At 44.0% G+C, this 258,046-nt stretch overlaps 5 protein-coding genes, 2 long non-coding RNA genes and 5 other non-coding genes across 31 annotated transcripts; 5 read left to right on the forward strand and 7 right to left on the reverse strand.

The window, feature by feature from the left end:
* Nucleotides 1-40,317: 40,317 nt before the first annotated feature.
* Nucleotides 40,318-49,993, reverse strand: ADIG (adipogenin). The gene is made up of 3 exons (XM_027558153.1): nt 49,778-49,993; nt 43,229-43,361; nt 40,318-40,708 (listed from the first exon to the last, which is right to left on the reverse strand). Exons 1-2 carry the CDS (start codon nt 49,902-49,904, stop codon nt 43,243-43,245), a joined length of 246 nt encoding a protein of 81 aa, XP_027413954.1. The 5' UTR covers nt 49,905-49,993; the 3' UTR covers nt 40,318-40,708; nt 43,229-43,242.
* A 3,238-nt stretch (nt 49,994-53,231) lies between these two features.
* RALGAPB (Ral GTPase activating protein non-catalytic beta subunit) lies at nt 53,232-146,632 on the reverse strand. 7 transcript variants are annotated; one of them, XM_027558554.1, is made up of 32 exons: nt 146,415-146,608; nt 128,670-128,885; nt 125,441-125,643; nt 117,185-117,348; nt 115,496-115,682; nt 111,956-112,087; nt 106,272-106,450; nt 104,839-104,987; nt 104,494-104,710; nt 102,034-102,069; nt 100,608-100,809; nt 97,698-97,865; nt 97,067-97,181; nt 96,555-96,702; nt 94,722-94,786; nt 93,374-93,503; nt 92,251-92,259; nt 91,434-91,555; nt 88,214-88,396; nt 86,748-86,899; nt 81,318-81,505; nt 79,190-79,296; nt 77,369-77,521; nt 74,781-74,990; nt 70,344-70,502; nt 67,247-67,412; nt 64,768-64,890; nt 63,126-63,262; nt 61,618-61,726; nt 60,787-60,865; nt 57,819-57,967; nt 53,232-57,316 (listed from the first exon to the last, which is right to left on the reverse strand). In XM_027558554.1, exons 2-32 carry the CDS (start codon nt 128,853-128,855, stop codon nt 57,123-57,125), a joined length of 4,521 nt encoding a protein of 1,506 aa, XP_027414355.1. In that variant the 5' UTR covers nt 128,856-128,885; nt 146,415-146,608; the 3' UTR covers nt 53,232-57,122. The 7 variants fall into 7 exon arrangements, with proteins under 7 accessions (XP_027414355.1, XP_027414353.1, XP_027414356.1 ...); XM_027558552.1 differs by having other exon boundaries at nt 91,434-91,567; XM_027558555.1 differs by lacking the exon at nt 92,251-92,259 and having other exon boundaries at nt 146,415-146,607.
* LOC113903035 (histone H2A type 1-like) lies at nt 71,963-74,725 on the reverse strand. Its single transcript, XM_027558562.1, has one exon. The coding sequence runs from the start codon at nt 72,851-72,853 to the stop codon at nt 72,461-72,463; it is 393 nt and encodes a 130-aa protein (XP_027414363.1). The 5' UTR covers nt 72,854-74,725; the 3' UTR covers nt 71,963-72,460.
* Nucleotides 146,633-146,750: 118 nt separating the features above from the next.
* LOC113903036 lies at nt 146,751-152,942 on the forward strand. Its single transcript, XR_003513997.1, has 4 exons — nt 146,751-146,955; nt 149,896-150,012; nt 151,749-151,833; nt 152,904-152,942. It is a non-coding gene; the product is annotated as an uncharacterized LOC113903036 (long non-coding RNA).
* Nucleotides 152,943-161,306: 8,364 nt separating this feature from the next.
* LOC113903034 lies at nt 161,307-167,714 on the reverse strand. Of its 10 annotated transcripts, none has more exons than XR_003513990.1 (7): nt 167,287-167,533; nt 165,223-165,403; nt 164,722-164,854; nt 164,472-164,636; nt 163,270-163,342; nt 161,792-161,970; nt 161,307-161,705 (listed from the first exon to the last, which is right to left on the reverse strand). XR_003513990.1 is itself a non-coding variant. In XM_027558560.1 (5 exons), the coding sequence occupies exons 1-4, from the start codon at nt 167,545-167,547 to the stop codon at nt 161,959-161,961; spliced, it is 414 nt and encodes a 137-aa protein (XP_027414361.1). In that variant the 5' UTR covers nt 167,548-167,714; the 3' UTR covers nt 161,307-161,705; nt 161,792-161,958. The 10 variants fall into 10 exon arrangements, 1 of the variants encoding a protein (XP_027414361.1); XR_003513991.1 differs by having other exon boundaries at nt 164,472-164,539; nt 167,287-167,525; XR_003513988.1 differs by having other exon boundaries at nt 164,472-164,598; nt 167,287-167,525.
* LOC113903788 lies at nt 162,613-162,746 on the reverse strand. The gene has a single exon (XR_003514321.1). It is a non-coding gene; the product is annotated as a small nucleolar RNA SNORA71 (small nucleolar RNA).
* Nucleotides 165,894-166,028, reverse strand: LOC113903789. Its single transcript, XR_003514322.1, has one exon. It is a non-coding gene; the product is annotated as a small nucleolar RNA SNORA71 (small nucleolar RNA).
* Nucleotides 167,715-178,844: 11,130 nt separating the features above from the next.
* LOC113903038 lies at nt 178,845-185,180 on the forward strand. Of its 5 annotated transcripts, none has more exons than XR_003513999.1 (6): nt 178,859-179,049; nt 180,917-180,978; nt 182,503-182,575; nt 183,614-183,716; nt 184,602-184,750; nt 184,857-185,180. It is a non-coding gene; the product is annotated as an uncharacterized LOC113903038 (long non-coding RNA). The 5 variants fall into 5 exon arrangements; XR_003514001.1 differs by having other exon boundaries at nt 178,861-179,049; nt 184,602-184,701; XR_003514002.1 differs by having other exon boundaries at nt 178,845-179,049; nt 183,490-183,716; nt 184,602-185,180.
* On the forward strand, nt 180,295-180,428 carry LOC113903790. The gene has a single exon (XR_003514323.1). It is a non-coding gene; the product is annotated as a small nucleolar RNA SNORA71 (small nucleolar RNA).
* Nucleotides 181,435-181,567, forward strand: LOC113903787. Its single transcript, XR_003514320.1, has one exon. It is a non-coding gene; the product is annotated as a small nucleolar RNA SNORA71 (small nucleolar RNA).
* Nucleotides 183,136-183,267, forward strand: LOC113903791. Its single transcript, XR_003514324.1, has one exon. It is a non-coding gene; the product is annotated as a small nucleolar RNA SNORA71 (small nucleolar RNA).
* A 1,530-nt stretch (nt 185,181-186,710) lies between the features above and the next one.
* On the reverse strand, nt 186,711-214,809 carry LOC113903037 (lipopolysaccharide-binding protein-like). Its single transcript, XM_027558563.1, has 15 exons — nt 214,536-214,809; nt 213,723-213,837; nt 210,622-210,750; nt 209,643-209,798; nt 206,751-206,814; nt 203,485-203,548; nt 202,310-202,401; nt 199,298-199,474; nt 196,373-196,582; nt 195,023-195,205; nt 192,108-192,175; nt 190,649-190,694; nt 189,684-189,747; nt 188,407-188,483; nt 186,711-187,523 (listed from the first exon to the last, which is right to left on the reverse strand). Exons 1-15 carry the CDS (start codon nt 214,657-214,659, stop codon nt 187,485-187,487), a joined length of 1,608 nt encoding a protein of 535 aa, XP_027414364.1. The 5' UTR covers nt 214,660-214,809; the 3' UTR covers nt 186,711-187,484.
* Between the last annotated feature and the right edge of the window lie 43,237 nt (nt 214,810-258,046).

Raw genomic sequence — 258,046 nt, forward strand, 5'->3', positions numbered from 1 at the left:
AATGCGCTTCTGTCACAGCTGTGCTGGCTTCTCCATTTCTTCATCTCCTCGCTCCCATGCAGCCCCCTTGCCTGCCTTGCTTCCTGCCTTGGACATTGATTGCAGCAACTCAAGCAGCGAAATGAGACTTTGCAGACTCTGGGGCATCTCTAGGTCAGTGGCGGGAGGCGAGGGGTGGCTGGGGAGGCAATTTGGTTCTCTTGTAAGTGATTGCACAACTTCCCTAGCTCCTCAAAAAAGGAACTTCCTTGTAGCCCCATGGAGATGATATACAAGGAGAATCCCTGGAACTCACGGTTAATAATACAACTAATAATAACTAGCACTAAGGTGGGGAGGTGTTATTATGGCAGACACTGTATCAAACTTATTATTAATACATACGGTATCTCATTTAGTTCTTAAAACAGCCTTCCAATGCTGGTACTATTAGTATTCCCATTTTGCAGACGAGAAGACTGAGCACAGAGAAGTGACATTGTTTTCCTAAGGTCATCCAAGTTGGTAGATTTGGCTTGCTTTCTTAAGTCTTTATTGAATTTGTTACAATACTGTTTGTTTTACATTTTGGTTTTTTGGCTGGGGTGGGGGGCATGTGGGATCTTAGCTCTCTGATCAGGGATCAAACCTGCACCCCCTGCATTGGAAGGTGAAGTCTTAAGCACTGGACTGCCAGGGAAGTCCTTCTTTTTAAAATATATATTTTTATTGACGTAGTTGAATTACAATGTTGTGTGTTAATTACTGCTGTGACTCACATGAGTCACTTTGCTATACAGCAGTAATTAACACACAACATTGTAATTTGTATATATTAACACACAACATTGTACACACACACACACACACACACACACGCTTCCTTTTTCATTTTCTTTTCCATTATGGTTTATCACAGGATACTGAATACAGTTTTCTGTGCTACACAGTAGGACCTTGCTGTTTACCCATTCTGTATATACCAGCTTGCATTTGCTAATCTCAAACTCCCAATCCAACCCTCCCCTACCCTTGCCCCCTTGGCGATCACCAGTTTATTCTCTATGCCCTGATTCTATTAATATTTCTGTTCCATAGATAGGTTCATTTATGCCATCTTTTAGATTCCACATATAAGTGGTATTATGTGGTATTTGTCTTCTCTTTCTGATTTATTTCATTTGTACTTGGTAGATTTGGGATTCAAACCCTGGCCATTATTACTCCAAGGCTGAAGCTGGACTGCTTCTCTCCTTACACTTTGTCCTGTAGAACAATAAGTAAGTTTCACTAATTAATTAAAAAATTAGCCAGTCTGGCAAGGTAATGGTCACTAAGCCAGGTGTCTATTATTCCCTTGTTAGCACTGTATCTTTTCCAGTAAAACCTCAGGTTGGACATTTTCTTGTTACTCACTGAATGACATGGTTGATATTCTTGAGTTTGTGGTCAACTCAACTCTTCAAATCTTTCTCATATGAACTGGGATTGAATCAGTATTGTCTGACTTGAAATCACACAGAACACAAAGGTCTCAAGAAATTTTACTGACATAAGGAATTGGCAGTAAAGAAACCAAAACAGGCATATTGGATTTAGGTTGGATTTTGCTTTTTCCTTTTTTTCCCATTTAAATCAAGGTATAACTAACATACAGTAAAATGTACTGATCTCAAGTGTACATCCCACTCAGTTACTTCTCACTCAAGTCAAAATAGAGAATGTTTCCTTGATAGGATTCCCATATAGGAATCCCAGTCAATTTCTCTACCCCAGAAGTGATCCCTATGGGTTTCACTTTTAAATTTTAAGTTTCCACAATTATAAATTATCAACTTTTGCAAAATGAGATTTTCAAGTATCCTGGAAATTAAAATTGTTCAATTTTCTTTTTTCTCAATTGTTTCTAAGCTTTGAAAATCTGTTTTCTTCCTGATATTTGACAACTTTTATTTTTAAAATACTTTATATATTTGTATTTGAGTATTTAACTTGTTTGAAATTTGTTTGATGAACCCCCTGATGTGAAGGTCAAAGCATACTTTTTCTAACCAATTACCATTTTGCTATTTATTGACCATTTCTCTCTAAATTGTTCTTTGAGAATTCATTTATTATAACTTAAATTGTTATATGTTAACACATTTCTCATCCCCAAATTGGAATGCTAATGACACCCACCTCATAAAATGAGTGTGAATATCGGATTATGTGGAATAAATTAAGTATAGGATCTGTCACAGTCACAGTTCTGGCACACAGTAGGTCTCAACAAGTGGCAATTCCGTCCCTTCCCACCCACTCCCATAGACATGCTCCTCCCTCTTGTTTAAGGCACTATAACTATGGAAAAAGGAAAAACTTTCTTACAAGACTGTCCAACAGGCTAACCTGGAGGTCAGATGTGCACCTAGAAAGTAGAAGACCTCTGATTTGGGTATTTATAGAGATGCTATGTATCTTCCGAGGGCTTGGCTGATGGGTCAGTTACTCCCAAATGCCAGTTTTGAAAATGATGCCAGTGCATGATGAAATTTTCTGTGGCCCTTAATGAAATTACAGAGATAAGGACAATGAAGTGAGTTTTCATAAATCTATTTTAGTCAACTGTATTTTATTCTGAGATTATGGCCTCCTGCTTTTTCAGTTTTTAAATGTGCTGGGTTTTATCAAAAAATGGAAAGAGTAGGTGACTGTTGATGTTTTTGAATGTCTTTCACTTGAAATTGTCCTTGACTGTTTTCTGGCTCACAAAATCCTTAAATCTTGAAGTATCAACTTTGAGGTTCCTTGAAACACCTACAAAACAGGATTCACTGATAATTAGTTGATCTTTTTTTCAATTCTTCAGAGAACCATCCACTATATATAGTAGGTGATAAGTAACTTTTGCAGAATTACTGAATAAACAATATTGTAGTATAACATCTGGCTGTGTGTTTATCACTGACTGGAAAGAAACTGTTGCAAGAGGCCAAACTTGGCAGACTGAGAAGTATGCACCAGGCATTTAGCTCTGACAAGCTTTCCTCTCATCTAGCTGGCAGCACCTCGGACAGCTCAGCTACAATTACACGGATCTCTGAGGAAACCTATTTAAACACAGACAAAGGCATTTTTACATTATCTTTTCTCTACTTCATTATTTAAATAAAAATCTCTTGTTCACACACAAGGCTTTCTCTTTGCTCATTTAAAACTCGCTCTCGGATTGTTTGCCTCATGGTCTGCAATTCCCCAGCAAAACAGTCAGCTCCAACTCTGAGCTTCAGAAATGCCAATTTTAATTAAAAGTGCAATTTTCAAATCCACCTAAAGCTCAGCTAGGATATGGCACGCTTGCTGCCCTGTGATCTTTCTGGCTTCCTTGTTGATTAAAATGGGTGCTGTTCTAAGTGCTTTGTCAAATCTTCACAAAAATGAGACGAAATTGACATTTACACCTTTATACCAGCAAGAAAGTGATATATTAGATTCACCTCTGTTGCCATAAAAGCTTACCTCTGGTTTAAGGGCAGCAAGAGGCCAATAGGTCCCTAGTGATAAGTCTGTTTTTATGCTTCAGCTTTAAAGGCTTTCTCTCCAGCTGGTGGTGGGGTAGGGGAGAGTTACTATGTCATTTCCCCATTGACTTCTCCATCTCTGTCTTCCTAGAGTTCCCTTTGTAGCTATGCAAGGACTTTGAGCTTTTAGGGTAATGGTTCTCTAACTTTAGTGAATATAAGAAAAGCACAAAAGGTTCTCTTTGAAGCTTCATTGGCTTCTAGAGACTCTGATTCAACAGTTTTGAGCATGACTCCAGAATCTGAATTCTAATGAAGCACCCGATTATTCTGATGAAGGAAGATCATACTCTGAGAAGATTAGTTCTAGCAATTCCCATAAAATTTGCTACAAAGATCAAAGCTGTAGAGTGGGTGAGAAACGCTGTGTAGGGGATGCAGGAGTGTGGGACCCTGTCCAGATCTAATTATTTGCTTTCTAGTGTCCTTGAGCAACTCATTTCCCCTCTCTGTTACCACTCCTCTATCTTTATAGATGAAGGATGCTGACTCCAGTTCCTGAGACACCTCCAGTCCTATCAGCAGGCTGGGTTTCTCATGGACGTGACTGAAGTTGAGACCCAGGAACTGAGGCTATAGTTTTGGGGTATTTTTTACCCCTTTAAGCAAAAATTGTGAAATATACCACACATCTAGAAAAACTTACGACATGAAGGCACACAGTTATTTAATAATTCTAAAGTAGGCATCTATGTAACTACCACCCAAATTAAAGAATGGAACACTGCCTGAAACTCCCCATGTGATCCTTTATAACTATGCCCTCACCCTTCGCCTAGAACAAGTCACTATTCCATCTGCTATGGTCAATTATTTTATATTTTAAATAGTTTTACCACTTTTGCATGCATCCCAAAATAGTATCTTAGTTTTGCCTACTGTGGATTTTATATAAAGTGTGAAAATGAAAGTCGCTCAGTCATGTCCGACTCTTTGCAACCCCATGGACTATACAGTCCATGGAATTCTTCAGGCCAGAATACTGGAGTGGGTAGCCTTTCCCTTCTCCAGGGGATCTTCCCAATCCAGGGATCGAACCCAGGTCTCCGGCATTGTAGGCGGATTCTTTACCTGCGGAGCCACAAGGGGAACCTGAGACTATTGGAGTGGGTAGCCTATTCCTTCTCCAAGGGAATCTTCCTGACCCAGGAATTGAACCAGGGTCTCCTGCATTGCAGGTAGGTTCTTTACCAACTGAGCTAGGCTCATATTTATTCTTTGCTGTCAATATTAGAAAGATTTATCCACGATGCTATACATAGCTATAGTTCATTCATTTTTGCTGTTGTATAATATTCTTCTTGTGATTATACCACAGTTAATTATTCTATTTTTAATGAGTATTTGGGTTGTTTCCAGTTATTAGCTACTATAAATCATGCTGCTATGATCACTGTGTATGTGTCTTCTAATGTCATGTACACGACTACCTCTGGAAAGAAATGGATTTGCTGGGTCATAGGGCTTGCTGATCTCCAGCTTTGCTAGATAATGCCCAACCGTTTTATAAAATGTACCAGTCTGAACCTCTTATTATAAATGACTGAGAATTTATGGTTCTCCTCCTTCTCTCCAGAATTTTATGGATACTCTTTCTCTTTTCAGAGTCTTTGAACATGCTGATCCTTCCTCTTAGAGTGTTCTCTTTCCCTATTTTGTTATTTATCTTGCTAACTCTGCTGCTGCTGCTAAGTCACTTCAGTCGTGTCCGACTCTGTGCGACCCCTGAGATGGCAGCCCACCAGGCTTCCCCATCCCTGGAATTCTCCAGGCAAGAACACTGGAGTGGGTTGCCATTTCCTTCTCCAATGCAGGAAAGTGAAAAGTGAGAGTGAAGTTGCTCAGTCGTGTCTGACTCTGAGCGACCCCATAGACTGCAGCCTACCAGGCTCTTCTGTCCATGGGATTTTCCAGGCAAGAGTACTGGAGTGGGGTGCCATTGCCTTCTCCGTGCTAACTCTAGGCAGTCATTAAAGACTCTTCCTCCTGGCAGTCTTCTCTGACTCCTCAAATCTGGGTTATGTGCCCTCCATATGCCTATGACTCCCTTCATTGTCCCCTCCATAGTCTGCATCACATATATTGTAACTTCTTATTCATCTGCCTGTCTTATCCCCTCCCCTGCACCCATATACCAGACTAAAGGATCTCTGAAGGCAAGGTGTGTACCTTGATCCAATATAGTGCCTAGCACACAGCTCAGTAGATGATTATTGAATGAGTATAATCCATTTCTCCCCTCAACTCATGGCTCCTCTCAACCATTGGGAAGCCAGGTGAGTATTAAGGCTTTTCAGAGAATTGTTGCCAAAACAACAAATAATAACCCTGGGGAAATTAATTGTTAGATCTGGCTTTTTCATTAGTAGCTCATCAAAGGGCTCTGAGCCCCGAGGGGGACTCTTAAGGATAAGTAACCGATCAGCATGGAAGAAAGGGCATCTTCCTGCCATTCCCCCCACCGCCACCACCACAAACACACAAACAGATACACCTCCTGCGAATTGCTGGGCCTGGCCATTTAACACAGTTATTACCAACTTCCACTTAGTGAATTATGAGAAACAGCCTCAAGAGAGCTTTCAAAGATCTTCAAATGGATGTTTAAAAGCCTGCGGTTTCTCAGACAGGCTCAGCTAATGGCATTTATTACTTGGAGGATAGGGTATTTACATAAAGCGGGATTTTTATTATAATAATCAGATGGTTCCCAAGAGGGAGGACAGAGAGGAGAGGGGAGAGTGGAGATACAAACATCCTATTTGGATGGATGTCAAACTTAGGAAAGGGGCCGCGTGGGGGTGACCCTGGGGCAGGAGAGGCCAGGTACAGAGAACAAGAGAGTCAGCACGCTGGACAGCTCAATGTGTCTGTCAACGGATCTGTTGATCGGCATACTGTCTGACACTTTTTTCCTACTAGGGTCCTTCCTGTAATTATTTATGGCATGTTCCTCATTTATCCCAGCTATAGTCTGGGCTGAAGATAACCCAGGGTATTCACTAACTCCTGGCTTCATCAGTAGATCTAGGGATTCCTAAGCACTCATCTGCACCACAGTGGTCAAGATGAAGATGAATTAAACAAGTTGTTGCTGACTTCAAGGGCCTTGAATTGGTTATCTGTTTCTGGATAATAAACAACCCCAAAAAAACTTACAGGCATAAAATAATCATTATTTATTGTAATTCTGCTGATTGCGTGATTCTCCCACTGGCAGTGCCTAGGTAATTTATGCAACTGTAACCAGCAAGTGGATCCTTTGGGGCTGGGGGATAAGACAGTGTACAAATTTAATGAGAGTGATTCCAGGAGTGAGTCTGGAAAACGTGTCTTCCAGGTGGGCAGCTCTGAGCAGAAGATTTTAGGAAAAAGAATCAGCATGTAAACAAAGGTATGAACCAACTGGAGGCTGTTTGGGAGCCATGGAAATTGGAAAGTGGTTCTGACCAGATTATCAAAGGGAGAATGATTTCAGATGACTCTGGGGAGGTGCGTAGGGCACTGGATATTAAGTAAGGAACTTAGCCAGTATCTTATGGATTTTGAGGAGACCTGGCATAATATAATAAATATCATTTAGAAGAATAATTACCAAATAAATATCAAGTACACTATTGAGCATTGGACATATGGCATTATCTCACCTAATCCTTGCTATGATTGTCAGTTTACACATAAATAAGCTGAGGTTTACCCAGGGTTGCATAGTTAATAAGTGCTAGTGGTGTGATTCAGAACTCAGATGGTCTGGCTTTAGAACTGGTTGATTTAGTTACTATATTCCATAGTTGTTATGGGGGGAGGGGCGGTTGTGGATCTTGGAGTTGGGAGTGGGACTGGTAATGAGAAATAAGGCAAAATTAAATTTTCATTTCAGAAAAAGGGGGATGTTCCATAATTAAATAAATATGGAGAACACCGGATTAAACAAAGTTTAGCAGGTTTCTTTACTGCTGCACTTCTTGGAGCCTAATGTGAAACACTAATACTCAACTGGAAAGTAAGCTCCATAAGTGCAGGGCTCTTGGCCTCTCATCGACAGTTCTTCCAATTTCCAACAGCCAGAGTGGTACCAGACATACAGTAGTAGTTCAGTAAACATGCACTGAATTAATTAACTGATTTGAGAATCTCCAAGGGCTTCTTGGAGTGAGCCTTCAAATGACAATAATGCTCTGTGGAATACAATTGAGAAGTTCAGCCTTAGAGTACATAAAAATTAAATCTAACTTTAATGTGTATCCACTGTGTCTCAGACACTCTTCTTCATTTACCCACTTGTCCCTGCCTCTGCATGCTAAGTTGCTTCAGTCATGTCCAGTCTACTCTTTGCGGTCCAATGGACTATAGCCTGCCAGGTTCCTCTGTCCATGGGATTCTCCAGGCAAGAATACTGAAGTGGGTTGCTGTGCCCTCCTCCAGGAGTCTTCCTAACCTGGGGATCGAACCTGAGTCTCTTACGTCTCCTGCATACCACTAGCGCCACCTGGGAAACCTGTCCATGCCTTTAGGAAACATGAACTGGGAGCTTGCCACTCATTGGATCCCCTACAAAATACCAAGGGACAATGATAAGAAGACATGTCCCATGCCCTCAGCCAGGGAGCATTTTCTCATTTTATATAGGATTTAATTTTATGGATTTGCAACAATCTTGAACAGTTTTCTACCTCATTAGAGATGTGAAGCTCAGAGAGATGAAATGACTTTCTTAAGGTCTTAGCACAGTCAGGTGAAAACTGCTGGCCCTTGCATGATGGACAGCCCTCTCCCACTCACAGGTGGAGCAGAGGGAAGCAGTGGTTGGCTTGGAGAATCCCACTCCATCTACACACTAGGATCCTGGACAATCGGGGGCCAGGGCTGCACTGTCCCTTCAAACAGGTAAACTGAGGTTGCCACTGTTTCTTCCTGCTGCAGGAATAAAGTGTTTCTCAATGGCTGGACCATGCAGCAGAATTCTGAGCTAGAGAAGCAGCGGGCCCCAGACTGTAACGAGGATGTCCTGGGCTACCCAGTGGGTGGGTCCTGGCTTCAGGCGATTCCTTAGCCGACACACAAGTCTTCCTGCTGTGGGGGCAGGTGAAGTATGTGGGAGTTCCTTTCATTATCAAAGGGCCGGGCCCCACCTCCCATGGTCATACAGGCACATGCATGTAGGACTATGCACACTTGTCCAGAGACAGGCATGAACATGCACCTGGGGACTCAAGCACATAGGCACACAGACAGGCACACCCACAAAAGGGCACAAAAATGCAGGTGCACACAGAGCACACCCACACAGATGCACACGCAGAGGCCTGTACACTCGTCACATACCTGATGAGTCACATACCTGACAACCATCCCTCACTCTGCAGCACTCCATGCTAAGTCCTTCCCTGGAAAGATATGAGAGGAGGTGACGGGATGAGATAAGGCCAGGTACCAAGGCATAGTGGGCCCATGAGAATCGGTGACATGCTGTCCCTAGACATGGCAGGTCTGGCCCAGGCTGGCTGCTTACAAGGTTCTCTCCTTTCAGCCACAGGTTGTCCACTAAAGCACTGGTCAGCAGACCTGGACTCTTGGAAGTGCCAGCTCTTATAACAAAGTAATCACCTTGACAGATGGAAGAGCTTAAAAGAAGTTCCCCAGGATCAGGGTACTTGTGTAACCCTATTTAACATCCCTTAAATAAGCTGTGTGTGTGCTAAGTCACTTCAGTCATGTCCAGCTCTTTGCGACCCCTGGCCCGCCAGGCCCCTCTGTCCATGGGGATTCTCCAGGCAAGAATACCGGAGTGGGTTGCTGTGCCCTCCTCCAGGAAATAAGTAAGTTCCATCATTTTGGGAGTCAGAGTAGTCACATCACTCATTTCCTAACATTAAATGTGATCAGTTTCAAATCCCCATCCAGCTGGCCAGGAAGAAAATTCAACTAGTCAAAATTGAGCTTCCCTCTTCACCTCCACCTCTGCCAACTGAACTGAGGTCCTAAGGGTTTACTCAGAGCAGGTCATCTGGGGAGAATCCTCTGGTTCTCCATTCCCACTGGCCATTATTAAAATGCTCTTTGTCCAAACTCACATATAGTTATCCCTCTGTATTCATGGGGGACTGGTTTCAGGACCACCCCAGAATACCAAAATCTGTGGATGCTCAACTGTCTTGTGTAAAATAGCACAGTACAGCCAACCTTCTGTATCTGAGAATTCTGTATCCATGGGTTCTGAATTTGTGAATTCAAGCAACTGGCAGATATTGAGGGCTGACTGTAGTCCTTGAAGCCATGTGATTCTGAGGTCTGAATGTCAGTCATATACACAGGGACCCTTGTTGGGTCTGAAAACTCTGATGCCTTTCCTACAGAGAGGCTCCCAGGTGGGCTTCCTTAGCATTCCAGAGTTCTAGAAGTGGGTGTGCAGATTGTCATACACACATACACACACTCCCTGGATGAGACTCTAGAGTGTCCTGGAGAACAATCAGTTAAAAAGAGTCACTGAAATATAAATACGTCTTCCTTTATCAGCCCGACTCTCCAACAAAATTGATCGACTCCCAGCACACTTAATTCCAATGAAACGCACGTTCTCGGTGCTATAAAAATGACTTTATCACGGTCAAGAAGAGAATGATTAAAAGAAATGAATATGTGGGTGATTGAATACAGGATGTCCAGTGACAGTGCAGTGGAGGACGAAGATTGCTATCTCGGTTCAGCCTCTGCTGGGTTTACGGTCCTCCCAGGGGCTGCCCCATCTCTGAGCAGAGGTGGGATGGCCACAGAGTAAATGCTGCCCTGGCCACACCTGGCAGCCATCACGCGGCACACACATCACAATCACCTGGGCTGGCCTGGACATCTCTGGCCTCCTGTTGCGGTCAGCACAGAGAAAGCACGGACTGAGGACCCTGGGGTCAGACTAAGGGGGTCGGAATGCCAGCTCTCTCATGTAATAGCTGTGCGGCCTTACATAAGCTGGCTAACCCCACTATACCCCACTTTCTCCTTCCGGAAAATGGGAATAATGATAACAGGAGGGTTTCACTGAGTTTGCTGTTAAGATTAAATGTTGTAACATACCTGAAGTAGAGTGATGGACCCAGGGGAGGCCAGGGCTGACTGACTTGGTGTTTGTGTTTTCACTCGGATCTGTGCTTGCCTTCCTGAGCTTGGGCTTCCCTTATGGCTCAGCTGGTAAAGAATCGACCTGGGTTTGATTCCTGGGTTGGGAAGATCCCCTGGAGAAGAGAAAGGCTACCCACTCCAGTATTCTGGACTGGAGAATTCCATGAACTGTATAGTCCATGGGGTCGAAAAGAGTCGGACATGACTGAGCCTACCAGGCTCCTCTGTCCATGGGATTTTCCAGGCAAGAGTACTGGAGTGGGTTGCCATTCCAGGGATGGAACCCAGGTCTCCCTCATTGCAGGCAGACACTTTACCGTCTGAGCCACCAGGGAACATATGATCCCTGGGAAGGGATGATCTCTTGGGACGGGATCATCTTAGCTGGGAGGAGCCTGGCATGTGGGTGGAAGAATGCCTGTCTCCCTGTAGATCCCTGCTGCCCTCCGCTACAGTCCCAGGTTCTTTGCCCAGAATTCAAGGCCCTCCAAGATCAAACTCCATCCACCCCTGCTTCGGGCATTGCGGACTCACCTCCTCCAGGAGGTCTTCCCGGATCTCGCCAGGCGAGTCTGAGGTCCCTGCTCTGGAGCTGCCAGAGTGCCTGAGAATACCTCCCGATCTTAAAATAGGGAGATCCGCACTGAATGAAGCAGAGGGAGAGCTGTGGGCTAGGAGTGGGGAGACTCGGGTCCTGGGGCTTGGCGTAGGACTGAGCAGAACTCACCCCCAAACCCCCTTCCCATTCTCCACCCGGGGCAGGAAAGGAGCTGGGCCGGGGGCTCCAGGTCGGCGACCACGTGCCATCCCCAGACCGGCATTCGCCCGGGGCTCCCGGGCGCAGAACAAAGGGCCCGGGGCTGGGCCGCGGCGGAGCGGAGCGCCCCCAGCCCAGCCCTCTGCGCTTGCGCCCGGCGTGCGCTAGCCACTCGCTGGGCCCCCAAGGTTGGGTCCCGGTCCGGGTCCAAGTCCGGGTCGAGGTCTCGCGCCCCGGAGGGGCTCCTGGGGGAGGATTTGGGGCGGGCGTGGGCGGGAGATCAGCAGGTGCTCCCTCGCTCGCTCCCCACACCCCCAATCCGGCCCCCTCCCCCGCACCTTCCGCGGACAGTTAGAAGCATTGCTTTGGTTTTGCTGACCCGCTTGGAGCCGAGTAGAAAATTATCTGTTGCCGCGAAAATAATTAAAGGTGGTGCCCGTGGGGGCGCGTTAGAGTTCCCTCCCTCCCCGCCCTGGGAGAGTCGGGGACCAAGAGGGAGAGGAGCTATGCCTGGGGACCCCAGAGGCCCCAGAACCTGCCAAACTGGACCCAACTTCGGGTGTTTCCGGACATACAGGGCACTGGGTGGGCCATCCTTTCTGACTCCCCTGGTTTAACAAACCCTGAGTCTTCACCATGGCGACGAGACCCTGGGGGATCAGCCCCTGCTCCTGCCGCAACCCACACTGACCACGGTGCCCTTTAGTGTCCCCACGCCTTCAGTGTCCTTTCTGCTTCCTGGACATGCTGATGGCTTTCATGATCTAGGGTCTCTGCACGTGTTCCTCCTTCTGTGTGGAAAGCTGTGGACCTCACTCTACCATGACTGGCTCCTACCCTCTCAGCTGAATGTCACCGCCTCCAGAAGCCCTCCCTGAACATCCTTTTGGAAGTAGAATTCCCCACTACCTTTTTAGTCCCTATGCCCTCTGTTGCTTTCCTTCTCTTTCAAGACATGTGTCAAATTTTGTAATTAGACATTGATTGGTTTAAAGCTTCCTAAGAGCATGGCAGTCTGTCCCTCACTACCCCTTTCTTAAGTACCCACCTGAGTGCCTGGCTTCCCCTCCTCCTTTTTCTTCCTGAGAAGTGAAGCTTCAAGGGAACCCCTGATGGAAGAGAAGGTGGCGGGGTGGACAGGTCAAGAAGTGCATCTCCTTGGCAGGTCCGGTCAGGGAAGGTGGGTTCTCAGTGTGGGCTGGTTTTCTCTGACCTGGCTCCTGAGGCCCCCATGGCCATTCCAGCCTTAGGTTCCAAGTGCCTGGCACAGAAGGGTTCACCGTCCCCTACAGGAGCTACTAACCACGTGGCCAGTAGCCATTTGAGCCCCACTAGAGATGTGAAACAAGCATACAATGCAGACTGAACTTTGAGTGTGAAGGAAAGAATGTAAAATAGCTCATTAATGACTTTTTATATTGATTCTGTGTTGAAATGTTGACATGAATATTTTGGATCCATTAAGTTAAATAAAATATATTCTTAAAATTAACTTTACCTGTCTCATTATTTTTTTAAATATGGCTACTAAAAATGTAGAATGATATACGTGGGTTACATTTGTGACAGCCATATATTTTCTTTGGATGGTGCTGAGCTGAGTGTCTGATTGACTCCATAGGTCTGCCCCTCAGCTCCTGGCCAGCCACATTTAAGGGGAGGGGAATAAATGCTACCACTTGACAGTGAGTGTCCAGAAACTGGGGGGCCAAACTGAACAGCCCATTTCTTCCAGCCGACACCTAAAGATGGGCCGCTGTGTCCTTCGCCTGCGGGAGAGTGGGAGCAAACCCAGATGGGTTTCACATGGATCGCCTGCCTCTTCCCACTTCTTGTAAATTTTCACTGACTCCATTGAGCACTGAGTTGGTTCACCTCCAACCTCCATTCCCTCATTCTCCCTCTAATACAACCAGCCACCTCTCTACAAATTTGAGTTGAGTTCACAATGGATTCTTCCATATTGCAATAGTATGTTACTATTTTGCGTTACAATACAAATCGTCCTTCCCACATTCAACTAGCATCTGGCTCTGTTTACCTTTGACAGAGGATACCTAGGGGAAGTTGGCAGGGGCTGGCGTGTGTGCGTGTGTGTGTGTGTGTGTGTGCGCTAAATCGCTTCAGTTGTGTCTAACTCTTTGTGACCCCCCCATGGACTGTAGCCTGCCAGGCTCCTCTGTCCATGGGATTTTCCAGGCAGGAATGCTGGAGTGGGTTGCCAAGCCCTTCTGAAGGGGATCTTCCTGACCCAGGGATCAAACCCATGTCTCTTGTGTCTCCTGCATTGCAGGCAGATTCTTTACCTCTGAGCCACCGGGGAAGCCCCAGCAGTGGCTTGGCTGACCCCAGGTCTGGGTTCCTTGGCTCCAAGGGCCACTCACAAGACTCCAGTCTCCTCCAAGTCTCTCTCTGAATGCTCAGTCTTCTTACCCTCTGGATAAAGGCAGTGTTCTCTAATTTAATCATCTACAAATCACTATCAAAATGTAGGCTTTATCTGTGTGCCAGCCACACTATTATTTTCTTAATATTTTTCTTTAAATGGGTTCAACTCTTTTACTTTGTCAACTACTTACTAAATTTCAACTTTTACCCTTTTTACGTTTATTTAAAAGGGAATTCATATTACTGCCATAAATGCAAAACCAGTATCTCTGGCCATAAAGGTAAGATATCTATAAAGATAAATACAATGAAAGAACCATAATGCTACTAAAATCAAGCCAGTCAAGGCTGTTTGCTTTCTCCTTAAAAAAAAGTTCCGGGGCTCCCCTGGTTGCTCAGTGGTTAAGAATTCGCCTGCCACTGTAGGAGACATGGGTTTGATTCCTGGTCTGGGAAGATTCCACATGCCCTGGAGCAACGAAGCCCGTGTGCCACAACTATTGATCCTGTGCTCTAGAGCCCAGGAAGCACAACTGCTGAGCCCACACACTGCAACTACAGAAGCTGGCAAGCTCCAGAGCCTGTGCCCCACAACCAGAGAAGCCGCCACAACGAGAAGCCCGTGCTCCACCACTAGAGAAAGTCCACACAGCAAAGAAGACCCAGTACAGCCAAAAGTAAATAAATAATTAAAAAAAAAAAAGGAGATCAGGAGTGCTAGGCTTGTGTTGAAGACATACCAGCATCAAGCTGCTACTTTCTTCTCTGCCAAAGCAGAGTTGCAATATGACTAAAGAGGGCATGTCCTTCTCACAGCAGGATTTATATATTTGAAGCCAGGACAAAGCACTAACCTGTGCAGGGGATTTAAAATCCAGGCCTGGAAGTAGTGTATCAGGTGAAGTCATTGAGAGCTGATTTTCTGAGCTAAATGATAGCAGGACTAGTCATAATAATAGAGATTACTCGCTGTGCAGTTATGCACCTCATACCCTGTTGGTCACTAAAAACATTAGTTTATTTAATGCTTGCATCAACTCGGTTTATCTGTGGTTTTAACCACTGTCAGGTATCTTGCCTCTCACCTTGAAGAAAGGTCTGGTATTTGCATCCAGCGTGGACATGTTGGTGACAGGGGCTGCGACGGTAGAGAAGGTACTGCCTGCTGTGGCTATCGCCATTTGGCATGCAGCACTGGTGGCTTGATGGCATGCAAGAGCGGACTCTCCCCTTCACAATCGGTGTGAAAAATCAGGAAAGTCACTTCACCTTTCTGAGCTTCAGTTTTCCCATCTGTCAATGGGGCCAGCCTGGGGCTCTCCTCTCCTGGCCTGACTCAGATTCAAGTCGAAATAAAGGGCAGGAAAGCACTTTGTCTGTAATCTGTGTGACGATGATTGGCTTAAGAGCATCTTGCTGATGATCACTGCAGAAACTCCCTCCCCAAAACACAGTGCAGAAGCCACACAAGCGAGTAGTAAAAGGTACTTAATAAGTAATAAGGGCAAACACTGAGCACTTACTATATCGTATCACTGCTCTAGTTACTGCACACATAGTGACCAATTGATACCTTACAACAGTCCTACAGGGAAGCGTTTGTTATTTTCATCCTCATTTTGCAGAGTGGGAAACTGAAGCACAGAGAGGTCAAGTAACTGGCCCAAGGTCACCCTGCACGAAGTGGCAGAACTGGATTTGAACCCAGGCAGCTGGGCTTGAGCATCAGTCCCTTTACCACGACTCTGGTGCATCTTTACATTTACAACAGACAAACCAGACGTTGTTGTTGTTCAGTCGCAAAGTTATGTCCAACTCTTTGTGACCCCACCGACTGTAGCTCACCAGGCTCCTCTGTCCATAGGATTTCTCAGGCAAGAATTTCCTTCTCCTGGGGATCCTCTGGACCCAGGGATTGAACCCGTGTCTCCTGCATTGGCAGGCTGAGTCTTTACCACTGAGCCACCCAGGAAGCCTCAAATTAAATGACTCGGTGGTTAACAGAGTTGGGGCAAATCCCCTGTTTAATGAAGCCCTGATTGGTTTTAAGTAAAAATCTTCTAATTATGATGAGAAAGGAGAATGTCTTAGGCAAGGTCTTGTTTACTGTCCACTCTGGTGATTACAAGCCCTCCAGTTCTGGTTGGAAGGGAAAGATAAAGTCAAGGATTGAGATGGCGATGGAGGAAGAGCTCTGAGCTCATTGCAGAGAGAACCCGAATGCTAGCCCGGGGCCAAGCTGCTGCTGGCTGCTGCTGCTGCTAAGTCGCTTCAGTCATGTCCGACTCTGTGCGACCCCATAGGCGGCTGCCCTCCAGGCTCCCCCGTCCCTGAGATTCTCCAGGCAAGAACACTGGAGTGGGTTGCCATTTCCTTCTCCAATGCATGAAAGTGAAAAGTGAAAGTGAAGTCGCTCAGTCGTGTCCCCATGGACCCCATGGACCGTAGCTCACCAGGCTCCTCCGTTGCAAATATTTGTTCTCTCTGAGTCTCCACACACAACAGCAACAACAGCAAGCGCTCACAGGTGCCAAAAACCGCGCCCGGCATTTTCCATGCCTCTCAATGGGCCTCTGAGATTTGAATCATCACCTTCACTTAGGGGGTGGAGCAATAGAGGCTCAAGATTGCAACGAACCTTCTTGGGACCGTGGGCAGGGGGTGTTCCTGGCCAGAAAGGAAGGCTGAGGGGGTCTCTGGGGAGAGAGGGGGAGGGGCGGGACCATCCTGGTCTCTTTCACGGCTATGAATAGTTAAGAGGCAATTACGATGCTAATTTGCAGAGCTAATGACTGTAGCTCGGAGAGAGGGGGAGCTGGGAGACGCTATCTGCCAGAGCTGCCAGTCAGTGCCCTGCAGGCACAGTTCCCTTGAAATCTCTGGACCATGGCTGAGTCTAGGCAGAGACACTGGGTCCTTGTCCCCGAAACGTCGTGGTCCCTGGTCCCAGACAAGACTCATCTCTGCCAGGTCCTTCCTCAGTGTCCATCAGGACGAAAGCAGTGTTGCTAGGACTTCAGGCCAGTGATCAGGAGGCGGCTGCAGACTCCAGGGACCAAGAAAGGTGTTCAGGAAGGACTTCCCCGGTGGTCCAGTGGTTAAGAATCCTCCCGCCAATGCAGGGGACACAGTTTGATCCCTGGTCCCAGAGGATCACACATGCCACAGAGAAACTAAGCGTGTGTGTCACAAGGACCGAGCCAGTGTTCTAGACCCATGAGCCGCAGTTACTGAAGTTACTGCCTAGAGGTCATGCTCCACAAGAAGAGAAGACCCCGCGATGAGAAGCCCGTGTGCTGCAACGAAGAGTAGCCCCTGCTCACTGCAGCTAGAGAAGGCCTGCAGCAACAAAGACAAAGCACAGTCAAAAATAAATAAACCTTAAAAAAAGATGCTCAGGAAATTTTTTCATCTTCCCCCTCCCTGGAACAAAAACAATAATAACAATAGTACTCACAAAACAAGATGTGTTTATCTTGTTGGAGGCAGGCAGTCTGTGACTCACTAGCCCTGTGGGTTTAGGCAATGTACTTTACTTCCTGTGCCTCAGTTTCCTCATCTGTAAAATGGAGATGAAAAAATGCCTACCTCATAAGGCGAGTATCAAGTTTAATTGACACAATGCCCATAAGCCCTTGGCGTGATACTGAAAGTGGAATAGAGGTCACTGTGGGCAGGGTCGTGGGGATGTCACCCCGAGTAAGATGCACAGGGTCCCAGGCTTGTGGTGGAGAAAGAAACCAATAAACGAGTGATCAGAGAACAACATGAAAGGTGCTGCAGTGGGCAAGGTTAAGGGGGCTGTAAGCTCATAGTGACGGAGGGGCATAATCAGGATGAAGGTGGGGAGTGGCAGGTACGGAGGGCTTCATGGAAGAGCAGGTATCTCAGAAAGGCCAGATGTGGGGCAAAGATTTTCAGATGAAGACTGGGGTAAAGGGGTAGAGGATGGAGATTCCTTCTCCATCACTGTTTCATCAGCAAATCCATCAGTGCCAGGCGGAGCCCTCTCCAGTCATCACACACATGACATTGACTCAGAAGTCACATCTCACTAGGAAGTCAGGGCTCGGGGACTGAACTGTAGGAGGGGTTCATGTGACACGGGTACACATCACGGGCACATCAGAATAAGGGAATTGCCCACAATTAACTGTGACTGTGTCATTGTGACTGATGCTGCAATACGTGGCAAAAGAGTGGGAGAGAGGAAAAGGACAGATGTTGGATTGAATTGCTGCCAAAAGGGGGGCTTCCAAAAAAAACAAAACAAAACAAAAGGGGGGCTTCCCAGGTGGCGCTAGTGGTAAGGAACCCACTGCCAATGCAGGAGACACAAGAGACGTGAGTTCAATTCCTGGGTCAGGAAGAGCCCCTGGAGGAGGGCATGGCAACCCACTCCAGGGTTCTTGCCTGGAGAATGCCCATGGATAGAGGAGCCTGGCAGGCTGCAGTCCATGGGGTTGCAAAGAGTCAGACACAACTAAAGAGACTGAGCACCCATGCACGCAGCCAAAAGAGAGTGAGGAAATTTCCTCCTCCCTCGAGCTCTTGTCAAGGTGGCTCCAAGAAGGACGACGACTGTGAAGGCAGCGAGGGGGGAGTCCCTCCATGTCACAGAAGACCTTCCACGGCTCCTCCCCCTCCTCTTGTTAATCCAGGGCTTCTCAGATGTGAGCACACACCAGAGCCACCTAAGGACTTGTTAAAACACAGCTTCTGGTCCTGGCCCTGAGGTTTCTGGTTTAGTAGGTTTGGGGTCAGACCCCAAAATTTGCATTTTTAACAAGTTCTCGGGTTGCCAATGTTGCTGTTCGGCGTACCACACTCTGAGAAACCTAGTTCCCCAGCCTCATCGCCTGCCATTTCATCTCATGCCCCCTACAAACCACAGCCTTGCCCCCACCCCATGCCTGCTGCCCATCATCAGTGGGTTTTTTGGTTTTGTTTTGTTTTAACGTTTTGGCTGTATAGCATGTGGGATCTTAGTTCCCTGACCAGGGATCGAACCCACGCCCCCTTCATTGGAAGTGAGCAGTCTTAACCACTAGACTGCCAGGGAATTCGCTATCAGTGTTTCTGATGTGTGGTAAAGGCCAAGAAAGTCTGACCCAACCACATAGAATGAGACAATGGAATTCTGAACTCAATTGACTAGGAGACATGAAAAATCAAAACAAAACCTAAACTAAAACGAACCCTCTGAAGCTAGTTTATGTGGAAGGACTCAAGTAAGAGTGTACATCTGTGGTCCTCTCTGCTCCAGCCCTCGCGGGACCTATCTGAACACCTTGTTCTCCAACCTCTCTCCGCATTCAAGCAGGCCCAGGAGAGTTAGCCAAAGAGGGCAACAGACAGCGTGGCTCAAGAGGCACATGTATGACCTGTGTGTCTCTATTCTCCCCGCCTCCCCGCTGCAGACATCACTAATCACTCACAGCTCTCTGGAACCGACTTAGCATCAGAATCTTCCCAGTGTGGTCCAGACATCCACTTCCAAATAAGCAGACCTGGTACTCAAATTTAAAATTATGTGTACTGGTCAGGAACTGAGGATGCCTTCCTCACTGCCTCTCTTGACTCCTCTAATTACAAATTACTTCTATTCATTACCTGCTTCTGTCTCAGCTCCTGGTTCCATTCTCCTGCATCCCTGCCACCTCGTGATACTCTCAGCCATACAGAAATTTAGACTTCAACTCTTTTGAGTGGACTTTTACTTTGGAGCTTAGCACAAGGCCCAGCAACATCAGATACCTAAGCCATGTTGTTGTTATCTGGGAGTCTCTGAGTGAAAAAAAGCAAGTTTAAAAAAAAAAAAAGAAAAAAGGCAAGTTTTCCTAGTGTCTCAGTTATTACTGCCTAATAAGCTGCTCCAAAACTTACTAGCTTCTGGAGAACTCTATACGTTGAAAAGATACATGCACTCCAATGCTTACTGCAGCACTATTTACAATAGCCAAGACACAAAAGCAACTGAAATCCACTGACAGAGGATTGGATAAAGAAGATGTGGTATATATATAGACACAATGGACTATTACTCAGCCAAAAAAGTTATGAAATATTGATATTTGCAATACCATGGATGGACCTAGAGATTATCATACTAAGTGAAATAAGTCAGAGAAAGACAAATATCATAAGATATCACTTATATGCAGAATCTTAAAAGATGATATGAATGAACTTATTTACAAAACATAAACAGGCTCAGACTTTAAAGATAATCTTATGATTATCAAAGGGGAAATGTGGGGAAATAAATTAGGAGTTTGGATTAATATATACACACTACTATATATAAAATAGGTAATCAACAAGGATCTACTGGATAGCACAAGGCACTTACTCAATATTTTGTAATAACCTATATGGGAAAAGAATCTGAAAAAGAATGGTTGTATGTGTATGTATAACTGAATCACTCTGTTGTACACTTGAAGGTAACACAACATTATACGATGAATCAATTATGTGTGTGTGTGCCCAGTCACTTCATTCGAGTCTGACTCTTTGTGACCCAGTGAATTGTAGCCCAATCTGTTCATGGGATTCTTCAGGCAAGAATGCCAGAGTAGGTTGCCATGCCTTCCTCCAGGGGATCTTCTCAACCCAGGGATCAAACCCACATCTCCTGTGCTTCCTGCATTGCAAGTGGACTCTTTACAGCTGATCCCGCAGGGAAGCCCAAATCATATTATACTCAAATATAAAATAAAAATTAAATTTTAAAAAGTACTAGCTTCAAGCAACAATGGTTTTATTTGCTCATCATTCTGTGGGTTAAAGCTTTGGTAGGGTTCAGCTGGATGCTTCTTCAGCTTCCCATGCCATCATATGGCCTTCTCACATGGCTGGCAAATGATACAGATTTCAGGAGGGTCTTTCCACGTAGCTGCTCGGGCTTCCTCACATCATGGTGGCTGGATTCCAAGAAGGAGCATTTCAAGTGACAAAGGCAGAAGCTGTTGATCTCCTAGGATCCAGTTTCAGAGCTACACAGTGTCACTCCCGTCACATACTACTGGTCAAATGGGCCATAGAATCAGCGCTGACTTAAGAAGAAGGGAAATAGACTCTATTTCTCCAGGAGAGGAGTGGCAAAAAATTTGCACCATTTTTAAGCCACCAAATCTGTAGTGTTTAAGATTATGGTATCCAGTACATGCTCAATAAGGTCTTCAATAATGGCGGCTCAGTGGTAAAGAACATGCCTGTCAATGCAGCAGACCAGGGTTCAGTCCCTGGATCAGGAAGATCTCCTGGAGAAGAGAATGGCTACCCTCTCCAGTATGCTTGCCTGGGAAATCCCATGGACAGAGGAGCCTGGAGGGCTACAGTGCATGGGGTTGCAATGAGTCGGACATGACTTAGTGACTAAGCAACAACAGCAGATGCTCAATAAGTATTTCTTTTTAAGAAATTAATTTTCCAATTTATTTTTGACTGCGCTGTCTTTTGTTGTGGGCTTTCTCTACTTGCAGAGGCAGAGGCTACGCTTCACTGTGACCCAAGGGCTTTTCGTTGTGGTGGCTTCTCTTGTTGCAGAACACAGGCTCTAGAGCACAGGCTCAGTAGTTGTGGGGCATGGGCTTAGTTGCCCCGAGACACGTGGGATCTTAGTTTTCAGACCAGGGACAAAACCTGCATCTCCTGCATTGGCAGGCAGATTCTTAACCGGTGGACCACCAGGGAAGTCCACAATCAAGATGGTTTTTTTTTAAATTAATTTATTTTTTATTTGAAGGATAAAATTTTTTTATAGAATGTTGTCATTTTCTGTCAAACATCATATAAATCAGCCATAGGTGTACAAATGTCCCCTCCCGCAATCAATATTTTTTAAGTGAATGAATAAATTGATGTTATTGCCAGGACTGGCTGGGGCTCTTGCAATTCATCCTGTAACCCAGATCCCAGGCCTGCCTCATGTTTCCTTGCACAAACCCAGACTTAGGTCCTGACCCAACTGCATGCTACTGCAGGGTGATTGGTGGATTCCTACACCCATCCTGGTATGTGGGAGGGATGAAGGAGGTGCAGGCCTTAAGGGTGGGGACCCCACCAAAGGGTATGGGTAGAAGCTCCCTGGAAATTAGTCACACTTGGGGGCAGGGAGTCAGGGCTGCCCCTGGCCCATTTCTATCTTGTTGATGTGGAATTGGAGAAAATGCTGATTTTTTTTTTTTTTTTTTTTTGAGCACTGGAGACAGAGAGCAATCTGGGTTGCTATGCAACCAGTGCCTGTGCCCAGCTGATAACACCAGAGGAATTAACTGTCCTTGTCCCGCACAGGCTCTGGAGGAGGCGGCTGATGCTGCCTCCCAGCACCCTAGCCTCAGCCCCCCACCAGCTCAGTTTCTGGCCCAGCTATGGATGGGGGAGTCTGGCCTCTCTCTTGCTTCACAAAGAGCAACCAGGGGAGTCCCTTGCCTCGTGCCAAGGAGGAGGGCATTGCAGAGTGTAAGGAGGGGGCTGCCTGGGGGTCTCTTGGACACAGGGCATCCTTGTCTTCTTTGATCTGCTAATGAGCTGTGAATTAAAGACAACCACAAACTCAGAGGGAGGCTGGAAAGAGGGCAAGGCTTGTGAGGGCCTGGCCCAGAGTGAGGACAAGATGGGCAGAATGGGGACACCTCCTGCGGCAGCAGAAGAACACAAACACTGCAGCAGCCGGGGCTCAGCCGGCTCTGCCCACACAACAAGCCCCCCAAGGCCCAGGGAGAGGCAGGCCAGGCAGGGAGGGGATGTCCCAGTGGGCAAGGGAGAAGGGGGCGGGCAGGAAGGGCCTTGGCACTCTCAGAGGACCAAGGACTCTCATCCCCAGAGTCTAAGGAGCAGAGAGAAGCCTGTATAGGGACTCAGGGAGGAATCCTCAGGGGGAGACCCAGGGAGACATATTTAATGTGTTCATCTCCTCACTGGATCGACACTTTGAGGACAAAGACCATGTAATATAAGGATTTCCGAGTCAGACCTGCATTCAAATCCAACCACTTATATAGCTGTGGAACCTTGAGCCAACCACTTCACCTCCCTGAACATCAACCTTCTCAGCCACAAAAAAAAGGAGAATAATATCTCAACAGATGTGTCATGAGAATAGAACGTGATCATGTATTTGGTTTAACCACAAACTGCTTTTCTGTGAGTGAAAACCAGTTGAATATCAGCTCATCCTAAACCGTCCAGCGCTGAGCAGTGTCCCACACCCATAACATACTCCATAAATAGAAGCAGCTATTGATCCCTGGTATTGTAACGGGTGGTACTCCAGTGCGCGTGTTCAGTGGATGAATGAATGAATGAAGAAGGGCAGGCTAGGGACACAGCAGGGGCTGAGTGGCCCGTGGCTGGTCCCCAGAGCCCAGAAGATGCTGAGAGGTGAAAAGGGCATACCCCCTGGGTCAGCAGGGGACAATGTTCACAGCCCCTGCCTTACTCCTCCTCCCTCCTCAGCCCCTCGCCCCCTCCCCCTGCCTCTGGATGCCCTCTGTTTATTTCTCTCTCTTGCCCCATTTACTGAGCAAAAGTCTTGTTTTCAGGTTACCATGGTTACCATTTACTTGCACACTTACTCTGTGCTGGGCTCCAATCTAAGCACTTTGCAGACATTAACTCATCTACTCTGAACAACCACCTAACTTGAACCTTATTTTTAACCCTTTGAGATAGGGTTTGACATCTGTTATTTTATTGAGGCATAATGTGCATACAATAAAACACACACCCGTCTCAGTTTATAGGTCAGCGAGTTTTGGATACATCCATACAGCCACTACCCTAGTCAAGAGGCAACATTTTTAGAACTTCCCACGTGGTCCAGTGGTTAAGATTCTTTCTTCCAATGCCAGGGGCTCGGATTCAATCTCTAACGGTTCGATCCCTGGTCAAGGAACTAAGATCCCACATGCTGTGCAGTGAGACCAAAAAAAAAAAAAAAGATGCCACAGTCTCATCACCCCAGAAAGTTCCCACCTGCCCTTTGCAGTCAAGCCCCCCACGGAGTCTCCCGCCCATCCCTCTGCACCAGCTGCCACTGAAGTGCTTTTTGTCACTGTAAACGTGTTTTCACTTTTCTAGCATTTTGTATGGGAATCATACAGTGTGTACATTTTTTGTCTGACTTGTCTTATTTATCATTAATGTCTCCCTTTTAATTACTGAGTCATTGTTATGGATTGAATCATGTCTGTACCCCACCCCCTGAAAATTCAGTGGTTAAAGTCCTAACCACCAACGTGATTGTATTTGGAGACCGGACATAAAAGGGGCAATTAAGGCATCACCGACTCAATGGACATGAGTTTGAGCAAGGTCTGGGAGTTGGTGATGGACAGGGAAGCCTAGCGTGCTGCAGTCCACGAGGTCGCAAAGAGTCAGACATGACTAAGAGACTGAACTGAACTGAACTGAACTGAAGGTTAAATTAGGCCATAAACGCCTGATGTCCTTATAAGGAGAGGAAGAGACAAGTGGGGATGGACAGGCAGGAAGGAAAGACCACGCGAGGACGCAGCAAGAAAGCAGCCATCTGCAAGGTTAGGAAAGGGACCTCGGGAGAAACGAAATGTGCCTCAGCTTGATCTTGGACTTTCAGCTCCAGAATTGTGGGAACTGATGCCCCAGCTGGAGCCTGGGGGTCCCTGCCAGGGATAAGAAAGCAAGGAAAGGGGAGGAGGCCTGGGAGGTTCCTGGGAAGGACTATTCCCCATCTTTGCCCTCAGAGGCCAGGATACACCAACCTTCAGCAGGAGCCGAGTTAGAGGAGTGGGTGGTGCCCCACAGGCTGAGGGAAGACTGGGAGCAGGAGAGGAGATATGCAGGGGGAGACTGCTGAAGAAAGACCCTGCTAAGGACTCAGGACAGGCTCTGCCTCAACAAACCTCAGTATGCCTGTCATTGCAATGGGCGTGATAATTCTCTTCCTGATCCATGGAGCTGGAAGGGATTTTAAAGAGAATGAGAGGAACTTCCTAGGCAGTCCAGTGGTTACGAGTCAGCCTTGCAAGGCAGGGGACAAATTCTGTGGTTCAGTCCTTGGTCTGGGAAGATCCCACATGTTGTGAGGCGACAAAGCCCAAGTCCCGCAACTACTAAAGCTCACAGACTCTAGAGCCTGTGCTCCACAAGAGAAGCCACCGCAAAGAGAAGCCCGCACACCACAATAAAGGCCCAGTGCAGTCAAAAATAAATTAATTAAATTATTTTTAAAAATAAAAGAGAACGAGAGCGCTGGAGTCCCATGTTGCCAAGTCAGTGAAGTGAGGAGTGGGGAGACTGGTCACCTCCATTTCACAGATGATAAAGCTGAGACCCAGGGAAGAGAAGGGACACCGGGGTCTGGGCCAGCCCACCACGAAGCCCCACCGCTGCGGGCTGAGACTCTGTCTCCAGGTCTGGGCTCTGAGAAGGACTCTGGGCCTTTGTGCCTCCGACACTTGCCTCCCAAACAGGCTGTAAGCCCTGCAGTCTGATATCGTGTCCAGTTTCCTATTATCTCCCTGGAATGTAGTGGGGCTCCTGACATACAGATGGTACCCAGTCAACATTTGTGGAATTAATAAATAAATCCATGAACAGTAGCCATGCTTTTCAAAGGGGCATATGAGTAGCCTGGCAGAGTACCAGAGAGCACCCCTTCTTGGAATGTCCCTTTTGTTCAGAGTATGGGGGAAATAATCATGCAACAGTTAACATCATTCTGGGGGGTAATTTTTAGTTGTCATAAAGTAGAAACACCAGGATGACGGTTTCTTAAAAAAAAAAAAATTAAACATAGGATAACCATATGAATAAACAATTCTACTTCCAGGTCTACATCCCAAACAATGAAAAACAGGGACTCAGACACTCATGCTCATTGCAACATTATTCACAATAGCCAAAAAGTGGAAACAACCAAAAGTCCATCAATGGATGAACAAATAAACGATATGTAGTCAATGCATACAAGGAAATATTACTCAGACTTTAAAAGAAAGGAAATTCTGACACGTGCTACAACATGGATGAACCTTGAAGACGTTGCACTAAGTGATATAAACCAGACACAGAAGAACAAGCATTGCATGAGTCCACTTAGACGAAGCACCTAGGTAGTCAAATTCACAGAGACCGAAGCTAGAACGATGGTTACTGGTAGGGGCTGGAGGGAGAGGGGAACAGGGAGTTTCCATTTAATGGACACAGAGTTTCTGTTTGGGAAGATGAAAATTTCTGGGGATGGATGGCAATGATGACTGTACAACAATGTGAATGTACTTCATGTCATTGAACTGTACCCCTAAAATGGTTAAAATGGGTACATTTTATGTGTGTATTGTGAGTAGTAGTAAAATACACACAACCCCACAGCACTGAAATCATCAGCATGGGTGATCAGGGTCACCTTTCTGTCTCAGCGGGTGAGCCTGGTGGTCAAGGTCATTGTCCACACTGAATGACCCCTTGGGAGCTCCGGGCCCCGAAGTCCAGGCTGCCAGTTGGATGGAGAAGTCAGGAAGGGAGGAGATGGGCTGATTTAAAGGGGCCTGATCAGTCAGCTGATTTTCCCAGTATTCCACCAAGTCTGCCAAACTGGTACTTCCTTTCCTTCACAGTATCTCTTGAGTGTGTGCCAAGAGCAGATTTAGGGACTTCCTGGTGGTTAAGAACCTGCCTTCCAATGCAGGGGATGAGGGTTTAATCCCTGGTGGGGGAACTAAGATCCCACGTGCCTCAGGGGAACTACTGAGCCCATGAGCTACAATTAAGATCTTGTGTGCTGTAACTAGAACTCGATACATTCAAAAACAAATGAATACTTATTTTTTTAAAGAGCAGATTTACCAGAACAGACATGGCAGGGATGAGGGGCGCAGAGGCAAACCACGCCCAGGGTCTGGGGTCTGGAGCATCTAGGCCAAGAGGAAATACACAATGCCCGCATCTGTAAGATGGACTGAACGTGCTCCAGGGGGTTGGAAAGGACGAAACTTGAAAAGCTCTTTGCACAGGGCTTGGCCCAGAGCAAGATCCTATGAGATACCAGTTGCTGTTCTTACTTTGCTTTGGTTCATTTTTATATTTTCCTTTTAACTCTCATAGAAGGTAAAGACGAACCAAGTCAGTTGGCCATGAGGTGTTGGGGGGTTCTGTGAAAGGAGGAGCCAGTTTTATTTTGAATTTCTTTCCAATGTAGGAGAAAAATCTCACTGAGAGAGCAAAGTGGGGTTTGGCTAACGGTTTCTCTGCACTTCCCCACCCCCACCTCAGTCAAGGGCCTGATCTAACATTAACCGCCGCCCTCTCTGCAATTTGTGCCCCCACCCCCGTGACTCACACTCCTCAGAACTGATTGTACCGGCCTCCTCAGTCCAAAGCTCTTGATGGATTTGGTAATTGGAGTAATTACGGTAATTTTACCTTAAAGACAGGCAGCTGCAGATTCGCTATTGGGGAGCCCCCTCCCTGGGCCCCCTGCCAGCCAGTGTTCAGGGACAATGAAAGTGGCTCCCCAACCCCTCCCCGAGAAGGCAAAGTGGCTGGGGTGGGAAGAGGGTTCTCAATAGAAGGCATCTCCCACTCTCTGAGCAGCCCACGGAGGGGGCAGGGAGCAGCAGGATGGGTTTGCCAGGAATCTTTCATTTCTACCACCCTAGCCTTGGTTCCAGGGACGTGCAAAGCACAGCAGTGGATGTCCGCTTGTTCCCCACCCAGACTTGACAATCAGGACAAGAGACCGTCCCCTACCAAGTCTGTGGATGAAGTCCCTTATAGAGCACGATGGCACATATCCTGCAAGATCCAGGTGTGAGGGGCAAGCAGGGGTGTGGACTCTGGGAGGTATAGGAGGAGAGTTTGCAGGCTCAGAACGTAAAGAATCCGCCTGCAATGCAGGAGACTGGGATTCGATCCCGGGGTCAAGAAGATTCCCTGAAGAAGGGAATGGCAACCCACTCTAGTATTCTTGCCTGGAGAATCCCATTGACAGAGGAGGCTGGCGGGCTACAGTCTATAGGGTGGCAAAGAGTTGGACACAGTTGAGCAACTAACACTTTCACCTGCCCACAGCAAGGTACCGGGCCTTCACCCCCCAGCCCCCTTCCCGCTGAGCCTGGGCTGCCCTGCCCCCAGAAGAACTTTCCCCTTCACACTAGTGCCCCTAAGATGCCAAGAGCCAAGTGTGGGGAGGGGAGGACGTGGGAGGTGAGATCTCTTCTGATTTCAAGGTTAGAAGGCTTCTCAGAGAGGAAGGACTTCAATGAAGGTCTGGAAGAATATATGGGACTCTTTGAAAGGGCCTGGGGCAGTAGCCATCCCCCAGAGCAGACCAACTGACATCCCATGCCAGGGCATTGGGGCCAAAAGTAGATTTGCTAAGAGCAAATCTGGGAATGGTCTCAGAATTCTCAGGCCATTGATCTGGTAGATTTAAACCCTTCCAGTCAGGACTTACCTGGTAGTCCAAGGCAGGGGATGCAAGTTCAATCCCTGGTTAGGGAACTAATACTGCCTTAGGGGGTGACTAAGCCCGCCCACCACAACAAAAGATCCTGTATACCGCAACTAAGATCCAAGACAGTCAAAAATAAAAATAAATAATTTTTTTTAAATAAATAAATTAGTAAACCCTTCCGGTCTTCCCAAATCCCTTTGGATCCAGTTCCATCTCTGCCCAGACTGCCCACTGTCCCCTTGACCTCTCTCAGCTCCAGCCACACCAGCCTTTCAGGATCTCCTCCACTCAGAGCCTAACACACACTGTTCCTCCTGCCCAGAGTGGTCTTCCACCTCTCACTGTTCATCTTTCAAGTTCAGCCTCCTGGAAAACTTCAGAGCTAGTCCATTTCCCCTCGCTTTCATCTCACTCCCCACAATTGTAATTAGCAAAACCACGATAATCAGCAAATAGCAATTTGTGGGAGGCATCATTTTAACTTCTTTCCTCCTTCAGGAGGCTGTAAACTCTGAGATGAAGGTCTGTGCTGATTTAGTGCTCCATCCTCAGTGTCTGGCTCTCAACAGAAATTTTTGTTGATTGCATGTTGGTGGTTTTCATTAGGCAGAAATGGGGTGGAAGGGCATTCTCAGAACAGGGAACAGCACGAGCTAAGGCTCTGGGGCCAAGAAGAGACAGAGTAAGTTCAGAAAATGTGGTGCCAACATGGGGAGCAGAGGAGGAGCAGGGGGACAGGGTGGAGTGACTCTGCTGCAGCTGAGGACAAAGGGTGGGAGGAGCCTGCATGAAGGGGGTGAGGAGGGAGGGTTGGGGAAACTCTGGGAGGGAGTCTCATCCATCTCTTGGCCCAGCTGCCCTGGCAAGCAATGCTCCAGCAACAATGGCCACGGCTGACACCTTTCCTTCCCTCTACCGACAGACCTCTTCTCCTGACTAGTCCGGTGGTTGGTCTCTTCTCATCATTTTGATGTGGGTTCCAGCGTGATCTCCTCAGAGAGGTGTTTGGTAGCAGACACTCCACGCACATCAGCCCACCTACGCCGCTTGGCGCCCACCACGATGGCTTCCGATTGTCAACACCCAGGACTCTGTCTGCCCAGGATCTTTCTCTGACACAGGAAGATGCCCAACCTTGGAGTACATGGAACGGGCCGGACGAGCTAGGGAGTTAATACCCCTGGGAGGAACACTCAACCCATCAAAGAAGAATCAGTGGATAATACTTCATCCTCTTTGCTCCTTGGTTGGCCTGCATTAGAGGCACATCTACACATTTTCCCAGAAATCCCTGCAGCATTTAGCCCCACAGCCTGAAGAAAAGATACACGAATCAAAATAGCCTGGAGTTAAAACTCTCCTCCAGGTCCTCCCCACCATTCTATGCAAAACAAAGAACTCTCTCACCTGAAGAAAAAAAATGGACATTAAGGTTGATTACACCCAGCTCCCAGCCAGTCCAGCCTCTAGCCGGTCTCCAAAATTCCTTGCCCAAGCCGTTTAAGAGAAAACGACTCCGAACAACCTTGGAGAAGAACAGGCCCCCTTAAGACAGTAGCTTTCCACATATATGCCTATATATACTTATTTTCTTGGGTTAGTGCAGCAGCTCACTAATCTGACTGCTGCCTCTCCACCTCATTAAAGGTGATGTTCCTGTAAAGTGCCCATCTCTTCTTTTTCTGAACCTCGCCTTCTCTAACTCTCTTACCCTACACAGCTGGTCATGGCCCTAACCTGCTCAAAAAATGCACCCTTCACTGGCTCTGGCCCTTCCCCATTTCAGATCTCTGCTCTCACTGGGTCTTCCTGGGACCACCTCCCAAATACTTGCTCTCCAGCTCTTGGCTCGGAATCTGTTTCTAGGGGCCCCAAAGCTAAGACTCTTCTCTGGCCTCTCGAAACGAAGATCCACTCACGTTCCCACCCCGTTCCCACTCCATTCTGTCTCTCTCCCCCTCCCCCCACCATCTCTCTTATCTGCCTCATTTTCTCAGAAATTGATCACAATGTGAGATCATTTGTTCCTAAGTTAGTGTGTCTCTCTCAATAGTCTGTGAGTGCCCTGAGGGCTGAGACTCATCCTATTTATTACCCTGGCCCCAGCGTAGCCCAGGGCTGGGATCACAGTGGGTATTTAATGTCATTGCCAAGTGACTGCAGACTACCTCATTTCATCCTCCCCACTCTCTGTGGTGTAGCGATAGCACAAGAATCTCTCTCTTGGGCAAGTTACCTGCAATCCCATGGAGTTGGACTGGAGCCCTATCTACCAGCCAGGCCCATGGTGGCCCCGTTTCAGCGCTGCCACTCCGGGGAGGCATTCACCTGAATGCCAGGTGAGACATCTCCTCTGCTCAGGGGTCCTTTACACCATTTGCCGGAGGAACCTCACCCATTGGAGGTCATCCGTCCTCCCACCTCAGAAGCTGGAGGCTGCAAGGGCTTGTTTTAGTCTCTTCCTACTGCCACAACAAAATACCACAGGCTGGGGGCTTAAACAATAGATGTTTACTTTCTCACAGCCCTGGGGACTAGAAATCCAAGGTCAAGGTGCTAGAAAATTTGGTTTCTGGTGAGAACTATCTTGCTGGCTTGCAAATTATTGCTTCCTCATTATGTCCTCACCTGGCTTTTTCTCTGTGCCCAATGGACAGAGAGAGAGCACTGGTGTCTCTTCTTATAAGGACACCAGTCTTACCGGATCAGGGCCCCACCCTTATGACCTTGGTTAACCTTAATTACCTTCTTAAAACCTGATCTCCAAATACAGTCATCTTGAGGGTTATGGCTTCATCATATGAATTGGGGGTGGGAGTGGGTGGGTGATGCAATTCAGTCCGTAACAGGGCTCCTTAAAAGAAACATGATTCCAGGCCCAGTGAGCCCCAGGCTGCAAAGAGGCCTGAGAGGCTGGGTACCCACTGTGAGTTGTGCTAACCCAGCAGCTGGGCTGGTGTGAGGTCATCAATCACCATGACGCCAGAGGGTGAGGAAAGATGAGGCCTCGGATAGCGCCGAAGACGAATGAGGAAACTGACATGTGATTAAACTGGGCTCCTCCGCTGATGGCTGATGGGCAAAGTCAGTGCAGCCACGCCTGGGCTCCCAGCACCCACCGAGGCATGTGCCCCTCCTCCTGCCAAGGTTAAGGCAGGAGGATCCTCCCTCCAACCACACAGCTCCCTGGCATCCCAGCCTTGTTAATGAGGGAGTGAGGTGTGCCATGGACCAGCGCAGATGGGGGAGATAATATCATTCATTACCATCGCAGGCCACCTGGCTTTCGTTGATAATTAATAATAATGACAGCCCTGGATGAGCACTCGCTACAGGTCCTTCAAGTGCGTTTCCTCATTCTCACACGTCACACCAGGGAGATCAGTTAACTCAGGTGGCGAAGATAGCAGTTTCCGGAGGACACCGACAGAGGAGCAGGAAGGGACTCATGTATCTGTTCATTCAGCAAGCAGATTTTTATTGAGCACCTACTCTGCACCATTATATCCACAAAGGTGGACAAAGCCCCACATGGTCTCTGCTTTCATGAGGCTGCATCCCAGTCAGGGTCTCAGATGAGAAAGAATTAAGTATGATAATTTCAGGTAGTGATAAAAGCTAAGAAGAAAATTAATTAAGGTGGTGAGAAAGAGAAAGAGAGGAAGCATTGATCCCTGGGTTGGGAAGATTCCCTGGAGGAGGGCACGGCAACCCATGTATTCTAGTATTCTTGCCTGGAGAATCCCATGGACAGAGGAGCCTGGCGGTTTACAGTCCATGGGGTCGCAAAGAGTTAGACACAACTGAAGTGCCTCAGCACACACGCAACTTCAAATAAGATGGTCAGAGAAAGCCTCTGGAAGGAAGTGGCATGTGAGCTGAGACCTGGAGTTGAAAGGAGCTGGCTGTGAGAGTAGCTGAAGGGAGAATGTTCTGGGAGGAGAAAACAGTACATGCAGACGTCCCAAAGCAGGAATGAACCTGGTACGTCTGAGGAATGGAAAGGAAGCTTGCGAGGCTGGTAGAGTGGGCGAAGAGGCAGCAGAACAACAGACGGGCCTCACGGCCCAGGGTGAGCGGCTCGGATACTATTGATACTTGAAGTGGTGGTGGCATCTCTCTGCAAGGTTTTCAGTAAGAGGGCTTTTTGTAGAGTTGAGCTTTTGTTTTACAAGGGTCACCATGGCTGCTGTACAGGGGACAGACAGGAGGGCAAGGAGAAAGAGTAGTGAAAAGGCATAGAAGGGACTTCCCTGGTGGTCCAGTGGTTAAGGCTCTGCACCTCCACTGCAGAGGGCAGGGGTTCGATCCCTGGTTGGGGAACTTAAGACCACACATGTCACGCAGAGTGGCCTTTTTTTTTTTTTTAAAGCATTGAAGCCACTGAGACTTAGTACCATCATATCACCACCACCATCATTATCACCATCATTATCATCACCATCACCATCGTCAAAAGGATCACAATGACAGAGGCTTGGACCAAGATGATAGCAGGAGCAGAGAAGAGCATCTATATCCCTTTATCTGAGGGCTAGCTCTGGTGACTGGGGCAAACTTTGCCTGTGCTCATGCAAGCTGAGCCCCCACTCCCGTGCACTCCCTACAGTGGCTCCCACCCCAGGACTGCTGTACGCCAACACCACTTGTGGACTTAGACCTGCATGGATTTTTGTTCACGACTTTGCCTGTGCTCATGTAGAATTCCTTAAGGAATCCACAGCCACTGGCTCCAGAGAAGGTCGGCTTCAGCTAGCCTGGCCCAGAGACATCAGTTTCACTGGAGGTGCTAAGAGCTGTCACACTAAACAAAAATTTCCGCCCCCTCCATGCCTGAAGCCAGCTCCAGGCAAAACTCCAAACCCCAGGACGGAATCCTAAGATATGCACAAACTGAACCTTGACCTCACAGCAAGGATCTACCTTGTTTCACAGCAGACAGAGGCCTGAGGGAGAGATTCATCCCAGGGTGGACTCTGGCCTTCTCCAGAGGGGCCCGGTGAGTCCTCAAAGTCAAACAGCTCCCAGGGACCTGGGCTCAGACCCATTCGCATCAAAGCACTTCCTGATATTCCCTCTGACTTCACAGAGGAAGATGTTGACCGACTTACGAACCTGTTGCTATAAGACAGAGAGAAGCAAGCAGCTAGTTCTTCTAGAGGAAGTAAGACCAACCACTGAGTATGGAGCCCAGGCCTGGAAGGGGCAGTTAGGGGCAAATTCTGAGTCAAGATGGATTATGAATATTGAATGAGTATTATGTTAATTATAATTAGTATAAAATGATCATATAATTATCATATGATAATTATGGATATCCCAAGTTCAATTCCAAAATCTGTCCCCAATTTGCTGTGCAGCTCTGGGCAAGGCTCTTCCCCTCTGTGAGCCTCAGTTTTCCCATCTGTACAAGAGGAACTGGGCTAGACACTTGCTAAGAACTGACAGTCCAGGAGTCCTTCGTGCCAGTTCTATCAGCGGGCTCCTGAGAGTTCAAGCTGTTTCTTACATCCTGGGGTGACAGTTGCAGATTATCCCCACGGATCCTCTCTCAGCTCGTGGCCTGCTGCCTCAGGACCTTTGCACCTGCAGTTTTCAGGGCCTGGAAGCCTTGCCTCATTCTCCAGACTACGCCATACTATACTATACTTGATTTACATTCCCATTGTTCCTTATATCTCTTACACAACCCAATATACTTTGTAACTTGATATTTACTCCATGGCTATTTGACTCATGTCTTATCTCTTCCACAGGGCTGTGAACTTGTAGGTCCAGGGCCCCTGTCCTTTTCATTGTGATTCTAGCATTCCACATGGTGCCTGGTCAAGAGTAGGCATTCATTAAATACCTGTCAAATGAATGAATGAATGATGGCTATCATCATTATGATTTGGAGCCAAGAAGTTCTCAAAGAAGGCTGGAGAACCCAGTTCAGATCTCCCCAGAAAGGGAATGGCCCACGCCTGCACAACTCCCCTCAATGGCCTTCAGCTTCAAGGTGCTGACCCCTCCCAGTACCTGCACCCCTTTCCCTACAGGGGAGAGGCTCCTGTAAGGGGTAAGGGGAAGCTGTCCGTGTCCTCTCTGCTTTCTTGACCCTGTGATCCAGGGCTGAAGCACTCTGTGAACCTGCCTGAGGACGTGGGCCACTCTAGTGTGCGGGAACAGGGCCACTTCCAGGGGATCTTTGATCGGCCAGGCCACCGGATCTTTGCTACTCAGGGAGTCTGCAGAGAGAGAAAGATTCTTAAACATGAACACACACATGCATGCCTGGAGTTCAAATGTGTGTGTGTAAACACTCATGCACGTCCACTTTCACAAAGATCCACGCTCAAAATACAAGATACACACATACATATCCACACCAGTTATGTGCATGGATCATATCATGGCCACATACACAATGTTCCCCAAAGGGTGCACACACTAATACAGGCACAGAAACATGTGTGCACATGCGTTCATGCTCATACACAACAGGAGTGCGTGCAGGGCACCTGCAGACCCACGCAGACAGGTTCACGTAAACATGTGCACAAGGCCAACTTCTTGGTTCTGGACTCCTCCCTGGAACACTCAGGATTCTTACAAGTCCCTTCCTTTCTCCTGCCCGCTTCTCACCACAATCACTCCACACCCCACTTTCCCAACCCTTGGCAAACACACAAGAGCTGCCTAAAAACGGGGCAGACGCGATAGCTGCCAGAAGACCCCGCTGCACCGCACCGTTTCCGCCTTGCTCAGCCGGGTCACCTCGGTAGTTTCTGAGACCCCGCCTCCTCGCTCGCTGCAATGGGCCCGGGGCGCCCCCGTGTGGCCACAATCGGCAGCGCCGTTCCTGGCAGCCTGGTCCCGAGTCCTTGCAGATGCGGAGGATTCAAACTCAGGGCCACCAGGTGCCCTCCCGCTGCCCCTTGCCCCTTTATTCTTCCACCTGGCGGGGGGTGGAGGTGAGTAGGGGGCACTCACCCACTCGGGGCCGTCCGCCGCCTTGTTCTTGTCTGCGTGCGTCTTTCACATTCAGATCTTGAGTCGCCTGTCGCAGGGCTGGGGCTGTCGGCCACTGCTGTCCTTCGGTCTTCACATCTGGGCCATCAAGAAAGGCGACCTGGCCAGAAAGTCTCATCGAGGACGTCAGGCCGCCGGGATGACAGGCAGAGCCTGCGGGGTCAGTGGGGCCTCTTTCCTGTCCCAGTCCCCCAAACACAGCTTGGCAATATCTATTTGTTGAGCTTAGGGCTGAAGCACTAGTTTGATGAGAGGAGGTGGGCCATTTAGCCCCCTAAAGGGGGCCATGGACTAAGAGCAGAGCCCACGCCCACCCTCAGGCTTCTGGACAGCAATCTCCCCAGCCAGAGACAGGTGGTCTGAACATCAAAAGATTATTGCAACTTAAAGAAAACCAGGTAACTCAAGTTAGCTCTTTTCTATATATGGGAAGTTCTTTTCAAGAGTCTGGGCTCACTGAAATCATTCCTTTGATACGCACCTCAGCTCTCTGGGGCCAGCATCCTGTGTTTTCACATCTTGCACTTCTTCAAGGCTCAGTATAGGGAGTGGCTGCAGTCTGACGGCTGCTAGATGGCAGGTGTTCTTTCCTTCCTGAGCTCCCTCAGGGCTCACTGGCCCGTCATCTGTGGTGGCTGCAATCGCTGGTGACTGTGACATCCTTGTTTACTGATACGGCAGGAAATACTCCATTTCTGCATGTACTGGTGCCTCAAGATGGGGCCTGGCCACCAGCCCTGTGGGCAGCATCCTCCCCAGCCACGAGCCCTTGCCTCAGGCATAGATGCCTCCCCGGACCACCTGCCTCTCTGTAGGAGCTGCACAGCTTGTTTGGAGTCTGTGGAGTCCAAATGCTGAAGGTTCCTCCCCAGCCCCGCCCCCCTCCCCCGACCCGACTGCAAGCCTGAACTTGCAGCCTTTCAGACTCTGCTGCTGCAGGGAAATAGAACATCTGTTTCTGAACCGAACCTCTGTTCGGTCAGACCCAGTCCACTCAGTAGCAATGGCCTAGGGTGCAGGGGCTGAAATCCTGACTTAGGAAAGCAAGTTTGGAGGCTGAGGATGCAGGACTTTTGGCTGAAGAAGTGATTTCCCAGACTCAAGTGCAAGCCCCAGGATCAAATAAATGGGCTTGGAGCTCAGACCCAAAGCCCCAGGAAGTTATTTCCTAGCTAAGGCTCATTGCCCCAGCAAGTGATTTTTCCAGGCTGAAGCAGAAGTCCACCCTAGGTCCCAAGTTTTCGCCTCAGGGTCCCTTCCTACTGTCCTCAGGCCAGAAAGGCAAATGGATGGAAATGCTTAAAGGTGTGCGGGTTCTCTCACTTCACAGAACAGCCCCTTAGTGAAGACTGGAGGATTCCCAGGGCCCTGGAGGAGGAAGGCCACTTAGGTGGAGGAGACTAAAAAGCCCCAGAACCAAGTCACACCCGTGTTCAGTTCAGTTCAGTTCAGTTCGGTCGCTCAATCGTGCCCGACTCTTTGCGACCCAATGGACTGCAGCTCGCCAGGCCTCCCTGTCCATCACCAACTCCCAGAGTTTACTCAAACTCATGCCCATTGAGTTGGTGATGCCATCCAACCATCTCATCCTCTGTCGTCCCCTTCTCCTTCTGCCCTCAATCTTTCCCAGCATCAGGGTCTTTTCCAATGAGTCAGCTCTTCGCATCAGGTGGCCAAAGTATTGGAGTTTCAGCTTCAGCATCAGTCCTTCCAATGAATATTCAGGACTGTGACCCCGTTTTGACAGCTAAGCAATGAGGGAAGAGCAGTCGTTTCTTTGGGTGTACTTTCTGAGGAGGTCAGACAAGGTGCAGAAAAGAAGTCAAATAAAACCCTAACAGTTCCAATGGCATCGCTGTCCTAAAGTCATGTGAAGCAGTGCAGCAACAAATCCCTCATTCCACCAGAAAACAAGAGTGCTCAGCACATCCACAGAATTTGTTCCGAGCATCACCAACAGGTGATTTTGTGTTTGTTTTCAGTGTTTTATTGATGTGCAGTATATGCAGAAAAGTGCACAGATCCTCAGTGGACAGTATGAATAACAATCTCCAGTTGTCATTTTGTTTCCAACGTTTATCGAATTGTTACTACTACATGCCCAGCACCAGACACGTGCAGGCATCATTTAAATAGTCAAGGGTGAGTGCTACTGTCCCCAGTTTACAGATGGGCAGACAGACCCAGGAGTAGACGGCCCACCTACACACATCCAGCTGGCAAGCTGCAGACCCAGGGTTCAAATCCAGGTTGCAAGCCCCAGACACAGTGCTCTCAACTGCTGTGCGCTATGGTTTGTGGACGCCACAGTGAAGGAAGTGATCTGAGCCCATTCTTTCCCCTCCATAAACCCTGCTCTCCTTTCTGAATTCCTGGTCTCACCAGATGGTCGCTTCAAGTGCACTGAGGGCCTGAAATGATTTCTTGTTACTCCTCACATCCAATTCGTTGTTGTTGCTTAGTTGCTAAATCGTGTCTGACCCTTTGCCACCCCATGGACAGGAGCCCACTAGGCTCCTCTTTCCATGGGATTTCCCAGGCAAGAATACTGGTGTGGGTTGCCATTTCCTTCTCCAGGGGATCTTCCCAACCTAGAGATCGAATCTGCATCTCCTGCATTTGGCAGGTGGCTTCTTTACTACTGAGCCACCAGGGAAGCCCTCACATCCGACTAGCCACTAGACAATTTTGTTTCATTAAAAAAAAATTTTTTTTAATTGGAAGATATTTGGTTTAAAATGCTGTGCTGGTTTCTGCCGTACAACAATATGAATCAGTCATAACTATATATATATATATATATATATATATATATATATATATATATATCCCCTCCTTCTTGAGCCTCCCACCCACCTCTTATCCTACCCCTCTAGGTCATCACAGAGTGCCAGGCTGAGCTCCCTAAACCTCTAGATAATTCAATCCTTCATACATCTCTTGCATCCCCCCAATTCCCACCATCCTGGTCCAAGAACCCCTACTCTCTGCCCTGGACCACAGCCTCATCACAGTCTTCCTACATGGCTTCAAGGTACCCTTAAGACCAGACGGGTTCATTTCATGCAGGGTGCTCATTCTTTGAATTGTCCAGTGATGTTCACCAACTTTCTTCCACATAGTAAGTCTGGTAGAGTTGATCTCTGGGTTGTGAATTTTTCAAGTATAGACAACACAGATGAAAACATCTTGAAATAGAATTAATATAGGTTTCCTGAATCCGAGCTGAGGCTGGGCCAGGAGATACAGAAAAGCACAGCTGTGGGCAATCCCTTCACCTGGGTCAAGGTGGGTGAGAGCCAGAGAAATAGGAGACCTGCTGGGCCAAGGAACTGCATTCTAGGTGTGGAGACCAGACCCAAAGACCAGTGGTTCTAAACCCTGACTGTGCACTGGAATCACACAGGAAATCCTTCAAAGTCCTGACGCCGGGGCAAAACTCCAGACCAATGGCACCAAAACCAATGGAGATGGGACGTGGGCATCCGCATAATTGGGAGCTGCCCACTTGATTCCCCTGTGCAGCCAGGGCTGGGGCACTCTGCTGGAGGCATCATTATGCCACGAAGGCTCAGAGAACTGTACAGAAGCTTTCAAGAGTCGGGAGGGAACAGATGGGCTGCATCGAAATTCTCACATAGCACTTCTGGGAGGGAGCGGCCGGCTGCATTTTTCAGGTGACTAGGGGAAATTTCAGTGCTGCCCGTTGACCCCAGAGAAGACAAATGCTCCCAACCAGATCAGGATCCTCCAAGCTCCATTTGAAGTAACAGAGTGGCTCCCCCTAGCGGATGTTAGAGCACATTTACTATTTGTCATCATTTGAACCCGGGAATGTTAGCACGTTCAGTGTAGCTTGCCATTATTTGAACATGGGGCGGTCTCACATTTTAAAATCCTCTAGCTCTAATTCCTTTCTAAAAAAAACTAAGAGAGGATTATCCTGGGGTCCTGCCCCTGAGGGACAACAACTTGCCACAGCTGACGGTGGCTGCTCCTTTGACAGGCTTCTCTGCAGGGCTTTCCAGAGAGGTTCTGGGAGTTCCCCGGGGGGTTGGAGCCTTGCTCTGATCCTTCCTTGGAACACGGTCAAGCCTGCCTGCAGAAGCACGTTCTCCAATATAAAATAAAAAGGTAACAAAAAATCAAGTTGCCCATTTAATGAACCAAAAAAAGTAATTCCGTCTCTAATAACTCAGACTTATTCTCTCTCCTTTGTTTAGAAGCCTTGTGGGGATTGGTGGGATATGGGTTGAGAGAGAAAAAGGGGACAAAGATGACCACCCAGGTGATCCCATGGGTCTGTCCTAATCTCCAGCCCATCAACCCTGCTGCCTCCGTGTAGCCAGCGGGGGTGCAGAGACAGAGGGGTTCTGGAAAGGTCAGAGCTCTGTGTCTCCTCCATGTTCTCTTCCAACACCCCATCCTGGAGAACTGGCACCGCGGAGCAGGGCTGGCACTAGAGTCAGGGCTGAGGTTCCCTTCCAGCCCCACTGGTGTGACTCTGAGCAAGGTGATTGACAACTCCATGCCTCGGTTTCCCCATCTGTCAACCAGGGATAACCAGAGACCCTACCTCACTGCGTGCTTCTGAGGGTTAAAAACCATCGTGTGTATAAAAACAACGCCTGGGAAAGCACCGGGTACGCAGTAAGCATTCACTAACCGGGAGCTCTTCTTTTTGTGATAGTTATTAAATGAATATTTGTTATTAAAATCAACCTGAAGACTAATCAAGGAGTGAGACTGAGGGAATTTCTGGGTGGTCCAGTGGCTGGGACTCAATGCTTTCACTGCCAAGGGCCCAGATTCAATTCCTGGTTGGAGGACTAAGATCACAGGTCATGTGGGTGGCGTGGCCAAAAAAAAAAAAAGATGAGTGAATTTGTGCTTGAAATGAGAGAACAGAAGTTCAGAGCATGATCTGCCAGCCCTTTGGACAGATGGGAACAGATCCCCAAAGGTCAGGATGGCACGAGTCGGTGCCAGGACGACCCCCGGTGCCAGGGCTGCCCCCGGCCCCACAGCTTGTCAAATGAGTGGACTTGATCAGGCCCAGCAGGTTTGTCAGGGTCTCCTGAGCACAGGAACCCTCTTTGTTTCTTTAATACAGATCCACGCCCTCCGGCCCAGCCCTGCCCTTGCAGACCTCTGAGCTCAGCTGGCCAGCTTCTCCCCGGGGGCCCGCTTATGCTGTCTTCACAGTGTAAGAGGAGCTCCGGCTCCTCCCTGGGGGGCTGGGGAGGTCGTCTGTAACAGAGAAGAGCCGGGTCTCTGGAGGCGTTCGTGTGTCCATCAGTGGAGGAGCCAAACTGGGCTCACAGGGGAGCACCTCACTCGCCAAAGTCCTCTCCCCTCGCTGGAGAGTCTCCCATCGCCGTTGGCCATGGCCACGGCCCCACTGACGCCAGGAAAACCAGGCTCGGAAGTAGTGAAACGCTGAATCTAGGGTGACAGGGAGATGAAAGAGTAAGTGAGGGGTGGGAAGGGAGAATGGGACGTGGGTGGGCAGGAGGTTCAAGAGGGAGGGGACATACGTACACTTAGGGTTGATTCACGTTGTTGTACGGCAGAAACCAACACCGCATTATAAAACAATTATCCTCCAATTAAACATTAAAAGAAAAAAAAAAAGAATGGGACAGGATTCTAGGGTAGAGACCAAAAATCTCCTTCTCTCTCCCCATTAATAGTACAACAACATACACTACCATGTGTGAGATAGGTTAGCTAGTGGGAAGCTGCTGTCTAACAGAGGGAGCTCAGCTTGGTGTTCTGTGATGACCCGGGGGGTGGGATGGGATGCGAAGCCTCAAGAGGGAGGGGATATGTGTACACACAGAGCTGATGCACTTGGTGTACAGCTGAAACTAACACAACAGTGTAAAGCAACTGTACTCCAACAATAATTGTACACAAACAGGTCAGGCTACGTGATTTGTGGCACCCATTAAAAAAATGAACATGCGGGGCCCCTTGTTCAAAAATTAAGAATTTCAAAGGACTTCCCTGGTGGTCCAGTGGTTAGGATTTCATGATTGCACTGCCTAGGACTTGGGTTGAATCCCTGGTTGGGGAACTAAGATCCCACAAGCCACATGGCGTGGCCAAAATAAATTGAGAATTTCAAGATGAGGACAGCAGAAGGTTAAACAAAGCACGAGGCTCTCCTGAACAGGCACCCTTGTGGGACTACACAGGTGACCACTGTGAAGCTGGCCCTGGACACAAAACTTTGAGTGCGCATCCAGGTGTGTGGTTTTCTGGGAAAAGGGCCCTCAACTGTCAAGGTCATGACCTGACAAGGTTAAGAATCAGCATCTCTGAGGTTGAGTGAAGGTCCCTGCTTCTTGCCACCACCTCTTTTCTCCATGTGAGATACACGGGCTGACCTGGGGGTGGCCCTGGGGACAGAGAGGAGAGGACGTGTAAGAGATGGCATTTAGGATGTTGCTGATGGACTGGACGTGGGTAGGAGGAAAAGAAAGGCATGAAGCCTGACTCTTGGGCTTGCAGCTCAGGCAGCTAGACCAACCAATGGCAGTGCTCTTTGTGGGTATGGGGACCAGCAGGGAAAAGACTGGATGCTGTGCTTTGCTTCGTGGGATAGCAAAGGGAGGGAAGAATCTCATTTTAGCCATGAGAAGGCTTCGAGTGGACAGATAACAGAGCTCAGAGGGAGATTAGAGCGAGAGAGATTTGGAGTCACTGGCACAGAAGTGGCATTTAATCCCATTGGGATGTCCTAGGTGTCCCCTGCTCAGCGAGGGTAGAACTCTGATCCTCGGGCAGATTAGTTAACTGCACTGCCACTCCGCATTCCCTCATTTAGGACTCTGTAAATGAGCTTGCGAGTGCCTAGCAAGGGTCCTGCTGCGAAGTCGCTTCAGTCATGTCTGACTCTGTGCGACCCCATAGATGGCAGCCCACCAGGCTCCTCTGTCCCTGGGATTCTCCAGGCAAGAACACTGGAGTGGGTTGCCATTTCCTTCTCCAATGCATGAAAGTGAAAGGGAAGTCGCTCAGTCGTGTCCAACTCTTAGCGACCCCATGGACTGCAGCCTACCAGGCTCCTCCGTCCACGGGATTTCCCAGGCAAGAGTACTGGAGTGGGGTGCCATTGCCTTCTCCGTAGCAAAGGTCTTAGCACTTCTTAAAAACCCAGTGACTATCAGCCATTATTATTACATTACTATATTTTTTAAAGTTGTTTTTTTTTTTAATGTGGACCATTTTAAAATTTGTTACAATGTTGCTTCTGTTTAATGTTTTGGATTTTTGGACACAGAGGCATCTGGGATCTTAGTTCCCTGACTAGGGATTGAACCCAAACCCGCTGCACTGGAAAGCAAAGTCTTAACCACTGGACCACCAGGGAAGTCCCGTTATTACTATTACTACTGTTATGATGTCATTCGCCTTCCTTTTACAAATATCTACGGAGCCCCCATTGTGTCAGGCATTGCTGTGGGTGCTTAGGAAGAGAGATGTCAGTTATCGAGCATGTCAGGGATGTTAAGTGCCATGGCAAAAGAAATTTTATAGCAAAGTAAGTGAGGGGGACAGATAATAATATTAAGGAGGTTGGCTGGGGGGCCCTACTGAAAAAGTGACATTTGAGCAGGATCTCCGAGGTGAGGGATGTCTGGAGGAGAATGTTCCAGGCAGAGGGAAGAGCCAGTGCAAAGACTCTAAGGAGAGTGGTGGCAGGTGAGGTCACAGAGATAAAAGGCAGGGGGACCTTTGTAAAGAAACCCTTATGGGAGGGGTGATTGGTTCTTCGACCTGCAAAACCAGGTCTCCCACACAACAAGGCAGAAGGTTCTCTGATGGCAGAGACCTCAAGCTTTCCAGCGCAGTGGAGGGTGCAGACTTCTAGGATGGCAGCCGCCCTAGGCTTTGGCTGAGGCTTCAGAAGCGCTGAGGCTTCTGGTTCCAGCTCTCCAACCCTCAGAGGGGCCTCACCAGGCAGAATAGGCTCAGCAGCAGGGCCTCTCCTCCTCTTGGCTGTGGAGCATCTCCTCCTGGCAAAACTCGTCAGGGTTTTTGCTCCAGGGCTCCCAATCGAGGCATACATCTGAGTCATTTTCCTCTGAATCTGTGGAAGGACAAGACAAGGCCACTTGGGTGGTCACTTCTTATCTCCTATTCCTGATGCTGAAGGAGCCCCCTGCCGGATACTGGCATCCTTGCAGCCTTATCTGAGGCCAGGGGGCCAAGGCAGAATCATGACACGTGAGACAGCCCTCCTAGGAAGACTTCAAGGCCTTGAATGGTGGCCAGAGACCAAGAAAGAAGGCTGGTCCGCAAAATACCAACCTTCTAGAAGAGGGAGGAGCCTGGGACATCCCTGGTGGGATAGTGGATAAGAACCTGCCTTCTAGTGCAGCAGACACGGGTTTGATCTGTGATCTGGGAAGATCCTGCATGCCATGGGGCACTAAGCCCACGTGCCATCACTCTTGGGCCCGAGTTCTAGAGCCTCGGAGCTGCAACTACTGAACCGGCACGCTGTAACTACCAAAGCCTGCAAGTCCTAGAGGGCTGTGATGAGAAGCCCATGGACTGCAATGAAGTGTAGCCCCCACTTGCCTCAACCAGAGAACGCCTGAGCAGCAACGAAGACCCAGTGCAGCCATACATATATACATAAATATTTCTTTTTAAGTGGAGGAAGGACCCTAGAGGTGAAGAAATGACCTACGTGCATTGAGCATGGTCCAGGAGGGGACACTGAAGAGACATAAGCCCGCCCACCCACCTGCTCATCCATTGGTCCACCGGTTCATTCATTAACAAAAATCTGAGTATATGTGTCCAGTGGTTTTTCTCACAGCACTGTTCTTTGGTGAAGCACACACACACTAAAATACCCTGAACACCACGTGTGTGTCCATGATGAGAGGTCTGGGTGAGGAAGTGTGGCACACTCACACCACAGAACCCCTCCATCCTGTGGCATGTCATGAGGCTGTTACATGTCAGATCTGTATCTTTCTGCCTGCAGGATGTCCGTGGTGTATTATTGGGTCGGCCAACATCCTTCCCCAAGTGAACTTTTCGGCCAACCCAATCAATGGCACTGCAGAGAAGTATATGATAGAATCCCTTTAATTTTAGAAAACTTATGAATTTTTGCCTAACTAAAAAAATTATGACATTTTGATTCCACTTGTTTGATTTAGTATGAATAGAATGCTAGATTTCTAATTTAAGAAATAGATATGCAACAGGTAAAAAGGTTTACTGTATAGCACAGGGAGCTACAGTTGGTATCTTGTAACAACCTATAATAGAAAATAATCTGAAAAATAATATACATATACATATTCAAGTTATACATATACTCATATATATTATTTGTGTGTATGTATAATTGAATCACCTTGCTGTGTACCTGAAACATTGTAAGTCAATTATACTTCAATAAAATATATATATTAAGAAAAAAAAGAATCCCTTTTTAAAAAAAATCCAAAGAACACACCTCCCATTTTTTAAAAAATGGGATTATTTTGTATTATTATGTTTTGTATTATTTGGATAATTACGTATTATTAAATGGGCACATGAGCTTGCCAACATGGCTTATCTCAGAAAAGCAAGTTGAGAAAAGAAGGCAAATGGGAGAGATTATTATTTTTCTTGGTATACTCAAGGTGATTCACCGGTTGCAGAGAAGTAAAGGAGGCTGAAAACAGCCCCTCAAATGCATATCAAGAAAAGGCCAAGCCTTGATCTCCTCCTTTGTAAAATGGGCATCATAATAACTCCTGGTATGGTGAGGGTTCACTGAGAAGTAAGACATGTTAAACAGGCTTTCAGTGCAGTTCCTGTGATTTAAAATCAGTGCGATGGACTTCCCTGGTGGCCTAGTGGTTGAGAGTCTGCCTGCCAATGCAGGGGACACGGGTTCAACCTCTGCTTTGGGAAGACCCCACATGCCACATGACAACTGAGCCTGTGCACCACAAGAGAACCCACCGCAATGAGAAGCCTGCTCACCGCAGCTAGAGAGTAACCCCCGCTCCCTGCAGCTAGAGAAAGCCCGCATACAGCAACAAAGACCTCGTACAGCCAAAAATAAATAAATAAATCTTTTTAAAAAAGAACTGAGATCATTAAAAAAAAAATAAATCAGTGTGATGAAGTGACTTTTCCTCCCAAGAGACAGTGACTGTTTTTTGAACACATCCTCTGTGCTTTTTTTTTTTGAAAGATAATTGCTTTACAGAATTTTGTTGCTTTCTGTCAAAGCGCAACATGAATCAGCCATAGATAGTACTCTTGCCTGGAAAATCCCATGGATGGAGGAGTATGGTGTGCTGCAGTCCATGGGGTTGCTAGGAGTCGGACACGACTGAGCGACTTCACTTTTATTTTCACTTTCATGCATTGGAGAAGGAAATGGCAACCCACGCCAATGTTCTTGCCTGGAGAATCCCAGGGACGGGGGAGCCTGGTGGGCTGCCGTCTATGGGGTCGCACAGAGTCGGACACGACTGAAGCGACTTAGCAGCAGCAGCACACATATATCCCCTCCCTTTTGAACCTCCCTCCCATCTCCCTCCCCACCCCACCCCTCTAGGTTGATACAGAGCCCCTGTTTGAGTTTCCTGAGCCATACGGCAAATTCCCATTGGCTATCTCTTCTACACATGGTAATGTAAGTTTCCGTGTTCCTCTTTCCTTTGTGCTGTGTTTTACATCACTTTCTCATTTGATCCTCTTAACAACTTCATGAAGGCAATTATCAGTGTTATTCATCTTTTGCAAGGAAGGAAGCTTGGAAAGGTGAAACCAGGCTCCCACCAGGTGGTGGTAGCTTGGGACTCAAAGGCAGGTTCCACAGTCTGGTGCAGTTCCATCCGGGGCCCTTGTTCGAAGGCAGAGTTCAGAGGCTACATCCTGCTTCCCCATGTCAGGCTAGGGACTGGCATCACTCTCCTTCCCTCCTCTTCAGGGCTCAGCTGCCATGACCTTTTCTTTTTCTTGCCTCTGCTCTCCTCTCACCAGGCAGCTCCCTCCTCCTATCCACTTGCTCCCAACTGCACTTGGAAAAGCGCCTCCACCCTCATGGGATGCATGGGTGCTGAGCCCTCTGCCTTCTGGGCTCTGAAACTGCCCCGCTAAGCTGGGCCAAGCAGGGGCAGGGAGAGGGGAATCAGAACTCCTCTTGCCTGCTGTTCATACTGGATTCCAGACCAGACTGATTCCAACAAAGAAATCCAGGGCAGACTAGAAACCCCTGGACAGGGTGCCTGGAGTCCCAGCCCAGCAAACCCTGGCAGACCCAGACCCTGGGTTTGAGCCAATTCTCAGCACAAGGACAGAACAGACCCAGTAATACTGAGAATTCCAAGAAGACAGGGGCCCTCAGGAGGGCTGCTTGCCTCGCTTTAAAGACAGTTTCTCTTCATGGCAAAATTAACAAAAGGATGTCTTTCAAACTGCCACGTGAGATGTCGGTGGGTGAATGCCCGTCAGAGAAGGGGTCAAACGGAGCAGGTTGTGGATGGCTTAGAGCTGAGCCTCCGGGGAGAATGAATTGCTGGAGGAGGTTATTGCCTTGGACCTCAGGGACGGTGTCCCACCTTCCAGAAGAGTCACCCAAAGCCATGCCTGCTTGTCCTCTAACCTTGACACTGCCTGGATTACTTCTCAGCCCTCGAGCACCTGCTAGGTGCCCTGTGTATCCGTGTACCCTCCCCTTGACATGCATCTTTCCACAGGCCTAAAGGTAAGGGAGATGGGGGTGGCTCAGATGGTGAAGAGTCTGCCTGCAATGTGGGAGACCCGGGTTCAATCCCTGGGTTGGGAAGATCCCCTGGAGCAGGAAATGGTGACCCACTCCAGTATCTTGCCTGGAAAATCCTATGGATGGAGAAGCCTGACAGGCTACAGTCCATGGGGTTGCAAAGAGTTGGACACGACTGAGCAACTAACACACACACACAAAGGGAAGGGATCATTATCATCTCCATTTTGTAGGGGAGAAAACTAAGGCTCAGAAAGGACTTGTCCCAAGTCACACAGCTGGTAGGCGGCAGAGCCCACATGGGAACCAGAGGGCACTCTCAAGGGTTTCACAGGTGTGTAGCCTTGGGCAGGTTACTTCTCTCCCAACTTTACTTTCCTCAATTGTACGGTAAGGATTATTTCACAGGGTTATCCTGGGGATTAAATGAAATAACACACATCGAGTGTTGAGCATCAGGCCCCAGTACAGTTTTCATAAAAGCTATTGTTATAATTAAGGGCAAGGGAGAGGACTTCCCTGGTGGTCCACTGGTTAACACTCTGCACTTCCAGCGCAGGCGGTGCAGGTTCGATCCCTAGTCGGTGAACTAAGATCCTACATGCTGTGTGGCATGGCCAAAAAAAAAAGCGGGTGGTTGGGGGCGGGGAGGGGGTAGGGGAGAGGCTGAAACCTGGGCCCACCTCCCCTAGGCTCGAGAGAGATGTGCTTCTATAGCCACTACCCAGACAAGGGCTCCACCTTCTACCTGACACCATGACACCAGCCCTCAGCCTGCGGTCCAGCCTGGGAATCGAAAGAGAACACACTTAAGACATTTTCTGGAAGCCCTCGCCAGGAACTCCCAACTGCACAATTCCCCGCCCCCACATTGGAGATCATGGGACAAGTTGGCGGTGAGCTGCTCGGCCGGTCTGAACGCCATCTGAGCAGAGCTGGCAGCACACCCAGCGCCCTCCTTGCCCAACTGGTCAAAGGTGATGGGGCAGCGGAGCAGGAGGTGGGGGGGTCAAGCGGTCCCTGGGTGAGGGGAGTGGCTGCGGGGGGCGGGCGGGACCCTCGCAGTGCAGAGTGTCATTCCTGACGTCCCTGCCCGCTGGCCCACCGCCCCCAGCCTCCCTCAGGCCAGCTTCGCCCTGTCTCCTGCTCCTCTGGGTGGTTAGCTGAGTTCAGGACACATGTCAGCCGGCTTCTGGGTCCCACAGAAACCCACATCCTCCCTGCGGCGCGATGTGAGCTGGAAACCATGTGAGTGGTCTCTATGTGCGCATGCGCGTGCCGTCAGGTCCAACTCTGCGACCCCATGGACTGTATGTAGCCCTCCAGGCTCTTCTGTGCATGGGACTTTCCAAGCAAGAATACTGGAGTGGGGTGCCATTTCCTACTCCAGTGAGTGGTCTCCGAGTACCTGCTAAATGCCTAAGGTGCCCGCTTAGGCATTGTTGTGCTTGATGGGCGCAACAACCGCTGTGCCCATCCAGCTGGTTGTTGATTGAAAAAGCACCAGGCTGAGGGCTGAGAGGGGCTGAAAGCCAGCCCAGGCTCTCTACTCCTGGAGCCTTGTGCCCTGGCTGCACCCACAGGAAGGACAGCACTTACTACTTCATCAGCCCAGAGGGGGCCACCTCTTGCCAGTTTGTAACCAAAGACTTGTGTGCTAGTGGTGGCCCTGAAGGGACACCTTGTTTTCTTTTTGTACTTGCTTATGTATTATAAAGATTCAATTCCTCCTAAATTACTGATTGGTTGCAAAAACAAAAAGCGTTCACTATCATGCTGACACATTTTACATTTGATACCATTTTTCATACAAAAAGTATAGTTCTGTTATTCTGTTTATATGTTTATAAATATAAAAATAAAATATACTTTACATATACATTTTGATATTAATAGCTCTTATTACCAGTGGCACATAACTAGCGCTTGCTCGGAAATCATGAATTTTGTATACACAACAACCAAGTCCATTTCTGTTCCAGGTTTATTTTACCATAAATATTTATATTGTAGTGCAAAAGCAAATTGTTTTATCTTCTATCTGCTGCTGCTGCTGCTAAGTCGCTTCGGTCGTGTCCGACTCTGTGCGACCCCATAGACGGCAGCCCACCAGGCTCCACCGTCCCTGGGACTCTCCAGGCAAGAACACTGGAGTGGGTTGCCATTTCCTTCTCCAATCTTCTATCTAGAATACCTTAATCAAATTTGCAATCGCACTCACAATAATTTCATACAGACCAAAGACCTTCTGTGCTAGTGCTGGCCCTGAAGGGACGGACATGCACACATACGTGTTGTTTCCCAACACATACGTGTTGTTTCCCAAACTCAAGATTCACTCTGGGACTCCAGGTTCAGAAACTCTAAACTAGCAAGTCAGTCCTTTCTCTTGCGGACGACCGTCTGTTAACACAGAGCCAGCAGTTAAAACACCTGAAGAAGTGAAGTGAAGTCACTCAGTCGTGTCTGACTCTTTGCGACCCCATGGACTGTAGCCTACCAGGCTTCTCTGTCCATGGGATTTTCCAGGCAATAGTCTTGGAGTGGATTGCCATTTCCTTCTCCAGGGGATCTTCCAAACCCAGGGAGCAAACCCGGGTCTCCCGCATTGTAGACAGACGCTTTACCGTCTGAACCACCAGGGAAATCCCTAAAACACCTGAAGGAAACCCTTTTCTTGACAGTTGTTTCAGGAACCCCACCCTGTTCCATGCCCTGCCCAGCTCCAGGACTAGGGCCCGGCCTGGGCAGCTCACCTTGGCTGAGTAAGAAGCGTAGCCAGATGATCAGCAAGAACAACAGCAAGGCCACGGGCAGACAGAGCCAGAACACCAGGAAAGAAAATGTCAGCTCGTTCACCAGTGGCACCAGAGGGTACTTCATGGTGCGTGTGTGGCTAGGCCGGGCCGGCCGGGGCTGCCCTGGGGACCTGGCGGGCCGGGCCACGCTCTGCTCTCAGCCCAATTGTGACTGAGCCAGTGACGTAACAAGGAAGCCACAGTGTCCTTCAGGCCAAGAGAAAGCTGTTCTGGACGAGTGGGCAGAAGTGGGTAGTGGGACAGTTTGAGAACAAAAGCCCAGGCTCCCAGGCAGGGACGAGTGGACGAGTGGGCAGAAGTGGGTAGTAGGACAGTTTGAGAACAAAAGCCCAGGCTCCCAAGCAGGCCAGCCTGGGCTTAAATCCCTTTAAGATGCTGTGGGATCACAATCCTCTTGCTTGCTCAGAAATCATGAATTTTATATATATGACAACCAATTCCAAGTACATTTCTGCACTTGGTATTTCCTTACTCCCCAATCCTCTTGCAGGATGGAAATCCTTAGCACGCCAAGCTGCTAAGTTAGAAAAAATGGATACAAATTGTTCCCAGGTGGGTGTTCACTTATCTGAGGTCACAGACTCCTCCTGGAGCCAGCCAGTCCCTCAGTAAATGACTATTATTTAATCTGGCAACTTCTGTATCTCTCCTTATTAGGGTTTTTGGTGAAGAGCTTCTAAGACTTTAACCTTGTTCTTTTATCTCTCATTCTTTCATTTCTAAAGTAGTCAGGAAAGCTCCATGAGTCAGGCCCCTCCACAGGAAGGAGGCCCCAGGCTTCCCAGTGCCGGAGAGCACCTAAGTTGGAAGGTGGCTCTGGCCAGGTTCGGAGCCTGATGGGTGCGGGAAGTCCTCTCAGAGTGGCTGCTGCTCGTGGAGGGGAGGAAGGGAGAAGCGTGGTATCCTCCAAGAGGGTGCTTGGCCCACCTGCCTCAACCACTGCCAGCAGATGGGGGTGGGGGGAGGGGACCTAGGAAACAGGCCGACTGGCACAGTTCACCCTGCTCGGCAGAGTCAGAACCTCGGGGGGTGATGCTTGGACTCCACACATCAATGGGCAACCAGTCTGATGCCGACTTGATTTTGAGACCATGGCATCAAGAGAAGCACAGGCTGGAAAGTCAGGCAGACCCAGTTCCAGGCTGGGGAAGCAGCTGCAGGAAGCAGGTGGTAGACTTAGGAGAGACATGGAGTGGACGGACCTCCTTAGAAGACACTGGCCAAAGGAGAAGGGCAAAGGGGGACACCACTGTAAAAATGGGGCAGGTGTTAGGGAGATTAAAATGGAGAAAGTCTTACTCAGGCTTCAGAAGCAGGAGAGCAGGCCTCTGACTTACCTGGACACTGCCTGGATTCCACGCCTGCTTTCAAGCACAGCGAGTCAGGCAGCACGTTAGATAAGAAAGGGAATGGGCCTTGGAATTCTTGAGCCCCTGGAGGTCTGGCCAATCCCCAGGGTCTAACGAAATCCTATGACTCACACAGTGAAATGAAAAGCATTGTAAAACCAGAGCTGCATTTTTGCCTGTAAACTGATGGTGATATCAGTTTGCAGCCTGGGTTTATAAGTGGGACCCCTGAAACTGCAATTTGAAGTCTCTCCCATGGGGTGGACACACCACCACCAGGGACCCTTTCCCAGCTGGTACTCCAGATTGCTGTTAACGAGGGACTTTTCAGCGCTGTTCAAGTCTGGATGTGGGTTGGCCCAATTTGGTGATATATACGCTGTTATTTTCTCTATTGTTTCTTTTCTTTTAATGACTATATATTGAAATTGTCTAATAAGCTATAAAAAATTAAAATTGTTTGTGTGTAATGAGTGGTTTAACAAATCTAAAACAAAAGTAAAAATTTCAGCAAAACAGGGACTTCCCTGGTGGTCCAGTGAATAAGACTTTGTGCTCCCAATGCAGGGTGCTTGGATTCCATCTCTGGTCAGGGAACTAGATCCCACATGACTCAAGGAGAGATCCCCCGTGTCACAACTAAGCCAGCACAGCCAAACAGATAACTGAAAACTTTCAGCAAAACAGTGGGTAACAGCTGGGGCTCAGAGAGCCAGTGTGTTTAGAGGGAGTCTTAGTCCAGTTGTGGAATGACCAGAATCCCCAGCAGAAGTCAGGGCAGATAGTATTAGAATGTGTACCTTCAAAGCATGGTCCCCTGGTGAGCTGTGCCATTGAGGACCCTGGGGCCAAGAGTAGAGGAAATGGGTAGTTTGGGTTGGGGTGATTTCTCGGCCCTGGGTCCTGAAGGGGCTGAGGTCAGAAAGAACTGAGCAATGTAGCTGAGACAGACTTGAGCACCCATTTCTTTTCCAGACCCCGAAACAGGACCTCCGGGCAGTCAGCCCAGGGCTAAGCTTCCCTGGCCACCAGGACACAGTGGCAGGTCCTGGGGGGAGCAGGCATGGACACACGGCTACAGGGGAGGTGGCTCCCAGCCCTGGCGTCCAGGCGTACTTTGTGAGGAGTCACACATTAGTGTCACGTGGTCAGCAGCAGGCTGGAGCGGCGGCTCTGGGCAGAGGCCCGCGCTATAGCTGTGTGCTCAAGTGGCACACAGCTGTGCCACCACCTGTGACCTAGGCATTAGATGCTAATGGGCCCCATGGAACGTGCTGCAGCCACCTTTGCTCAAAGGGCCAGTGGGCAGAGGAGGCGCTCCTGACTGCTTTCTGACTGGCCAGTCTCTGCTGCGTCTCTGCTTTCCTGACTGGCCAGTCCTGATGGAGATCTGATCTTCTGCAGGCAGGGAGCACAGCTGGCATTTCTGGTTCTCAAGACACAGAGAGAGAGCTAGCCCCTCGGCAACTGCTAGCCTCTGTCAGGTGGGCCTTTTGACGGCAGTGCTTTAGTTACATGACATCCTTTCAGCATAAAAGGACAAGTACTTTTAATTTTAAAAAATTTTATGAAGTCTAGAAAAATGGTATGGATGAACCTATTTGCAGGGTAGGAACAGAGACGCAGATGTGAAGAACAGACTTGTGGATTCAGCAGGGGAAGGAGAAGAGGGGAGTGAACTGAGAGAGTAGCACTGACTTTGTATACACCACCATGTGTTGAATAAATGGTGAGTGGAAGCCGCTGTACAGCACAGGGAGCTCAGCTCGGTGCTTTGCGATGACCTAGAGGGTGCGCTGGGGGGAGGTAGGGAGGGAGGCTTAAGTGGGAGGGGATATATATGTATATATACAGCTGATTCGCATGGTTGTACAGCAGAAACACAACCCTGTAAAGCAATTATCCTCCAATTAAAAAAACGAAAGTAAATAAAAATTTTCAGATTTTGAGAATTTCATGATAATCTACAAAACCAGGGTAAAAGCCTGATGTAAATTCTGAAGAACATCTATGCAAGAGTCAAACCAAAAGCACACGTGACATTGTTAGATAAGAATCTCCTTAAAATTTAATTGACTAAATGTATTACATTCAATATTCCATGGTTTCTTCTGGACAAAGGGTCTGCATAAATACAAACAAGCCTCTGGGCCTTCTTCCCTAACCGACGAAGAGGAAACACAGGAGGCGAGGGTACACGGGACACCTTCGTATTTACATTTTGCCTTTACTTTACAGTTCAGTGCCAGAAATATTTACAGAAAATACAATAAGAAAAAGATCATGTCTTGGCAACATACCAAAATTCATACAAATTGTGTATATGATTTCAAGCAAATAATGATACTGTTTATTTTTTTAGCCACAACTGCCAAGCCCTTCAGAGGAGAAAGATGTTCTTGGTCACTGCAAGAGACAAGGACTTGGGAAACTTGGTTTGCTTCAACAAATATTTATTGGGCGCCTACTGTATGCAAGGCACTGTGGAATCCCAAATTATACCTTTCCCTCACCGTTAAAAAAAGAAAAGCATCTGAAAAAACATGAGTTGATATTCTGAGAAAAACACTATACAGTACATGGCTTCTTCTGCTGCTGAGAACCCACGGTTTGATTCCACGTTAAATGGGTGAATTACCTCCAATCTCTCCATCTCGGGACAAGAGGTTGTCATGGAAATCCCTAAAACAGACCATCTAACACAACTTACCGCTTTATGTAAACATATAAACCAATTCTTTTTTGGAAAAATATAACCAGAACAGGTTTTAAAATGCTGAATGAAGAACAACCAGCAGGAGTGTCAAATTACCTCTGATACACTTTTTTTACTGTCCAGTGCGAAACATGTCTTTGAGCAAGGCTGGCTTCCACTTTCTTTGGGTAAAGTTCTACCTTCCAATGCAAGTTAAGTACTCTTGAAGACTCTGCTTCTCTAAAAATCACTCTGCAGAACTCGACAAATGTTTCCTCAGTGTATACAGGAAGTAACCACTCATGAAGGCCTCACATGTGCAACTGTAGGGAACTGACGTAACTGGCCCAAAGACCTATTTTGTTTTATAAATGAGTCCAAAGGGCTGCCTCAGGGGAGCTGAGGACTTGGAAATGGAGGATAGCGTGCATGCGTGTTGTGTATATATTGTCAGGAAGGGAGTGGGGGTCAACCCACCAGGTAACGATTCCAGTCAAAGGGCCAATGGATAGGAGGGGGTCTTAGGAGGAAGCACTGGACAAAAAGAGAGCTGGCTGAACAGGAAAACGCAAAAGCACTCCTCACTGTCCTTGGTGCTCTCAGGCAGACGGGGAGAAAGCCCCTTCCCCTCAAATGTGAGAAGGGACTACGAGGGGCTACCTGCCTCTGTCCCTTGGGTAATACATTCCCTGTCACCAAATGCAACATTCATCCATGCCCTCATTCACCTGTTACAGCAGCAACCGAACTGTTCAAGCCAAAGACCCCCCAAAGGTTCTGAACCTCTGTTAGCAAACATCAAGTGGACTATTAAAGGTTATTCTTGGGACTAAATATGCCCCTCTGGCATTATTCTACTCAAAGTGATTTTTACAAAGGCAGTTGAGAGATCTCAGTGACCATGAAACTCACACCCACACTAGTGAAAGGTCTAAGGGTCCTCACCACACTCCCTTTTTAGGTAGATGTGATTTTGAGCAGAAGGAGCCAGCACCTGACGAGGTGTGCATACCCTGTATTCTGTGCTGTATATACTGGGGTTTCATGCCTCTGGGAGCAGCACAGCCCTGAATCCATCCTGTCTTCCCTGGAAGACCACAGAGTCTTCCAGATCATAACTGTACTCAACACAGTTGTTCACTGACTTATCAAAGCCATTAGAATTACAAAGAGCTGTGAGAAATTAGAGCAAACTGAAGCATCATGAAGCCCGCCACTAACACGAACAACCACAGTACGTTTTCCTGACAGGAGCACTATGCCAAAGGTCAAAGTGTCATCTCAAGGGTCACACTGTGGATGCATACCTACATCAGCTATTTTTAGCTTCTGGAATGTTACAAGTTGCACATTAATTTATAGCCTTCTTTGCCCACACCTATTAGAAAGAAGGGCCCATTTTTTCCCCAAGAAATGTCAATCTGGAATTTCCATGAAAGTTGTTAAATCTCACTCTATAGCTTAGTAGCTGGGCTACTAATTTAAGAGTAGAACTTACTAATCATACATCCCCCTCCCCCATTGCTACCATCTGGGAACATCAATTTATTGCCCAGATTAAAAAGAAAATCAAATGTTATACCCTGAATGGAAACTGGAGTCATAGAAGGAGGAGGTTACCTTTACCTGAGCTTAAAACAAACATGAAGAAAAAAGGTGAGGCAAACTTGGAGAGCTGCTATGCCCACATTTCTTGCTCCTAGATATCAATATATACTTCTGGAATAGAAATATCTGCACTGGGAGTTAGGTCCTATACTATCCCCTGTCCTCTAAGTAAACTACCAAAACATTGAACCAAACAGCCCACTATAGTCCTGACCTACAGAATCTACTGACATCAGAGTTCAAGTAGGAAATCACCCCTTACACAACTGTGATCATTCCTCTTTGGACTTTTAAATGTCACTTATCTTCTTAGCACAAAATAACCTTAATAAAAAAGAAAATAACATAAATATTCTTATGTTCTTCTTAATAAACATAAGAATAGGAGAATGAGCAGTGTACACTCTAGCACTGTAACAGGAATCCTTGTAAGGATGTTCTGGGTCTGGCCACCTCAAAACATTTATCCCTGGCAGAAAAGTAGCAGCGAGGTAACAGAAGTATTTAAAAAACCTGGGCAGGGATTTGTCATGCCTTCAGCTGGCAAAGTCCAGAAAATATGACAACAGCTGTTTCTAAAAGCAGCCACCCCAGGGGGCGGTCACTAATGTTTGTCAATTATGATGAAATCCAGTAGCTCTCTGAGAGAGATCTGAATTAGGAGCGTTGAGAGGCTATTTCCTGAACCCCAAATTAGAATCCTTCATAAACTACTGCAGTTTCCTGCTTGGTCCTGAAATAAGAGACAAGGGATGAAACCAAACAATGTTTAAACCTGTGCTATGAATTTATATTTCTTAATATTTAACCAAGAAATTACCAAGGAATTACAAACGGTTAACCTGTCATTTTGTCTCGGAGCTAGACAATAATGAAGAGGGGGGAGGTGTCACTTCTGACTTTTAACTCCACAAACTCCATCTGTATCCCCGTTAAAGGACCAGGCCATGCCTCCATTTCAGATCTGTTCCTGGGCTGCCCAGAAACTGAGGCCTTCAGACAGACCTTTGCAGTGATGAGAATAACTTTTTGAAATCTGGAGAGAAACTATGAAATATTTTAATATCAGACTGAGCAAAAACACTTCTGTTCCTTTCTGTCAGTACGATTGTTGGATGACAGATGGATGACAAATGGACCTACGAGTGAGCAGAAAGTTGAGATTTCCTTCCTTCTCCTCCATGCTAGCAACATGAGTCTTTAAATGTCCTGGATGATTCTGAGACAGATTTTAATTTTGAACACAACCTCCTAAAAAGTGAGGTATAAAACTATCTTCAACTTCTAATTTGCAAATTTGAAACTACCAATGCACATGTTAACTGTGATGCATAAAAGCCTTTCTCCTCAAAAGGCTTGTAAGTAAAATTGTCACTTCTGAAAGAAAAGTTTATGGCTAAAATGTGTATCATCATTACCAGCAGGAATATGATTGTGTCTGGGAGCCCATTTCACTAGAAAGCCAAAAAGTCTTCTCTCAAATGGGTTTATAATGTGTCTCTTCTATTCTGGTGATTAAACAGTAAGCTCTTGGGGAGTGATTTATTTTTACAGTGATCGCCTATCAAATTGCTTTGCTTTGATATTATAGCCCCAAACTAGAGTTCAATAGTCCTAGACAGACAGTGGTCTAAGAACTGCAGTTTTTGAGTCCAACCTCCTGAAAAAGTGAAGTGTAAAACTCTGGCTCCAACTGTTTGTTCCGGTACTTGTTGACAATGTCAGTGATCTTCTGTTTCCGGCGGACGTGTGGTGGGCTGTAGGAGTCACTCTCCAGTCTCTTTCTTCTACAAATATTAATTACAGTCTGCCTCACCAGAAAACCTTGAAGACAGAAGGTTTTCATTCAAATCAATGTGAATAAACAGGTAGCTAGGTGAACTGTAAGTATTCAAGTGAACTATTTTTGGCAAACTCAAACTATCTTATTCCATTTACAAAACTCCTCACAGAGACAGATAAAAACTGTCAGAAGAAAGTAAGATAAAACTGTCAAAAGAAACACAATGAGGAAGAAAAACAGAATCAAACTCTAGCCTGACAACCCATTTCCTGCCCTGGATTACAAACAAACTATATTCATTTTCCAATATTGGAAGTTTGTGAATTACAGTTCTTCTCGTACTTACTAGATTGAAGCACAACTTCAAAACAGAACAAAACATGCTTCCTCTTACAAATAAGAGCCAGAGGATTTTCTACATGTGGGACCTATTAAGTAATATTAACATTTCCTTATTTCTACTTCTTTCTGGTTCATAAAAATGTTAAATAAAAAGAAAAGAAAGAAAGAAACTTCAATCCTTCAGCTACATATGAGGCTTACCGAGCGCTCGCCTACTGACAATCATCCCGTCCACGAGAGGGATGACCATGTTAAATTTTCCAGTGGCTCCTTGAATTTTTATCCGGAATAATCCAGTGTTTAAAGGGTGGATGAAGATGACAGGAACTTCTTTTTCAAGAGCAGTAGATCTTAAGAAAAGAAAAGAACACTCCTTTTACTCCAGATATTCAAGAGCTGTAATCCTAGTCCCCCATGTGTGATACAAGAATACCAAGGGAAATACTGCCAGGCCGTGTTTAGATGAGCCAAGTGATCAGTCTGCTCAGAACTCTTCTTCCTGGGAGGCCATGTGGAAGCCCCCCCACCAACATCTGGCCCTACATGTCCATCACTCGGGTTAGATTTTTGAAGCTGACCAAAAAAAGGGCCTAAAATTGTGCTTAGAAAACCACTGGGGACACAGGGTGGAAGGAAAGGCCAGAAAAATACATCGTGGGGAATAACCAATCTAGCAGCCAGCTGCGGGACTTTCACTTAGTTCCTCCTCCTTGCAGGGAACAAAAATAGAGCTGGCCAGAGGGCAGGGAATTCTACCATGTTCAAGACTAGCACCTCAGAGCAAGTGAGAATGTAGTATAGGCCCACTAAGGGAATCCCTGATGTAACTTTTTTAGGGGCTGGGGAAGGAGGTTGGGAGCACCTTAGTCTGCGGCAGTTGCAGGTGTCCTCCTCAGCAGAGGTGAAAAACGGCTGAATCTTGACACAGCCCAAGCCCTCAAAGCCCCTGAACAGGCAACAGGTGCCAAGGCAAGCAACCACACCCATAGGAGACTGAATGACACATGTGTTGGGGATATGCCAATGCATCTGGACATACCCATGTAACTCTTTGATGCTATTTGTCAGGGTTTTGGTTTGTTTTTGTTTTGCAACACAATGAGCCTTCTTTCTAAAGTGATTTTGGCCAAAGCAACAGGGAGTCAATTTTTCAAGACATCTAATAAAAATAAATCCTATACTAATTCTGTCCCCAAGACAAACTCTAAACTTTGCTAAACTACTAGTAAAATACAAAATTTACAGTTCAAACATATTATAGCACATCTGACCTAAAAAGTTTAAAACAACAACAACAAAAAAAAACAGCACAAGACACTTAAAAGTGCTCTTCTAAACTAGTTCAAGTAAAGTTTACCTCATGAAATCTATTTTGGTCTCTTTAGCAAGTCAGTGTCAAAAAAGAAGGTTAAAAAGGAGTTAGAAAAACAGGACTGTTCTGTATTAAAAGAGACTGAAGGAATGAGTACCGGACACAAGGCTGAAATGCGTGCTGGTTTAAACAAACCAGCTGCAAAGACTATTTTAGGGGAAATGGAGAAATTTGAATATGAACTGGCTACCAAATGAAATTAAGAAATTATGACTAACTTTACTACTGATAACGTTATTTTTATACATTTGAAAAGTATTAATTTTCAGAGGTGCATACTGATGTATTCAGAATGTTAGAAAATCTGCAGTTTGCATTAACATACTTTGGCATAAAAAACAGAAATTTTAGGAATCATTTGTCATATTCTGGAAATTTAAGGCTATGGTTTTTTCAGTGGTCACGTATGGATGTGAGTTGGACTGTGAAGAAAGATGACCTCCGAAGAATTGATGCTTTTGAACTGTGGTGTTGGAGAAGACTCTTGAGAGTCCCTTGGACTGCAAGGAGATCCAACCAGTCCATTCTAAAGAAGATTAGCCCTTGGTGTTCTTTGGAAGGAATGATGTTAAAGCTGAAACTCCAGTACTTTGGCTACCTCATGCGAAGAGTTGACTCACTGGAAAAGACTCTGATGCTGGGAGGGATTGGGGGCAGGAGGAAAAGGGGATGACAGGATGAGATGGCTGGATGGCATCACTGACTCGATGGACGTGAATCTGAGTGAACTCTGGGAGACAGTGATGGACAGGGAGGCCTGGCATGCTGCGATTCATGGGGTCGCAGAGTCGGACACAACTGAGACTGAACTGAACTGAATGTTAAAATAAACCACCTTTCTAATGTTAGATTAAATTCATTTTATATGCAATATAAATCAGAACAGGGAAAATAGAAGGAATTTATTTATTTATTATTTATCAAAGCTAAAATAATTTATGTAAATATTAAATATTTATTATATTTAATATATATTTAACATATTTAATAATTTTAAAGATATATTTATATAAACTATATATTATATATATAAATATAGAATATATATTTGTTATATTATATATTATATATTTAATATAAAATATATATTATATAAAAATTTTATATATTAAATATATAAATATATATTAAAATAATTTAAAATATTTAAATTATTTATTTAAATATTATTTGTTTATTATTTATTTATCAAAGCTAAAATATCAAGTTAAGCTTGATATAAAGTATTTGTTTAAACAAAAGACAAGACAAGCAAAAAGCTTTGAGATGATAAAGCCTACACAGACACATTTTTACTATTCTGTTTTTAATCCATTTTTGTGCATGAGCAGCTAAAATAAAAATCTTAATATTATAATAAAGTTAGTATCCTGTTTTACTTAGAAATATTTTTCCATTAAATAGCTCATGGGATGAGGATACTTTAACTGCTATCTATCCAAATGTTTTGACCAGTTAAACTCCATTATTTCCATCTAATATTGCTACTCTATTATCACTCTTCATTAATACTTAATTGTCTCCACTTTTCCATCTTTCTTTTTGCCTCAGATAAAGGTACAACAGCAATTAATTATGCCATTTAAAAATCCTTGCTAATTTGATCACCTTGTGCATTTATCTACAAACTTTTTTTATTCTTTCTCCATAATTATATTTACTTCTTACTGTCTTCATCCCTTTTGTTTCATTAAAGTCATTATTTCTTAATTAAACTAGAACCACCATATTATAAAAAATAGCTTTCTCTATGCTTAAAGTCAATATTGATAAACTTCAAGCCACGTAAGGGAGTACCTCAGAGAAGTGCTACTGTTTGCAGTAGTTTCCACACCAGTACTGATTTCTGTCATCAGGTCTGAGAGGGGAAAGTTTTCTGGAAGAAAATCATGGCATTACATTCAATATCTCCCTTCAAGAAAACTCAATTTCCTAAACTCTTTACGTAGCAGACAACAAATATATGGACTTTGCTCTCCTAAAACATGTAGTCCTAAATATTCCTCACAAAAAAAAAAAAAAAAATCCCTCAAGGCATATTTTAGAAAAGTTCATCTAAAGCAGAGTTTTTAAAGAATGTAATCTATAGTCCTGGAGGGCTTAGAAAGAGCTTTAGAAGTGTTAGAAAGCAACCATTACACTTTCCTATGAACTCTGAGCTGAACGAGATTCTAGGGTAAATCCACATTTCTAATGTTCTTATGCAGCTTACATAAAAATCATGAGAAACATATTCATAGCGGAATCCCTAAGGACCAATTAATCTTTACTGTGGAAACAAGACTGTGGAAAGAGGGTGAGGAAGGTGAACTCCCTTCCCCTTCCCAGAGGTCCTGGGGTGACTGGGAGCCACATGAAGTGGGACCAAGTGGCCAGAAACCAGTATCTGCCATACCAAGAAGACCTGAAGGCTCTGTATCCATCAAATCTTCATGACTATGAAATAAGTGCTGGGTCACTCATTTAACAGATTAGTCACCTAAGGTGTAATGAAACCCAGGCTTCCTGAACTCCAGTCCCAGCTCTTGGCCACCATATAGGGCCTATGCTGCCACTCCTTTTAGACATTCAGCAAGTCACTGTCATCCTACCAAAATCTTGTTTATGGACAAAGTCCTTGCACAATACCTATATCATCATAGCGTTCCACCCAGACTACAGAAACTCTTGTCTCGGGTCCGAGGGGAGGCACAGGGCGACCCTGAGGCAGCTTCTTCATTCTGGAACTGGGACTGAGCTGTATGAGGCAGAGAAAAGCGGAAGAGGGTGATAAAAAAAACTGGCTTAATAAAACTACCATCATACATTCATCAAGCTACCCAGTGACATAAGGATCAGGTCATGTGAAGTCACTTCTGGAAAACAGTACAAAATACATTTGCAAAAAAAGCCCTTCTTTGGTTTCTCTGTTTATCAAGTCTCAAACTAGAACAAGGCAATGAAAGTCTAAAATAGTCAAATAAAAAAAAGATAAGCAATACTGAACAATTATAATTGACATTAATAAAAACAAAATTTGCATACTATGTCTTAATGAGGACTTAAGAGGATCGAGTCTATCTCTGTGAATAGAAGGCAGTATGCTTTTTCCATCAGAGTAACATCATTGCTCCGCCTGGGGATCTTTTCAGTGTTGAATTCTTGTCAACTGCTTTTCCTCTGTCTACTGAGATAATAATACAAATTTTTTTTCCCTTAGTTTGTGAGTAGTCTGCAAAGTATGTGGTAAATAAAAACATGGTGCTTTGCCGATCTTGCTCTTCTCCAAACTGTATTCTGTGAAATCTTTTTTAAATGGAGCAACTTGTGATTTTCAAAATCAGTCTACTTCAGAGAGTTTTATACAAGCTAACTTTTTTTCCTAAATCAATTGTAAAGGTGAAACCCCTCCCATATTCTTTTAAGCAAATACTCATATTAAAAATAATTTTAAGTGTAGAGAGGTCCAAATTAAAATTCTTTACAATGGAAGAAGGGTTTCAGACAAGTTTGCACAACACTTCTTTCATCTTTATTATTTATTCTATATCAAGTGTCTTACATCTGTAAACTGATCCTATACTCTTGCTAATTACGACTTGATCATTTTCCAGTAAGGATTAGGAGATAACACGAGGGGAGAACAAAGACAATGACGTAACATCCACTGATAAGGTCAGAAAAAAGTGTGAAACCAACATGCTCTTCTTGCAGTAGCCGCTGTGCCACCTCACTCAGTGCAGTTATTCATACACTGGATTATTCTTCAAAATGCTATCATGTGTGTTGTCAGACTGAAGTTGAATTTTGCATGATTAATGCTATAAAATACATACTATTGTACCTCTGGTGGATATTTCAGGGACCAAATAATAACCTATACTTGAGAAGGAATGGGTGAAAGAACCAAGCATGGAACCGAAATGACTAAATAGAGAAAAGCAACAAGGATGGAATTAGAGTGAATCATCTGTTGCAAGCTGAAAAGAAGAAAATCATGAAAATTTGATTTAAAAAAATTAAGATCCTAATGAATTAGTACAGATATAATTATTTTTTGGGTTAAAGTTAAAAGCTTTTCAGGTGTGATTCTGTAATTACCTAATTACCTCCATTTCACTACAAATTTCTGGAGATTAATCAACAAAGTGACTTACCCTCTGTGAGGAATTAAGATTGTCTGTGTGATTAGGGAAAAGCTCAAGTGTGAGGGATGGCTGTTTCAGAATTCCTGGCATAAGATCCATATTTGAATCACTATCTTGGTCTGAGATGTTACTTTCCAATGAATCAGCTATAGGGTAAAGAAAAATATATATAAATAAAATATCTACTACTTCGTTAGAGCAAACGTGTTTATTAAACTAGCTATGTTAACAGTACAACTTAAATTACTTAAGCAAAGCATTGCTTATAGAGCAAGGGTTGGCAAACCTTTTCTGTAAAGGATCAAGTAATAAATATTTCAGGCTTTGCTTGCTGGCTATATAGGTCTTTACTGCATATTCTTCTTTATTTTATTTACAACCCTTTAAAAATGCAAAAAACATTCTTAGTGTTTTGAATTTGGCCTGTGTGCCATAATTTGCTGGCTCCAGCTCGACTGAATTGGTGCAAATAAGCTGGGCCAGAGACATCAGGGATGGACTCAGTCCACAGAGGATGGTTGGGGCCTGGCTTTTGGAATTAAGGCAGGAGATCACAGCCTTGACATGAAGGCAAACAGCTGCTCAGACATTGACCTAGACCATGGAAGGGCCCTCCTACCAGGGACACAACTGGCCCCAGAGAAGAGAAAGGGCGGAACCTCAAGTGCAAAATCAAGGGTCCAAGTACAAAGGTTAAGAGGCGGCCAAAGCAGGGTACAGGAAAAGTCATTAGCCTAGCAATGCGAAATGTGAAAGCATGATGTGCAGCATCCCATCCGATAGATGGTCTCATGGAAAAGGTGAAGTTTTCCATCTCCTGTCTGGTCAGGCACAAAGTAATGTACTTAATTTGCAAGAAGCAAAGGTTCAAGGCAAAATAAGACTAAGAATTCAGACTGAGAAGTAATGATCACTCCTGATCCTTGAGAAGAACATGCTTGATGGCCACCTTTTCCAGGTTGGAATTTCTCCACCTCGGTGTTAGAAGACCAGGCAGTTACCACCATGAGAGCCTCCAACTGCAGGATTCTCTGGGGTTCCAAACAAAGGCCCTCACATGGAAAGAGGGAAGCAGGTGGGGGTTCACTCATTAGAGAGAGAAATGAATAAACTGAAAAACAGGGCTTCTATGTATCAGTTAAACTAATCAGATTTGTTGTTGTTGTTTAGTCGCTAAGTCATGTCCAACTCTTTTGAGACCCCATTAGCCCGCCAGGCTCCTCTGTCCATGGGATTTTCCAGGCAAGGATTCTGGAGTGGGTAGCCATTTCCTTCTCCAGGGGATCTTCCCGGCCCAAGGATCAAAACTGCGTCTCCTGCATTGGGAGGTGAATTCCTTACCACTGAGCCACCTGGGAAGTCCAATTAATCACATTAAAGAAAGTTAAAAAAATGGGTCAAAGTGGATCTCCTTTGCTATTTAAAAATTATTATTAGAGGGTCACTCTTCTAGTATTTCACTACCTTCCTTTAGTTAAGAGGAACTAACACCGCATACCTCTGCATAATCTAAAAGCTATCATGTCTTCAAAGCTTAAGAATGTCTTAGATGACTTCAGAATCTCTCCCAGTGCAGTAATACTGCACAAACCAGTGAATACAAAATTGTTCCATACAAAAAAACCCAGCACCATAAAAAAAATTCTCTTACTTAAGGACTCCACAGGAGAAGGAACCACAAAAGCTATTTCCGTAAGGGCATCAGCATAATACAGCACCTTCTTCTGTCCGTTGAAAATGCTAGCCCCAACGTCTTCAGAGGAAATCACTTCATCTATGAATGAGAAACGCTACATCAGTGCTCTGAAAAGCGGGGAAAACCAGTATCACCCTGCTACCTGAAATTTAACTGTAGCAGTTAATAAGAAGTGATAATAAATAGAAGGTACATTTCCAACATAAATAATGTGTAGGAAGAATAAACTATAAATGTTCATTAAATGGCTTAACACTAACTTTAAACCATAAAATCTTAATTTCACAGTTGCTGAAACTAAATCAGATCACTTCTGATTAGCAGGACCTTAGTTCATGTGAATCAGGCGGATTCAGGGAATAGTCTTTTTGGAAGAGGTAACAGTAATTAAAAGAGAGACCACCCAGTTCCTCTGAAGGGAGGTGGGGCAGATGTCTGCATGTGTGTACACTTGCTCGCAGGCATTGCTGTCCCTGGTCTCTCTGCTGCTCTTCAGCTTTGCTTTTGTGTCATTTTCTCCAGTGATCAGTGATATAATACGAAAATGTACAGGCAGCTTTAATCACAGTATCTGCTCTAAGTCAGCAAGATAGAATTAACCAAAATAACACTCGAGAGCTGGTATAGTTCTCCATTAAAATGAACACAATGCCCTACAAGTAATACGTAAAAGACCAACAACCTGAAAAGAAATTGGGAAGAGGAAATAAACAAGTAGTTCTCGGCTAAGAAATAAAAATATGAGATGCTGAAACTCAATCATAATTAAAAATAGAAAACTCCTCACCTAACAGATCAGAAGACACCTAATTTGGTGAGGAGGTGGCAAACAAAGTTTAGACCAGAGTCTAGCAAACTTTTTCTGCAAAGGATCAGATAGTAAATGAAGCTTTGCGTGTCATATGGTCTCTGCCATGACTACTTAAGTCTGCCATTGTAGTGTGAAAGCAGTCAGATAATACATGAACAAGTGTGGCTGAGTGCCAATAAACTTTACTTACAAAAACAGGTATGGGCTGTAGGTGCTGGCTCCTGGTTTAGATGTTGGGCGGGCATTGTGTCTACCATAGCAGACACTGTGGTTACTGCCCCAACACACTCATTCTACCCGCCTCCTCGTTCACATCTCTCTCTCAGGGCCATTCCACCTCTCTTGCCACAGCAATGGCTCATGGTGGTCTAAACACTGTGCATTTCTGGCTTTGGGAGAAGGTGAGACCCAGCTAACCTCTCCTCTTTAGACTAGTGTGGTATGTGAATGGTTTTAGCCTGGAATGGCCTTTTTGCAGTGTGAGGAAAGCCAGGATGGGACAAAACCAACACACGGAAAACAGAGCTAAAAGAAAACTGCAGAGAAATAGAGCAGGAGTGCTGATCAAATGGCAACAAAACTGTACACTAATCTCTGGGATTTTCAGTTATATGAGGCGATAAATGACCTTCAAAATCTAGCCCAGTTTGGGTCAGGTTTTCTGTTACTTGCAACCTTAAGCATCCAAGTGATACATTTATACATTTATCAACTTGAAAAATGTGCAAATCTTTGATCAATTCTACTTGTGGGAATTTAGTTGATAAATACACTCAAGGGTAAGTATTAAAGGTTATGTGGCAATTGAAATTAGAGTACATTCTCATATACTTTGATTCAACCTTGGTTGAAAGCAGGAGAAAACTATGTCACAAGTCACAATGGTATTTAATGGGAAATTAAGAGTATAATCTCACTGACAGAGGAACTCTGCTAATTCAAAGCACTATACACAGGCATTCCCCACTTTGGAGAGGTATTATTAACTTTCCAGTGATTTCAAGAGCCCTTGGAACAGAAAGCTCCAGCCAGGTAGGGCAAAGGCCTTAAGATTAAACTTATACTTGCTATCCTGATTACAGTTCCTCAGGAGGATTTGCATTGATGTGTCTGAATCTCTCAGTCAGCTGTTTACTACAAAGGTTATTATATAATATCCTAACAGCGTAACCTTAAATGATAGCCACAAAGTCTAAAAAACATACCTGCTAGTAGAAAAACTATATTAGACAAAGTATACTTGTTAGGAAACTACTGTTTGCTATAATCTAAATTTATTATAATACTGTTATAGAAAATGGAATTTGTTCACTCCCACTATAAAAAACTTACCAACTTTATGATAAGTAAGCCATTAACTTAATATTAGTTGTCATAATGTATGTATATAACATACATGTTTATATATATACATACATAATTTTTCCTCATATTAACAGAAAATGTTTGGAAGATGATACAATTATTAAGTGATCTCCGGTGAGGATGAGAGGAAAAAGACTTCTCCATTCCATACCTCTGCTTGTTTTTTTTGTTTTTTTTTCTTTCATAAGACTACAAATTCATATTAAAGGAGAAAAGTCAAGAGTAACAAGAAAAAACAAATGACCATATGAGATTTACCTTGTTCAGGTCCTTCACCATCATTGCAACTGTTAATAGACCAACTGGTGGAAACATGCCCAGTCCACCCAGGGTGTTTGCCCACATCTACTGACCAGCCAAGGGAGAGCAAAAATTCTAGGAAATGTGGCTGAACATTTCTGGAAGACTCCACGTTCTTTAAAATCTGAAATACATACCAATCATCAACTATAGTGAAGGAAACAAAAGAGCGTATCAAAGTATCTTCATAAAAATTCTCTTCAAAGTGTCTGATAAATCAAGTCCAAGCTGAGAATAAACTGAGAACTATACATATGACTGTAGTTAAATATGCATGCTTCTGGGTTATATAGATCCGGGTTCAAATCCTGGCTGGGCTTTGGGCAAGTTTCAGTTTCTGAAACCCCACTATTTCAGTTTCTTCATCTATAAAGTGAGTAATAATGATGGCTGTGAAGATCAAGTGAGATAAAGCAAGAAAATCCTTTAACTCTCTCCCTAGCAAAATAATTACTGAGCCAGACATGCTTACTAAAAGTAAATAAAAAACACTAGGTCCCTGCCTTCACATAGGTATGTGATTATTTACTTACAAGTCTTGACAAATGCTATAAAAAGTATAACTTGTTAAAAATTCAATAATGACTAGCTATAATTAATAAGTGAGTGGGAAAACATTCTTCTCTGGGTTCAAAGAAGAGAATACAACCATCCCAGATAAAAATGAAGGCTCTCTCCTCTTTACCAGGTACCAAATTTAATTTCTGGGCCCCAGAAAGAAAAGTCCCCTGTTTTAAAACAGTGGTTCTCATCAGGTGGATTCTGCTCTCCAGCAGACATCTGGCAATGTCTGGAAACATTTTTTTTTTTTTGGAAACATTTTTGACATCACAACTGGTGGGGCACTGCTGGGATCTAGTGAGCAGAGGCCAAAGATGCTGCTACATGTCCTATTTTTATAGAACAGCTCCCTCAACAAGGAATTACTTGGCTCAAAACAGCAACACTGCTGCTGTTCAAAGTCCAATGCTAGAAGAAGGAAAATGAGAAATCCTCTACAAATTAAAAATGAAATGGGGAGAGAGGTAGTGTATCAAAATCACCTGGGGAATTTCTTAAACATGAAATTTTCTTAGCCTACTCCAGAACTTCTGTATCAGATTAGCAGAGCTAAGATCCTGGAATTACTACTTTCAAGAGGTCTCCCAAGTAACTTTTAATGTAGCCAGCCCACAGATTACTGATGTAGTTCATACAATGCTAACCTAATGAAGTCAAAATATGTGGTTACATCAGATACTTCTCAATCTAGTGGGCATCGTTGCCAGGCCTCATCTCTTAAACACTTCTTTTCAGAAGTGTACCTATTTAGTTTCCCATATCCCTTCATATTCTTTTAAGTGCCAGGAAACTGATCTGACAGCCAGTTTTTGTTTTCTCCCAGTTAATTATTTTATTCAGAGGTGAGACTTTTAAACAATTTTAAAATGTAGCCAAGATACAATAAGTAAGTTAAATTCAACTTGCAGGCCACTGACTGGCAGCTGGAAATTCATCTAAATCCTCCCTATGGGGCTAGGGAAGGCAGGACTCAGCCATTCTAAAGGAGGCCTCTGGGAAAATCTTATCGTTTTCTAGTCACCCTTGGTCCCTAAAAAGCTAAGGAAACTCAACTGGTGTAAGAATTACCTCAAGGGTTTGTGTCTTCTTCTATACGTAGGAGGAAAATGGCCCCACTACTCTCATATGAACCATGCATTAGACTTCCTTCAAAACAGATCCCCACCCTCTGCATTTAATCCACTTCTACTGAAGATCTTCCAAAAAACTTGAGTCTACCAGTCTCATCTCTGGCTACTGGTAGCCTCCCAAGCTCTAAACAAATTGGAACCAATAATGAATTTTATGAAAATGAAATTCTCTCTCATCTCCAGGGCCTTTGCACATGCTGTTTCTTGATTAGTGACAACCCACTTCTACTTTTTAACCTACTTCCAATGTATACCTGATACCTTAGCTTAAAAGTCTTTTATTCCAGGAAGTCTTCTTCAAACCAGGTTAGGTTTTCATGGTATGGCTCCTATAACATGTTCCTATCAGCACACTTTATCAATGGTTGTGTGTTTAATCATCTGTCTTTCCCTCTACACAGTAGTTCCAGAAGTCCAGAAACCTTGTATATCTTGTTTACCACTATAACCCAAGCACCTGACAGCAGACACTTGGTAAGTATTTACTGAATCACTAACATGAAATGAGAAGAATTTTCTCCTTTTCTAGTAGTCTGCCAATAATCTGAAATATGCTTCTAGTATAAACATTTTGTAATTCTGGTACATTTCTGTAAGTGTATTTAATCTACTTAACTAATAGTCTTACAATGATTATAGTGAAACTCCAAGATAATACAGTCATAGCACTCTATACATGTGAATACATTCTATATTTTACACATCTTCCTTTGGTCCTCTCTTAGTCACAGTTGGTAACTACCTGTCCAATCCATGTTTCAACCACTTATCTCTGATAGACACTTGATCTCCTGACATTTGTTCTCGGTTTTCTGTTCTCACCTATCTTATAGTTGTCTTCATCCTTCTCCTAGTCTCTTTGTTACATGTATCCAACTGTGTTTTACTTATTGTTTTTATCCTTTACTTTATTTCAGATGTTCTTCTCCTACTGTGCATGCCTTGACTAAAATTATTTCCTTGTGAAATTACCTGGAAAGTGAGTTCCTCAAGAGGAAAGGGTGTTATCACTTCTACACTTGGGCATATTAAGGGAGCCACAGGGAAGATGGTCAGTAAACAGTTGTTGCTGGGCAGTAAAGCCTAACTTTAGCTTTTCATGGTTAACTTTTGTTATTTTAGTTTCCTGTGTCTTAGGAATCTGAATTCCTTAAGGTAAGAAAGACATGCTCTAGCTCTTCTCTACATCTTTCATTGAGAGTCAAAAGACTCGAGGCTCTAGGCATCATAGTTTTCATTAACTCAGTTTCTGAGTTAATGATTCACAAGAAATCTTTAAAAATCAAGAATAACTCACCTTCCACCATGAAAATTTTTTTCAATTTACAGCATAAAAAATTACCCCCCAAATCCAGAAATCTTACCTCCTGGTTTGTTTTCTGGCCTGGCTTCATATAGAAAATAAAAACCGTATCAAAGGGACGACATGGCAAGAGATCCAGATACCCAATGTCATCAAAAAATCCAGGTATCGTGGAGTCAAGTGCAATAAGGTGAGGAGGTAGACGACTGTTTGCAGGTTCCTACCGCCAAAGGAAGAAAGGAGAAGGTATCATCTCTTTGCGCTATTCTAATTATAAAAGCAATACTTGCTCATGGTTTAATAAACATTAAGTAAAAAAAATTAAAAAGTGACAGGAATAAGCAGAACCATAATCCCAAACTACAGAAACTATTTAACATTCTTGTGTACTTCCTTCCAGTTCTTTTGCCTTTTTTTGTTAAAGACGGTTGAGATCATACTATGTATTTAATTTAAAATCCAATTTTCTCTGTAATAACCAAACTTTCTAGAAAAATTTAGTACGTATTTTATTCTTATTAATTGCTGGTGGAAATGGAAAATGGTATAGCCGTGCTGGAAGACAGTTTGGCAACTTCTTGCAAAGCTAAGCATAATCTTACCACACAGGACAGCAACTGCATAACTTGGTATTTTCCCGTATGAATTAAAAACATCTACTCAAAAACCTGCACACAAATGTTTACAACAGCTTCATTCATAACTGCCCAAACTTGGAAGCAACCAAGGAGTCTCTCTGTAAGTAAACTGTGGTAAATCCACCCAATGGAATATTATTCAATGATAATAAGAAGTGAGCTATCAAGTCACAGAAAGACATGGAGGATCCTGAAATGCAAACTGCTAAGTGAAAGAAGCCAATCTGAAGAGAGTACATACTATATGATTCCAACTATATGACATTTTGTAAAAGGCAAAACTGTGGAGACAGCAAAAGATCAGTAGTTGTCAGGAGTTGGGGGAATTTCCAGAGAAGGGGAGGGATGACTAGGAAGACTACAGTGGACTTTAGGGCAGTGAAACTCTTCTCTATAGTGTTATAATGGTGGACGTATGTGATTTCATATTTGCCAAAACCCACAGAACCGTACAATACAGAGTGAACACTAATGTAAACTATAGAGTTCAGTTAATAATCCATCTGATACTGGTTCGTCAATTGTTACAAATTATGTCACAACAATGCAAGATGTTAGGAGAAAATACATGTGTGGAGGAAGAGAGGTTATATGGAAACCCTCTACACTTTCTACTCGGCTGTTCTGCAAACCTAACTGCTTTAAAAAATAGTCTATTACTTTTTATGCATTTCTTATTTTGCTTTCCCCCTGATCCCTTATCTTCTTTGAGATCTTGATCTTGACCAGCAGGTTGTATCATCCTTGGTATTTTTCAGGAAAGCATCCCTCAGAGATGGCAAGGATTACTCTTTTCCTACTCCAAACAAGGGCTGAGGCAACACCCTGTCTTTAAAGACACCACTATTTCTGCAGTCAAACAGAAGAGTATTAACACAATGAAAAAAGACTACAAATAGCCTTGTGTCAATTCAGGTCAGATTTTTCCACTAAATGAATTTTCTACAAACATACAAAAAACGTTCTGCTTTTCATTTTTCACTCTGAAATCGTGGAGAAGGAACCACAGTCTGGCAGTGCGCTACAACACATCTTATAGGACACGGGCTCCTGGTTCTTTTTTTTTTTTTAAAGCTACCTCATCAGCTTGTTCTCTGGATGATCTTCTAATTCAGGAACATAACACATATGTACTTTATATCTCTTAATAACTTCTTAAAGTTCTTTCCTCTAGGTCTGTGTTTTTCCTAATAAAGTTTGTTAGGATAACTTTTATCAATATCACAGTTGTAACTGAGCTATTTTGCATTGTATTTCTAACTGGATATTAACAGCTATAGTCATTAATATTTGTACTTCATATGTGGCGATCTTAACTTTCATTTACTTTAAACACTCTACTGATTCTCCTTCTTCTTGTCATTCAGTAGCTCAGTCAGGTCCGACTCTTTGTGACCCCATGAACTGCAGCACGCCAGGCTTCCCTGTCCTTCACTATCTCGTGGAGTTTGTTTATTTTTTTTTATTTTTTATTTTTTTGGCTCTGAAAAGAGCCTTTGGTTTGATTGAGACCTAAACTGCTGTGAAGTAATCCAGACTTCTATTTGCCTTTCGCGTTATGGTGGCTCTCAGTCTTCTTGGGCAGCAGCACCGCCTGGATGTTGGGCAGGACACCACCCTGAGCGATGGTGACTTTGCCCAGCAGCTTGTTGAGCTCCTCGTCGTTGCGGATGGCCAGCTGCAGGTGACGCGGGATAATGCGCGTCTTCTTGTTGTCCCGGGCCGCGTTGCCCGCCAGCTCCAGGATCTCGGCCGTCAGGTACTCCAGCACCGCCGCCAGGTACACCGGGGCCCCGGCCCCGACCCGCTCGGCGTAGTTACCCTTGCGGAGAAGGCGGTGCACTCGACCCACGGGGAACTGGAGTCCTGCCCGCGAAGAGCGAGTCCTGGCCTTGGCGCGAGCCTTGCCGCCTTGTTTGCCACGTCCAGACATGATTCAAGATCAACGGTCACCGTGGAGAATCCGTGGAATTTGTTTAAACTCATGTCCACTGAGTCAATGATGCCATGGCTGTCTAATTAGAAATCATATTACCTGGGAACTGTCTTTTCCTTTCCAATGGTTTTTTCCCTCTTACTTAGTTTCTTTTAGTATTTCATTGACCTTCCTGGTTTTGATATTATACTATAGTTAGGTAAGATGTTACTCACTGGGGGAATCTCCCTACACATTTTTTTTTTAACATTTCCTCATTCTCCACCTTGTTTCCTAAATGGGCTGCCATTTACACAGATCTACATTATTGGCCCTGGTGAAGTTTTTGGCTGTTTATTCATTTTTTAAAAATCAGACTGAATATTGACTGTTGTATTGACTGATCTGCTAACAGAATCAAATTATTTTCTTAATAACTTTACTAATATTTACCCATAACTGACTCTCCTGCGTTCCTAAGATAAACTTTACTTGGTTGTAGAAGTTAATTTGTTTAACGTGCTGCTGAATTCAGTTTTATTAGTATTCTCCTTAATACTTTTGTATATACTTTTGCATGGGTGTTCTGTCAGGTTTAAGTTATTAGAGGTACGCTTAGATTCATAAAATAAATCAGGCTACTTTCTGACTTTCCCTATGTTCTGACCCAGGTGAGAAAGTATAGGAATTATTTTCTTGAAAGATTAAACATTTCAACTACAGTAGATAACATGAAAGGAAACTGCAATCTCAGAGATTTGTCTTGTCTCCATTCAGTCCATAGCATGCAATCATTTCCTTCTAGAATGTTTTTATGTACTGCTTCTACTCTGTCCAATTTTCTCCACCAGGAATATCACTAATCATCTGTAAGATTGTATCTTTGTTCCTTTCTTTTCACATTTACCACTGCATTTCTCATTATTTCCTCTTTCTGTTCTTTTCTTCTGCATTTTAAGAGTTTTTATTTTTTACTCTCCACCACTTTTCTACAGCAATTTTCTACAACATAAAATATTTTTCATCTACATGCCAAAATCCAAACTCAAGACAGCAATGTTCCCCTCTACTTTTCTTAAAAGTTAAATGGCCTTTAGCCAAGTAGCTGCTAGAGAGTAAGGCAGGGGGCAACTTGTGCAATAAGTGACTTCTTGCCTGGCAATCTTCAGTTGGGTTTTTCAAAACAAATAGGCTTAGTACAAATTCTAAATTAACATACATGGAAGCTATTTCACATTTTTGGGGCCCTGTTTCTATGTATGTGAAATACAGATGCTACCACTTTCCTAGTAAAACTGTTTTAATGAAATTAAGAATAATGGCAACATTTACGTCACAGGCTGGCTGACTGTTCTATGCACTACATGACACGCCTGACACAACCACAGTGAGACAACACCCTTATCAGCCCTATCTCAGACATGAGGAACTAAGGCTCAGAAGCTGGGTGACTTTCCCAAGATCACACAGCTGGTAAGCAGTGATGCCAGGACATAAACCAAGACAGTCTGATCCCAGAAACTGCACAACCTAACAAGTGTTTACACTCGTTCCTTTTCAAAAGTGCATGAAAGAGCAGTCAACTGTAGCCCATACTTTCAGTCATAACCTTTACCAGGGAAAAGTTTTAACATTCTTTTTCTAACTGCTTATAGATGTCATTAATATATGTAATATGAGTTCTACAGCACCTAGGAAAAGTCAGAGGTGGATATACTATCAAAGCAGCTCTCACAACAGAACTCTGAATACATTCATGGGAAAACTGTCTTGGAGCTCATATTGTAGGCTGCAGCATCACAGAATTTTATTTCCTTGTATGAAAGGTAAGATTTTAAATAGTTTCTGTTTTTTTAATTCTCCATCTTCACAAAAATGCTTTAGCTATCATTAGTTGAATGTTAATTTATGAATATATTTACTCATAGAAGTTTATGAAAATTACCTTCAATGCTTCTAAAGACAAAAATCCGAAGTGTGAAAGGAAAAGACGTGCTGTTTGGAATTCCTGGGCAGGGGGTGGGGGCTTACAATCTGTAACTGGATCAGGAAAACTTCTCTTCTGCAATTCCTCCTCACTTTGTTGCTCAAGGTGTATTTCATAAGCGATCTGCTGGGCCATGCCATTCCTTAATTTTTCATGTCTCTCTTCTAACTGAAATAAACCGAACATTTCATTTTGGGGGAATTATTGTATCAGGATTAATCTTAATTTTTAAATGAAAATAAGGCTGCAAGCAACAAAACAGAAGATAATTTTCAGTGATCAACACTGAGCTTCAATTCAATACAACCAAGAGCAAATACGCATAAACCAAGCAAAAATGTTTTAAAGTTAAAATAAAACCCCAAGAATGTTCCTATAGCTTCAAAAATTGCTCCTTTATCTCCTCGCTATAAGTGAAACCATTCTGTCTCTGCTTCCCTTTACACTGGCAAGAAAGGGGGCAGAGTTGCCATTCTCTGCCATGTCCCCTCCATCTTCCACATCATTTTCCCTCTTCTTCCAGACCCCTGTCCATCTTTGTCCTGCAAGGATCTCCTCATTCTTTGAAGTCCACAACTGCATGGATTAGCTGCTATACTCTTGGGAGTTACCTCTGCTTTCCTTCTGATCTATCCTATTTAAAATTTCATCCTCTTTGGTGAATAGCCTGGCCTACATTCCTACAACTTCCTCAACCTTCACAACTCTGGCCATTCATGACAAACTCTGTACTTCAAATGTGCTGTACTTTCAAGAGCTTCAATTTTGAAATTCCTTTCTTACAGCTCACCTGTATACCCATTCTCCCTTTACCAACACTGTGGGGTAAACAACCCCTCTATTTCTCCAAGGCTTCTGGCTTCATCTATATCCCAACCAAAACTAAACCCCCAAATCTGACACCTTAATACCCTCTTCTAAGCATATAAAATGGCTATGTTATTCCTTATGCTTCTATTCACCTGGCCAATCTCCATATCACTCAGATTTTTTTATTTATGCCTCTGGATACCAAGAACTTTTGAAGTCAGCAGAGTGAGTTAAATAACTTCACTACAGATGATACTACTTAATCTAGCTGGGCTGCCCGCAATTTTAAGAAGCATCCTTACTTCCCTATATCATTTCTAAGAACTAAAATTTACATAAGCAGCTTCAATTTCCGTTCTTTCCACCTCTAAATGTCTCTGAACCTAAACCAAGCCTCTCTTCTCTCCTATCTTACCAGAAGGACCCCTTTTCTAGATACAATCACAGATTTTCTTGACCTAATTGCCTCCAGGGCCTTATTCTATTACTTATCATTTCCCCAGCCTGCCTCACAGTGTAGGCTGCTGACCCTTCTTCACTGGCTCCTTCTACTTCTGATTCTTCTTAAATTTAAAAAAAAAGAAAAGAAAAGAAAAATTAGCCTTGACTTTCCTTCACTAGGCCATTTCCTCATTCTATTTTCTACTCTGTACCTTTTGCTTCCCTGGTGGCTCAGAGGTAAAGAATCCACCTGCCAATGCAAAAGACGCAGGTTCAATCCCTGGGTCGGGAAGATCCCCTAGAGGAGGAAATGGCAACTTATTCCAGTATTCTTGCCTGGAGAATACCATGCACAGAGGAGCCTGGCAGGCTATAGTCCACAGAGTTGCAGAGTCGGACATGACTTTAGCAACTAAACAACAACCTTTCCCCTTACTGCTAACAGTTAACAGTGTAGCCTATATTCACTGCCTTTTCCTCATTTACCATTCATTCCCCAGACCTTACACTTTAATACTCCTTTGAACTTGATCTCAAAGGTCACCAACATTTCATAACAAAATCCAGGGGCCTCTTCTTAGTGTTCCTTCCCCTAGTCTCTCCAGCATCTGATACTATAGGCAGCCTCCATACCTGCCCTTCTATTTGCTCATGCCCTGACATACCCGTCTTTCATTTCTTAGAACTCTTCTTCCTTGACCTAAGCAACCAATTATTTAATCTAGTTAAGTACCTAAATTAATCTAAAGCCAAGTAATTTTTTTCTAATCTGTCCTCTTCCTAGTATCTATATTTCTATAAATGGCACTATTATCTTTGCCACTCAAGCCTAAAATCTAAAGTTCTTCAGCTCTTTTCTATCCCTCATCAATCCAAGACTGTCTGGATCAAAATATTTCTATGAGACATGCCATATATTTAAACTTTATACTACCAATAAAGCAGTCCTTCCCATCCCCTGCCTGAGTTGTCATAACGGTCTCTAAATTGGTCTCCCCTCTCCAAATATCCTCCACTAGGGTTGGATCATGCCCTCACACTAATGAAACCACAGACCAGTCCAGTTCCTTTAGACTGGTTCCTTTGGACATCGGCAGCCCGATGTCAAGTTCCTTTCACTTAGCCACAGTCTCTATTTGTCTTACTACATGGCAACCTCCTGGATGACAAACATCTAGGTGATCTTAAGAACCACCTCCAGGAATTCCGAACAAAGGCAGTATCTTGATCACAGAAGTTGTTTAAGGATGTTTATAGTCATTCTCTTAACAACAGCTAGTAATAATTTATCTTACTTCTTCCGTGACGATTTCATGCAAATCTGGAATGCTCAGATCTGCTTTCACAAAAGGAATCTTATCCACCTCTTCAGGAAATGGTCGATGTTTCACAGTATATTTAAGTCCAACATCATTTTTAGGAACTGGACGAGGTTCAGGCACAAAAAGCTGTTAAAAAAACAACACTATGTTTATTACATTTGGTGCCATCCAAAATGACATGTATTTGCCTGGTCTCTTAGATGTCTATGTTTCCCTAGGGTTACAAAACACAGAATCTCAGTAAAAATCTGCAAATACTATTGCTAATGGTAAAGGCACCAGTGTACTCTTTTTTATTTTTATAAAAATCTTCATCAACTTACAGATTTTTGCAACTGATATGTGTGTTACGGACCTCTATTGTACCAGGCCTGAATCTTCCACATTCAGTGATAAGCTAATAGATAAGGCATTTCCAAATTTAAGGCTCAAACTTCCTTCTTCCCCCAACAGCTCTCAAATCATACAAGTTGACATCCACTGGGCATCTCTAGACAGTGAATTCAATCATTAGAAACTTAGCATCGCTTAACTGAAAAAGTCTGGCACTGAATCTAGGTCTTCATGGCTCCAAATCCGTGCTTTAATAAACATATATGAACTATGTGACTTCTCTTTCCACATGTGACAAACGGAAACAACATATCACAAGACTGCTGCAAGGATTAAAAAAAATATATATATGGCACATATTAAACTGTCAAACAGGTTTTAGTGCCTTTTCTGACCTCCTTCCTCCTCAGTCTTTAACGGGACTGAGTGGCTTACAGTGTTGCTGACAGATTGGTGACGGGTATGACGCCACTAGGAGAAAAGAGGCATGTGCTCCTCAGAGCAAACGCATGTTATGCAACAGCAACGTCTAAGAATGTTGAATTATTTTAGGCACGTACTCTAATTTTGTGAATTTCTCTCTCAAATGCTGGTAAAATTTTATTAAGCCATGTTTTAAAGAATTTTTAATAACGTAAGTAAAAGCTTACAATGTGATAAAAAATGAAAAGAGCAGTATACAAAATGACTAAATTCTATTGAAGTGTTAGGTACAGAAAGGGAAAAAAAGATTGGAAGAAAATCCACTAAAACAGAGGCTGTCTACTTCTGAAGAGTGACTTAAAATACCTTCTTCATTATTTTCATTTTCCAACTTTCTCCCCTGAGCAAATTTTATTCACATAATTACAGCTGTTATAAAGAAATAAGCTGTGCCACCCCAAAGAAAGACTTCATTAAATTATACAGTACATTAAAAAATTACAGAGCATACTGCCAGTTAGACAGTTAAATGAAACAATCAGAAACTAAGTACTGTTGACAGAGACATCTAGGATCTGGCCACATGTTTTTCACATGGCATGTACGTAGATTTTATTTAACATTCCATGAAAAAAGGTGGGGCCACTCTTCAGAACAGCAGTTCTTTTTAACTTTTCATTTTACTTAGAAGTATAGCTGATTAACAATGTTGTGACAGTTTCAAGTGGACAGCAAAGGGACTCAGCCATACTCAGAAGAGCACTTCTTAATCTTAAGTGGATGTCAGAGGCACCCAGAAAGCTTTCTGAAATTACACCTGCCTTGAAGATGTCTTTAAAGAGTATTTCAGTGGACCTGGAATTCTAGCCTCCTAAGATGATTCTGATGTGAACTCACTGAGAACCTGGCTAGGATCAAAAATATTTATTTTCTCTGTTATTTTTGTTGGAATATTATTTAACCTTTAAATCACAACACACACAAACGCATACACAGGCACTCACTCCTAGCCACTCCCCTGTAACTTCTGATGGATACCTTCTGATTTGCTTTTGCTCCTCTGGGTAAAAGGCAAAGTTGTTGTGCCCAAGCAAGTCTTCCAGACATTCCCCGGACGAGCACAGTGACAGAGGGGAAAAAATCATCTAGAATAAAATGTTGGTGGAAAAGTTTTTATTTCCGGCAACATATAAAATACACCTGCTGTCTATTTTAGAGCCTCTACTAAACGCAGCCCTGGCACAGCACTCCTCTCGCTCTTCTCCTTTGTGAACACCTCTGCGGATTCTGCCATACCCATGTACCGCTGTGGCTATTATCCTACTTTCTTTATTTACGTCTTTCTTCCATTTTTCTGTTTTTTCAAAAGGAAATTATATCCTTAAAAGGAAAACCAGGAACTCTGGTGTGTTAATTATATATTTTTAAAACACCTGTTTAAAAATACATAAAATAACATCATTATCACATACCTCCAGCAGTACATATACACACTTTTTGGAAACATTATACTGGCAAATACTCTTAACTGTCAGTGTTGCAGATGGTCTAAATGCAAAAGGCAGGCTGGGTGCTTGTGATGCTGAGGTCACACTCACCCATGCCTTTGTGTCCTGCTGCCCACCACTGGCAGGCATCCCAAGGGGGAATGAACGCAGAATGGATTTCTTAAGCACCTAGATCCTTCTTCCTGGTCCTTTCTTTTTCCTCTGGTCTAGCAGTCAAACTTGTTCAAACTTCTCTTACTGTTGTTTTAAAATGTCCTTGTACATCTAAATAATCCCAATTGTTCATATTTTTGGTAGACTTTCAATGTAATGAAATCACTTAGAATGAGAGGAGTGGAGTCTTAAAAAATTTGGAAAAGGGTTGACACCCTTCCAGGCAGGAAACCTGGAGGAGAGACTGGTATTTTATAGACTCTTATAGCAGGTAGCTTGGGAGTGGGAAGCAGGAGGAGCCAGGAATAATTAATACAAGCCAGGGGAAAAAGTCAAGCAATCCCAGGTCTAAGGTAGAGAAGGATGAGGTACCTGCAGGAAAGACCTGGGACCAGTGCTTCTGGAATTGGGCAACAATTAAAAGCCCCACCTAGTTCTTATTAAAATCACTATATTTTACCATAACATGAAGGACATCTCTGGTGGTTATTTCCCTGAACTTCTGGGAAACATCTAGTTTCATTTCATGAACAAGTCAAATACCCTCTCTGAGCCCTACTTTCTTCATCTGTAGATTCCCTGGGTTCCTGTATGCCTAAAGGTTCTGTAATCTTCACTTTCCTTCCCCTTCCCAGCAATAAGGATTTCTATAAGAATATGCTTCTTTTACATACTGGTTGATTCCAATTGAAAAAAAATGTACTTTGAGCAGTCTGCACTGCAGGGGTAATACACCTTGAGATGGCTGTAACTGGGGGAAAGATGGGAAGAAAACAGTGCATGTTGCGTCAATGGAAAATCAATGAAGGATTTTCAGGAGGGCACGGGCATGATCGGATCTACATTTGAGGATGGAGGCACCAGTGGCAGCAAGCAGGATGGAGGGAAGGGTGATGAATTTTGGAACTGGAAGGAGGGACAATCAGATCAGGTAAGAAGCAACTGCAATAATCTAGAAATAAAAGTCCTGCATTTGGTTGTATTGGGAGGAATGCAGAGAACAGAAGATGCCAAAGTCACTAAGGGAAGAGAAACTTGGAAACCAAATACATAAGGGAGTAACAGGAAGGAGCAGGTGAAGATGACTCCTCCAATTCCCAGCCTGTTTGGGTGGCAACAATAACTGAAAAAGAACAATGTGGAGTGAAGGTGGGACAGGAGAGGTGCAGGATCCAAAGGCCAAGAAGGAAGGAAGAGGAATAATGATTTTCATACACAGGGAACAACAGAAAATATTCTATCAATATAAACTTTTTATACAGCTATGGAGCTCTTTTCTAATAGATATACATTAAGAGCCTCTAAAAGATTCTATTTCATATGTATATTCCACTTTCTGACCCTCTGCTTTTCAGTTGCTATTATGTTATCAGCTAGAAGCCTTTTTTGACAAATGCAAAATTACTTAAAATCTGTCTTTCCTTCCCCGATCCCAGAGACAGCTTGCTAATATTGATAGACATGTTGATTTAGCGATGGAAAAAGCCCAAAGTGCTGAAACTTACTCTGTTCATTTCCAAGAGGTTGCTCCAGCATTGCCAGGATGACACTGTTATCCAAGACAAAGTACCGGAAACTATGTTTGTTTATGGTTGGCAGTCTGGAGTATTTGATCAAAGTGGTCTCGTTCACCAGACTACAAGGAGAGGCAGGACCACTGGGTGAAGGAAATGCGCCAAGCAACTGCATAATACTAGAGAGAATGCAAAAGATAACAGTTAATTCCCAAAGTAAGACCATAACTTTACCCCATGCATCAATCTGTCTCTCTAGATTTATCTGACCACAGCCATGCTTCCTCTTTGAGGGTCAGATTTACTCCCTGTGGTGGATGTTGTAGTGTGCTGTCCAGATTCCCTCTCCAAAACTGGAAAGATCCACTGCCCCAGATACAGGGAGACAGTGGCCCTAACTTTCAGCTGAGTCCTGGAGAGGCCAATGAGAACCACTTTATTCCCAGTACCCAGGCTCCAACATGAGAGACTCCTGAAGGGCCAGCCCAGCTCCAGAGCTCTTTGCTGCAAATGCATCATAGTTTGGTTCTTCCCTCTGCTCAGTCTGACTTTCCTCATTCCCCCAAAAGGGTTGATCCTGACAGCACTTTCCAATAAACCTCTTACAGGTAAATTTCTCTCTCAAAGCCTGCTCCCCAGGGGACCTGACCAATCATACTTCCAAATCATGAAGCTCCTAAAGATATATTTTAAAAATATGCACACTCCAGGTTTAAGGACTATGCTAGCTAAAGCATTCTAGACCCAGACAAGGATCTGAAGATCAGCCAAATCCCCTCAACTTTCCAGCTGAGGAAACTCAGGCTCAGAAGAGATAAGTGATCATTAAAAGACCAGAAACCAAGACCTGCTGCCCTCTCACTGTGTGGCCATGAACAGCTATCCTCATTTTACAGACCAGGAACTAGATGCACTAGTAGCTACATCTTACAGGATTGCTGTAATTATTAAATGAGAATATGTAAGAAAAAAATACTTTTTAAATTAGAATTCAACTGATCAAGCCTAAACATTCCAAAATGTTTACATCCAGAGATTCCTGCATGTCTTCAAGGAACAGTAGTAATAACTTATACAATATCACTTACTATGTGCCAGAGTCTAGAGCTAAGCTCTTGACACATAACATTTTATTTATTTATTATAACAACCCTATGAAATAGGAACCATTATTATTCCCATTTCATAATTAAGAAACTGAAACACAGAAAGAATCTTGTTAAGAAAACATAAAGATTTCATCTTGTGGTCCTAATATCATCAGACCCTTCCAAAGCAACTCATTTGGAAAATTAGTATTCCCCACCACTACTTTCATCATTGCAATTCTCAGCTTGAGTAGCCTCTCCTCTTCTCTTTCATTCTAATGCTTGAACCCAAATCTCTCTGATAACAGAAGACAACACTGCTCAACAGATACTTCTTCCTCCATTTTTTTTCCTCCTAGGACAAGGACTATTTAAGAATTTCAAAGACAAGGAGAATTTCATGATGAGTTCAGGCCTAAGGATTTGTAGAAAACCAGTAATGGGAAAAACATGGGTTTTCTAATATGGAACAGAGATGGCTGTCACAAGCATATGGACCATGTAAGCTTATGTTCCATGCAAGATTTTAAGACATTATCAAAATATAGGGTGCTGGAAAGGGAATAGGTCACCAAGATCAAATCACACCAGCCTAACTACATTTTCTCTTCTTGATAATGACTAGACTGGAAAGGCAGAGAAGTATCTTTGAAATTAAGACATGCAACTTACTTGCCAGTATATCATTAAAAACTTATAGATAAGATTTAAAAATCCCTGTGAACCAGAAGGGAAATCTCTTATCATGTGCTTTGTCAGTCTTTTTCTGTTCAATATTCTTATCAGAGTTTCTGATTAAGACACACAGGGCAGGCTCATTAAATCTGCAGTTGACCTAAAGTTGAGCTGCAGAGTTAATATTACCAGACAGAGTAAGAGCTGGGATCCAAAAGAATCTTAAAAGATTAAAAATAATAAGGTAAATCTTACATAAAGAAATTTCAAGTTTAAATGTAAAATTCTATATATTACATCCAAACACCCCAAAATAAGTGTTCAGGATGAGAAAGACAAAAGGTAAATGTGTTAAAAAATAAATAAATAAATAAAAGCCTCTAAAGTTTGCCTTGACTAGGTTCTCAAAAACCCAATTTTAATGAAAATACAATATTCTACAGAGTTTAAAGGTGATCACCCTTTAAAGAGGTACACAGTCAAACCAATGCCACTGAAAGAAAAATGACTAGGATAAAAAGTACTTTAAATCCCTGTCATATGAAAAACAGTTAAAGGTACTGGCAGAAATGAATGAGAAAGAACATGAGCATTGTTGGAATTCCTTCAGTGGCCCAGCAGCTAAAACTGCCTTCCAATGCAGGGGTGTAGGTTTTATTCCTGGTCAGGGAACTAAGATCCCACCTACCAGGGGATGCAGCCAAAATGTAAAATAAAAAACAAACAAAAGAACACAAGCATTGTCTTCAGATATCCCCACTCTGGAAAAAAAGAATTTCACGATCAAAAGTCTGAATCAGAACAAATGGGTAGAAGTTAAAGCGGGAGAGATTTCAGCTCGATGTAAACACCAAGTTATCAACAATTAAAATGAAATGGGCACTTGGGGGGTTAAAGTATCCCCAAATTAGAGGCTAAATAACTTGGTAAATAACTCTTAAAAATGACTAAGCAGAGGGGCTATTGAAATGACTTCCAAGAGTCCTAATGTATATTATACAGCAAGGGGAAAACCACCAACAAGTTGATCTGCATTCTGTAGCCATCTCCTGTGTGCTCACACTGTGAGGGGTGTAAAAAGGGAAATGGGGCCTCTACCCAGGGTGGGGAGCTAAGACTACCACGTATCAAATACGACCAGGTGTGATCATGACACCATAGAATTCATGTAGTGTGGCAGGGTCAGACTGAATGAACACAGAGGTGTGGAAAAGAAGCAGAGTAATCAAAGAAGGTTCCACAAAGGTAGCTAGATGTGATGTGAGCAGCTAACAGTGGAGGATGTGGCCAAGAGAAACGCAGGGGAAGCAGACAGACAGGTATGAACACGTGCAGTTCACAGCCACAAGTGGCCAGCCAGCTGGGGCAGAAGGATTGTGCTAGGAAAGATCACAGTTTGAGTGGGGACTCAAGGAGGGCCTTGAACACCAGACCAAAAATTTCACAGCATATGGCAATAAACAGAAATCTTCTGTTTTCAATCACTCACACAGCAGAATAAGCACAGTATCTAAGATGATGAGTTCAGTAACAGAATGCAAAATGAAAAGAGTAAGAGATTGAAAATAGGGAAATCAGACAGAAAGTGAGAAGGGCCTGGACTAGGATGCTGAGGTCTGAGGGAATGGAGGAAATACTTTCAAAATTAAATTCTACCAGACTTAGTCACTGAGTTTATATGGGGAAAGACAGATAAAACAGAGATAAACAGAAAGAGTCAAAATTTTGAGTTTGCATAGCTGGAAAACAGTCATGATACTGACACAAAGCTCTAACTGTGTGGGAACAGAGAAAATTGGTTTTGGATGTTTCATGATGGCTCTTTAGGGCCCTCTTGAAGACATGAGGCATTTTGTAGAGCTGCCAGCAGAGATAAGATGAGCCACCTAGACAACTCCTGCCTAGGTTGAGGGCTACAAGCATGACTCTCTGCTCATTCTGGGCTTATATCCAAACCTTGCTGCCAATCATACTCTCAATGGAATGTCCCATCCATAGGCTAGGATGGAGCAAACTTATTTTTATATAATGCAGAGTCCCAGTGAGAAATATCCTTCTCCCTTTCTCCATATCCCTTTTATTCTTCAAGGTACACATCAGATCTTAGTTTTTAATAACCTTTTTAAGTCCACCCCAGACCACACATGGTCTTCTCTCTGGACTTTAATAATTATTTCTAGTAATTAATCACATTTATCTGATTTTCCAGCTATCAGCCAAACCTCCACAGTCACTGAAAGCCCAGCATCAGCACAGTGAGCAGGAATGAACTAAAGCAAGCATGCTTCTAAAACTTTACTGAATAACCTAAGCCCATGAGGAACAGAAATAAACCCAACTTTATTGTGCATGCCCCAAGTTCTCTTGGAAAAGGCTCATTTGCATACAAATCTTATGCAAGCCGTCTTCTTGTGTAGTCAGGGAGTTGTATCTGACTCTGCTGAGATGCCATGGACTGTAGCCCGCCAGGCTGCTCTATACATTGCATTCCCCAAGGCAAGAATACTGCAGTGGCTTGCCATTTCCTTCTCCAGGGGATCTTTGTGACCCAGGGATCAAATCCCTGTCTCCTGCATTACAGGCAAATTCTTTACCGCTAAGCCACCAGGGAAGCCCACAAGCTGTCTTACCACTTTTACTAAGAAGACCAAGATGAGCCAACTCAGTATGATCTGACATTCCTCCTCCCTGCTTCTTATGTTCTTCTGGATCCTCGTCCACACTTACCCTTTCATAAGCCACTTCTTCCTAACTGTACCAATTCTACCCAATCTTCTCCATCTGTCTCTTTCAGTCAATAAACTGCCTTTCTTCCCTCTTTCTACTCTGCTAACTAACCGGCCAAACATAAACTTTCAACTCTCTCTGCTACTTTTTCAAGATACCAACCTGTCTCCGTCCCTTCATTACCAAATGCTTGAAATAGGAATCTTCTCTTGCTGCCGTAACCACCCCTGCAATCTGACTTATAGCTCAAACTATCCATTCTCTGAGAGTCAGGTCAATGTGATTTTCCTCAGGAATCTGACTTCCCTGAATCTGAAAGTATTCACTCCCTTCTTCCAACACACCTGCATTCCATATGTACCCCTTCTCTTGGAGCATTTATTCTCCAGCTAATATTATAGATATTTGTGTTCATATCTTATTCCTCCCTATTGGACTAGAAGCTCTCTGGGTGTGGAAACTAAACCTGATTTATTTTTACAATTCTATTACTAGTTCCTAAGAGGATGTTTATAAGTTTTGGCTGAATGAACCTATAATATGTAATATAAATGGTGTAGCACAGAATAAAAACCACTAAGCTGGAAAGCAGAAGAGGTAATGGTGTAATCGAAATCTCTGGACTCAGCCATCAGAGTGAGGGTGTGGGTAAGGCTCTCCAAGATCCTTTCTAGCTCTAACATGATATGACTTGAATTACTGTCAGCCAGCATAGAAAAACAAGGACCCAAACTTTTAGCCTCAAGATCCTGGTTTCTTTGGTCCAAAAGAACAAGACAGTTTCTTTTCCATTTTATTTCTGGAGAAAAAGTATTCTAAATCAGGTTATGTCACTTAATGTTGAACAAGTGGGGAGGAGATGAAACAATACAGGATCACATCTAATCCTGTCTAACTCCTAGACACAATCCCTGTGACGTCACTTTCATACCATGTTAGGGTGGCTTCAGCAGCATCCTTTACTCTCATAGAGGCAGGGTTTGGCTCCTTATCACCTTTGTACTTGACCTCTTGCTCACTGTTCTTGGACTTGCTTCCTGAAATACCCAGTTCCACAATTTCCAGCACTTCCTTAAGGCAATCCTAGAAAAAGGAAAAGCAGATTAGTTTTTGTAATACATCTATCTTATGAGAAGACAAGGAAATACATCCAAGGGTCAACATTGGTTGTGTTTTGGTGGTGGGACTCTAATTTCTCATTTTCTTTGGTAGGTACATATTAACTTCATAATAATTTAATTAAATAAACTTGCCCCCCCCTCAAATTTTTCTTTAAAGATCTAAATTTGAGTATTAAGAGATCTAGATAATAAGTAATGATAAATTCACTTCAATTTTATCAGTCACCATTCTTATAAAATTATCATGGACTATAAATTGTGAAAGATAACTGAAAGAGATATAACAGTAATTCAGCTAAACCTGTATACTTTCATTTTTTGTTTTGTTTTGTTTTGTTTTAACCTGTATACTTTTAAAACAATTTCTGGTATCCTAATGCTATAAGTCATCATGCAAATGACTAAGATTTAACCAATGGTATTATTTTTATAAACTACATAAAGCTCTGTATAATTTTCCAATAAGCCTGATATCTCTTCTTTTATTTACACTATGCATTCTTTTATAACTGTCTTCCCATAAGAAAAGTATTACAATGGTAAGAGAAAGCAGCCTAGATAATCTGCGTTTACTTAAAATGAAAGAAACATTGTGAAATGAAATTTTTAGCTACAAGCAACCTTTACGAACAAGGTGTTCTCTAGGTTTGCAGCCTGGTTATCAACTTCCCTTTCTGGTCTAATGATAGGTGACCAAAGTACCTTCTGGCCATCTCAAGGCTACCATCCTTTCAAGAAAACACAATCCTGATTGTTTGCAGATAAATTATCCAAAGCTCCATCTTTCAAAGAATTTCTCTATGGGTTAATCTGCAATCAAATATAGTTGACCCCTGAGCAACAGGGGAGTTAGAGGCATCGATCCCCAGTACAATAAAAAAATCCACATATAAATTATTTTTTCTTTTTTTTTTTTCTGTTTTACATATAAATTAAAGTCAGCCCTCCATATATGCAGTTCCTCCCTATCCACAGCTCCACATGCATGGGTTCAACCAATCACAAATCATATAATAGTATTTACAGTTTTTTAAAAATTTGCATGTAAGTGGACCCACACAGTTCAACCCTATGTTATTCAAGGATCAACTATATAAGCATGATGATAGTTTTTCAGTTACACTCAATAGGATAAGTGTTCTCCTGAAATATAACAAGTTATATTCAGCTTAAAGTATGCAATATTGGATTTAAATTTAGATATTCTCTTTTAAAAGATATTTTCCCAATATACATTTTGGTTCCTATTTTCTGTTTTAATACCTAGTAAACTAACCTTTTCATCAAGCATGTCGGGGTGTTCTGTCAGCCAGACACAGAGACACTGAAAAGCTGCCACTATCATGGAGTGCAGGTCCCGGGAGTGAAGAGGAGCTGGCCGACTACACTGGTACACAATGTAGCCGCACACAGAACTGATGGCTCGCTTCCGGTCTCCAGAGTCAACCATCACCTTCACCTGAGCATATTCGTTTGGTGAACACAGTTAGCCAGGAACCACCGTACCAATTTCAAAGCCTCTACACGGAGGCCCAGCCTTTCTGAGAATATAATATTTCAGATGTACTATCATATACACTCTATAAAAAGAGAGGGCATTTTTCAAACCCTAAAACAGTAAAATTTCATTTTAGCATCCCTTTTCATGCTCTAAAACCTAAACTGCTGGGGTACAACTACTCATCACTGCCATAGATCACAAGAAGAGCTGGCAATGGAACATGTACACATTTTTTTAAGCCCCCTAACCCACCCCATAATGATGCTCTATCGGCTACAAAGTTCTATGCAGCTGTACAGAGGTATAATTAACATATAGTAAACTACACATATTTAAAGTGTACAATTTGATAAATTTTGGACTAAGTATACACCTGTAAACTATTACCACAATCAAGACGGTAGACATATTCATTACCCCTTAATCTTCTCATGAACCTTTATAACACTTCCCCAGGAAAAAAACCCAAAACTTCCCCCTACTCCTTTTTGTCCCCTCCCTAGGTTACTGCCGATTTGTTTTTTTCACTATAGGTTAACTTGCATTTTCTATAGTTTTATATAAATAAAATCATAGAGTATTGTACTATTTGGGGTGGGGGGAGAGTATGGCTTCTTTTACTCAACAGAATTGTTTTGAAATTTATCCAGAGTCTTGTGTATATCAATTTTTCATTCCTTTTTACTACTGAGTAGTATTCCATTATATGGATTATACCATAATTAATTTATCCAGTCATCTGTTAGACATTTGGATTTTTTCCAGTTCCTGAGTATTACAAATAAAGGTGCTATGTATAAGACTTTGTAAGAGTTTATGCTCTCTTACTTCCTAGGAGTAGACTGATTAGATCATATGATAGGTGTATGTTTAGTTTTTTAAGGACCTGTGAAGTGTGAGTGAAAGTTTCTCAATTGTGTCCAACTCTTTGTGACCCAATGGACACATTTTTTAAGCCCCCAATGGAATTCTCTAGGCCAGAATATTGGAATGGGTAGCCTTTCCCTACTCCAGGGGGTTGTTTTCTAAAATGGTTACACCATTGAACATTCCTTTCTCTCTCTTTTTGTATACGAATATCTGATCTAGCACCACTGGACGAAAAGACTATCCTTTCTCCTTTTAATTATCATGGCACCTCTGTCAAAAATTAAATGTCCATACACACGCAGATCTATTTCTGGACTCCCCGCTCTATCTACGGATCTAGTTATCTAATCCATTCCAATACCAGACTGTTTTGATTACCACAGCTTTATAGCAAGTCATGAAATCAGGTAGTGTCAGCCCTTTATGATTTGGTAGGTCTAGACAGCACTCCATTTAGGGTTAATTATTCCTTACTACTGCAAGGGTACTGACGGTCACAGTCAACAGTATCTTGCTCTCAAAAACCATGTGGTCCTGCACATTGCACAAATGGCTGTTCTTACCTCCTATATCAGTAACTGCTCCTCACAAAACTATGGCCATTACATCTATGCTTGAGAATCTTTGAGGTAAAGGTAAGCTCTAAGTGGTGGTGAGAACACCTCAGGTTTTCTTGTCTATTTTGCCTTTCATGACTCAGGTAAGTCACAGCCTCTGCTCACCTGTCCCCTCATCTATAAAATGAGGGCTTAAAGTTTACCATCTCAGACAACATCACCTTATGCGTGTATATCACCTTTGTGTTTACAAAGTGTTCTACGTATTTCACTTCATCCTCACGTGACCAGGTGTTACACACAAGATGATCCTGCCTATTTTACAGATACGAAAATAGTTATATGCTAGTGAAGATTCAGAGAAACTGGAACCCTCCTACATCACTGGTGGAAATGTAAAGTGATTCAGTTGCTGAGGACAACAGTTGGGCAGCTTCTCAAAAAGTTAAATACAGAATTACCATATGACCCAGCCATTCCCCTCCTAGTTATATAACCAGAATAACTGAAAATTGGCATTCAAATAAACACATGTACATGTATGCTCACAGCAGCACTACTACTCACAAGAGTCAAAAGGTAGAAACAGCTCAAATGTGCTACAGAGGAATGAATAGACAAACTGGTACACAAATATGATGGAATATCATTTAGCCACAAATGGAATGAGATTGAGACTTTTTCCTACAACATAAATGAACCTCAAGAACGTATTTAGTGAAGAAAGCCACATACAAATGGTCACAGGTTATATGATTTAATTTCTATGAAATATTAGAATAGGTAAATCCACAGAGAGAGAATGCAGACTGGTGGTTATTAGAGATAAGGGGAAAGGGAGATCAGGAAACACTGCTAAATGGGTACAGGGTTTCTTTTGGGGGTGATAAATGCTTTGGAACCAGAAAGAGGGGGTGGTTGCACAACACTGTGAGAGTACTAATAGGCACTGCATTGTTCACATCAAAAGGTTAATTTTATGTTATGTGAATTTCACTTTAATTAAAAAAAAAGAGAGAGAGAAATGCAAATGGACACCCAACTCTAAGGTTCCACAAAATAGATAAACAGTTGGGAAAGAAATCTGAAAGTACAGCCAACTTCCATTTATCTCTGATAATGGAAGATGGGAGAGTCACAGGTAGGCCCAAATGGTGTATTTTAGGATAAGTTTTTCTTTCGTCGCCAAATCTGTATTTATTTGTTAAAATTAGATGATTGATGATCTTATAATGGCACAAAATATCATGCTGAAAATTTAAGGGTATTATAAGTAAACACAAAATCAACCGGTGTTCTATCATTATGTGCAAATGAAGAGCAAGTATTGAAATGTTTCCTATCATCTAACAGCAAAAATATCATTCACACTCTTTGACCCTATTAAACAAAAAAGTAAAGATCATTTTGTAAAATCTCACTTGGAGGCTCATTTTTGCACACTTTGGATATCAACTGTGATGAGTATAATCAAGACTGCAACACCGACATGAAGGGGGTCAGGAGATACAGAAAAAAGAGCCATACTCCAAGGCTGCTGGGCTAAAATAAAGGGACTGTCATCTCACCTTTGCCAGTCCAGAGAGGAGCTCCAGAGCTGCCAGTGATATGCTCATGTCTTGCCGCCACTGGGAATTGAGTCTTTGAGTGACGAGATGAATGCTGCGAATCAGGAGCCCAGCAGCTGAATCTGTATTAAGAGCTAGGATATAACCCCAATGCCACATCCCACAGGGAGGGAAAACAACTAAGCATTAGTAACGAGAAGCACAGCATTCCACTAGGCACAGACCACAGCAGCCACAGTGAGCATGACGGGCACCCACACAGTGTTATGCTCCCCGCCCCACTGGCCTGAGCAGCTGAGCCTGACTGAACAATGGTGCGCAGGGCACACACACTGGACCAGAGCAGCTTCTAGCTCCCAGCTCAGGTACTCTCACACAGACATCCACTGGGATTTGAAAGCTTCAATATCATTCTTATAACAGTATAAATCTCAACATTTCCAAATTAACTCACAGAGTTACATTTAAAAAAAAAACAATGAAAAAATCAAAAGGCTATCAATTATTTCCTTAGAATTTTATAGAGGAAGGAATTCAAATTTTAGAATCTCTTCAGATGCTGGGAATTATCCTAAAGCATCTGCTGAAATTATTTTCAGGGTTCATATTGTCAAAAGTCACATGCAATGCTTTTTTAAGCAAACTTTAACATTTAATTCTCTGAGACAACTTTAATACTCTTAAAAAATTAAATAATCAAGTTACTGTGTTTTTATGTAGCCTCCAATTCTATATTTAAAAGTAATTACTAGTCAGTTAATAATAAATTAGGACAAACTAAATTGAATTTATAAAGGAAGCTTTAGGGACATTATACCTGTCGATCCTATCAGAAAGAGGGCAGTGACAACAGAAAAAGGAATGATCATTAAAGAGAGACATTCATGCAACACTAACACAAATCTGGATTTCTTAGTAAAAACTATTTTATGACATTACAAGCAGAACTCACTAACACCAGTTCAAAATGCTGAAACAAACAATAACCACTTCGAACATTTATATTAGAACACATATAATAATGCAAAAATTCTTTAGTTTAAACGTGTCTTAGAAGCAGGAAAAATAAACAAATTTTCACCTATATTTAAACACAAGCATAATGAATAAAATAACGATTTAAATAACTTCTTCATAAATGCAATATTTAAATGTGTTAAATAGCCACATAATGACCTTATATATCTGACAAGCTGAAGGATATTTATAGCAAACTTAAATCACTGAAACATGCCTGGACTCCTGGGCTTATAAACTCTCCAAATGATTAAAACATTAAACTCCATCTAAGAAGCTAGATTTCATTCCAATCTAGTTGGATTAATAATCTTAGATTCAATACACCACTAGTATTTATGCATAAAAACATAAAGGCACCCACAAACTCAACAAAACCCAGAAAGCAACTGGCCACGGTAAAGGACATTATGAATAGGATGCTCTACTTGCAAATGCTTCCTTACTCTTTGTGACTGAAGAATCTAACCAGACATAGGGTATACAGGCTTCAAACACAAAGGCAGACTCCTTTGGGTTGCCATCTAATGCATAAACCATTACCCATCCTCATGACACTGCAAAAACTGAAATACTGACTGATTCTGCCATTAGACTCTGAGGCAATGCCTAAATCCTATTTGGTTCTGAATTACTAGTGCCTGGTACAAAATTCAGAAATGTTTCCTATAAATCACTTATAAAATCTAAGAAACTATCCAAAATCTAACTACTAAAAACTGTAGCGCTAAATTTAAAAGATCTGTTTTATTTTTCATAATGTTTTAGACTAATAGCTTCTCTGTTATATTAAGTACATAAAAATCATGAATATGAAAATCTAGTTTAAAATTTCTCTGCTTGTTTTATATAGCTGGGCATTAAAAGTTTTTCTACAACTTTAGATTAAAAAATAAAACTAAACTAAACTAAACATGGCTTACCATAATCTCTCAGGAGAGCTTGAGCAGGTCTTTCACTGTCAGGAGTTGTGGGTTCTGTGCTTCCACCACTCGCTGAACTAATACCACTATTTGTGCGACTGTGACTCTTGAAGTTATTTTCTCCACCACCCTGGTAAAAAAAAAATGAATCAAATATGCAAATATGGACAGAAGTCAATTACTAAAAGCCATGCTGGTAAAATGGAACGTGCCAGCTAAATAGCACAAACTGAAACATAGATAAAAATTGACAAAGGATTAAAACTGTTGTGGTGCTTTTACATAAACACCATTTACTGGTGGTATCAAGGGTCTGATGATTAGAGGCTGCCCATTCTGGAATCGTCTTTGCTGCTGTTTAAAAGGATCAGACTTTTTCCACCTTCACTGGACTTCAATAGTTAATGGTTCTGGGTCTGTAAAGAAATACCCTAGTGCCTCCCAAGCAAAACTTCAGAATAGGAATACATCTTAAAAAACAAAATGCAAATAAACAAATAACAGTAACTTTCCAATGTTACATAAAATACATAAATAATAAATATATGATTAGTATATATAGCATATATTAGTATATATATATAGATAGATAAAGATCAACTGTTATATGTACAGGAGCTAATGAAGGTATCTGCTAAAGACTTCCCTCATCTCCCCTACAAACACAATTCATTTTATCCATGTAAGATGACTGTTATTAGCCACCTACTGGGACATGAACATAATTTCCTTAATAATAATTTGATCACCCATCCTGCATCCACTCATCTCACCCCAGTATACTCGGTTAATTCCTCTCCCACCAACTGCCTGCCTCTATTCCAGGTAGAGGGATCACACATCTTGCAGACAGAAGTAGGGAGCACTGGAGTCTCTGGAAAGTACTTCTGATTTAGAAGCACTGGTGCTTTGGGGAAACCTTCAAACTTTGGTCTAGAGGAACAGAAAGAGCAGCTGAGATAGAAAAGGATAAACTAGATGCTGTTTACAGCAAACAGTAGATCTACTACAGATACAAGGAGTCACAGAGTATGGGAATTTTTCTGATTATTCAAGCCAATTCACCAACACAGCAAAAGACATAAAAGCTTTAGGTAAATACTGTCCAGGAGTAAAGACACTGTTTAGCTGGAATTTCTGTCCTGCAGAATCTCTCAGGGACTTGATGAGACACCGAAAGGTAAGAAACTTCAAAACAGATAATATTTCTAAAAGGACCTGCTGAATCAATGAGCTGAATCTACAAACAAATGCCTTTAAGAACACAAGGACAGATATTTTGGAATATAATTTACATAAAAACAGAAGTTGATATTCTCTGACTAATTACATGTTGTATGCTTCTTACCATCTCCATTTGGCAACCAATGGCTTCTAAAAGTGCTGAATCTTGAACAATATTTAACATTGCCCCTGAAACAGCAAAAAAAATACATTTAAATACATGACAAGAATATGAAAATGGACAAAATATCTCAATTAACAGCAAAGACAAGAATATTATTTTAGCAGAGTATTCCTGGAAATTCCATAAGATAAAATGACCTAATTCTGATCTGCCCCCCAAATTTTAAAATGACATTTTTCTAAAATAAATCTGAACGTCAAACTTTGTTTTGTATAAAAACATGACCAATTTTTAAATTGGTGTAAAAGACTAGATGTAAACATCTCAATTTCAAGGGTAATATAAACTAAGAAAAATATTATGGAACATTTTAAAACCAGATTCTGATCTTTTCAGTATGAAATAACAAAGTGAAAATCCACAGCTATATCTTTCTGACCAACTGCTTTTTAAGAATGCTTTTAGGGCTTGCCCACTGCATATTCTGAAGGCAAGCTGCATGTATTTATCACCAAGAACTCATAGCCCTAGAAACTAGTAAAGAAACAAGATGGTGAACCCTGCACTCTACTCAACCCAGTGGGGGAGTGCTCCCATGCACTATGGATAGAAAGAACAGACATAGTTCTGCCAAACTATGCAAGAGTGACAACTGACTCTTCCTTGGAACATACAAGGGGAGCTTCCACAGAACAAGGATAAAGCAGAACTAAATACTCCATCAACTGTAGAAATTATCTGATTTCAAGTGATACGTGTTTTGAACAATCTAAAAATCTACAACGTGGAGGCTCTCTCATATTGAGATTTAACCTCTGTTTATTAAACTCCTTTCCAAAATGAAGGATTTACTCTTCTATTTATTCTCCCTTCTTGCTGCATAACACACTATAATTACGGGGCACCCACTCCAACCACTACTGTCACCATAAATTCTCCAGCCTTGCTGTTTCCCCTCCTGAAATGAAATCCTAACCTCACTGGTGCCTATTCAAATCCTGCCCTTTAAGATCCAATTTAATTTCCACTTTCCCCTACGAAGTTTCCTTGCTCTTTCAGTTTATCCTCTCTCAACACTAAAGACATCCAACATGACATGCAATCAGCACTGCCTTCTGCTGTTATCTGAGTACTCTGTGAAGGTGTTTCAATCTCTGCAATGAGACTTGCTCAAGGATAAAAGCTGTGCAATTTGCTTCTTTCTCCTCAGAGTACCTGTACCTAGGACCACGCCCTTGGATTTGATTAAAAAACAAAAAAGTATAGTAAGAGACAGCTGCAGTAACCAAGTTGAGAGGTGATAAGGGTTTAAAATATAGAAGTGGCCATAATGATGAACAGTCATTCAAAACAGTATGATTAGAAAACCAACAGGAAACAATAAGGGAAAAGGGAGGAGGAAGAAACAGCTACTCCTCAATCTCCTTTTGGCAGGTTCTGTCATGACTTCCACAATTACACCCAACTCCAAATAGCCTTGCACGTACTAACGGGCAGGAGGAAAAGGCAGAAGTAGAAGTAAGGATGGCAGAGAGGAAAGGGGAGAAAAAGGGGACACAAGGAGAGAGGAAGGGCAAGAGCAGAAGAGAAAAACAAAGAACACACAAAAAACTAAGCCAACATGACCTACCAAGACAATTGATGCGTTCCTTCCCTCATCTCACCTCTTCAAATTTTTTTCATGTTTAAGAGCAAACAATTCTGCCTCTGATTAAGATTTAAGTAGGGCTGTACTTCGCTTAGGTTCCTATCACTGACCCCCTGCCTCAAGATGCCTGAGATCAACAACAGCATCTGGGTTTCCACTTGCAGAAAAAATGTGTGAACACAAACCTAGTATCATCTGAGTGTTGTTGGGGTCCGTTTCCGTTTGCAAGGCACCTATTAGTATATTCACAAGTCTCAACTTCAGTGACAAAAAAGTTATTGGTTTATCATAAGAAGAGCTGTCATCATTACTAAACTTTCCTTCCAGGACTACCTGCGGAAGAAACAAATAACATTTAATATCACCTGCTGCGGCACACTACAGTCCTGTAGGAACTGCTACAGCGGACAAAGGGAGGATCAGTCCAATGAGCAGGGCTTTCAGTCTGACTGATAGTAGCCACCGTGCTAAATCTATCTATTACACAACATAGGGGATCAGACACACCAGCCTCTCACCACGTGAAATAGTAGAATGGCTGAGTGACAGAAGGAATACCTTCACAAATTAACTTTGCTGATTCAGCTGAAATTATCTGAAATTTTTAAGACAGTTCCTGTTCCATCTTAAAAATATATATTGACTTGAATTAGCACACAAAACATACAGAATACGAAAAACTTTAATAAAACCTTACCTCAGATTTGACTGTGCCAAAGTGATGTGGGAGGGGCAACAAAGAAAGCAGGATATTAATGGAAGATCGTCTCAGTTCTGTTGGATTTACATAGCTTTTGAATTTTGAGAGCTCTCTGCAAAAAAAAAAAAAAAACCAAAGCTCTTAGTATTTCTGAACTCAAGTATGTTTTTAGCTATTGCCAAATATATATTACGCTAATTTTTCACAATACAAATACTGGGTTTGGTTTTACAGAGAATGCAGAAACTACTTTCCACTGAGTTTATATTCTGTAATTTGTTTTTTTGGGAGAGAGAATCGCACTGTTAAACTGTTAGGAAATTAAACTAGAATCTGATGGATTAATTTAAAATATCAGGCCTATGCTACAAAAGACTTATGGGCTGGGGCTACTCTTATCGCTCTAGACCAGGCCAGAAAGGATTCAACACACCCATGGACAAATCAGAACTGAAGGAGTTCAGGGAAAAGGTGGGTCTGGATGCTCTAACTCTCATTTAATGTGGCCTGAGAGCCCTTGGATTACGAAGACCACTGGACAGGAGAAACTGGGAAACCGGGCAGGAAGCACCAAAATACACCAGGCCAAAACCAACAACTGACATACTAGCACAGGATGAAAGCTTACCTGTCAGGCAAAATGGTTTCAAGAGCTGAAATAAAGTAAGGAACCACAACATCAATCCCTTTCAAGTCACAGCAGAACAAAGGAGGGGAGTTTAGAATAACGCTGGCCAAGACAGGATGGCACACATAATCATTTATCTGCAAACCTTGAATTAAAAGCATGTAAAATCTAGGAAAGCAAGAAAAAAATTTTAAACAAACTGCTGGTCAACTGTTTTCATAATCACTAATGTTTTCTACATAGTCATCTTAAATTCTATTTCCAATCTTCTACTTCTATCCTTTAAAAGGCATTAATGAAAGTTAGAACAACTCAGAATCAAATACACTAAGAACCAAGTTATATTTCTTAATCAAAAAAAAAAAAAAACAACAGAGATTCATGTTTATTACACTTTCTTGCAGTGTTAATTAAGCTTTGCAACTCAAAGTTACAGGTGCCTGCAAATGAAGTAACTAAAAACAAAAGGCCGCAGTAATTATCAATAAACTGGAGGAATTACCAAATTAAATTTCATGTCAGTAAAATTTTGCAGTATTCCAAAATTCCTGAAAAAAAAGTGTGTTGTGTCTTTTCCCACTCCCCTACTATTTGGGGGGCACGATGAAAGAAAGAAACCTCATCTGACCCTTTATGCACAATATGAAGGTCACCCTGAGTAAGAATCCTTTTAGGAATGTACTTAAAGTGTACCTTACTTTCAACATGCTCCCCTAACCCCAAAGAACTAAGCATTCAAACTTCTATCATTCAAGAGACACTATATAGGTATACTCTTCAACTACATAAGGCATTTTCTCCACAAAACTCCTCACCTCCTGGTTACTGCTCAATGCATTTCAATCTACCTTCTCTCTCTGGAACTCAACTAAAAACATGTTCTAACAAATAACCAGTGGCCTCTCAACTGCTGAATCCAAAAGACACGTCTAACTCTTAATTTACTCTGCTTTTTGAAAGCATTCAACCTTTTGAGTACTCCCTTCTCTTATTCTTCTCTGATGTCTATGGCTAGTTCCCTTAACAAATCTTATTCCACATGCCTCATAATACTAGTGTTCCCCAGGCTGACAACCTTGGTTCTCTAAGCTGTTAGTCTGGTTAAATAATACACAAGCCAGCAAACATAGTCGAATTAGTCTCTAGCTCCATATCCATTAGCCAAAAGCACACTGGAGACCTGAGGACAGCATGTGTCTGACTCTAGAACTCCCTGTGCACCGTGTCTGGCACAAAGTAGGAACTTTATAAATATCTGTTGATAAATAACCCACAGGCACCTCAAATTCAACAGCTTCAACACTAAGCCCATCCTCGGCCCCCTCACACATCTGTTCTTTGGTTGATCATACTACCACCCATCCGATCTTATGGGCCAGATGGAAGGCTCATGGTCACAGCCTTCTCCCTTACTGCTACTGACACCATTTGGAGTACCACCCCAACCCACAGTCTTCCTCCTAAGAAATGTGCCCCCACAAGGGGTGCCTGTATGCAGTATGAACCACCTTCACAGCTGTAGCTGATCAGATTAGAGGCAGACAGCTGATTAATCAGATCCTCTTTCCCAGGAATCTGAAATTGGGAATCAGAATAATAATTGGCCTTTGTGTCACTAAGGCAAAGGCCATGGAAATTTGGAACTTAGAAGCACACTACAATGTAAGAAATTGATATGCAGATAACAGAAGAATGAGGCAGTTCTAGAAGACCATGACGACAGAGAAACAGAAAGGAAGAAAGGTGTTTTGGTCCCTGAATACTTTCTAACCCCTGGTTCCTGCCCTTTGTGAGACCCTGCTGCATGTCCTGATCTTAGACATATTAAATAGCATGAGTTTCTCAAACTTTTGCTTAAGTCACATTAAGAGGGGTTTCCATTAAAGTCAACAGCTTATTATTATTAACTCCTGATTAGTTCCCTGCATGTACCATTCTGTTTCTACCTATATTCTCTACTTTTTCTGAGTCAGTTTAATCTTCTCTCCTGAGAATCTAGTATGTACACAGACACCTGAATGTTCTTTCTAACATCACATCAGCAGCTGTGTGAAAGATCAGCTGAGGAGGGCAAAAGAGAGTCAAGAAAAATAGGAGGCCATTACCAGTTAATTTAGGGAAAAAGTGACACCTGAAGTGTCATGGTGGGGACAGAGTGGAGAGATTAGAAAGAGGGTTAAGTAGAAGAAAGGCAAGAGTCGGCTGACCACCTAAAGATACAGAGGGAGAGAAGAGAGGCCTAAAATGACAGCAAGTTTCTGGCATAAGCAACTGAATGGATGGCAGAGACATTCAAAAAGACTGGCTGAAGGCACAGATTTGGATAGAATGACCCCATTCAACTTGCTAACACTTGCTAGTTTAAGTAACTAGCCATCTAGTAAGTCCAGCACAATCATCCAACTCTCTGTACTCTTTCCTGAACCTCCGGAGCAAGGGTATGCTGCTGTTCCTCTGAATTCCTATAGCACTTTATCTGTGTCTCTCTCCTGCCAACTTCCTATTGCTGCTGGATTGGTATTACTGTGTACATGGCTCTGCTTGAGAAAATTAGCTCCTTAGAGGCAGGATTGACAGCTAACATTTTTGGATCATCTATAGTGTCTAATACTGTGGCCAAAAAACATGTATCAAAAATTGAGTGTGGCCCTTCCAAATCTCTCTATAATTATTAAATGTCAACAAGTTAGAATAAATACTTCTAAAATAAAAGAGATGTATTGGGGGTCCTCATAAAATCTAGTACGGTAGGTAAAAAGGAATTCAAGCAAAACTTTCAATTACTTACATGCATTTGCAGGTATTTAAAACCAACATTTACTTATCAATTCAGCCTACCAAGCCATGCTACAATAGACTTTCACTATCACAACTATACAAATGGAAAAATAAACAAAAAAATTCTAAGACCTGGATAAATAAGCTGGCAGAATCTCTTCTCCAGTCTTCTTGCTACAAAAAATCCTACACAGTGTCCCACAAGCCTCAGCTCTTCCTGCTTCATAGTTATCGGGAAATTCACTTGCATCAAACATAGGATTGGAAACCATGGTGTCTGTGGACATTTGTGACCCTTTCCGTCGAAACTCCATGCTAGCTTGTGTTGTAATGGCTGGGGAGAAAAAAGGAGGGTTTTATTATATTTGTTGATATGCAAAAAGGCTCATGGGACCCTGGACACAAAGATCAAATGTTGGTGTCATTAAATAGCTACTTGAATAGAATCCAATAATGCTTTTGTTTGGCAACTAGGTCTTAATTTTTTTTTAAAGGGCTCTCTGAAATCTTCTTTGAAAAGGAGTAACAATTAGTTTATAGTGGTACTGTCAGTTAACAGATTCAACAAGAAGCATTTTTCAACTGAATTTTTGATTAGCAGAGTACATTTATATATATCTGTATTCACACACATACAGATATATAACACAGAATTTGGCTTTTCTATTACTTATTCTGTTTTTTCCTCTCCTGATAAAAGTGATGCTTAAACAATAAAAAAAAATAGGTGCTGCAATTTACACATTACCCCAGACAGACATCATAACTGAATGGGTCATCCCATGCCAGGGTGTATACTTCAGGGAGAGGACAAGGTAAGGACAGAATGGGTAGGGAGGAAGAGAGAGCGTTCCCACCACCCACCCAACTCCAAAGCACACACCAAAGAACTGCTCAACCAAGCAAAATGAGAATGAATTTTAACAACCACAGACAGCAGCTAACTTGAGGTTGATAAATCAGAAAATTGGATTGGGTAAGAAAGATTATCATGGTCATTTGTTGTCACTGAAACAGAAGCCCTTCGAAAGTTGCTCGCGTTTTTAGGAAAAGATTTCATTGTGTAGTGAAAGTCACTCTGAAATCTTTTATCACTCTACATGAAATGTTTATTTTATAGTAATAGATTTAACAGAATGCAGAGTCAAGCATAAATCTTTATGCAACTTCCCATGAGCCATTTTTAGTCCTGAATAAGGTATCCAGCAATAATACATTTGAAAAACACTACATGCAGAATGCATACAAATCAAACACTAAATCTGTAAAAAAATAAGCTTAAGCTTTAAATTAAAAAAAAAAAAAAAAAGCCAAAACACAGTTAGTGCAAAATCCTGGAATTCATGACATGACCAGACTAGTGTACAAAATAATGGGACTGATTCAGGCAGATTAATTTGCTTTTGCCAACAATCTTCCCCATTCAAAACACAGAAAAGTATTTTTCTTCCCAAGTGCAAAAACTACAAGAGACAATGACAATCAAAAATTTTAATGGAATTATGAAAAAAATAAAAACATGACTGCAATTAAGGAGAAGCTTCTGGTTCCTACTTACAAGATTTATAAGAAAGAAGAATTTGGATAAAAGATGCTGCAAGATAATAGAAATAAATGGAAACAAATCAAAGGACAGCAGTAATTATAAAATACTTTAAAGATGGTGAAATTTTACAATAAGTTTAGAAGCTTTTTAGCTTTTTAAAAGTTAGGTTAAAAGCTTTATGATACAACAAGCTAGTTCAAAAACAGGAAACTGTGCATTCAGATCCAAAATTATGATTTTTGTATCATGCAAAACAATGAACGAAGAAAATTACATAACTACAAAGAATTGAGGTTCTGAACTGCCCATAACGTGCATTAAAATTTTAGTTCATTAACCCTTCCCAGCTCAATGTTACATTTACAAAGCACCGTGTACTGTCATGTATATCTAAAGCTAACTAGTTCATAGAAGCAAACATTTTAAGTTAGAGGTGAACTACATGGCAGAATTCCTTGATGGCAGCCAGTACTTAGAAAACAGACTAATAGAGTTAGTATTCTCCAACTTTCCACCACCCCCAAATCCTCAAAAGCAGGACCCAAAAGGACTCTAACCCATTCAACTGTCTGGACACCTCCTATCTCCTGAGTAATACAACAGATTTTCTCATCTCTGAACACAAGGTCGGGGAAGAAGAGCTGCTATCCTTTCTCCACCAAGGAAAATGGTTAAGAGTTGAAAATAAGAATTAGTTGCCCACATACGATGTGAATTTTAGTTTCTATCTTTTGGCACGAGAGGATGAGCAAAGCTGTTAAAAACTCCCTATAGAGTGGGAAGATTTGTAAGTTCCCTTTAAGCAAGCCCCCCAAGGAAGCAGCAGGTTGAACCACTCTGGATTCAGGGATTTTAGTGTCAACAGCTTGATACCCAAAAGTTACACTGTAAAATTATATCTTAGTGAAAATAAATATATGACTAACTCAATCTAGAAAATATAATACAATAAACATAAACATGGGTCATAAAATTCAAAATATAAGGCACATGAAATAAGAAAATAGAAGCCAGAAAGTTTTTTAAGTGTTTTCATTTAGTCATCAAATAAATACATTTACTTATCCATAAGTCAAACTTGTAAATAAAATATGAAATGGTAGAATAAAAGGTATCTGAATTTGAACAAAACAAACAAGGAATCCCTAAACTCAATCATGCAACCTCAAATTATATTCCTGAAAATGTCTTTATATCCACTTCTCTTATAAATTATTTAAAGATTTATAAGAACATCCAGAATAATTACATGTGTATAATGCTAACAGACATAGACCCTTAGTTCTGAGATGATATATAAAAGAAAAGAATTTATTTCTGAGAGGAAGCAAGAAACTTTTATGGCTATTTTATTAGTTTTATCCTTGAAATCAACACTCTCCCCAGAGATGCATTGTGTGTGGTAGTCGCTCAGTTGTGTCTGACTCTTTGTGACACCATGGACTGTAGCCCACCAGGCTCTTTTCTCCATGGAATTCTCCAGGCAAGAATACTGGAGTGGGTTACCATTCCGTTCTCCAGGGGATCTTCCCAACTCAGAGACAGAACCTGGGTCTCCTGCACTGCAGGCATATTCTTTACTGTCTGAGCCACCAGGGAAGATGCATAATCTAATACAATTAGGCATCCTTTTAACTCAAGTTATTTCCAACCCCAGAGGAAAAGTGCTTCTCTTACCAATCAACCAATATTAATTATATTATTACATAGAGCAGAATTAATGCATAAAGCACAGTGCTTGGTACAAAGTAACCACAACTCAATAAATGTTAGCCATTATTATTATTCAGCTCTATTCATACAGTCATAAATATTCAGTATATTCTATAGGACCCCGCCCTCCCATCCTGCACCCTAATGCCACTACTTACAACTATAATGGTAAGATGACATAGATCAGATTTAGATAAGAGTTTCATTTCTGAGATATCAAGGTTGAGTTATTAATTCTTTATTAGTCTTATTTACTTACAAAGCAAATGACATTTGTTTAAAATGTGCCCTTGAAATAAACTTTTCTAGACTAAAACCTAAAAGGATAGTCTTCTGTGAAGCAGAAATTTGATTTATATGCAGTAATGAGTGAATGGCTGTCAAAATCTAAGAAAACACTTCTTGTGAATAAGTTTCCGGTCAATCATGTTTAATTCTTTATATCAATAGTATTATCCTGGCTGACATGAAGGGAACTTCCAGGTCACCTACTGAAAGGAATCTGATTGAACAAAAAGTGGCTAGCCTGAAATGTATCTAATAAAACCAGACAAAAGCCAAACCTCGTAGAATAAACATGAAAAGGACACGTAGGAAAACGTTCAAAATTAGTTCAGCTGGAAGGGGTTAAGCACAAGACACTGCTTGGTCAGAGACAGAGAGCTTTTTAAGATACATATTAATCTTGCAGGTAGGAAAGGTTAAAAAGAAAAAAAAGGAAAGAAAAAAATGACAACGTATTTCTTGAGCAATATTTACCAGTCATGCTGCTGTCTCTGTTTATCCCATTATGAAGTTTACAGTGAACAAATGCTGCATCAAATAACCATGATCCAAAGAGATTCAAGATGCTGTTAACCTTTGGTCTCCGGGGGGCAGGCAGTGGCCGGGGTTCTGAACTAGTCTGATTTGGACTTGACAGAGGAGAGGTGGAGGATGTCTGATGCTGAACTTTTGAGGTGTGAGCAGTACTAACCTGTTAGAAGAACAAAAAAATATAGCCACAGTCACAAGAAGTTTGCAAAAATAGCAAGACTTTTTAAAAGGATGGCTGATTAAACAGCCAATTTTATAAGGTATAATAATGGTGATGAAAACTCTTACTGTGCTTGTCTTCATGGTGGCCTTATTCACAGTAACAGCCCGGTGCCTCCGGTTATGTGGTGGGGTGGTATTGACAGCAGTGCTCTGAGGCATACTCAATCTGTTCACGGGTGTTGGAGGAGCACTGTCTGATCGGGGTCTAGAAATGCCTTTAAAGAAAGACAAAAAGAGTTATTCTTCTTGTTCAAAATATGTGGTCAGCACATCTTCCTCAAGCAACACTGGTGAAGGCTCAGGACTGACTAGTATAGCAGAGACTACAAGCTGCCTCCCAACTGCCAACCATCCTTTCTTCCTGAGTTACAGAACACAAAACTTAGCTGGATGTGGCTACCCAGAATAAACAACTACATTCCAAAGGCTCGCTTATGGCCAGATGTGGCCATGTTCTGACCATAGAGAAGTGGGTGATTACTAGGTGAGTCTTCTCCAAAAATCTCCTTTTAAGGACCAATCAAAGGTAGATGCTTCTTCCTTCCTAGTTACTAAGAGGATGGCTGGAACTCTTTCAACCATCATGGCCCATGAGAATGTGCACAAAGGATGAAGAGCCAGAAGATGGAAGTGCCCTGGGTTTCTGAGAATGGTGGACCTGCCATAGCAGCCCCATACAGCTTAGCCTGGGGCTTACCATGTATGAAAATAAGCTACCCTGTTTAAACCACTGGTATTTTTGACCAAGTGGCAGCCAAACTTAACTGAACTAACGTATTACCTCTGTAATACCTCTGTAATATATTAAGTACACATAACAAATGTTTTCTAAATGACAGGTATGTAATCAAGGGCTTCTCAGGTGGCACTAGAATCTGCGTGCCAATGCAGGAGATGTTAAGTGATGTGGGTTCAATTCCTGTGTCAGTAAGATCCCCTGGAGGAGGAAATGGCAACCCACTCCACTATTCTTGCCAGGAGAATTCCATGGATGGAAAAGCTTGGCAGGTTACAGTCCATGGGATCACAAACAGTTGGACACACTTGAGCATCTGAGTACATTAAATATCACTGTTCTTTAACAGGTTAAAAAAATTCTGACTTTTCATGTGAAAAACAGTTTAAAACAACGTTTCACAAAAAGTATAATTTGCTTCCTAATGATTCATATAAGAATGATACCTAACACATTTTAATCTGTATTTTCTAGGATTATTAGTGAAATGACACGTCTCTCTCTTGCAAATCATTTATTCATAGCCTTTGTCCACTTACCTACTGGGTCTTATTCTTTTCTCTTTGCATCGTCTGATCTATTCAGCATTTATATAATAATAACAAAAACACTCAGGCTATTACATTAGTTGCAAATAATTTTTCCTAGTTTACTACTTGGCAATCAAATCTCTTCATCTTTTTCTTTGGGCTGTCCCCTAATAGTCTCTAAAACCAGACTCTAGAGTTATCTTCAAACATCCAGCAACATATACAAAATTCACCTAAGAATGCATCCACCAGACAGCTGATTCCACGCATGGCACGAAAAAATATTTGAGGCAGATGTTTAAGGCAGGGATACTGATTCAATTCTTGTGGCATTCCGCTCACATTTAAGAACTGTTCCTGAAATTTGGGAGTAGAGCTTATAATGGCTGGGTTACTCAAATCCACGGGATTACTATCAAAAGAGAGAGCAAGAATTAATTATACATTTAGAAATTTCTTTAGCAATAAAATACACACAATATAATTTTAAGAACAGGGCTGTGTGTACCTATTTGATTAAGAGAGGAGATGAATCTGTGTTTAATAGGCTAGAGAAGCAAACATCAACTCTACAGAAGACCTGCAGTGTGCTTACATAAACTTCATTTGCCTATTCAGAGAATGAGAACCAAAATAAGACTAGAAATTTTTAATTTTTTAAAAGTATATATGGATATATTGTTATATGTTTGGAATTAAGCAACAGAATGGTAAAATTATAAATAAATGTACAAGAACCCCAAGGAGAAAATTTTACTTTAGTATTAATATTTCCAAGTTTTAAAAAACTATGTGAAAATCGGGATTAGTGCTTACATTCTTGTGCATGCACTCAAGTCATACATTTTGATATATTTAAAACAACATATTTGGGCTTGAGTATTTCTACTGAAAAACAGATTTATGTTTTCACTCAAAACCGTCTGCCTAAGTGTCCATTAAACAGCCTTTCCAACTCAAAGTAATAATGTTAGTTAACACATAGCCAGCCACTTGGAAAGAACTTCCACTGGCTACAAGATCAAAAGAATTAGGCTGAGAAATATAAATCCGTGGTTTATAGAGGACCTGGGCCTTTGAAACCTTTTTCCATCTAGTTAGAATCTTAATTTCAAGTAAATGAAAGTGAGGACAAAAGAATGTGTGTGCCTGTATGGAAAAGGGCTTCTAGTATTAGTATACTGTATCCACAGAACTGTAGTTCACTCTGTGGGGTGGAGGAGAAAAGAAGCCTCTAAGGACTTCCCTGGCAGTGTAGTGGTTAAGAATCTGCCTTCTAGGGCAGGGGACGCAGGTTTAATCCCTGGTTGGGGAACTAAGGTCCCATGTGCCTCAGGGCCAGAGAAAGAGAGCAGTGCATATATGCACAAGAAGATCAAAACAGCCAAGAGAGACAGATGATAGAGCAGCCTATCCCAAGGCTGCCCAGATCCCTCCAATCACGAGTACCGAATGTTCACCGCTTCCCGACGCCCAGTAAGACCTATCATTACACAATAACCCCTCTTTTCCACCAGCATTTGTTCAAATTCCTATCCTGTATATCCAAAAAAAAAAAAGGCAACTAAAACACTCTTTCAGCTCAAGAAGAAGGATAGAGTATGAAGAGATCAATTAATAGTGAAGGAGTAGGAGCTTCCCTGGTGGCTGAGTGGTGAAGAATCTACCTGTGAATGCAGGAAACACAGGTTCGATCCTTGGTCTAGGAAGATCCTACATACCATGGAACAGCTAGGCCCACACACCACAACTATTGAGCCTGTGCTCTAAAGCCCAGGAGTCACAACTCAGCCCACTCGCTGAAAACTACTGAAGCCCACACGCCCTGGAGCCTGGGCCCCACAAGAGAAGGCATCCCAATTAGACCATGCAGTGCAACAAAGAGTAGCCCCCGCTCACTGCAATTAGAGAAAAACCCGTGCAGCAACAAAGACCCAGCACAACCAAAAGTAAAGAAATAAATAGTGAAGGAAAGGAAAAGACTATCTAAGAATGACCACTAAAAAAAAAGAACTACCATTAAAGAAGATTCCACTACTAGAGTTTTACTGGTGGCATATTTCAAATTCTTAAGGAATATATAACTTTCATACAACAGAGTACAGAAAAAAATAGGAAGTTTCCTAAGTTTTTTAAAGTTGCCGAAGTATAAATTAGTCAAAAAACAGAAAGAGAGACAATTTGGGAAAATATTAAAAGAACAACATTCCATAATCAAGCAGAATTTATCTTTAAAGGATGCAGGATGATTCAACACTGGGGAAAAAAATTAATATCCTATCAATAGATAAAAGAAGAAAAGATATTTAATTGCTTAAATGGATCCCAAAATATGACTTGAAAATAATTCAGCACTATTTCCCATTTGTATTTTTAAATTTAAAATTCTTTAATTGCTTATGAAATCAAGAACACAAGAAACAGTAACTATCTAATATTAACAACCAATATCCCATTCAAATTTCATGCAGTAGAGGTATTCTAATGAAAATCAGAAAAGAGGGATGTCAAAACAGTGTCATTTTAACACAACAGTGTTGTAGAAATTCTGACCAGTATCAATAACCTCAGATATGCAGATGACACCACCCTTATGGCAGAAAGTGAAGAAGAACTAAAAAGCCTCTTGATGAAAGTGAAAGAGAAGAGTGAAAAAGCTGGCTTGAAGCTCAACATTCAGAAAACTAAGATCATGGCATCCGGTCCCATCACTTCATGGCAGATAGATGGGGCAACAGTGGAAACAGTGGTTGAATTTATTTTTCTGGGCTCCAAAATCACTGCAGATGGTGATTGTAGCCGTGAAATTAAAAGATGCTTACTCCTTGGAAGGAAAGTTATGACCACCCTAGATAGCATATTAAAAAGCAGAGACATTACTTTGCCAACAAAGGTCCATCTAGTCAAGGCTATGGTTTTTCCAGTAGTCATGTATGGATGTGAGAGTTGGACTATAAAGAAAGCTGAGTCCCGAAGAATTGATGCTTTTGAACTGTGGTGTTGGAGAAGACTCTTGAGAGTCCCTTGGACTGCAAGGAGATCCAACCAGTTCATCCTAAAGGAGATCAGTCCTGGGTGTTCATTGGAAGGACTGATGTTGAAGCTGAAACTCCAATACTTTGGCTACCTGATGAGAAGAGCTGACTCACTGGAAGAAACCCTGATACTGGGAAAGATTGAGGGCAGGAGGAGAAGGGGACAACAGAGGATGAGATGGTTGGATGGCATCATCGACTCGATGGACATGGGTTTGGGTGGACTCTGGGAGTTGGTGATGGACAGGGAGGGCTGGCGTGCTACGGTTCATGGGATCCCAGCGAGTAGGACAGGACACAGCAATTGAACTGAACTGAAAACAATATACAAAAATAACTGTAACAAAAATGGCAACTTTTCAAGCACCTACCACATACTAGATGCACTGTTTTACATTTTCTTCAATTCTTATAACAAGATGGACACTATTTTTTATCCCCATTTTATAGATTAAAAAGAGACTGAGACTCAGAGAGACTAAATTGCTTGCTCAAGCTCACAAAGGAAAAAGCAGTAGAACACAAACTTATATACAGGTCTTACTGCAACCAAAACACTTTTAATGAATTACCACAGACTCAAGTATAAATTACTAGAAAGGAGACATTTTTTATTTGCAGATATGTGCAAATATATGTGTCCATTATACCTAGAAATCTAAAAAGAATCAGTGAAATACAGCATTTTAAAACCCCAAATATAATATACAAAAGTAAAATAGGTAAAACATTTTCTTTACAGCAGCAACAGCCACTTGTAAGATTTAACAATAGGAAAAAAAGTTGGCCTTTCACAACATCAGCAATAAATATATAGGAATAATCACACACACACAAAAAATTATGCAGATGTACAAAACACTTCCACAAGATATTTAAGATTCTTAAAAAGAAAAATACCTAGTCTTGAAAGGCAACCACAATATATTAAGATGTCAGCTGCTCCTGAATATAAATACAAGCTAATACAATTCTCATCTTTGGCAGAGATGAGAATTGCTTAGCTGTTTGATAATTTCTCTTTTCCTTCTATGTTCTCTTGTAATTTAATGTGGCATATGTGAGTTCCAGCCAAAGGAATATGGGTAGCAGTGATTCACATCAATTTAGGAACTGGTCCATAAAAACTTTCCACATAATTTTCCTTGCTTTCTCTTTTCCATCTTTTAGCCAGATACAGAGGCTTCTGCCTACAAAGTTAATGCTCTAATAAAGCCACATGTTGAAGATGGCGGAGGCTTTGCCAGCCTGAGGCCCTGAATAACTACCTAAGCAAAGCTGTTTCTTACACAAGGCTTTTATGAAACATACTGTACTAAGCCACTAAGATTTCCAGGTTCATCTGCTAAAGCAGGACATGTTCCTTACCCTAATATATACTCCAAACCCCAACAGGTTTTGTGAGTTTCTTCTCTTCACATGTGCTTTATAGCATGTCAAATGGATTATAAAATTCATCTAAAATGTTAAACAGGCAAGAGGGATTCTTAAAAATATTCTAAGACATGGAAAAAGGGAAAAAGTCGTTAGTTCTACCAAATACCAATAACTATAGAAGGTTAAAGTAATTAAGTGTGACTCTCCTATAAGAATGAATGGTTTTGCCATAAATAAATTTAAAATTTTTTTTAAAGTATATAATAAAAAAAAAGAATGAATGGAAAAATCAATGGAATAATATGCAACCCAAAGACAAAACCCATACATATAAAGGAACTTAATGGCACAAAGGACACAAAGTCAGAAGCAGTGAGTGAGGTTGCTGCTGCTGCTGCTGCTAAGTCGCTTCAGCCGTGTCCGATTCTGTGCAGCCCACCAGGCTCCCCCGTCCCTAGGATTCTCCAGGCAAGAACACTGGAGTGGGTTGCCATTTCCTTCTCCAGTGCATAAAGTGAAAGTGAAGTCGCTCAGTCGAGTCCGACTCTTCTCGACCCCATGGACTGCAGCCTACCAGGCTCCTCTGTCCATGGGATTTTCTAGGCAAGAGCACTGGAGTGGGGTGCCATTGCCTTCTCCAGTGAGTGAGTTTAGGTGAGTATATACCGGATCAAAGTACACAGAAGACTTTCTAATCTTAAAGGAAATATAAAATGGTCACAGAAAAAGGTAGATGTAAAAAAATAAACTAAAATCACTGAAAGATGAAAAACAAACTACAAACTGAAAAATAAAATGACAGAAAATAGTTAAGATTCCTAATTTATAAACAAGTCATACAGAGTAATTCAGAATCACTAATATACAAACAGAAAAATGAGGCTCATCAAACCAGAAAGAAAAGATGCAAGGAAAAAGTTTATGAATCAAGACTGTACACAACAGAATTAAAGTTCCACAGAGCACAAGGATGGGGCTAGAAGACAGAAAGGCAGGAAGCAATGAAATTGAATTGAAAACAGTATCATAAAGAAAGAAAGAGCATGAAGTATTATTACTTTTAACAATCTGTCCCTCTGTGAAATTTTATGCTGTTCCCTTAGTGGAATTTTAAACAAGGCTACCAGAGGAGAGGCCTTGAGAATAAGACTGACCAGTCACTGCCGGTCACAGAGAGGAACAAGGTAGTCTTCAGGCCCCACAGAATGTGACAAAGTCCTGGAAGACAGACTGTCACCCAGGCGGCAGCAACAGGCAAGAGAACAAATACTGCACCTACCGCAGGGAAGAGCCCCTAGAGAGTGTGGCCCAAGAGCAGCTGAGGAGAGCCTGACCCTGCCAGGATGAAAGGGGCATGTGACGCAGATGAGTGTACTGTCCAATTTGGCTCTATCTGACCCCTGGGCTTAGCAGCCACACTGTGAACTCCAACAAGGAGTTATAGTATGGTTCCTGCCTAAGACATTTACTGGGTAAGGACACATGAAATACAACAACAAGGGTACCTTAACATATGTAAAAAGCGAAACCACGTCTGTGCAACACACTCATTATCCATTTCAGGAGGGATCAGACTGGCATCTTCATCAGGAACTTTAAATGGAGGAAATGAAGGACCATATGTAAAGCGTAGCAATCTAGAAAATTAAAACAAAAAAAATCACATCACCAAGTTCATTTTTAACAGAACTGAAGATCCATTCAAGCATTAAAATATAGTAGGAGAAATATGATAGGAGAAAATAGATGAAACTTGTATTATACCCCACTGAAGTGAATAAAATAAATGAAAACCTTTTTATAAAATAAACTAGAAGAGGACTTTCAGTTTTGTAAAAATTATTTTAAAGTATTTATTTCTTTAAAAAATTAGTATCATTTATAATTTAGCTCATATAGTTATATGATTATATTATAAATTTGTTATTTACTTATATATTATAAAATGACAAGTGATTTATAAATTAAATATTGCTTCTCATATTATAAATTTTAATACATCTTATTATATATAACATTGTATGTAATACACAACACTGTATATAACACTTATACAGAATATAATTTTATAATGTATGCTGCTGCTGCTGCTAAGTCACTTCAGTCAGTGTCCGACTCTGTGCGACCCCATAGACGGCAGCCCACCAGGCTCCCCCCGTCCCTGGGATTCTCCAGGCAAAAACACTGGACTGGGTTGCCATTTCCTTCTCCAATGCATGAAAGTGAAAAGCGAAAGTGAAATCTCTCAGTAGTGTCCGACTCTTCACAACCCCATGGACTGCAGCCTACCAGGCTCCTCCGTCCATGGGATTTTCCAGGCAAGAGGACTGGAGTGGGTTGCCATTGCCTTCTCCATTTACAATGTATACTATAACATAAATTACAAATTATATATAATTTTATAAAATTACAAATTGTTTAAAATTTTAATTTATAACTGCAAATAACAAATAAATAAATCATATAATCATGCACAATTATGCTTATGTTGATTATATAGTCATATAATATAAACAATAAATTTTTTAAAAGATTCATCATACTACAAATGCCCTCAACACAACTAATTTGTTATAATTTATCCATAACAACTGCAACATAACTTTACATGAAGTTTAGAATTTATGGTATGTGTCCCATAAATTGAATTTGACCATTCAGTTACTTAACTAAATACTAACATTCCAAATGTATTAAAACTGTTCAAAGCCCTTTGACTCAATTATTAATCTATTATACTTAGAAAAGATTATGATCTACTATAGCTAATCTAAAAATATCTTAATAAAATAACCAGAATACATACAAAGACTAAGTGTAAAGTACTCGCAAATCAACAATATTTTTTCTTTTTTACTTTTATATCCTTATTTAGCTTTTTTTGTTTTGTTTCTGCCCCACTGAGCGACTCATGGGATCTTAATTCCCTGACCAGGGACTGAACCCAGACCCTTAACAGTGAGGGTGCCAAGTCCTAACCACAGGGAATTACCAACAATAGTTTTTAAAAGGAAAACAAAGAGAACAATTTAAATATCAAAACAGCAGAGAAACTATTAAATGAATTATAATTCCATTTATATAATGAAAAACTATAAGGCCATTTAAAATAGGATCTTGAGATCTACATAAGAAGAAAAAAGGTACATGTAATTACTGGGACAAGAATCAGACATCAAGTTAAAAAAAGCAGGTAACACTATAAAGAATAATCTCAAATTGATTTTTTTAAAAAGATAAGATGGAAGAAAATATCGGAGAAGGCGATGGCACCCCACTCCAGTACTCTTGCCTGGAAAACCCCATGGACAGAGGAGCCTGGTGGGCTGCAGTCCATGGGGTCGCTGAGGGTCGGACACGACTGAGCGACTTCACTTTCACTTTTCAGTTTCATGCATTGGAGAAGGAAATGGCAACCCACTCCAGTGATCTTGCCTAGAGAATCCCAGGGACGGCGGAGCCTGGTGGGCTGCCGTCTATGGGGTTGCACAGAGTCAGACACGACTGAAGCGACTTAGCAACAGCAGCAGCAGAAGAAAATATATTCAAAGATCGGTTATTTGTAAGTGATGGATATTTCCCCTTATGTCTTCCTAATTTTCCATAATAAGCATGTATTGTACTTTTATAATCAAGATAAAAGGATGTATTATTTAAAAATAGATTCATAATAGTGACATTCACAAAGACATACCAGAATAAACAAACAAAAATTCATCTTAAATGAGTGATAAAGATATATATATTAACTCATAAAAAGACCAATGTACCATCTGATACGTAATACCACCTATAAATTATCTGTTCCCACCTCCACCACTAACTCTCCCATTAAGTCTAAATCAGATTAAGTATCCAGTCTCCTGTCAGATTAACTACCAGCTGACAGGAAATATAAGGGACAGAGGAACATATTAATTAACAACTAGGACATAATCAGAAAAATCAAGAATGTGAAGCATTCAATAAGACAAAACAACCCAATTCAACAACAAAAAAAACCTGCAAGGAAATAAAAATGAGAGAGCAGGAACCTACAGTTTAAAATAGGCTTAAGAAATATGTCAACTAAATATAATGTCCAAACCTTGTCTGTGTTCTGATTCAATGGAATCAACTATTTCAAAAAGTTGAGACATTCAGGGACATCTGAACACTCAAAAGCTAAACAATATTAGAAAACTGTTAACATTTTGTTCATGTGTGATAATGGTATTGTGATCATGTTTAAAAAAGAATGCTCAGCTTTTAAAGAGTTATATATTACAAGAAATGAAAAAAAAAAAGTCTGAAAAAAATGAAGCCTAACGGTTTACTCACAGAATAGTGATATTATATATAAATGGCTAAAAAAAGAAACCAAAAAACAAAATAATTATTATAAAAAACTGCCTACTTTGGTTACATACGAGAACATTATGGTATGGTCCTATTTCTGTAAAATTATGTATAATAAGATTTCTGGTGAACTTAACTCTTTCTGTTATAACTTTCTTTGGTTCATTTTTTTTTAATGAAGATCTTAAACATTTTGGACTTCCCTGGTAGCTCAGACTGTAAAGCGTCTGCCTACAATGCAGGAGACCTGGATTCAATCCCTGGGTCAGGAAGATCCCCTGGAGAAGGAAATGGCAGCCCACTCCAGTATTCTTGCCTGGAAAATCCCACGGACAGAGGAACCTGGTAGGCTACAGCACATGGGGTCACAAAGAGTCAGACACAACTGAGTGACTTCACTTTCGCTTTCTTTCTAAACATCTTAATAATTAGAATTAGAGTGGGATTTTGGGGGTGGGAATAGTAGGGCTCAGAATTCATCTGCCTCTCCAACATACTTTCTCAATCTAAAAGGTTTTAGATTAGATAGGCACAATGCCCACTGCTACATCTATTTTTAAAAACTGATTGATTCTATTAACTAAAGTATAATAATAAGAGACACAGAATAGAGGCTTTTACCATGTACTCCAGAAAGACACAGAATTAGGGGAAGGCTGCCTACGGCCAGACGGATGAAAGAAGACAAGTTGATGACGGTAACTTACCTTGAAGTGAGCGCACAGATGACCTTGCTCCACTGCTCCACCACTGCTGGGTGGTGCCTCCAGTTAGCCACCATCTCCTTGGCTGTTTTCCAGTAAGGAGGTGTTGGGAAGCACCGCGTACATGCTAGTAACCAAACCTCAAAGAGAACACCAATCAACTTCTCTGCTAGATTCTCAGCAATGCCACCTTACCAACAAAAAGAAAACATCTTTGGCATACTTATTTGTAAAGCCGAATCTTTAACTCACTGATTTGGGAGAACTGGTCAAAAAATTAAAATAACTGCAATGTTAAGTTTTAACTTTCAAATAATCACTTAATAGTAAGAACAAAAAACTACTCTTAGGAGCTCTTATGAAGGAAATCATGAACACATCAACCCATTATCACATGGGAAGTTTTCAAGTGACCCTGCTGGGTTCTTATGGAAGATCTTAACCTTCCAGTAGTGAGACAGGAGCACACACAGAAGAAGGGAAAGGATGACTGCCTACAATGAACGGCTATTAATCAGTTTCCGTGCCACATAGCTCATACACGTGACCTCACGTTAATTCTGCAGGGTAGGTTTTTATATCAATAGTATCTATTACCAATTATCAATTATATCCGTTTTGAAGATGAGAAAACAGGTTCTGGAAATTTAAGTAACTTGCCCAAGTTCACACAGCCAACAAGAAAAGGAATCAGAACAAATACCTGAGACTTCCTACCTTCAAACTTTGCTATAAAATGCTTCATGTGTTTGAAAGCCACCCTTCAAGGGAGAGGGAGCCAAAGAAGGGAGCCAAAGGACTAGTTCTGGCAGGACAAAGCCTCAACCACAGAGCCCAAAATAGAGCTGCTCCTCGGTTCCAAGCCTGGGAACTAAGAAGAGCAGCGGTCTGTACTCTGCCTACCCACAGAAGGCAAACTTTGGATTTCCATACAGAACGAAAAGTTCTAAGGATTTCAAATGAGCAAAAATGAAGTTTCAACAATAATAAGCTCCAGAAGGGGATGGATGGCTTGACTTATGGTGCTGAATCCCTGGCACGGGGATTGTTTAAGGGAGAGGCACACTACCTATCTGGCTAGCTCATCACCAATGCCAGACAGGGTATTTCTATTACGGAGTCCCTCTCAACACTAAAATTCTTCCTGGACACTGCATTTGTGTCAGAGCACAAGCACACTCACATGTGTTAGTAAAAAAAATACAGAGATGAATAAGCAACAGGGGAATTTGGAACTAGAATTATCAACTTATTGTCTGTGTATACTGTGCTATATTATACAAAGCAAGACGTCTTAAAATACACTCTGAACTCATGAAACTGAAGGTTTTTTGATGGCTAGGTAATGAATGACACACTTGTCATACTTCCAAATAGAATACTTTAAGATTTTCTAGGTTTCATTTGCTAAACAAAATATCTTCTGCAGTCATTAAGTTTTCAGTCTACCTAGATAACTACTTTGTAATCAGGTACATTAGCTGTTTCTTATATAGGCTCTGTCCTGATACACTGAACAAGCTACTGTTGCTGTCATTATCAAACACGTATTAATTCACTGCGTCTCTCCTCATATTGGTTTTTCAACTGTAGTGCCAAATTTTAAATCCCCACCGAGTCTACTACTCATTGAGTCTAAAAGTGAACTGTATTTGGAGCACAGCAATAAATCAGAAAAAATAATTAACAAACCTTGAACAGTTGGTGGCGCTAGAAGTATGTCATTAATCTGCAGAAGAAACAACAGTAAGACTTCCCAGGTTTCTCGGGCCATAATGGATGACTCACGGGCCAGTTTTTGAATGGCTTTCAGGACCTGTAAGCATAGTCGGGTCTGACTGGAGCCCTGTTCCTGTCTAAAGAAGACAGACAGACATTACTGACAAGCTTAAGGACAGAATGCAACAGTTAAAGACAGGCAACTCCCTAACAGCACCAGCAGACAGAACTAGGCGCACCCTCTTCAGTTCAAAGCTATTTCCTTCTCATGCAGTTTGGCACTCTGGGATCTAAACCTACCACTCCTAAAGAGCTTGAAGAGCTCCCGGGGAGAGGGAGGATACTAGAAAGTGGACTTCACCTCTGGGTTTTCTAAGTCTGAAATGTGCCTGGCACATACAACAGATACTCCATAGGTTTCTGCTGAATGAATGAGTAAATAAATACCCACAGCCACTTCTGCTGCTCACACAGCAGAATGACCTTTGTATTCTTTAAAAAAATTTTAAACATATGTTCACAAGAATTCAGCATGAATTTCATAATGCTCACAATCCCTTTGAAGTTAATGTCTGCTAGAGAAGAGCCTAAAAAATGAAATATCCTAACAGGTCCCCAAAACTGATGGGATACAGAGACAACTTCCTCAGAAATGAGCACCTGCTAACTGTGGCTCTATTAAAAAAGAGGCAACTTAACCCAAAGGTACCCAAGATACTCCCAAAGAAGTTTTATAGCTCTGTTTAGTTCACAACACCATTTTTTCCCAAGAGTATTATTACATTAGTATATCAGGGCTAGGGTTGAGGAGGAAGATAAAAGTACAAGCCCCAGCCCTTATCCCCACTGTCCAACATAGATCACCTTAAGATTTTCAAGAATAAATAGTGAATTGGCTTCCAGAGTTCCCATGTGAAGACCAAGGCAAGTAACTATTATTATTGAAATAAATCTTGAGGCCAAGTTTCTACATGACTCATGTCACAAAAAATTCATAAAATATGTTTCTATCAGAGGAGGGAATCTCAGAGCCTCCTTGAGAAATCCAGACAATGAAGTGAGTGCTCTCAGAACTTCCATCACAACCTCAGGATAAAGATTCTCAGATTCTGGGCCACGACCCATGAAACCAAACACTTACACCAGAGCTGCAAGAAAATGACAACCCTAAGTTCCCCCTCAAGAAGCCAGACCTAGAGTGAAATGATGAGACATTCACCTAGGAAAAGACAAGAGTCCCCAAGGACAGGGAGAGGTCCCATGTTCAGTTTGAGGTGAATCCAGACCATGGGAAGCCAAGAGGCTCAAGCCTGTATCTGTTGGTCTGCTACTAAGCAAGAGTAAGAAATATACAATAGCCCCAAACCTCATGGAGCCATGTAAGAGGACACCCAGAGTAAAAATGAAAATACCACTAGTGGTCCTGGGGGCAACACTCTTACAAGCCAGCAACGACACTAGAAACTTCCCAAATGGTGACCCAGGCTTACCTACCATTCCTAGTACTACCTGCCCAGTGCAGAAAAGGAAACATCTGCTCCTTAGGTACTGTGGCATCACTCAGACAGCCTAAATTCAAGAGCACTGTCCAAGTTTCTACAGCTAAGAGAAATACGGCAATCTTTACTGAAAAAGAAATAGAAAGGTCGAAACATCAAAGATGCTCTTTTCCCCCTAATATTTCCAAAAGCAACTTATGAACTTCAGAAAAACCATTCTAGAACATGAGCTGGTGAACTATGTATGGCCTGTGGGCCAAATCTGGCCTGTCATCTGTTTTTGTAAAAAAAAATTGGAACACAACCATGCGCATTGATTTATATATTGTCTATGGCTGCTTCTCTATATCAGTAGAGTTGAATAGTTGTGACAGACACTACGGTATGGCCCACAAAGCCCAAAATATTTACTATATGCCTCTTTACAAAAAAAGTTTGCCATCGACTGCTTTAGAAGAATGCCACACTTTCTAAAGTACAGTATATTCGAGCAATGAAGACCCTAATCAGTTTTAGATGATGGGTCACTCTTCACTCAGCCATGTGCTCCCCCAAATCAAACTGACGGGCAAAAGAGAAAGGCTACATCATTCTGATCTAATCTTCAGCAAAGTGGTAGAGGCTATTTCCTCTATTCTGAGAGTTAGTTTTCATAAAAACAATTAACTAAGGAAACTTGACAACTTTGTGACTATTTGACTCAAAAAACAAAAACAAAAAACTCCCAATAACAGGAGATAAGATCATAACTCCCAATATTTAACACTTTTGAAAATATTCAGCTCCCTAAGATACAATTTGCCAGGAGAACTCTAATACTCAGTTCAGCACCCTCTCAGAATTACGCACACTTTTGGGAAAACAAGCTAATTACCAAATAGTAAAAAGAACAATTTATACGATATTGATGCTTCTCAAAAGAGAAAAGCAAAAGCCTAATTAATATAAATGCAATTGCTTTTTCTCATCAATAAAATTAACCGAGCACTCAGAGTTGGTAAGAGTACAAAGAGGAGACAATACTAGCCATGAAACTCTCCCATTTACTAAGAAAAAGCCTAGTAAATTAGTCTCCTAAATGGGATGATAAGAAAGCATTAAAAGTATTATCATTTTAGAAGAATCTGCTTAGCTACAAACAATGTCTTCCTACCACTTATTTTTTACCATTTCCTGTTATAACTTCTTTTGAAATCAATAAATACAAACAACCAGCATTTAATTCACCCAAATGTAACCTAGACAGTGTATTAAAAAGAAGAGACATCACTTTGCCAACAAAGGTCCAAACAGTCAAAGCTATGGTTTATCCAGTAGTCATGTACAGATGTGAGGGTTGGACCATAAAGAAAGCTGAGCACCGAAGAACTGATGCATTTGAACTGTGGTGTTAGAGACGACTTCCCTTGGACAGCAAGGAGATCAAACCAGTCAATCCTAAGGAAATCAATTCCAAACATTCATTGGAAGCACTGAGGCTGAAGCTCCAATACTTTGGTCACCTGGTGCAAAGAGCCGACTTGTTGGAGAAGACCCTAATCCTGGAAAAGACCAAAGGTTGGAGAAGGGGGCAGCAGAGGATGAGATGGTTGGATGACATCACCGACTCAATGGACATGAGTTTGAGCAAGTTGTGGGAGATGGTGAAGGACAGGGAAGCCTGGTGTGCTGCAGTTCACAAGGTCACAATGAGTTGGACATGACTGAATGACTACACCACCAGAAGGAGAATTGGGTGGCTGGTGATGTGGTGATAAGATTAAGGAGTTAACAGACATACCTCAATGTACTGCACTTCGTTTTATTGCACTTCACCAATATTGTGGGTTTTTTACAAACTAAAGACTTGTAGCAATCCTACACTGACTGAGCAAGTCTATATGTGCAATTTGCCCCACTGCATTGCTCACTTCGTGTCTCTATGCCACATTTTGGTATTTCTCAAAATATTTTCATTATTATTATATCTTTACAGTGATTTGATGATCAATGATGTTAGATGTTACTACTATAATTGTTTTGCAGCACCACAAACCATGCCCATATAAGATGTCAAACTTCACTGATAAACATGTTCTGACTGCTCCACCAACCAGCCATTTTCCTGCCTTCTCTTTCTCCTCAGGCCTCCCTCTTCCCTGAGACACAGCAATATTGAAATTAGGCCATTTAATAACCCTACAATGCCTCTAAGTGTTCAAGTGAAAGGAAGAATCATGTCTCTCACTTTAAATCAAAAACTAGAAATAACAAGTACCTACCATAATAGCACAGGGAACCATATTCAATATCCTATAATAACCTATAATGGAAAAGAATCTGAAAAAGAATGTGTGTGTATGCATGCATGTGAACAAAACTGAATCACTTTGTTGTATAACAAAATCTAACAAAGCACTGTAAAATGGTAGAAATGACTAAGCTTAGTGAGGAAAGCAGGTCAAAAGCCAAGACAGGCTAGAAGCTAGGCCTCCCGCATCAGTAAGCCCAATTGTGAATGCAAAGGAAAAGCTTTTGAAGGAAATTAAAAGTGCTAATCCAGTGAACACACAAATGATAAGAAAAAGAAAGGGCCTTATTACTGATATGAAGAAAGTTTTAGTGTCTGAATAGAAGATCAAACAAACCACAACATTCCCGTAAGCCAAAGCCTAACCCACTGCAAGGCCCTCACTCTCTTCAATTCTGTGAAGCCTGAGAATGGTGATGAAGCTGCAGGAGTCTGCAGTCAGCAGAGGTTGGTTCATGAGGCTGAAGGAAAGAAGCTGTCGCCATTAAAAAAAAAAAAAAAAAGGTGTACATGGGGGGCGGGGCAGCAGCAAGGTGAAGCAGCAAGTGCTAATGTAAAAGCTGTAGCAAGTTATCCAGAAGATCTAGCCAAGATAAATAAGGTAGATGAAAGTAGCCACACTAAACAATAGATTTCCAGTGGAGACAAAACAGCCTACAGGCTTCTATTGGAAGATGCCATCTAAGGACTTCCATAGCTAGAAAGAACTTCTGGCTTCAAAAATGCAAAGGACAGGCTGACTCTTGATAGGGGCCTCAAGCAGCTAGTGGCTTCAAGTTGAAGCCAATGCTCATTTACCATTCTGAAAATCCTAGGACCCCTAAGGATTATGCTAAATCTACTCTGCATGTGCCATATAAATGAAACAATAAAGGCTAGATGACAGCACACCAGTTTACAACATGGTTTACTAAATATTTTAAGCCCATTGTTGAGACCTACTACTCAGGAAAAAAGACTCCTTTTAAAATACTACTGGTTATTTACAAAGCACTTGGTCATCCAAGAGCTCTGATGGATGTGGACAAGCAATGTCACCTGCCATTTCAGTAAACAATGTTGTGGCCATAAAGCCACCAGTCACTACAGCCGCTCCCTACAGTACACCCTAGGGGAATTCAGGACAGAGGAAAACAAAATACTGGGCCTACACAGTTAAGATGCATATCAAAGGAATAATTTCAATAAGCTCAAACTCTTGCATCTTCCTATACAAAGAAAACTCATTAACTTGAGATGTCTTTTTTCTTTTTGATTAGCAGTAATTTTTCATGTTCTGCTACACAGCTTTCCCCCCAGCAAAACTCCTATATGTTCTTGCTCCTTCCTTACCTCTTTGGAACACTCCCTCTGAGCTTCTGAGAGGCTATATCCAGGTTATAGTTTTCAATAAGTCCGATGAATAAAATGTAATTCTCAACTTTTAGGCTGTGCATTTTTTTTCAGTCAACACTGAGATGTACAATGAGATAAATGTTGCCTGCTAACCTACCATTCATTCTGCTGCCCATGGATGAAGGAGTAATTTCAACTTTCAAGTCTTATTATTTAAGAAATACATTGGGTAAGACTATAGCTGCCATAGACAGTGATTCCTCTGATGGACATTTTCAATTTCAAGTAGAAACTGAAAACCCGGTGGAAAAGATTCACCATTCTAAATGGCATTAAGAATATTTATGATTCATGGGGAAAGGTCAAAATATGAACATTAATAAAAGTCTGGAAGAAGCCGATTCCAATCCTCACAGATGACTCTGAGGGGCTTAAGACTTCAGTGGAGGAAGTGAATGCAGATGTGGCAGAAATAACAAGAGAACTAAAATTAGAAATGGAACCTGAAGATGGGGCTGAATCGCTGCAATCTCATGATAAAACTTTCATGGATGAGGAGCTGCCTCTTATAGATGAGCAAAGAAAGTGGTTTCTTAAGATGGAATCTACTCCTGGTGTAGATGCTGTGCACATTATTGAAATGAAAACAAAGATTTAGAATATTGCATAAACTTAGTTGATAAAGCAGTAGCAGGCTTTGACAGGATTAACTCTAATTTTGAAAGAACCTCTACTGTAGGCAAAATGCTATCAAATAGCACTGCATGTTACAGAGAAATCATTCATGAACTGATGAGTCACTCAATGTGGCAAATGTCACTGCTGTCTTATTTTAAGAAACTACCACATCCACCCAACCTGATCAGCCAGCAGCCATCAACATCAAGGTAAGACCCTCCACCATCAAAAAGATTACAGTTCACTAAAGGTTCAGATGATAGTTAGCACTTTTTAGTAATCCTAGTATTTTTAAATTAAAACGTGTATTTTTTTTTTAGACATAATGCTATTGCACACTTATAGACAACAATATAGTATAAACATAACTTTTACATGCACTGGGAAACCAAAAAAGGCTTTATTTCAATGTTTGCTTTACTGCAGCACCCTGGAACCAACCAACAATATCTTGAGGTATGTTTGCACACTTGATCCTATACATCACAGCACATAATGAAGATTCTCTTTTTAATTCATATTTTCCAAAGTAATCTTCCTTCTAAATTTAAAAAGCTAAAATTTACAGAGCTGGTTTTTGGCTGATTCATAGTCAGTCCCTCATCTGACAGACCAAAAGTCTTAACCAAAACTTTTCCAGAAGGATGGAAGTCAGCCCTCTTGATCCTTCCACAGACATTTTCAAAGAAGAAAAACACACATACACACACAGATGAAAACAGATTTTTCTCAAAGGAAATCCCTACAAATGGGTAGGCAACTAATGTTTTCCTCTCCATTTTCTATTATTTCCAAAATCCTTTAAAATGACATATAATTCTTTTAGAATGGGAAAAAATGTTCTAGGTATAAGTAAGGCAACCATGTGGATCACAATAAACTGTGGAAACTTCTGAAAGAGATGGAAATACCAGACCACCTGACCTGCCTCTTGAGAAACCTATGTGCTGGTCAGGAAGCAAGTTAGAACTGGATATGGAACAACAGACTGGTTCCAAATAGGAAAAGGAATACATCAAGGCTGTATATTGTCACCCTGCTTATTTAACTTATATGCAGAGTGCATCACGAGAAACGCTGGGCTGGAAGAAACACAAGCTGGAATCAAGATTGCTGGGAGAAATATCAATAACCTCAGATATGCAGATGACACCACCCTTATGGCAGAAAGTGAAGAGGAACTAAAAAGCCTCTTGATGAAAGTGAAAGAGAAGAGTGAAAAAGTTGGCTTAACATTCAGAAAACGAAGATCATGGCATCTGGTCCCATCACTTCATGGCAAATAGATGGGGAAACAGTGGAAACAGTGTCAGACTTTATTTTTTGGGCTCCAAAATCACTGCAGATGGTGACTGCAGCCATGAAATTAAAAGACGCTTAGTCCTTGGAAGGAAAGTTATGACCAACCTAGATAGCATACTAAAAAGCAGAGATATTACTTTGCCAACAAAGGTCCATCTAGTCAAGGCTATGGTTTTTCCAGTGGTCATGAGAGTTGGACTGTGAAGAAAGCTAAGTGCCGAAGAATTGATGCTTTTGAACTGTGGTGTTGGAGAAGACTCTTGAGAGTTCCTTGGACCGCAAGGAGATCCAACCAGTCTATCCTAAAGGAGATCAGTCCTGGGTGTTCATTGGAAGGACTGATGCTAAAGCTGAAACTCCAATACTTTGGCCACCTCACGCAAAGAGCTGACTCACTGGAAAATACCCTGATGCTGGGAGGGATTGGGGGCAGGAAGAGAAGGGGACCATAGAGGATGAGATGGCTGGATGGCATCACCAACTTGATGGACATGAGTCTGAGTGAACTCTGGGAGTTGGTGATGGACAGGGAGGCCTGGAGTGCTGCGATTCATGGGGTTGCAAAGAGTCAGACACGACTGAGCGACTGAACTGAACTGAACTGAACTAAAGGCAACTGTACATTACAATATTTAAGGTCTCTGTCACAGAAGGTAGGAGAAAAACTCAGTAACAAACTGTCAAAAGTATTCTTTTGGTCTTCTACAAATTTGCCCATAATTTCAAATCTGCTTACTTCTATATCTTCATTCTCTCATAAGATTCATTTTAAGGTATAGGGCTTAGTTATTCTTTAGCTTAAGTTTAGACAAGAATTATGTTAGGCAAAAGCAGAGTTTTTTGACTGTAAGGGAAAGGGGTCACAGTATTTTCACACCTAATAGCTATCAGATCTTAGAAGCAAAGCCAAAAGCTGTTAAAATGAAAACACATTGTTAAAGAGTCCTAGAAAACATTATATAAGCCCATCTCTCTCATTCATATTAACGCTTTAACTGAAAAAGACATGAAAATTACTGCTCAAAAGACTTAACAATGAAATCAGTTCCTATAATTTAAAAAAGTAACAATGATGAATATTTTATTATGATCCGGATAATGGCCAGATAGACTAGTATAGCTTACCTTGGTACAAAAAGATTTTGCAGGTGTTTTAGTATACTTTGAACATATAGATTAGGCTCTTTAATAACTGGCAATGGAATAGAATCTTTCGGTAACACTAAAGCCATAATCCAATCGGTATATACATCAACACAATATTTTACAGTCTCTCCATCCAATGGAAGGGTCAGTCCATAGCAAATTACTTCCATGGTCCATTTTACCTAAACAAAAGAAAATATAGATATAGAATTATTAAACATCCCTCCCTGTTTATCAGTAGACTGATTTAAAATGTTAACTTCTTATTGTCAAAAACCTCTCAATTGAAGTATATTCGTCTCAACAAGGTTCAGATTAATTTTAGAAAATGCACCTCCCATGTATAAGACATACTCAGACAACTCTAAGCAAAATATTTAAGAAAATAAATTATGTGCTTATTTCTAATTATCAAGCCAACATTGGCTTTCACCCCTTAGACATTATTATTGTTTGCTCTGTAAAATAAAAAGTACAGGTCATCTTGGCTTTCCACAGAGATTAGATGCACAGAAATAGAAAATTTTAGATATTTTCCTCCACTTAATACCCAAATGACACATTTGGGTATGTGTTATTTAGGAAATCATTTACATAAATTTAATCATATTCCATTTTCGGATTATGCAACTTTAACAAACAACAGGAAGGAAGATGAACTGTCCAACTCTTACTGTGTGACTATTTTCATTTGGCAAAGAAAATAATATTTTAAATGGAAGGGCAAGATCAAACACAAGTCAGAAGGGACTGAAGCTGGGTAACATCTTAAAAAGGCACTTAGCTACACTAAATGACTTCCAGCCTCCTGACCTGTCTGAATCATAGGGGCTGAGAGAAATTGTCTAAGAGACTGCTGAACCACTGCCAGCAATCATGAATGAATAAGGTACAATGAGAAGGGGGAAATGGTCCAACTTGCAAAAGATGATAAAACTATATTCCAGATAATATAGACTGGAAAGTTTAAGTGAATTCCAGACAAAACTCTGGGACAAATTACTAAGCAGATGATCAGTGAGTACTTACAAAAGGGAAGAAGGGTCAGTGGGAACTAGCCTGCTCAAAAAGAACAAGTCATGCCAGACAAGCTTCACTCCTCTATTAAGAGGGTTACTATGAAGGCAGCTGGTATAAACCTGGTACTGATTTAAAATCAGTTTCCGAGGAACTTTCATAAATATTATCTAACCATCAGAATAACCCATGTGAGAGGGTAAACTATCCTCATTTTAGACATAAGGAAACTGAAGTTTAGCAAATTAAGCTATTTGGCCCAAAGCATCTGCTTCAAAATGCTGGAGCTGAAAACCAGATCCCTGGCCTAGAAATCTAAAGCTGTTCTCACCATGCCATTAACAGCCTTCTCTGGCAAAGGGGTTTCTGGGCTTTAACAAATTTGGTCCTTGTGGACAAGATGGAGACAACATATAGTCCAGAAGAAGGTAGAATGGCTGGATTTGTAACTGGTCAAAATAACATGGGAGACTAGCAGTGGATTACTGTACCAAGATCATTTTGGAAGAAGCTGTCCAATGGCATGCCAAAGGCTCTGCCAAGATTTTAACTTAGAGAAAATCAGATTATATGCTGACCATGTGTAGACATCACAAAACTAAAAAAATAACTAACTTGTAAAACAGAAATTCAGGATTCACAAAGATTTCAGCAGTTTAAAACTAAAGCTGAATGTAACAAGATAAATACATGTACTGAAATTTTTAAGCTCAGAACAAAACTACAAAGGTCACAGGTAGAAAATATTAACAACAGTATAATAGAAAACAACAATGCCACAGCAATTAATATTAAAAGCAACTATAACAACACAGTGAGGCTGTGACAAATGAGGTGGGGAGGGGTGCAGAGCTGGATTAAGCTGAACAAGGGAAAGAATTTTAAAAGAGGCTGGCAAGTTCTTAATTATCAGAGGAAAGACCAAGGAGAAGATATACCTTTGGTGTTATCTTCATACAACAGTTCACTTACATAATTTGAGAGGACACTGGATTTAAGAACTATTATTCTCTCATATTCTTTCAAGGGTAGAAAGAGCTGCACTGAACACCACCACCTAATCACATGCCATCTCTTCCCAGGAGAAGGCAGCAAGGAATTACAGATACACCAAGAAGAGAGCGCACCAGGGCAAGTGCTAGTCCTTAGGGTAGGTCTCTGCTAGCGCACTCTGAGAAGAAAATGCTCTTCAGTATGAAGGCTTCCCCTTCGGTAATCCATGGCCTACAGAGGGTAAATAAACTGCCTCCTGAGCCATAATCTTCAGTCTATCTAGAGTGGTCTTATACCTGGATTAAGTCTAATCTCTCCTTCAGGAGAAATCAGAACATAAGTGAAAAGGGATGGGCAGGTTAAGTCCAACTTAAAGCAACTTAACTTTAATGCCCAGTCCCCTGAACCCAAGAACAGAGAACCAGCTCCAGGCCAAGCCACTCCAAAAACTCCTCATTTTTAGGGACAGCAAACATGACCCCTGTTCCAACCACTTGGGCTCACAGCCATACCGACTGAATTGCTCTGCAGTACTCTCAAACTTATAAGTCAGGATGGAGACAGCAGGAGAGCCTCAGGCTCAATGCACACGGGTAGCCTGAAAACCACACAAGACAGGCCTTTGGTTAGAGGCCTTTTAGAGGTAAAAACGAAGACCTTCCAAACACTGCCTCTGAATAGAAATCTGATGACTGAGCCTAGAACTTGGGGAAAGGGGCCTGAGGTCCTGACATCCAAGTCTGCTCAGCACACAGCTCAGGTGGAGGAGAATTGGGTCCAGCTAGCAGGAAGTCCCAATAGCACAATGGAACAATCTATTCCTTGAACTCCCACAAACTCTGGGCTCTAACCTGCAACCCATATAAGTTCAAACTGAGAAGTCACACTCCACTGAGCAGAAATCCACTTTAAAAGCGTGTGATAGTGCTCAGCTGTGTCCGACTCTCTGTGACCCTATGGACTGTAGCCTGCCAGGCTCCTCTCTCTGTCCATGGGATTCTACAGGCAAGAATACTAGAGTGGGTTGCCATTCCCTCCTGCAGGGGATCTTCCCCACCCAGGGATTGAACCTGGGTCTCCTTAATTGCAGGCACATTCTTCACTGTCTGAGCCACCAGGGAAGCCTATAAAATGTTAAATAAATCATGCAGTAACAAACATACTTTCACATAGTAGAATGAAATGAAGAAACACTTACTTCTTTGTCAGTTTTTAACAAACTCTCACTCCCAGCCACTGAAGGGGTACCTAAGGCCTGCCCGAGAGGATGAACCACTGCATTTGCCACCTCTCGCCCAACGCTCTCTGGATAGCTGTGCAGCACACTGGTGTGGCCCTGATCATTCTGAATCACCAAATGCAGCGACCTCCACTCAGAGTACATTGTGCCGCTAAAGGACTATCCAAATGGCACCTGAAAAGACAAAAGAGAATTCCACGTCAGATTATACTGCTGGCAGCTAATAAAAATAAGTAAAATACATATTTACCCTACATAGCACAATAAAGCAGCTGCCTCGAGATGACTGAGGGAAAAAAAAAAACAAAAAACACCTAAATGTTTTGAGAATGTTCTCAGTAGCCTCTTGGTGAGATCAGGTAGGAAAGGCAGACTCTGGGAAGCAGCTGTCTGAGCACCTACCCAAAAGAGCCTTCAGAAGCCCAGAGGAGAGCTGGGGCAGATGGCTGCCGTGCAAGGGGATAAAATAATCAGACCTGGGGTACTCACAGCATGAGGGAACCCTCCTCATTCCATGTTCCAGAATGGAAAAAGATGGAAGAAGGGTATGCTCCAAGTAGAAAAGGGAGACAAAGGAAAGGGTTTACTCCAAGCCCCAGATTTTTCAGTTAACAGTTTCCAAGTACCTATTACATGCTAGAAACAGATCCCTGCAATTTCCCACCACTGCCCTTAAATCAGACATAAAATTCTTCGAGAACATTTCATTCTCTACAGCAGTGGCATACCCTCTTCTGGTAATGGAACACCTGGAACTCAGTATCCTTCAGAAAATCTATTAAGACTTGCCACTTATTGAGCATATATTACCTACTGCTCATGAAAGTATCACAACTCTGTGAAAATTAAGTCACGTTATCCCTATTCACAGATGAAAAGACTGAGGCATAGAGACGTGTGCTGTGTCTCTGGGGCTTCAGAACTATAACATGATAGAGCTGGGTTTTGAGTCCCATCTGTTGCACTCCATGGACCATGCTCTTAACCGGAGTACGTACTGCCCCTCTCTAGCCTATAGATTCTCCATGACATAGACTGCTTTTCCCAATGCTGTATATTCTCTATGAAACGATATCTAAGTCTACTATACAAATAAAAAATTCTAGCCACAGAATACGTTATTTATATGATTACAATGTAAATATTATAATCACAAATGTCATATTCATGAAGCAAATCAAGGATGATTGGTCCTTTCCAAATCATTTCTGTAAACCTTCATTTTCTACTTGCTCTGAAATCTGTTGGCCCAATCAGCAGAGTTTAAGGGTACATTTAAGCTTTAAAAAGTTCCATCATTTAAGCTAGTTTTTCTTCAAATGGGTAGCTTTGTTTAATTTTATCTTAGAAAACCTCATTCCGGCTCAACAAGTACCAGTGTTTTTCAAGAGGATATGGCCCTCCTCTGGACAAGAGTCCCTGAAAACACAAACGCAGAAGGGACGGATCAGCATCAAAAAAGGTACCTACAATGTGAAGGATGGGTGGATGTGAGACCCTATTAAAGTTGACTCAGTCTCCTTAGGATTTATAAGGAACCCCCGACAAGGGTATCCTGGTGTTCCCCTACCCCCGGCTGCCCTAAAATAACTCTCTCAAAACTGGAAGGGAAAAAAGGGGAAACTCTGATAGGGTGCCATTCCCATCAGAGGACAACTTATACCCACACATTTTTTCTCACCTTTTAAAATAAGCATATATACACATAAATACATATACATAGAGTACACAGTATAATATACATACACACACTATAATCTCTTACCTAAACACACAGGAACATTATACTACAGGGTTTTTTGTTTTAGTGTGATTTTTCACCCTTTTCATTTGTTTGCCTTCATTCCCTATCCAAGTAATTCACTTCCCAGAATACATAATCCATTTAAACAACCTAACACTTCCTCTTGTATTTTGCTCAATCATATTAAAATAATTTATATACACGCAAAGCTAGGAACTACATACTTTTTCTTATTCACCAGTACCTCACAAATATACTTCTTTCTAATAACAGATTCTTTTTCATGGCTATGTACTATTCCACGATGTGGCATAATTTATTCAACCAATCTCCTAATAATGTTTTTTTCAGGAGAAAAAAACTAATATATTTACTTCCTTTCCCATTTTTTTGTCACTAGGAAATAATAATGCAAAAAATAGGCTTGCTTATATATCCTTAATCAGTGGCCTTTAAATTTCTACAAGAGAAACTACTGGATCAAGGAGTATATGTATTTTTAATGTTAACAGGTTAACGTTGCCAAATCGCTTCCCCAAAAGCTGTAATAACTCCCATTCACATTAGGAATGGATGAGAGCTTTTCTATCTTCTCACTCCCAATCTTTTGCCAAGAATCAGATTTACTTATGTATTTATTTATTTGCCAGATTGGAGGTATGAAATGAAATTTCACTATTCTAGCCAAATATATTTTTATTTTACACCTTCTAGTTTTGAGTCTGCCTTAGATGATTTCTCCCTCCTATCCTCCATATCAGTGCTTTCCAAAACATGGGTCATAAAATAAATGTAATAGATAATACTTTTTAATTACATGAAACAGAATATAAAATAAAGGCACCATACACAGTAAAGGTAAGCAAAGTTCTGTGAAATTTTGTTTCATTTTTTATATATGCATATGTTCTGGGTCACAATATAAAATACATAAAATATTTATTGTGGGTCTAGGTCCAAGTTTAAAAACAGCCCTAAAATGTATATGTAGTCTACTAGATTTCCAAGAAAGATAATTTAGTCCTCATATTTAAGTTTTTGCCATCTGGAATTTACTTCTATAAGTGTTACAGGAAAGACCTAATTTTATTTCCTTTAAGATGTATAGTCAGTTGTGTCAACATCATCTATTAAAAACACATCCTTGGGATGGTCCAGTGGTTAAGAATCTGCCTTGAAATGCAGGGACATGGGTTTGATCCCTGGTCAGGGAACTAAGATCTCACATGGAGTGGAACAACTAAACCCCTACCCTACAACTACTGAGCTCGTATTCTCTGCAGTCTGAGAATACAACTCAAGAGCTCGCATGTTGCAGCTACTGAGCCCACACACCACAACTAGAGAGTCCATGTATCGCAACAAAAGACCCTGAATGATACAACTAAGACCTGATGTAGTCAAATAAATATTTTTTTTTTAAATCACACCCTTTCCTACTGACCTGAAATACCAATTTGTCATATATTAAATTCTCATTTATGTAGAAATTTACAAACCTGTTCTGTTCAACTATTTGTCTATCCCTATGCTCATGTTATAATGATTTAAATTCAGTGGCTTTATACAATGTTTTAGTATCTAGAAAGGAAGCTCCCTTTACCTTGACTATTTTTTTCCAAAACTTTTCTTAGCTATTCTCAGGCATTTACTCTTTTATATAAAATTTAAGATGATTTTACCCAAATAAAGGAAAAAATCTTGCTGAAATTCTAATTGAAACTGCTTATCCACCTTCTCAGTTTCATCTTCTACTGCCACTTTCCCATCCCATCCTCCAAGCAATGGCCCCAAGAACTACTGATGATTGCTCACACTCAGCAAGTTTTTTCACACCCTATTATTACAACTCATGCTGTTCCCCACCTCAATGCACCTTATGAAGTCTCTACCCCTCAAGGCACAGCTCTGCTGCTGCTGCTAAGTCGCTTCAGTCGTGTCCGACTCTGTGTGACCCCAGAGATGGCAGCCCACCGGGCTCCCCCGTCCCTGGGATTCTCCAGGCAAGAACACTGGAGTGGGTTGCCATTTCCTCCTCCAATGCATGAAAGTGAAAAGTGAAAGTGAAGTCGCTCAGTCGTGCCCAACTCCTAGCGACTCCATGGACTGCAGCCTACCAGGCTCCTCCGTCCATGGGATTTTCCAGGCAAGAGTACTGGAGTGGGGTGCCATTGCCTTCTCCAAGGCACAGCTCAAGTACCCTCTTTGGGAAAACTTTTTTTTTTTTTTAATCCGCCAATCACCCCTCTACCCCATCTCTGAGTCCCTGTTACAGGCTATCCATTTTAAGTGTCAGGTTAGGTTATTCATTAGCTTTGTAAAGATATCTTTTACCACAAGTGTGTCAACCTTTTTTGAGGGGGAACCTCACTTCCTGAATCTTTGAGAAGTCCTTGGCACACAATGCATATTGAATGTTTTAGAATGCCAAGGTTTACCAATGGGAAAAAGGAAGATGTTAGAAGCTGTTCCCTTTATGCCACTGAAGGAAGTCCAAACAAAAAACTGAAAATGTCCATTCGCTTTAAGGTATTTATTAGTTAAAAAAAAAAAAGTAGTTGGAAGGTTTTCAAATATTTAAGGAATATTTAAGTAATATTTAGTGTCCATTCCAGGCAATACATTATTGGAGGGGAAAAAGTGTTTTTAGGGAAAAAAAAGACAAGCTAGCTCTCAAACTCCACTGTACACATAAGAATAGCCCCTCTAGTTTAAAATGCAGATTCCAAAACTCCATCCCTAAAAAGCTTGATTCTGTAGGTCTGGGTTAGGGCCTGGGAATTTGCTTTTAAGAAACAGCTACCTCTCCTGCTCAAACTCTTCCAGAAAATTGCAGAGGAAGGTAAACTTCCAAACTCATTCTATGAGGCCACCATCACCCTAATACCAAAACCTGACAGAGATCCCACAAAAAAAGAAAACTACAGGCCAATATCACTGATGAACATAGATGCAAAAATCCTTAACAAAATTCTAGCAATCAGAATCCAACAACATATTAAAAAGATCATACACCATGACCAAGTGGGCTTTATCCCAGGGATGCAAGGATTCTTCAATATCTGCAAATCAATCAATGTAATACACCACATTAACAAATTGAAAAATAAAAACCATATGATTATCTCAATAGATGCAGGGAAAGCCTTTGACAAAATTCAACATCCATTTATGATGAACACTCTCCAGAAAGCAGGAATAGAAGGAACATACCTCAACATAATAAAAGCTATATATGACAAACCCACAGCGAACATTATCCTCAATGGTGAAAAATTGAAAGCATTTCCTCTAAAGTCAGGAACAAGACAAGGGTGCCCACTTTCACCATTACTATTCAACATAGTTTTGGAGGTTTTGGCCACAGCAATCAGAGCAGAAAAAGAAATAAAAGGAATCCAAATTGGAAAAGAAGTAGTAAAACTCTCACTATTTGCAGATGACATGATCCACTACATAGAAAACCCTAAAAACTCCATCAGAAAATTACTAGAACCAATCAATTATAGTAAAGTTGCAGGATATAAAATCAACACACAGAAATCTCTTGCATTCCTATACACTAATAATGAGAAAACAGAGAAATTAAGGAAACAATTCCATTCACCATTGCAATGGAAAGAATAAAATACTTAGGAATATATCTACCTAAAGAAACTAAAGACTTATATATAGAAAACTATAAAACACTGGTGAAAGAAATCAAAGAGGACACTAATAGATGGAGAAATATACCATGTTCATGGATTGGAAGAATTAATATAGTGAAAATGAGTATACTACCCAAAGCAATTTATAGATTCAATGCAATCCCTATCAAGCTACCAACAGTATTCTTCACAGAGCTAGAACAAATAATTTCACAATTTGTATGGAAAAACAAAAAACCTCGAATAGCCAAAGCGATCTTGAGAAAGAAGAATGGAACTGGAGGAATCAACCTACCTGACTTCAGGCTCTACTACAAAGCCACGGTTATCAAGACAGTATGGTACTGGCACAAAGACAGAAATATAGATCAATGGAACAAAATAGAAAGCCCAGAGATAAATCCACGCACATATGGACACCTTATCTTTGACAAAGGAGGCAAGAATATACAATGGATTAAAGACAATCTCTTTAACAAGTGGTGCTGGGAAATCTGGTCAACCACTTGTAAAAGAATGAAACTAGAACACTTTCTAACACCATACACAAAAATAAACTCAAAATGGATTAAAGATCTAAACGTAAGACCAGAAACTATAAAACTCCTAGAGGAGAACATAGGCAAAACACTCTCTGACATACATCACAGCAGGATCCTCTATGATCCACCTCCCAGAATAATGGAAATAAAAGTAAAAATAAACAAATGGGACCTAATTAACCTTAAAAGCTTCTGCACATCAAAGGAAACTATTAGCAAGCTGAAAAGACAGCCTTCAGAATGGGAGAAAATAATAGCAAATGAAGCAACTGACAAACAACTAATCTCAAAAATATACAAGCAACTCCTACAGCTCAACTCCAGAAAAATAAATGACCCAATCAAAAAATGGGCCAAAGAACTAAATAGACATTTCTCCAAAGAAGACATACAGATGGCTAACAAACACATGAAAAGATGCTCAACATCACTCATTATCAGAGAAATGCAAATCAAAACCACTATGAGGTACCATTTCACACCAGTCAGAATGGCTGCGATCCAAAAGTCTACAAGTAACAAATGCTGGAGAAGGTGTGGAGAAAAGGGAACCCTCTTACACTGTTGGTGGGAATGCAAACTAGTACAGCCACTATGGAGAACAGTGTGGAGATTCCTTAAAAAACTGGAAATAGAACTGCCTTATGATCCAGCAATCCCACTGCTGGGCATACACACTGAGGAAACCAGAAGGGAAAGAGACATGTGCACCCCAATGTTCATCGCAGCACTGTTTATAATAGCCAGGACATGGAAGCAACCTAGATGCCCATCAGCAGATGAATGGATAAGAAAGCTGTGGTACATATACACAATGGAGTATTACTCAGTCATTAAAAAGAATACATTTGAAGCAGTTCTAATGAGGTGGATGAAACTGGAGCCTATTATACAGAGTGAAGTAAGCCAGAAAGAAAAACACCAATACAGTATACTAACGCATATATATGGAATTTAGAAAGATGGTAACAATAACCCTGTGTACGAGACAGCAAAAGAGACACTGATGTATAGAACAGTCTTATGGACTCTGTGGGAGAGGGAGAGGGTGGGAAGATTTGGGAGAATGGCATTGAAACATGTAAAATATCATGTATGAAACGAGTTGCCAGTCCAGGTTCAATGCATGATACTGGATGCTTGGGGCTAGTGCACTGGGACAACCCAGAGGGATGGTATGGGGAGGGAGGAGGGTGGAGGGTTCAGGATGGGGAACACATGTATACCTGTGGCGGATTCATTTTGATATTTGGCAAAACTAATACAATTTTGTAAAGTTTAAAAATAAAAAAAAATAAAATTAAAAAAAAAAAAAAAAAAGAAACAGCTACCATCCTTCTCAATTCTGAAGTATAGACAGGAGTATCTTTCTTGAAAAAACACTCTGGAAGACCAGTCAAAACAGGACTAATAGCTCTTAAATTTTTCTTAAAATTTTATTTAAAGTTTTTAAATATAAGAGATTTTTAATTTTTCAAATCTATTAATGTTTAAATGATTACATGGAAGAAAATGAAATAAATGCTTAAAAATGCTTATCACATTTCAAGAAACATGTAAGGTAGACAGGAATAGAAAAGATACAATGAAAAGGTTGAATTAAAATATTTAAATGCATGTAATATCAATAGAAAAATATAGATGCTAACTTTCAATAAAATGCATAAAAGACAAAAATATTAAGACGAAGATATACATTGTAATTACAACTGTCCCTTGGTATTCACAGGGTACTGGTTCGAGGACCCTCCGACAATATTAAAATCACAAATGACCAGGTCTCTTACATAAAGTAATTACATGTAATCTATGCACATCCTCCCATATACTTTAAATCTCCAGATTATTTATAATAAATACCTCCTACGGTGAAAATGCTATGTAAATAGTTGTAAATATAAGAGAAATGCCATATAAAAAGCTGCCTGCACATGGTAAATTCAAGTTTTTCTTTCTGGAACTTTATGAAAATTTTTTTCCTAAATATTTTGAATTCATGGTTGGCTGAAGCTGCAGATTCAGGACCACCAACAGAGGGCCAACTGCACAGGCAAGTTAAATAAAACAATGAAGAGAAAATAAATATTGGAAACAAATAAGAATATCAAAAAGTAAAGCAACTAAAAGTATCCTTTTGTACCTATTAAACTAGCAAAATGTGTGATAAAACCACACTTTGATTTAGGAGGTAAGGCCAATGGGACACATTTCAAGAGTTTAAGGGAAAGATATTCAATTAAAAAAAGGACTGCCCCCCACCCCGGAAGACACCTAGGAAACATCAGGTGCACTTCTGGTTAACATTATGATCAGGGCATGCTACCGGTTATTCACGGACAGATCCAGGTTATTTATGGGCAGATCTTATAATACAGAAGACAGTCCTGCACAATGAATAATTATGTTACAATTATGCTACATTTTACCTGACTTTCTAATGTCTGCCAGAAAATCATTGTGTTTTCAATTGTTTCAGCCTAAAAATCTAACTTTTACTCATATATACAAAATATTTTGTGGTGTTTTAATATACATCAGATTTTCCAGTAACGTAATTAACCCTGCAAACTGAGGAAAAATTCAAGTTTTTCATGTTTAGAACCTTACTGTACCAAGAACTGTTCACCATTTCAGAACAATCACATCACCAAAGGCCACAGCATTGGTGGTATTTGAGTTGCTAATACCACACACTGCTTTCAGTAACACAATCACAAGAATTCCGTATGTACTTAGCCCTTATTTCAAAATGTCAAATATGAAGTGCATATTACTGTCTTACTTCTCAATTTATAAGCAGACACAAGCATCTGACCACTTTATATGTCTAGTATAGCTGGACCTGAACATTCTTACCAAAATACTAATTTTATCGGAAGGATAGTAATTCATGGTTTTAATTTGTTATTGTTAGTTTCACATATTTTTTTAAATTTCTGTGTTGTTAGGTTATATATTATGTGTTAATTTCAACACAGTGAAGCAGTCATTACCAAATATTAGATCTGGGAAGGACAAAAACCTCCAGTCTAGGAAACTAAACACAGTAAATTGTGAAGCAGGTAGGGTGGGCATTGTGGCAAACTAGAGAATTAAAGCTCTCTTTAATGGCACAGTCACTACTCAGCCTTAACCAACTATTACCCTTAAAGAATACAGACCCAATTTTTCAAGAGACACAGAGAAAATTTGAACTTCTCTGTAAAGTCTACTCTTCAAATGTTTTCAGCTGACTCAAGTTTAAAAAACAAAACAAAACAGGATGCAAGCTAAAAAAAACTTGTGGGTCAATTTATGACTGATCAAAGATAAAAGCATATGCTAGTTTTGATAACCAAATTAGCATGATTCTTGTGGAAGGAACGTAGGGAGGCGTACGTTATGAATGAGCCATTGCCGCCCTGGAAGTTACCCTAACCCATCTCTGCCCCAGGGTCTGGGGTTATAATCTATCTGTGGAGGTCCTATAACATCATTTTGTTTCATGTTTGCTGCCCTTAGGGGAGGAAAAAAGCTGAGGGTCGAGTGTAACGTGGCAGATTTGGCAGGGTAAGTCCTGCTGGGCTCAGTTTTGTCAGTGGTCAGCCTACTCTCAAACGCACAAAGAAGAACCCCCTCTTGCTGGACAGCTCAGGCTGTCCAAATACCAAACCCAGAGATCTCAGAGAACATCAACGGTTTTAGGAACCAGAAGTGCTCCATAGTCTAGGGCCTCCTGGACAGGGATGTTCACATCAGCATCAACCTCTCACGAGTCAAAAATCCTGTTGGGCCTTGACTGCCTAATCCACTCACCATGGAACCGTTTCTAGTTCTATCCTGTCACTAAATGGACACACATTTGTAAGGCACCTCAGGCTGATGCCAATTTTCTAACCATTCACCCAAGAACAGCATGAATGTTTTGCCAATACATAGTAGGAGACATAGTAATATCAGGTGCTTTGAAACAGTGATATTAATATTGCTTAATTTATCCTCATGAACCAATTCAAAAGAGAAATGCACTAGACAGTCACTGTTGTATTGCACCTAAGACGGGGAAGTGAGCATAATTTAACTGTCCATCAACAATGGAATACCTTCATAATTAGGGCAGATTAACTCTATATACTATAATGTAGCCATTAAACATAGAGATAAGAAGCATAAAAACAAATAGGAGACTGGTTAAAAGCCAGGACTCTGGAACTAAGCTTCTTATATTCAAACCCAGCTCCACCACCTGCAAGCTAAGAGATCTTACAAGAGTTACTCTACCTCTGCATCTGAGCACCTTCATCTGTAAAATGCAAATAACGGCAGGATAACGGCCCCCTTTAGAGTTGTGATTAGAGAATCAAGACATGTAAGATGTTTGGAACATGTATGGGGGGATGTATATATCATGATTACACTAGAAAAACATTCATGACTGAAAATTAGAAGGATCACAGAAAAAATATGAGTAGTTTTAGCTGCATAGTAGAACTGCTGTACAGTTCGATATAAGTTCTTATTAATAGCATGAATGTGTGCTAAGTCACTTCAGTCATGTCTAACTCTTTGTGACCCTATGGACTGCAGTCCACCAGGCTCCTCTGTCCATGGGATCTCCCAGGCAAGAAAACTGGAGTGGGTTGCCATGCCCTCCTCCAGGGGATCTTCCTCACCCAGGGATCAAACCCATGGTCTCTTGCATCTCCTGCATTGGCAGGTGGGTTCTTTACCACTAGTGCCAAACCTAGGAAGCCCCTAATTAATAGCTCTTCATGTCATAAAGGCAGAGCACCGAAGAATTGATGCTTTCGAACAGTGGTGCTGGAGAAGACTCTTGAAAGTCCCTTGGATAGCAAGGCAATCAAACCAGTCAATCCTAAAGGAAATCAATTCTGAATACTTATTGGAAGGATTGATGCTGAAGCTGAAGCTCCACTCTTTTGGCCACCTGATGCAAAGAACTGACTCACTGGAAAAGACCCTGATGCTGGGAAAGATTGAAGGCAGAAGAGGGCGACAGAGGATGAGATGGTTGGATGGCATCACCGATTCAATGGACATGAACTTGGGCAAACTCAGTAAGATGGTGAGGGACAGGGAGGCCTGGTGTGCTGCAGTCCATGGGGCGGCAGAGTCAGATATGACTTGGTGATTGAACAACAACATGTCAAAGAATTGCTAAGTATATATGGGTAGACTTCACCGTACACACAAATATTCAGACACTGGCATCAAGTTGATTTATTCAATAGACAGTTATTAACCATCTATTCCAGTCCATTCTAAAGGAGATCAGTCCTGGGTGTTCTTTGGAAGGACTGATGCTAAAGCTGAAACTCCAATACTTTGGCCACCTCATGCGAAGAGTTGACTCATTGGAAAAGACTCTGATGCTGGGAGGGATTGGGGGCAGGAGGAGAAGGGGAGGACAGAGAATGAGATGGCTGGATGGCATCACCGACTCAATGGACATGAGTCTGAGTGAACTCTGGGAGTTGGTGATGGACAGGGAGGCCTGACGAGCTGCGATTCATGGGGTCGCAAAGAGTCGGACACGACTGAGTGACTGAACTGAACTGAACCATCTATTATGTACAATGCAGTAGATCAGGAAGGAAACAGATTACTAGGACTTGGTTACTATTTCAGCAAGTTTATAGTCTAATTGAGGTTAAAAAATACATAAATAACGAACATAAGTTAAAAAATTCAAGTTCTGAACACCTTTTTTTAAAAAAAGAAAAGCTATAGGCAAGATATTATCTAAGTTTAGAGGACAAAAGACTTTTGGATGAAAGAAAGGCTGAGCTGGAAAACAAAAGCACACAATCAGGGAAGACTATAGTATATAGGGCATATGAATTGGGTACCAAAGCAAAATTATAAATTTTAACAGAGATAAGAAAATGGAGTGGATAAGAGAATACAAGGGGCAGCTAGTATATAAGAGGAAGGACACTTGCTTCAAGTAGCAAAAAACAGCATCATAAACTAAAAACCTAGAGTGGCAGAAAAGCAAACTACATACAGAAGACAGTAGGGTTTCAAGATAAGGAGTGACTTATCTTGAACTTATGGAATATCATTATTATAATGATAATGATAATTAATAATTATGAAAGACTATGAATACTAGGACTGGAGATCTGAAATTAATGTAGTAAAAACTGGGGGCAGAGATGAGAAAAAGTTTAACTTTATCACAGGAATAACACAACAGAAACTGAATTCCTATTAAGGAAATTTGATGGAAGTGTCCAACACAGGCTGAGGGGACAGCAGAAAAGCAGACTCCAGTGTGTCTGATACACTGAGGAAGGGAAGGGCAGGAAGGATGGGAACATGGCCGGGAGGGTTGGGCGCTGTGGTGAAATAAGAAGACATAACTGAAGTCAGATGGTTGAGAGCTTTGACTGCTGTGTTAAGGATCTTATGAGTCTCCTTCCCAACTATCAGGGCTGTTGGCTATCAATTTGAGCTGCTAACAGCGAAGTCTCCACTGTCAACACTCTAGAAGTAAATGTGATATTGAATTGAAGGTGAAAGTCACTCAGTCGTGTCCGACTCTTTGCGACCCCATGGACTATACAGTCCACGGAATTCTCCAGGCCAGAATACTGGAGTGGGTAGCTGTTTCCTTCTCGAGGGGATCTTTCCAACCCAGGAATCAAACCCAAGTCTCCCGCATTGCAGGCAGATTCTTTACCAGCTGAAGAACAAGGGAAGCCCAAGAACACTGGAGTGGGCAGCCTATCCCTTCTCCAGTGGATCTTCCCACCCCAGGAATGGAACCAGGGTCTCCTGCATTGCAGGTGGATTTTTTACCAGATAGGAGCAAGGCAAAAATGACAGTGCCCCCTGAAGATCACTTAATATCCTTCCCAACTTCCCACACTTCCACTTTCTAGGTACTCTCTGGATGTTTCTAATGTCAGGTCATTGTGTGCTAGGTAACAGCTTATGGCTTCTAAGTACTACCACAGAGTAACATGAAGGTCTGGTCTAATTGACAAATTACCAAAATGATCAATACAGTGGTAGACACACTAAGACCACAGTCTGGCATTAATTACATCAATTGACTCAGCCAATATTTATTACATGCCTTCTATACACCAAGCACGGGGAATATCATAATGAATAAACATCATTCTTGTTCCTAAGGAGCTTCAAATCTAATTACAGAAAACAATTTTTCATAACTTTGTAAAATAAATTCATACATCAGTTATTTCATTGAACAAACATTTTTTAAACACCTGCTATGTGTCAGATATTGTCCTAACATGTAGGGAGGCAAATATGAATACGACACAACTGCTGCCCAAGAAAAAGTTTCATAGTGAAGAAGAGAAACCCACGATGAATAAATCCATGATACAGTAGCATTCAACGTGACAACTGAGGTGATGATTTACGAAGGGAACATCCTACAACAAAAAAACTGCTACAGATCCTGCTGGATAACAATGCAGCTGGATACAATTGACCATTTTCAAAAAGTTCTCACGTTACTTCACTTTAGTTCCATAACAAGCATAGGAAGCTAAGGAAGACAGATGTCACTAGCCACTACGACTTGCTCACGGTCACATGAAGCAACAGGTGAGCTGGGATAACAAGTTCCACCTCTTGCCGCGAAGTCCAATTCTCCTTCTTTTGTTCAGACTCCGCACCTCACCATATGACCTTGGACAAGTCACTTGGCATTTCTTTGTCATAGTTTCCTCACCTGTAAAACAGGGAGAATACCTGCAGTACCTAGCTACAGTGACTCGGGAGAAGGATCAAACAAAGCAATGTAAGTCAACATACTCTGAGTAGTACAAATCCAAGATAAACACTATCAGGCATGCTTTGTTTCTCTAAGGAAAAATAGGGTATAGGGTGCCGAAACACTGGATAAATGAACTGAGTAAATAAATGCTGGATCTTAAGGCACATACATGTGTTCAAGGTCACGCATAGAACTTTTATAACTAACAAAGACAAAAAGAACATATTTCATATTTCTGTTGTAGTCCTATTGACCCCCATGGCAAATATCAATCAACCTTGGCCAAAAAGGAATGCATTCACCTGTGCACCAGATTCTAACTGTTAGGGATCCTATAAAATGCCTGAATTACAAGAAAGAGAGACAAGTTCTGCCTGCATTCCTTCCGAAAAGTGAAAACAGGTAGTTTTTGCTAGCCTACCCCCCACAAAAGAATACTCTGTCTGTCCCCACCACCACCACAGTGCTCATGCTCATCTTTTATGCCTCACACTTGCTCTAATACAGTAACCATAACTACATGTTACTTAAATTTGAATTAAATTACAAATTCAGTTCAGTTACACTAGTTACATTTCACATATTACATGTGGCTAATGGCTACCATATTGGACAGTGCAGATATAGAACAGTTCCAGAAATTTCTATTTGGCAAAGCTGCCTTAGATACTACACTTTTATTACAACCCTTATTAGGCTATAGATTCCTGAAGGAAAGGAGCTGTGTCTTATTTATCGTAACATCCCCAGTTTATACAGCAAAGTACATGTCATACGATGAAAAGCACTCACTATTCATCTAATTTAGTATCTCAAACATAGCACACTACTCTGTCCACTTCCCCCATCCCAACACACACACACACACACACACACACACACACACACACAAAGAAACATGACATCCTCTCATATGAGAGGTGTGAGGGTGGAAGGGGATACTGTATCCAGAGCAAGAAGACCTGCATTCTAGTCTTGGATGTGCTACAGCCAACCATGTAGTCCTGAGCAAGTTACCTATTTTCTTCATCTATAAAAACTTAGACTTAAACTCCATGTACCTTAATTCTAAAACTCTTAATCAGCTTGCACCAAAGAAAATAATGTATTCTATCTGAAACAGACCTATCTGAAAGGTCTTTACAGATGTCAGGCAACACATCTGCTAACACCGATGGGTACCTCATATTTAAAAGAATCATTTCTAGTCCTCAGGCTCTCATGATTAGTCACCTTTGGTCTTTAACTGAGTCTGTGTAGTTTTTCACCTTTTCTTGGGGATCAACTAGAGACTTAAACCTGAAGCTTAAAGATTGAGCTTCTTCCATGTGCTAAGGCCAGAATGGGATACTCTGCCATATCTGATCAGAAAAACAGGGCAAGTTTCTTGAGTGTCTGAATGTAACATAAATTATTCCATCAGTTTCTACATTAGCCTTAGCCTAAAATTTGAGCAAACAATACAAAACTGAACCAAGAAAATCTTTCTATAATAATCTGTATAATGTAAAGAGTGCCATTCCATGAAATGTGCTTTTTATTCAGTCCATATACTTCACCATATTTAACTGCAATAAAAAAATCTTTACTGTCAAAAAACTTCATAATGACCTTCACACACATACTCACTTGTATAAACCTTACATGGTTTTAAGACTAGCCAAGTACAAATATAATCTGAATTACCAGACTGCCTTCCTTTATAATTTGTAAATATGTTGGACAATAGCAGTTCAGGCATTCTGTAATAAATACATACTAACTTTATCAATTCTTCTGACATCAAGGTTTTAATCTTTGTTAAGTATTTCTTAAATTCTCCCTCCCAGTAATAGGATGAACTACCAACGGCACTTCCATCTATTAGTATTTACCAAGTGCCAACAAGGTAGTAACATTTTAAAGTATTAAGTTGCTCAGTGGTGCCCAACTCTGTGAACCCATGGGATGTAGCCTGCCAGACTCCTCTATTCATGGGATTTTTCCAGGCAAGAATATTGGAGTGGGTAGCCATTCCCTTCTCCAGAGGATCTTCTCGACCCAGGGATCGAACCCGGGTCTCCTGCATTGCAGGCAGACTCTTTACCCTCTGAGCCACCAAGGAAGCCCAATTACACTGAGTGGATGATAACTAAACGTAGTGTTTGGACAGCATAGTGTTCAGCAGGGAACACAGACAAACGTCTAAGAGCAATAAAAAGGTTTCCACTACAGAACTGATTGTATCTGCTTGTGATAAAACTAGATATTAAAAATCAACCAATGTTGACTGCACATAGTCCTTTTGAGTGTGTCACTAAGTGCTAAGTGTGCAACTTAGTGCAATTCAAGTGCTAAGAATGCAACGTGTTTATTCAACTTGGGGACACTAATTAACCTAACTAGAGTATTTTCAAGCAAAAAAGAGCAAAACTCTGTAGACTAAGAACTACCAAACACCTTTTGCAAAAATGGAAATAGAGAAGGATCTGTTTGCCGCATGCAATATGTGGCATAAAAGGGACTCAAACATTCCATTCAGTAAAACCTTTGTTGAGTCTGTATGTCAAAGCACTGGGCGGAGTACAGAGATGAGAAAAGATGGTTCAAGTCGCTCACAATCTTAGCAGAAGAAAGAGAAATATGGCACAGAAAGATCATTGGTAAATTTCATTAGGATCATGCTAAGGAGCAGATAGGAAAGACCCAAGGTTGTTGGGAGTGAGGGGCTGGGAGGGAAGAGTCACAGAGAGGGATCCTGAAGGTTAAAAACTCTGGGAGTTATGCAGCCAAAGATAGGAAGAAAAGGCTCCGTGCACGTGTGTAAGAAAGAGCAGAAGTGTGTGTGTTTGGGTGGCGCAGGGAGAAGCCCAAGAGGACAGTCTAGGCAAAGAACAACATATGTAAACAAGACCCTGAGATCAGAGACACTATATCCGTGAGTACTGTGTATCTAGGAAAATTGCAAGGTAACAGTTTCGCATGAGATGCACACACTTTACAAGGTCCAGCTGACTCGGAAATCCTGCACAGCAAGTTACTTCCCACCCCCAGTAAGCTTTCACAAGGTGCAGTGAGCCTAATGAAAAGATTATCTGCGGGTGGAACCAGAGTTTAAAAAAAAAAAGTCCCATAAGGTTCTCCTACACACTTACACTGGAGAAACACTGAAACGTTTTCTTGAGATGCAAAATTATCTAGCAGTTCCCAAACTTTGCTGCACACTGAATTCATGGCGGAGATCTTTAAGAAATACTGTCTGGCGTCGTCCCCGCCCCCCGCCCGCCAGCTCCACTCCCAGACACCCTGATTTAATTGGCCTGGCTCTGTTACCCGTGCATCAGAAATCTTTAAAAGATGTTCCAGGTCATTTTTACGTACAGCGAAGTTGGAGAGCCACTGACCTAATAGTTAAGAACTTGCATCTGGAGTCAAATTTACCAGCTCTGTGACCTTGGGCATAGACGTCACCTAACCATTAAGGGCCTCAGTTGCCTCATCAGGAAGATGGGGATAATAATCCTCCCTTACCGGGTTGTTGTGAAGTTGGATGGGGTGAACGTAATGGCCTGGCACAACGCCCGGCGTATAGTAAGCGCTAAACAAGGGCTAGATGTTCATCTTCATTATTAACTCTTCCTCCTCGAGAGTCACCGTGCAATGGGCAGCATCGTTCCCACAGGGCGGCAGCCACTCGACCAACCTTGCTGCTGGACCAGATTCTTCGCCGGAGTTGTCTAGCTCCGCTCCAGACCCGCCCCCTCCCCCAGGCTGCCAGGAAAGAGCTTCTCCCGGCCAGGGCAGCTCTCAAGGACCACCCAGGGTTTGAGCAGATCCGACAGAGGCCACCGACTCCAGGGCCAAGCTCCCCCGGACCCCGTGGGTCCCCCCCGCCCGCAAAATGAGATGCGCTTCCGAAGGCCGGGCCCTCAGAGCCTCCGGGGCCGAGAAACAAGGCTTAGCCATCCTTGGACCAGCCTGAGGGGAGAAGAGGGGAGGGTCTGGCCGAGACCTGGAGGCCCGCCCGGTTACCTGAGGCGACGGGCGGGGCCCGCATCGCTGGGGTGGGCGCCGCCGCCGGCCGCACTCGGCCTTCCGCCTCACGCCACCCGCGCCATAGGACCGGCGCTTTCGCTGCCCTGGCCGGCTGTCCTCAGGCGGGCGTTCTGTCCACCAGTCAGCGACTCTCCCACGGCGCCCGGGGACGACGAAGGCCAGTCGGGCCGGCCGGCTGGGATCTGCTCAGGCAACTTCCGACTGCCAGGGGCGGCAGCGTCAAATAACTCCCCGAGCCGACTGGGCCACCGCGCGTGCGCAGCGCGCCTGATCAGAGACTTGTGCAGGTCCCAGACGGCGGCGTCAAATAATTCCCAAGACACGGAGCCGGAAGCTGCGCGTGCGCAGCTATCCCAGATCGCCGCGCGCGGGACATAGTCCCTCCTTCTTTTCCGGATCAAGAAGAGCAGGAGTGGAGTGACGGATACTCGTATCTCATCGCAATACAGGCGTGGAGGCGGTCCACCTGCGTCCGTACGACTCAGTCGGAACTCTGCCTGTTTTTGATGCGAACGAAGTAAGGTCTTCTCTGCAAGTTTCTAGCTCCTACTCAGGTTCCAGGAATTTCTCACGTCCCACCATTACAGCACCCTTCTTTTGAAATGTCGCCTTTACCCTCCGCCCCCTTATAGCATTATGAGCAATGCACAATTCCAGGCCAGATGTGAGTTACCAAGATGAATCAGACATCAACTTCAGAGCCTGTCATTAAGGATCTGAGTCTGATAAAGGCAATAAAACGTTATTAACTGTAGTAGTAATAGCAAGAGATACCAGTTTGAGCACCTACAATGCACCACACGTTTCGTAAACAGTACCACTTCCAATCGTTTGGTTTCAGCTTCAGTGAAGAAAATGATAAATGCCATTAGAGAGATACAGCTCAAGTGCCTTGGGGGTGTAGAAGAGGAAACTTGGGCTGAGAGAGAAGAGGAGGGAGAACCTGGCCTTGAGATTGTCCTTGATATTCAGAGAGGAAGGGATCAGGGTAATAGCGCTGCAGTCACTATCTGCAAAGAGCAGAATGGAGCATAGAAGATGTTGACTCCTCCTCCTTACCTTCAGAAGAGACCATGGAGCAAAGAGTGACAAAGGAATTGGTATCCTCATGGAAAGAAAAGAGAAGAGTGTTTAAGATTTTGTACACACATGAAAGTAGCTAGAGGAGAGCTAAATCTAGGTCACTTTGTGGATCATAGCTATACATTTCAATTAAACACCGTGTGGCAAATATGATGAGAGGCTCTCAATATTTATTCCAACCACTTAAACTTGCTTTTCTAAACTACAGAGGCTGGAAAGCAAAGCACACACTTCCCAACTTCCTTTGCAGTTGGGAGTGGCAGTAAGACAAAGTTCTGGCCAATAAGATATAGGTAGAAGTCTCAAGGAAGAACTTCCTTTTCAGAATAAAAAGGAACTCTTGGGAGAAGTTTGTGAGCTTCACCCTTCCCCTAATTCATGCTTGAAACTGAGGCACAACACCTGGAGGTACTGCAGTCATCTTGGCACCACGAGGAGGATTGTGCTAGGGAATGTGAAACAGAAGAACAAAAGAAGACTGGTTTAGGACATACTCAAGCAGCTGCACAAACCCTGGACTGCCTTCCTGTTTTATGGGGGAGTCAATGGGGGGCAGGGGGAGATTCTTCTTTAGATCACAATTTTTTTTAGTTATCTCTTACTTTCAATCAGACTCATTCCTAACATAAGAAATACGGAAGTCCTGTAATATAACAGACAGGTAAGGGGCTAATAATGGAGGTGACAAATTAGAAGAGCGACGGATGATAGAAACTGGGAAAATGACAGACACAGACGACTGGGAACCTGTCAGAGCTTTTAGGGAGATGATGAAAAATAATCTGTCTCCTACCTGGTGACTTTAATTCATTCCTGAAAATTCTGCCTTTAAGTGAAAAGCTGATAAATGAAAAACATTATATTTCCATTAATTTTGATGGGAAAAAATATGTTTAATTCCAACTCGAGACACCTAAATATTTTAAACAAAAAATATAGCAATGAAACAATGCAAACAAAAATCATAAGCAATAAATAATCTTAAGAATATGATTTCTACATAAAATGTAAGGTATAGGGACTAATATGACTTTTACATAAAATGTAAGGTATAAGGACTAATACACTGACCAAGAAGATACGATTTAGTATTAGGTGGGGGCAGGGGAGGTGGAGGAAAGATGCACATGAGTCATTCTTTAAAGATGATATTTCTGCACCTTTTCATTATCAGTTTCTAAAAAAAACTTTGAGGGTTTCTCTTAAACCAACATAAAAATAAAATTATAACACACACAAAGCACCTTGAGGGAAAATGAAGACTAAATATCAGAACACTTTGAAATGGGGAAAAGTATGCATACACAATAGACTGAAGAGACGTGAAATGCTATATAGGAAAAAATTTGGATTCTCCAAAATAGATTGGTTCTCCGTTGTAAATTCTAACTATAAAAGTAGAATAAAGTGGGGAATTATTGTCTGAAACTGAAATGGAACAGTAACATCAACTTTCCTGGCAGACTTTTTTCCTAAATTGATGACACCAATATACATTGTCTATCCCCCAGTACTTCTTACAATGTAACCAACATCTTCCCACTGAGAGATGGGATCCATACTCCCTCCCCTTGAGTCTGGTTGGCAGCTGTGACTGTTCTGGCCAATAGGGCAGAAGTAATGCTTTGTTCGAAGAAGGCAATGGCAACCCACTCCAGTGTTCTTGCCTGGAAAATCCCATGGACGGAGGAGCCTGCTAGGCTGCAGTCCATGGGGTCGCTAAGAGTCGGGCATGACTGAGCGACTTCACTATCACTTTCATGCATTGGAGAAGGAAATGGCAACCCACTCCAGTGTTCTTGCCTGGAGAATCCCAGGGACAGAGGAGCCTGATGGGCTGCCGTCTGTGGGGTCGCACAGAGTCGGACACGACTGAAGCGACTTAGCAGCAGCAGCAGCAGCAATGCTTTGTGACTTCTGGGGCTAGGTCATAAAGAGGATACAGCTTCCACCTGGCTTACCCTCTTTTGCAATGCTCACCCCCAGAACCCAGTCACCATATTGGGAGGAAGCTCAGACCACAGGAAGAGAGCATATGGAGATGTTTCAGCTGACAACTTGAGAATGTTTCAGCTGACAAGATCAATGGCCAGACATGAATGAGGAAGACTTCAGATGATTCCAGTCCCCAGGCTTCAAGCCAGCCCACCTAAAACCAAGCAGAACAAAGACGATAACCTCAGCCCAAACAGCAGATTCATGAGCAAAATAAATATTGTCATTGTCTTAAACCACTAAGTTTTAGGGTAAATTGTATGGAATCATAGTAACTGGGACAGTTTTCAAGAGCCATAATTGAGAAAAGTTGTTAACTGAACAGATGTATGAGAAGTATGTTGTCTGTAGCCAATTTTTTCTTTTTTTCTTTTTTTAGTTGAGCAGAACTTGCTTGGTGTAGATAATGGTTGAGAAGACCCACTTCTATTTCTCCTGAACCTAATATAATACTGACACAGCGTTGGTGGTCAGTGACCATTTATTGGATGGATAGGTGAGTGGGTGGAAAATTCATTGGCTCAGCACTGAACCCACTTTCTTGCTGGACTGTTAAAGTCTTAATGAATAATATCCATTGGTAGTGGTAGTAACCATTATTAGACCTGGGTAAGAAGTCCCCAGGCTTCCCTGGTGGCTCAGCGGTAAAGAATCTGCCTGCAATGCAAGAGCCATGGGAGACACGGGTTCAATCCCTGGGTTGGGAAGATTCCCTGGAGGAGGGCATGGCAACCCACTCCAGTATTTTTGCCTGGAGAATCCCCATGGACAGAGGAGTCTGGAGGTCTATAGTTTATAGGGTCACAAAGAGTTGGACATGACTGAAGCGATTTAGCACAGCAAGAGGTACCCTGCCCCAGATCCTGTGCTTCAAGCAGTACTTCATTTTGGAATGGTATTCCTCAAAATTTTCTAAGTACCTTTCTTAGGCCAATAACACCATCTTGGTCAGGTGCCCCAATTAGACCAGTCCCCATGAGGGGCCTGTTAGCTAGAAATTTCTAACTTGAAATTTTCTAAGGCTCCCTCCAGTAGTTGGGACTGACCAGAGCCAAAAGTGTCATCCAAGCAGGACTAAGCAGTCCCAGACCACATCCATCCCGTGTGGGTCTCATTCTCCATTTCTTCTCTTTGAAGAACTCTTCGACCCTCTGTCTTACCCCCCACCATTCCCTCACATATGTGTGGGTTGACCAGATGCCCTGAGATACTCCGGGACTCATGTCATGAGCCTTATAGCCAGCTGTGGTTCCAAGTGGGCAGCCTGGCAAGGACCCCACTCTTGGTATCTGGTGCAGTAATTTTTTCATGAATTTGTGAAAGATTGGGCTGCCAAAATGGTTTTAACATGCTGATTTTGATGATTCTCACTCCCTTTGAAACCAGGCTGGGTTTCAGATTCTGAGCTACCAGCAGTCCCCGCAGATGCTTGAGCTGCAAGCCTGGGCCCAGGCATTGGCTTGCACAGCTCTGTTGAGACCACACTGCCTCTCTGACCTACTGCAGCCAGAGCAGTGAAGAGAAGGGCAGTAGATGGCCTTAACTCTGTGTGTTCTGCAGTCTCTTGCCCAGCTGGCCCCCGACATGGTCACCTCACTCCCTTTGGCAAAAGCAGCCTTGCCTGTCTCCTCTGCAGACTTCTGAGATGTTGCTCTGCAATGCCAATGCACTCTTCCCACTGATGTCTCCATGAAGCTTTGTATTTCCCAGTCTTGACTTGCCTCAAGTAGAACACAGCTAAACCTGTGAGAGCAGAGTTCGCAGAGGGTCTATTAGAAGTGGTCTGATGTTTATAAGGAGGCGGCACATTCTGAAAAAAGGTAGCACTTACTGGCAACACCTGTGACATCAGAGCAAACTTCATTACTCAGAAATTTTTATTTTAAAAAGAGGTTAAACCTGTATTCTTGTGTGACTTTTTTCACTACTGGGAAGTTGTCTGTCTTGGATTTGGAAAGGACAGCTTCTTTTAAATGATAAATTGCTTGCTCCCAACAAAGCAATGTCTTTAGCGGATCTAAATCAAGTATAACATAAACCCTGGTTTCCCTTAACACCTCTGACAGAAACCACAAGGCCAGCTTACTTCACAAAGCTACGATAGGCAACACATCTCATCCCTTTTCTCTGTAAAATTGAAAAGAATCTGTTCTGTACCTCCACTTTTCGGACGTGGTAGGCTATCCAATCTCAGTGTTTTACTGTGGTTCTGATTCTGTTGTGGTTCTCCAGGCTAAAGTCCTGGTGGAGTGCCCAAGACCAGAACACTGGGGAGAAACCCTCTGAACTCCTGTCCACACTCCTGTCCACAGTGCAGGTAAGTCTCCTGTGTGCTGAGTCACGTGTTCCCTTTACTGGAGAGAAGTTCTCAATGAAGTCATTTGCAGTTATAAACTTCTCCTTACGTACTGATTTAGCTGCATTCCACAAGTTTTGTATATAGTATTTTCATTATGGTTCAAGTCTAAGCATTGTCTAAAGTTTTGTGTGTTTTTTTTTTTAAGGTATTGTTCTTTAATTTTACTTATTTATTTGTTTTGGCTGTGCTGGGTTTTTGTGGCTGCATGGCCTTTTCTCTAGCTGCGGTGCTCGGGCTTCTCACTGTGGTGGTTTCTCTTGTTATGGAGCACAGGTTCTAGGATGCGTGGGCTCAGTAGTTGCGGTTCCTGGGCTCTAGAGCATAGGCTCAGTAGTTGTGTAGTGCATGGGCTCAGCCATTCCACGACATGTGGAATCTTCCCAGACCAGGGATGGAATCCATGTCTCCTGCATTGGTAAGCCTTACAACTCCTTACCACTCAGCCACCAGGGAAGCCCTGAAGTTTTGCTTTTGTGTCTTTATGTTGTAGTCACATATTGTAATCTGTGTGCTTCTGATGCATTGGTATCTGAGACTTGCTTTGCAGCAGATAAGGTGGTCAATAGTTGTAAATATTCCAAATGTGCTTGAGAAAGAGATAAACTCTCATTGTTGAGCATAGATTTCTAAATATGTTTTCTAAAATATCTATCAAAATTAAGCCTATATTCCAAAGACTAGAGTATGGATAGGGAAATATAGTGGGGATGTCTGGCAGCAACCACTTTAACCAAGTTATCAAGGTGATAAAGCATGTTGATGTCATGTACTCTCTGATATGACATGATGAGAGTGGCATTTCACTTCTGTGATACTCTTTCCCAAAACCCATAACTCCAGTCTAATGAGGAAACACCAGAAAAATCCAAACTGAGAGACATTCTTACAAAATACTTTTACTAACACTCTTCAAAAAGTCAAGGCCATGAAAAATAAGGAAAGACAGAAACTCTTTCAGATTAGAGGTTAAGGAAAATAAAGAAAAAATAATGACTAAATATAATATGGTATTCTGGATTGGATCCTAGTACTTTGGCCACCTGATGCGAAGAGGCAACTTAGTGGAAAAGACCCTCATCCTGGGAAAGATTGAGGGCAGGAGGAGAGGGGGACGACAGAGGATGAGATGGTTGGACGGCATCACTGATTCAATGAACATGAGTTTGAGCAAGCTCCAGGAGATGGTGAAAGGACAGGGACGCCTGGTGTGCTGCAGTCCATGGGCTTGCGAAGAGTTGGACATGACCGAGTGACTGAACAACAACAACAACAGAAAGTGGATATGAGTGGGAAAACTGGGGATAACCAAGTTGAGCTTGGAGTTCAGTTAATGGTATTTAATACCAATATTAAGTTCTTAATTTTGACAAATGTGCTTATTAGGAACACCTCAGTAAAGGATACGTGGAAACTCCCTGTACTAGGTTTTAAACTTCTCTGCAAATCTAAAACTACTCAAAAACATTGGGTTGACCAAGAAGTTCACTCAGGTTTTCCCATAATGGGAAATTATGGGAAAATTATGGGAAAAAATTTCCCATAATTTTTTATGAAAAAACCTGAATGAACTTTTTGGTCAACCCAATAAAATGTTCATTTTAAAAAGTCAAGCCTATTAATCATATCATTCAAATTTTCTAGTAAAAATAAAGTCAGGAAAAAATTAAAGGGGGGAGCTCTGCCTCTACTTCTCCAAACACTTCTAATTTAGAACCTTCAACTCCAAAGTCCCCATTGCGATGCATGTGTACATGGTCAGTCATGTCTGACTCTTTGCAACTCCATGGGCTATATCCTGCCAGGCTCTTCTGTCCAGGGAATTTTCCAGGCAAGAATACTGGAGTGGGTTGCTATTTCCTTCTCCAGGACGTCTTCCTGTCAAAGTCCCCAAGACAAGGAAACAAACACAAAACTTGGCCATCTTCTTGATATAGTGCAGAAGACCCTTCAATAAATAATAACAAGGGTCAATAATTTAATGAGGCAGGGCAGCTGGTATACCAAGAGTTTTCATACATCACTCTGTTTAATCTTCACCACATCCCCCTAAGGGCTTCCCCCTGTGGTTCAGCAGTAAAGAATCGCCTGCAATTCAGGATACCCAAGAGACATGGGTTTGATCCTTAGGTCAGAAAGATCCCCTGGAGGAGGGCCTGGCAACCCATGCCAGTATTCTTGCCAAGAAAATCCCATGGACAGAGGAGCCTGGTGGGCTACCGTCCATGGGGTCGCAGGGAGTTGGACACAGCTGAAGCGACTGAGCAAGCATGCATGTCCTTCTAAAGGAGGTAACTGGGGCCCAGACGGGTTGAAACTTGTCACCCAAGTTTCTGGCTGAGTTGCACCAGGTCTGTGTGACTCTGAAGCCAGGGCTCTCCCATCCACTCTGGGCTGCTGCACTAAACCTCTGTGGTGCTCACCCTCCACACTGGCCATGTTAGAGCACCTCCCAGCATCCCTGACACTGCTTTTGCACGTAGACCACTCCTCTGCCCAGTTAATTCTACTTCCTCCAAGAGAACTTCTCTGACCCCTGAGAGATCAGGTATCCCTGTTTAGACTCACAGCACCTGTCATTTGCCCTCCATAGCATTTCTTACAGTTTGTTCTTTTTTTTCATTGTTTCCCAAGTTAGTGATCTTTTTTTTTTTAATTATTTATTTGGCTGTGCCAGGTCTTAGTTGTGGCATGCAGGATCTTTAGTTGTGGCAGTGTGGGGTCTAGTTCCCTGGACCAGGGGTTGAACCTGGGCCCCTATATTGGGAGCTTGGAGTCTTAGCCACTGGACAACCAGGAAAGTCCGTCTTAGTTTTTAATGGTTTCTTCATTTGTGGGTTACTTGTTTATCATGGTGGGACTGTGAGCTGTCAGCTATCTATGTTCACTGGTGTGTGTTCCCAGTGCTTACTTAGCACAGAGGCTGGCAGTTAGTAGGTGCTCAATTAACAAGTGGTAACTGACTGAATGACGCATTCTGGGCACACTGAGATTAACTCTAGGAGGCAGGGCTTACACTGGGCTAGCACTACAGAACCTGGCATCCTGCCTCAGGAAAGTTCAGGAACATGCCTCAGGGATTCGATCAGGCACACCTGATATATACCTGGCCCCACTCTGACTAGATAAGGAAGAGGGATACCAGAGGATGGCGAACCCAGGCTGGAGCAGCTTCTTTTAAGCCCCTACAAGATGCAGCAGTCTTCCAGTAAAGGAGGCATGTGCCGCTCATCATCTAGATCTGTGCTGCAGTCACCAGCCACATGTGCTATAAGCATAATCCAGAGGTGCTATAAGCGTAACATGCACACCAGATTTCCAAGACTGAGTTTGGGAAAAAATAGAAAACATCTCAATCATTTTTTAACCTTGACTATATTGTTGGAATGACAGTATTTTTTGATGTAGTGGATGAAATAAAATCTATCACTAAAATTATTTCATCTGCTTTTTATTTCTTTAATGCAGTGCCTAGGAAATTTTTATTTTATTTTTTGGAAAATTGTCAATTACATGTGTGGGTTTCTCTTGGCAGTGATGTTCTAGACCGTACACTCCATGAAGCCCCTCCTCAGCTTTGTTCAAGGTTTCTGTGCACATCTTAGAGCCAGACCCGCACACAGTGACTGTTGCATAAATACCTAGAAATAGAATTTAAAGCTGTATATGATCCCTGGGAGGGCAGACACTTTTTATATATATATATATAATTTTGTTTATTTTTGGGTGTACTGAGTCTTTGTTGCTTTGTGGGCTACTCTCTAGTTGTGGTATGTGGGCTTCTCATTGCAATAGCGTCTCTTTTTGCAGAGCACAGGCTCCAGGGCACTCGTGCGCTTCAGCAGTTACAGCTCTTGGGCTCTAGAGCACAGGCTGAACAGTTGAGGCACTCAGGCTTAGTTGCTCCATGGCATGTAGAGCCTTCCTAGATTAGGGATGGAACCCGTGTCTCCTGCATTGGCAGATGGATTCTTTACCACGGAACCACCAGGGAAGCCTTGAGGGCAGAAACTTTCTTATTGATCCTTGTATTCTGATTCTCAGCTTTCTTACAGGGACAAATGAAGCTTCATTCTCCTAGCTCTCCATTCTCCCAGCTTGATTCTACTATGTATAACTCCCACCAGTGGCTTCACAAGGGCCTCTGGTCAGTTTAATTCAGTTCAGTCGCTCAGTTGTGTCCGACTCTTTGCAACCCCACGCCTGCAGCATGCCAGGCCTCCCTGTCCATCACCAACTCCCGGAGTTTACTCAAACTCATGTCCATTGAGTCAGTGATGCTATCCAACCATCTCATCCTCTGTCGTCCCCTTCTCCTCCCGCCTTCAATCTTTCCCAGCATCAGGGTCTTTCCAAATTGAGTCAGTTCTTTGTATCAGCTGATCAAAGTATTGGAGTTTCAGCTTCAGCATCAGTCCCTCCAGTGAATATTCAGGACTGATTTCCTTTAGGATGGACTGGTTGGATCTCCTTGCAGTCCAAGGGACTCTCAAGAGTCTTCTCCAACACCACAGTTCAAAAGCATCTGTTCTGCGTCGCTAAGCTTTCTTTATAGTCCAACTCTCACATCCATACATGACTACTGGAAAAACCATAGCTTTGACTAGACAGACCTTTGTTGGCAAAGTCATGTCTCTGCTTCTTGCTGATAGGATCATGGCTCTTCTTTATTTTTTTAAAAATAACCTTTACTTTAGTTGTATTTTTAAAAACTGTTTATTTATTTGGCTGCACCGGGTCTTAGTTGCAGCATGCAGGATTTTAATTGCATCATGTGGGATCTGCATGGTGGTGCAGGGACTCTAGTCATCCAGAATGTACAGCCTCAGTGGTTGCAGCACTCAGAGCTTAGTTGCTCCGAGGTATGTGGGATCTTAGTCCCTGGACCAGGGATAGAGCCTGCTTCTCCTGTATTGTAAGGTGGGTTCTTAACCACTGGATCACCAGGGAAGGCCCTCATGGCTCTTCCTGACCCTAATCCTGGTTCTTGGGTCACTTCAATCATACCCTGCAAAGGTTTCCTCAAGCTTGGAAGACCCAGGACGAATCCTGCTTCGGACACAACCCTGATGAGATGCACACGGTATTTTGGCGTTGGCTGAAACATGCCCGTCGTCTCTGTATGTGTCAGGTTCACAAGTTCAGTCCTCAAGACTGGTGGTTTGAATGTGGAATATTTTAGGAAGACTGGATAATAGGCAATAATTTGAAACAGATGGAGGGAATAGTAAAATATCCTAATTTCCAGTTTTCCAGCACAAACAAGCATCTGACAACCTCGTATGCTTGTGCTATTTATGAAATCAGCCTGCAACATTTTTCACTATTTCATACACTAGGAGATGGAAACCAGCTGGGCTGCTCATTGGAAGGGAGACAGATCCCTTCATTTCTCTGAGCTTCGGTTTCCTCATTTATAAAATGGAGGATAATTAAGTCTACCTCACTGGGTGGTTGTGAAGATTAAGTGAAGTAATTATATACACAGGCTCACTTAGTACAGCACATGGAATTTAATAAAAGTTCATTCCATGGTAGGGATGATTAACACCAGCCCCACTGGGATGCCTGCAGATCTGCACAGAAGTAAGTATTCATGGTGTCATATAAACAGATGAGTCTATCATAATGACATTTTATATTTGTTATTCATTTTTAACTATCAGAAAGCTAGACATACTCATCAAAAACAGCTGATGTGTACAGAGCACTCAGTGTTAGGTAGGTACTGTGTTATGCCTTTAGCACGCATCATCTTATTTCATCGTTACTATTTGTGGTAGGTCCTTATAACGGTCAAACGACAGAGCCAGAAACTCAGATTCAAGGAGGCAAAATAATGTGCTCCAGGCCCCACGACAATTAAGGGACAACATCAGAGTTCAACAGGCTCTTGGGACTTCCCTGGCGATCCAGTGGTTACGACTGTGCTTCCACTGCAGGGATCACAGGTTTGATCCCTGGTCAGGGAACTAAGATCTCGAATGGTGCAGGGCACAGCCAAAAAAAAAAAAATTCAACAGGCTCTTAATGGTTTCCTTAGGTTTCTTCCTCATGTGGGTGGAATTAGGTATCCTGGTGACATGGCAGTTGTAGTCACAGAAACAGAGGGGCCTCAGTGAACTATTCCTCGTACCCATGGTCCAGGCCACCACTGGCTTCATCCTTCATTAAATATACATTGAGCTCCTCACCTGTGTCAGCCACTATGCTTGTAACACACTATAGGCTGCTATCAGCAGAGACTCATTTAACGGCACAGTGATGGTGAATGTAAGGGCTCTTAGAAAGAAAAGGAAGATGGGAATTTTGGTCACATAATCAATCACACCTTGTTAAAATTCAGGGAAAGCTGAACCTCAGGCCTCCTATTGAGTCTGAGTGCTGCTCTGACTCCAGAGCCAGGCCCTTGTGGAACATGAACGTGGCTTAGAAATTGGAATCTCATCCTGTCCCTGTAAGAATTCCAGAAATGGCTCTCTTGCCTACAACAGGAGCTCAGCTCTCTGCACCTCTGGGCTCTATTTTATTCTTGGCTGCGCTGGGTCTTCATTGCTGCACACAGACTTTTTCTACTTTGCAGTGCAAGGGCTCTTCATGGCAGTGGTTTCTCTTGTTGCAGGGCATGGGCTCCAGGGCACGTGGGCTCAGTAGTTGGGACACGTGGGCTCAATAGTTGGGACACGTGGGCCTAGTTGCTCTACAGCATGTGGACTCTTCCCAGCTCAGGGATTGAGCCCAAGTCCTATGCACTGCAAGGTGGGTTCTTACAACACTAGACCACCAGGGAAGTCTTAGACTCTGCTGTTAAAGGGACTTAAATCCTCCATCTCTTCCTGGTTTTGTTCCTGCAAGCAATTACTCAGGTTCTTGACCACTCAGGTGGCGCAGTGGTGAAGAATCTACCCACCAATGCAGGAGACACAAGAGATGCAGGTTCGATCTCTGGGTTGGGAAGATCCCCTGGAGTAAGAAACGGCTGCCTACTCCAGTATTCTTGCCTAGAAAAATCCCACGGACAGAGGAGCCTGGTGGGCTACAGTCCACAGGGTTGCAAAAGAGTGAGCATGCACGCATGACACACTCAGCTCAAAAGGAAAACATGCCTGGCTTGGTTAGCACTGCTCTTGGTCCTCAACCTAGGGCAGACCTAAGAGGCTGGGTTGGGGTGAGCATCAGTTTGAAAGAGAACAAGTGAATGGTCAAAAACGTGTCCCTTTTTTTTTTGCTACACTGCATGGCACATGGGATCTTAGTTCTCTGACCAGGTCATAGGTTAGGCCTGTCCTTGAGTGATAGCACCGAGTCTGCTGAGCTGTGGATGGGGGGTGGGGCGAAGGGGCCACAGAGCTGACAGTGGAGAACCTGCCCTCAAGATGCACATAGCCTGGTCTGACTGCTGCTACTAAGTTGCTTCAGTTGTGTCTGACTCTGTGCAACCCCATAAACAGCAGCCCACTAGGCTCCTCTGTCCCTGGGATTCATTCTCCAGGCACGAATACTGGAGTGGGTTGCCATTTCCTTCTCCAATGCATGAAAGTGAAAAGTGAAAGTGAAGTTGCTCAGTCATGCCCGACTCTTAGGGACCCCATGGACTGCAGCCTACCAGGCTCCTCCATCCATGGGATTTTCCAGGCAAGAGTACTGGAGTGGGTTGGCATTGCCTGCTCCGACTAGCTAACCCCAACTTTCGGCCGCCACCCCTCAGCACATGGCAGATGTTGCTAATTAGCCTTAGTCTTGCAGTTCCCCGGGCCTGAATCCCAGAGGAAAGATGCCTCCCAGCCCCAGTCCATGCTGTGACAGCTGGTGCACAGGTTGCTATGAACACCCAGAGGTGAAAGCCACTCACTCTGCTCAAACCACACCTCCTAGGGTAGGCCTTCCCCATCTCCAGATTCAGAAGGCCACACCCCCTACTTGCCCTCAGGCTTCCTGTCTTAGTTCTCTGCTCAATTTGTAAAGCGTCTGCCTGGAATGCAGGAGACCCGGGTTCAATCCCTGGGTTGGGAAGATTCCCTGGAGAAGGAAATGGCAACCCACTCCAGTACTCTTGCCTGGAGAATCCCATGGAGGGAGGAGCCTGGTAGGCTACAGTCCGTGGGGTCGCAGAGTCGGGCACGATTGAGCGACTTCACGACGACACGACAGTCCTTTTTCTAGCACACTACACATTTCAATACTTTATGGTCTATCTCTGTTCTCTAAAATGGAAGCACCATAAAGCCAGGGGTTTTTTGCTCTTCTGCCTTCTTCCATTTACTGATTCCTAGAATTAGGCCTGCCCCAAATTGACCCTTTATGTGAATGAAAGCCATTTCCTTCTCCAGGGGATCTTCCTGACCCAGGGGTTGAAACTGAGAAGCCCACTGTGCACAAAACTGACACTTGATGTGAATGAAAGGAAGGGCAGGGAATCCAGGCTGGGTGGTGGTTTAGCCAGTGAAGGCTTCCTGCAGGAAGTGACACAAGCTGAGTCAGGCAAGCATCTGAAATGAAAGGGGGTTTCCAGGCGTGTACACAGGCTGGGAAAGTGGCGGCGTGGTCAGCAACATTATGTGGTAGCATGGCTGGGCCTGTGGTGCTTCTGGACTGTGATGTGTGAGATGAGGGTGGACACAGACCATGGGCCATGAGGGGGCCCCAGGTGTCTTCCCTGGACAGTGGGAGACCTCTCCTGGGGCTGAGGGTCAGGTGGGCAAGGGTGGCAGAAGGCAGGGGAGGGCAGACCTAAAAGGCTGGGTTGGGGTGAGCATCATTTATAATTTGAAAGTGAACAAGGTGAATGGTCAAAAACATGTCCGTTTTTTTTTTGTTTTGGCTACACTGCATGACACATGGGATCCTAGCTCCCTGACCAGGGATCGAACCTGTGCAAGCATGGTCTTAACCACTGGACCGCCAGGAAGTCGCAATTTGGATTTTTGACTAACTCTGGATTTTTGACTACCCGTGAACCCTTATATAAGCCCAACACCTGGCCTTTGCCCACCACGCCCCCAGAGTCCTCCCGAGGCAGCCATTCCTACTGTACCCCTCTTCTACCCCTGCTCAAAACCGTCTCCCTAAATTCACCACATGTACTTCCACCCCAGGGCTCTCCTGCCCTCCGGGAGGACTTCAGTGCCTGACTCTCTCTATGTCCAGCCCACCCTCATACTCTCTTCCAAAGCCCTGGTGCAAACGTTCCTCTGCCAACAATTCTAACAGCTCCCTTCTCTCCGAAACCTGAGCCCCCAGAGCACTTGGGACGGGTTAAACCCATGGCATTTTGCAATTCTACATCCCATCCTCAGGTCAGGCCTCAGGAGTGTGTGAAGTAGAAAGTCTCAGTGAGTGAAAACTGGAAGACCTGCCCCTGTGACCCACGGTCTCTCCACCCAGCTGTGCACACAGAGGCAGGGATTAAAGGAAACAAAAGAAACAAGCGGCAGGGCTGTTTCAAGATTTATTGAAGTGGGTGAGAGGACAAGATGCCCAGCAGAGACGCCTCCAACAGGAACTCCTGGCTCTAAAAGTTACACCAGGAGCAGAGAGGGGGACATGGAGGCCACTGGAGGACCTGGTCCAGATGGAAGGAAACCAGTCTTCTGGGTCTGCTGTGCCCTGTGGCACCTGCTAGGGGGCAGGGGCAGAGCCAGCTGAAGGTCTCCAGCTGTGAATCCCAAGGTCCCAAGGTCTCAGGCCTTACCCAGGCCCCTGACCTGGTCACATGGGGCCAAGCCCTTCCATACTGTGCTGAGGCAACAGGAGAAGAAGGTCTGGCGGTGGTCATGCAGCAACACCCCTCTTCAGTCTGCTACGCAAGTGGCTGTGATCAGACCCAGAACAACCTAAAGGAGGAAATCAGATGAGGCTGGCAGCTTGCAACGTCTGTCTCAGAAACAGAGGCCGACTTAGCCCCTTGGCAGTAACTCACCATGAGGAGGCTCCTCCAGGGAAGCTGGAACCCAGGTCACCATCCTGAGAGGCCAGTGTTCCCATCCCCGAGGTGTCCTCCAAGGCAGCACCCCCAGCATGATGGGGAGGTCAACAGGGCAGGAGGTCACGACAAGGGTTTGCTCTCCGATGTTACCTTGCCTTTCTTCAAGCCAACATCTGTGAGAATGCCCCCAAATAGTCAGGGATGCGCTGCAGCGTTTTTCACACCAAACTCAGCTCAAAAAGGAAATCCCAAAGCTCCCAGAGAAGAATCCAAAGGAACACTGTCTTTTAAAAAATGCACCTTCTGAGGGCAACCGAGCAAATGTAGGAACTGGCAGAGAGATGGCTGGAGAGCCTGCTCTCAGGAGCTCCTCCGACTCGGTCCACCCACACTGTATGTCAGAGGGGGACCGCCACGGCCCAGCAGCCCTCCCCCCACACCTTCATTACCTGCCTGCACACCTGACTCCCAGGTGCGCACACTCACCCTGGCCTCAGATCATCCTCATGTTCCTCCCCTCCCCCCGAAGTCCCTCCTGGGGTCTATCACGTCTCAGTCCTTCCAAGGCCGGTCCACCACCTCCTCCAAACAGCTGCTCCCCTTGACAATCTTACAGCAGTCCCCGAACACCCCCCGATATCACTCATATTCATTATGCATAATGCAGCCTGGCTCCTTACACCCCCTAACATCTTGAAGCCTGACACGGACATGGCCTGGCTCTGGTAACAGGAGGCCATGCTGAGACATCAGTGCCCATCACAAAGGAGCCCCCAGCGCCTGAGGGGGAAGCTCGGGCTGGAAAGGAGCAGAGGTGTGGGAAAGCGCCAGCATTTGAAAGGGACAGGTGCGGACCCTCCAAACTCGGGAAATTGCTTTCCACAACTTCTCTCCCTGCATTGTCAACGACCAGAGCACGGACAGCCCGTGGTCTCTTTTGAATGCAGGTGCATACGGGGCAGAGAGCACTCTGGGAAGAGAAGGCCAACACAGGGCAGAAGCACTGGGAAAATACTACAACTGGAGGTTACAGGACTCACGTGGTCTTAGGCACCACAGAGTCACCTCCAACGTAGCTGTGGTTTTTCAAATGATGGAAACAAGGTTCTGAATAGGATGCTGACTGAGACGGCGGTCAAAGGAGACTCAAGCCCAGGGGCGGAATCTCTGGCGCCCAGGTTCACGTGCTTCTGCCCACACTCCGGGGAGGAGGGCAGATACCCCATAACTCTCAGTGCCCTAATGGGACTCAAGAGGTGCCATCCTGCAGCAGCCGCTGAAGACAGTGATGCGCCAGATGTGACCCAGGCTGCCTGGGGCTGGGGTGGTGAGTGGACCTGGGGACTCGTGGATGCTGCCTTCATTCCACCTCTCAGCTCCCCTACATCTTCACCCAAAGCCCCCGGGGACACACGTACGACCACTGTGTGGGAGGACCCAACACTCTACAGAGAATGGATCAGAGATCTTACCTCAAGGACAGCACGGTCTAGAATGCTCCTGACATGACAGCTTCCATGACGCCTCTGCACGCAGTGGACTCGTCTGGAACAGACCAGAAGCAAAGGGTGAGCACTCGACTTACCCCTGCTCACAGGAGGGCAAAGGCACCAGGAAAGGGCTTAGCACTAGAGTTACCAGACAGTAAACATCCCCCAAGTGTCAGCTATTGTTATTTCCTGAAAAGACATGCTATTTCTTCACACAAAAAACAATAGTTAACTCTGAAGAAGGAGACAGTGGATGCTCTGTGGCAGGGTGCCAATGCCGATGGATGTGTAATTGATCAGGGACAGGCAGAAAAGGATGTCATCGCCAGATTTATGGGAATGTGCCATGGCCGACTGACAGCAACTGAAGCAACACATCAAAGGAGCCTGTTTCCCAACAGCAGGAGCCAGAAGGACACACCCCAGCAATGACACTAACACACCCCAACAGACATGAGGCCCTGGAGGCCCAAGGGGTGGGCAGAAGAGACACAGAAGTGTAGAAATCTCCCAGAACTAGGGAGCGAGGGTGCGAGACAGCCCTACTGCGTTTCCTCTGTCTGCACTACCAATAAGCAAGCCACGGGCAGCCCAGCATCACTTCCAAGTGCAGCAGCAGCAAAGGACAGAGGGCTTACTGAAAAAGGAGGCCAGTGGCAGAGGCTCAGAGCAGTCAGCCGAGTTGAGCATGAGAACCCAGTATCTGCTTCTAGTCCTGCTAAAAAGCCTTCCACATGGCCCAGAAGGGACAGACAAAGGGAGGACACCTCTGAAAGAAAAGTGACGGAGGTCTTAGGTTGTAACAGCCAGGGATGACGTGAGCCGGAGACAAATAGCCTCACTGCAGTCCTGCTTTCTGGAGGATGAAACCAGAGACAGGAGAAGGTCCCAGAGTCAGGAAGAGACAGAGAAGTGACACACGAGTACAGGTGGACATGTCAGAATCCTTTCCCTGCTCTACACATTCTGCTGCCAAAGTGACAATCTGAGGAAGGGCTCCCCAAGGCTCTCAGGACCAAGCACACAAAGAGGAACTGGGTGGTTCCTCAAAGACCCCGAGAGGGTGAAGCTGAGTGCGAGGACCAAGTCACCCTTGTCTCTCTTCTATCTCTTCCCAGACCACACGGGGACCTCATGCACCTTGTGGGGGGCAAAGCTCCAGATCTCCAAGGAACAGGACTCACCTGGGCCAGCTGTCTCTTGACAGGATGGGGACACCTCTCAGGGACCCCTGTGCACCGTGCTGCTTCCTCTGCAACGATCAAGAAGCCCTGGATGAGCAACCTGGATGCCACCCGGTCACCACGTGTCCTGGAACCCAGATGGATGCCACCCGGTCACCACGTGTCCTGGAACCCAGGCAGAGCACCTGGGTTCTCGGAGACACTGGCTGCTTCACAAATGTGGGCTGTGTTCCCAACCCACGAGCCACACCTTTTATTCCCAGGACAGAAGTTCATTACTCCACATAGGACAACAGCTCATCTGCATCTGACACAGAGACGGCTTTTCAGATCATCTTTTGTGCAAACTCAGATGACTCTGTACAGAGTCTGGAAGCTGGATCCTGAATAGAAAGAGAAGGTCCAGGACAGGTTTGCGAGTGTGTGGCACCTGACAGGCCATGCCTGGCCTGGGCAGGGGGTGGGGGTTAGGGGGTGGGGGTGTGTGTGAGGAGGTAGAGGCGCCCCAGGCCTCCTGCAGGGGTGGGGTCTGGTGTCTGGTTAAGCCCGTCCAACTGCGTTACTTCTGTGAGTCCTGTTATGTAAGCCCTGTCCAAGGGCATTACTGTTCTAGCTCCTGCCACCATAAGCACAGGTCACGGGGAAACTCTCCCTTAGTAGACTGGGCTCCGTCTCACGCCAAGGAACCTCCAGTGGGTAAATACTGGTCAACAGGAAGAACAACTCCAAGAAAAGAAAACACAGGAAGTACCTCCACCTCTCCCCGGGCTGGCTGGCCACAAGCAGTCTTTCTCTGATTCTCCGTGACATGATGGGCCACGCCACCTCACTGGGATGTGTCTGTCCTGTCCTCTCCTGCTGGGCAATTATTCCACAGCTGCTGAGCACCAGACACCTGCCAGGCACTGAGCAGATGACACTCAGATACTGACCTTGAGATCGGAGCAGAGAGAGGCAGGAAAGACAAGAAAACCCATGATTCCCATGAAGTATGATTAGTGTCCTCACCACTCTCTAGACCGCAAGCTGGACTAAGGACCTGGAAACGGGGAAGAGGGGAGGTAGACCTGGCTTTCTAGAGGGAAGCTCCTGGTGAAAATTACCCAGTGGCTCCACAACCAGCCCCAGCTTCTAAGAAACAGCCTGCTTTATCTTCCTTTTTTTTTTTTAAAACACATTATTGACCAGAGACTTATTATTAATACATTTTTTTTACCCAAACATTTTTGACCACCAATGTATCAATATCACTTCCATAACAAATCACTGGCACCAGACATTAGTTTCCTGAAAACATCCCCTGGTCAACAATGAGTTAAAAGCTTCTCAGCAACTAGCACTGAGCCTGGCATAGGGAGCGCTTAGTAAGCTTCACACCAGGTGCCAGGAGGCAGATCTAAAAAGGCAGTAGGAGGGAGACAGTGTGTGACAGCTCCAGAGTTCAGAAGGGACAGGAGTGAACCCTCCAAACACAGGGAAAACGCTTTCAACAATTCCTCTCCCTGCGCTATAAATGACCAAGGCACCGGCAGCCCACGATCACTTTCGAATGCAGGGGCAGAGAAGGGCAGATGGGGAATCAGGCAGAGGAGCCGGGTCAGCAGCCGGCTCTCCACCCAGGCAGGGGAAAGCTGCCCAGCCAGGCCCAGGACCCCAGGCACTAGCCTCACTTCCTGAAAAGGTTCCACCGCCCCCCATCAAAAGAAGCCAGGGGAGACCAACTTCTGGTTTAAAAAAAAAAAAAAAAGCCTCAATTACTCATCCACCCCACAAATATCAACTGAGCACCCACTACATGCCAAGTACTGTGAGTTCAAATAAAAAGAACACAGACCAGGCCTCTGCCCTTCCGGAGTGATTGCCATTTTCCCCCTTGAAGGAAAGGAAAGCTCAGGAGAATAAAGGAACTCACCCCAGGTTCCCCGGCTAATGAGGGGCTGACTCAGGATCCGAACTCAGGCCTTTCTGGCCCCCAAACCCACCCCCATCCCCCTGCACAAGAGCTTTGCAAGGCAGGTCCCAGAACCCTCAAGCCCAGGAACCACCCCCTCTGCAGTAGGGCAGGAAGGCCACAGCTCCAGCACTGCCCCAGGGGACAGCTCAGTCCCTGGACACGGGGTGGGGGTGGTGGGGGGGGCGCGGCAGGCAGTGCGGGTCAGGGCCCTGCAGGAGGGGAGGAGGCTGCGCAGGGCCTGGCCCGGCAAAGAGAGGGGAAGGCCTTCAGTGCGAAGCAGGGGCCCAGGAAGCCAGACTCTGCTCTTCTAGAGCCCTGGGGGCGTCCTCAGTTAAAGTGGAAGTTTGAACACTTTTACCTTAGAAGTTAACCGAGGGGAAATGGGCTAATGGTCACGAAGATATTTGCCCGGCAACCGACAAGCGGCTTCAGGGGATGAAACGTTGGAGTCGGAAGTGATGGGATGTGATCGGGGGGCCTCTGGCGCAGCGCGGGTGCGGTTCACACCGGCTCCGCACGAACCTCCCTCCGAGACCTTGGGCCCACGCATCCCCGGACCCGCTTCTCGCCGTCGGTGGGCCCAAGTCTCCCCACCGGGCGAGTCCCGGGACCCGACGCTCCAAAACGGCGCTGGCCGGTGGTGCGGTGACCCGAGGCCCCTTTGTCAAGAACACGAGTGCAAAGAGGTCCACATGCAGCGGAGGGAACCGCCTCAGAACCAAGAGTGGGCCTGGGCTTGGAGCTGACCTGCACTCCCCGACCCCACGGGCCTCAGTTTACCCTCCTGTCGGGGGCAGGGGGGACGGAGAACCTTAGAGGCCTGCGGGGGTTCCGGGGCAGCAAGGTCCTGCAGTGACTCACCCGGGGCGCCAGGAATGTCGGCTGCAGGTCAAACTGGACGACGTGAGAAGATGCTGGACGGTTCCCGGCGACTCGGAGACAGGACCCACCCTCCATCTGTCGGGCGCTGGCGGAACTGCAGTTGAGAGACGAGCTAGGGCCTAGAGCGGCGAATCCCCGGATGGACCCCGCGCTAGCAGTCTCTTCGCGCCCCCTAGTGGATCGGAGTTGAAACTGACCCGCCAAATATTCAAGCATTCTTTGATCTCCCCAACCATCCATCCGACTATTAAATGGTTAGGACGTCTGTAGTTTTGAGCTGTCTATTCTTTCTCTCTGATTTTCTGTGGCATTCACTCTTCCTATTGAATTCAGTCTTGCTGGGAACGTCAATTATGGTGTCGTGCCTTCTGACAAAGTGTGTGTGGGGCTGAAGCTGGGGAAACTATACTTTCTTCCTTAATTTTGCATCTCGAGTGTGAGAGACTGTGGATCCTAAAGAGCTTGGAGGCTAGTTGTGGGGCTATGAGTAGAATCATACTTCAACCAATTTCCAAATTAAGATGGCTTCACGGTGGAGGTGTGCCTTACTGGGGTTCTGAAGGACTCAAACAGAAGAGGGAAATGGGAAGATGTTCAGAAAAGGGAGGAAGAGAAAGACTAAAAAGCTGATGTTGGGGTAAGGATAGGGGAGTGGATGCATGTGCTGGGACGTGAAGAAGTTAGAAACTGGATGAGGCATCTCATTGCATGATCTTTAAATACTGATGCAAGAGAAGAAACAGAAATTTTCAGTGTTGCAATGCGAGAGGGGCTCACTAGATTCCAAAGTGTAAGAAAAATTCCATGTATCTCAGTCAGCTCCTGGCTCCTGAGGGCTTAAAAAATGAGAAAAAGGACAATTGAAAGGATCTAAACAAAGTGAAAATCAATAAAACAACAAGAGCAGAAACTAAAATAGCAGAAAATGAGCATAATCATATGTAGAGCAACAGAGCCAATTTTAGCAATGAGTAAGTTGGTACAGTCAGAGCAGAAAGTAAAAAAATGAGAGAACAATCTATTTGATTTTTTGCTTGTAAAATTTTAAACTTAGGTAAAATGAGCACTTTTCTGGAAAATATTTAACAGAATTGTCTTAAGGAAAAAATAGAAAACCCAAATAATTTCATAACACTGTAAGCAATTGAATCAGTAGTTAAGTCTTCCCACAAAGAAAACATCATAACCAAGTGTCTTAATAAGTAAGTTCTACAAAGCTTTACAATATTATACAGCCTCCTGGATAAGAGAAAAAGAGAAAACCGTTCTAAGTTCACATAATTCCCAAATTAGAAAAGGTCAATAAAAGAAAAAATAAAGTATAGGTTAATTTATTTAGGAATGTAAACATCCTAAAAATATATTGGTAAATCTCAGGTAGAACCAGGCTTGGTCAGTGATAACAGGCAGACAAAAGACCCAGCTCAGATTCGACTACCTTTCGACTCCTCTTCCTTTCACTGTTGTTACCCACCCTCCACCCGCTGTATCCCTTGTTATGGCCTGCCTGCCCAGTGAGTTCACCCAGACAGGAGCAGGGTCTTGGCCAAGCATGCCAAGCAAGTTATGCATGCTCAACACCTGGGCATCTCTGCACGGTCAGTACCTCCCAACCCACCGATGAGACACCTCCCAGATGCGTGACTCTTCCCCCAGCTACAGAAAGGTGGAAGTGCCTGTCCTTTGGTCTAGAAAGTAACTGAGAATTGAGAGTTTCAAGATTGTGGAGTTAAGGATTGCATTTCTCAGAAGGTCCCTCTACTTGCAAACCTTTCTCTTATTCTAGTGGACATTCATGGGTTACACTGTCACAGGTTTAGTTATTAATATCTTCCGCTTGTCGTCATGAAGCTTGTGGGAAAATTCCCCCCAATTGTTTCTCTTTAAAGATATTTCCAGGGACTACTCTGGTGGTCCAGTGGTTAAGACTCCAAGTTTCCTAATGCAGGGACCAAGGTTCAATCCCTGGTTGGGGAGCTAAGATCCCACATGCTGTGCAGCATGGGAGGGGCAAAAAAAGATATTCCCAAGAGTCTTCATTAGAAGGGCCCACCATTTAGGGATTAGAATGGAGATTTTTTAAATTCCCCCCTCCTTCAGGATGGTAGAAAATAGGGTGACTCTGCTGGGCCAGAGAAGGATGTGCTAGGAAAACATCAAGTGTTTTCTATGTTCAACCAAGCATCCCTAACATCTCTGCTTCTCAGCCAGAGACTATAATATGAATGGCATGTCCATGAGTTGGGCAGTGCATGACCATATGTGGCAATCCTGCCTCCCTTCGGTGGAAGGTGGATGGATGTGCACTTCAGGGCACACCCAGCATGTGTCCACCTGCTACCTCACGTGCAAGAAATGGAGTAAATGTAAAGTCGGAAGTCCACACACAGGGAGAGGGGGAGATACAGGACCGAGTGTCCTGGTAGCGTTTAAGTCCCTGGTGTTTGTCACCTTGGAAGCTCAGTTCCACCTCTGCCCTTCCTCTTGTTCGATTATATAAGCTTCCTAATAATGTAATTCTTTGTTAGCATAAGTTAGGTTTCTGTCTCCAACACTCCTGGCTAAAAGCCCGTAAATGGCCAATTATTAGGGTATTCCATCAGTGGCCTGGAGCATGGGAGGTTAGCAGTTGCCTGATGCACTGTGTGTGCTTATCTCAGATGACTTTCTCATCTATGGCACTGGCCTACCTAACTGGAGACTGCAGCAAACAGCAGCATGTTGAAGTCTCGAAATAAAAGTATTGTGACAACCTTTGCTTGGGGCATTCAGATAACAGTCCATGCTCGGTGGCTTGGCCTTTTTTGTCAGTCAGTGATGTGTCTGCAGATGTTAAAAACAAAACAAAATTGCAGTGCATGCTCTGCAAGCTCCTGAAGGGATGGATGTTTCAAGTGAGTCTACTGCTGGCGGGGATGTATTGAGGACCTATCCAGAAGAGGAGTAGGCTGATGATTAGGTCTGCCTGGAACAAGACTCTTTCAGGAGTGGACACAGTGGGCTTAAGGAGGCTCTAAGGGGAGGAGAAGCCACCAGCCACTTGCTACTGGTCATCAAAACAGAACAGTCGCAGCAAAAAGGGGCCAAGGGCACTGCTCTGCCAGTGAACCTTCTATCCATTCATTCATTCGATACACATAAGTGAGTGCTTCCAGTCTGTGCGGCACTGTGCTGGTGGGTGTGGCCAGCAGATGACAATCGCAGCCTGACTGGCAGGAAATTTAAAAAGGAACAACGAAGACTACCACCTAAACAATTCCCCAAACAACTGTTAAGTTAATGATTTTTTCCCATAAAAGCACTGGAAAAGCCATGCCCCTTTTCAAATGCTGCTTTTTGTTTTTCTATTTGTATAATGACTGGGACTTCCCTGGTGGCTCAGACAATAAAGCGTCTGCCTGCAATGCAGGAGACCCAGGTTCAATCCCTGGGTCGGGAAGATCCCCTGGAGAAGGAAATGGCACCCCACTCCAGTCCTCTTGCCTGGAAAATCTCATGGACAGAGGAGCCTGGTAGGCTATACAGTCCATGGGGTCACAAAGAGTCGGACACAACTGAGCGACTTCACTTTCACTTCTTTCGCTTAATGACCGGGAGGTATAGGGATGAATGAAAGAAACGCTTTGTGTCTGCCTCGTTCCAAGCTTATGGTCTAATAATCCACCAGTATCAAATTAGCTCTGTCCCACAGATGCAAGCGTGGTTTTCTTTTGGGAAGTCTAGTAATTCATCACAGTGACGTCAAAGTGTGGTCGATATCACAGAGTCAGGAAGAAGGTAAGATATGATGGGTTGAGTTATGACCCCTCAAAAGGTGTTATGTTGAAGTTGTTTAACACCTGGTACCTGGCAGTGTGACCTGCCGTGGAAACAGTCTTTACAGATGTAATTAAGAGGTAAGTTAAAATGAGGTCATGTTGCAAGAGGGAGGACCATTAATCCAATACGACCGGTGTCCTTACAAGTAAGGAGAAAGGTACTCCAGGAGAATGCAGTGTGACTCCCAAGGTTGATGGGCACCACCAGAAGCTAGGGAGAGGCAAGCAAGAGTCTTGCCCAAAGTTCCAGAGGGAACATGGCCCTGCCTTCACGTTGATTCTGGACTTCTAACCTCCAGAATAGTGAGACAGCACATTTCTGTTTTAAGCCACCCAGTTTGTGGCACTCTCTTATGGCAGCCCTGGGGAATAAATTTAATACACATAAAAATTTTTTTCTCTTCTACATCTTACCTGTGTTAGCAAGCTACTTAATCTTTCTGAGTCTCAGTTTCTCAACTCTAAAATAGATCGAATATGCAAAATGGAGCAGCTACTGTGTGAAAAAAAATTTTTTTTGGCTGCACCATGCAGCAGATTGTTAGTTCCTTGACCAGGGATTGAACTCAGACCACAGCAGTGAAAGCACTGAATCCTAATCACTAGGCTACCAGGGAACTCTCTGGTACAGCCGCTAGGGCAAAGAGTATGGTGGTTGCTCAAAATATTAAAAATGGAATTGCTGTAGGATCCAACGATTTCACTTACGGATATATCCTCGAAACAACTGAAAGCAGGCTCTTTAAGGGATGTTTGTCCACCCACGTGCATGGCAATATATTCACTCTAGCCAGAAAGTAGAAGCCACTCAGATGTCCATTGATGGATGAATGGATAAATATGATGTGGTCTATCACACAATGGAATATTATTCAGCCCTCAAAAGGAAGGAAATTCTAACAAATGCTACAACATATATGAACCTTAATGATATTATGCTAAGTGAAATAAACCAGTTATAAAAGGACAAATACTGAATGATTCCAGGCTTCCCTGGTGGCTCAGTGGTAAAGAATCCATCTGCCAATGGCGGAGACGCAAGAGATGTGGGTTTGATACCTGGTCCGGGAAGATCCCCTGCAGAAGGAAATGGCAACCCACTCCAGTATTCTTGCCTCGGAAATCCCATGGACAGAGGAACCTGACGGGTTGCAGTCCATGGGGTCCCAAAGAGTTGGCCATGACTTAGCAACTAAAGAACAACAACTGGATGATTCTACTTATGCAAGTTTCCTTGATTAGTCAAATTCCGAATCAGAAAGCAGGATGGTGGTTGCCAGGGGCTGGGGAAAGTGGAGTTACTATTGGATGGCTGTAAGTTTCAGTTTGAAAGATGAGAAGAGTTCTGGGGATTGACTGCATAATGATGTGAATGTACTGGACACTACTGAGCTGAATACTTAAAAATGGCTAAGATAAATTTTGTGTTATGCTTATTTTACAATTCAAAAATTTAAGAGACTTCCCTGGTGGTCCAGAGGTTAAGAATCTGCTTTACAAGGCAGGGGACACAGGTTCGATTCCTGGTCAGGGAACTAAGATCCCACATGCCTTGGAGCAACTAAGCCATCGACCCACAGCTGGAGTCAGTGCCCCGCAAAGAAAGATCCCACATGATGCAATGAGGATCCCGTGTGCCGCAGCTGAGACTCAACGCAGCCAGATAAATATATAAATATTTTTTAAAAATTAAAATAGGTAAAATAATGCATTGAAATATGTTAGTACCATAAGTGCTTTTTTCAGTAGTTGATATCTTACATTAAATAGTAAACTAGTAATACATTTTAGCTATTACCATGGTTATCATAATTTGATTAAAAATTAATATTCATTCACAACTATAAAAATTCTTAGAATTCTAAAAATAGACTATACATCATAAAACATTGTGCTTAGTCACTTCAGTCATATCTGACTCTTTCCGACACAGTGGAGTGTAACCCGCCAGGCTCCTCTGTCCATGGGATTCTCCAGGCAAGAAAACTGGAATGGGTAGCCATACCCTCCTCCAGAGGATTTTCCTGACCCACAGATCGAACTCTCATCTCTTATGTCTCCTGCATTGGTAGGCGGATTCTTTACCACAGAGCCACCAGGGAAACGGTCAGTCAATATCATACACAATGGTGAAATCATAGAAGAATTATTCTATTTTTATCCTAGAAGTTCCAGAAAAATAGTCAGGGATGTCTGCTGCCCTTGGCCAGGATGACCCAAGGCCATAAAAGTAAAGAATTGGGGACTTCCTTTGTGATCCAGAGGCTAAGATTCTGCGCTCCCAGTGCAGGGGGCCCAGGTTCCATCCCTGGTCAGGAAACTAGATGCCCCACACCACAACTAAGAGTTCACACAACATAGCGAAGACAGAAGGTCCTGTATGCTGCAACTAAGACTCAGCACAGCCAAATAAGCACAGGCATAAATAAGTAAATATTTAAAAAGAGTAAAGAATTGATATCGTCAACTAGCATGGTGAGAGAGAATGAGCCAAAGTCAAATATTGTTATCCTGGTTGCTCAAGTATTCAGGCAAGATAGTTGATGATTCTCAAGTCAGGAAGGTTCAAGTTAGTAAGCCACAAACATCTCAGTTATTTAGTTAGCAAAGGAGGCCCAAAACTGTTGTTCAGGGAAACAAGTTAAATAGCTAAGACCAGCCAGAGTCATTAGTCAAGAAGGTTGTATTCAAGGACTGTCCACCGTCGAATGAAGGAAAGTCCAATGTCACCAGCCAAAGTTATCAGTCTTTCTCTTGGACTCTGGTCCCCAGGGCCCAGCCTGCCAGTTTCTGAAGGGAGAAAGCCATCTCTTCTCCTGTTTGCTCCCATGGCAGAGGCCTGAGCTATATAAACCCTCAGTGAGCTCACACTGACCCCCTCTCCAGCATCAGTGGCCTTCAGCCCAGGACAAAAATGAACCAGAAGCAAGTCTAGTAACAGAGAGGTTTGGGAGTCAGAGAACCCACCTAGGGGAGCCAGGGAAGTGGGGGTGCTGAGACCTCGGTGGGAACTGACCCTGGTGGAGAGACCCTCTGTCTCATCTCAGTCTGTCCGAGCATCCAGTGAGGGTTTGGGGCTGCTGGAGACCCCCAAACAGGCCCAGCCCTGGGCCACAGGACAGCAGAGGCCCTGGGCGGCTGGACTGGCCAAGGCTACCACTGGGCCTCAATCCCAGCCTGCAGAAGCCCAAGCCTATTCCTCCTGAAAGACGTAGTAACAGAGCATCAGTAAGATGATGATGAGGAAGAGGAACAGAAAAATAAAAACTTCCAGTATGTTGTTCATTCTTAGTGTGGGGTTGGAGCCTGGAGCTCTTGCAGGGCTCACCAGGCCAGCTGCTGACTTCCGGCCTAGACCCTGGGCATCACTTCCTTGGTACAATCTGTTTAGTCAGCTGAGACCTCATCTCCCCACCCCAGCGCCCCACCAAGTCCAGGCAGCAGGAATCTCTCAGCCACTGTGAGGTCACAAACTCCAAGATGGCAGAATGTTGGCCTCCCAGTCACAGCCCTATCCTTTATAAATGCGATCAGTATTTTGAAAGTGAGACTTTTCGTATGTCATCGTAAAACATATATATTATATATATATTTTGCCTCTCTCTTTAAACTTCCTAAATGGAAATATCTTTTCCCTATCCTTGGAAAAATATCAGGCAGTCCTCATAACTTCTCTGATCCTTCTTAGGTAATAAGTATTGTGTTACTAAAAATAGCAAACATGATTTCTATTCCATTAATTTAAATGTTCATCTCATATATTCATCATGCCTTCAGTGACTGTTGATAGTTAAGACTTCTCTGCTCTCCACCGTCTGGGACCAAGCATAGGGTGGGCTGCTGTCTGCTAGGAGGGAATGGGAACCTTCTCCCTTTACTTGCCCAGATGTGTTTCTAGTCACCAGTTTCTGCTCAGTCCCCCTACCCCCCCACTCCCAGTACCTCCAGGATCAGGTGAAATGAAGAGTGAGATGGGGGAACATCTCTCCCCAGGCTGGACCTGAAATTGAGGCTGTGCATTCTCCCTCAGCCCCTGTTTCAGGGGTTCTTCAGCGAGCCCCCTCCTGGTGCCCTTTGAGTGAACCCCACGTGATGTGAACAGGCCCTCTTCTTGGGGGCCCCCTCCCCCTAGCAGGCTCTGTCTAAAGTAGAACGTCTTGGGCAGCAGGTAGCCAGTCCTAGTCCAGATCCTACACCTGCTAAAGGAGACAATGTACCCTTGACTGAGGAAGGGGTTGGGCACGGGTCACCTGGGCTTTCCAACGCTAGGTGACATTAATCAAGCTCCGGGGTGTTCTTGCTGGAGCTCCCAGGTATGAAGTTCACCAGAGCAAAAGGAACTTCCTCCTACTCTTCCTCTTGGGGGCAAAGGAGGAGGGAGTGTTTTAAGACATAGAGCCCATAATTCCCTCTTTTTCATGCCTAACATTGTACTTTAAAACATACATATATATATTTGTTTATGGCTGTGCTGGGCCTTCACTGCTTTGCACAGGCTTTCTCTTGTTGCAGAGAGCGGGGGCTACTCCCCAGTTGCGGTGCGTGGGCCTCTCCTTGTGCTAAGGTTTCCCTTGTCGCAGAGCACAGCTCTAGGGCATGTGGCTTCAGTAGTTGCTGTGCGCGGGATCAGTAGTTCTGATGCATGGGCTTAGTGGCTCGGCAGCACGTGGGATCTTCCCAGACCAGGGATCGAACCGGTCACCCCTGCATTGCAAGGCAGATTCTTAACCACTGGACCACCAGGGAAGCCCCACTATACTGTTAATACCCTCGGATTAGAAGAGAGGCATGAGTCACAAGCAACCATTTTCCAGTTATTTCTTCCTAAATTCGACATCTAATCCAATACCCTCTTTGGAAGGCAGCTGCCATTTTATCAGGTGGAACCTTCAAAAATTACAACTGTGACTTGTTGTTATTCAGCTATTCTTTCCTGTATTTTGGTGCCTCCTTGGTACCTCGGCTGAAATATCTATTTTAATATCTTGTTACACTAACAACAAGCATCAACCACACCTTTTAGATGGCCAGCCTCCTCTAGAGACTGGGGATGCAGAAATGAACCCGCCCAGATTCCCTCCCTGGCATCACGGGCACAAAGATGCAGATTATCTAGGCTGGAATCATGGCTCTGACCTTTCCCAGCCTTCTGAAAGCAGCTTTCCTTTACTCTCCAGTTTAGAACTATGAGGCTCCTCATCTGAGTGGTGCAGGAGACCCAGCCCCTCTCAGGCGGTCCCAGGCTCGTGGGTGGGGCCTGCAGAAGGGACTTGCTGTCAGTCTCCCACTTGCTGTTTCTCTCCTCTGGCTCCAAAGGGCTGATCCAAGCCAGATGGCCTGAGACCTGGGCTGATGGACACAGCAGCCACCAGGCACATGTGGCCACAGAGCACTGAAAATATCGCCAGTCCCAGTTGCAATGTGCTGTCAGCATAAAACATGCACTGATTCCGAAGACTATGTACAAAGGAAAAGAAATAGTAAATATTCTATTAATAATTTAAAAATATTGATTACATATTGAAATAATATTTTGATTATCTTGTATTAACTAAAATATATTATTAAAATTAATTTCACCTTTTAGGTACTTTAGAATTTTTTATTTATTTTTATTGAAGTATAGTTGAGTTACAATGTTGTGTTAGTTTTTGGTGTACAGCAAAGTGACTCTCTCTGTATATATATTCTTTTTAAATTATTTATTTATTTATTTATTCGGGCTTTCTCTAGTTTTGGTGAGCGGGGGCTACTCTCTAGCGGTGGTGCACCGGCTTCTCATTGCGGTGACCTCTCTCCTTGTGAAGCATGACTCTTAGAGCACTTGGGCTTCAGCAGTTCCAGCACATGGGCTCAGTAGTTGTGGCACACGGGCTTAGTTGCCCCACCGTATGTGGTATCTTCCTGGACCAGGAATCAAACCTGTGTCCTCTGCATTGGCAAGTGGATTCTTAACCACTGGGCCACCAGAGAAGGGCCCTATATTCTTTTTCATACTCTTTTCCACGATGGTTTATCACTGGACATTGAATACAGTTCCCTGTGCTGTACAGCAGGACCTTGTAGTTGGTCCGTTCTACACGTTTGGTACCGTTTTTTTTTTAACCTTGGTGCTGGTTTAATCGCTAAGTCGTGTCCAACTCTTGCAACCCCATGGACTGTAGCCTGCCAGGCTCCTCTGTCCATGGGATTCTCCAGGCAAGGATACTGGAGTGGGTTGCCATTTCCTTCTCCAGGGGATCCTCCTGACCCAGGAATCGAACCCAGGTTTCCTGCATTGTAGTCGGATTCTTTACCAACTGAGCTATGAGAGAAGCACCTCCCCCTTTTTAATCTTTTCTTTTTTTTATTAAGTTTTATTGGAGTATATAGTTGCTTAACCTTTTTAATGTGGCTCCTGGGAAATTTCAAATTACACATTCAGCCAGCATTGTATTTCTACTGGATAGCGCTGCCTTTAGACCCTTCAAATATGGTGCACTCTCTCTGCCTCATAAATAATCCCATGGTGTCCTAAATAATCCATGGTGTCCTAAATAATCCATGGTGTCCTCACAGTGACAGAAACTCTGGACTTTTTCAAAAATACTTACGTAGAGCAACTACCACACTTGGCCATCTGCTCTGCGCTGTGTCCTCGACCTGCACTGTTTCATTTAATCCTCACAGCAACGCTATGAGGAGGGGAGCTCTGACTCTGCCCATTTTCCAGAAAAGAAAATGAAGGCTGGACAAAGTTAGGTCATGGCCACACGGAGAGTAAGGGCAAGAGCAGGAGGCAGGAGGACACCAGCGCTGTGTTCTCACCCGGCTCCTTTGACTCGTGTCCTACCAGCCACAGCATCCCCCTCCCCCTCCCCCTCAGGAGACCCCCAGGGTTCTCACGTCTTAGAACTGCACCAGCTCCTCCCAGCTACAGAAGATGGAGTGTTTTCACCCTCAAGAGACCACCCCCAGCCATCTCCCTCTTTGTTGTATCAGTCAATGCAAACATGACTAAGTCCTTCTTGATCAAAAGCAGCTTCAAGACTAGTTTTACTTTTAGGATGACCTTTTAGCAAAGCACCTGCCTACCATGCTAGGCTTATCTCCTTGTCATCCTCACGTTCCAGTTGCAGGTCATCGGAACAGTATTTTAGTCTGGCGAGGTCCAAATGAATACACAGTCAGAATTCATTCACTTGTTCAACTGAGCCAGCCAAGAAACTAGGTACTCTGAATACAATGGTAAATCAGATTAAGACCCCTATTGTCCAAACTCAACACAATCAACACAAGCTCTTGCTAATAACAGTTCCTGTCTTAGGCTCCCTGGTAAAGAATCTGCCGGCCAAGCAGGAGACGGAAGAGATGCAGGTTAAATCCCTGGGTCGGGAAGATCCCCTGGAAGAGGAAATGGCAACCCAGTCCAGGATTCCAGCCCGGATAATCCCAGGAACAGAGGAGCCTGGCAGACTACCAGTCCATAGGCTTGCAAGAGTTGGACACGATTTAGCGACTAAACAACAACTGGTAGAAGAGTAACCATTCCTACAGATTAATGACAAATCAGTGACAACAAACAGAACACAAAGAAAAGCAGAGCAGGTGAGGAAACGTTACTGCCAAAATTCCGGGCTGCTTCTGGAAATTACCCAGTCACGCAGACGCAGAACTTGGACTCCGCTCCACAAGAGGGCGCTGCAAAACCGGTTGCGCGGGATCCACTCCGGGCAACGCCGCTCTAGGCCGCAAGCCCCGCTTCAACTGCATTTCCGCCGTCGCTGTGCGTGTGGAGGTGGTTCTTACCTCTTTGTCCACGGTTCGTCGTGGATCCCGCGCCATCTGCACGTATCCGGGGCCATCCGCGGACACCGGCATCTTCCCGCACTGTCGGCTTTGTCTCCGCTGCTCTCCCGCGCCGTCTGGTCGTGGGGCACCCCGGGTAAGTCCTCTGCGGGGAGCGCCGGGCACGTGGTCCGCTCCCTCCCCAGCCCAAGGGGAAACAGACCCAAGCGGGGAGCACAGGCTGCAGGTCGCCTCGGAGCCCAGGGCCGCTCCCGGTTCCGAGCCCGTCCCCTGAGCGTGTGGGTCTCTCGGGACTCGTCTTCTCGACAGAGGGGCCTCTGGTCGTCTGGCCTCCGGCCGGCGCCGCTTCGGAATATGGGGGTTTCCTGGCCTCACCCATCTGTGGGGAGACTTGGGCTGGCCGACGGTGAGAAGCGGGTCCGGGGATGCGTTGGCCCGAGGTCTTGCAGGGAGGTTCGTGCGGAGCCGGTGTGAACCGCACACGTGCTGCGCCAGAGCCCCCCGATCACATCCCATCACCTCCGACTCCAGCGTTTCGTCCCTTGCAGCCGCTCGTCGGTGCCGGGCAGATAACCTTCGTGACCATTAGCCCATTTCCCCTCGGTAACCTCTAAGGGAAAAGTGTTCAAACCTCCACTTTGAGAGCCTCCCCAGGGCCCCAGAAGGGCAGTGTCTGGCTTCCTGGGCTCCTGTTTCGCGCTGAAGGCTTTCCCTTCTCTTTGCCGGGCCAGGCCCTGCGCAGCTGAAGACGCTGCCTCGGGCGGCGCCCCCTCCCCTCCTGCAGGACCCTGACCCGCACTGCCTGCCGCGCTCCCGCCGGGTCCAGGAACTGAGCTGTCCCCTGGGGCAGTGCTGAAGCTGTGGCTTCCTGCCCTACTGCAGAGGGGGTGGTTCCTGGGCTTGAGGGTTCTGGGACCTGCCTTGCAAAGCCCTTGTGCAGGAGGATGGGGGTGGGTTTGGGGGCCAGAAAGGCCAGAGTTCTGATCCTGAGTCAGCCCCTCACTAGCCTTAGCCGGGGAACCTGGAGTGAGTTCCTTTATTCTCCTGAGCTTTCCTTTCCTTCAAGGGGGAAAATGGCAATCACTCCGGAAGGGCAGAGGCCTGGTCTCTGTTTTTTTTATTTGAACTCACAGTTCTTGGCATGGAGTAGGTCCTCAGTTGATATTTGTGGGGTGGATGAGTAATTGAGGCTTTTTTTTTTTAAACCAGAAGTTGGTCTTCCCCGACTTCTTCCCCTCCCTGAGGGGAGGTGGAACCTTTTCAGGAAGTGAGGCTAGTGCCTGGGGTCCTGGGCCTGGGTGGGCAGCTTTCCACTGCCTGGGTGGAGAGCCGGCTGCTAACCCGGGCTCCTCTGCCTGATTCCCCATCTGCCCTTCTCTGCCCCTGCATTCGAAAGTGATCGTGGGCTGCCGGTGCCTTGGTCATTGATAGTGCAGGGAGAGGAATTGCTGAGGGCGTTTTCCCCGTGTTTGGAGGGTCCATCCTGTCCCTTCTGAACTCTGGAGCTGTCACACACCATCTCCCTCCTACCGCCTCTTAGACACTTGCTGGCGGCTGATGTCAGTTGACTGCCCTCTGCCTGGCTCAGTGCTGGTTTCTGTGAGGCTTTGGGAAAGCATGTGGGTGGGTTCTGCCCCTGCAGTGGTCTTGTGACTCTGGTCTCCGGTCTCAGCAGCCCTGAGACCTTGTTTGCCACTGGATTTGAAGTGATTACAGGCTGCCTGTGTCCTAGTTGTTGGAAATACGGGCCGAGGAAAAGTTGCAAGAATTTTCCTCATAATTCAGGCGATCCTTGCTTGTCCCTTCCAAACCGGACAGCCCTTCAGTTGCTGTGACAGTGGCCAAGCCCGAGGCGCACTGAGGGTGGGGGGAGTCGGGCTGTAGTGGGTTCGTTGCCTCAGACCCAGATTCCCCAGCAGTCACACCCCGGGTTTTCCTGCTGCTGAGCATGATGGTTTCCTGTCTGGTGGGCTGATCACCTGCTGGCCTCTTGTCTCCTGCAGGAGTGTCACGTGGCTGCATTGGGTGAGAGGTGTCCTCGGGGAGAGCCGAGACTGAGACCCAGGTAAGTGGTGTCCTGCTCATTCTGTCCTGCTCATCCTCCCAGTTCTATGCAGACTGGGAGGGCAGAGGTGTGGGGAGTGAGCGTGCAGTTGGAGGCCCGGCCCCCCCCTTCTGCTGCTGAGAGCCCCCTGTGGAGGCTGCAGTGATGTTGAGAGGATGGAGGTTCACACCCAGTGACCAGCTGAGGGCTCTTCTGTGAGCCTGAGCGAGAATTCTGTATGGTGTTCAGTCCTGGTGGTGTGTACACTCACTCCTTCGGAACCCAGGGGTTCTCCGCGTTTCTGCCATCAGTCTTCCCTTCGGCTCTTGGCAGGGACTGGGAAATGATCCAGGGTAGATCTGCCATCTTAGACTGTGAGTCTGGTCAGTGCTTCATCTGCTGGTCTGCTCCTCGTCCAGGCTTCTCAGGGTCCTGGCAGTAGCCTCTCTGCTCGGCTCCCTCACTGCCCTTCTCTGCCCCTGCATTCGAAAGTGACCGTGGGCTGCCTGTGCCCTGGTCATTGATAGTGCAGGGAGAGGAATTGCCGAAAGCCTTTCCCCGTGTTTGGAGGGTCCATCCTGTCCCTTGCAAACCCTGGCGCTTTCGCACATGCCTGTCTTTCCCCTGACTTGTGTTGCTTCCTGGCACCCAGTGCGTGTGTGCACTGAGTGCCCCTCTTCCGGAGCAGCCCCTGCCTTGGGTCTATGGGCTGGCGGGGGAGGGCTCCCCTCCTGGAAGCTTTCTTTGCTTCCTCCCCGCACCCCTTCCCACATCCTCAGCCCCACCCCCCAGCACTAACCCCGCCTGGGAAACTTGATTTGCTGGTTGTGCCTGTTATGCTGTGATCTTGAGGGCAGTGCCTCTTTGCGTTGTGTCTGATGCCCGACTATAGCAGCTGGTCATAAAGGTTGGGGCGGGGAGCGGACAAAGAGGTAGAGATGCCCTATCTGTTGCGAGGAGATCAGACTCCTCCCATTGCGGAGGGTCAGGGCACCATGCCCTCCGGCAAGCCAGTCTGCTAGGTCAGCCTCCTTTCCTTCTCCCCTGGGTGTGTTGTTTCTCTAATGAAAGGTAGACTTACTGTTACCTGTCTTTAATCCTGCTGGGGGTGATTTTCTAGTAATTGACTGGACAGAGCACAGTGTCGTTGAGGATACATATGTACTTATCCCGTATACCAGATGGTGGCCCCACGGCCCTCCCTCTACAGCTATTGGCCCTCCCAGTCCATTCTAGTCGCTGCCAGTTGGCCACAGGCTGCTCTGCAAACCCTGACCTCAGCATGTTGTTTTTAACAAGACGGATGCGCAGCAGATCGATCACAGTTGCCCCGTAGGATGACGTGGGGGTTAGTCCTGTCCCAGATGACCTGCCCACCCCTTCCAGAGTCACCTTGTCCTTGTTCCTGTGACAGTGTGGCCGTTCGGGGACTACAGTGACAGCCCCCCTGTGAGGGTGCTGGAGTTCGCCAGCTGCTGTGCCAGGTGGTTCGCTGTGAGCCCCAGGCCCTGCTCTGCGTGCCCGCTCACGGCTTTTCTCTTGCAGATGGGTCTGTGTGCACAGAGGTTCCATGGGAGGCATCTTCATGCCAGCCAGCCGCTAGGCCCTGGGGCCCCAGGTAAGGTGTTTGGACCTTTCTGTGGAATTCTGTGTTTTGTAAAGTCTTCTTCATGTTTCCTGGGGCTTGGGTGATCATGTAAGGGGAAGTGGGGTGACAGTGGCCTCCTGGTGTGAGGCAGTCTCTCCCATGTACACAGGGGAGGGCCCTGAAGAAACCTGCTCGCCGGGCGCCTCCCTTCCAAGTCTTGTGATGGAGAGCATGTGGGTTTACGCACCGGAGACTCTGGTTCCACCTCTGAACCCGTTTAGCCCTATGACCTCCATCTCAGACTCCGCTTACCTGAAAAGGGAAGCTAGGATAGCAGTGATGGTTTTAAAACAGGTTTCATGGCTGTGTCCTGACCAACATCCTGATCGTTTTCAGCCAGAAAGCTGTTTTTTATGCTGGAAGTGTGTTGACTCCCCCTGGCAGGGAGGTCTTGTGGGGTCTTGGCAGGGTGCTACAAAGCTGCCGGGACTCAATGTGGCTGGGCTGGGCTGCTCCCCCGACTTGGGCATCCCCCAGGCCCCTGGCGCCAGTCTCCTGTCTTCTCTGGCTCCCCTTCTGCCCTTTTCTGCTCCTGCATCGAAAGTGATTGTGGGCTGCCCGTGCCCTGGTCATCGATACTGCAGGGAGAGGAGTCTCTGAAAGACCTTTCCCCGTGTTTGAAGGGCCCAGCCGTCCCTTCCAAACCCTGGAGCTTTCATACACTAGTTTTTTTCTCCTGCCATTCCCTTCAGAGCTTAGACCTCGGCTGGTCCCTGGACTTAGAGGGGTTCATTTTGTCTTTGAAGTTCAGGGACCTCTTGGCAAAAACCAGTCAACACATTTATACCTGGTCTTCACACTGCAATAAGTTCACGCAGTGCGAAAGAGCATGGGGTGGGGAGGAAGGGCTGTAAACCGTGGCTTCTGCTCTGTGGACTTAACAGGAGTGGAGGACAACCTGCGATGTGTTATTCAAGACAGACCGTGACTGACGCGCTTATTGTTGACAGAATCCCCAGCCCTGCCATTAGCAGAGGGCTGACATCTACCTTTTGTCCTGTGCTGCAGATGTGTTCGGTGGAGGCAGAAACCCTCTACCAGCGCCCTCGCTTAATACACTCCGAAGATGCAACATGGCACCCCAGGAGGTGTGTCTAGCTCCCAGATCAAGGTGAGGTGGGGTCCCATTCACCATTGCCCCCCGCCTTTCCCCACATTTGGTCTGAGGGCTCATATCTAGTTCTCTCCCGTCTACATTTGTGTTTGATTCTGTTTTGCTAGAAGTTTCTATTCGCATCTCATAATGTGAAGGTAGTGAGACTATTAGATGTGAGCCACGGGGTACTCGGTAGGCATCCAACAGCCTGAGTGTTCCCTTGGCTTTCACACCTGCCCTCTGCCCGTGACGTGCATCAGAGGCTTGTCCTGTCCAGTCCCTGGTCCTGGGGCCCCTCAGCCAGCCTTTCCATTTTTCTTGGCTGGCCAAATTAAGTGGGTCTTTGCAGAATAGGGGCTTCCCTGGTGGCTCAGGCGCTAAAAACATCTGCCTACAATGTGGGAGACCCGGATTCGATCCCTGGGTGGGGAAGATCCCTGGAGCAGGAAATGGCAACCCATTCCAGTACTCTTGCCTGGAAAATCGCATGGACAGAGGAGCCTGATAGGCTACAGTCCATGGGGTCGCAAAGAGTCAGACACGACTGAGCCACTTAACGAATTTTAACTTTTGCAGAATAGGATGACAGTGGGAGAGCTCCTGAGGGTGGTGGTCCATCCTTTGATGTGAAGATACAGTGGGAGTTTGGTTCACAGCCCCTGATAGCACTAAAGTCTAGTCTGTCTGCCCAGATCTGGAAATGCTTGAAAGAAAATCCTTTGTTCTAAAAACCAAACCTTTGATGTGTTTTTCTTTGTTACTGCATCTATTCTGGTGATTTCTAGTTGAGCTTGGATAAATTGGAAGCTTGGGCCTAGTCGATTGGAACCCTCTCAGTGATGCTGCCTCGGGAGAAGATGGTGCTGGAGACTAAATGCTTGTATGGTTCTTCCCTCCTAGGTCAGCCTTAGATCTGGAGGTGGCTGAGGAGGTCCCAAGTTCCTGAGTCAGTGACCTTGGGGTCACCTGGGATCTGGAATGGCTGGTATTTCTCCCTGAGGTGGGAACCGAGCCAGCTGGGAACCCACCAACCCCCTGCGGGTTGGCTGGTGAGTTAATGCCTCTGGCTGGGAACCGCCCCCTGGAGGGTTGGCTGGTTTAAGTCTACGCAGATGGGAACTCCCAACCATTAGTCTTGCCTGTCCTTTCCTGAAGGTCCCTATTATTTGTGGGCACCAATGGAGCAGAGCGTGGAGAGTGCCGTTCCCACGTGAAGAGCTGCCCGCCATCTGCCCACAGTGTCACGGGAGCCGTGTTCACTCAGCACTAGAGATCCGGGGCAAAGCTGTGGGACTGGCGGCCTGGATCCCCTTCAGCTGCTCTGACTCCTGACAGCGGTGCCCTCGGAGGGCGTAGACCGAGAAGGCTGGCCCAGTCCTTCGGTGACTTCAGTGAACAAGAGTTTTTCTGTTGAGTTGGCAGCTGTTTATGATTTTTCTCTCCACCTGCCCATTCAATAAACTGTATACACCCACCTCACCTGTGTTTTAAATCCGCAACAAGCCACATGCCAGCGAGGCAGGGCAACGTGAATGTGGGTCATGGGCCAGATCCTGTTTTCACCCTTTAAGTCCTTCCATCCTGCTTCTGAGGCTAGGCATGCGGGCTGCTGTTTCAGGTGTTGTGTTAGAACAGAGGTGAACCACCTCTTGCTGGTGGTTGGCTCAGGTTAGGACCCGTAAGAGTAGAGGGCTGTGACAGGAAGCAGAGTGTCAGAGGGAGACAGGCACTGATATCACTGGAAAAGCTGCGGGGGTAGGCTCAGCATGCACCTGCTTGTGTGGCCAGCTGGCCTAGCTTGCATGGAATTGAGGGGTTTCCCAGGACATGGGACTTTGGTTGCCAAAACTAGGAAAGTCCTGGGCAAGCTGGAACAAGTTGGTCAGCTTGTCTGGGGTGTAAAGTACATAGTATTGGGACTTCCCTTGTAGTCCAGCAGTTAAGAATCTGCCATCCAGCAGGGGACTAGTTGGACCCCTGGCGGGGAACTAAGATCCCACATGCCTTGAGGCAATAAGCCCATATGCCAGTCAAACTGGGTGTCTGTCACTACAAACCAAAGTATCGCTGACTTTTCCTAAACTTGTGAGGTATGATGCTTCTTACTAGGGTATCCTATGATGGGCCTGCCCCTGGCATGAAGCCCAGCAGGTGGTGTACTTCATTAGGAAGACGCCCACTTGTGCTGGCCTAGATAACCCAGGAGGCCAGAAGCAAGGGGACCCACTGAACTCCAGTCAGTGTGTCTCATCCTTCACTCAGCTTCCAGACAACGGTCCCTTCTCGGAGGTATTTGTCAGTCTGCGTGTCTGCTGACATTAAAAATAAAGCAGCAGCCCCTGCGCACTGCAGCCAAGAAAGCCTGCATGTCGCAACAAAGACCTAGAGCAGCCAAAACTAAAAATTTAAAGCAATAGGCATGCCTCCTGCCAGCAGGAGAGGTTGTGTGTGTGAAGTGGGCCTTTTTGGTGGGATTTTCCCTGAAAATATGGGAAAGTAGGTTTGTCCAATGACCTTGGCCAGGAAAACCCATGAACGGGAATCCTTTGCTGCCAAAAGATGCAGAAGCAGAGAATGAGGTTTTCGTAATCAAAAACAGCCTATGATTAGAACAATAAACAGTAACCTGCAGGAAAAATGGTAACTTTCTTTGCTAACTAACCAAGCATTTCAGGATAGCACTTGGCTTTGGTTCATTACCACTTTCTGGGGAAGTCTTCTCGTGCTATTTTAAAATTGAGGAATCTGGGGTTTGGAGAGATTTAATAGATTTTTGCTAAGAGACCAAAGAGGTGATGGAACCACAGTCATAAAGCAGGTCACACTTGCCCCAAGTCTATGCTCTTTATTGTAACTGAGTATATGTTAGTAAATTTCCTAATTGTATTATAGATCAGGGTTGCATTCATAGTGTAAATCCCTTTTATTCTTGGTGGATTATTTTAGACCGGGGGTTTGTACATTATGGCCCATTGCTCAGATCTGGCCTGCTGCCTGTTTTGTGTGTTGTTTTTTTTTTTAATAAAGTTTTACTGGAACACAGCCACACGCACTCTAGCAGGCTGTTCTCTATTAACAACAGAAGTGTTGAGTAGTTACAACAGAGACAATATATTCAGCCAAGACTAAAAGATGTGCTTTCTGGCCCTTTACAGAAAAAAATCTGTTGGTTCCTGTTTTTGGCTCTAAGCTTGATGTAGGCAGAGACTGTGTTTTTCTTATTCTGATCCCACCTCTTCTAGCACTCAGCCCAGGGACAGAAGCCAGTGCAGGCAACTCAAAATTGAAATCATTTATTGGATAGATTTGTAGTCCATGTAGGAGCTGGGTGGTCTGTGGTCTCAGTGAGTCTTCTCCACCAATAAAGTAGTAGCTGCTACCGTTAGAACAAGGCTTTAAGCCCATTTCTGTCTGACTTGCTCCTTTAACCATGACATCAAATAACATCTACAAAGTTGCACATGTATGTTTAATGTTGAGCAGGATGCTTTGGGCTACATGGTGGTTGACCACTGCTCATATTTTTTTGCGTCATTGAAGTTTTCTCTAGGGGACCACAGGCAAGGAGTTGGAGTTGGCTCCCCAGAGAGTCTGAGGACAGCTAAAAGAACGTGTAGGGATACGGGAAGGGGTGGAGGAAGTCAGGTGTGTCTTCAGGCGGCAGACTGAAGACATGAGGACAGGACACCCACGGGAGAAGAGGCAGCTTCGACCCCGCAAGGTCAAGGGCAGTCCTCTTGTGTCATCCACTCCTCCAGCCACAGTTACTTTTCCGTCGTCAGGCTAATCAACATCAACATTGGCCCCTAAGAACACGAAGTTCTGGAGAGAAGGCAAAAAAGACGAGAAAGATCATTTTCTGAGCCGCACTGCGTCAGCTTCCTGAAAGGGAAGCCTTTACAGGAAAATACAAGTTGTCACTTGAATCAAAAACCATCAGTCTACAAGCCAAGCCCTTGGAGGCCTTAAACACCGTGCCCCGCAGCTGCCTGCCCCTAGGAATTTGTTTGCAATTTCCTGATCTGACTTCTGGAAGACATCCATGAATGCCCCTTTCCTGCTTCATTATTTTACCCCCCTGGGAGAACCATGTACACACGAGTGCTGGTCGAGTTTACTCCCCTCACATAATTAATTTCTAAGGCTGCAGCCCTTAACTTGGAGGGCATATTACACAGTGATGACACAGGTAAACTAGTACTTCTGGGTTCACGTCAGGAAGTGTCCTAGGCCTGTCCCTGGCTCTGCCCCTGGTGTGTTTCTTCCACCAGAAGGCATAGTCAGGTTTTCTCCAGGCCCACCCGTCCAGGGTGGGAGGCCTGGTCAGGGGCCTAGTCGGGGCTCACAGCCGTGGACATTCTGGGCTTTTCAGGTGGCCCCTTATCAGCTCAAGTGGTCCATCTAATCTGACCCCTTTACACCCTCATCCTGCCTTCAATGGCTAACAGGCCTTGTACATTGAAGATGCTCCATTATCATGTTTGAACTGAGTTATTGGGAACTGAGCTATTTGACTGAAGCCAAGATTCCAGATCATCAAAACGTGTCATTTATACTCCAAAATTTAAAACAAAAATTCTTTTCCTATGAGGATTCGGTTCAGGATCTACGTGAGGGTCAGGGACTCCCCCAAGTATCCATCAGCCTTAAAGAAAATATCCTGGAAGGTCTAGAGCTCCCAATTCAGACACCACTTCTCACTGACCTCGTGGATTTGGAACTCCAAGCTGTTGAGGTAGGTGTCCCTTGGCAGAGGGAGTGGGATGCCCTCCTCAAGCTTTGCTGAAAGATAAAGAGCAGAGAGCAGTGGGCTGGTCAGAGGAGACGAGGGAGATGTGAAGATGCAGAACATTGCATTTGCAGCTGGCTAAGGAGAGAGCGGGCTGCTTTGACATGTGGCAGGCTACTGGATGCAGGGCACATCTGTCCGCTCTTCAGCCTCTGGAGCTTCTACTGGCCCCTTCAAGAGCCCCCTTTCATGCGCTATCTAAAGTGGCCTGGGCTGGGACATGCAGTGAGAGGTGTTTACATGCAAGGACTCAACCCTGAGGACCAGCATCTCCTCCACTTTATCTTCTCCAGGCCAGTTTTGCTGCTCTTATCTCTTGGTCATAAAAGCCAGATGGTGAGGCCAGTTGGAGAAGGCTCTGGCATCAGAGGAGGTGCGCTGGGTTCACAGGCTGCCACTATCCCAAGAAATACTTCCATCACAGTCATCCAGCAAGTCTGCGACCTCGCCTCACCCTAGGACCCAAATGTGCTAACTCCAGGACTTGCCTGGTGGTCCAGTTGTTAAGAATCTGCCTGCCAACGTAGGGGGCAAGGGTTCAATCCCTGGTCCAGGAAGATTCCCCATGCCATGAGGCAACTAATCCTATGCACCGTTGCAACTGAGCCCATGCTCTGGAGTCCACGAGCCGCAACTACTGAGCCCATGCACTACAATTACTGAAGCCCATGTGCCTACAGCCTGTGCTCTGCAGCAAGAGAAGCCACTGCAATGAGAAGCCTGAGCACCATAACTGGAGAGTAGCCCCTGATCGCCACAACTAGAGGAAGCCCGTTCACAACAATGAAGATCCAGCACAGCCGAAAATAAAAATGAAAATGTGCTAACTCCAGGTGCTCTCCACAGCGCTACCTGGAATGTTCAGCCTCCCTTGGGCTAACTCCTTGTGCTTTGGGACTCAACCCAGCCCTCTAGACTGACCTCCAAGTCATGTTCAGCGCCTCCTCATAGCTCCCGCAGTCCTCTAGTTGCCACAGCTTTCTTCTGTGGTGTCATTTATCTAACCATTGTCATTTACATGTCTGCCTTCCCAACAACGTGTGAACTCCATGAGGGCAAAGATCGTGCATCGCTAATCCCCCAGCCACCACAGAAGAGAGGCTCACCTTGTTGAATGAAAGAATGAACCATGAATCCTACAGAAAGGGTAGAATTCAGCTTTTGCATGGGCAGGCTGTAGCAGCTATTCTTACCATTGAGAGAGGGGTACACAATGTGGAGTGCATAGTAATTGAAGATGGATTCCATCAAATTCACCTGGAGCAGAGAAGCGGCCAGAGCAAAGGAATCAAGTAAGACAAGAATAAAAACAGAAATCCATGGGAAGAACATCTGACTCCCCACTCTGAAAACATCAGCCTGTTATCCCATTTACAAAATAGAGGTTGACAATGACCATCACCATGACACATAAACAGTTCCTCGCTCACAACTCCCAAATCCCAAATCTCTGAACTTCATTCTCCACGGGTGTACACAGGCACATTTTGTGACAAAACATGACTTGAACTGTCCTGGTGCTATTTAGTGGATGGTTGTTTGTTTTTATTCTACCTTATTTTAATGTTTTAAAATTTTATTGCAAAACTATGAGTGTGTTTGATTATAGAATGCTGCCCCAGATCCAGGGGGGGCATGCTCCACAGTACCTCCTAAAAATTCCCAGTTCTGAAACTCATCAGTCTCAAGGGCTTTTGAGAAGAGATTGTGTCCCTGGCATTTGTTATAGTGACATATCCTGAGTGTAATATCTGTGAGACATTTGGTCAAGGTGTCTTACTGAATTCATTGCCCCATTTCAAATTGCAGTCCCCATTAGAGCTAGATGCTATTATCATTCCCATTTTATAGTCAAAGAAACAGGCTCAGAAAGGTTAAGTGATTTGCCCAAGGTCACACAGGTAGCAAGTGGCAGAGCTGATGGGCGAGCCCAGACCCACCGTCCTCCAAAGCTCACACTCTGAACGTTCATGTCCTGCCACTCCTTTTGCCCTTCTTGGATGATTAACTTTCGGATGTGATATCCTGATTCCTGCAAGACTACAGTGCATCTTTTCTGGGATCTCGTTGCTTCTCCTGGAGCCCTCCCATGAAGCTTCTTCCCATGAAGCCCTGGTTGGAGAGGACATTCAAGAAATGCTGAAGGACAACAACTCACATTGAAGAAACCGATGTTGGAGTGCTTCAGTTCCAATTTCAGCTCACTGTGCAGAAAGAGAAGCACAGGTCACCCCACGCTGTGGCTGGTACTTTCTCCCAGGTTCCCCCACCAGTGGGGCGTGTGGTACTTGTGGGCAAGGGCATTTCTGGGGGCTGGACACCCAAGGGTTCCTCTGCAATGGGCTTGTGGACTTAAGCCTTTAAGCATGCACTGTGTGGGACTTCCCTGGTGATCCCGTGGTTGAGAGTCCACTTTGCAATCCAGGATTGATCCCTGGTCAGGGAACTAAGATCCCAGATGCCACAGGACGAGTAAGTCCTTGCACCACAACTACCGAGTGATGAAGATCCCACGGGCTCCACCTAAGACCTGACGCAGTCAGAGAAATAAATATGAAGCATCCATTGTGACTTAAGAAGTGACATCGTTAAAATAATGTTCGCTGAGGCTCTTTGATAACTTTAAGAAATTACGATAATGTAAATATTAACCGGAAAAAGTGGAATACAAAAAAAAAAAGTAATGTATGCCTCCAATGATATAAAAATGTATAAAAAATCTGGAAGGAACCATGAAACTATTAATGGTGATGATCTCTGTGTGGCAAAATGATGGGGGATTTTGTCTGTTTTCTTTTAATACTTTGGTAATTTCCAATTTTTCCTTGCCATGAGCATGTGTTACTTTTACAGCATGGCAATAGACAATAAAAATGGGAAAGAGAGGCATCATAAATGATGCTGGCACGTTGACTCCGTCACTATAAAAGCCAAATCTCAACCCCCCCACCTGCCATATTGAACTCCCTCCTCACAGGCTTTCCCTTGGCTGCTGACCTGGTCCCCTTGTTCAGAAATTCTAATTACCCTGGATCAATCTCTGTTTTCTGCTCACAGGGCAGGGGAGTTTTGATAATTCCTCAGTAAAATTATGTGAGGTCCTCATGAATCCTCCTTACTTTGCTGTCTCATACTCTAAGCCCTTGGCTGTCTTCTCTGACACTGCAGAGACCCCCAAGCCATATGCACAAACTTGAATTCCAGGACCTCCAAAAGCCCCAAATACTCATTGTTAACTTTTTATTTCTGTAGTTATTTATTTTAATTTGGCCACTTGGCATATGGGATCTTAGTTCCCCAACCAGGGATCAAACCAGTGCCCCCTGCATTGGAAGCACAGCCTTAACCACTGGACTGCCAGGGAAGCCCAGCTTCTCTTTTTAAAGATCTCTTAAGGAGATGTTCATTTTAACAGGGTCAGGGCGTTCTATGAGCCAACAGCATCTAACCCTGAGACCAGGAATTCCTTCTAGGGAACCCATTGCACGTGTACCTCAGCAGGGAGCAGAGCATAGAGTGGATGAAATGTGGGGCACAGGTGAAGGCTCTGAACAGAGGACACTGCTAGGACAAGTGCCTATTCATCCCCTTCTCTTCCCCAACCCATGGCCTCTTACCTCCCTGTGGTCAATGAACCAGTGATCCTGCTGGAGTTCACATTGATGGTGATGGAGATGTTGGTACTCTAGAGAAGCAAAAGAGGATGATCCAGATTCTCGGCCCATGAAGACATGCTACTGGGTCCAAGAGCGAGAGACAAATCTCCAGAAATAGATACCACAACTAGATGTGGGACATATGAGTGAAAAGCAGCTGCCTAAGGATTATGAGGAGGCAGGAGGCTGGTGGCTCCACAGATGACTTTAAAGAGAGGTGAGCTGAGGTTTCAGACATCTCCATCTTCATGGAAGCATCAGGAAGGGGGAAATAAGCCCAGACTAAAGACACAGAGCATGTGAATGGGGAGACTGTCCATCTGTAAGCAGGCCACCAAAAGTTCAGAGTCCCCAAGCCCTAGGGACATTTAAAGACACCAGTAATTAACATCTATGTTTAATGATTAAGGTTGACCTGTTACAGATGTGGGGTTGAACCAGGTGACCGTATCTGGAGGCTCCATCAAGCCTGTCCTATCTATGATGGTTAGCTGTTCTACCTGAGTCCATTTCCTCTTTCCAGGAGGTAAGATCTTACCTGCAACACCTGAATGAATGTTTGTGGCAACATCACCGAACATCTCCACTTTGAAACCTGATTGATATCCCAGAAGCTTGTGGTAGGAAAAACGGAGCACTGTTTGTGTCCCTACCAAAGGACAGAAGGCTGGCTGCTGCTTAGGCATGCTACTGCTACTGCTAAGTCACTTCAGTTGTGTCCGACTCTGTGCGACCCCATAGACGGCAGCCCACCAGGCTCCGCCGTCCCTGGGATTCTCCAGGCAAGAATAGTGGAGTGGGTTGCCATTTCCTTCTCCAATGCATGAAAGTGAAAAGTGAAAGTGAAGTTGCTCAGTCGTGTCCGACTCTTAGCCACCCCATGGACTGCAGCCTACCAGGCTCCTCTGTCCATGGGATTTACCAGGCAAGAGTACTGGAGTGGGGTGCCAATGCTGCTTAGGCATAGACAAGGTAATTATCAGTTTGAACAGTGGCCAAGAACTATTGAAGATGAACAGGGAAGGGTCTGTGGCAGAGTCGGCTTCAAGTTTCGTAAGACAACCCACTGGACTACATTTCCTAGCTTCCTTTGCAGTTAGGAATGGCCCTGTGACTGAGTTCTGGCCAAAGCAATGTGTGTCACTTCCCGACCTTATCTTGGATTTCCCAGTCTCCAGAACTATGAGAAATAAATTTCTATTTTTTAAGTCAGCTAGTCTATGATACTTTGTCGTGGGAGCCCCAGCTAAGACAGCACTTGACATATATCATATCTGGAACTCCCCTGGCAGTCCAGTGGTTAGGATTCTGCACCTCCACTGCAGGTGTGATCCCTGGTTGGTAACTAACATCCTGCATGCTGAGTGACTCGGCCGAGAAAATGAAGGAAAAAAAAAAGGCGTCATTTTCTTTTGACCCCCATGTTTTCTGGTGAAAAACATGCTGCCATTGGAAAAGTTTTTCCCTTAGGGAAAAGGTGGTTTTTTTCTCTTGCTGCTTTCAAGACTTTTTCTTTACCTCTAATTTTTGGAAATTTAATTAATACATGTCTTGGCATAGATTTCTTTGGGTTTATCTAGTTTGGAATGTGCTCAGCATCTTGAATCTGCAGCTTTATCTGTTTCTTGCTGAATCTGGGAAGTTTTCAGCCATTATTTCTTTGAGTACTTTTCAGCCCCTCCCACTTTCTCCTCTCCTGAGATTGATGGCCTGAATGTTAGATCTTTTGTTCCTGAGGCACTTTTCATTTTTTTTCTTCGGTCTGTTTTTTCTCTGTAGTTCAGATTGGGTGATTTCTACTGTTCTATTCTCTAGTTCCCTTATTCTTTTCTCTCTGGAGCTTAGCAATAAGTTAAATGTTAGTCACTCAGCCATGTCGACTCTGGGACCCCATGGACTGTAGCCCGCCAGGCTTCTCTGTCCATGGAATTCTACAGGCAAGGATTCTGGGTGGGTAGCCATTCCCTTCTCCAGGAGATCTTCCTGACCCAGGGATTGAACCCAGGTCTCCCTCTGTGCAGGCAGATTCTTCATCATCTGAGCCACCAGGAAGCTATGGTAAAACAATTATTGTCTGAAAGTTTTCTATTTTACTAGACTTCGTTTTTCTGGTTCTTTGGGTGAAGAAAGGAGGGTTTTATTTTTTGTTTATTTGTTTTTTTGGGCCCCACATACTGCCACACAGTTCTCAGATCTCAGTTCCCTGATCAGGGATTGAAACTGCAATCCCTTCATTGGAAGCAAAAAAACTAGAGGGGATTTTGATAGGGATCGTGTTGAGTCTGTGAATGAATTTGGACAATATTGCTATTTTAAAAGTTCTTTAAATTTTATACTTTCTTTAAAAAGGTAATTTGATGATTTTTATTTATAACATTTTAAATAGGTTTATGCAGGAGACACAAGAGACGAATATTTGATCCCTGGGTTGGGCAGATCCTCTGGAGTAGGAAATGGCAACCTACTCCAGTACTCTTGCCTAGAAAATTCCATGGACAAGGGAACCTGAGGGCTATAGTCCACGCGGTTGCAGAGGGTCTGACATGACTTAGCAACTAAACAGCAACAACAACGCTTTAAATTAAATAAATTTTTAATTTAAGTAAATGTAACAATGAGGAAGCTAAAAATTTCCACCTCAGCTGGAGTGAATGACTTTTAAGGTTTCTTGCAACTCTGACAATGTTATGATTTGATTAGCTGTATCAGGAAGCTTGGCTGTTCAGACCAAGTGTGCAAGACCCACTCACAACACACCAGAAATAAATAACCTTCAGCTACTTTAGCTGTGTAGTCTCCCAGTCCTTTAGCCAAGGGAGGGGCTTCTACCCATAGCAAACATGACCTTTTATTGCCCTGGACAGATTCAGACTTACCGCCCTGATTTGGAAGAGGGGCTTGCGGCCAGCAGACTTGGGCCACAAGTCTTCATCCAGAACGAAGGCCTGGATGTCCATCACTGGCATGAACGTCACATTTCCGGGAGTAAATGTCAGGAATGGAGCTGATTCAGGTGATGTCTCAAGCTCTAGTTCTATATTAGGATACAACCTGGCCAGCTGGAAAAATAGGGCAGATACTAGGGGAGGGTACGAGACAAACAGAGGGACCCTGAGCTGTATTAGGGAAGGCCAGATGGGCAGAACCCCCAAGACTCAAGTCTTCAAAGGCCCTAAACTGGCAGTGGAAAATCATAGGATGGTGGGAATTTTATATAATTTTACATGTATATATATAAATATATTAAGTTAAAAAATATATATAGTATATCAAATGGTTAATGTAGCAATTTAGTTGATAAGAAATACAAATGGCTATAAATAAATGCATACATGTTAAAATTCAATAGTAATGGGGATATGCACACAAAATGTAGTTTCACATTATTCCATGAAAATGGCCAAAAATTTCATACATGTGACAATATCCAATTTAGGAGAAAAGACACTCAAAATAATGAGAGAAAAAATTAGCGAATATTCTCAAAATATTTGTTAGTAGGCAATTATATTTTCAGAACTCTTTTTCAGTGGATGGCTTTATGGTTGGAAAGAGCACTTTGATAATGTATCAGAATGGGTAGAAATACACAATGGGCAAGCTCCAGTAACAGTGGATGGTCACTGTACTGCCTCCTACACTGTGTTGACTAGCATGCAAGTTTGGGGCCAGAGCTGAATTGCCTGGCTCAAGAGAGGGGAGGCTGAGAACTCTTCTCCACTCTGCTCCTGCTACTTTTCAGCTCTGCTCTACATAAACAGCAAACAAATAGTGATTGTTGGTCTAGACCCCAGTTATTAGCCTGCCCAATATGTCCCATTTGCACCCTGGAAGAATCCTGAATATTTGTCCTGGCTGAGTGTTATCTCCCATTTGATGACGACCAACCCAGCAGCAACTTAGTGGGGGCAGGTACTAGAGTTGTTCCATTTGATAGATGAAGAAACTGAGGCCCAACAAGATTGAGTTCCCAAGACAGGAAGCAGCAGATCCCAGATTCAAACACAGGCAATCTGAATCTGGATCCTGTGTCTTTATGCCTCCGGAAGTCAGAGAATGATGGAAATTTTGAAGCAAAAAAAATCTTAATAACTTACTTAATAGCTTACTTTTATCCACTGTGTTAATAAGCTGTTTGTTTGGAGAAAGTTTATGCACAGCTCGTAGATGTCCACACACAATCTCAACATTTGGCCCATGTCAATGGGCTTGTCCTAAGGTCTTACCTGAGGAATAATGGCCCAGAATGAGCTGGTATGCAGCTGGATTGGGAAGTTCAAGGGAATCTGCAGCACACCAAGCAGGAAGCCACTTGAGAAGCAGGACGCCAGAGTAGTTAGAGGCGTGGACTTGGAGGTCAGGCAGCGGGGCCTCAGATGCTGCTTCCGCCAGTTTTTGGCTGACTTATGGTTGATAAACTTCGTTAGGTTCTGTATCTGAAAAAGCAGGATGATCATAATAGCACTTGTACAGGGTGTGCGAGGACTGAACGAGATATTCTAAAGGTAAAGAGCTAAGTGCAGGGCCTGGAACATAGGAAGGGCTTAATAAATGTCTGTGATTGTTATTCATCACTTCTCAGGATTCTCCCCTAAAGGGCCAACAAGAGCTGGTAACCACCACAGTCTGGATTTAACGTGCTTTCAGATATGGCTTTCTCCTACCCCAAACTCTTTTTCTAGCCAGAAGTCTCTCATGGTGCTATTCTCTACCCATGCCTTGGACTTGTTCATCTTTCCGCTTGGCGAGCCCTGCCTATACCTGTGACAGCACACCTTCCTCCATCTCTTCCCCCTTCAAGATCCTCACCCTTGGGACTTCCATGGTGGTCCAGAGGCTAAGACTCTATGCTCCCAATACAGGAGGCTCAAGTACGATTCCTGATCAGGGAACTAGACCCCAAATGCCACAACTAAAAATCCCGCATGCTGCAACTGATATCTGGGGCAGCTAAGTAATCAAATATTAAAAAGAAAGATTCCCACTGTTCATTTGGGCTGCTGGGAGTTGGTGATGGACAGGGAGGCCTGGCGTGCTGTGGTTCATGGGGTCACAAAGAATCGGACATGACTGAGCGGCTGAACTGATACTGATTGTTGTTGTTCAGTCACTAAATTGTCCGATTCTTTGGGACTCCATGGACTACAGCACTTCAGGCTTCCTTGTCCTTCACTATCTCCTGCAGTTTGCTCAAACTCATGTCCATTAAGCTGCTGATGCTATCCAACCATCTCATCCTCTGTTGCCCTCTTCTCCTGCCCTCAATCTTTCCCAGCATCAGGGTCTTTTCCAGTGAGTCAGCTCTTCGCATCAGGTGGCCAACTATTGGAGCTTCAGCTTCAGCATCAGTCCTTCCAGTGAATATTCAGGGTTGATTTCCTTTAGGGTTGACTGGTTTGATCTCCTTGCTGTCCAAGGGACTCTCGAGAGTCTTCGCTAGCATCAGTTCTTTGGCGCTCAGCCTTCTTTACAGTCCAACTCCATTTAGCACTTATCACACTGGTGATAAGTGCACTGCTCGACTGGGAGCTATGAGGGTGCCCTGCTCAGACCTCCCTTCACAGGCATAAGCTGTGAGCAAAGTAGCTGGTTGACAGGCCCCCACATTCCCTGCCTCACACTCAGGCCTCACACCATTCATGCTGGGACCACCCTCTCCCAGACAGCTCCCAGCCCCTGACTGGGCACAGCCCACGTGGTAGAACTGGAGAATTTTCTCAGATTTCAGGATTCGAGGGGATTGCTTAAGATGTGTCAAACTGAAAGTCACAATCAAGGCTTCATTTGCTTACTGTGAGAGAGGAAGCAAGAGAGTAAACAGGAAAGGGCACTGGCCCCGCTGTGTCCCCCTTTTCCCTGTGGCAGGACATAGGATACCATCGTGGACCCAGTGGGAGCTGGTGGAGGAGACAGGGAAGGACCAGGAGGCCAAAAAGAAAAAGTACTGACTATTGAGTCAAACTGGAGAAAGCTGTCTTCAAGGCCCCCAGGAAGGGATCTCAGCTGAAGTTACCCACCCACCCCCCCCACCCCACCATCCACAAATAGGCCTCTGAACGGGACGTATCAAGGCTAGGAATGCAGATTGACAGGCGAGGCACGGGCTTGAGTCCTTAAGGGTACCTCCCTCTGGAAACTAGCAAACACTGGCCATGAACCAAGTCTGGACTGGGTGAGACCTGCCAGGTAAAGCTTAATGTAATTGCCACAGGCAGACCTGAAAGATCACACATAGGATTTCTTTCACCTTGGAGCCAGACTCCTCTGACGCCCGCCTGATACACACGCCTCTAATAAGCAAGCTTGGTGCTGTGGCTCCCCTTCGGCTTAGCTGAGACTTAGAGACACAGCAGCGCTTCTGCTGCATCTGCCTGCCTTCCCTTTGCTTCACAGCTATCTCAGGTGGCTCAGATGGTAAAGTGTCTGCCTACAATGTGGGAGACCCAGGTTCGATCCCCGGATTGGGAAGATCCTCTGGAGAAGGAAATGGCAACCCACTCCAGTACTCTTGCCTGGAAAATCCCATGGACGGAGGAGCCTGGTAGGCTACAGTCCATGGGGTTGCAAAGAGTCGGACACGACTGAGTGACTTCACTTCAAGGGCTCATCCCACCTGCTCCATCCTCCAATGCCCGTTATCTCCCCAGGTGTTTTCCTAATAAATCTCTTATAAGTCTGAGGTTGTCTTGGCATCTGCTGCTTGGAGTACCTGATACAACACACAAGAGCCTGTGTTATTTTTTGAAAATACTATCGAGACTTCACTGGCGGTCCAGTGGTTAAAACTTCAAGTTCGAAATCCAGGGGGTGCCGGTTCGATTCCTGGTCGGGGACCTAAGATCCTGCATGTCGCACGGGGCAGCCAAAAATAAAAATTGAAAAAAAAATCATACCGCTACTATAGCTAACATACATACATGCATCAGACTCCAAGTTCTTACAGGCTATCTCATATAATCCCTGGGGAATAGGCACACTTGGGATTCACACGCACAAGAGGGAAACTGAGGCACGGCCTGGATTCAGACCCCTATTTGGGAGGCTCCAAATGCCACATTCTTCTCCTGGCTCCCCAGAGCACTCACAGTGGATCTACTGTCCCATCTGATTTTCTCTCCGGGGACCCCCAGCCTCTTCCCTCCCCTACTCACATGCTTATTTTGGATGGTGAATTTCATCTGCCCGGCCTGATGGTAAACCCTGCTGGCCGTGTTGAAGACATATTCGGAGACGGCAAAGTAGATCATGTGGTCGTGTTTCTGGGGCAGCATGATGGGTGGAGCATCGAAGGGGACTGAGGAGTTCCAGTTTCTGCCGAAGAATTCACCCTGCAGACAGAAGGACACAGTGGCCACCAGGGTTCCTACCAGAGAAAATGTCAGGCCCGGGAGGCGGCTGGGCTGGCGATTCCTCTCTAGACTGTAGGGCTGGTGTCTTGGTAGATTCATCTGGCCCCACAGTATGAAGGCCCTAGCAGCTACCTGAAATTCACCTGTTGTAGACTGTTTTCTTTGGGTGGGAGCTGTGTCCTGTGTTCTTCCAGGCCCAGGATGCAGGAGAGGGAGCACTGCCCAGGGAAAAGTATGGACTCTGGAGCTTAACTGTTTGGTTTTGGATCCTGGCCTGCCACTTACTTGCTCTGGGATCTTGGGTAAGTCTCCGACTTCTTTGTGCCTCAACTCCCTCACCTGAAAAATGGAGATGATGTGGGACTTCCCTGGTGGTCCAGTGGTGAGGAATCCGCCTTGCAATGCAAGGGATGAGGGTTCGATCCCTGGTTGGAGAACGAACACCCCACATGCCATGGGGGCAACTAAGCCCATTCGCCATAACTACGGAGCCTGCGCTCTGGAGTGCTCATGCTCTGACTAGAGAGCCTGTGTGCTGCAGGGATAGACCCCGCACGCTGCAGCAAAGATCCCATGTCCTGAAACGAAGACCAACACCGCCAAAAACATTAATTAAAAAAATTTAAAAAGTGGGGATGCTAATGGTTTCTACTTCATAGAGGCGGTATGAAATTTACGTGCATTAACATTTGTATGGGCTTCCCTGGTGGCTCAGAGGTTAAAGTGTCTGCCTGGAATGCGGGAGACCTGGGTTCGATCCTTGGGTCAGTAAGATCCCCTGGAGAAGGAAATGGCAACCCACTCCAGTACTCTTGCCTGGAGAATCCCATGGAGGGAGGAGCCTGGTGGGCTACAGTCCATGGGGTCGCAAAGAGTCAGACACGACTGAGCGACTTCACTTTCACTTTTCACTTTCACTTTCACTAACATTTGTACAAATACTTAAAATAGCACTTGGCTCATAGTGAGAGGAGCTTCCCGAGGTGGCGCTAGTGGTAAAGAATCTGCCTGCCGAGGCAGGAGACATAGGTTTGCTCCGGAAGATCCTCCGGAGGTGGGCATGGGAACTCATTCCAGTATTCTTGCCTGGAAAATCCCATGGACAGAGGAACCTGGCGGACTACAGTCCATAGCGTTGTGAAGAGTCGGACATGACTGAAGCGACTTAGCATGCACACTCAGAGTAAAAAGCATGTAAAGAAAGTGTGAAGTTGCTCAGTCGTGTCCAACTCTTTGCCCCATGGACTGTAGCCTACCAGGCTCCTCTGTCCGTGGGATTCTCCAGGCAAAACTACTGGAGTGGGTTGCCATTTCCTTCTCCAGGGGATCTTCCCAACCTAGGGATCGAATCCAGGTCTCCCAAATTGCAGGCAGACACTTTACCGTCTGAGCCACCAGGGAAGCCCTGTAAGTGTTAGGTGTTAGTTAAATAAATAAAACTGGAGAAGGGTGACACTCCAGGACCTGTCTCAACAAGGGTTGTGGGAAAGACCAGAATGAAGACAGAGTGTATTCTTTTCCTACTGCTGCTGTAACAAATGACCATAATCTTAGTGGTTTAAAACAGCAGAGACTGTAGTCCTTCACGTTTCTGGAGGTTAGAAGTTAAAACTCAAGATGTTGGCAAGTCTGCCTTCTTGAGGCTTCTGGGGTGTATCTGCTTCCTTTTCTACCCTGTAGAGGCCACCTGCATTCCTTAGCTTCTGGACCCTCCCTTTCATCACTCTGACCTTTAGTTCCAAGCTCTTGTTTCTGTTGTCACATTGCCTCCTGTCCTTTATCACCTACCCCCTTATAAGGGGCTTCCCTGGTGGCTCGGATGGTAAAGCATCTGCCTGCAATGCAGGAGACGCAGGTTCGATCCCTGGGTCGGGAAGATCCCCTGGAGAAGGAAATGGCAACCCACTCCGGCACTCTTGCCTGGAAATCCCCACAGTCAGAGGAGCCTGGGGGCACAAAGAGTCGAACTCGACTGAGTGACTAAGCACAGCACATGATGACAGCAACGTGAAAGTGAAGTGAAGTCACTCAGTCGTGTCCGACTCTGTGACCCGGTGGACTGTAGCTCACCAGGATCCTCCGTCCATGGGATTCTCCAGGCAAGAATACTGGAGTGGGGTGCCATTTCCTTCTCCAGGGGATCTTCCTGACCCACAGATCAAACCCAGGTCTCCTGTATTGCAGGCAGACGCTTTAACCTCTGAGCCACAGCTAGCCTACTAATCCAGGATAATCTTGTCATTTCAAGATCCTTCATTTAATTAAACATTTTACCGTATATTTCAAAATCCCATTTGCCATACACAGTAAAATGTTCAGATTCTGAGGACTGGGACACGGACATCTAAGGGAGACATTTTTCAGTCTACTAAGGGAGTAAGGCAGGGAGTAATAATACTGTACCCATACACATACTACATGCCAGGCACTTGGCTATGCACATTATACACATCTCACGTAATCCCTGTAGTCACTTTATGATATAGGCTATTATTATTCAAATTCCATGGAGGCTCAGAAAAGTTAAGTAATTCTCCCAAGATTCTTCAGCACATAAGTGCTAGGGTCTTCTGGATTCCAGACAGATTTTTTTTTTTTTTTTTCCAGACAGATTTACTATGCTGGTTCAGAGACCTCATCTTGGGTTTTGTTCTGCCATGTGTGCTGTGTATCACATCTTCCCACTGTGGGCACTGGTCAGGGACATGGACTGACAAGCAGATGGTCTGGAGGAGAGGAGAAGCCAACTCTGAGAGGGAGAACTGGATTTCTGCCAGTCCCCGGCTCCAAGGCCCTTTCTCTACAGCCCCTTACCTTGAAGGGTGTATCCAGGCCTTGGAAGGTCACCTGGGGAGCTCCTACTAAACGGTAGTCAATGCCGGCAATCTGGTCAATCATTGAGGTGACTATGAGCAGGAAAGAGACAGTATTATGAACAAGGGAGCCAAACACAGTTGTTCAAGTTGTGCATTGTGCAAATCTATGGAGCTCTTTTCCCATATAGTCTTTGGAGAGTGAAAATGGGGTTGGTGCTGATCAATGGTAACTTCAGTCACAAAGAGAGTGAGTGCTTCATAGCCTCATTCATTCAATATTTATTGAGTACTTGCTATATACCAGGCACAATGAATGCAAGAGGCTGATGAAACAGGTTAGTAGGAGAGTCAAAGTCTCTGTTCTTCTGGAGCTGGCAATCCAGAAGGGAAAAAAAGAGAAGTATTTGAGCAAATAGATATAAAGTCACAACTCTTCTAGGTAGCATAAAGTCACAGGATGATGCTAGCCATATAAAGGGGGTGAAACGGGGGATATAGAGTCAGAGGAGGTTTTGCTTGGGCCGAGATCTGAAGGAGGAATAGGTGTCAATTGGTTGGCAGGGCAGGCAGAAGGGGGGACTCGGGGAAGGATGTTCCTGGCAAAGGGAACGACACATGCAAAGATCTTGTAGAAGTATGGGACATGGTGTATTAGTGGAATCACAGGGACCCATGTGGCAGCCAAGTTGCCCAGAGCAAGATGAAGCTGGCAGTCAGGCCTGCCCATGGGATGCTGTATCACCCACTGCGGGGTTGATATTCTGATAGTCAGGGGAGTCTTTGATGGCTTTAAGAAGAAGGGAGGATCTGACCTGATGTATGATTGTACAAGGTCCTTTGGATGCCGGATGGGCAAGGCTCAGGGGTGCATGGGAATCTCAGAGCACCCCTGTTTTGTTCAAGCAGCCAGTACAGAGTCAGCATGTGATTCTCCCATGTATTGGTAATCCTTTGTTCACTGGTGCACCCAGCAGGTTGCTGAGTCCCCACCCTCGATCACCTTATGCCCCCGTCTCCAGACAGCAGACCCTCATATGTCCAACCATGTAGGATGGAGAAATACTCGATGGGGAAAATTCTCCCAGGGTTCTTGGGAGATGATGGTGATGGTTCCAGGGGTACTGTGTGCCACGGCACCTGACAGCACCCAGAGAAGAGAAGAAGGCTGCAAACCTGGCAGAGTGCGGAGATAGGGCTCCAGGCGGGAGGCTGCTGACTCCTTGACCATTTTGCAGATCTGCCGAAGTGGACGAGACAGCCACGTGAGTCCTTCCACATCTCTCTCCCAGACCATGTCCCTGCCCACTTCCTCACTGCCACTTCAGGAACCGTGGGTCATATGCCCGCCCTGTAGGCAGGTGAGTGGAGGGGAGGGAGAATATGGTGAAAATGGAGACAAGACCTCCATCAACCACAACACTTGGTCACTGCCCATTTGTGTTTGCCCAGCTTAAGTTCCTAGACTTTTCTGGAACCCTCATTAAAAGCAGATGGTGGTCAAGTCAGCACTTCCCTGAAGTCTGCTCTTGCCATGGTCTTCAATTCAATGTCTTGGTTGCTAAGTGCCCAGAAGTGCAGTATGCATTTATTAGACAGCAGAGGTTGGTGGGGGGAACTTCCCTGGCGGTCTAGTGGTTAAGACTTCGCCTTCCAATGTATAGGGTGTGGTTGGGGAGCTAGGATCCCACATGCCTCCTGGTCAAAAAGCCAAAGTATAAAACAAAAGGCAATATTGTAACACATTCAATAAAGATTTTAAAAGTGGTCCACATCAAAAAATATTTTAGAAAAGAGAAAAGAGACAGAGGGATCAGAGGGACAAAACAGAAAAGCTTCTAGGTGCAGGAGGCAGCTCTTATATCAGAGGCTCCACCGCCCCATCTTCCTGCTCCTTTGCCATCTCTTCCTACTGGGATTCCTTGCCATCTGGGATTAGCGGATCTGTGAAGGGGCTCCGTGCCTGGTCTGCAGGCAGTACTCAGTAGGGCCACCAGAGGGCGCCCCAAAGCACAGCCAGGAGAACTCCGTTCCTCAGCCAGCCACCCAGTTTCCTCCTCCGTGTCAAGAATGGGAGAGACCAGAAGTTGGAAGCTTGTCACTTCCTAACGTTAGCCATATCTATACTATTTCTATGAATTTTCCCTTCTTACCTGTTAAAGTAATTAATATTTCTTTTATAGTGAAAGTGAAAGTGAAGTTGCTCAGTCGTGTCCGACTCTTTGCGACCCGCTGGACTGTAGCCCAATAAGCTTCTCCATCCATGGGATTCTCCAGGCAAGAATACTGGAGTGGATTGCCATTTCCTTCTCCAAGTGGCCTTTTAAAAACTATATAGTCACTTAGTCATGTTAGACTCGTGACCCCATGGACTGTAGCCCGCCAGGCTCCTCTGTCCATGGAATTCTCCAGGCAAGAATACTGGAGTGGGTTGCCATTTCCTTTTCTGGGGGATCTTCCTGATCTAGGGATCAAACCCCGGTCTCCTGCACTGCAGACAGATTCTTTACTGTCTGAACCACCAGGGAAGCCCCTAAAAACTATAGACGTTTAATAAAAAATACAGAAAACTACCACTGTTTTCAAAGGGAAACTGTTACCCTTGGCATAAACAGGATATACCTGGGGAAAAAAGTGGGAAAAGCCACTCTGCAAGGTGGGCTAGATATAGCTGCCCACAAGATAATGCCCCTTCTTTGTTAAAGGAAAGTGTTCAGCACATATTAGCCCTAAATGGAGACTTCCCCTTTGACATGAAAGAGAAAAGGGACCGCATAGGGAATCCCTTGTTCATTTTATCATTCTGCATAATTTAAATGATTATGGGGGAGCTGTCCCCACTTTGGGAACCACTGTTTGATGCAAACTCCAAGTCAGCCTGTGTCTGGTGCACCTGGCCTGGCTTCTCCTGAAGCAGAGGGTACGGGCAGCGTACCCGGGCAGCCAGCCCTTCCAGGCCTGCATCCATCCACCCCCAGCCCCTCTCTCTGCAGAGCCACCTGGGGCTTTGCACTCACAGCCCCATGGAGGCCGGTCAGTGACTGCATCCTTGAAAACTGTTCTTGTGCTTAGCCTCTCTGACACCTGCCCCGCTTCCCACTGGACACATGGCTCCCGGATTTTTCTGGCCCATGTTTCCTGTGTTGGTAGGGCAGAGACCACCCTTGCCTCTGGCCTCAACATGCTGCACAGGGCTACAGAAGCATACATGTCTATGAAAATAAGCTTGCCCTCCCCCTTTTTTAAGCTTGCCCCCTTTACCTAGCTGCTCTTCTGTACTAGGCACTGGTCAGTGCCTGTAGCTATGATGTCGTATGGTCCTCACAATAGCCCTCCAAGGTAGGTGCTACGATTCTTTCTATTATTTTTTTGGCTGCACCTCACGGCATGCAGAACTTCCCCAATTAGGGAAGGAACCTGCAGCCCCGCCCCCTGCAGTGGAAGTGGGGAATCTTAATCACCGGCCCACCAGGGAAGCCCTATTTCTATTTTATAGATAAAAATCCTAAGGTCCAGAGAAGTTAGGCCAGTTAACCAAGGCATCACAGCCAGCAAAGTGGCAGAGCTGGGATTTAAACCCAAAGTATCTGCTTACAGAGTTCATGCGCTCAACAGTCCTCACTGTTGAAGGAGGTGAAACCCAGTTGGGAAATGACTCTGGAACAGTAATAACGTGAGTCCTCTGAACACACCCAGTGTACCTCTATCTAATCAAATCCTCAGAGCTCCCTTCAAAATAGGGGTTATTGTCTCCATTTAACCAATGAGGAAACTGAGACTCCAGGGGGGTCCCTCAATTTGCCCGAAGATACACAGAGGGGAAATGGAAGAGGTACCTCTTTGCCTCTAAGACCAAGGCTTTTTGTAGAGGTGAGAGATACCAAGGGCTGACCTCACTGCTGTTTTCAATGTGGTGCATTTTATCGGATCAGGATAGGGAACATTATTTGAGAAATATTTTCCTCTATTTGAGATAAGAAAGATATCCTAGGTTTTCTCCCTGAAACTCTTAGATTTATTTTGGCATTTAAATCCTTAGACCAAAAATAAATAAATAAATAAATAAGTAAATAAATAAATAAATAAATAAATAAATCCTTAGACCAAAAAATAAAAATAAAAAATAAAAAAATAAATCCTTAGACCACCTGGAGTTGATTTTTGTATATGGTGTGAGGAAAGGATTTAAAGTCACTTCTCCATATCTAACATTATTTATAACAAAGATATCACTCTATCAGTTCCAAATGCCAATTTAGCATGTGTGGTTATACAAATCTGGGAAAGCCTTGACATTTTCCTTTACATCATGAATGAAGAAGCTTTTGCTAAGCAAATTCCAATGACAACATATTTAAGAGCCAAGACTGTGTCTACACACCAAACGTGTACATGCCGATGATCTGCGTGTTAACTACAAATCTGCTCATCCTTTTGTTTACCTTTTGTTCCAAGATGTTTTTGACATTGTTTTCAATTCTTTCATGGAAGAGGTTCAGGATCCAGCTGGAGAAAAGAGGAAATCAGGTCAGAGCCCACTTTATGATTAGCTGAGACTCCTAAGAGAGGGCTAGTGCTGGCACTAGTGGTAAAGAAACTGCCTGCCAAGGCCGGAGACACAGATGTGGGTTGGATTCTTGGGTCGGGAAGATCCCCTGGAGGAGGGCACCGGCAATCCACTCCAGTATTGTTGCCTGGCGAATTCCATGGATAGAGGAGCCTGACCAACTACAAGTCCAGGGAGCCCTAAGGAGCTGGACACAACTGAGTGACTAACACTTTCACTTTCACTTCCCGAGAGAAGGGTTACCCATGGATCTGAGCTTTCCCATGTGCTATTCCAAGAAGGGACCTGGCCAGATGAATTTGATCCGAGGGATGGTGACCATAGTATGCTGCTAAATCAGAAATATAGGTGAGAGTAGGCTAGTTAGGGGTGTGGTATTAACTATACACATCAACATCGCCAATATTCTTTTCCTTCCACAAAATCCACTCATTTCCTATTTCCAGTCCTGGTGGTTCAGTGGGACTAACCCTACTCCTAACCCCTAGGTCTAGAGGTGGGCCCTAGACCCTGGCTCAGCCAGTAAGAGTCCAAAATGATTGATCCAAGGAATGGTCTTGTCACCGCACATTGACCAACAAGAACTTGGTCAAAGTTCTTATTGGCCAATGCTCTACCTGGAGCCCTATGGAAAAGGTTGCTCCTGCTTGCTGAGATGGTGGGCTCTAACTGACAAGGAAACCTGGCTTCCTGAGACCATCTCTGCCACTCTAAGAGTGGAGGACCCTGTCTGAGACTGAGCAGACCTAGACCCAGGAGACAGAGAGATTCCTGGCAATATCAAACACCTAAGCCAATCGCAGCTTTGGCTTCCTCCGTGGACTTTTGGGGCTTCCCTGGTGGTTCAGTGGTAAAGAACCTGCCTGCCAATGCAGGAGATGTGCGTTCAATCCCTGGGTGGGGAAGATCCCCTGGAGGAGGAAATGGCAACCCACTCCAGTATTCTTGCCTGGGAAACCCCATGGCCAAAGGAGCTTGGCGGGCTACGGTCTATGGGGTTGCAAAATCCTCTGACATGACTTAGTGACTGAGCATGCACAGACTTTTTAGGTATATGTGAGCCAGTCAAGTCCATTCTCAATGCTTAAACACCTGAGTTGAATTTCTGTAACTTGCAACTTAAAGGAGGCTGGCGAATTTGTATGTCAAAAATTTTAAAGATTTCTTGGGGAGAAGGAACGGTGGACCGAGAAGAATAAGAATGGATATGAATAATCTTCTTAGAAAACATGAAATACGTGGCTCTTAAGGATGCACAACATTATTCACAATATAGCACTCACTAAAACTGAGACACTGTTACCTTTCAGATTGGCAAAAAGCTTAATCTCTGATGATCTGCCCGTGATGGCGATTGTACTTTCTTACCTTGCTAATGGATGTGAAAACTAGCAAGTCCCTTGGAGGGCAGTTTGTTGGTAAATATTAAAATTAAAAAATGCACATACCAATTTAAGAATAAATCCTAGAGTTTATTTGACCAGGTATAAAATGATGTTATTCCCCAAGGTTATTCTTCTAGCATTATTTATAGTAACAAATGACAGGAAGAAACCCTCACTCCCAAACTAAAAATGTATTTATAGAGGACTAACTATATATGTTTTGAAAAGTTAAAGTGTTAGTTGCTCAGTCGTGTCTGACTCTTTGCAACCTCATGGGCTGTAGCCTACTAGGCTCCTCTGTCCATGGAATTCTCCAGGCAAGAAGCTCCCCTGCCAACTCCATTCTGCTCTTCTCTGTGTCCTGGAGGGCTGATGTCTAGAGATTCATCTCCCAAACTCTCTTGCTCTCTGGCTGCTGGTTGTTTTGGCTAATCGGAGGCACAGGCAGGAAGGAGAGAGGAGATGGGGTGCTTATACCAGGCGCCTCCCTGTTGGACACTACAGTCCGGTCCCCTGTCCCCTCCTCTGAGATTTCAGTTCTTTCCGGCTCTGGTAACTCCCTTGCCCCCTTGCCTCCCTTGCTGAACACTCCTTCATCCTGCCCACACTCGAGTTAATATTCCCCTCTTGTTTGCCACTGACTCTTGTCAGTTAAGCCTTTCGAGTTGCCCTCTGTGTCCTGTTGGGATCAGTGATGAAGTGCCAACCCAAACACAGTGAGAGGCTGTCACCCCACAGACCACCACCGTTCATTCCATATTCACTGAGCGGACCCTCCAGGGAAATCACTTTGAAATGCGGGCTTACCTTGAAAGACAGTCTTGCCCAGGCATTGGCAAACTGTTTCTTAAAGGGCCAGATTGTCAATACTTTTGGCACTGCATGCCAAATGGTCTCTGCCAACTACTCAACACTGCTGTTGTCAGACTAAAGCAGTCCTGGACGAATGGGCATGGCTGTGTTCCAGTGAAACTTTGCTTACTGGTGGCTGTGACTTCCCTAGTAGTCTAGGGGCTAAGACCCCATGTTCCCAATGCAGGGGGCCCAGGTTCAATCCCTGGTCAGGGAACTAGATCCCATGAATCGCAACTAAGAAGTTGCTTGCCACAACTAAAGATCCCACGTGCAACAAAGATCAGTGATCCCACATGCAGAACTAAGACCTGGTGCAGCTAAATATACAAATGAATATTTAAAAATAGATAAATTTAAGCAATGGTTGGCAGGTGGATTTGGCCCCTAGGCCTTACTTAGTTCATTGACCTCTGATCTTGATGGATCCTCAGTATTGCTCTTATGTCCCATCGGAGGCATCCCTTGGGTGAGCTGGATGCTGAGGCAGCTCTGACAATCTCCAGCAGGTGTGTTTGGGGGTCACTTACCTTATGTGTCCAGAAATTTCAATGCTGACATGGCCGATGGAGTTGTGGCAGTGGGTCACGGAGACAGTGGGTCGCCCAGACTGGTCCTTGTCCAAGTTCAGAGAAACCAAGACGGACATGCCATCCACACTCAGATCAAATGTGCCATGTAAGGTGCTGGGTGGGAGAAATGAGAAGCAAAGGGTATAGAGTCAGTCACCTCCCAGAAGATGAGCCAAGCTTATGCAGAACCAGGTTTGTCTCTCAATCCCCACCAACTAGTTGTGGGTCCTGAGTCTCAATTTTTAAACTTCCCAGGTGGGGTAGTAGTAAAGAATCTGCTTGTCAATGCAGGAGACATAAGAGTCTCGGGTTCCATCTCTGGGTCAGGAAGATCCTCTGGAGAAAGAAATGGCAACCCATTCCAATATTCTTGCCTGGAGAATCCCCATGGACAGAGGAGCCTGGTGGGCTGCAGTCCATAGGGTTGCAGAGTTCGGACACGAGCGGTTTAGCATGCACACATAGCTGGTGTCGAGTATTTGCTGTGTGCCGGGCACACTGCTAAATGCCTTATAACTGTTATTTTATATAAGCTGCAACTGCACCTATGAGATGGATTATTATTGACCCCATTTTACAGATAATGAAACTAAGGCTTAGGGATGATCAGATCTGTGTCATTTATTGACTGGAGAGGTTTCAGCCCAGAAAGGGAATTCCACTGGGGGAGGACATTTTGTTTTGTGTTATGCAGTCTCTAAGTCGTGTCCACCTCTTTTGCAACCGCATGGAGCCCAGCAAGGCTCTTCTGTCCCTGGGGCAAGAATACTGGAGTGGGTTGCCGTTTGTTTCTCCAGGGGATCTTCCCAACCCAGGGATCAAACCTATGTCTCCTACTTGGCAAGTGGATTCTTTCCCACTGAGCCACCAGGGAAGCCCAGGAGAGGATATGACCTTGCCCAAAGTTGAGACACAGTCTAACGCCAGTACTACTCACATGAAAGACTTTTTCACCTTCCAGTTCCCACTGACAGATACATGGTTATTGGACAAGGAGGCTTTGATACCCTGTCTTGGGTGTAGACTCAGCTGGGAGTTCCGGAGTAAGAAGTGATGGATCCTCATTCTAGGGAAGGAAGACAGATCATGAGACTCAGAAAAACCAGGGGCACTTCAGTCCTCTAAATGAATCTTGAGAGTCCCCTTCAGCCTCTCACACTCTTTCAAGTTTACCAACTTAAACCAAAAAGGACAAATCATTTCATTCACATCCTTCATGGTCTGCTCAGGTTTTACCTCCTCCAGGAAGCCTTTCTTCCCCAAGCTTCCAAGACCAAAGACCTTCCTCTTGCCTCTGACACCCACCCTCACGAGCTGCCCTTGTCTATCTTACTGGATTCTCACCACCTTGAGGACCTTGTGGATGGTCTGCCCCTGCCCCCGTGCCGTCTGCCTGCCTTTCTGTAGAAAAACTTTAGTCAAAGAATACATTTAATTGGAGAAGTGAGAAAACACAGAAACAAAGGAAAATAGTCAAACCAGAACAAACAAGAATACTTTAGTCATTAAAGAAAAAACCTTTAGTTCCTGCTCAAGGGCTTTAGATAATATTCTGAGCCATGTCCTTTGAGCCGTTTTGTATATAGTGAAACCCCCACTATGTGGAAGAAGTTAACCACATGATGGCCAGAAGGTAGCTATGACGTAATTCCAAGAATCAGCCTCCAAGAAATGGGAACAAACCAACTCTGTAACTATAGACTAATTTTACTTAAAAAGAGTCAAGATGATGCTGATCAGACCACTGAATGGCCAATTCCAGGATGACTGGCGGAGCTGACTGTGCCGCTTCTGCATGCAGCCCGGTCCCTCCACCTACACACCCCTGAAACTCTTGCCCACTGATTGGCAGCGGGGAGTTGGCCTTTGGAACTGACTCCACCCTCTCCTTTGTTTGCGGCCTCTGAAATAGCACAAACTTTCCTTTCCACCAAACTTTCCCCTTTCAAATGGCAAGCATCTGGATCTCACTTGTGTAACACTGCGAGCTGGCTTTGCATCGTGTATCCTTCAGCTTCCCTTTTGTATTCCCACCCTAACCCACTTGGAATACAAATAAGAGCTCACTATTTAGATCCTGGGACCTGTGGGGCATACATATGAGAAATATGCTGTAGACACACTTTTCTTTTCCTATAGAGTTAAAAAAAAAAAACAAAAAACATTGTTCACTTTCCCTTACAGCCTCAATCAACTGCAGGTGAGTAGCAGTGACCCCTCTAAACAGGGCAGGTGCCTTCCAGGTAAACATTGCTCTGATCATTTGTTGTTTTTTTTTGTTCACAGATCCATTGCTTCTTCGTCCCTTCTTCTAAACATATGTTAGCTGGGAATGATGTGTGCAAACTACATTTCCCAGAATTCTTTGCACCTGGTGTCTGGTTAGGACTGGCCAATGGGATGCTTTGGGAAGAGATGAGTGGATAGGCAAAGAGGAGAAGCCAGGATATTTTTTCTCCTCTCTGCCTCAGATTGTGTCTTGGTAGTGTTGGTTATATTTCCACATTGGGGCAGCTCCTGCAGACAGCCCGTTCCTTCATGATCTTAGCTCCTTTCTAGAGACCCTGGATCTTGTACTCTGTTGATTTTGTCTTTTGTCTTGTCTTTTTCTCTCTAGCTTTTAGGGATGTTAGTAGCTTTTCATTGCTGCTAATTTTAGGTTGTGTCATCATTCTCAAAGTGGCTTTTCAACTCTTCCAACACCTTTGTAGCAAATTCCTTATATGCAGTTCCCTCCACTGAAGTTCCTGGCGTGGGTTTTCTACTTTCCCAGCTAGTGCCTGATGGATACATTCACCCTGCCTGGGACACTCATCTTCATTACTCACTGTGGTCATTTAAGTTGGTGGTTTTTGTCAGATCAACACTTATTTGTCCACTCAACAAAAATTCATTGAGATTCTCCTGCTCTGTCAGACCTGGCTCCAGGCACAAAAGCCATAGAGATTCAAAACTCAGTCCTTGCCCTTGGAGAGCTTACAGTTGGTGGTAAATCCGGATGTTAACAGACCACAGTAACTCACTGTGAACATCAACTGCAAGGGGGTGCTCTAGGGCTGCGGTAAGGAGCATCACTCTGTAAGTGGCATGTCCTGGATATTTTCTGTCTGTGCATAAATTTAAAATGACTTCTTTTTGCCGACTGTCTCAGGGAAATTGTCTTGAGAGACTTGAGAAGGATTCCAAGAAGCAGCCTTTTCTGTCAGTGGTGGACAAACGATCCCCAAGAACCTATTCTGGACACTGAGGAAGCTGGGGAAGGAGAATTCATATAATCAAAGAATGAATGAAAAAAGAGTAAGGGGTGAGGACTCTAGGGCTGAATATGAGAAAGCTGGAGGGAGTGTAAGATTAGTTACATCTCACAGGGAGGGAGAAGGGGAACCAGGGCTGTTAACCAGAGACCAGGAGGCTCCTGCTTCATTTCTTACTGGGGATATGTGTGGATGCTATCTTCAAGGGGTAGTGTGCAAATAAAATGTGGACAGGGTCCAGAAAGGCTTAAAGTCCTTGATTGCAACCCCTAACAGGCTCTGAGGGGTTGATGGTACATCTCAAACAAGTCCTTGATCTGGAGAGTAGCCAGGGTTCCCTGTGTATTAGTCCCTCAGTCGTGTCCAACTCTTTGTGATCCCAGGGACTGTAGCCTCTCCCCACGGAATTCTCCAGGCAAGAATACTGGAGTGGGTTGCCATTCCCTTCTCCAGGGGATATTTCTGACCCAGGGATCAAACCCAGGTCTATCGCATTGCAGGCAGATTCTTTACCATCTGAGCCACCAGGGAAGCACCCAGGGTTCCCTGGCAGAGGAAGAATCCAGAGCTGATCTTTGTAGGGCTGACATAGGAACTGATGAATGGTTTCTAATTCAGATGATTCAAAAAACACATAGCACCTTCCAAAAGTCCCACAAGAGCTGGCCACAATCCCTTTACCTTTAGTCCAAGTGATGGCTCAATGTTTATCCCCCTTCCCCATGACCCTAGGTCCCCATTCTTCCCTTTCTGCTGCCCCCGTGGAGGAGAACAGAGACCTCACCCACTAAACACATAGTTCACACTTCCAAGCCAACCAATTCCGTAGCTTCCTGACAAATCAGGCAACTTGATGGTGGACAGGTCATTCTTCAGGGTGGCTACTCCATATTGATGGGCTGGAGGGACATAGAGTTAACACATTCAGTGGGAGGTAGCTAAGTATAACAGTTGAATGGCTGGGCTTTGGAGTCATGTGGACTGGGATGAAATGCAGGATTTACCACATACTATTGTAATCCCAAGCAATTTCCTTATACTCCCTGAGCCTCAGTTCCCCCATCTGTAAAATGGTAACAACAACAACGATGATGATGATACTAACCTGAGTCTGAGAATTAAATTAGATCATGAATGCAAAGTGCCAGGTTAGTGGCAATCATTGTTATTTATTCATCCAGATCAAGGTCGTGGAAGCAGTAGTGGGATACAGTGGGGCTTTTGAGGAATACCTAACTGCAGTTTGGTCAAACCTTAGAGTTTTTGACTATTGCCTGGGTCATGTGAACAATGCAGATGTCCGTATCCAACTTCATCCAGTCTCAGATGGGTCTCTGGGATCTGTATTTTAATATGTATCCCAGCAACTCTAATATGGGTGGTCCATGGACCACCCTGGGAAGAAATACTGATCTAGTCCTATCCTTGGCTTCTGTCATTCAAGATGAGGAATCTGAAGCCCCAAGGTTTCTAAGGCTGATATCCAAGGTTTCTAAGCCAGGCAGTGGCAGAACCCCAGCCTGTGACTCCTCAACCTGATGACCACACCACTTTGGTGGGCAGAAACGAGCCCCAGAGGAATCACACCCCCTCTTACCATATTCCAGGCCTTTTCCGGTGATTCTGACCATGAACCCGGGATTAGGTGTTCCTTCTCCAAACCTGGTGAACTCTGCCAGCAACAGTAGGGCGACTACCATATAGTATGGTCTGGCCATCATCCTGTCCTCAGCTCCTTCCTGGGCAGGGATGGGTCACAGTCTCTTTGTAGGAGCCTCCCTTAGTGAAGGTGATAGCAGAATCTTAGGTGCTTATAAAGCCAGCGGCCGGATGAGGAACTGAGCCAGCTAGGAGGGGCTGAGAAAGTTCAAGGCTTTGGGGCAGCCCAAGTTTCAGCAGCTTGAGATGCGGGGCAAAGGTTGCTTATGAAACTTTTTGAGGTTTCTTTCTGGCTTGAGAGCAGAAGTAGTAGAACAAACTCAAGCCGCTTCCTCTTCCAATAGCTGCTGCCCAGGGCTGCCAGTGGAGCCAGCCTCCCCACACCTCTCTCCCTAGCTGAACACCCTCCATTCATTCCCTGTTATCTACAGACTGAAATCTAAACACCCAGCCTGGCAGCGAAGGCCCCCACTACTTGGCTGCGATCCGTTTTTCCAACTGGTCCTTCTACCAGCCCAGCTTGCTAAGACCACACTCTGGCTCTGCTGGAATCCACTGTTCTCCACTTGCATCGTATAATACCATCTCAAGTCAGGTCATGAAAACAACGAATGGCTTCCACAAATCTAGACCCCAGACACTTTTGGATTTTTCTTGCCCATGTTGTTTTTATTATTTTTAAAGACTATTTTTTATGTGAATTTGTTACAATATTGTTTCTGTTTTATGGTTTGGTTTCTTGGCTGCGAGGCACGTGGGATCTTAGCTCTGACCAGGGATCGAACCTGCACCCTCTGCACTGGAAGTGAAAGGCGGTCATCCGTGTCCGACTCTTTGCGGCCCATGGACTATACAGTCCATGGAATTCTCCATGCCAGAACACTGGAGTGGGTAGTCTTTCCCTTCTCCAGGGGATCCTCCCAACCCAGGGATCGAACCAGGGTCTCCCGCATTGCAAACGGATTCTTTACCAGCTGAGCCGCAAGGGAAGGCAATGTCTTAACCACTGGACCACCAGGGAAGTTGCACCTATGTTGTTTTCAAAACAACCTTCTTAAGGTATAATTCATATGCAATAAAACACACACATTTGAAGCGGACATTTCAGTGAGCTTTGACACACGTGTATATCCATGTGATCATGTCGTAATCTAGTTAAAAAATTCCCATCACTCCAAGAAGTTCTCTTGGCTCTTCTCAATCTTGTCCCACCTTCTCTGATTCCAGAGAACCACTGATCTGTTTCCTGTTGCCACTGATTCCTTCTGCCTCTTCTAAAGCTTCATAGAAATCGATTCATACAATATGTGTTCCTTTTTGACTGACTTCTTCCATATAGCATTATGTTTTTGAGATTAAGCCATATTATTTTGTGTATCAATAATTCATTCCTTTTTCTTTATTGTGGAGGAGTCCTCTGCATAGCAGCTAGAATAATCCTTTTATTGTATTTTTAATTTCTTGTAAATAAGAAATACATTCGCATGGTTCAAACATCAATCAATATAAAAAGATGTACAGGGGAAAATCTTACTCTCATGCCTCTTTTGTGTCTTTCCAGTTCCTGTCTCCTCCCCATCAAATCAACAGATGTTTCTACGGTGATAAGTGCTAGGAAATATGGAGGATGCTTTGACATCTTACCCTCTAGGGCCCAGGGGAGCACAGAAAGGAAATGAGAGATTATGTGCTCAAGCTTGATTTTAAAGTACGCGTAGGAGTTTGGTAAACAGGCACAGAGAGGGAAGTTACCCCAGGCAGGGGGCACAGCACAAGCCAAAGCATTGAAGCCTGAAAAACCACTGCACATTCTGGAAGGCACAAAGAATTTTTGGAGAGTAAAGCGTGGGGGTGGGGATGGAGGAGAGTGCCAGACGAGGAGACATGAGCATTGGTGGGGAATATCCTCTTAAAGGGCCATGTTATCCAGTCCTTGTATGAACATGGAATAGTTTTATTTTCCAGTAATTGATAATCCCTATGCTGTGTTAAGAGCTTCCCAGATGGCGCAAGTGGTAAAAAAAAAAAAAAAAAAAAAAAAAACCACTTGCCAATGCAGGAGACATTAGAGTTGCCGGTTCAATCCCTGGGTCAGAAAGATCCCCTGGAGGAGGGTATGGCAACCCATTCCAGTATTCTTGCCTGTAGAATCCCATGGATACAGAAGCCTGGCAGACTACCATCCATAGGGTCAAAAAGAGTCAGACATGATGGAAGCAACTTAGCATGTACAAATGCATGCTTTGTTAAATTCTCTATTTTCCCTGGAGAGGCAGCTGACTTCATGACATCTCAGTCCTGATTCTATCACTTTTAAATCATGTTTGGTTTAATAAGGCTTGGTCTGGGACTTTGCTGGCAGTCCAGTGGTTGAGACTTACCTTCCAGTGCAGGGAGTGTGGGTTCGATCCCTGGAGGGGGATCTAAGATCCCACACGCCTCACAGCCAAAACTGTGAGGCATAAAACAGAAGCAAAACATAAAACAGAAGCAATACTGTAACAAATTCATTAAGACTTTAAAAATGGTCCACATCAAAAAAATCTTAAAAAAAAAAAGAGATGTGGTCCTGTCCTTGTAAAATCTCAATCTCATCGTCCACTTAATGTTTTCCCTCTACTTCTGTGCAGGCTTCCGTGGCTCTCATGGCTTGGAGCAAGCAAGTATGTATATGTGTGTGTATACATGTTTGTACACAAGCGTGTGCCTGCATATATGTCTAAGTGAGGGGTGGTCTTCTCTTTCACATACCCCTCCCTCTTCTCTGCTCTGTTTCTGTAAGGAAGAGGGAGGGGAGGCTAACTGGAGGCGTTGGGGCTCCTCTTTGCTTCTCTCAGTGGTGATGAAGGTGACCCTTCCTGAGGGTCACCACCACTGACCAAGCTCAATATCTGTCAGCTCCAGTGGAGGAACAGAGGCTCCGTAAGCTCAATCCATGTGGAACTCAATTCCAAAGAGCTGTCTAGGTAAGAACCAGTCTGTGAGAGACTCATTCTCTACCTGCAGCCCCCAAATTCATGCCTTCAACCTTATGCTTGTGGCCAGTGTTGCAAGAATTTTGCATCCCTTTGGAAGACGGGATCATCTCAGAGAGGTGGTCCATGCCTCTTCTTTGTCTGCCCAGAGCATCTTTGCCTCCCTCACCAATGTTCTAGGTCACTAAATAGGGTCCCTCAGCAAGCCCTGGACTCAGCAGATAACCAATTAGGGAAGGAGATGTCAGTCTCTGCTAGTTTCCCTCTGCTTGGACTTTAATGGACCAGTCGAGAATCCTTTCTCCTCTTTCACAGGAAGAGGTGTGGGGAGGGCATAGCTGAGAGTGGACAGGTCGTGTTTGGCTTCCGGATGGAGGTCCAGCAGCCCTTCGAGGATGGAGAAGATCTGCGTGAAGGATGCACAATGGGGTTGGACTCCAGAGTGATTTAGGGGACAGAACCTGCTGCCTGTACTAGTTTGCTAGGGCTGGCATAGCAGGGTACCAAAAGCTAATAGCTTAAACAGAGATTTATTTTCTCAGAGTCATGGAGGTCAGACATCTGAGATTGAGGTCTTGGCGGCATTACCTGCCAGAGCTGGGAGGGGTAATCAGGTACAGCCAGCCATTTCCCCCTCTTTCAGTGGTTTGCAGACAAGCTTTGGTATTTCTCGGCTTTGCAAACATATCACCCCAAATTCTGCCTTCATCTTCACATGGCATTCTCCTTGTGTGTATGTCTGTTTCCAAATATCCTTTTTTTTAAAAAAGTAAGGACACCAACATATTGCATAAGAGGTCCACCCTAATGACATGTCTTAACTAATTACCTCTGAAATGACCCTATTTCCAAATAAGGTCACATTCTGAGGTCCTGGGGGCTCAGACTTCAATATATGCATTTGCAGGCGATACTGTTCAATCCATAACAATGTCCCAACTGCTATAAGGAGTAAGGATGGCAAAGTCGTGGCGATGCTAAAAGTTGAGTCCGGGTCCTGTATGAATTGTGCCTGTGCCCATCCCCCACACAGGCACAATCCTACAAACCTTTCAGGATCGTTGTGCGGATCAAATAAGACTACATTTGGGAATGTGCAGAGTGCCCAGACCTGTTGAGTCTGGGCAGTGAGGTCATCTGCCTTGAGGCCCATCCTCTGAGATACCTTGTCTTGCTGGAAATGTGGAACCAGCAATAGAGGAAATCTTCTAATCATAGTTTTCACTTTTCCTTTGACTTGAAACTTGGGGCAGAGCCAGGAAATTGGAAGTTCACGTTTCTGAACTCAAGAGTTAAAGCTCCTCAAAAGCTGTGGGCTGAACACATGCCTTCGAGACATTTTTAAGGCTCTTTTTCCTCCAGCCCTTCCGGGCACCTGGATATGTTTCCTTTGCCATCTCATCCTGGAATTGATCTGCCCACTGCTCTCCACACAAGTTCCTCTTCTCCCCAGAACTGGGAGCTCACTATAATCCATGAGCACCCATGGGTGGCCTGGTCTTGGCATTTTTTCCTTCCCCTCAACAATGCGACAACTTGTCCTCTATTTGGGTTCATTCCTGGCCCAAATAGACCTCAATCTGCAGCAAGGACATTGTGTCTGTCTTTGGTCCTTTATCTAGGCTAAATTGCATTCACCTGTTTCTTCTAGGATGGGGGTAAATCTCTAGCTAACTTGATTAAAAACTATCTTCATAGGCAGTATCTGTACATGATAAAAAGTGGTACAAAAGGTTGAAAATAACCCTTCCTTCCCTGTTCCCAGTCCTCCATCTCCTTTCTCTAGGGGAGGGTCTTTCTTACCCTTCCAGAAGCCCTTCGTGACCACAGAAGTATACACGATAACACAAATTCTCTACACCTTGTTTTTAGCACTGACCAGTAAAGTTTAGAAGATGGTTTCATATCAGCAGATACTAATCCAGCTCTTCCATTTTAATAACTGTAGAATATTCTGTTATATCAAAATTCTACAATCTGTTTAACCAGCCTCATTTTGATGGACATCTGAATTAGTTCCATTCTTGCTATGACAAACGGTGTTGTAAATAATATCATTGTGCAAATGAATTCGTGCGCAAGTGTGAAATGTCTGTGGGAATTAATCTTAGAAGCAACAGTTTCCCTGTTTTGCTTAGGTTTAACTGAGCTTCTTGAAACTGCAATGTTATATCTTGCACCAAATTTGAGAAAAATTTGGGCTTTTCTTCTTTTTTGACTGTGCCTTGCGGCTGCCAGGATCTTAATTCCCAGCCCAGGGACTGAACCTGTGTCCCCTGAAGTGGAAGCATGGAGTCCTAACTGCTGAACTGCCAGGGATTTGCAAAATTGGAGCATTTCTTAAAAAAGTGTTTTTTTTCTGGCTTATTCCTTCTTTTTTTTCCTCTTTCTGGGACTACAATTACACGTAAGTTGAGTCTTTTGATGTTGCATAAGTTCCTGAGGTTCAGTTCACTGTTTTTTCAATCACCCCCCTCTACCCCCCATTCTTCAGATCAGATGCTTCCTATTGAATTTGCTGACTCTTTTATTTTTTCTACCATATTTAATTTGCTGTTAGGTCCATTCCGTTTATTTATTTTTTAATTTCAGATATTGTTTTCAGGTCTCGAATTTCCATTTGGTTCTTTTTCAAAGTTTCTATATTTCTGCTGAGGTGTCCTATTTGTTCATGCTTCTTCAGCAGTTTTTCCTTATGTCTTGGAACATAGTTACAACAAAAACTTTAAAATCCTTGTTGGCTAATTCCAGTGGTTGGATCCTGTGGGTGTTGATTTCTTTGGATTGTCTTTGCTTTTGAGCATAGGTTGTGTTTTTCTGTTTTTCACATGTTGACTGTTTTAGCATGTATCCTAGACATTGTGAGAGGTGTGAGAGCAATTGATTCTGTTAGGTTCCTCTGAAGAGTATTATTTTTTTTTTTAAAGAAGGCAGTCACTTTGATTGATCTAACTGAAAACTTGGCCTCCTCTTTGTTAGACAGCAAAGAAAATCTCAGTTCAGTTATTTTAGCCATAATCGGGCTATTTAGGGGCTTCCCTGATAGCTAAGTTGGTAAAGAATCCACCTGTAATGCAGGAGACCCCGGTTCAATTCCTGGGTCGGGAAGATCCTCTGGAGAAGGGATAGGTTACCCACTCCAGTATTCTTGGGCTTCCTTTGTGGCTCAACTGGTAAAGAATCCACCTGCAATACAGGAGACCTGGGTTTGATCTCTGGGTTGGGAAGATCCACCTGCAATGCAGGAGACCTGGGTTTGATCCCTGGGTTGGGAAGATCCTCTGGAGAAGAGACTGGCTACCCACTCCAGTACTCTGGCCTGGAGAATTCCATGGATTGTATAGTCCATGGGGTCGCAGAGTCAGACACAACTGAGTGACTTTCATTTTGAGCTGTTTAGAGTCTGTGTTGTTCATGCACAATTGAGGAGTTGGCTAGAGATTTAGACAGTTTATACACAGAATTTGAGGATCCTTTTGCTTTGAGAGGTTTCTTTCCTCACTTTCAACCACTATGGTTTCCCTAAACTCTTTCTTTGGGTTCTTCACACAAGCTAGAGCATGGCCTTCCCTCATATTAAAAGCCATAAAAATGGGAAGCATCAAGTGCTGAGCCCTTATTTCAAGTTTTAACTTCCCTCTAGTATCTCCCCACTGTGGTTTTCTTTCCAGGGCCTTTAGAGGGTTGTTTTTCAGATTGATCCGATGTTTAGAGTTGTTATGTAAGGGAGGGTGGTCTAGGGGACTTCCACGGTGGTCTAGTGGTTAAGAACCCACCTTCCAATCAGGAGATACAGGTTTGATCTCTGGTCAGGGAACTAAGATCCCACATGCTATGGGGCAACCAAGCCCATGAGCTGCAGCTACTGAGCCTGTGTGCTTTGGAGCCAGAAAACCACAGTGAAGACCCAGCACAGCCAAACATAAGTAAATAAATAAAATTTAAAAAAATAAAGAAAGAGAAAGTGGTCTGGTAGGAGATACTTGACCAGTTTTAGTGATGAAGAATCTCCATTCCCTTCCTTGCACTTAATATTTAAAACTTGTTCTTGATGTTTTATTTATTTAGGCCACATGGCATGCAGGATCTTAGTTCCCTGACCAGGAATTGAACCTGTGCCCCCTGCAGTGGAAGAGCAGGGAATTCCCATATTTTTAAAAATTATTTGTAATTGTCTGCCTTCCCATCCCTCTGTAAATGTCTTGCAGGGAGGTGGGGATGGAGGCCAATTTTGTTCATCATTGTATCCACAACTCATCGTACAGAGCACATGATATAGACTCAATATATGTTTGTTGAATGTATTAATGAAAGTAGACACAGTCCTTATCCTCATGGGACAGTCTGTTGGAGAAGATAGATAATAAACAAAATAAATACGAGGTTAGAAAAGGGAAGCACAGAGTCAAATAATGTAAATAAGGATGACCAACGTTACTGTGCCCAAGCATTATGCCAAGTGTTTGACAAGCATCATTTCATTTAATCCTCACCATTGCTTATAAGGTAGGTGCATTAGTTTTCTAGAGATGCAAAAATTACTGCAAACCGGATGTCACACAACAGCAGAAATTTATTCTCTTACAGTTCTGAAGACCAGAAGTCCAAAATCAAGGCGTCAATAGGAACACGTTCCCTGAAGACTCTAGGGAAGGAATCCTTCCTTGCCTTTCGTAGCTTCTGGTAGTTTCTGGCAATCCTCAATGCTCTTTGGTTGCAGCTGCATCATGATAACTTTCTGTTTATAAGATATATTTATTTTTGCTTATTTCATTCTCTATATATTCTATCTATATATGGTTGTATATATAGAGATTATATACAGAGATAAAATATAGACGGACTTCTCCTTGGATTTCCTTTTATTCCTTCCAAACTTAAAACAAGATGGGACAGTGCCCACTGAAATGCTCTTTCACCCAGCCCTGACTGTCTCCATCTTGGTCACAAGACAGATGACCACGTGCTTAGCTAAAATCATCTCTGGATATGTCAGTCCGAGAGGAAAGTGAAGGTGGTCTTAAACCTGTGTCAACTCCATCAATCCCACAAAGACAGAGAGGGGAGCAGGGGAAAGGAGCTGCTTAGTAGTGAAGACGGTCATATGATATGCAGGGGACACCGGCTCTGCCACAACTCAGTGTGGGATCTGGGGAAACTATATCCCTTTAAGTGTTTGTAGTCCTTTTATAAAACCTGGATGATCGTGGTGACCTCCCAGGCTTGTGAAAGATGAAGGAGGTGGAAGTTTTAAACCCCAAAGAAAGAAACACTGGAAATCACACATTCTTATGAATATGAAGAAGAGGGATGGCATGGGATCTTAAGGGCTGCCGGACTGTGCTTTCTTGGGTTGGGTTTCCCCTGAGGACTGTCATGGTTGCCAGAAAGTTATTGCTTGTATGTGTCAGCAAGGTTTGTTGTAATTCCTCCTCAAGAGGAGGGATGGAACTTTGTCCTCTCACTGACTTGCAGAACAAGGCGGTGTGGAGGTTTCGGGGACAAGTACTTCCTCTTCCTCTCAGGAGATCTGGAGGTCATCCAGGGCAGATGTGGGAACCACTGGGCCTGAGGCAGCTGCAGGACGGGAGGGCTGGAGCAGGAGTTCCCGGATGTGATTGGGCACCTGCTTTTCCAGAGAACTTCTTAGGAATTTCTGGGTCCCCTCATGGGATAGTTCACTGGGGGTAATCTTGTTTTTTTTAATTTATTAATTCATTTTTGGCTGCACTGGGTCTTCATGGTTACACAAGGGCTTTCTCTAGTTGCAGTGAGTGGGGGCTACTCTTCACTGTGGTGTGTGGGCATCTCACTGTGACGGCTTCCCTAGTTGGGCAGCACGGGCTCTTGGCATGTGAACTCAGTAGTCATGGCACACAGGCTTAGTTGCTTCATGGTGTGTGGGATCCTCCCGGACCAGGGATTGAATCCGTGTCCCCTGCATTGGCAGGCGGATTCTTAAACACTGGACCATCAGGGAAGCCACTGAGGCTGATCTTAAACAACAACAATTTTTTTTTAAGCTTAGCAATGTGGGGCCAAACGCACAGACGTTCCTGGGGTAATTTTGTTGCTGTTTAGTCGCTACTTGTGTCTGACTCTTTGTGACCCCATGGACTGCAGCATGCCAGGTTTCCCTGTCTTTCACCATCTCCCGGAGTTTGCTCAAACTCATGTCCCTTGAGTTAGTGATGCCACCCAACCACCTCATCCCTTCTCCTCCCACCTTCAATCTTTCCCAGCATCAGAGTCTTTTCCAGTGAGTCGATTCTTTGCATCAGGTGGCCAAAGTATTGGAGCATCAGCTTCAGCATGAGTCCCTCCCATGAATATTCAGGATTAATTTCCTTCAGGATTGACTGGTTTGATCTCCTTGTTGTCTAAGGGACTCCCAAGAGTCTTCTTCAGTACCATATTTCAAAAGTGTAAATTCACATATTTCAGAGGGGTATAGTGGGTTAAATAGTATGGACCCCAAATTCCTACTGAAACCTCAGACTGTGACGTTATTTGGAAATGAGGTCTTTGCAGATATGATTAAGATAAGGATTGAGATGGGGCCATACTGGACTTGGTGGGCCCTAAATCCAATGAGAATGTCCTTATAAGAAGACAGGATACACAGAGAGACACATAGGGAAGAGGGCCTTGAGAAGATGGAGGCAGAGATCTAAATGATGCTGTCAGAAGCTAAGGAACACCAGGAGTACTTCTGGTGAGTGTTTCTCACCAGAAGCTGAGAAAGGTAAGGAAAGATCCTCCCTGGAGTCTTTGGAGGGATTGTAGCCCTGTTTTCAACTTGATTTTGGACTCTGGCTTCCAGAACTGTGAGAGAATAAATTTCTGTTGTTGTAAGCCACCATATTTGTAGTAATTTGTTACAGCAGCTCTAGGAAGCTATTATAAAGGGCAACTGGATAATATTTGAGTTGAGGGCACTTAACCCATTAATTCCACTGCCAAAAAATTATTGTAAGGATATGCTTTCATATCTATGCCAACATACATGTATAAGGAGATGGTTGGGAAATGAGGGTGGAAATTTGCATACTGTAATTCAACTATGCAAGACTTTGTTTTGGTAGTTAAATATAGTGAAACAGCAATTGGGGAATTTTGGTGAAATGTATATAGAAGATCTTTGTTCTGTTTTTGTAACGTTCTATTAATTTTAAATTATTTCATAATAAATCCCTACCAAATATGAAGTTGCATATTAATTGACATTGTACTTTGAAGGAAAAGCGTTTCCTTCTTATTTACTTATATAGTTATGTTTATATTAGTGCAGACTCATGGATCTTTATTTTATTCCTTGGGTTATAATTCTTTAATATCATCATTTATTTTGATATTGAGTTATACCAGATTTGTCCACTGGGAGTCCATTTAAGCTGGATTGCATGTCCTTCTGACATGTCTCCATCTTTCTTAGAGCACTTTCTTACCTTCTGGGGGAAGAAGGTATTTCACACTCACCTTATACTTTGTCTGCCTCAGCCTCGAGATCCATCATTTCTCTAAGGATCTTGGTTTATTTTTATGGAAGAATAGTATTTAGAAATCAAGATCTGGACAATAAGTGTGCTTATTGCACTCAAACGATATTATATAACTCCTGATTTGATGCTAACAGAAGCACACAGACACCTATAAGTATTTTTGACACAAACTCAGATCTGAATCTGGCCAGCCTCTAAATTTTATTTTTTTAAGATTTTTTGATGATGTGAACCATTTTTAAAGTCTTTATTGAATTTGTTACAATATTGCTGCTGTTTTATGTTTTGTTCTTTTTTCTTTGGCCGTGAGGCATGTGAGATCTTAGCTGATGGAACCTGCACCCACTTCATTGGAAGGTGAAGTCTTAACCATTGGACCACCAGGGAAGTCCCTGGGCTAAAGATATAAATATGAGAGGCTTCTGTATTTGGATGCATTGAAAACCTGCCAGGGTAAAGTGGCTAGATAGCCTCCACTGGCCTCTATAAATCTACCCTTCATCCTTCTCCACTCTGTTTGTGCCCTGGGATGTTGACCTCTGTGGATACAGAACCCATTGTTGAGGACTTTGCTTACAGGTTTCTTCTTTCTAAAGAAATGTGAGATGAAATAAAAGACCACTGGTCTTCCCAGGTGGCGCCAGTGGTAATAAATCTGCCTCCCAATGCAGGAGATGCAAGAGATGTGGCTTTAGTCCCTGGGTGGGATGATCCCCTGGAGCAGGGCATGGCAACCCACTGCAGTATTCTTGTCTGGAGAATCCCATGGACAGAGGAGTCTAGAGGGCTATGGTCCATAGGGTCACAAAGAGCTGGCCACGACTGAAGCAAGTTAGCATGCACGCAATGAACCTTTGGGCTGGTAGGAGTTGAGGAAAACTTATTTTTGTTTTTTAGTTTATCAGACATTTGAACTCCAATGCTTGAACCTAACATTCTCTTGACACATAGAGCCACTGGGAGGACAGAATTGAGAAGGGTGATTATCAATAAAACAGAATCTCGAAGAGAGTAAGCATTCCAGTGGAGGGGTTTGCCTTGGAAAGGCAGAATAATCTATGTGGTTCTTGTAGGCTGTTTGATTTGGAGCAGGTCTTTATGTTAATAGGTTGACCATCCCCTTACCTGTACTATTCAGGTGGTGAAGTGAGTTAACCTTTTGTTTAGCCACTTATATCCTTGAACCCTTCCTTTCAAGTTCAACCTGACCTGGTCCCCAGAAATAACGGTACATACAATCACATCAGCCTTCCAAAGGAGGCGGCTTCCATTCAGTGGAAGGCACTGAATGCAAGTTTGTATATTGCAGACAAGTGAACTTACTTACATCGTAAATGAGGGGGGAAATGGAAATTTCAGAACAGACTGAGTTGAAATGCAGAGGAGGGGAGGGACCAGAGAGGAACCAAAATGAAGAGGGAGTTGAGTATGGTGAAAATGTAAAAGAAAACTCAGGCTTCAAAGTGGCCACAAGGGACCTTTCAGAGTGGCAATGCTGAATGTAGGTTGGAGAATATTTTTCTGGGTGGTGCATTATATAATCTCCTCTAAACATCCCTTAACTCTTTGGTAAGGTCTGAGATGTTTAGGAATCTTTGTTTTAGTGGATTCCCTTTGGTTAAAACTGGCAGAGGAGCGGCACTAAACATTAAAAAAATTTTTTATTGGAGAATAGTTGGTTTACAATATTGTGTTAGTTTCAGGCATACAGCAAAGTGAGTCAGGTGTACATATGTTGTAGTCACGTGTTCCAGGAAGCAAACTCACTCAGAAGGACAATGCAGATAGTGGAGTGCAGTTTAGGCCCAAAGCAGAGTCTCCTTTTAGCCAAGGACTCCGACCAGTTTTTGTGAAAACCTTATGTACCTTAAGTGTAGGTGCCCAAACCCACCTCCCCAAATTCCCTGAAACTAGTCTGAACAAAGGAAAAAGAAAGATAAAATCAAAGTTAACCTAAGCCTCACAGTGGACAATTGTCAATAGGTCTGTGGTCACTCCCCAGTAAGCATAATAGAATGTATGATTCTATTCGGTTACACAGATAATTAGGGTATTCTTTTAGGGATGGAGAGCCCTGGGGCTCTTCCTTCCTGGGGCCTGGTTTTCCAGTTGGTCTGTCGTTTCCATAGATCCTGGGCATATAGCCAAAGTCCACAGTCCGGCCCAAGATGGAGTCCTGCTTTCAAGACAGAGCCTGTTCTGTTTCCTCCTTCACATATACATACATCCCCTCTTTTTAAAGATTCTTTTCCCATCTAGGTCATTACAGAGCGCTGAGTAGAGCTCCTTGTGCTACACAGCAGGTACTTACTAGTTATCTGTTATATGCATATGTTGGTGTGCTATGTGTCAAGCCAATCTCCCAATTTATCCCTCCTCTCATTGCCCCTTGGTAACCATGAGATTGTTTCCTACATCTGTGACTCTATTTCTGTTTTATAGACAAGTTCATTTTTACCATTTTTTAGATTCCACATGTAAGTGATATCATAAAATGTTTGTCTTACTTTAAACATTATAAAGGATTGTGGGAAAATATGTTTTATATAACATGAAAATTACCACGTTAACCATTTTCAAGTGTACAGGTCTGTGGCAGTTCTGTGCGCATTCCTGTTGTAGTGCAATCGTCACTGCCATCCATCTCCAGACGTTTTCACCTTCCCAAACTGAAATTCACTACCCATCAAACACCTCCTTCCCATCCTCTGCTCCTCCCAGCCCCAGTAACCACTATTCTACTCTCTGTCTTATGAGTGTGACTTACTCTAAGTACTTCATGCAGGTGGAATTATGCAATATTTATCCTTTTGAGAATGGATTCTTTCACTTGTCATTACCATATTCAAGTTTCATCCTTTTATAGCATATGTCAGTGGTAATCTTTTTTTAAAAAAAAAAATTTTTGGATGAGGACTGTTTTTAATGGTCTTTATTGAATTTGTCACAGTACTGCTGCTGTTTATGTTTTAGATTTTAGGCTGCAAGGCATGTGGGATCTTAGCTCCTCAACTAGGGATGGAACCCACATCCCTTGCTTTGGAAGGTAAAGTCTTAACCACCAGGGAATTCCCTTTTAGGGTATTCCTTTTTAGAGCTGATTAATATTCCATTGTTTGTATATACCATATTGTGTTTATGTGGCATTCATCTGTTGATGGACATTTGATGGATTCTACCTTTTGGCTATTTTGAATAATGCTGCTACAAGCATCGGTGTACAAATATCTGTGTTCCCACTTTCAATTCTTTTGATTGTACACCCATAAGTGGAATGGCTGAATGACATGGCACTTTTAATAAACCAAGAACTTATTTTATTTTTGGTTGCGCTGGGTCTTCATTGCTGAGTGAGGGTTTACCTCTAGCTGCAGCAAGTGGGGTCTTCTCCTCGCTGCATTGCGTGGGCTTCTCATTGCCGTGGGGCTTCTCTTCTTGTGGAGCACAGGGTTCAGGTGGGCGGGCTCAGTAGTTGTGGCACACGAGCTTTTTGCCCCAAGGCATTTGGAATCTTCCTGGACTAGGAAGCAAACCCATGTCCCATGCATTGGCAGGCGAATTCTTATCCACAAGACGTGACAATTCTACGTTTAAAAATCATTTCTGTTTTTTTAGGAACCAAGGAGCTGCACTTTACGTTTTGGGTTGAGGTGTGGCACCCCCAGACCCAGAGGGAGCAGGTTACACACTCAATGAAATGCAAGTTGGTTGAGTAAGTGAGAATTATCCAAAATCTTAGGGAGGAGATTTTGCTTTCAAACACATTGGCCTTTGGGCTCAGATGTATTCAAGCTAATTTTTCCAGGTGCTCAAGATGAACTCTGGTCAGTAATGCAAACCAGGCTCAAAGTGCTTTTATGTGTATAACCAATTCACTTAAATAGGTTTTAAAGCAACTTACAAAAGGGATAACATGATAGTAAGCTGAAAATAAAGAAATCAAGGATGATAGAAAATACGGTGAGAAGAGTGAGGTGAAGTTGGAAGAAAAGTCTGTGTGTAGGAGGCAGTTTCAAATCCTGAAAAATGATGCTGTGAAAGTGCTGCACTCAATATGCCGGCAAATTTGGAAAACTCAGCAGTGGCCACAGGACTGGAAAAGGTCAGTTTTCATTCCAATCCCAAAGAAAGGCAATGCCAAAGAATGCTCAAACCACCGCACATTTGCACTCATCTCACACACTAGTAAAGTAATGCTTAAAATTCTCCAAGCCAGGCTTCAGCAATACATGAACCGTGAACTTCCAGATGTTCAACCTGGTTTTTAAAAAGGCAAAGGAACCAGAGATCAAATTGCCAACATCCGATGGATCATTGAAAAAGCAAGGGAGTTCCAGAAAAACGTCTATTTCTGCTTTATCGACTATGCCTTTGACTGTGTGGATCACAACAAACTGTGGAAAATTTTGAAAGAGATGTGAATACCAGACCACCTGACCTGCCTCCTGAGAAATCTGTATGCAGGTCAGGAAGCAACAGTTAGAACTGGATATGGAACAATAGACTGGTTCCAAATAGGAAAAGAAGTACATCAAGGCTGTATACTGTCACCCTATTTATGTAATTTATATGCAGAGTACATCATGAGAAACGCTGGGCTGGAAGAAGCACAAGCTGGAATCAAGATTGCTGGGAGAAATATCAATAACCTCAGATATGCAGATGACACCACCCTTATGGCAAAAAGTGAAGAAGAACTAAAGAGCCTCTTGGTGAAAGTGAAAGAGGAGAGTGAAAAATTTGGCTTAAAGCTCAACATTCAGAAAACTAAGATCATGACATCCGGTCCCATCACTTCATGGGAAATAGATGGGGAAACAGTGGAAACAGTGGCTGACTTTATTTTGGGGGGCTCCAAAATCACTGCAGATGGTGATTGCAGCCATGAAATTAAAAGATGCTTACTCCTTGGAAGGAAAGTTATGACCAACTTAGACAGCATATTGAAAAGCAGAGACATTACTTTGCCAACAAATGTCCGTCTAGTCAAGGCTATGGTTTTTCCAGTAGTCATGTATGGATGTGAGAGTTGGTCTATAAAGAAAGCTGAGTGCCAAAGAATTGATGCTTTTGAACTGTGGTGTTGGAGAAGACTCTTGAGAGTCCCTTGGATTTCGAGGAGATCCAACTAGTCCATCCTAAACGAGATCAGTCCTGAGTGTTCATTGGAGGGACTGTAAGCTGAAACTCCAATACTTTGGCCACCTGATGCAAAGAGCTGATTCACTGGAAAAGACCCTGATGCAGGGAAAGATTGAGGGCAGGAGGAGAAGGGGACGACAGAGGATGAGATGGTTGGATGGCATCACCGACTCAATGGGCATGAGTTTGAGTAAACTCTGGGGGTTGGTGATGGACAGGGAGGCCTGGTGTGCTGCAATTCATGGGGTTACAGAGTCGGACACAACTGAGTGACTGAACTGAACTGAGGAGGTTATTAGAGGTAGACTCTGAGTTTCCCTGCAGCCAAAGCAAAGTGGCAAAACAAGACTTACATATGGCATAGAAAAAGTACCAATTGCTCATAAGAAGCAAAGCATTTATTTCCTGGCTGCAGACTTGAGGGACTTTTCCCCCTGGCACTTACACAGGGGACACAGTTGGCACAGAGCTAGTGTCTTTCATTGCATCACTACTAGACTGAAGATTTTTCCATATGTTTCTTTAAAAAAAATTATTTATTTTTAATTGAAGGATAATTGCTTTACAGTATTGTGTTGGTTTCTGCCAAACGTCAACATGAATCAGCCACACATAGCATCAGTTCAGTTCAGTTCAGTCGCTCAGTCGTGTCCGAATCGCAGCACGCCAGGCCTCCCTGTCCATCACCAACTCCCGGAGTTCACCCACACTCACATCCACTGAGTCAGTGATGCCATCCAGCCATCTCATCCTCTGTCGTCCTCTTTTCCTCCTGCCCCCAGTCCCTCCCAGCATCAGTCTTTTCCAATGAGTCAACTCTTCGCATGAGGTGGCCAAAGTACTGGAGTTTCAGCTTTAGCATCATTCCTTCCAAAGAAGTCCCAGGGCTGATCTCCTTCAGAATGGACTGGTTGGTTCTCCTTGCAGTCCAAGGGACTCTCAAGAGTCTTCTCCAACACCGCAGTTCAAAAGCATCAATTCTTTGGCACTCAGCCTTCTTCACAGTCCAACTCTCACATCCATACATGACCACAGGAAAAACCATAGCCTTGACTAGACGGACCTTTGTTGGCAAAGTAATGTCTCTGCTTTTGAATATGCTATCTAGGTTGGTTGGTCATAACTTTCCTTCCAAGGACTAAGCGTCTTTTAATTTCATGGCTTCCAGAGAGCTTCTTTGTATTAATTATTGTGTCCAATTCTGGCAACCATCTTCATTTCACAGATGGATCCACTTAGTCTTAGAAAATATGTATCTGCCTGTGATCACACAGCTAGTAAATGGCAGAGATTTGAAATCAAATTCGCTGATCCCTGAATTGACCTTTTTTCCAACTCTATTCTTGCTATCCAAATCTGACTTGCAATCTTGGTGGTACTGAAGATGGCTTTAGACCTGGGGTTGCCAGTTCATAGGGTCACAAAGAGTTGGACATGACTGAAGTGACTTAGCATGCATGCATGCTTTCGCATGACAGCAGTAGAATTGAATAGTTGTGAAGATATGGTCCACAGTACTGAAAATATACATTATCTGCCCTTTCCAGAAAAAAGGTTGTCAACCTCCACTTCAGATGATTCTTAAATGCATATTTTAAGTTTTGACAGGTAGAGAATTATTTTAATCCTGTTTAGAAAAAATATAACCAGCATGCAAAAACTGTGGATTCATGAATATTATTGTTTAGGAGGAAACTGAGTTTAGAGAGCATACTAATGTAAAGGACTTCCCTTGTGCTGCAGTGGATAGGAATCTGCCTGCCAATGCAGGCAGGAGACGTGGGTTCAATTCCTGGTCTGGGGTTCAATTCCTGGTCTGGGAAGATTCTGCAGAGCAACTAAACCCATGTACCTCAAACTATTGAAGCCCATGCGTCTAGAGCCAGTGCTCCACAATAAGAGAAACCACCCCAATGAGAAGTCTTCACACTGCAGTGAAGAGTGGCCCCTCTCACTGCCACTAGAGAAAGCCTTGCAGCAATGAAGACCTAGAGCCACCAAAAGTAAAATAATAATAATAGTAAAGTGGACCTAATGAACTAGTACATAATGGTATAAATGATCTTTGGCTCAGTAAAAAGTGTGAAGGTGGGGAAGGAGGGGCTGATATTTGAGGACCACCAGGCTATGCAGGTGCTGAGCAATAACGGTGGATGCTGAGCACTAGCAGAAAGCTTCGGGCCAACCCCTCTGCCTGGAATGGTGGCTGCTGCTCTTCTCAGACAACTGTGATAGTTAATAATGGGCTGTTATGCCTGGTGCTTTCCATTTCTCAAAGGATTTTCACATCAATTATCTCAAATGGATATCATTATTTCCACTTAGTGAATTCATCCATTAATTCCTTAACAAGGATTTATTGAGCATCTATCATGTACCAGGTGGTATTTTAGAGGCTGGGGATATAGTCAGGAACAAAATGGGCAGAGTTGCTACCCTATGGGCCTTAAATTTTAGTAGGGGTGAGTATCAGGATTTTGGCAGCAAGGAATCAAAATCCATCATGCCCTCTGGCTTGGGTAATAAGAAAATTTATCACCCGTTATAACAAGAGGGGCAGTGTTCAGTTGGGCTGCAGGTGCAGTGTGTTCATGGTTCTGCTCTGCTTCCCTGTGATTCTCTTGAACTTGCTCATCTCCATGTGTTAACCATTTCTGGTTGGTCTCAAGTTTGCTTTGGTGTATCCAGACAGGACAGCACCCACGGGAAAAACAGAAACACCGTTTCTTTCTCTTATCTTTTTCTTAGGAATGAAAAACTACCAGAAGGCCCCTCAAGAGACTTCCTCATGTGTCTCACTGTCATCATATTATTTAAATTTAGATTGGACTGCATATTACAAACTCTGATTTAAAGAAATGTTAAAATTAAAATGGAGACTGGACTTAAGAATTCCCTGAGTAGGCAAAACCATTTAAGCATGCAAGCAAAAAAATAAATCTAGCTTATTTCGTGAACGCAAGTGAAACTTAAGTTAGATTATTTCTTGCAAATGCCTCTGACAATCATCATAACAGAAACTTAAGTCATCTTCCTGAAAATGGTATGAGATAATTGCTTTCTAAAAGTTCAGATCAGGAGACTTCCCTGGTGGTTCAGTGGTTAAGAATCCATCTTCCAAAAAAAAAAAAAAAGAATCCATCTTCCAATGCAGGGGATGCAGGTTTGATCTCTGGTCGAGGAATATAAGATCCCACATGCCACAGGGCAACGAAGCCCGCGTGTTGCAACTACTGAGCTTGCAGACTCTAAACCTGTGCTCCACAACAAGAGAGACCCACACACCGCAACAGAGACCCAATGCAGTGAAAATACATTCTAAAAAGCTAAATAAATGAAAATGCAGAAAAAGAATGCGATGCAGTATTATTAATTATAGTTACTGTGCTGTACATCATATCCCCCTGACTTACCTACTTTATAACTGGAATTTTGTACATTCAACTCTCCTCACCTGTTTTGCCCACTCCTCGCCCCTCTCTCTGGCAATCACCAAATCGGTTCTCTGTATCCGTAAGCTTATTTTGTTTCTTCTTTCTTTAGATTCCACAAATAAGCAAGATCATACAGTATTTGTCTTTCTCTGTCTTACTTACTTCACTTACCAGAATGCCCTCAAGGTCCATCCGTGTTGTCACAGCTGGCAAGGTGTCCTTTTTTATAGCTGAATGTCACGCCACACTTCCTTTATCCATACATCCACTGACGGACATTCAGATTGTTTTCATACCTTGTAAATAACGTTGCAGCGAACATGGGGATGCATATATCTTTTCAAATGAGTGGTTTTGTTTTCTTTGAGTAAATACTCAAAAATGAAATTGCTGAATCGTATGGTAGCCCTATTTTTAATTGTTTTGAGGAACTTCCATGCGGTTTTCCATAGTGGCTGCACCAATTTACGTTCCCACCAACAGTGCACAAGGGTTCCCTTTTCTCCACATCAACTGAAACTTATTATTTCCTGTCTTTTTGAGAATAACTACTGTAACAGGTGTGAGGTGATATCTCATTGTAGCTTTCATTTGCATTTCCTTGATGATTAGTGACGTTGAACATCTTTTCATGCACCTGTTGGCCGTAGATCCTGCTTTGCAGATAGCTACCTTCTCACCATGTCCTCACATGACAGAGAGGAGAGAGAGAGAAAGGCTTTCCTTGTGCCTTTTGTTGGTGTTGTACCTATTTTATTTATTTATTTTTAAAGGTTTTTTGGATGTGGACCACTTTTAAAGTCTCTATTGAATTTGTTAAAATATTGCTTCTGTCTTATGTTTTGATTTTTTGGCCAAGAGACACGTGGACTTTAAGAGATGAGGGTAAGACCATTGCAATTAGCTCTCCCACCAGGGCTTGAATCTCTACCCCTGCATTGAAAGGTGAAGTCTTAACCACTGGACCACCAGAAAAGTCCCTCACTTATTTTATATCTTAGGGTTCACATAGAAGTGATAACACACAGTATTTGACCTTCTCTGTCTGACCTCTTTCACTTAGCATTGTATCCTCCAGGTGCATCCATAATCTTGCAAATGACAATAGCTCATTTTTTATGGCTTAATAGTACTCCACTGTACATGCCAGTGTCTCTTGTAAGGACACTCATTTTACCAGATTAGAGCTCCACTCTTATGACCTCATTTAACCTTAATTAATTCCTTTCTCCCATTACCATCGATTGGGGATTAGGCTTTAATATCTGATTTTGGGAGGTACATAGCAGGAAGCTTTGGAATTTAGTTTCCATGAGCTGCCAGGGATCCTGAGTGGCCTAAGCAGACCCAGAGATGGCTGTGGAGCTGGCTGGGGAGCTTGCTAGAAGGGATCACAGTACCAGAGTGAGGTACCAGATCTGCCCTACGCCTAAAATCCAACATGTGCCCTGGAGATTTGCGAATATTTATTAAAACAATTAGTAGGGACTTCCCTGGTCACCCAGTGGTTAAGAATCTGCCTTCCAGTGTGGGAGATGTGGGTTCGATCCCTAGTCAGAGCACTAAGATCCCACGTGCCACTGAGCAACTAAACCTGTATGTTGCAACTGCTGAGTCTACACTCTAGAGTCTGAGAGCTGCAACTAAGACCTGAGGCAGGCAAAATAAAATAAATAAATATATATAAAAAAAGAATCAGTGGACTGTGTCTTCTTTTTGTGGGTGTCTCATGGGTGTCCCAAGTTTACCAGTCTTCAAGAGCTACCCTTTCCTTGAACTTCTGACTAACAGCTCCCAGACCTTCAGAAAATCCACTCAAGAGCCCAGTACATGCTGATGTATTTCCATAGATCATGCCACAAAGGCTGTATTTTTCTCTGAATGGCTCCATTGTGCCATGCCTCTTTGTGGTCACCTACAGCCATTTCTCCACCTCTTCTCCCACTTGCTGTTCTTCCCCTAAGCTATTTGCTCCAAACATCTTTGAGCAGCTAAGGCTGGCTCCAGGAGAGCACAGAATCCAAACTCTGACCTGATCTTGTTTTTGCCTCAGAAGTGTGTGGTACTGTGGCCTCAGACACCATCAAAGTGTCTTCTAGCTCATCCAGGTAGGCCTGCTCTCAAAGGGTCAGCTGAGAGAAGGTGACCATTTTCTGGAGTTTAATCATCTTGCATCTTTCTTGGTGATCCCCCAGTAGTCTCACAATCCAGCTGAGTACTTAGATTCAATCCCAGGGGATTCAGAGAAGGTGTTGTTTTGTAGGGAAGAATGGATGAGGATGATGGGAGGTGGGTAGGTAGAGAAGATGGAGGGGAAGAGAGAGAAGAAGAGACATATTACAACTTAACCTAACAATTCAAACTCGAACGTGCACCCAAATCACCTGGAATGCTTGTGTTTTTTTTAATGTTTAATTTATTTAGTTTTGGTTGCTCTGTATCTCTGTTGCTGTGTGCAGGCTTTCTCCAGTTGCGATGAGCAAGGGCTATTCTTCATTGTGGTGCCTGAGTTTCTCATTGAGGTAGCTTCTTTTGTTGCAGAGCAAAGGCTCTAGAGCATGAGCTCAGTAGTTGTGGCCCATGGGCTTAGTTACCCCTTGACATGTGGAATCTTCCCAGCCCATAGACGAAACCCATATCCCCTGCATTGGCAGGCAGACGCTTAACAACCAGACCATCAGGGAAGTCTCTAGACGGTTTGTTAAAGCACAGAGTGCTGGCCTCCACCTCAGAACTTCTGATTCAGTAAGTTTGGGGTAGGGACCAAGACTTCTCATTTCTAACAAATCCCCAGGTGATGCTGATGCTGCTGGTCAGGGCACTACACTCTGAAGACCCCTGACTTCCTCCAAAACCAGCTGGGAGGCAGTGTACCCTCTTTAGATACAGTGTTTTGCTTCTCACAATGGGTAGGTAGATCTGCTCCTTCCTAAATATCCTCGCAGCCAACAGCCAAGTCCATCTGTTTGTTTGTACAGTGGCAAGATGTCCAACAAGTCCCTAAAGAAGCTAACAAGCAAGTTGGATCCAAATCTTTATTGTCTGTCAGAGGAAAGGCATCCATGCTTGGTAATGTGCCTTTGGTTGCTCTGCTGGACTCTGTGGCCAGAATTAAGCACCTTGTCATCTAGCTGATAAAGGTCTTAGTTGACAGTGTTGGACCAGAAAGTCTAACCAAGTCCTGTCCTCCCAAATAGCACCTACTTACATGCCATCATATTGGAGGTACAGTGGATGGTTTCTACTCTCAGAAACCCATTTGTTTCCATCTTGGTGGTGTGCAGGACAGGAGAGGGTATCCCACATTGTGCAAAAGCATGAGATGTGATGACTGCTGCTCCTGTTCACCCATTCCGTCAGCATTTTGTAGCCTCCTGCATGGTCTGACTCTGAACGACGTGGGAGCAGGGTCCAATGACAAAATGCACCCAAATCTGGTTCAAGGCTAGGCCTGTGACACCACTCCAGGCTGGGCATATAGTGAATCCTCAAGTAATGTCAGCCTTGATTATTATGAATTTGATTAAGGGAAGAGTGTTCCCATCACAATCCAGTATAGAACTCTCTTGCTTGATGCAATTCACAAATGCCTTCTGGGAGGAAATTAGCATTCTTGATAAATGCTTAAGCAATTTTCTGATAAACTTTAACAAGATTAAAACCTCCTTGGGGAAATCAGCTACCCAAACACTCAGCTGATTATCAGACATTCTTTGTCTTGTACTCAGTTTAATAACGCTTATCCAACCATCCTCTTTTCCTGGGGAATGTCCTTAACAAAAGAGAGCTGTGACTGGGCTTTGTGGCACGATCAAAATAAAACTTAGGCACGTGCTCATAACTGATTTATCTGAAGAAATTTAAAACAGTCCTTATGGAGATGGGACATCGGAATAGTAACTAACATTTTTTAAGTACTTGATGTTTGCCAGATGTTATCGGAAAGGTTGTGTAATAGCTCATCTCTCTCTTTTAAAAGTTTTATTTAGTTTTGGGGTGTGCTGGGTCTTCGCTGATGTGTTAGGGCTTTCTCTAGTTGCAGTGAACAGGGGCTACTCTAGTTGTGGTGCACGGGCTTCTCACTGCAGTGGTTTCTCTTGTTGCAAGGCATGGGTTCTAAGGCATGCAGGCTTTAGTAGGTGCAGTACTAGTAGGTGAGCTCTAGAGTGTGGGTTCAGTAGCTGTGATGCACGGGCTTCTTTGCCCCATGGCATGTGGAATCTTCCTGGACCAGGGATCAAACCTGTGTCCCCTGCATTGGCAGGCAGATTCTTAACCACTGGACCACCAGAGAAGTCCTCTCTTTCTCTTTATAATGAGCTGAGTTATCATAGCTCTGTTTTATTTCTAAGATGCTCAGAGAGGTGAAGTGACTTGCCCAAGAACACGCAGCCAGTAAATGGCAGAGCCAGGTTTAGAAGCCAGGCCCATGTGGGTCCAGAGCTGGAGCCAGCAATAGCTACACTCTTCTGCCTCCACCAAAGAATTATAGTGGGAGGTGGAGAATGGGATAGTGTCTGAGAGACAAGTGTAGGGCTACAGCTGCAGAGTGGGGAGAGCGCCTGCCTAGGCACAGGGCTTAGGAAGGAACTATGGGGGAAGAGGTGTGTCAGCCCATCAGAATATGTAGGGAGGGACATTGAAGACAGTGAGAAGGGCATCCAGGCTCAATGGGCTGGACAGAGGCAGAGTCCAGGCCAGGTATGTTTGAAAAAACGGTAGAGTTCAATCTAGCAGCCACAGGAGCGGTCCCCAGCCCTTTCAATAATGTGAACCCTGTCCTCCATGTGCTGCTAGTTGAATTTTTATGACTCTGGATTGAGAGATCCCATTCCAGTTCAATCACCTGCTAGCTGTGTGACCTTGGGAAGATCACTTCACCCCTCTGAGGTGAAGCTTTTCTCATGTGAAAATTGGAAGGTAATAATAGCCTTGCTCTTATAGGATTGCTGTGATAAACCGTGACAATTAGCACAAGCCCAATGTCTACTAAGAGCTCTGTAAAAAGGTGAGGTTTTAATGTGTGACTGAGCTTATGGTGGCATTATGTCACCATTTTCTCAGTGGGGCTGTGAAAAAAATTTTTTCAAACTTATTTTAGTATAATTTCAGACTATTAAAAAGTTTCAAAAATAGTACAAAGAGTTCTTCAATACTCTTTATCAAAATTATATGTATAATCATTATATATAATAGATATATATATAATAATTATATGTAATTATTATATATATTTCCCTCCTGAACTATTTGCAAGTCAGATGCAGACCTGATGGCCTTTTATCCCTAAATACTTGTGGTTATTCCCTAAAAGCAAGGACATTCTCTTATATAGTTTTATTACAATGATCAAAACCATGAAATTGACATTGACACAATACTATTATCAGCAAACTTAGTCAATTGTCCCATAATCTCCTATATAGCAAAAGAAAATCTCAGTTCATATATTACAGTCAGTTGTCCTCTCTCTTTAGTCTTCTTGGGTTGGTAACTGTTCTCTAGTCTTCTTGTCTCTCACGACCTTGACATCTTTGAAGAGTACAGCCAGTCATTCCATTTAGGTTTTTCTGATGTTTCCTCGTAATTGGATTCAGGTTAGGTGTTTCGGGCAGGAGAGCATCTCAGTGCATCACATCACTGTAAACACCTGCTCACGCCTTAAAATAGGATCCCTTCATGGGAAGAGGTAGGGAGCACTGGACCACTTGCATGAGATTCCCCCAAGGAACTCGATAAACATACCCAGGTCCCCCTGAGAATGTGGCTGGGGAAGCTCTGTGGTTAACCAGCACTCTAGGTGACCAGTCGTCTACTTGTCTGTTCCTTTCAGCCTTAACAATCTAAGACATGGCCAGTAGATGGCAGTGCAGTCTACCCTTTCAATGTTGCTTCTGGAAAGATCTAGTGAAGCTTCCTGTGAATTCAAGCTAACGAGCTTAAGCTGCCTGTCTTCTGCTATCCCTTCCTGTCCCTTCACAGTGACTTCCCTTGATGCCCCAGGACCTCAAAGTGGTCAGAACTCACTCAGAGTTTCCTAAGCTCCTCGAGGTAAAACCCCTGTTTCTGAAGAATTAGCCAGAAACTGTAAAATAATACCCCAATAATACTCCCACCAGCATTCACTGAGAATGTACTGGGTGACTAGCAGGACTTACTTTCTCTTTTAACACTCACAACTACCCCCAAGGAGGGGATTGTTAACCTGCTCACAGTTACACAGTAAGTCCCTGTCACCACCTCCTGCTACCATCTTGACTGGAACTTATACTTAAGTTAGAGGAGCAGATGGGGGGCAATAATTAATTCATCAAGGCACAGGCTCTGAGAGCTTGGAGAGCCTCCTGAGAAAAGAGGGGATGCTCTTTCCTGCTTTGGGGCCCGGGGAACTGAACAGGGAGCTGCAAGGGACAGACACAGGGCTTCAAATGTCCAGGAAAGCAGTCACGACTTGGGCCATAGCACATGGAGGGCCAAAGGGACAGCTGTCTTTTAGACCCTGGGAGGCTGGAGGGACTGGGGAGATTTCAAAGACTGGAGATGAACCTGTACAATTTGGATTGGGACTTGAACTCGGCCAAAACCCAGACTGGGATTGAACCCACTGTCTTTTAATTAAAATCACATACCTGGTCTCAAGACCTACTGAAGTTTAGGTTCTTTTTCTTCTTCTTCTTTTCTTAATTGGCGTTTAGTTGTTTTACAGTGTGGTGTTAGTTTCTGCTGTGCAGCAAAGTGAATCAGCAGTGTGTATACGTACGCTGCTTCTTTGTCACCGCAGGCATGGAGCAGAGCTCCCTGTGCTATACAGTAGGTTCTCATTAGTTATCCAGTTTGTACATAGACGTGTATATGTGTCAATCTCAATCTCCCAATTCATGCCACCCCTCCTTTCCCTCCTTGGTGTCCATACGTTTGTTCTCTACTTCTGTGTCTCTATTTCTACTTTGCAGATAGGTTCATTTGTATCATTTTTCTAGATTCCACACATATGCATTAATATAAAATATTTGTTTTTCCCTTTCTCACTTACTCAGTTCAGACTGTTTATGTCTCAGCACATAATAAATTCAGCAAGAAACAAAGCAATAGGTAAGAAGTGGTTTTATTCGGAGAGATACACATTCCTTAGAGTGCGGGCCATCTCAGAAGGTGAGAGGCACCGAAATATGAGGTGGTTAGTTTTTTATGGGCTGGGTAATTTCATAGGCTAATGAGTGGGAAGATTATTTCAACTATTTTTCTGAAGGGGTGGAGAGTTCCAGAAATTAGGCTACCACCCACTTTTTGGTCTTATATGATTATTCTTGGAACTGTCTGAGCAACTAACAGTTTCACATTTCACTTTTCTTTCGGAACTGTCAGGGCCCTGGTGTCATTTAGCATATGCTAATGTATTATAGTGAGCATAAAATGAAGTTCAAGGTCTACTGGAAGTCGAATCTTCCACCATCTTAGACCTAGATGGTTCTAACCAATTTATATTGTATCCAAAGACTATGTCATTCTTTTAAAGGTTGTGTCCAGGCCCCTTCCCTCTTGTTTCAAGGGGACACTGTGGAACATTCAGTCTGTGTAATGCTCATAATAGAACAAACCATACGTGTTGAATTTGTTTCTGCTTACTTAATCCTCTTCTAAGAGATTGCATCGAGGGGATTTTCAAGGGACGGGATCCATGGTATTGGGGAAGATGGTGTGAAATGAGCCTAGAGACATGGACAGGTAGGAATTTTCACCTGGAGATGTGGGCAGGTGGAGGTTTTCCCCAATGGGTGTGGTCAAGGGAAGTGTCCTAGAAAACAGAGACGTTTGACTGGAGATCCTGAAGTCGCCCTTATCAATACGTACTGCTGTTGAGGCAGACACTGCCTGTTGTTTATGAAAGATCTCAACTCCCCTTTTGCCATCTTACTAGAACCCTGGATTAGTTGAAGTGGCCACTCGCTTAGCTAAGGAGCTACATTTCCTGGTACTGGCAGCTGGTTCTGGCCAATGGGATGTGAGCTGGGCCAGGGTATTAGTCTGAATTCAATCAGAGGAGAAAAGCCACATGGTAATTTGAATAGGGAAAGTTTAATATAAAGAATTATTGACTAGTACAGAGGATTAAAGTAATGGAAAAAGGTAGGGGTAGGATGAATTGGGAGATGGAAAAGTTGGCTAGTAAAAAGTAAAGAGAACTCTGAAGAATACAGTGAAGTAGCAGATATAAGGAGCAGTCTCCACACTCAGGGCTGAGACAGAGCTTCCCCTCTACTACGTCCTCCTCTAGCCTGAGGTCCAGACTTTGTTGGATTGGACACAACTGTTCTTCACTGAGCTGCAGAGAAATACATGAGGTCTGTGCTGGTAGAACTTGCCAGAAAACTGCCCTCTCTCATACCAGAGAAAGTTTTCCTGATACCACTGACTTATCTCAATGAAGGCACTTGAACACAAATTTGCCAAAGGTAAGGATGCTGGGGGAAGCTACTGGCCTTTTGTGTTGCAAATGGTGACTGCAGCCATGAAATTAAAAGACACTTACTCCTTGAAAGGAAAGTTATGACCAACCTAGATAGCATATTCAAAAGCAGAGACATTACTTTGCCAACAAAGGTCCATCTAGTCAAGGCTATGGTTTTTCCAGCGGTCATGTATGGATGTGAGAGTTGGACTGTGAAGAAGGCTGAGCGCCGAAGAATTGATGCTTTTGAACTGTGGTGTTGGAGAAGACTCTTGAGAGTCCCTTGGGCTGCAAGGAGGTCCAACCAGTCCATTCTGAAGGAGATCAGCCCTGGGATTTCTTTGGAAGGAATGATGCTAAAGCTGAAACTCCAGTACTTTGGCCACCTCGTGCAAAGAGTTGACTCATTGGAAAAGACTCTGATGCTGGGAGGGATTGGGGGCAGGAGGAGAAGGGGACGACAGAGGATGAGATGGCTGGATGGCATCACTGACTCGATGGACGTGAATCTGAGTGAACTCCGGGAGTTGGTGATGGACAGGGAGGCCTGGTGTGCTGGGATTCATGGGGTTGCAAAGAGTCAGACACGACTGAGTGACTGAACTGAACTGAACTGTAAATGGGAGTTTCCTCTGTTTTGTAAAATACTATGAGGAGATGAGAATTATGTTTAAAGAAAGAGCTAATAGGGGCTTCCTCGATGGCTCAGCAGGTAAAGAATCTGCCTGCAATGCAGGAGACACAAGAGATATGGGTTTGGTCCCTGGGTCGGGAATGGCAACCCACTCTGGATAGAGGAGCCTGGCGGGCTACAGTCCAAAGGGTCACAATGAGTTGGACACAACTGAGCAAAGACAAGAAGAAAGAGCTAATAAAATCTTCAGCAAAGAAAAAGAGTCATAAAATACTTCCTGGATTTTGGAAACACTGGTGCTTCCGAATTTGTTACAGGAACAGGAGAGGAAAGAAAAAAAGAACAAAATGGGAAGGAGAAAGGTAAAACAGTAAAGAATAAGCAAAGGAGATTTGAGAATACTGTGTTTATAGACAGCTCAGTAGACTCCTTGGTATTGCTGGGGGAAATAAGAGGAATATTATTAAACCAGGGCAGCACGGTGGCAGCTTACTTGGAAGCCACACTGAACTGCCTGTGGGGGACACAATAGGGAGCATATCTTTGTCCCCGAGGGATATGATCGAAGCCACTGTATTCTGTCTCAATGGCGTCTTAACATGCCATGAAACTCTAGTTTCAGATTGACCTTTGAGGTGTCCCCAGGGATCCGCGGAGTTAATAGCTTTTATTTTGAGTCAGACACTTCAGCACATAGTCTCTCAATTTAGTGAAGATCCAGATAGATATTGGCTTTCACAGAAAGTGGCAAGAGACAGAAGCAATTGGCTTTGAGGTGTATGAGGAGGAGAAGGTGGCAGAGTGACAGCCCTGATGACCCCTTGCAACACCTCTCAGGTGAACAATAGCAGCAGTGGAGACAAAATGATGGAACAAGTAACAGAAGAACGTGTCATCTGTAATGAACAGGGCAGAGTTGAGCAAATGGTCAAAAGCACCTTCTAGATACACAGAACTATCTGTAACATGTTTAAGGAAGACCTGGGGAGCCTCTGTCTATCTTTCAGATATCATGTAGGTGCAGGTTTCCTAAAAGTAAGTGAGAAGGTTTGGAAGGGTCTGGCCAACATCTTTACTTGGAAAGATGAGAACTCAGAGCAGCGGAGGACTCAAGAGTGTTAGTGAAGGTCATACCTTGTGACTGTCCCCAAGACCTGGGGTGATGGGAACCTGGGCTGGCAGGAGGACCCCATAATATTAACAGCCTTGTATTCTCTGAGCTGGCTCCTGTATCAAACCAACAAGCCAAGGGCAAGGTGAGAGAGAGGTGAGAAAGACACTCTGCCATTACCCTTATACAACGCCAGCTGAACAGAGACGAAGCCTCTGAACCACACTGGCTAAAAGGGCTTTACTAAGAGCCACAGGGGGATACAGAGGCTCTAAATCAAACAACGGATCAGGTTGATATTAGTGATAATATGGCATCATGTCAATAAATGAATACATAAACAGAGAATGTGTCTTTCACTGAAACACCCATGAGAATATTCAGAAAAATTGACCATGGCTATACAGAAAATGTCTTCCCTGGTGGCTCAGACAGTAAAGAATCTGCCTGCAATGTAGGAGACCTGGGTTTGATCTCTGGGTTGGGAAGATCTCCTGGAGGAGGGCATGGCAACCCACTCCAGTATTCTTGCCTGGAGAATCCTCATGGATAGAGGAGCCTGGTGGGCTGCAGTCCAGGGGTTGCAAAGAGTCGGACACAACTGAGTGACTAAGCGCAGCACAGCATGGAGAAAATATCAGCACCTTTCTCCCCAAAAAGAAATAGTAGAGACCTCTTTGACCATCAGGTAAAAAAAGCAGGAATTAAAAAGTAGATATGAGGCAAAAGCCCAAGCACATGGAAAAATTAAAACCTCCTCCTCAAAATTTATTTATTTTAAAATTGAAATATAACTGATTTACAGTGTTGTGTTAATTATTGCTATATAGCAAAGTGATATACATATATACGTATGTATACAAGTTATTTTTAGAATGTTCTTTTCCATTGTGCTTTATCACAGGATATTCCATATAGTTTTCTGTACTATACGGTACGACTTTGTTGTTTATACATTCTAGATATAAAAGATCAGATCTGCTAACCCCAACCTCCCACTCCATCCCTCCCCCAGCCTCCTACCCTTGGCAACCACCAGCCTGTTCTCTATGTCCGTGATTTTACTTCTGTTTCATAGATAGGTTTATTTGTGTCATATTTTAGATTCCACATATTATGATATCTTATGCTATCTGTCTTTCTCTTTCTGACTTATTTCACTTAATATGATAATCTCTAGTTGCAAACCACCCCCCAACCTCAAAATGTAAAACTCCATTTGAGAACAAAAGAAAGTCAAAATTGCAAGTTCAAACCAGTTTGGAAAGAAAAGATGCAAACACTCTGTGTCTAAAGCAATAAGATACAGCTAAAACTATTATGAAAGGGAAATTTCATCTTAAACACTTATTTTTCTGAAAAAGAAAGGCAGATATAAATGAATAAGCATTCCAACCAGGAAGATACAAAATGAGCAGCAAAATGCGTCTAAGGAAAGAAGGGCAGAATGAAGACAAGCAGAAATTAATCAATCGAAATATAAAACAAAGGTAGAATTGGTAAATGGAAGAGCTGATTCATTGCAGGAAAAAAACCCACACAGTAAAACAGAGAAGCCACTAGCTAGCCTAATCAAAGAGGAAAAGACCACATACAGAGAAGACATAATTAGGATGAGAAATGAAAGATAAGCATGATAAAGGAACATTTTAATATGTATCTTTTAATTACATAAATAATGCACAGATACACAGGCATTAGAAATAAAAGTCAAGAAGAAAAAATAGAGTAGAAAGTTAAAGTCAGTTCAGGCTGCCAGAAGAAAATACTACAGGCTGGGTGGCTTAAGCATTAGAAATTTACCTTCTTGTGGTTCTGGAGGGTGAAAGTTCAAGTTCAAGGGGCCCGCAAGATGGGTTTCCTTTGAGGTCTCTCTTGTTGGGGTGCAGACATCTGCCCTCTTGCTGCCCCTTCACCCCTCTGTCCATGAGCCTCTGGTGTCCTTTTGTGTGTCCAAGGTTCCTCTTCTTACAGGAACACCACTCACTTTGGATTAGGGTCCAGCCAATATTTTAACTTAATCACCCCCATTAAAAGGCCCCATCTCTAAAATACAGTCACAGTCTAAGATACAGGGGGTGGGGGTGGGGTTTAGGGTTTTAATGTATGAATTCTGGTGGGGACAGAGTTCAGCCCATAACACCCTTTCTCCCCTTTCCTCCTTCAAATTCCACCTCTCTCCCGGGAGTAACATGATTTTTCAAAAATTAAGTAATTAATCATTGACTGCGCTGGTTCTTGGTTGCTTTACACAGGCTTTCTCTAGTTGCGGCGCACACATTTCTCATCGTGGTGGGTTCTCTCGTTGTAGGCCACGGGCTCTGGGGCTTGTGGGCTTCAGTAATTGTGGGCTCTAGAGCCCAGGCTCAGTAGCTGTGGCACAGGGGCTTGTGGCATGTGGAATCTTCCTGGGCCAGAGATGGAACCCATGTACCCCGCACTGGCAGTGGCTTCTTAACCACTGGACCACCAGGGAAGTCCAGAAGTAGCAGGGATGAACCAGACCCTCCGTGACATGGGTGGTGTCCTGGACAAGAGTCAAACCAAGGCCCACCTGCCATAGATCTCTATATTTTTTGTAAATCCAGCCACCAAACAGTTAAATAAAATGGTCTATCCTCCTACCTGGACAAATATACTTTCATTTTGATCTGGGAAACCAGGTTTGGATTTAAAATTTCTGGACTCTCCAGAGTTCCTTCCTAGAACATAGTGGTAGGGCCTCCCTTCTCTTCCTGTGGCCGGCTCTGTCTACACCACCAGAGCTTCTTGCATACATACATGGAGACTCCAATTTGCACATCCCACACCCCTCAACAGTGCCTTTTGGTGACTGATTGGGCTTAGCAGTGGTCACAGCAAGGCTGCACTCCATCCTCAGGAGGATGTACCTGGGGCGAAGTACCCCCACCCCCCCAACCCCCGCAGACTCTGGAAGGAATTTCTGGGTCCCAGGAATAGGAAGACTGGACTAGAAGGAAGTCTCAGGCCCTAGACGGGTGTGTTCTCTGTGGGTGGGGTGCACCTGGAGGGAATATGAGCAGCCCCTCTAAAAAGAAGCCCACAGGAAAAGTCCCTCTTGCTCACAACTAGATGTTAGTGGCTATCTTTTCAGACCATTTTATATCCGTTTTATATATAAAAAGGAGATCCTAATTCCAAAACAAAGGCTTGTTTTTATTTTTAAATTACCTTTAAAAATATTTATTTATTTGGGTCTTAATTGCAGTGTGCGGGATCTTCTCAAGTTTGTTGCAGTGTGCAGACTCTTTACTTGTGGCATTCGAACTCTTAGCTGTGGCTTGTGGGATCTCGTTCCCTGACCAGGAGTTGAACCTAGGCCCTCTGTATTGGGTGTGCTGAGTCTTAGCTACCAGACCACTAGGGAAGTCCCTAAAGGTTTATTTTTAAAAACAGATTCTCTCTTTTTCTGAGATTTGCTTTTTTTCCCTCCCATTTTGTCTTGTAGATCTTTCCATGTCAGCACAGATAGATTTACTTTATCCTTTTCCATTGTTGCATGATATTATGCAGTATAAAGGTAAGGGGGGGAATTATGAAAGCCTATTTAATATGATGCAGTGTTAGTCCTCTTGAAAATCAAGATGATTTAAAACCAAAATAAATTAAAAAAAATAAAAATTACCAGGATTGGCTTAAGAAGACATTGAAAACCAAAAGACTAATAACTATAGAAGTAGCTGAGCCCTCGTGAAGGGATTGTTGTTGTTCACTAGGTAAATCCAGTCCGAATCTTTGCAACCTCCACGGACTGCAGCACGCCAGACTTGCCTGTCCTTCACTGTCTCCCAGCGTTTACTCAAACTCATATCCACTGAGTTGGTGATGCTATCTAACCATCTCATCCTCTGTCATCCCCTTCTCCTCTTGCCTTCAATCTTTCACAGCATCAGGGTCTTTCCCAATGAGTCAGCTCTTCACATCAGGTGTCCAAAGTATTGGAGCGTCAGCTTCAGCATCAGTCCTTCCAATGAATATTCAGGCTTGATTTCCTTTAGTAACTTTATTAAGAGTCATAAGACATCGCCCTTTCTCCTTGCTGTGTTAAGACACAGCCAGAAGATGACCATCTGCAAGCCAAGAATTGGACCCTAACCAGGAACCAAATTGACTGGCGCCTTGATCTTAGACTTCTCAGCCTCCAGAACGGTGGTACACAAGTTTCTGTTGTTAAAGCCACACCATGTGTGGTGTTTTGTTACATATAGCAGCCTGAGCAAAGACAAGTATCAAAACCTGACAAAGCAGCAAAAGGAAATTCACGGACTAATTTAATCTATGAATATTGAAGCAGAACTTCTTCATGAGAGATTAAGAGGTGGAATCGAGTAATGCTGTTACGGAATAAAAAAACCTATAGTCAAATGATGGGAGGCTGACACACAGAAATCAGTCACATCAGTCTTATTTCTCTATATTACCAATGAACAATTGGAAATGGAAATTAAAAACACAATACCATCTACGATAGCTCTATAAATGCAATACTTAGATATAAATCTAATAAAATATGTACAGGATCTGTATGATAAAAACAATGAAAAGTTATGAAATCAAAGGCTTCAATAGATGGAGAGATAGACTGTGTTCACAGATTGGATGATTCAATATAACAGAGATGACATTTCTCCCCAAATTTACTTATAGGTTTAACATAATTCCTATCAAAGTTCCAGCAGGGATTTTTGTAAATACAGACAAGCCGATTTCAAAACGTATACCTAAAGGCAAAGGAGATAGAACAGTTAAAACATTTGAAAATGAAGAATAAATTTAGATGAATCACAGTCCCTGATTTTACTACTTATCTATATAGCTGCAGTAATCAAAACAGTGGCATTGGGATAGACGCAAATCAAGGGAACAAAATAGAGTCCAGAAATAGACCCACACAAGTTAATCAACAGATTTTTTTTTTTTTTTTTTTTGGCATGTCTTGTGGGGCCAGGGATTGAACCCAGGCCCTTGGCAGTAAAAGTGCAAAGTCCTAACCATTGGACCACCAGGGAATTCCTGATCAATGGATTCTTCTTAAAATTTTATTTATTTATTTATTATGTTTATTTATTTATTTGGCTACACTGGGTCTTCATTGCTGCTCGTGGTCTTTCCCTAGTTGTGGCATGTGGGCTTTTCATTGCAGTGACTTCTTGGGACAGAACATGGGCTCTAGGGTGTGTGGGCTCAGTAGCTGCCGTGAGTGGGCTCAGTAGCCGCCGTGAGTGGGCTCAGTAGCCGCCGTGAGTGGGCTCAGCAGCCGCTGTGTGTGGGCTCAGCAGCTGCCATGAGTGGGCTCAGTAGCTGCCGTGAGTGGGCTCAGTAGCTGCCGTGAGTGGGCTCAGTAGCTGCCGTGTGTGGGCTCAGTAGCTGCCGTTGAGTGGGCTCAGTAGCTGCCGTGAGTGGGCTCAGTAGCTGCTGTGTGTGGGCTCAGTAGCTGCCATGTGTGGGCTTCAGTAGCTGCTGTGTGTGGGCTCAGTCGCTGTGGCACACAGGCTGAGTTGTCCCTCGGCATATGGGATCTTCCCAGGCCAGGGATCAAACCCGTGGCCCCTGTACTGGCAGTCAGATTCTTCACCACTGAGCCACCAGGGAAGCCCAATTTCTGTTTTCATATATTTATAGATTGCTAAACATAGAAATAAATACAAATACATGTATGAATGTTAGCCTACCCATGTGTATTTCCTAGTTCTGTCTTCTCAGAAGGCACTGACAAGCCAGTAGCAATAAGCATGTTTAGAGATGTCGTGCCCAGATTATGGTTTCTAAATACCATTCTCATATATATATATATATATATATATACACACGTGTGTGTGTTTCTGTATATGTTAGTCGCTCAGTCATTTCCAACTCTTTGCGACCCCATGGACTGTAGCCTGCCAGGCTCCTCTGTTTATGGAATTCTCCAGGCAAGAATACTGGAGTGGCTTGCCATGCCCTCCTCCAGGGGATCTTCCCGACCCAGGGATCAAACCTGAGTCTCCTGCATTGCAGGAAGATTGTTTACTGTCTGAGCCATGAGGGAAGCCCCCCCCCCCACACACACACACATATATACTAAGGTTTCTTGGAGAAATATTTAATTCTAGAGCTTGGGCAGAAAAAGTAAACCATGAGCTTGGAACATATTATGATGTTAGCAAGTAAGGAAGTGCTCAGAAGATGATGGGGCTGTAGTGAAAGGACCCAGGAACCAATCTGAAGTCATTCCTGATGGTTTAAAGCTGGGACTATTCGAGCAACAAAATGAAGACTGGATTATAACCTTGTTCAGTTTTCTCCCCCAGAGAAGGCAATGGCAACCCACTCCAGTACTCTTGCCTGGGAAATCCCGTGGACGGAGGAGCCTGGTACGCTGCAGTCCATGGGGTCGCGAAGAGTCAGACACGACTGAGCAACTTCACTTTCACTTTTCACTTTCATGCACTGGAGAAGGAAATGGCAACCCACTCCAGTGTTCTTGCCTGGAGAATCCCAGGGACCGGGGAGCCTGGTGGGCTGCCGTCTATGGGGTCACACAGAGTAGGACACGACTGACATGACTTAGAAGCAGCAGCAGCAGTTTCCCCCCCAAACCATTATCATGTCTTAACCTACTGTATAATTAACTTATTGTGTGTTTTTTTTATTACCTCGTCTCCCCACTTGAATATAAGCTTTAGAGTGAGATTTGGGAGGGGGCTCTGGTTTGTTTATGGATATTGTGAATATTGGCACACAGACTAGGGAAACTGAATCTTCTAAGAAGCAAAGAGAGTTTTTCCAAAGAATTGAACACTAGGCATCAGCAGCGACCACCAGCAGATTGTCTTCCTCAGCACCTCTGAGACTCACAGGGGCCGGCAGGCCTGGTCCTGAGGGAGCTGAGTTGTCTGGGGTCTTCTGAGAAAAGAACGTGGCAAACTGGGAGGCTATCTCCCAAGGAACACTTTAGAAGATTTTCCTCTCAAAAGCACCCTTGGAACAGCTGTGCTTACTTTGCAAACTCAGTGAGAAGCTGACTTATGCATATTAAAAACCCATTGGTGTCTTTATCTCAGTGAAAACCCTCCCACTCCTGTGAAGCTGATTTTGTTGTTTAGTGCCAAGTCGTGTCTGATTTTTGTGACCCCGCCGACTGTAGCCCGCCAGGCTCCTCTGTCCGTGGGGATTTCCTAGGCAAGAGCACTGTATGTTGCCGTTTTCTTCTCCAGGGGATCTTCCTGACCCAGGGATCGAATTTGCATCTCCTGCCTTGGCATGTGGATTTTTTACTGCTGAGCCACCAGAGAAGCCCGAAGTTGACATCAAATTCGGGTGTTTATGGGTTTTACCCTGTTTTATGGGTAAAGGGAAGGCAGCATGGAGAAGGTAAGTGTGCTAGTTTCCTAGGACTGCTGTGGCCTAGAATAGCCAGATTCCTAGAGTCAGAAAGTACATTAGGAGATGCCAGGGGCTGGAGGTGGGGTGAGGTCGGGACGGGGAATGGGGAATTAGTGTTTAACGGGGACAGAGTTTCAGTTTAGGAAGGTGAAAAATTCAGGAGACGGATGATAGTGAGAGTTGCACAATGATGCGAAAATTCTTAGTGCCACTGAACTGACAGTTAAATGTGGTTAAAATAATATATTTTACATTATGTGACTTTTACCAGAATAAAAAAAACATTTAAAAAAAAGGACCACAAACTGGGTGGCTTAAAACTATAGAAATTTATTGTCTCACAGTTCTGGAGGCCAGAAGTCTGAAATTAAGGTATCCACCGCACCAAGCTTCCTCTGAGACTCTGGGTAGAATTCTTCTTTGTCTCTTCTTAGCTTCTGGGAGCCCCAAACACTTTTTGGCTTGAAACTACATGTCTGCTCTCTGCCTTTGTCATCATCTTTTCTCTCTGTGGGTGTCTGTTTCTGTGTCCAAATTTATAAGGAACCCAGTTGTACTGGGGCCTCCTTTGGGGCTCAGGCAGTAAAAAGTCTGCCTACAATGCAGGAGATCTGGGTTCGATCCCTAGGTCAGGAAGATCCCCTGGAGGAGGAAGTGGCTACCCACTCCAGTATTCTTGCCTGGAGAATTTCATGGACAGAAGAGCCTGGAGGGCTACAGTCCATGGGGTGGCAAAGAGTCATATAGAACTGAGCAGCTAACACTTTCACTTTTCACTTTCAGTTCTGTTGGATTAGGGACCACCTTAAATGATCTCATTTTAACTTGATTATCTCCATCAAGACCCTATTTCCAAATAAAATTACATTTTGGGTTGCTGGAGGTTAGGACTTCATCATATCTGTTTTGGAGGATACAATTCAATACATAATGGTAAGTTTGAATCAAAGAACATTAGAGCTTGTTGTTTAGTTCTTAAGTCATGTCCGACTCTTTGTGACCCCATGGACTGAAGCTCACCGGGTTTCTCTAGCCTTCACTATCTCCCGGAGTTGGCTCAAATTTATGTCTATTGAGTTGATAATGCCATCCAACCGTCTCATGCTCTGTTGCCCGCTTCTCCTCCTGCCCTCAATCTTTCCCAGCATCAGGGTCTTTTCCAGTCAGCTTTTCACATCAGGTGGCCAAAGTATTGGAGCTTCAGCTTCAGCATCAGTTCTTCCAATGAATATTCAGAGTTGATTTCCTTTAGGATTGACTGGTTTCCTCTCCTTGTTAGAGCTAAAAGAGACTTTTTCTGTTGAAAAGTTTCCACCCTACGGGATACTCCCTCTCTGCATGACTTAACCATGCCTAGACTCTCCTGAAATGGAAAGTTACCAGGAAATTCCCAAAATATTAACTATGCTAATCCCTGAAATCTTGATTACCCTCTAAAGTGTCAACCTTTTAGGTCCTCTCTTTTTTTTCCTGCTGACCGGGGTTTCCACCCTCCTGAGTTAACATTTCATGGTTCACCTGCCTCCTGAGTACTCTCTGGAGCATTAACAGAGAGCTTAGAGCCATTGCAAAGAGTGAGAATCAGGTGAGACATCCTTTGGGGAGTTCTATGATCTGAACAGGAGTGATATAAAAGGGAAATACAGGGCCACTGAGCATGTGTGGTATAGCAAAGAGAAAGGCACAAAGACAATTAAGAACAGGCTAAAATTGGAAAAGCTATGTGGAAAGGGCCTGGGGCGGCCCATAGCTGGGGAAAAGATCGGAAAATTAGGCTAAGTGACAAGAGACTTCAAATCAAATCACCAGATACATATTAAGTGCCCGACTCAGTATTTCAATGAGCCATGGGTGATACAAAGGCATATAATATCTGTTTCCTGCCCTCAAGGAAAGTATAATCTACTTACAGAGGTCAGACATAAAACTCAGGAGAAATAGGACAACAAAATATTTAAATAGGAATTCACAGTGCCTCACAATTGATTGCTAAATGAGCTGTAAAGCCGATGACAAGCTTTTAAAACTCTGTACCAGGAGAGATTATTTGGTTGTTTGTGGTCTAATTAGGTGCATATTTTCTTGCTGGGGGAAAAAAAGGGTTAACTAAGCAGGGCAAATCAATGGACCTAAGAGATGTCTTTTTACAGAGATCAATGGAATTCATAGAGCTTTCACTAGACTAAAAAAAAAAAGAGAGAGAGAGATGTAAATGAAATCAGAAATGAAAGAGATGACATTACAACTGATGACACAGAAATAAAGAAAAGATGATAAGAGACCACTGTGAACAATTATATGCCAGCAAATTGGGTAAGCTAGAAGGAATGGAAACATTCCTAGAAACATATACCCAACCAAGACTGAATCATGAAAAAATGGAAAATCTGAGCAGACTTGCAACCAATAAGGAGATTGAATCAATCATCAAAAATGTCCCCCAAAAGAAAAGCCCAGGACCAGATGGATTCACTGAGAATTCTACCAAACATTTAAAGAAGAATCAGTGCCAATACTTCTCAAACTTTTCCAAAATATTGAAGAAGAGGGAACACTCCCAAACTCATTTTGTGAGGCTAGTGTTACCCAGATATCAAAGCCAAACGAAGACAGTACAAGAAAAGAAAACTACAGGCCAATATCTTCGATGACTATAGATGCAAAAATCCTCAACAAAATACTAGCAAATCAAATTCAACAGCTCATTAAAATGATCATACAACATGACCAAGTGGGATTTACCTGTGTGGGGCAAGGATGGTTCTACAGATGCCAATGATACACCATACTGACAGAATGAAGGATAAAAATCACACAGTCATCTCAGTAGATGCAGGAAAAGCATGTGACAAAATTCAACTGCCTTTCGTGATAAAACACTCGACAAACTAGGAAAACAAGGAAACTACTTCAACCTAATAAAGGCCATATATGAAAAGCTCACCACAGATATCTTACTCAGCGGTGAAACACTGAAAGCTTTTCCTCTAGGAATAAGGCAAGGATGTCCACTTATTGCCACTTCTATTCAACATAGCACTGGAAGTTCATGACACAGCAATCAATCAGGGACCCAGGTTGCTGCAGGCTCTGTCATCTTCAAGACATTTATCTCAAGTTACCTTGGGTGTGAACATTTGGCTGGGGGCGGGGGGCGGGGAGAGAGAGAGTCAGACTCATATGGGGGTGTTTATGGGCTACACCTGGAGTGGCATAGATTACTTCTGCTCACATTCCGTTTGCCAAAGCTCGGTTACAAGGTCACATCTAACTGCAAGGGAGGCTGGGAAACAGTTATGTGCCCAGGAAGAAGGAGAAATGGATTCATGACTAGCTATCAAGTCAGACTGTTTCTCATCTGCTCTTGTTCAGCTTGAAGGAACTTGGGCTCAGAGAGGTCCTAGGTCACCGTGAGTAAAGAGAAATTAAGAGATGCAATCTATGTGTAGTTGACGAAGCAGGAAACAAAAGTGCAGATGTAGTATCTGAAATTATAAATTGACCAACAGAGAAGCCAAAAATATGAAGCTACTGGGAATTCCCTGGGGTCCATTGGTTAGGACTTGGTGCTTTTGCTGCTGTGGCCCCATTCAATCCCTGGTTGGGGAACCAAAATATGCAAGCTGTGCAGTGAGACACCCCCACCCCCACCCCCAGAAAATGAAGTTACATAGCTTTCTTGAGAGAGGGACTGTAAATGGGATGGCTAAATGAGTTGTTGGCATATAAATGTTCAGTTGAAGTTCCTTTGTGTTCATTGCTGCTTAATATTCCATTGTGTGAATATTTCACCATGTGTCCATCCACTGCTGATGGACATTTGGGTTATTTTCAATTGGAGGCTGTGATGACGAGCATACATGAACACACCAGTAAGTGTCTTTGGTGAACGTATGAGGGCATTTCAGTTGGGTGTATGATCACTGGGGCATAGCCATGTTCAACTGTAGCGGGTCATTCCAATGGTTGTACCAACTTTCACTCCCACCAGCAGCAGATGAGTGTTCCGGTTACTCCACGTTCTTGCCAACACTTGGATTTTGTCAGGAGGAGTTCTTAGAGAGCCACCTTTTTCTTTCTTTATTTGGCTGTCTCAGGTCTTAGTTGTGGCACCTGGAGGCTTCTCCAGCTGTGGTGTAGGCTTGGGTGCCTCATGGCATGAGGGATCTAGTCCCCAGAAGAACAAAGCCCAGACCTCTCTGAGCCAAGCTGAATTCTTTACTACGCAACCTTCTTCAAGCCAACGCTGTGATTCTGAGGGAGCCCCTTCTTGTATATACTCAGGAGGAGCGGGGAGGGTGACAGAGGAGACTGAGAGCAAATACCCAGCTGCTAAATTGATGGAAAAGTCTCTTTAAATGACTGAATTCCATTTCTGGACATTTATTTCATGGATGAGCTGGCTCCTGTACATGTGCGGATGCATGAATAAGAAATGATGTATGGATAAGGTTATTCCCTGAAACATTATTTATTGTCACGAGTTCAGCTGAGTTGGAGAGAGAGCTGGGCTGCCACCTGGGCTGTGGGTGTAGTTGATTAAAGCAACAACAAGCCCAAATGCAAGTCACAGCAAAGCCTTTAGTCACTCAACCCGAAATATAAGCAAGAGGCTCAAACCAGAGAAAGCACCGATGCCCCTGTTGCATTTCCTCCATTGGACAGCGTGCAGGCGGGTCAGGGGGATTGGTGTAGACATTGGGGTCATCTCATTGGTAGAGATTCCCAAACAGAAGCCTCTGGCAGATTCCTGGACCCTGAGCCAAGGGGGTGGGGATGGGGAGGGTGCTGGGAGTGGACGAGGACTGAGCCTGAGTCATTATGGGTTTCCCTGGTGGCTCAGTGGTAAAGAATCCAACTGCCAATGCAGGAGATGTGGGTTCAGTCCCTGGGTTGGGGAGATCCCCTGGAGAAGGAAGGGGCAACCCACTCCAGTATTCTTGCCTGGGAAGTCCCATGGACAGGGGAGCCTGTCAGGCTACAGTCCATGGGGTTGCAAAAGAGTCAGAGGAGACTTAGCAACTGAGCAACAACAACAACGAATCATTGTGGGGAAAAAGTCTTCAAGGTTCCCCGCTTCGCTCTCTGATAGGGTCTTTGGCAGAGGCATCTAAAGACCTTGGCCTGAGGTTTCAGGTAAAGAGACTTAGGAATGAAGGCTTCTGGGATAGGAATGCACATATGCAAGGAGCATGCCCAGCCAGGGTGTCTGAATCTCTGACTGCAGCTCCCCTTGGGGACCACAGTGAATTTACTGGGCGCCAAGACTGGTGTGGGGAGGGTAGTTTTCCTCCACATGGCCTGTCAGGTCAAGCCTCTGTCATTGCCTACAGTAAGGCCTCAGAAATCTCACGTAAGTTTTTGGGTAAGTGCTCAGTCCAGTTCAGTCGCTCAGTCATGTCCGACTCTTTTGGACCCATGGACTGCAGCATGCCAAGCTTCCCTGTCCATCACCAACTCCTGGAGCTTACTCAAACTCATGTCCATTGAGTCAGTGATGCCATCCAACCATCTCATCCTCTGTTGTCTGGACTTCAGTTAAAATGAGGAGCTGGGCTTCTTACTTATAAAATCTAAGTATTGGAAACAACCTGAGGACCAGTTAATAGTGGGTTGGTTCAAAAAATTGAGCTTCACCCTCACCAGGAAATCCAATGCATCTTTAAGAAAGGGGAAGTTGTCTGTGTGGGTACACAAATATGGAACAGTGTGAGGCTGTAGGAGGGCTCTTGGGAAGTTAGTGAAGAGGGGGAGAGGCACTTCGTAGCTAGGAAGAGCATCTCCAGGGTGGCATCTTAGTTTGTGTGGGGTGAAGTCTATGGCACAATGGCTATCAGTGGTTCTTGTACAGTCTCTTGATGGTTCTTTGATAGCCCTGAGTTCTGACTGTTAATATTAGAATATGCTATCCCAAGGCTGAGCTGCTAAGGATACATGCACATCTACAGTCAGACTTCAGGGTCTCAGAACCTGCTAGGGGACCCCAGGACTGGCAGTGGTGGTCCTGGAGCCACCCCAGCAAGACACGATGACCGCCTAATTTGAGGCTCTGCTACTGAGGGAACATGTTTAGTCTCACTGGGTAGAAATGGCCTTTCCTTGCTTTGTGAATGAGAAATACTTTGTACTTTCATAAATAAGTGCTTTTTTTCCCTTGTCTCATAGCAAACCTGGTTGTCCCATACTCATCAAGTACTGGGCTTCCCCAAGTCCTTTCTTGGAGCCATTCCTTGGAATGCCCTGGAATGACCTAGAATGCTATGAAATGAGGACTTGCTTGCAAAACAGGCTGAGTTTCTTAAAAATACACAGAGGAGGGATACCTGGTGGTCCAGTGACTAAGATCCCTCCCTCCCAGTGCAGGGGGCCTAGGTTCGATCCTTGCTGGGAGAACTAGATTCCACCTACTGCAACTAAGAGTTCACATGCCACAATTAAGACCTGGCGCAGCCAAACAAATAAATATTAAAAAGTTAAAATATGCAGAGGAGACCAACCCAGGCTTTACAAGCAACGTGGCAAACAGTCTCATATCACATCCAGAAGTTTGGGCCCGTAGTTAGGCCCCACCTATCTTACTAGTCAGTCATGCCAACCTGAGTTCTACTTGCTGGCACTTAGGTTTCTTTGCCCTAGAGGTTTCTATGAGTGCCAGAGCCCACTCTGTCTACACTAGAAGAACCAGAGAACTAATGTCCTCCAGGAGATCCCCTCAACCAGTGACAGACGGGAGGTGACGTACAGCATCCTGGCAATCTCGGCCCTTGGGTGGGTCCTCGGGGAGGGTCCAACACTGGCTCCCAGGGTCCCCTCAGT

The sequence above is a fragment of the Bos indicus x Bos taurus genome, chromosome 13 (genome assembly GCF_003369695.1).
Source record: "Bos indicus x Bos taurus breed Angus x Brahman F1 hybrid chromosome 13, Bos_hybrid_MaternalHap_v2.0, whole genome shotgun sequence".
NCBI classification, from domain to species: Eukaryota; Metazoa; Chordata; class Mammalia; order Artiodactyla; family Bovidae; genus Bos; species Bos indicus x Bos taurus.

Coding starts and splice junctions, on each gene's coding strand:
- ADIG (XM_027558153.1), bottom strand. CDS start 49,904: ATGAAGTACCCTCTGGTGCCACTGGTGAACGAGCTGACATTTTCTTTC. Junction 43,362..49,777: donor ACGCTTCTTACTCAGCCAAG/GTGAGCTGCCCA, acceptor GTCCTTCCACAG/ATTCAGAGGAAAATGACTCA.
- LOC113903035 (XM_027558562.1), bottom strand. CDS start 72,853: ATGTCTGGACGTGGCAAACAAGGCGGCAAGGCTCGCGCCAAGGCCAGG.
- RALGAPB (XM_027558552.1), bottom strand. CDS start 128,855: ATGTACTCTGAGTGGAGGTCGCTGCATTTGGTGATTCAGAATGATCAG. Junction 104,711..104,838: donor CCACCATGAAGACAAGCACA/GTAAGAGTTTTC, acceptor TTCTTCTAACAG/GTTAGTACTGCTCACACCTC. Junction 63,263..64,767: donor TTCTCCTGTGGAGTCCTTAA/GTAAGAGAATTT, acceptor TTTACCCTATAG/CTGATTCATTGGAAAGTAAC.
- LOC113903034 (XM_027558560.1), bottom strand. CDS start 167,547: ATGGATGGTTGGGGAGATCAAAGAATGCTTGAATATTTGGCGGGTCAG. Junction 164,540..167,286: donor CGACATTCCTGGCGCCCCGG/GTGAGTCACTGC, acceptor TGATCGTTGCAG/AGGAAGCAGCACGGTGCACA. Junction 163,343..164,471: donor TCAAGAGACAGCTGGCCCAG/GTGAGTCCTGTT, acceptor GGTCTGTTCCAG/ACGAGTCCACTGCGTGCAGA.
- LOC113903037 (XM_027558563.1), bottom strand. CDS start 214,659: ATGATGGCCAGACCATACTATATGGTAGTCGCCCTACTGTTGCTGGCA. Junction 202,402..203,484: donor CTATCTCCGCACTCTGCCAG/GTTTGCAGCCTT, acceptor TCCTGCTCATAG/TCACCTCAATGATTGACCAG. Junction 192,176..195,022: donor CCCTCTTCCAAATCAGGGCG/GTAAGTCTGAAT, acceptor TTGCTTCTCTAG/AGTACCAACATCTCCATCAC.